This window comes from Oryza sativa, chromosome 4 (genome assembly GCF_034140825.1).
Source record: "Oryza sativa Japonica Group chromosome 4, ASM3414082v1".
In the NCBI taxonomy this organism is placed as follows: Eukaryota; Viridiplantae; Streptophyta; class Magnoliopsida; order Poales; family Poaceae; genus Oryza; species Oryza sativa.
This window is the reverse complement of record NC_089038.1, coordinates 30816791-31090895: the sequence shown is the minus strand read 5'-3', so window position 1 is coordinate 31090895 and position 274105 is coordinate 30816791. Positions and strand designations below refer to the sequence as shown.

At 45.6% G+C, this 274105-nt stretch overlaps 31 protein-coding genes, 7 long non-coding RNA genes and 1 pseudogene across 54 annotated transcripts; 22 read left to right on the top strand and 17 right to left on the bottom strand.

Moving 5' to 3' along the window:
• Positions 1–292: 292 nt before the first annotated feature.
• On the top strand, positions 293–12505 carry LOC4336912 (calcium-transporting ATPase 5, plasma membrane-type-like). The gene is made up of 34 exons (NM_001419848.1): positions 293–628; positions 2731–2847; positions 2918–2975; positions 3259–3359; positions 3432–3563; positions 3654–3743; positions 4043–4112; positions 4397–4467; positions 4542–4625; positions 4705–4782; positions 4859–4930; positions 5120–5203; positions 5274–5356; positions 5427–5535; positions 5617–5672; positions 5747–5789; positions 5867–5950; positions 6067–6204; positions 6429–6494; positions 6589–6687; positions 7129–7245; positions 7322–7489; positions 8279–8338; positions 8507–8668; positions 9573–9689; positions 9790–9888; positions 9960–10097; positions 10189–10289; positions 10738–10783; positions 10861–10995; positions 11140–11247; positions 11366–11457; positions 11621–11712; positions 12094–12505. Exons 1-34 carry the CDS (start codon positions 476–478, stop codon positions 12135–12137), a joined length of 3267 nt encoding a protein of 1088 aa, NP_001406777.1. The 5' UTR covers positions 293–475; the 3' UTR covers positions 12138–12505.
• A 13585-nt stretch (positions 12506–26090) lies between these two features.
• On the top strand, positions 26091–31584 carry LOC4336911 (plant intracellular Ras-group-related LRR protein 1-like). The gene is made up of 4 exons (NM_001402419.1): positions 26091–26319; positions 27698–27927; positions 28574–28743; positions 30575–31584. The coding sequence occupies exons 2-4, from the start codon at positions 27730–27732 to the stop codon at positions 31263–31265; spliced, it is 1059 nt and encodes a 352-aa protein (NP_001389348.1). The 5' UTR covers positions 26091–26319; positions 27698–27729; the 3' UTR covers positions 31266–31584.
• A 939-nt stretch (positions 31585–32523) lies between these two features.
• On the bottom strand, positions 32524–33638 carry LOC4336910 (uncharacterized). The gene is made up of 2 exons (XM_015781382.3): positions 33249–33638; positions 32524–32872 (listed from the first exon to the last, which is right to left on the bottom strand). Exons 1-2 carry the CDS (start codon positions 33621–33623, stop codon positions 32690–32692), a joined length of 558 nt encoding a protein of 185 aa, XP_015636868.1. The 5' UTR covers positions 33624–33638; the 3' UTR covers positions 32524–32689.
• A 4444-nt stretch (positions 33639–38082) lies between these two features.
• LOC4336909 (WRKY transcription factor WRKY51-like) lies at positions 38083–39426 on the bottom strand. Its single transcript, XM_015778146.3, has 3 exons — positions 38748–39426; positions 38514–38639; positions 38083–38419 (listed from the first exon to the last, which is right to left on the bottom strand). Exons 1-3 carry the CDS (start codon positions 39344–39346, stop codon positions 38215–38217), a joined length of 930 nt encoding a protein of 309 aa, XP_015633632.1. The 5' UTR covers positions 39347–39426; the 3' UTR covers positions 38083–38214.
• Positions 39427–61030: 21604 nt separating this feature from the next.
• Positions 61031–64253, top strand: LOC4336908 (xyloglucan endotransglucosylase protein 7). Its single transcript, XM_015778700.3, has 3 exons — positions 61031–61435; positions 61591–61784; positions 63596–64253. Exons 1-3 carry the CDS (start codon positions 61121–61123, stop codon positions 64050–64052), a joined length of 966 nt encoding a protein of 321 aa, XP_015634186.1. The 5' UTR covers positions 61031–61120; the 3' UTR covers positions 64053–64253.
• LOC4336907 (xyloglucan endotransglucosylase protein 7) lies at positions 64201–65866 on the bottom strand. The gene is made up of 3 exons (XM_015778701.3): positions 65383–65866; positions 64994–65193; positions 64201–64879 (listed from the first exon to the last, which is right to left on the bottom strand). Exons 1-3 carry the CDS (start codon positions 65680–65682, stop codon positions 64495–64497), a joined length of 885 nt encoding a protein of 294 aa, XP_015634187.1. The 5' UTR covers positions 65683–65866; the 3' UTR covers positions 64201–64494.
• A 2401-nt stretch (positions 65867–68267) lies between these two features.
• LOC136356253 (uncharacterized) lies at positions 68268–70592 on the top strand. 2 transcript variants are annotated; one of them, XR_010740910.1, is made up of 6 exons: positions 68268–68606; positions 68861–69115; positions 69208–69353; positions 69905–70000; positions 70121–70236; positions 70309–70592. It is a non-coding gene; the product is annotated as an uncharacterized lncRNA (long non-coding RNA). The 2 variants fall into 2 exon arrangements; XR_010740909.1 differs by lacking the exon at positions 69208–69353.
• A 230-nt stretch (positions 70593–70822) lies between these two features.
• Positions 70823–73652, top strand: LOC4336906 (uncharacterized). 2 transcript variants are annotated; one of them, XR_003241950.2, is made up of 4 exons: positions 70823–71215; positions 71713–71879; positions 72647–72924; positions 73022–73652. It is a non-coding gene; the product is annotated as an uncharacterized lncRNA (long non-coding RNA). The 2 variants fall into 2 exon arrangements; XR_001545631.3 differs by having other exon boundaries at positions 70823–71636.
• A 10655-nt stretch (positions 73653–84307) lies between these two features.
• On the top strand, positions 84308–85110 carry LOC107280671 (uncharacterized). The gene is made up of 3 exons (XR_010740997.1): positions 84308–84446; positions 84528–84903; positions 85005–85110. It is a non-coding gene; the product is annotated as an uncharacterized lncRNA (long non-coding RNA).
• A 3174-nt stretch (positions 85111–88284) lies between these two features.
• On the bottom strand, positions 88285–89376 carry LOC112938804 (uncharacterized). Its single transcript, XM_026025227.2, has 2 exons — positions 89326–89376; positions 88285–89090 (listed from the first exon to the last, which is right to left on the bottom strand). Exon 2 carries the CDS (start codon positions 89062–89064, stop codon positions 88543–88545), a length of 522 nt encoding a protein of 173 aa, XP_025881012.1. The 5' UTR covers positions 89065–89090; positions 89326–89376; the 3' UTR covers positions 88285–88542.
• Positions 89377–90751: 1375 nt separating this feature from the next.
• Positions 90752–91150, bottom strand: LOC136356395 (uncharacterized). The gene is made up of 3 exons (XR_010741153.1): positions 91080–91150; positions 90858–90989; positions 90752–90794 (listed from the first exon to the last, which is right to left on the bottom strand). It is a non-coding gene; the product is annotated as an uncharacterized lncRNA (long non-coding RNA).
• A 1461-nt stretch (positions 91151–92611) lies between these two features.
• Positions 92612–93347, bottom strand: LOC136356380 (uncharacterized). Its single transcript, XR_010741135.1, has 3 exons — positions 93241–93347; positions 92799–93168; positions 92612–92714 (listed from the first exon to the last, which is right to left on the bottom strand). It is a non-coding gene; the product is annotated as an uncharacterized lncRNA (long non-coding RNA).
• A 7767-nt stretch (positions 93348–101114) lies between these two features.
• Positions 101115–102381, top strand: LOC4336904 (xyloglucan endotransglucosylase/hydrolase protein 24). The gene is made up of 3 exons (XM_015779013.3): positions 101115–101471; positions 101568–101767; positions 101884–102381. Exons 1-3 carry the CDS (start codon positions 101187–101189, stop codon positions 102239–102241), a joined length of 843 nt encoding a protein of 280 aa, XP_015634499.1. The 5' UTR covers positions 101115–101186; the 3' UTR covers positions 102242–102381.
• A 3848-nt stretch (positions 102382–106229) lies between these two features.
• On the top strand, positions 106230–111315 carry LOC4336903 (xyloglucan endotransglucosylase protein 7). Of its 3 annotated transcripts, XM_015780208.3 has the most exons (4): positions 106230–106597; positions 109050–110128; positions 110240–110439; positions 110560–111315. In XM_015780208.3, exons 2-4 carry the CDS (start codon positions 109763–109765, stop codon positions 110951–110953), a joined length of 960 nt encoding a protein of 319 aa, XP_015635694.1. In that variant the 5' UTR covers positions 106230–106597; positions 109050–109762; the 3' UTR covers positions 110954–111315. The 3 variants fall into 3 exon arrangements, 2 of the variants coding, with proteins under 2 accessions (XP_015635694.1, XP_066165553.1); XM_066309456.1 differs by lacking the exon at positions 106230–106597 and having other exon boundaries at positions 109774–110128; XR_001545386.3 differs by lacking the exons at positions 109050–110128; positions 110240–110439; positions 110560–111315 and adding an exon at positions 106673–106823.
• Positions 109509–121348, bottom strand: LOC136356044 (uncharacterized). Of its 2 annotated transcripts, XR_010740701.1 has the most exons (3): positions 121060–121348; positions 110282–110444; positions 109509–110156 (listed from the first exon to the last, which is right to left on the bottom strand). It is a non-coding gene; the product is annotated as an uncharacterized lncRNA (long non-coding RNA). The 2 variants fall into 2 exon arrangements; XR_010740700.1 differs by lacking the exon at positions 109509–110156 and having other exon boundaries at positions 110176–110444; positions 121060–121344.
• Positions 111678–120814, top strand: LOC4336902 (villin-4-like). Of its 2 annotated transcripts, NM_001419846.1 has the most exons (23): positions 111678–111788; positions 111994–112113; positions 112601–112700; positions 113006–113074; positions 113162–113404; positions 113491–113668; positions 113758–113890; positions 114049–114211; positions 114550–114700; positions 114791–114891; positions 116063–116218; positions 116483–116551; positions 116625–116693; positions 116816–116953; positions 117050–117178; positions 118346–118493; positions 118619–118629; positions 118725–118865; positions 118960–119085; positions 119209–119274; positions 119762–120080; positions 120168–120328; positions 120415–120814. In NM_001419846.1, the coding sequence occupies exons 2-23, from the start codon at positions 112058–112060 to the stop codon at positions 120526–120528; spliced, it is 2841 nt and encodes a 946-aa protein (NP_001406775.1). In that variant the 5' UTR covers positions 111678–111788; positions 111994–112057; the 3' UTR covers positions 120529–120814. The 2 variants fall into 2 exon arrangements, with proteins under 2 accessions (NP_001406775.1, NP_001406776.1); NM_001419847.1 differs by lacking the exon at positions 111678–111788 and having other exon boundaries at positions 111801–112113.
• Positions 121349–121353: 5 nt separating the features above from the next.
• LOC107280759 (uncharacterized) lies at positions 121354–126876 on the bottom strand. The gene has a single exon (XM_015780207.3). The coding sequence runs from the start codon at positions 126725–126727 to the stop codon at positions 125420–125422; it is 1308 nt and encodes a 435-aa protein (XP_015635693.3). The 5' UTR covers positions 126728–126876; the 3' UTR covers positions 121354–125419.
• A 918-nt stretch (positions 126877–127794) lies between these two features.
• On the top strand, positions 127795–130211 carry LOC107280661 (probable isoaspartyl peptidase/L-asparaginase 2; annotated as a pseudogene).
• A 3077-nt stretch (positions 130212–133288) lies between these two features.
• Positions 133289–138370, top strand: LOC4336899 (uncharacterized). 2 transcript variants are annotated; one of them, XR_001545403.3, is made up of 3 exons: positions 133289–133559; positions 137147–137628; positions 137771–138370. XR_001545403.3 is itself a non-coding variant. In XM_015780359.3 (2 exons), the coding sequence occupies exons 1-2, from the start codon at positions 133475–133477 to the stop codon at positions 137338–137340; spliced, it is 279 nt and encodes a 92-aa protein (XP_015635845.1). In that variant the 5' UTR covers positions 133289–133474; the 3' UTR covers positions 137341–137738. The 2 variants fall into 2 exon arrangements, 1 of the variants encoding a protein (XP_015635845.1); XM_015780359.3 differs by lacking the exon at positions 137771–138370 and having other exon boundaries at positions 137147–137738.
• Positions 138371–141781: 3411 nt separating this feature from the next.
• On the top strand, positions 141782–145204 carry LOC4336897 (probable E3 ubiquitin-protein ligase RHG1A). Its single transcript, XM_015780357.3, has 5 exons — positions 141782–141994; positions 143451–144219; positions 144368–144439; positions 144590–144736; positions 144835–145204. Exons 2-5 carry the CDS (start codon positions 143470–143472, stop codon positions 144967–144969), a joined length of 1104 nt encoding a protein of 367 aa, XP_015635843.1. The 5' UTR covers positions 141782–141994; positions 143451–143469; the 3' UTR covers positions 144970–145204.
• On the bottom strand, positions 144832–145751 carry LOC4336896 (uncharacterized). Its single transcript, XR_001545405.3, has 2 exons — positions 145380–145751; positions 144832–145172 (listed from the first exon to the last, which is right to left on the bottom strand). It is a non-coding gene; the product is annotated as an uncharacterized lncRNA (long non-coding RNA).
• Positions 145752–146371: 620 nt separating this feature from the next.
• Positions 146372–151481, bottom strand: LOC9268618 (putative glucose-6-phosphate 1-epimerase). 5 transcript variants are annotated; one of them, XR_010741114.1, is made up of 9 exons: positions 151233–151481; positions 149603–149677; positions 149190–149246; positions 148938–149098; positions 148695–148835; positions 147713–147815; positions 147547–147646; positions 147189–147451; positions 146372–146741 (listed from the first exon to the last, which is right to left on the bottom strand). XR_010741114.1 is itself a non-coding variant. In XM_015781419.3 (9 exons), exons 1-8 carry the CDS (start codon positions 151359–151361, stop codon positions 147217–147219), a joined length of 978 nt encoding a protein of 325 aa, XP_015636905.1. In that variant the 5' UTR covers positions 151362–151481; the 3' UTR covers positions 146372–146741; positions 147189–147216. The 5 variants fall into 5 exon arrangements, 4 of the variants coding, with proteins under 4 accessions (XP_015636905.1, XP_066166240.1, XP_025880783.1 ...); XM_015781419.3 differs by having other exon boundaries at positions 147189–147428; XM_066310143.1 differs by having other exon boundaries at positions 146372–146620; positions 147189–147428.
• Positions 151482–152993: 1512 nt separating this feature from the next.
• Positions 152994–156491, bottom strand: LOC4336894 (probable protein-S-isoprenylcysteine O-methyltransferase). Its single transcript, XM_015781423.3, has 5 exons — positions 156157–156491; positions 154960–155203; positions 154654–154782; positions 154209–154317; positions 152994–153406 (listed from the first exon to the last, which is right to left on the bottom strand). The coding sequence occupies exons 1-4, from the start codon at positions 156407–156409 to the stop codon at positions 154227–154229; spliced, it is 717 nt and encodes a 238-aa protein (XP_015636909.1). The 5' UTR covers positions 156410–156491; the 3' UTR covers positions 152994–153406; positions 154209–154226.
• Positions 156492–160609: 4118 nt separating this feature from the next.
• On the top strand, positions 160610–168216 carry LOC4336893 (dual specificity protein kinase YAK1 homolog). The gene is made up of 18 exons (XM_026025181.2): positions 160610–161347; positions 161889–162088; positions 162813–162966; positions 163053–163162; positions 163256–163325; positions 163403–163485; positions 163571–163652; positions 163755–163795; positions 163968–164090; positions 164297–164441; positions 164528–164627; positions 165094–165182; positions 165431–165505; positions 165984–166058; positions 166162–166922; positions 166998–167156; positions 167615–167862; positions 167939–168216. Exons 1-18 carry the CDS (start codon positions 161168–161170, stop codon positions 168016–168018), a joined length of 2775 nt encoding a protein of 924 aa, XP_025880966.1. The 5' UTR covers positions 160610–161167; the 3' UTR covers positions 168019–168216.
• Positions 168217–168802: 586 nt separating this feature from the next.
• LOC112936016 (alkylated DNA repair protein ALKBH8 homolog) lies at positions 168803–171232 on the top strand. Its single transcript, XM_026025182.2, has 6 exons — positions 168803–169412; positions 169531–169617; positions 169816–169941; positions 170102–170386; positions 170600–170665; positions 170835–171232. Exons 1-6 carry the CDS (start codon positions 168990–168992, stop codon positions 170892–170894), a joined length of 1047 nt encoding a protein of 348 aa, XP_025880967.1. The 5' UTR covers positions 168803–168989; the 3' UTR covers positions 170895–171232.
• A 178-nt stretch (positions 171233–171410) lies between these two features.
• On the bottom strand, positions 171411–174576 carry LOC4336891 (pentatricopeptide repeat-containing protein At3g22150, chloroplastic). Its single transcript, XM_015780200.3, has one exon. The coding sequence runs from the start codon at positions 174448–174450 to the stop codon at positions 172036–172038; it is 2415 nt and encodes an 804-aa protein (XP_015635686.1). The 5' UTR covers positions 174451–174576; the 3' UTR covers positions 171411–172035.
• An 860-nt stretch (positions 174577–175436) lies between these two features.
• LOC4336890 (pectin acetylesterase 7) lies at positions 175437–179428 on the bottom strand. The gene is made up of 13 exons (XM_015780201.3): positions 178947–179428; positions 178714–178847; positions 178479–178561; positions 178136–178262; positions 177734–177813; positions 177572–177658; positions 177245–177369; positions 177082–177142; positions 176826–176879; positions 176662–176739; positions 176131–176236; positions 175882–176030; positions 175437–175740 (listed from the first exon to the last, which is right to left on the bottom strand). The coding sequence occupies exons 1-13, from the start codon at positions 179153–179155 to the stop codon at positions 175633–175635; spliced, it is 1401 nt and encodes a 466-aa protein (XP_015635687.1). The 5' UTR covers positions 179156–179428; the 3' UTR covers positions 175437–175632.
• A 3325-nt stretch (positions 179429–182753) lies between these two features.
• Positions 182754–187339, top strand: LOC4336889 (maltose excess protein 1-like, chloroplastic). The gene is made up of 9 exons (NM_001419845.1): positions 182754–183219; positions 183312–183467; positions 183544–183834; positions 184008–184097; positions 184888–184989; positions 185070–185188; positions 186829–186891; positions 186995–187056; positions 187257–187339. Exons 1-9 carry the CDS (start codon positions 182986–182988, stop codon positions 187337–187339), a joined length of 1200 nt encoding a protein of 399 aa, NP_001406774.1. The 5' UTR covers positions 182754–182985.
• A 268-nt stretch (positions 187340–187607) lies between these two features.
• LOC136356266 (trihelix transcription factor GT-3b-like) lies at positions 187608–191499 on the top strand. Of its 2 annotated transcripts, none has more exons than XM_066309963.1 (2): positions 187608–187739; positions 190602–191499. In XM_066309963.1, exons 1-2 carry the CDS (start codon positions 187629–187631, stop codon positions 191175–191177), a joined length of 687 nt encoding a protein of 228 aa, XP_066166060.1. In that variant the 5' UTR covers positions 187608–187628; the 3' UTR covers positions 191178–191499. The 2 variants fall into 2 exon arrangements, with proteins under 2 accessions (XP_066166060.1, XP_066166059.1); XM_066309962.1 differs by lacking the exon at positions 187608–187739 and adding an exon at positions 188734–189159.
• A 2444-nt stretch (positions 191500–193943) lies between these two features.
• On the top strand, positions 193944–196260 carry LOC4336887 (uncharacterized). The gene is made up of 6 exons (XM_026024968.2): positions 193944–194461; positions 194605–194853; positions 194991–195125; positions 195229–195411; positions 195569–195730; positions 195843–196260. Exons 1-6 carry the CDS (start codon positions 193982–193984, stop codon positions 196245–196247), a joined length of 1614 nt encoding a protein of 537 aa, XP_025880753.2. The 5' UTR covers positions 193944–193981; the 3' UTR covers positions 196248–196260.
• A 131-nt stretch (positions 196261–196391) lies between these two features.
• On the bottom strand, positions 196392–199156 carry LOC4336886 (thylakoid lumenal 29 kDa protein, chloroplastic). The gene is made up of 11 exons (XM_015780570.2): positions 198896–199156; positions 198708–198803; positions 198421–198505; positions 198299–198333; positions 198141–198206; positions 197999–198039; positions 197752–197882; positions 197478–197584; positions 197194–197331; positions 196941–197075; positions 196392–196797 (listed from the first exon to the last, which is right to left on the bottom strand). Exons 1-11 carry the CDS (start codon positions 199010–199012, stop codon positions 196687–196689), a joined length of 1062 nt encoding a protein of 353 aa, XP_015636056.1. The 5' UTR covers positions 199013–199156; the 3' UTR covers positions 196392–196686.
• A 585-nt stretch (positions 199157–199741) lies between these two features.
• Positions 199742–204224, bottom strand: LOC107276783 (uncharacterized). The gene is made up of 6 exons (XM_015780982.3): positions 204089–204224; positions 203832–203953; positions 203487–203564; positions 201125–203356; positions 200426–200491; positions 199742–200102 (listed from the first exon to the last, which is right to left on the bottom strand). Exons 3-5 carry the CDS (start codon positions 203522–203524, stop codon positions 200461–200463), a joined length of 2301 nt encoding a protein of 766 aa, XP_015636468.3. The 5' UTR covers positions 203525–203564; positions 203832–203953; positions 204089–204224; the 3' UTR covers positions 199742–200102; positions 200426–200460.
• A 924-nt stretch (positions 204225–205148) lies between these two features.
• Positions 205149–207431, bottom strand: LOC4336884 (multiple organellar RNA editing factor 2, chloroplastic). 2 transcript variants are annotated; one of them, XM_015780979.3, is made up of 5 exons: positions 207333–207431; positions 206986–207214; positions 206790–206887; positions 205989–206054; positions 205149–205508 (listed from the first exon to the last, which is right to left on the bottom strand). In XM_015780979.3, the coding sequence occupies exons 2-5, from the start codon at positions 207186–207188 to the stop codon at positions 205357–205359; spliced, it is 519 nt and encodes a 172-aa protein (XP_015636465.2). In that variant the 5' UTR covers positions 207189–207214; positions 207333–207431; the 3' UTR covers positions 205149–205356. The 2 variants fall into 2 exon arrangements, with proteins under 2 accessions (XP_015636465.2, XP_015636466.1); XM_015780980.3 differs by having other exon boundaries at positions 206986–207431.
• Positions 207432–207614: 183 nt separating this feature from the next.
• On the top strand, positions 207615–209972 carry LOC4336883 (V-type proton ATPase subunit G1). Of its 2 annotated transcripts, none has more exons than XM_015780984.3 (4): positions 207615–207692; positions 208858–208952; positions 209381–209481; positions 209580–209972. In XM_015780984.3, the coding sequence occupies exons 2-4, from the start codon at positions 208865–208867 to the stop codon at positions 209721–209723; spliced, it is 333 nt and encodes a 110-aa protein (XP_015636470.1). In that variant the 5' UTR covers positions 207615–207692; positions 208858–208864; the 3' UTR covers positions 209724–209972. The 2 variants fall into 2 exon arrangements, with proteins under 2 accessions (XP_015636470.1, XP_015636469.1); XM_015780983.3 differs by having other exon boundaries at positions 208855–208952.
• A 215-nt stretch (positions 209973–210187) lies between these two features.
• Positions 210188–217114, bottom strand: LOC107277058 (uncharacterized). The gene is made up of 4 exons (XM_015780978.3): positions 216944–217114; positions 216696–216817; positions 212827–212904; positions 210188–212694 (listed from the first exon to the last, which is right to left on the bottom strand). Exons 1-4 carry the CDS (start codon positions 216993–216995, stop codon positions 210373–210375), a joined length of 2574 nt encoding a protein of 857 aa, XP_015636464.1. The 5' UTR covers positions 216996–217114; the 3' UTR covers positions 210188–210372.
• Positions 215941–218765, top strand: LOC4336882 (uncharacterized). The gene is made up of 5 exons (XM_015780981.3): positions 215941–216378; positions 217337–217534; positions 217643–217754; positions 217850–217922; positions 218251–218765. The coding sequence occupies exons 2-5, from the start codon at positions 217492–217494 to the stop codon at positions 218521–218523; spliced, it is 501 nt and encodes a 166-aa protein (XP_015636467.1). The 5' UTR covers positions 215941–216378; positions 217337–217491; the 3' UTR covers positions 218524–218765.
• A 2249-nt stretch (positions 218766–221014) lies between these two features.
• LOC4336881 (uncharacterized) lies at positions 221015–222719 on the top strand. The gene is made up of 4 exons (XM_015778643.2): positions 221015–221155; positions 221271–221406; positions 221499–221571; positions 222204–222719. Exons 1-4 carry the CDS (start codon positions 221116–221118, stop codon positions 222471–222473), a joined length of 519 nt encoding a protein of 172 aa, XP_015634129.1. The 5' UTR covers positions 221015–221115; the 3' UTR covers positions 222474–222719.
• Positions 222720–262837: 40118 nt separating this feature from the next.
• LOC4336879 (growth-regulating factor 3-like) lies at positions 262838–266984 on the top strand. 2 transcript variants are annotated; one of them, NM_001419836.1, is made up of 5 exons: positions 262838–263201; positions 263290–263507; positions 264329–264746; positions 266158–266579; positions 266675–266984. In NM_001419836.1, exons 1-5 carry the CDS (start codon positions 263113–263115, stop codon positions 266680–266682), a joined length of 1155 nt encoding a protein of 384 aa, NP_001406765.1. In that variant the 5' UTR covers positions 262838–263112; the 3' UTR covers positions 266683–266984. The 2 variants fall into 2 exon arrangements, with proteins under 2 accessions (NP_001406765.1, NP_001406766.1); NM_001419837.1 differs by having other exon boundaries at positions 266158–266592.
• Positions 266985–268373: 1389 nt separating this feature from the next.
• On the top strand, positions 268374–273116 carry LOC4336878 (GPCR-type G protein COLD1-like). Of its 2 annotated transcripts, none has more exons than XR_001544892.3 (13): positions 268374–268843; positions 268954–269061; positions 269216–269336; positions 269449–269578; positions 269953–270031; positions 270122–270210; positions 270811–270903; positions 271175–271201; positions 271310–271396; positions 271742–271813; positions 271941–272051; positions 272395–272597; positions 272673–273116. XR_001544892.3 is itself a non-coding variant. In NM_001419841.1 (13 exon segments), coding segments are annotated over 12 exon segments (1407 nt in total). In that variant the 5' UTR covers positions 268374–268527; the 3' UTR covers positions 272549–272597; positions 272673–273103.
• Positions 273117–274105: the final 989 nt, after the last annotated feature.

The window sequence follows — 274105 nt, the reverse complement described above, 5'->3', positions numbered from 1 at the left end:
CTCGAAGTCATATCGATAGAGCAGAAAAAAATTACTGATTATGTTTAAATTTTGTTGCAATTAAAATATTTCAGCTTGTTTGGCCCACTAACCAGTGAGCAGCAGTGGCACATCCCAACAAAGAACACCTGGCCTGTACCTGGCACTGGCCGCGTGTAATTTCCCAAAATACCTTTTACGCAAAATCCAAAAATCTTTTTTGTGCCTTCTACGAATTCCTCGTTTCCCTTTTTTTTCGCTTGGTAACCGATCTCCGTGTCAAAAAAGAAAAAAAAAACAGGCCTTCTCCTCCCCCCCAAAAGCAACACAGGGCATTCGCTCCTCTCCTCCGCGGCCAGACTGCCTCTCTCTCTCTCTCTCTCTCCCCACCTCTCCGCAAGTGAAGCGGCGGCCGCGCGCCGCGCGTGGTGAGCTCTTCTAGGGTTTTCTCGTCGCCGGGTCGGTGTCATCTCTCCTGCGAGCTACCGCGGCGGACATGGAGTCCGCGTCGTCTTCACTAGCGACCAGCGGGCGGCGCCGCAGCAGCAGCGGCGGCGGCGGCGGTAGCTGGGGCAGCATCGGCTCCGCCGCCGACCCGTTCGACATCCCGGCTAAGGGTGCTCCCGTCGAGAGTCTCAAAAAATGGCGGGTAAGCCGCACCCGCCGGCTCTCAGCTGTAGTTGTTGTTTTTTTTTTCAGCTAGATTTTGATGTTATGCTTGCGCAGCTCCGGTGATGTTGGTAGTGGATACTGGTGGTTTTTTTTTTTTCGCAGATTTGGCTTCGCGATGAGCGGTTTTGGAGCAGTTTAGGGCTCGTTTGTATTTTTTTTTTAGCGAAACCCAGTTTAGTTTCTCTGAACCGGTTGAATTTTGGTTGAGAATTTGAACCGCCGAGGCGGCTGCTTGTCTTCGAATACAGGTGTCTACGCTACGCGCAAGGCTGTCATTGTTCGCCTCCGATTTTTCGTGTTTAGACGAATGTTAAATTTGTCCGTGGTTTAAATTCGAACGTCTCGCTGGGTCGGTCATTTTTTTTCCCGGAAAATATGGAGTAATTATTTAAGGAAGACTTGGTGAGTGAGATATCATGTGCATGTGATCTGGCTTCCCGTGATTTTGTCTCGACTCTCGACATTTGAGCGGAGATTGCATCGGTGGACGGTTCAGTGTTTCTCCTTTTTAATGTTTTTTTTTTACTTTTCTCCCTTTTAACGCTTTCACTTCAGATTAGATTTGGGAGTTTCTAGCTTCACTATCGTTTTGATGAGATATTACCCCATAATTTTCGACGAATTCGTTCATATACCTCGTGTGAAAATTTCACTGTTCTGAGTGCGCGACCCATCAAGCTAGTTGCATTTTTTCTTCGCATCGTCGATCCGATTTCCCGTGGGACCCCTGATGAGTGCAAAAGCAACCAACACATCTGTTCAGATTTGATTCTGAACACACACCTTTCCAGTAACGGACTATGCCGTCAGATTTGTTCAACACGAATTTGTTCGGGCTTTCACTTGCTTTGTTCAACACGAATACTTTTGTATTGTTCTCTGCTTTTTAAGCGCCTGGACTTTCGTTAAATTTGGATCGCTTCTCTTGAGCTTTTCCACCTGTGGGCGCTTTAACATTTCCTAAGATGGATATGGTTTAGCTCTTTCTTTGTGATGAGAATGTTCTAGGGCGCCACGCGGCTAATCGTAGCAAAGTTGAGCTGGTAGTATGTTGCTACTCTGTAGCCTACGCCTGTGCTTTCCGTCCTAAAAAACTAACCCAACTAGTCTAATCGGTGGGCCAATTGTTTATAGATCACAACTGTGTATGTACTTTGTTAAGTTACTCCAGGACTCCAAATACCCTCATAAGGACGAAACAATCGTTATTATTCTTTAATGATTCCTCCATATTTTCTGTGTCCTCTTTTAATAACTATAACTGGGCCCTGTTGCATCTCATTCACGATATTTAATAGAGGTGGTGGAATTAGCTGGAAGCCTGGAGCGCTGGACATGTTTGAAACAAATGAATGTAGCTGGACTCGCCCCTGTTGTGTACCAGCTTTGAGCCTCATGCACACAAGTTGTTGCTTCGCAATTGGGTTTTCCGGGTGATTTTGTTTTGTTTCTTTATCCAACATCAAATATTAGTTTGCCGATCTTTTGACATCTGTGCATTCTGTACTAAAGATTGTATTGCTGGCATAATCTTTGTATTTGCATATCGGGCTGGGTGTCGTATCCAAGGTTCTGAATACCGGTCCCTCGGGAAATTAGTAAGCGGCTATTTAGCACAGATGTTTTAGCTGGTATATGAATTCAGAATTTTGGACTCAAAACTTTTGCATTGCTGCTATGTAAAATTTCATAGCTCCGGCATATGTAATACAATAATTTACCTAAACATGAATTTGCGAAAAAACAGTAGTTAAAATTTCAATTTCAAGTTCAGATTATATTTAGTTTGTTTTTGGCAGTATGTCTTGTACTGGCTGCTGCTTCAGGGGTCGACGCAGGGATTTGCATACCTGAGTGTATCTATCTCTTCAGAAAACATGTCAAGATAATTATATTCATGTCCATAAAATGTTATGCTTTCGTGCAAATAAGAGAGATGTGTGCTTTGCTGGTCACCATAAGCTGCTGGATCTTTTCTCTGCAGAGCATCATTTTAATTGTTTCTTCAATCAAGTTTTACGCTTACTGACTGGTATTTGGTATTTTGTATCTAATTGTCCACCCTTCTTTCTATTGCAGCAAGCAGCTCTAGTACTCAATGCATCCAGGCGCTTTAGATACACATTGGACTTGAAAAGGGAGGAACAAAGGGAGGAAGTTATAAGCAAAATTCGTGCACAAGCTCATGTTGTCAGGGTGAATATCATTACTTTTTTTTGTTTTTTTTTCCCTTAGTTTCAGCTGATGTCTTGATTTCCTTCTTCAGGCTGCATTCCGCTTTAAAGAAGCAGGACAAGTCCACGTTCAGCAAAAGGAGGTGGCAGGTGTTATTTCTATTTCTACATATTCAATATTTGGTTCAGAGTTTTCATGTTCTGCACGATAATATATCAGAGTTTCGTGTAACTTGTTAAACTTTATTTTCTTGTCACTATGGTTGCCTGTGGTTTGCAATGGTCATATATTCTAGAAGTGGGACATCTATGAATGCTTTACTGGAGCGCAGTTGCTATATGATAGCGATAAGAATTTAGAGTACATCCATGGAAGGGTTGTATGTTTTGTTCTCGCTGTTACTCAATGTTTGCTACAATATTGACTTTGCAGCACCGCCAGTTGATGGTGCACTGGGCTTTGGTATCAAAGAAGACCAACTTACTGCATTGACCAGAGATCACAATTACTCTGCTCTACAACAGTATGGAGGGGTGAGTATTTCTTGTGCCATTGTCCTTACATGTATGTGCAAAACAGTTTACACCTTGTGACTTCGTCCACAGATTTCTGGGGTAGCGCGCATGCTAAAGACAGACACAGAGAAGGGGATTAGTGGAGATGATTCAGATTTGACTGCAAGACGAAATGCATTTGGATCGAATACATACCCTCGTAAGAAAGGAAGAAGCTTCCTGGTATGCTGACTGCTGAGAATTCTTTAATATTTGTATAGCATTTTTTCCCTTTTTGATGCTCATTATTGGTGTACTGACACTTTTGTTTAGGCTTTCTTATGGGATGCTTGTAAAGATTTGACACTTATCATTCTCATGGTTGCTGCAGCAGTATCACTTGCTTTGGGCATAACAACAGAGGTAGGATTTCATTACTCAATTCTTTGCTTCCTGAATTGACCAAATATCATCTCTTACTGTCTCACTGACTTGTTTGCCCCCTATTGTTATTATTATTTGCCTGGTGTCATTAACCACTAAATTTAGTCCAGTTTCATCCAGCATTTGTATATTTGCAAGTCTAGCTGCCATCCTGTTTCTTTTCCCTTTGATGTTTGCTTGGCCATTTGCCACTTACTGTTTATCGCTGTTTTTTTTTTTGGTTTGTAGCTATAACTTTCATTATTTTTGGAGTTAATTAACTCCTTTTTTGTGTGTAGGGGATAAAAGAAGGCTGGTATGATGGAGCAAGCATTGCTTTTGCTGTTCTCCTAGTTGTTGTTGTTACAGGTATGTAATTAGTTAGATCAATCATCTTACCTGATTATTTCTATGGTCGATTAATATGTTAATCCACTTTTAGAAGGTTTATCTGTTGCATTACTGTCAGTAATGTCTCACCTACTGGCATAAAGTAGGGAATGCTAAACCGTTGATGGTATGGACTAATTACACAATATGTGTAGTGCTTTGGACTTGTCCAGCCAACTCAAATAAATGTGTCCTGAAACTTTTTGTAGTTATCTGCGATCTATTGAAATCTATTTGCTTCTAACGTTTGCCATTTGTTTCAGCAACTAGCGATTACAAGCAATCCTTACAGTTTCAAAATCTTAATGAGGAAAAGCAGAACATCAAATTGGAGGTTGTTAAATTCCAGATACTTTTAATCAGTACTTCTTTTGTTTCTTAATTCACACCTGACAATTTTTCTTTCAGGTGGTTAGAGGTGGAAGGCGAATCTCGGTATCCATTTATGATTTGGTTGCTGGTGATGTTGTGCCACTTAAAATTGGTGACCAGGTGCATAGTCTATCGAGCTTGTCATTTGAACCATTTGTTTGCCAATATAAATTGTGGATAATTATAATTTGTTTGCCAGGTCCCCGCTGATGGGATCCTTATCAGTGGTCACTCCCTGTCCGTAGATGAATCCAGCATGACCGGAGAGAGTAAAATTGTGAGTTCCTTGGTTAATTTGGAACTAATATGGTTTAGGTGTTAAGCTCACACTGCAAAGTTTTGGTTAATTGAAGGTTCACAAAGATCAGAAATCACCATTCCTAATGTCTGGTTGTAAAGTTGCTGACGGGTATGGCACTATGCTGGTGAGTTTTCTGTTTACTGTCTGCGTACTCAATGCCTCAATGGAGGGGATGCACAGCTACTTTCACCTTCTAAATATATGTACATTATGAAGTAGTAAAATTGTAGTAGCATCAACATTGATTACTGATGAGTTACATGGTTTTACAATTTGATCTATCTCAAATATGCATAAATTCTTAAATGCTCAGGTGACCGCAGTTGGCATTAACACTGAATGGGGACTGCTAATGGCAAGCATTTCTGAAGATTCTGGTGAAGAAACACCTTTGCAGGTTTGATTTTTTAACTTGTTGACTTTTGCACGAGTTCATGAGTTGACATGAATTTATTGTTCTGGAGTAGGTTCGCTTGAACGGTGTTGCCACCTTCATTGGAATGGTTGGACTTTCTGTTGCTCTCGCCGTTCTTGTTGTCCTTCTGGCCAGGTAGAGTTTGCTTATATTTGTTTTAACAAAATGTCTATTTATTTATATGTGTCGCTTTGTTTTCCTGTAGGTACTTCACTGGGCATACCTATAACCCTGATGGGTCAGTGCAATATGTGAAAGGAAAAATGGGTGTAGGCCAGACAATACGAGGAATAGTAGGAATATTTACAGTGGCGGTAGGTGTAGACTCTATTGTACATGTCTGATGCTTTGGTGTTTCCATTTTCTGTTATCTTACCAACTTGAGATGTAACTAGGTAACAATTGTTGTCGTGGCTGTTCCTGAAGGGTTACCATTGGCCGTCACGTTGACGTAAGTGTGATTTGATAATGTATTTTACTTTGCACCCTTATCAGCAACCTAATACCTGTACTTATCTGTGTCAGGCTTGCCTTCTCTATGCGCAAGATGATGAGGGACAAAGCTCTGGTATGCTCGCTTGTTGGTATTGTGCTTGCTTGTTATTCCTGCAAAATGCATTCTCTTGAGTGGGTTAATGCTTATAGGTCAGGAGGCTCTCTGCATGTGAAACTATGGGTTCAGCCACAACAATTTGCAGCGACAAGACAGGAACGCTGACTTTGAATCAGGTTGGGTGCTGTTGTCATATTCTCAATGTTGTGCACTTCGGTGGATACAAAGATGATCCATGATTCCAGAAATTTGCTCAGCCACGACTTATTCCCTATTTCTTGTCAATTTTAAGATGACTGTTGTGGAGGCTTACTTTGGTGGAAAGAAAATGGATCCTCCAGATAATGTTCAGGTGTTATCTGCTTCAATCTCATCATTGATTGTCGAAGGAATTGCTCAGAATACGTCTGGAAGCATATTTGAGCCCGAGGTTACACTTATACTTTTATAGCACTTCTGCATTTGTTTGTCTGTGCATCTTGTTGCATTCCATTTGCCCCTCTTGCTCTAATTCCTGTTGGTGTTCACCCGATCATCCCAACTTTGTGGTTATGTAACAAGAACCTTTTACTGTCCATGAGACCAAACACTTGTTTTCTGTCATGTTCTCGATTAAATTGGTGACTAGTGGCTTAAATTCAATTACCTCTGCAGAATGGTCAAGATCCAGAGGTGACTGGATCACCGACCGAAAAGGCTATACTGTCTTGGGGGCTGAAGGTACACATACAATCCTATTTTAGTAGCTGAATCACAGATTCTAGATTTTTTGTATGCCTTCTGTTTGGTGACCATGCTCTTCATATTTCCACAGCTTGGCATGAGATTCAATGACACAAGAACAAAGTCCTCTATTCTTCATGTTTTCCCATTCAACTCAGAGAAAAAAAGAGGCGGGGTTGCAGTGCATCTGGTAATTCATAATATCTGCAACTTTGACAGACCCCTTCCCCTATTTTTTTTCTTATTGTGTATGGTACATTACCATGTAAAATGGCATGCCTAGTCAACTATTGGCATGCCTAGTCAACTATTGACAATTATGTTGTCCTAGTTAGTTAAATTGTTGACATTTTGGAAACAGTTCCCTTTTTGCAGCATACTTTCTTATCCACATTTTCATGTTTGTTTTACCTAGTATATATCTGTCAAGTTTATATATCTAATTATTACCTGGAATTACGCCTAAGCATTTGCATTCTTGCATTGAAGGCTCGAAAAAATTTCACAGAAGTTTGACCATAAGCAGATATAAATGTTCTGTTAGCTTGTCAGTATGTTTTGTTTGATTCACTCCATTACTTTTCTCTGTTCATTTCAAGATTTATTAATGCTCTTCTTTATATTTCTGGAGGGTGGCTCTGAGTCTGAGGTACACATACACTGGAAGGGAGCTGCAGAAATTATTTTGGATTCATGCAAAAGCTGGCTTGCTGCAGATGGTTCAAAGCATTCAATGACACCTGAGAAAGTAAATATCCATTCAATCTTTTGTAATTCACTTATTTTCATATTATGGTTTTGTTGGTGACAATTAGTTGCTTCAGATTAGTGAATTCAAGAAATTCATAGAAGATATGGCTGCTTCGAGCCTCCGGTGTGTTGCCTTTGCTTATAGAACATATGAGATGGTTGATGTCCCAAGTGAGGACCGGAGGGCTGATTGGATATTGCCTGAAGATGACTTGATTATGCTTGGCATAGTTGGGATAAAGGTTAGTTGCGAATGTACATTTTACTCTGCAGTTGAAGTAATTATTTTGGTAGTTGTGCCTTCCATTTCTCCTGCACGAGCTGTATTGCAATTCCTCGTATACTCACTGCATAACTCTGATTAGATGTGCCGTTTCTTTGTCTCCTATGACTGCATGCTTCATGGTTTTTCTGTTCCCTGTAGCCAATTTGTCAAATAATACACTGTCGGTATTGGGTTGGATAGTTACTAGTAGTCAGAGCTCACAAGTACAGGTGCAAACGGCAACCATGAACCCTTTGAAAAAGTGCTACACCACGACCACTGTAGAAGTTTTACTTGTTCTGGCAGCACCATACTGTGATACTACTCTGTAATTACTAACTGCATTTATGATTGCCATCTTGTTTTCTGATTGAATACACGGGATGGATTACAACTAGCTGTAGGGAGTTAAGTTTCCAGACATGCGCTTTTATGCCAAACAGTCACTGACCAGAGTCCTGGGAAACAGCACAACAGGCAGCTGACCCAAGAGATAAACCATGAAACACTACTGATGGCTCAACATGAAGCACTTGAGTAATCTGCTTGAGGTTTCAGAGAATTTGTGTTTGCAGCTGTCACACACACACACACAGCCGTCTACCTAACTCAATCTTGTACTGGATAATGACAATCTGTTAATAACAGATCTTTCAGACTACTTTAGCATGCTACCAATTGTGCCATGTGCTGGAAACTAGCAAAACTTGTAGAACTGCTATAATTTGGAAGTACTTGCTGATTGGTTTGTTTGATTGCTTCACAGGATCCTTGCCGCCCGGGTGTTAAAGATTCTGTTCGGTTATGTGCAGCAGCTGGCATTAAGGTAATGTTGCGTTGTGGTAATCCTGCTCTGTGAGTCAGTGGTAATATTACTTTCTGCTATCTCTTAGTAACTAAAACGTAGAAGAGATGTGTTACTTAACTTCGCTTCTTCAGGGGATGTTAGCTATAAATCTGATAAGTTACATTCAATTTCTTTTTGGATTGTTAGGTCCGCATGGTTACTGGAGACAACCTTCAAACTGCCAGAGCCATTGCCTTGGAGTGTGGAATTTTATCTGATCCCAATGTGTCAGAGCCAGTCATTATTGAAGGAAAGGCTTTTCGTGCACTGTCAGATTTAGAAAGGGAAGAAGCTGCAGAAAAGATTTCGGTATGACTGTTTTTCCTACATTTCTGTACCCTCCACTGTTAACACCGTATTTTTAAACTGCTGCAAGCATATAATGTAGTAGTAGCCACAAAATACCCTGAAATGTTGCTCTATCAACACCCAACTTTCTGATAACTGGTAAGCTATTGTCTCTTGCTAACCTTTCTCATTTTCCATGATCATGGACAATGAATTTGGAAGGAGATGTATGACATGGCAAACAAGAAAAGTTGCCATGAGTAATGCGGATGATTTGCATGAGCTGTGTCGAATAAAGGACACATTTCTAATTTGCCTGCGTTGATAATAAATAGTGGGTTGAGGAACTGAACCTAGTTTAGTTGGTTGATGTTGTGGTGTATGTTTAGACCACCCAAGTTCGAAACCTCCTAGGTTGATCCCATTTTTTTAAATAAACAGCGGGTTGTGTGTATTGTTTACAATGTAGCAGCTTCTTTTTTTCTAAAGGTAATCCATAGGAGAGGCTTCTCCTATACATTTACAGACGAGTAGAAACAATATGTACAAAGATTATGCACAGACCTTGGTTCATTTTGGAAAAAAGTTGGCACATGTTCACATGCAGGCTAAGGCTCTTGATAACGTAACATTAGACCCTCCTGGTCCTGTATTGGAACTTTTTGACTTGTATCATTGTCTTTCTGAGGAATAAACATATGCAATCACCTTATCCAACTAATTATAACATAACTCTCCAAATCATATTGAACTATTAATTTGTTGGAGAGTATGTTTATTGTGTTATGCTTGTGCATACATCAATAGTCTGTTATCTTGAATAGATGCATTCAAGTGCCTAGTTTATACCAGGTCGGTTTTTGTTCAGTATATGTTGTCTATCTTCACCTCGACAATTAAATATACCCTATGTAAATGGTTACAGGTGATGGGGAGGTCTTCACCAAATGACAAGCTTTTACTTGTTAAAGCATTAAGAAAAAGAGGTCATGTTGTTGCTGTGACTGGAGATGGCACAAATGATGCCCCAGCTTTGCATGAGGTTTATCTCTCGACTAATGTTCCATCATGTTTTGAAAGAAACAATCTTCATGTTCAACAACCATAATCCAGTCTTTCTTATGCAATGCTGAACTTAATAGGCAGATATAGGTCTCTCCATGGGCATCCAGGGAACTGAAGTTGCCAAGGAGAGTTCTGATATTATCATCTTGGATGACAATTTTGCATCGGTCGTGAGGGTATGTACACTGTGTTCTGTTATTGGCCTTCCATGACTGCAACTTATAGTATTCTTTTCTCTCGCTTTTAGGTTGTCAGATGGGGTCGCTCGGTTTATGCAAACATTCAGAAATTTATACAGTTTCAGTTAACCGTCAACGTTGCAGCCTTGATTATTAACGTTGTTGCTGCTGTCAGTTCTGGGAATGTTCCCCTGAACGCTGTTCAGGTTTGAGCTCATACTCTGTTTGTTACTGATAGATAACACGGAAGTTATGGTTAATATTCTCTCTCTTTTGCTTGGGCTTGTTGGCTGGCAGCTACTGTGGGTTAACCTAATCATGGATACTCTGGGTGCTCTTGCACTGGCGACAGAACCACCTACTGACCATCTTATGCAGAGACCACCAGTTGGCAGAAGGTTTGTTCTCTGTGTTCTTGCTGGACAACTGTCTTGCTTGGTTTCTGGAGATAATTTTTTTGAGATTTCATTTAAAGGAACAGGACCCGATCGAAATGAATAATGAGCTCTTGGCCTAATGTCCTGAACTAATTTACACAGACAACTGTTTAATCTCATGTAGACCAGGAAATATGAGATATTTATAAAGGCTGTTTGATCATGATTTTATGTCGTTATCATACTCAGTTGATCTAATATAATCTGTATAATCATGTCTATTTCATACTACCTCCGTTATTGAATAGATGGTGCTGTTGACTTTTAGGTAGTACTGTACTGTTAGCTGTGTGATACTTTATATGTCCATTTGTGCCAGGAATTGCTAATACCTTTCAATGTGCAATTCAAACAGAGTTTTTTGTTTCTGCATGCTGAAGCTGTCCTAACCTTGTTACCTTGTTTTCAGGGAACCCTTGATAACAAATGTCATGTGGAGAAACTTAATCATAATGGTATGGTACTGTTGTGTATTCCAATTTGAATTTAAATATCTCAAACGCTTTCAATTGACCATCTGTTCTTCCTTCAGGCTCTGTTTCAAGTTATAGTCCTCCTTACTCTCAACTTTAGGGGCACAAGCCTTTTGCAGCTAAAAAACGACAACCAGGCACATGCAGACAAAGTCAAAAATACCTTCATATTCAATACATTTGTTCTCTGTCAGGTGAGTTACCACTGTTTTACTATTTCTCTTTTAACCACCCCCCTCCCCCGCCCCCCAGTTTCCTCATGTAGCTTACATCCATTTATATCAATGAAATGGTCTACCTTCTCACGTAAAAAAAAAACATAATACTTTCATCCTCAGGTGTTCAATGAATTCAATGCTAGGAAGCCCGATGAGCTGAACATATTCAAGGGCATTACTGGGAACCATCTCTTTATGGCCATTGTTGCCATAACAGTTGTACTGCAGGTAGAAAACCCACCGTAATAATTCCTCCTTACTATATCTGTTACTGGGCCCTATAGCTGTTTATATGGAGCTGAATTGATCTAGATCTGTTATTGGCTTCACATCTGTTAATGTGCAGGCGCTTATTGTTGAGTTCCTTGGCAAGTTTACATCGACAACCAGACTCACCTGGCAGTTGTGGTTGGTGTCAATAGGTCTCGCCTTTTTTAGGTAAGCTCTCTCGCTCGTGTGAAAGAAAAGGCAGATCTTGGTATAGTTGTAACATCTGCCTTCTGGAAGTATGAAAATCGTGTTGTCTCAACTATTTTTCTCAGATTTGTTCTCATAGAGTGTTGAACTGTACTTCACTACCTGGTTGATCTCCTTTATGCAGCTGGCCGTTGGCATTTGTGGGAAAGCTTATCCCTGTCCCAGAGAGACCATTAGGAGATTTCTTTGCATGTTGCTGCCCAGGAAGTAAACAAGGTAAGCAACTGCATTAGTGCATTTCTGTATTTATGTTTGACACTAAAACATAGTGCACTTTCTTGCGGAGGCACAGTACCGAAGTGAAATTTTACAGTAGTAATTGTTGCTAGTAGAACTTCAAATCTTAAAAAAAAAATTAGGACAACCAAGAAGGCGCTTGGCTATCAAATAATTATAAGAAATTGTGAGCGTGTTGAGAATTAAATATAAAACCTTGGAGTTGAAATCACATCCCTTGCCCACGCACTATCACGGGCATCTCAATAGAACTTCAAATCTAACTGTTGGTTTCCGAGGTTTCTGTCTAGGTGTTCTATTTTGACCACTTTTAATATCCTCCTGTTCCACATCCGTCACACGTGACTCCATTTGGTGCAGCTGCTGATGCCAAGGGTGATGACGCTGATCACAGCGATGTATGAAGCTACGGATCAGAGGGAAACTTGTGCCAAGGTTTACTTTTAACATCATTAAGGTGTAATTAACTGCTATCAGGATTGTACATACACTATGCTTCACATGGATAGGTCTGATTACCTTTGGAAAATTGTGGCACTATTAACCATGCGTTCAGATACTTGACGGGGCAAGGTGTGATTTTGCGGCAGAGCTGCTGCAGGGAGATTTCTAATGGCGTTTTATTAGCGTATTGGAGAAAAGATTTTGGATACTTATTTGAGCTTACTTCACTTTAACGTTGCTCCAGTTTTACTTCTTGGAGTTAGAGCCTATGCAGATATATAGTAGTTCGCAGTTTTATGTGGACAACGGAGCGAGAAGAAATCTCCGTATCTGAGTGCGTTGTTCCTTTCTGTGGTGATTTCAGAAGCTTCCATGTTACAGTATTAATGGCAGTCGCTCTAGTCTCTACTCCCTCCGTCCCTCTAAAAAAAAAGACAAACCGCGGGTTTGCGTGCCAATGTTTGACTGTCCGTCTTATATAAATTTTTCTTATAATTAGTATTTTCATTGTTGTTAGATGATAAAATATGATGAATACTTTATGCGTGACTTTTATCTTTTCAATTTTTTTCATAATTTTTTTAAATAAGACGTCAAACATTGGACACGGTAACCAGGGTTTGTCTTTTTTTTTTTTTTTTTGGAACGGAGGGAGCAGTGATTTATTTCGTTTGGCAGCATGTGCTGTAATGCTTATTTGGATGCCTTCATTTCATACGTATCTGCCTGTTGCGACCTATCGGGGCCATATGCGTCTGAAAATTCGTTTCGACTGCAGCCTTGCAGGTGCGTCCAGCAACCTGGCGCATTTCAGATGGTTTGGGATTTTTCTTCTGTTTTCTGTTGGAAGCGGGTCCTCTGGCCGCTTGTTGCACTTTCGTTGCTGCTTTTCTTTGGTCATTTACTATCGTGTAGGAGCATGTCGAATCTCTAGCCACCTGTTGTTGAGACGTTAAAAGAGGAGCAGCTGACACTTCCAGAACGTAATGTCAGGTTTTTCGTAGCCAAAGCTGGACCTTCTAGTCTTCCACGACGCTGGTTAATCTTGTCCGATGTGACGATGGAGCATGCTTTGCCGTGCATGATGAGCGCGGCCTCGCTAAAAATTTCACCTCTGATATGTGATGACACGTTTGGCCTTTAAAACCCGCACGGTCAGTTTCATCCTTGACGTTCCGTGAAGGGATCTCCTATCTCTGCTACTGACGGCACTCCGTCGTGATATTTCTATCCTACTAGTACCACTTTTAAGTCGTCCAGCGTTTCAAACACCTGGAAAAAAAAAGTCTGCGTCCGTACGTGCTACGTGCAAGCGTATTCTTCATTTCTCACAACTCTAAATAACAGCAGACAGCAGCGTTAAGATCTACAGGTCCTATGTTGGAAAAGATGGAAAGGTGGTGGCTTATGAGCGGCAGACACAGGCAACTAGTCGCATTTTGCACAAAGTGGCGTTTACCTTGAGTAATCCACGGGAGAACCAGACCAACCCAGAGCAAGCAGCCGGACCCTCACAGCAATTGTTGACGTTTAACCGCTCTAGACTAGACTCACTGGCTCACAGATCACAGGGAAATAAAAAACGAAGATGACTTGATGGGACTAAAACTTTTAAAACTTTTAAGTCCCTATCACATCGGATGTTTGAAAATTAATTATAAATATTAAACGTAGACTATTAATAAAACCCATCCATAATCTTGGACTAATTTGCGAGACGAATCTAATGAGCCTAATTAATCCATGATTAGCCTATGTGATGCTACAGTAAACATTCTCTAATTATAGATTAATTAGGCTTAAAAAATTTGTCTCGTGAATTAGCTTTTATTTATGTAATTAGTTTTGTAAGTAGTCTATATTTAATACTCTAAATTAGTGTCTAAAGACAGGGACTAAAGTTAAGTCACTGGATCTAAACACCACCTAAGTCAGTACTCCCTCCGTCACCAAAAAAGGCAAACTCTGGGTTTCCGTGTCCAACTTTGACTGTCCGTCTTATATGAAATTTTTTTATAATTTATATTTTCATTGTTGTTAGATGATAAAACATGATTAATATATTATGTGTGACTTGTCTTTTTAATTTTTTTCACAATTTTTTCAAATAAAACGGACGGTCAAACGTTGGGCACGGAAATCAGAGTTTGTCTTTTTTTTTGGAACGGAGGGAGTAGTCACCATTACGTACGTCGTTTCGACCGGTCTATTTCCCCATTCAATGCAGCGCGGCCTTCATCCTTATCTGGGCACGTTTGGTTAGTCCTAAACCCCTCCAAGAACCACAATCTCGGCAGCCGTAAAACGGAGCTCGCTGCTCTGCGACGCAAAGGAGTCTGAAACCAACCGGGTGCCCGTGGAAGAAATGGATCGTAACGTACTTCGCGTTCCCCTGTTTCGCTCTCCATCGCAGCCACCGATGGGAGATATCACGAGCTCGCGCGACCATTTATAGCCTCCAGATATCGCAGTATCCTTGGTTGACAGCGACGCGCGACGATTTACGTGCCATCCACCCGCACGCGCTATGCTCCGACGACGACGACGCGAGAGAGCAAAATTTACGTGCGATCCTGCGTCACGCACCGTACAAAAAAAAAAAACCCTTCCCGTTTCTGCTGCCGCGGCGATCGATCGATCGCGACGCGACGCGAGCCGTGTCCCCGCGTGTGGCTGGCCCGTGGCTCTAGCCTCTACTAGGTGCCATGTTACCCTCGCTCTCGTCTCGGTCTCTCTGCTCCTTGGTTCATTAACCGCGCGGGGTCCCTGGAGGTGTGGCCGACGCGAAGAAATTCCTCGCGCATTGAATCCGGGTTCACACTTCCGCCTCTTCGCGGGGGCGAGCAGAAGGCGACGTCGTACCGGCGACACATCGCTGCCGCGTCAGCCTCACGTGTACTCCTTCGCACTCTCGGACTCGCCCGTGGCCGCGCGCGCGCGACGATGGCCGCGTCGGACACGGGGAGAGCTAGCCAATCCACCACCCTTCGCCCGCGCGCGCGCGCGGGGGGGCGTGCGGGGTCGCGGCGGCATTTGCACCACCAAGATCGATCGCGACGCGCGCGGGCGCGTTCGTTTTCGGTTAGCGATCGCGCGCGCGCGGAGGAGAGGAGGAGGCGGCAATCTTGGCCGGGAAGGGTCGTCGCGTCATTGAGCGTGACTAGTACACGAGAAGGGGCTCCGGGGGGAGGCGGTATACGGATCGGGCGATCCGTCCATCGGGTTGATCGCGATCACGCGCGACGTCGCGCTCCTGAATAATTTGTACGCTGCGGCACTGTAGTGTGCGATCGAGGTAGTGGTGGTGGGAGCGGGTGGCGGGATCCGCGATCGCTGCGCGTGCCGGGCGTCGTTTTTTCTCCCTTCGTTATTATCATCAACTTTGTGTTTTCGTCTTTGAAAAAAAAAACAACTCTGTGGATTTGAGAATTGCGAATTTGCGATCAGGTTGATCAGGATGTTGCTTTGCAAATGGTACCCACCGGGCGATTCGAGTTGCTGTGGTGTTACGCGTTTGTGACTGTGATCGATGCATCATCTTTTTGTGAGGTCTAAAGTTGCAGACATACCACAAATAATCAATTTTTGAGATTTCTTTTTTAATGATCAACAATAATTTTGAGTTCAACACACAACTCTTATGTTGCCGACTCCTTATTACTACTTACTCCATTAGAGCTGAGAAGCACAACCGTAAGCAAGGCACGCTGCGCGCACGTGGAAACCAGACAGGTATTCGCCATGTAGCCTACTGGTTCCCAATAACGGCAGTGCGTACGGAATCGAGGTCAAAAGAAAGAAAGATGAGCTGAGCTACTTCATCTATCCGTTTTTAAAGATATTTTTGCAGCGTTTTTTAAGATATTTTTGCTTCGTCTATTCGTTTCTGCCACATTTTTTTTTTTGAACCAGGGTGCAAACACCCCCATTTCCATTACTAGAAATGAACAGTAGCTACAAACAAGTCTTGATAGAACATAAGGAAAAAACTACCGATAGGAAGACCAGGTCCCTATCTGGTAGCTTACAAAAGAAACATTCAGTCTGATCATTACAGACTAATCAGTAAACTACCACATCTCGACATAGATCCTGAAAAGCTAACAACTAATCCTGAAAAGCTAACAACTAATCCGGGGCAGCCAACTGCCTTCATCCTACTCCGATTCTTCTAATGCCGCCACTCCATCCATGACTTGAATTAAAAACATCATTTGCCACCTGTTTTAGAAGTCTGGTTCCCAGCTGCAAATTTCTTCGACTTGCCTCCTGCTTCTGCAAAATTGCCCAAGAGTCCACCCAGTTACATGCCAAATAAACTAACTCAATAGGATCATTTGGAAGCTTTCTTTCAAAACAAGCTTTGTTTCTGCATTTCCAAATAGACCATAGAACAGCTGCTATTCCAACAATCACAAGGTTTTTTGTAAATTTGTCCATGCTTTGAATCCAGGAACCAAACAGATCCTGTCTACTCAAAACTGGTTTCACATTCAAAGCACACGCAATAATATTCCAGATAAGCCTAGCCAAAGGACAATCAAAAAAGAGATGCTGAACAGTTTCCACTTTGTCACAAAATTGACATTTATTGTCTCCCTTTCTCCAACCTCTCTTTAGAAGATTATCTTTTGTGAGAATTTTGTTTTTAGTAAAAAACCAAATAAAGATTCTAATTTTCAAAGGAACTCTGAATTTCCAAATTTTCTTATTAGGGAAACTAGTCTGCTGTAACTTGAGGGCTCTATAAAAGGATCTCACAGTGAACTTCCCATCTTTGGATAAAGTCCACCAGAGTTTGTCTTTACAGTTTTCTACTAAATTTAGCCCTTCCCAGCTATTTACAATCTTCCTCCAATCTCTGAGCTTATCACCATGTAAATCCCTCCTAAATTTCATGCAGTCTATCCCCTTCCTGTTAAGATCTGCAATAGTAATCCTCTTAGTAATCACTATTCCATATAAAGAAGGGAACTGAATAGCCAGAGGTTTACCACCCAACCAACTGTCTTCCCAGAACAAAGTTTTTTCCCCATTCCCCACAATTTTTGTGCAAAAGGAAAAAAAATCATCTTTCACTTCCATCACCCCTTGCCAGAAATGAGAGCTACCAGCCTTTAATCTCAACCCAGAGAGAGGTTTGTCACTACAATATTTTGCATAAATAATCTCTTGCCACCAACCCTCCTCATTTTCCAATCTCCAAATCCATTTCCCAAGCATTGCCTTATTCATTGCCTCCAAATCTAAAACTCCCAGCCCCCCTTGGTCCCTGGGTGAGCAAACCAGTGGCCAGTTAACCAGATGGTATTTCCTAATACCCTGATCCTCCTGCCATAGGAACCTTTTCCTGAAATAATCAATCCTTTCCTGAACCCCCTTTGGTAGTCTGTAGAAAGATATCATATACATAGGTACACTACTGAGGGTAGAATTAAGCAAGATCAGCCTCCCACCAATAGATTGAAGTCTGCCTTGCCAGCACCCCAGTTTGTGTTCCATCTTGTTTTCAGCCAGTTTCCAGTCTTTGTTAAGAATTCTTTTTTGATCAATGGGTATCCCCAAATATTTCAAGGGCAAGCTGCCCACTTTACAGGTGAAGATATTGCTATACAAGTCTTGTTTTTCTTTGGCCTCTCCAAAGCAGAAGACCTCACTCTTATTGAAATTTATTTTAAGACCAGAAAGTTGTTCAAATAAGCATAGAATATACTTCAGATTTTTTGCATGATCCAGCTTGTCATTAATAAGGAAAATTGTGTCATCTGCGTATTGCAAAATTGCAATCTTGTTATCTCCATTGGTCCCTAAACCTTCAATAAGGGAGTTCTCCTCAGCTCTCTGCACTAACAAGGTTAGAGCTTCTGCTGCCAAATTGAACAGCAAAGGAGAGAGGGGATCTCCCTGTCTCAAGCCTTTATGGGTTTTAAAGAAAGAACCAATTTGATCATTTACTTTGACTGCCACTTTTCCACCCATGACCACCTTCATAATCCAATCACACCACTGATCTGGAAAACCTTTTGCTTTCAACATTCTATAAATAAAGACCCAGTTCACTTTATCATACGCTTTTTCAAAATCAACTTTAAAAAGAATGCCACTTTGTTTTTTTTGATGAATTGAGTTAAGCACTTCATGTAAGATAACCACTCCCTCCATGATAAAACGATTTTTCAAAAAAGCTGTTTGTTGTTTAGAAATGATGTAAGCCATGGTTCCATTCAGTCTATTCATCAAAACTTTTGTAATTATTTTGAAACTGACATTTAGCAAACAAATTGGTCTAAATTTCTGAATTTGGGAAGCATCCTTTGTTTTGGGGATCAAAGTGATAACACCAAAATTCAATCTGTCAATATTAACTGAATTTCTTTGAAAGTCATTTATCAAATCCAGCAAATCATGTTTGATCAAATCCCAGAAATGGATATAAAATTCACCTGGCATCCCATCAGGTCCTGGGGACTTATTCTTCTTAAGATCAAAGACCACATTTCTAAGTTCTTCCATTGTAACAGGGGTAATTAGTCCAATAGCATCCTCCTCTGTAACTTTCATCACATTATCCAAGCTGAGAGATATACTAACCTCCTGTGAATGACCAAAAAGATTCTTGTAGAAGTTTGTAATATACATCATTAGGTCCCTTTGTCCCTCAATGCAAACACCATCTTGAACTAACATGTGTCGTTTCTGCCACATGTAAACCGGGTTACTCGTTCCTTTGAAAAATAATAAAAAAGAACGGATTACTCTACTGAAACTTCACGACTGAATTTCTACAGGCACGCAATGAGCTGCACGTCATCCGGACTCTAGAGGCTTTGCTTGGCTGACTTTGCCATGTAACCTGAACATGATTCGCTGCTGCTTAATTTGACTTTGCAGGTGATCGACGCCGGCTAGCTATAGTAGCTACGTACGTATCCAGTACAGCCCATGTACGGCACACCTGTACTTGCTTGCTCTTCCAGAAGACGGACTTAAAAATTCATCTTCTTGTTGCGGCTAGCAAAGACAAATTGATCATTGAAAGCAGCGTTTGTTTTCAATACACGGTACAAAACAGATACTCACATAACACATATGTCTATCCTTATAAACATACACACGCATATTCTATACTTATGAGCACATTTAAAACATAGCCTACTTGGCTACTCCTAGCTATAAGCACCTCCAAAAACTGTATCAACATATTTTTGAGATTGAAACGAAGTAACCACAAGTATCTCGTTGTTGACGGGTACGTTATCTCTCATTAATAAAAAATTTAGACGTAAATGCAACACTCGTGTCGAATTTATTGAACTAGATAAACATGTTACACCACTATAAACCTAACCATATGAGCTATGTTCATTTCGAGAAAACATCGTAATTTTTTAACCTATGCAAAGTCCAACCAGGCTTGAGAATGGGATCGCCTGCTCGTGTCATCAGATCACGGGTATAGTGATGACAAATGCAGCAGTAAAGTAAAAATTGGAATTGAACAGATAAGCCAATGATTCCTTAGTTTTAGCTCGTGAAGCTCACCGCCAATGTGCAATTTTTTGAACTCCTAGTGACGCCTCTGAACCGTACTAGGATCACATAGAAAATATATTTTTCTTGATCAACTGATATATGTAAAAGAGACTTTCCAACTAGGATGACATATACCTATTGACATTGATTTTCTCCAAGTTAAACATACTTCTTCAACACATACGAACAGACAAAAAAGTGCACAGTGACCAACTGGCCACTGATCGACCAATCAGAGTTGTTGAAGAGCACAAGAAAAATCCAATAAAATCTCTACTATTATAAAAATTGAAGTTGTTTTTCCGATACTTTTGATATGTCATCCGTGTATGAGTCAGTTTTTAAGTTCGTTCGCATTTGGAAATACATATCCGTATATGAATCGGGTTTTAAGTTCGTTCATTTTTAAAAATACATAACATATAAAAAATCTATTTAAAAAACTCGCATGCTAATTTGATATAATTTTCTAGACAAATATATATCTAAGCGAATTCTCATAGTGAATTTCACAGTGAACAATAATAAGATTAAAATAGCCTTCACCAGTTGCAACGCACAGGCATATTTTCTAGTAAAATAAAATAAATAAAAAGTGATAGAGACGATCACGGTACAATGTACATAACCGTTTTGCAAACAGTGGTTGCTGTCCTGAAAGTCCGCTAATTTTCTTCTCCGAAAACCATAGAGCCGTACGTTTTGTACCTTTAGGTTCCTTGAGAAGATTTCGTGCCGCTCACCGTAATCATGCTTGAAGCCTTGAATTATGATCTTAATCTCATCATGTTCCCTTGTGCTAACTAACGAAACATATACGGACGTTAGCTGGTGTCGTTTTCGGTTGTCAACTGTGCAGATTGCTGACTGGCAGTGGCAGATTGCTCCGTAGGTCAACCGTCCTTTGCCCGTACAGAGCATCATCATCGATCAAGCTAGCTATCATGTGCATGTATCATTAGTAAACAACATGAATTTGGGGCTTCACATGAACAATAAATCAGAGATTTTCACAAGGTCAACTTCTCTCTGTGCATGGGAGAGCTTATATATATATATCAATGCTAGAAAACTATACAACTTGGCCATGCTACTGAATATTGATATGCATATGTAGCTTTAGACTAGTACTCTGGGTATCTTGTTTATGCAATGGTTAAACAAGATTAATAGCAGGTGGCAGCAACCATGATGGCAAGTTAATGCTGTAATTTAGTACAGTAACCTGCATGAAACAAACTGCTGCTTAAATTATAGCAGTAGTTACTGGGAGAGAATCTATTGCTAGACGACAGAGGCATATGATACAAAAATCAGGGTTTGCCAGTCGTTCAAAAAAAAAAAAAAAGGGTTTGCTGTGCAAGTAGAATAAAAGGCGGTGCATGCCACATCACAGTGACATGGATGTTGAGCTTTATTAGTTTTATCTAAGATCTTCTCGTTTTGTCTGTTTGTTTGCTGTTTGCTCACTTGTCAAATACTAGGATCATCGATCTACACACTGCTAGTTGTCCATAGGTATACCTTGAAACCTGAAATTAATGAAGTTATGGAAATTTCCGGGGAGCTAGCATACGGTCCAACAAATTTAAAGTTGGGCACTTGTGTTCCAAGATATTTACTGTAATTAATGAGTTACAGATAGTGCACTTGCGTAGGAGGATAATTTCATCTTTCTTGACACCTTTTCAATCATGAGAAGAAATGCGGCTGTCAGTTGCAATGGATGCATGAACGAATCTTACAGTCAATAGATTTTCAGCTTGCCAGTGGGTAATTTACTACATTAACAGAAATTTAATATAGGTCGAACTAATTAATTAGATTGCTTGTTAACTGAAGCAGTTGTGTAGTAGTGTCCAGGTTGGACTGTGGGCCGGTACAATGACTTGTACCACCATCTTATCACTAGAGCATATGCTTATCGTCCGTTCGTTATAACCTGGATTAATTAGTCCAACCACATGGGCGGCTGACTTAAGCAGCGAAGATAATACTTCCTCCATTTTAAAATGTTTGACACCGTTAATTTTTTAGCACATGTTTAACCATTCGTCTTATTCAAAAAAAATTATGAAATATGTAAAACTATATGTGTACATGAAAGTATATTTAACAACGAATCAAATGATATGAAAAGAATAAATAATTACTTAAATTTTTTAAATAAGACGAATGGTCGAACACGTAATAAAAAGTCAACTGTGTCAAACATTTTGAAACGGAGGGAGTACATAATTAACAATGTCGTATGTTTTTTACTGGACTGTATATCGTAACTATTCCTTGTCTCAAATGGCACGTTTTAAATTCAGTCCAATCCTGTCCACTGATTTTCTTTTAATTATTTCAACTAGCTGGTTTCATCATGCAAGTTGTTTTCCTTTTGTATATATAGACAAGCTAGTTATTAGTCCATGCAAAAAAGGAAGATGAAATAAACCTTTCTTTCTTAAAGTAATTGAATTATATATGTGCATTGAGCATGGACGAGTTTCTATCATTTTTTACGGATGAAGATTGTGGAAGTGGGTTCTAGCTGTCGTCGCGACGTGCAGTACAATATCTCTGAATAATCAGTCCTGTGAAAAAAAAAACTGTTAGTCGGGTGAAATTTTATCCGAAGCTTTGAAGAATTATGTAGTTCAAGGAAGGATGATCAACCTGAAGCTGTATGTCAACTACACCGTCTGCATCACAATACTGTAGTGTGGACCTCTGACGCTGACCTTTTTTCACAATTTATTAATTATTGAAGCCAAATGGCCAATAAATTGATCGAAATTTTGTGTCAAGCTAACTACAATGCTCTAGAGAAAAGGTGAACAATCTAGACAGACAGCCATTCGGCAAGAAGAAAAAACAGAAAGGGATAGTCAATCTGCCTGAAAAGATCAGATAAATATGTTGAACAGTTAAACTGCACAAGCTAGTATTGACCTTAATTAAGCTCCATTTTTTTCAATAAAGTGCATGCCTTTGTGTAAAACATGGTGCATGCCTGCTGCAAGTACTAGCAGGCACAATCAGTTCATGGAATTTTCAGATGATTCAGACTCTGCACGTATGTCCTCCCCTCTCGGCAGGGGCAGTACTGACCTTGACTTAGCTAGCCGTTTGTTTAGACTGAAACATCAATTGTGGTTTCCCTTAATTTCCGTCATTTTGATGGAGGATAGGCCACATCACAGGCCCAGATAATATAGTACCATCTGCAAGTAGCTTGCAATATAATATAGTACTGTAATGGAGCTCGTTATTAAGGCCATGCATAGCTCTCAAGACTTTGTGCTGTAGATGTACTTCAGGGTACATGCATATAGCTTGCTTAGTGCTTAATGAAGCCAACAGGTCAAGTCTCACCTTTCTAATCGAGCTTTCAGGGTGATAAAGCATAAAAACGCTTAATTAAGCCCTGAACAGAAACTTAAGTAGTTTTCACAGGAACTGTACAATTTCATTCATCTTAATCCTTTTATGTTCTTTTAATTGTAAAGAAGACGCACACGTATGAGTACGTGTGCCACTTAACACATGTTACCTCCGTCTTTAAATATGACATTGATGACTTTATTCATTCATTTGAAACTTTGATCATCAATAGCTCTAAAATTATTTAGTTTGAAAATAAAAAAATGTGGTAGAGTTTTCTTTGTAAATACTTTTACAACATTACAATTTTATTAGACATTATATTACCACTTTATTCTAACATAAAAATAGTGGTTAAAAGTTGCATGCCAACGACTTGATAAAGTGAAAAGTGTCATATTTAAATACGGATGTAACAGTATAAAAGAGATGGAGGCTAGTGATAAATCCTTGTCCATACTTATTATCTATTGAAAAACAAGTACACTAGAATTTTCTCTCATTAGTATTTTGATCATCAGCTAGCGTTTCATGTATAGTTTTTTTCCTGTGTTTTTATTGGAGTAGTACAGCTTGTATATTCATATATTTTGATGGCAAAAAAAGTCAGACGCTGGAAGTACTTGCTTATTGTACAAGTAAGATGGATGTCGCCACGTTACGAGTTTCAGCTAAATTTTAACCACGCTTACTTACATATGAACGAGCTGACCCCTCTCAACACCACAATATATATAGGTCTAATTTATGCTAGTTTAATTTAGGTATACGAATCTGCAGGAGATTTTAGCCTTTTACATAATTGCTACGTGCAATTCAGGGATATCCATAAGAACAACCAAATGCAGACAAAGCCAGCTAGCTCTGTCAACACCAGCCAATTACTCATGTTAGAGACTGCACCGAAAGAGCTAAATCTCATCGATCAGTTAGCCAAATATTTTTTTCAAAACCGAAAATAGTCCGATTGGGCATTACATTATTTGCCGTTGGCATCGATCCGCCTATCACTGTAGAATTCATCACTTTATGATAAAGATGCCAATTGCCAACTTCTTTTGATCACTATCCTTCTGTTTCTAAAAAAAAAACAACAGATTTTTTTTTCAAGACAAAAAAAATCTTGAACAGGCGAACTCTTCGCATTAAAACCCAACAGACAATTTCCACTAAGGATATTCTAAAAATATATATTAAAACATTTAGTTATAAGTATGCACATTTTGTTCACCGAGCCGATGGAAACCGGCTGATGGAATAGAGGTTTGTGTTCAGGAACTCACGATACAACATGATGTGAGGAACACTTAGATACTCATAATATAATTATGCATATTAGTATATAACTAGCATGGTGGCCCGCGTAGATCGCGCGGCTATTATCATTATATTTTCTCTCATATAATAGCATATAGTATGTTTTCTCATTATATTATTCAAATATATTAAAATGACAACATAATTTTAAATTTTGTAATAACTTTACAAAACTACTAATGTGTAATATTCATATTGTATTTTATATACGTGTTAGTTATTAATTATTTTTAATATCAAATTTTAGTTATTTGTAAATTATATATATTGACTCATTTTTTAGTATTTCTTTTTTTTGAATTCCGAATTTTTTATAAATTGTATTTCTATATAGATTCTATGATCTTCTTCCAATATTATTTATTTTTATTTCTGAATTTTTATTATTTCTAATTGTATTTCTATGTGGACTCTAAACTAATTTTTAATTTCGAATTTCAGTTACTTCTAAATTGCATTCCTATATTGATTTTAAACTCTTCTTCCCATGTTTTTCTTAATTTCGAATTTTTGTTATTTGTAAATTGTATTTTATGTGGACTCTAAACTCTACTTTTGATTTTATCATGTTTATTCTAAATTTTAGTTAGTTTTAAATTCCTATATGGACTCTATACTCTACTTCTAATATTCCTTATTTTTTTAATTCTGAATTTCTATTTTCTTTCTCAACTATTTCTAAATTATATTTCTATATGGACTCTGCCTTTTCTTTTTCTCCAATTAATATGAGAATTTCTAGACCATGAGAGCGAACGTGGAGGCTCCTTTTTCTATTCCTTTAATAATATAATAGATTTACACACTTCCTCCAGTTTAAAAGAATTAATTGTCACTAGAAAAACAATTTATGTGGAAAAAGAAGTCATATAGATACCATGGTTCAAGCACGACTCTCTGAGCTACCAACATTCAAAAACCAAAAACCTGAGTGGCCTAAAATCTTGAATAATACTTCATCCATTCAAAAATATAATATAAGAATCTAGAACCGGATGAGACATTTTACTGTGAATCTAGACAGTTTGTCTGTCCAGAATGTCTTATCCGATTTTAGGTTATTTTTTTCTTTTAAATTTGACGTCAAATAAAAGAGAATGGAGAAAATATTTACAAAAATTTCAACAACAGATTTAACTCATTAGACGACTTAACTCAATATAAATCGATTGCGCAACTGACGTACGGAACATATATATTTTGAAATCCATCTCATATCCTACATTCCCACTAATCAGATCAGCTAGCCCTCCGGTTCATGAAGGGGTGATTATTATCAAGCGGTGACCCTTATTGGTGTGTCGCCTGCAGCATCTCTCCTTGGCTTCTTCAACTTACGTTACCCAATGCATTATATTTGACCTTCCAAAACAAACCGAGCAAGTCAGCCGTTGAGAGAGGTGGGGGTGGGTACGTACGGCCGTACCGGCGGCCGCGACCTGCAGTACTACCTGCAGGCGTGGGCCCCACCACTACACCACTACTAGTACTAAAAATTCAGTGAACTTTTATAAATCAACTTACATTTTTTTATTCAAAAATAAAAAATATAAAACCAGCCGATATAGTACTAATGATCAACCTGGCTTTCTCAAGGGGAAAAAGAAAAGAAGATCAAGCTGGCTAAGCTGCACGGCGCATCCGTACCGTGTGGAAAGGGTCATCGGGTCAGCTCAGCTGTTGGATCCATCGGTTGCGGTTGCGCCGATCGATCGATCAGTTTGCAGCAGCCAGCCTCGGATCGTCGTCTCTCCACCTCTCGCGTTAGCTACTATATATCAGGGCTTCTCCTCGCTGCAAGGGCTACCACACCATACATCCCGCGCCTTCTTCCTCCTCAGCTTTGCCGAGACCTCGTTGCCTCAAGCCGTGTTGCGTGCTGCATGCTCTGAATTGAAGAACTCTCTTGAGCCTGACCAGGTGAGAGCTTTGCTTTTGCTTTTCTGCTGCTTCGTGCTCAGTTCGTTTGGTGGTTTTTTCCGGAGTATTTGCATGCGGCCGCTAGAGTGATCTTGTTGAAGGTTTTTTTTTTTTCCTCTTGTTTTTGGGGGTAATTTGGTATGAGGCTAGCTAGCTAGCTACTGGTTTTCTCTCCTGGATTTCTTGCGATGAGGGAGCGCGCGAGATACTGCTAATCTTTTGTGTCGGTTTTCCGGGGTTTCTCCTGCTAAGGATTCATGTTCTCGGTAGCTCGTTGTTTTCCGCCATTTTGCTTGCGGTGATTCTAGCTGTAGTGGTTTCTAGCTCTACTATAATACTCCCTCCGTTTCGAAATGTTTGACGCCGTTGACATTTTAAGCACATGTTTGACCGTTCGTCTTATTCAAAAAATTTAAGTAATTATTAATTCTTTTCCTATCATTTGATTCATTGTTAAATATATTTTCATGCAGGCATATAATTTTACATATTTCACAAAAGTTTTTGAATAAGATGAACGGTTAAATATGTGCTAAAAAGTCAACGGTGTCAAACATTTCGAAACGGAGGGAGTACCATTTTACTTCCGTTCAAAAAATAATAATACCATTTTACTTGGTTTCTTGATACAAGTATTCTGGCTTTGAATGTTTTTGTTTAAAAAATAGACACACAGAAAGTCAGAAAGAGAACTTAAATACCCTCGTCCTCTCCCTTGCTAGTGCAGGCTATTTTTAATGAGTAATATCCTTCTTTAGTTAGCTGTGTGCTCTTCTAATCTTGGTTTCAACGCTGTCTTTGGCGATGTAGAGAGGTTTTCTGTCAAGAACTTGTGTCCAGTTTCTTGTTCTTGATAACCCATCTCGAGGGGTATCTAGCATATGATTTCTTTTACAGGAGCTAACAAAATGATGTAAGCTACTCCGTACTATATATATAACGTTGTTCTAGCTAGATTATGAGAGGGTTGCCTAGCTAATATGCCTAGGGTTAATTATAACCTAGCTAGAACAAGAAATAGTTCAGTTAAAAACAATTAATCTTTTTCTATCCCTTCCACTTCACCGTACCCACATGCATTATTGTTCCACTTTGTACGTACGCTCTCTAAGCTCGTTCTCTCTCTCACCAAACTCTTTTTATCTTAGTCATGTTGTTTATTCTGACTGCAACATGCAATTAATGGTGGTCACCCCTTATGTTCCCTTGTCAATATGGCTGTGTACTGGCCGTATGTCCCAATCCTAGCAATAATCAGAAGCATGCCTCTTTGGCTTGGGCTCACATAATTGTGAGATGTACAGTGATGTGCTAATTATTGCTGATGTTTCTTCTCTCCTACCTTACTAATGCATCATTTTCTTGTCCCTTTGTCTAGGTATATCAGAAGTGGAGAAGAAGATTGGAAGCATGAGGGAAATGGGAGAGAAGAGGAGGCGTGGACACCTTAACCCTGCTGGTTTTGCAGGAGGGTTGCATGATCATGAGGAGAAGAAGAACGAGGAGCATAAGCTAGACATGAGTGGCATGTCCATGGATGCCCTCCCACACCTCACCATGTCTCTTGGTCAAGTCACCATCTTGGATCTCTCTAACAACAATCTTGAGGTAGATTTCATATATACGTGGTTTAATTTTATTACTACTACTTTTGATCTGGAAGCTAGCTAGATCACATGCTTCTTTGTCTATCTATTCAGAGTATTATAGTAATGGATAACCAGCAAGAACTTATCTTCAAACGGTGTACGGTAGTTTTATATCTTGGTGATAAGTTAAGTCGAGCTGTATGAGATAAGCATGGCCTATATTATTAATACTACATGAGCCTAACTAGCCATGCATCCCTCTTCACAATCTCTTGTTTTTTTGCCGTTTGGCTTGTCCTCCTTAATTTTGTCATTTTCTAGGACGAAAAATATCAAATAAGTGATGGCTTTGTAAGAGCCAAGAATATTCTGAAACCATGCATACGTATACCAGTAGGATGAACTTTAAGTTTTATTATGGGATGAACGGTATTAAAGACGAAAATACCTGCAAGTTGCAAACTTATCTCTCTATCTGTTTGACTTGGTGGGAGAAATGGTACTGCCTGCAGTACTGTACCGGCAAAAAAGAACATGCAGATTAATTGTGCGTATGCTCTGGTTGTACTAACCTTTTTTTACAGTTGACAAAACTTCGGAGAAAGTAAAAAAAAATCCGATCTTTATACGAGACTTAAATTTCCTTCCGTTTTGGAAAACCGCAGAGCATCCCGGAGTCAATAATCGCTCGGCTGCTGAACGTGGTGGTGCTGGACGTGCGGTCCAACCAGCTGAAATCGCTGCCCAACTCCATCGGCTGCCTCTCCAAGCTCAAGGTCCTCAACGTCTCCGGCAACCTGCTCGAGTCCCTCCCCAACACCATCGAGGAGTGCCGGTGAGCCACCGCCGCCTCTCCTACATACCAATCAACTACGGATTGATATTCTCCGACTTAAGTCACATGAATTTAAGACACTGATATGTGGGTCATTTTTACTATGGATTCATATGCCAGTGACTCTAAAGTTAACTGATAAGTCAGGGGATCTCAATCCTTACTTGTCTCGTTCTAAAACATACTTCCTCTGTTTTATATTATAATAACTAGCATGGTGGCCCGCGCAGATTGCGCGGCTAGCATCATTATATTTTCTCTCATATAATAGCACATATTTTTCTCATTATATTATTAAAATATATTACAATAACAACATAATTTTAAATTTTGCAATAACTTTTCAAAACTACTAATGTGTAATAACTACTCTAGTCTCCTCTTCTAATATTTCTTATTTTTAAATTCTGAATTTCAGCTATTTCTAAATTGTATTTCTATATGGACTATGCTTTTTTTTTTCTCTGATTAATGTAAGAATTTCTAGGCCATGAGAGCGAACGTGGAGGCTCCTTTTTATTCTGAATTTTAGTTGGTTTTAAATTCCAATATAAACTTTATACTCTACTTCTAATATTCCTTATTTTTAATTCCAAATTTCTTTTTTTTTTCTTAATTGTATTTCTATATGGACTCTATACTCTACTTCTAATATTTCTTATTTTTAATTTCGAATTTCGGTTATTTCCTAATTGTATTTCTATATGGACTCTATACTCTACTTCTAATATTTCTTATTTTTAATTCCGAATTTTAGTTATTTCCTAATTGTATTTCTATATGGACTCTAGTCTCCTCTTCTAATATTCCTTATTTCTTAATTCCTAATTTCAACTATTTCTAAATTGTATTTCTATATGGACTCTAGTCTCCTCTTCTAATATTCCTTATTTTTTAATTCCGAATTTCAACTATTTTTAAATTGTATTTCTATATAGACTCTAGTCTCCTCTTTTAATATTCCTTATTTTTTAATTATGAATTTCAGCTATTTCTAAATTGTATTACTATATGGACTCTGCCTTTTCTTTTTCTCTGATTAATGTGAGAATTTCTAGGTCATGAGAGCGAACGTGGAGGCTCCTTTTTTTTCTGAATTTTAGTTAGTTTTAAATTCCTATAAGGACTCTATACTCTACTTCTAATATTTCTTATTTTTTAATTCCGAAATTTCTATTTTTTTTCTTAATTATATTTCTATATGGACTCTATACTCTACTTCTAATATTCCTTATTTTTAATTCAAAATTTCTATTATTTCCTAATTGTATTTCTATATGGACTCTATACTCTACTTCTAATATTCCTTATTTTTAGTTCCGAATTTCTATTATTTCCTAATTGTATTTCTATATGGACTCTATACTCTTCTTATAATATTCCTTATTTTTAATTCCGAATTTCAACTATTTCTAAAGTGTATTTCTATATGGACTCTAGTCTCCTCTTCTAATATTCCTTATTTTTTAATTTTTAATTCCAGATTTTAGCTATTTCTAAATTGTATTTCTATATGGACTCTGTTTTTTCTTTTTCTCTGATTAATGTGAGAATTTCTAAGCCATGAGAGCGAACGTGAAGGCTTCTTTTTCTATTCCTTTAATTATATAATAGATTTCTAGCATTGATATATATGTTAATGAATCTAGACATATATATGTGTTTAAGTTCATCAACATTTATATTAACATTTATATGAATGTCGGTAATGCTAAAAAGCCTTATAATATGAAACAGAGGGAGTACTAAGTATTTCTAATTCAGTACATAGAAATGCTTGATGTTAAAACGGTGTTTACTAATGTTAGTTTTTTGAATTGACGTGTGGCAGTGCGCTGGAGGAGCTGCACGCCAACTTCAACGAGCTGACGAAGCTGCCGGACACGCTGGGGTTCGAGCTGCACAGCCTCCGGAAGCTGTCGGTGAACTCCAACAAGCTGGCGCAGCTCCCCTCCTCGACGTCGCACATGACGGCGCTCAGGGCGCTGGACGCCCGGCTCAACTGCCTCCGCGCGCTCCCCGACGGGCTCGAGAACCTCGCCAACCTCGAGGCGCTCAACGTCAGCCAGAACTTCCAGTTCCTCCGGGAGCTCCCCTACGCCGTCGGCCTCCTCGCCTCGCTCCGGGAGCTCGACGTCAGCTACAACTCCATCGCCGCGCTCCCGGACTCCATGGGCTGCCTCACCAAGCTCGCCAGGTTCAGCGCCGTCGGCAACCCGCTGGTGTCCCCGCCCATGGACGTCGTGGAGCAGGGCCTGGACGCCATGCGCGCCTACCTCACCGCGAGGATGAACGGCGGCGACGGCAAGAGGAAGAAGAAGGCGTGGCTGCCCAAGCTGGTCAAGTACAGCACCTTCACGGCGAGGATGACGCCCGGGCGCACCAGGGTGCACGAGAACACGGAGGGCCTCCTCATGTCGGACTACCGGTCGCTCAACGGCATCGCCTCGCCGAGGTTCCTCACCATGCTCTCGCCGCGCCGCCTCTTCTCGCCGCGGAGGAATTCGCCCAAGCATTGTTGATATGGCCGATCCGATCCGCCTCTGCCTACTCTGTGTACTGGTTGCCTGTTTGCTTCAGGGGTGTACTTCAGATGATGTCATGCTCTCGTACTTAATTAGGATAGATATGATGATGCTGCTGCTGCTAGCTGCTACCGCTGCTGCAAGGTGTGTATATGTTCTCATGAAGAGGTTTGTAGCTTCGCATACAGTATATAGCTCTACAATTTTTGTTTGACGTAAAAAATGCTGTAGTACAATCTAGAGCATTGATGTACATAACAAGGGTAATTTTCTTCCATGTCTGTTTGTTAAGCACCACTGATGCAGTGTTCTGGGTAATGGTGTCCTCCAGATGGAGTGGTCCCAAAGTTTGATTAGTATTTCCTGCTCATTTTGATAAAATCAAAGATTTGCATATTTAAGAAGATCATATTGCAGAGAAACAAAGTAAGAAGCATACCGTTGCGGCATAGCGGGTGAAATGGGTTACCTACCAGAAGCAGGACATTTCTTTTCGCCGGACTGAAGCAGGACATTTCTAGCTTACAACAATAGGAAAAATGCAGGGATCGAAAAACAAAAATGCAGGAATTTAATGTCATGACATATACAACTCTACAGGAATTGAAAACATATGAATTCGTCAAATGAACCGCTTGGATCCTCCACAGGAACTTTCTAGGAAAAATTTCATTAGAACAAAGTTAAGAGGAGAGATGAAGAATTGAAGAGAGGTAGAGCATTGGACTTCTCAAAGGAAATCAAAACAATGAGGTTTGAGCTCATGTTAGAAATCCTCAAAAATGTGTAGGAAGGGAAACATTCCTATGGAAATTTTCTAGCCCAATCCTTCAAACCGAAGGGCACTATAGGAAAAAAAATTCTTATGGGGTTTCAATCCTACAAATTTCCAATGAAAATCCCTTGTTCCAAAGGAGCCCAAACCTCCCCTATCTGTAAGACCTCCTAACGTCAGTGTTATACAGTTTGTACGGGATGCACAGATTGGACAACGTTGTATATAACTGCAATATCAGTAGGACCTGCAAACTATCGTCCAAGCAACATGTTTCAGCACTATTCAACTAACTGGTGGATAAAGAATATATGGGTCTCCAATCGATATGTGTGCCTGAAATCATATGTTGCTTTCATCAATTCTAAGTTTCTACCTATTCGACACATCTATGTTAATCAAAGAATGGCCCAAAGTCATCTCAGAACAAAAATGTCAATTTCTCACTGATTGCTTCATCAACCCGCCACCATGGTCCCATGGCAAAAACATGCACGATCAATAAATCCAAAAATGGAACAGGTATAGACAGTACATGGCTGCAGTATCTGGTGTGACTTCTAATGCCAACCTTTGACGATAAAACCAGTAATGAAAAGACAGATTGCTTGCAAAGTTTTGAATTTTGAGGATCCTAAATAGTGGCTCATTTACAAAGCTTGAGCTTCTTGAAGAATGAAGAAACCTGTGACTTTGGGCACGGCGCAGTCGCTATGCAAGTTGGTATGTTCTCTGGCTGCTCTATCCACACCTTGTGCCGGACACCAGCGGTTTCCAGCTTCTCAGCCAGGTTCTTCAGTTGTGTCTCTCCTTTCACCTCCAGTGTTACCTATACACAAAAAAGGCTCTCAGCACAGCTATTGATGCCACATATAACAGAATGTAAACGATGCAGGATAAAAGTAGTAGGTACTAGTGCAGTTGTTTTTTCGCTCGGGATACATCTTGTAGCCGGAACAAAAATCAATTGTCAAAATTACACTATTCCAGAGGCATGAGTTGAATCCGGCTTCGCAAGAAACTACTGGGACAGGTTACAGTATCAGTACTCTCTGTAATGAATGAATCATTTAGCCATTTAGCATTCTAAATCACTATAATCAGTCAGTTCTACACCTATGTAACAAGAGGCAATGCAGCAGTTTAATAGAGGGAGTGTGAAAACAGGAGCGATGAGTTTCTGTGAGGCAAAACGTCGAACACGCCTTGTGCATCCGGTCGAGGTTGTCTGGCCCGCAGTAGGCGGCAGTGTCCGGGTGGTCGCGGTGCGCCCACACGGCGGCAACGGCGGCGTGGCACCCCTGCGCCACCACGCTCCCCAGCGGCCACGCGTCCGCCAGGTCGCGCCGAAGCACCACGTACTGCACCACCACATCCTCCGCCTCCTTCCCCACTTCCCCGCCAACGGCGGCGGCGGCGGCGGAAGCCGAGGAATCCGGCGTGGCGGCGGTGGCGCTCATGCTGGCTCGCGGTGAGATCGGGAGGATGGGAAGCCTAACGGCGCGTTGGAGGAGGAAAGTGGAGTTTGGATGCGTCGCGGCTGCGGAGAACGGCAAGCGAAGGGGAAGCAAGGACAGCATGGTTGTGAATTTGTTACTGTTTCCTGATACAAAATTCTACTGTATGTTTTCCCCAATTTTTTCTCGAATAAGTTCATATCGTGCGTAACTTGAATTACTGAACTGTGGAGAGCCTTAGCCGACTGGGTATGTATTACGAGTGGCACGGCCTCCGTCCTAATATAAATGTACCTAATATCAAATGTGGCATTTCATAATATAACAAATCTAGATAATGTCAGATATATTGGGACGTTGGGAGTATATAGATTTACGGTGTTTTGTTTACGGGAGAAACGGGAGAAACATAAGTTATGTATGTTATCAGACATAGATCTACTCAAGTTTGTTGAAATCTTGGATTGAAATAGATAGATTTACAGAAGTCCAAGCTGTCCAAGATGGTATGTTTTTAAGGTGCCAAATTTTGATGCATCAGAGATGGTAGTAATGTTTTCCATCTGATGAAGTAAATCTCTAACTTTTTCAAAAAAGCATGTTCAGATTAGTGTTATTTTGAACCATACTCAAAATAACATTTGGATAAACATTGATAAACATTTGGATGCATTTAGTATGTTACCAAACAGATGGGAATGGTAATGCTTAGAGAATTTTGACAGCCTATTCTATCAAACTTTGACAATATTACCAACTTACAAAAAGAACAGCATTACCAAATTTTGTAAACGTTCATTTTAGCAGTAATGTGAAAAGGCCAATGTTAGAACTGCGATCCGTGAATCTAGTGTTACAACGGGCCGTGTTATCAACTGGACCGGAAAATCTCAGGCTCATTGGAGAAGCCCAGCCACTTTTCTGCTGCCTAGCACAGCCTGCTTGGTGAACCTCAGGCCTTATGCTGTTATGCCCAGCGCGTCGTCTATAGCCCAGTACGCGCAACACATCATTATGGGCCAATTTAACCCTTCCGCGCGCAGCCATCTCGTGGCCGGCAACGCTACACGCAACGGCCCGCGTCCCCTCCCCGCCAGGCCGCATGTCCTCCTCTCCCTCCAGCGAGCAGGCTGACCGCCACAATCCCGCCACCGCACGCATTGCGGCCCACGTCCCCCTCTCTACACCGGCGGACCACGCGACAAAATCTCCCCGCGGCCGCGCGCCCCCGCTGCTGCGAGCGCGTTGTGCCGTGGTGCCGACTGCCGAGGCGTCCAAACCCGTGTTGGTCTTGGCAACCAGCTGTGTCGAACTGACGTTTTCTCCTCGGCCCGTCTCGGGCACTTGCTACAGCGGAAAAGACACACACGATTCAGTACTTCTTTCACCTTGCCTACTTCAACGCTGCTACTACGGACGAGGCACGCTCGTGGTCGTGGACCGTTTGATGGTTTCAAATTAAACAATTCAGAAGTATCAATTGGAACAAGGGCACTTGGAACCAGTCAAGAAAACCGCGGGGTTCACATCTTCTCGCCTGCTTTGACATCCGCCGATGGCTGCATTGTCAATCGGGCAGTTGCTGTCACACAAAAAACAGGCTCAGGCTCGACCGGTGCCGTTTGACCTAAACCTCGAGGCCGGAGAGATCCGAATCCACGAAAGAGAACATGGCCAGCAGAGACTAAACAACGTGCAACTTGTTCGCCAGGTGGGGCACCATCCTATGCGACTTGTCTGCTGACCCCTTTCGCTACTGCTACTAATCTCCAAAAGAGAAATAAAATGCGATTTGTCCCCCTTGCCAAATGATCCAAAACAACTACTAGTAATACAATAGTGTTAGGATGGAAATCACCTCGATTTGGTCCAATCGTTCGCACTCCGTCACGGGCCCGTGGAAATAAACGACCAATTACAAGTCGTTGGGCAGATAGGTCACCCGTGCTAGGCACCAAAAACAGTGGTGATTAGTCAAATCATGTGGCCTCTAGACAATTAGTAGTACTAATACGAAGTAATAATAACTAATTAACGCCATCTCGATGGTGAGCTTTGGTTGAGAGAAGACCACCAAAAGTCCAAATATTCTACTTGCCCCCAACTTTTAACAATTCCATCTCCACTATGAAGATAGCACCCCCTTTCCCACCCCATTCTCTCTTGTTTGCATTAGTTATGGTGCCATGAGCGCATAAACCACCCGATCTACATACTGACGCGATTAAGGACCAGATGAGTTGCTACTCACATGTCAGCCACAGTGCAAAGTGGCTCACCACACTGCAGACACAAGCAAAAGCTATGACCAGACAAGCCAGAACATTACAATTGCAAACTCCACAAAAAGCGTACGTACTACTAACGTTTTGGTTGATTGATAGATAGATGTGGCATCAAACCTAACTGCCACTACTATATTGCTTCCTTACATGAGATCTTGTTAAGCTTGCAATACTTAAAAAAGATGATCACTAGTAGCTCATCACACACTCTAGCTAAGCTTTAGGTCACACCAAGCCCATGATGGAAGTCCACTAGGACAGCTCACCCAGGGGTGTGAGAGTGAGAGTGAGGGAGAAATGTGCCTTGCTTTGGTTGATCTGATCGAGGAAGGGAACTATAGTAGATCAGCTCAACACAGGGATTACCAGGACTAAAGAAATGGGATTTCAGAATGGGTTAGGCTAAAAGTGGGGTAGATGCAAAGAATGTTCTAGCTGTCCAACTCTCCCTTCTCCTCCACCGGCCATGTTCTCTAGTTAGCTTCAAATAAAAGTAACAGCAATGTTTTTTACAATCTATAGCTCAATTGCTTGCTAGGGCAAAGACCTCACAATATTTGTATATTCTAGCTTCATTGACTTGTGACAGTAGTCTTGGATATGTAACTCAATGGCCACTATATATGCATGCGCAAAGGTAAAATTGCCAATTGAGTAGAGGGGCAGCTTCTATAAACAACTTGCAATTTTTATTGTGTGTGCATCGATGCTAGTGGAGCTGAGCACAGATCCAGCCGAAGTGCTCCAAAGGTGAAAGGGAGCATGAACCGTGCAAATTACGCACATAATGTGCTGTCTGAGACTTGGAGAAATCTTATTATTGTTTTTCTCTTGATACAAGTGGACTTTTTTGTAAGAAGAGCATATTAGCAGTTACTGCCTTTAATATACTTAGATAATGAATTACAGAGTTACCATCTTTTCTGACAGTAAAGAGAGAAATTTATTAATGATAGAAACTGGGATTACATTACTGGTTCAATAAGTCCAGGATTCATACTCATGGTTAATTTAGCTAGTAAATGAGCTACCCAATTAGTCTCTCTTTATCATTTGCACCTGCACACTTTGGAAACATTGCATTACAAAGTTACTACTGTTATCACTAGAGTAGAATTGTTTTTATTTTCATTTTAAGTTTGGTCCCCTATATCATCAGACAGCACTAGAGTACGTTGAATGAACTGAACCAACCTACCATCACTCGCGACGGTACTGTAGAGCGTAGACCCCATGAGCCACGCGTAGCCTAGAAGCGAATTCTCCTACGTGAGCTACTCTCCTCTACCTCCGCCGCGCCGCACGGCTTCGGAAGTCAACGGATGAATGCTCGGCTCGGCTCGGCTCGGCTCCTCCACAAACAACAACAAAAGAGGCAGGCGGGCGAGCCAACCGAGGAGTTGAAAAAATAATTAAAATAAAAACACTGAGGGCCCCCACCTTTTTTTTTTCTCAGTGGCGAGTGGGCCCCACACACGCCCCCCACTTTAAGGCCAGAAACCGAAAAAAAAATCTCAAAGTAAAAGCAGAAGAGGAGTACTCTATGGGGTGAGTGATGAGGTGCGGTCAACTACGGGGTGCAGCGGAGAGAAAGCGACCCTTCACCGGTCACCTTCTTTGACCGGGAGCCAATCACGTGGGGCCCACCCGTCGGAGAGAGAGAGAGAGGGGGGGTGGCGCGGAATAAAGGAGAGGCGCAAAATTTGGGTGCCCACCCCCCTTGACCTCTGCACAGGGCAGCGCCACCGGACAAAAGGGGGGATGAGTGAATGAATTATTGCCCATTTGTTTAATCGCAATGTATGACTCCTTGTTCTTTTCTTCCTCTACTCCTTAATCTTTTCTGTACGCTAAATAGTCTATAGCTGGAGTGGTTGGCTGGCACTTCTGCATTTTGTGTGTTTTTTTTTGTGATAATGGTTTAATCAATCAATGGGAGTCAAAGTAATCCGTCGTTATTAACCGGGTCGAGAAGATATGGTACTGATAGTTGTTGGTGACTTCAATTTCCTTTTGTGTCGTATACGGCTCGGTGACGGAAGAAATTTCTCCGGCAAGTCCCGGATCATGCGCGTAAAACGATAAGAAATGTAATCTAATCGGGGTCTGAAAGTCAAGAGCGGATTTACACCGGAGGCGACAGATCGGTTTCCTGTCAACTCCTGTCAACTCCTGCCTCTCTTTGCCTTCAATCCACTGCAACGTCGTACTAGTTGCTTATTTGCAGGAGTAAAAGAGTATTAAGTGGAGTTAATTGTGATTTTTTTATCACGGTTAATTGTGATTTGAGAACGAACTGGAGACGGTAATTCTCTAGCATCAAGTTTCCCTCGTCCTCTTTCTACAATCTTTTCTTCTTTACACGCATCATTAGATTGATGAGAAGCAACTAAAAAAAAAGGAAGAAAAAAATTATGGAGCTAATTAGGTTAGACATGTCCGTTGCCGGTGGACACGGCGACGGACACCGGCATCGCGGCGACGGCGGCGGCGGCGGGTGGCGCCGGGAGGGGCCCCGGCGTGTGGCGGTGCTCGCCCTCGTAGGTCACGACCAGCATCGCCGGGTCGTCGGTGGCGCGCTCCACGTGCTTCCGCGCGGGGCATCCTCTCACTGTGCTGCACTTGTAGTAGCCCCTGAAAATCGAATCGCAGAACACGTCAGGTTCGTTGCAAACCGCGATGAATTTCTTGGGAGAATTTCGTGTTCAAGCAGGAGGAAGAGATTTACCGTGGGTAAGGGGAGCCCTTGATGGGTTTCTGGCCGTACTTCCTCCACGAGTATTCGTCCGGCGGGATGTCGGCGATCTTCGAGCTGATTGCCGGCACTCGGATCGTCCTCTTCACCCGGTTCTTCCTGCGGAAGCACACGGAATCCAATCCACCGTGAGAAGGTGACACGAAATAGAGAGGAAATTGTTGCTCGAGGCGTTCGAGAAGTGAAGTGGCGTGGGAGTTTGTTTACCTTCTCTTGGAGCAGTGGCAGCGGCCGCCGTTGGCGGTGGCCTCGGAGTGGCCGCCGGCGCAGGGCTTCCGCTTGTGCCCAGACAGCGGCGGCTTGCCGGAGGAGAGCAGGCTCCGGCCCTTGGAAACGCTTCCCTCGCCGGCCGTCACCGACGAGAAGAACGACGTGGATGTCACGGACGTCGCGGCCGACATGGTCAGGTTCGGCTTCGTGAAGTCCAGCGTCAGGGTCTGCGGCTGCGAGGAGGTCGGCGCGAGGGCGGCAGCGACCGGCGCCGGTGGTGGAGGAGGAGGAGGGGGAGCAGCAGCGACGGGGGCGGCGGGAGCAGACGACTCGACCGGGCCGCGGCGGAAGCGGGCGTGGCCGGTGCGGTCGAGGATGGAGATGACCTTGCGGAACTTGGAGACGGCCTGGTCGGCGATCTCGCCGAACGGCTGCTGCTGCGGCGAGGCCTTGTGAGCCCCGGCGGCCTGAGAGGAGGAGGAGAGGGACGACACGAGCATCTCCAGGCTGCGGAGGCCGGCGGTGGCCGCCTCCTGGATGGCGAGCTGGTCGTCTGCGCGGCGCGGGGCGTAGCAGCCCATCAGGTCCACGGCCATGGTTGGTTCACCGGAGTTCGCCGCCGCTGCCGGGCGCAGATCTCGGTCCGTGCGCTGCGCTCGGTTTGGGTTGGGAGGATGGAGGTGTGTGGCTGGAAGCCATGGCTGCCTTTATAGGTGGAAATGGGGGAGAAGTGGAAGAAGATGCGAGTCAATGAGGGCTGTGACTTTTTTTCGCAAAGCACCTTGGATTCCATCGGAATTCGTGATATATGTCCCCTTTGGCAAAGTGATACTACGCCAGTGCACATTTTTTATAGGAACTGTGCATTCAAAACATAGCTCTAAAATTTCTGTAAAAAGTATAGCTTCACCAAACTGCATAGACAAAAGCAACTCAAATCTATATGCTTGCATGTTGAATTCAAACTGTAGTAGTAGTGGTAGTAGATATCAGGCCAAATTATACAAAGTGAACAGTGACAGAGCGTTTTTTTTAACTGTAAAAAATATGGCATCCAGAGAATAAAAAAGCTCCTGTTTCAAAATATATATTTTTTAAAAAAAATCTTATTGCAATACAAAAAAAAACTGAGGAAATCCCAGGCCTTATGTGTAAAAGAGTCAGTATGGGGGGTGTGACAATGACATCTTTCTTTTGCCATCAGATAGTGGACTTTGGAGATAAGAAGAAAATTCATTTTTTAAAGCCTTTATTGCTAGCTGAGAGAGAAACAAATGCATATCTCATCTGTCTTGCCTTGGAAGTCAACTATGGAGAGGGGTGAGGTTCTGGGAATAATAATGAGTGTGTTTTATTTTTTAATTAGAAAGGTGATGCATGATAAAAAGGAGCATTATTTATTCCTTATTAGTATATCTTTGAAGATATTGCATCTTTAATTTTTCATTGAATAACAGATAGAGGCATTGGCACGCCTACTTTGAGAACTTTCGCCACCTCCCTCCTTTCTCTTTTTTTATCCCGTTGACGGATTGTCTGAGAGCTGGCATATCTGAGGGGATCAGGAGTTGAACTGTTTTGCATATAATTATTACTATGTGCTTTTATTAACCTCTTTATAATAGCGTGACAAGTGGCCAGATGGCTCATTTTGATATCTGCAAGATGTTGCTGACAATCGATATATCAATTAATAAATATATAATCTTTTACCAACGCAGTGCGTTCTCACGTAGGAACAAATATCAAATGCAAAGTTGAAAATCCACAGCTTGTACATCTTACACTAAATTCGTCAGCACGTATTCACACTAACAAATTCTCCGGTGGGCAAAATGTGCCAATTTACAAAAGAAAAAGAAACAATATATGGAAAAATATTTGAAGATACATTTCTTCTTCAAAAATAAATATTCATAAAATAATTTACATCAATTTGCATTCTTGAAATGCAAAGGATAAATGGTTGTTTACACCACATGTTTTTTATATGAAACTGGGGGAGTGGGGGCATCTTCTGAAGAGAGCCTCTGAGTTGAAAACTGTGTTCTGATGAAAATCAAACTAAAATCTATTTTTAATTGAAAAATCAATGAAAATAAAGGTACAGGGCTTGTATTGAACAAATTAACTCAAAAGATTTTGCCGCCTTGAGATTTCATCCTGATGGTCTGCATCATTTCAATTCGAGACACAAGTTGGGGTTGAGGAAGCCGGGTATACTACGCTAGCAAAAGCAATACTCCTCTTTCTAGAAAGAATAGAGAGAGAGAGGGGCTAAAAATACTCAACGATGTGAAGAAGTCATCGCAGCAACCGAGCAAGCAACTCGTCTTTTTCTCGTTTTTCTCGTCTGCCTTGCATGGGGCCCGGACAAATATGGTGGTAAGCTGGTCCGTCCGATTCGCGGTGTTTGACCGTTGAGAGGTGGGCCCTCCGGGTGTTTGAAGAGGTAAACGAGGCGTTAGCTCCGAGGTAGCGATTGCTTTTCCGCTTTGGCTTTCTGCTTAAACGGGTCGTGGACCTGAAGGGCTTGTTTGGTTCTCTACCCTACCAATTTATTGGTAGTGCTAAAGTCTAGGCAAACTTTGGCACTACCAAAATATTGGTAGGGTAAAATTATTTTGCTACCATTTGGATTGCTACCAATATAAAGTCAAATTCTCATAGTACAGTGAAGAAACTTCTAGAAAATGACCAAATAGTATAAGGGCACTACCAAATATTTGGCTTCAATCCAAAATAACACACATACTATTCAATTTGCCAATAAATTGGTAGGGTATGTTTTTGGTATCAAACCAAAACGGCCCGAAGAACGAATATTGCCAGTTAACAGGATTCAGATTTTAGCGCATGCATATCAAATTTCGAAATAAGGATTGTATAATGTGCGTAGAAGTTGTAGACTTCTGTAGAGTAGCAACGGAAATAAGGAAAAAAAATCATATTTTAGGTCATCTTACTTCTGTGTAGTAAATTCTCTATCCACAGATATAAATATTTATCGGAGTCAAAGAATAGATGAATTTTAAGGTAAAATTACTGTGATACCTCCAGAATGTCACGAGAAAGTATCAGGTCCAACAATGCAATAATACATAAGGGGATTAGGAGAGACATACTATGTTATTTAAATTGGAAAATAGTACTATAGAAATGTATACATATATAAACATATATTTATAAATAAAAACTAAAATATTTAATGTTTAGCCTAGGATTTGGAGCTCAACTTTGTTAGTTGCTAATATATCCAATTATTAAATGCAGAATAAACATATCCAACTATTAAAATATTCGCATATATAGTAGAATAACAGAGAGTCAACTTTGCATCCGTTCACACACGTCTTACCCCGGCTTTGTTGGAAATTCCTTACGATATTACGGAAGAGGATTAAGACTTTCTCACAACTATAAAAACTTTGGATGAGATATCATCCGTTGACTCCATCGGCTTCATCCCTATTAAACTGGTAGGAATCATCATGTGCAAGTTAAACAAAGCATGTCAAACCTAATCGTGCACCCAACTTAATTTGTTAATCCAGATTTCATTTGTCTATGTTTCCTACCAGCTGTAATGAAGCTTCATCATCCTACGCTTTCCCATAAGCTAACAATATTCTACTCTGTAATGAAACTTTCTTCGCCGGTGAGTAAAAGTTTTCTCCAAAACAAACCTTTTGCCTAATTAACTAATCAACTCAATATTTGTACTTTAAATTCTCCAAATTCTGGCCGGAATCAGTCTGCTGGTTGTATTATTGCTAGACAAAAATATTCGAGACCACGAGGCGTAGAAAAAGGCTTTTCCTTCAATTCGTTCCCCCCTACCTTTGACATTTGCATTCAGGCGACAGACAGCACGAGCAGCGCGTGAGCGCACAGAAAAGGCCCGGCTCGGCTACAGCGACTTCTACACAAGCTTGTGCCTGTGTGTGTGGTGTGGTGTTAGAGCAGATACAATAGCAGACTATAAACATATTTTAATGAGATAAAAGATGAGAGAGAAGAGGAGCGGGCTACAGATCTGTAGCCAGCTGCAGCATAGACTCCAAGGCGCAGTGTGTATATGACAGATGAGACCATATATTAATAGTATATTAAGCAATTATTGTATGAATTGGCTATTAGATTGGTTATAGATGAATTGGAGCTTATAGTGGGCTATACTATTAAACTTGCTCTTAGGAATCGGATTCGTTGACCTGCGCGCGAGTCCGTCCGAACCGCTTTTGTTGCCGATGCCAACGTGTGGCGCGCACGTACGAGCGAGAGCCACAATATGCACGTACGCGCTCGCGCGCGGCCGGGCGCACGTAGCTTTCCCTCCTTTTGGTTTTGGTTCGGTTTGCCCTCTCAAATCTCTCGTGGGTTGTTGGTGAGGCGCTGCACGTACGTACGTAGGCAGAGCAAGGTTGTCTGGTTGACAAGCGCCTGCATGTGTGTGTACCGCGTATATGCCGTGTGTGTGCATGTACGGTGTACAGCGATTGGCGTTTACTTTGGTTAGGCACGAGAGGCGTGTACACCGGTGTAATACTGATTTGTGGTTGACATCCCAGAATGCCATTTGTGTGATATGTGCTTATCAAAAGCGACACACGACAGCTGATATTGCTTAAAGGAAAGGATATTAAGCAAAGTAATGGCTCATAAGCTATGAAAAATGAACGGTGCAACCTAAGAGTAATTTATAAGTAAAATTTTTATATATGTATTTTAGCGAATTGTAAATAAATAATGAAAAAAACATGATGAAAAAACATTGAAATCGAATAATATCAATTGCTCTTACGTAAGACTCACATTTTTATTTAAAAGATTGGTGAAGAAGTAAGGATGTTCACAAATGTATAACAACAAATTTCTCGTGTGGTAATATTATTAGCGGAGACAATTTTAGGGTGCACGCAAGTCATGGACCGCTTATTTTTTTAAAAAAGGTGAAAATTGAATTTTAGTTTTTGTTACTAAGGTGAATGATAAAATATAATCCATTTATAGGGTGAATAAAGTACGGTTTGCATAAACTAATATATTAAGGGCTTGCTCGGCTGAGCTGATTTTTGTTGTTGCTCACTTCACTACTACAACCACAAAAATTTAGGATGTGTTTAAGAGCAGGAAAAAGAAAAAGATTGAGCAAATACGTAGAACGAGGTGAACATTAGAGTAAAATTAATTGAGTATTAGCTATTTGAAACTTGAGAATGAATTAATGTAATTTTTTAAAGTAATTTTCCAATTGTTTTTTTTAAAGAAATACACCATTTAGTAGTTTGAAAAACTTGCACATGAAAAACTATTGGATTTTCTCCCCCTTTTACCCAAGTAAGGTCAATAGCATCTTGATGAAAACATTTTGACCGATGGAGTATTTCTCCATTGAACTTACCAATAGAATTGGCTAGGCTTGCACCGTCTAACCTTCCACAACTTCTGTTTTAATCTTGGAAAAATTCTACGAACACCACAAAAATATTTCATTACCAAATAGTACCACTGAAAATTTCCAACTCCACTCAACATCAAGGATAGCAACATTTCTTCCAAAAACACCACAAACTTTGAGGTTCGTTACTTAACCTCGCATATGTGTTTGCTAAGATTATTGAAATACCCATGTCCATGTGAGCAATATTGGGACAGGCTCTCCAATCTTCATGGTTGGCATCAAACCGCGGATGATTGTTTTTTTTTGTTTGTGTGGCATAGTGTGGGAGTGTGGAATGCATGGTTGCACTTGGGGAGCATTCTGAGGAGCTCTCCGTTTAGGTGCTCACTCCGGTAGATAGAGCGTAAATACGGTTCCACACAATAGAGATAGGATCGTAGGAGCGCAATAGATACCGAAGATGGATGAGACAAGCCATGGCACACAACAAGCGTGGTGAAGTGAAGAAGAACACATAAACGTGACAATTTCATTCCTAAACAAACTTTGTTGATTCCCCTTCATGTTTCTGGTTTTTTATAAAAGTACCTTGTGGTATTATTCGTACCCATAAAGATCTTTGTGTTATATATAGATAAACTAGGTAGTTTAACCCATGGTATTCATTATTAAGATATGTTTTGTGCCAATTTCCAACACAAATAAAAACATTTTCGGTACTTCTCTTCTTGTCAAGCATATGGCCTAAGAATTGGTCATGCTCAGCTTCGCAGTGCATATTTGTTGTTGATATGTTGGATTTCATTCTAGATGGTTTGACAAAAAAGCTGAACTGGACGGCCTAACACGTGCCATTTCTATTGCTAGCTGCAATAGTAGGCATCAGATTCATGGACAGTGACGAGTACAAGAGTTCACCAATCTTTTTTTATGCATATGGAGCGTTTTTCTTTATGGATCCTGAGCATGTGGAGTGTTCACCAATTACCACGGAAATTTCGGAATAGTCACAAGCTTATGGCACGTGGCGTTCTAAGGTTGTTTAGGACCCCTCTTATCCAATTTTCTAACGAAAATATCAGGATCTTGATCTTCTCTGTGAGTACATGGCTGGTTCAATGCACGCTGGTCGCTGGGTACATGAACCGAATAAAAGCCTATATTCGGCGGTCAATCATGTCGTATATTCTACTCCATATTTATATTTGGCCGGACCACGGTACTATTACTCCTTTTTTTTCCCTGATAACTGCTATTACTCCAACCTGATCTGTTATTTTTCCTTGATGCACCGAACCATAGTAGTGATGAGAACTGATGATTTTTTACTTCTCCTGTGTACTAGGAGCACTAGCACATACTGGCAAACTGGCAATGGGTTGAGAGTACTCGAGATTTGAGGGTGTCAAGTGAATCAAGAACTTTCGCTACAAGGGAGGAGCGTGAAGACAGACGACACAGGACCATTCAGGCACCATCCGTTGTGTGCTGGTCCTGTCGTTCCGTGAACAACTCAAACACTGACACTGACACTGTGCATCTATGCCGCTCACCGGCTCCAGTTTCCCACCAAACAGTAGTGTGGTGGTACTTGGCCCATCTCACTTGCATGTAAGGTTTAACTGACACGCCAACTTCGTCAACACATCTATCTCTCTCACTCCTTTCTGATGGAAGCAACTCCATCATTGTACAGTAAGTGCATTCTCTTGAGAGATCTAGCATCAAACTAGAGGCATGAGCAATGTGTCAGCCTTTTCTGTGTAGGCAGCACATTGGCACCACAATGTTCGGTGTGCGAAACCTAATTGCTGTGTACCCAGCTGACATAGACAGAGATTCCTGGTCCTGGATGTACGTTGAACTGGTTACCTTTGATAATCCACATTTTTGTGACTGCGTAAACAAATCCCCAAAGCTGATTAGCTGAGTGCATAATGTGATTTCTGAGTGAATCAATGTAGGTATCTGCCCACACTTAAGGCCCATTGTGGCACTGCCAAGTTGGGCCTTAGACTTGTGAATTTGGCCCATAATATAGTGCCAGTCCAATGGGCTTTGGTCCATAAGACAAACATTGCATAAAGGAATAAGTTCACCGGAGGTCCCTCAACTTAACAGCGAGATTTTTTGAGGTCCCTTAACCACAAAACCAGAAATGTATACCCCTAAACTCACGCAAACTGTTCAAAGGAGGTCCCATGACAGTATATGTGGGTGGTTTCGCAGACGTGGCATCCTAGTCAGCCAAAAAAATTTAGTACGTGGGGGGCCACATGTCAGTGGCACGTCTTTTTTATTTTCTTTTCTTCTCCTCCTCTTCTCTTTTCTCTCTTCTCTTTCTCTTCTTCTTCGAGTGAGGCCGGCGAGTGGAGTGGCGATGGGTGGGCGGCGGGCGAGCGCGGCCGCGCGGGCGGAGCGGTGATGGGCGGGCGGCGGGCAAATGAGCAGCGGCAGGCGAGCGCGGCCGTGCGGGCGGAGCGGCGATGGGCGGGCGGCGGGCGGGCGGCAGCAAGTGAGCGCGGCCGCGCGAGTGAAGCAGCGATGGGCGGGCGGTGGGTCCGCGCAGCAGCCAAGCAGCGGCGCTCGCCGGCTACGGCTCGTCTTCAACTGTCGCCGACACGTCGAGGGAGAAGAAATCCGCCGCGGGGATATCGACGAGCGCGTCCCCAGCCGCCGTGATCTCGTTGTGGAACACGGAGTAGGTCGCGGTGGCGTCCTCCACCTCCTCCACAGCAGTCGAGGCGGAGGTCGACGTGCCGCGTAGGTCGGCAGCCGCACCCTCTAGGTGCTCCTCCTCCTCCCCCTCACTGACTGAGGAGAAGAAAAAAGAAAGAGAAGAAGATGTGCAACTGACATGTGGGCCTCATGTATTTTTTTATTTTTTTTCTGACTAGGATGCTGTCGGTGACATAGGACCGGGAATATCATGACTAGAGGCTTGGGCAGGAGCAATCACCCACAAGGCCTGACCCCCTGGGGGGGGGGGGGGGGGGGTCGGGCCCGAGGGTGATGTGGCCGCCCCCCTCTTTGTCTCCCCGAGGGGTCGGACCGCTCCCGTTTCGGCCCCGAGGGCTGAGGCGCCCCGACCCCTTGTAGATTTTGCGCCGCGTGTATGGGTTAGGTGAGCGCAGCAGGGCTCACCTAACCGCATTTATTACGGTTTGGACGAGCGCGTCACGCCGCATGTAACGCAGTGCAGCGCGCTCGTTTATCCGGTCTGTGACCAGTCACAGACCGATCAGATCGTGGGTTAGGTGGCGACAGGCGGTCTGACACACGCCTCGCCCCATCCCGTCAGGATGAGAGCCTCCAAGCACTCGTCCCTAGCCGGAGCCGGCGTGTTACCTCCTGGAGATGGCACGTTGGTCCCGGTCAGATATATGCCAGGCTTCATCCTAACCATTACAAGCAAGACATTGTATGAAGAAGGGCGAACATGCAGATTGCTAAACTGACGCGTGGTGGACAAGAATGACCGATTTGTGACCGGTCTGACACTGGTCATGTCGTCAGCAGACAGCCATGTTCCCACGTCGCGCCTGCTTCCGGCCGAAGTGGAGGTAGGTATGGGCCGTCCCATCAGAAGGTCATTCGGACGGCAACCATACAAATCTCCGTCCATTTATGAAGAGAAGGCAAGTCAAGTTGGAGGAAAGATAGGATAAGTCCCCACACAAAAGAGAGAGATGGTGCATGTGGTATCCCCTTGAAGTATAAAAGGAGGACCTTGCCCACTTAGAAAGGGGATCCGGAGGATCCGGAGGATCGAAGACGATTGAGGCTAGATTCGGAACCAGAGAGGGAGAAAGTTAGAGTTCTCTGGCTCTCCAGCTCTTTGTAGCTTCTTCATACACAGATCCACCAGAACACAGGAGTAGGGTATTACGCTTCTCAGCGGCCCGAACCTGTATACATCGCCCGTGTCTTGTGTTTCTTCCATTCTCGCGAACCTTCCACAGATTAGGAGCTTAGAACCTCACCCAGGGTCCCCGGCCGAACCGGCAAAGGGGGGCCTGCGCGGTCTCCCGGTGAGGGGCCTCATGCTCCGTCATCTGGCGCGCCAGGTAGGGGAAACTGCGTGTGTTTTTCTAAGCTCTCGCATTCTTTCGTGTGCGCCAAGCTTTTCCTGTTCAGCCCAATGACCGAACAAGCAAAGGCGCACAACCTCTCTCCGAGCGTTAGCGGCGACGACGGGGAGCCAAACCCACGCCGTCGAGCTCGTACTCCACCGCCCCCTCCACGCCAAAGTCCTAGGCGGGAGGAGGCGCTCGAGAGGGTCGAAGGATCCGCGACTTCGACATCCACGGGTGATGGAGAAGGGCGCCGAGATGGGGAGCATCGCCTCCTCGTCTACGGCGACGGCAGCACGCCCCAGGGCGCGCTCCAAGCTGCGGGCGCGCTCCTGCGTCACCCGCCCGTCGTCCCTGACCCGGAGTCTCCAGCCCAACGATGGCTGGACGACGTGGCCAATTTGGTCATGACGGCGCGGCAGCGCCTAGATGCTGGTGGGCGGTCCTCCGCCACCAAGGCCTCTGGTGCTGCTACCACCGGCTCCGCGTCATCGAGACGGAGGGCGCGGCGAGCGGCGGCCGCTGTTCGCCATTCGGCTGCCACTCCTTCGTCAGCGCCTCCGACCCGGGAAGATCTGCGTGGGGGGCCGGATGCCCGCATCAGTATCGAGCGCCGGCGTAATGGCCGACGTGTTGCCCACGCAACGGAGGGCGCCTCCTCGTCCGGAGTGTCACCTCAACACGGACGTGGGGATCAGCCCTCCGTGCCCCCGGTTGGTGGTGTCGGCTATAAAGCCTTTGTGGCGAGCCTTCGGAACGTCCGTTGGCCCCCAAGGTTCCGGCCCACCATTGCCGAAAAATATGACGGGAGCGTCAACCCCGCCGAGTTTCTCCAGGTCTACACGACCGGGATCGAGGCCGCCGGGGGTGACGACAGGGTCATGGAGAATTTTTTTCCCATGGCCCTGAAGGGACAGGCGCGGGGATGGCTAATGAACTTGCCACCCGCGTCCGTCCACTCTTGGGAGGATTTGTGCCAACAGTTCACCATGAACTTTCAAGGCACATATCCGCGCCCAGGTGAGGAAGCGGACTTGCACGCAGTACAGCGAAGGGATGATGAGTCACTTCGCTCGTACATTCAGCGGTTCTGTCAAGTCCGCAACACCATACCATGCATCCCTGCACACGCGGTGATCTATGCGTTCAGGGGGGGTGTGCGGCACAACCGCATGCTCGAAAAGATCGCCTCCAAAGAGCCCCAGACTACCGCGGAGCTTTTTCAGCTCGCGGACCGAGTGGCTCGTAAGGAGGAGGCATGGACCTGGAACCCCTCCGGTTCCGGTGTGGCAGTTTCGGCCGCCCCCGGATCCGCTGCTCAGACAGGGCGGCGTGACAGGAGGAGGAAGAAGAGGTCAACCCATTCCGACGACGAGGGTCATGTCCTCGCCGTCGAGGGCGCTTCGTGGGCCACCCGAAAGGGGAGGCCTGCGAGCGACAGAAAGAAGGAGGCTAGCGCTCCCAGCAGGGAGCGCCCAACCGGCAAGTGGTGCACCGTCCACAACACCTCCCTTCACGACCTCGCGGACTGCCGCGCAGTCAAAAGTTTGGCTGAGCGGACGAGGAAGTGGGAGGAGGAGAGGAGGCAGGAGCGCCGAGAGGGCAAGTCCCCGGCGGTTCCTTCCGGCAATCGGCGGAGTGAGGCCAAGCAGAAGGCCCCCGCCGAAGACATCGATGACGGCGATAATGACCTAGGTTTCCAAGAGCCTGGGGCCACTATTGCCACTGTCGATGGGGGAGCGTGTGCTCACGTTTCTCGCCGGAGCCTCAAGACCATGAAGCGAGAGCTTCTGGCCGCGGCCCCTACTCATGAGGCGACGCGACGGGCGCGGTGGTCGGAGGTTGCCCTCACCTTCGACTAGACCGACCACCCACCGTGCGTTGCCCGGGGAGGACAGATCGCAATGGTGGTTTCCCCCACTGTTTGCAACGTGAAGCTGGGGCGTGTCCTCATTGATGGGGGAGCGGCCCTCAACATCCTTTCCCCCGTAGCCTTTGACGCCATCAAGGCCCCGGGGATGATGCTCCGGCCGTCCCAGCCGATTATCGGTGTGACGCCGGGGCACACATGTCCGCTAGGTCATATCGACCTTCCGGTCACCTTCGGTGGATCCGCCAACTTCCGCATGGAGCGGGTGAACTTTGATGTGGCGGACCTCAGTCTGCCCTACAACGCGGTCCTAGGGAGGCCCGCGTTGGTGAAGTTCATGGCGGCGGTCCACTACGCCTACCTCCAGATGAAGATGCCGGGCCCCGGTGGCCCCATCTCTGTCCATGGCGACCTCAAAGTCGCGCTTGCTTGTATGGAGCAGCGCGCGGACCACCTCGCCGCCGCGTCCAAGCCCGAGGGTGGCGACGAGAGGCTTGGCGCCTCCGTCCCTGCCGCCCCGAGGCAGCGGATGATCACATGCGACGAGGTCCCGGTCAAGGAGGTTGCCCTGGGCGACGGCCCGTCCAAGACCACACGGATCGGTGGTCTTCTGGACGGCAAATAGGAAGACGCGCTCGTCTCCTTCCTGCGGGCAAACGCTGACGTCTTCGCATGGAGACCGGCGGATATGCCCGGGGTCCCCAGGGAGGTGATTGAGCACCGTCTCGCCGTGCGGCCGGGCGCAAGGCCGGTCCGACAGAAAGTGCGGCGGCAGGCCCCGGAACGTCAAGCCTTCATCCGCGAGGAGGTGGCGCGACTTCTGGAGGCCGGATTCATCCGCGAGGTCATCCATCCGGAGTGGCTGGCGAACCCGGTGGTCGTTCCCAAGGCGAACGGCAAGCTTCGGATGTGCATCGACTACACCGACCTTAACAAGGCATGTCCTAAGGACCCTTACCCCCTGCCTCGCATAGATCAGATTGTCGACTCCACTGCGGGGTGCGACCTTTTGTGTTTTCTAGATGCATACTCTGGTTACCATCAGATTCGCATGGCTAGGGAGGATGAGGAAAAAACTGCATTCATTACCCCCATAGGAACCTATTGTTATACGACAATGCCCTTCGGGTTAAAAAATGCAGGTCCTACTTTTCAACGTACTACTCGAATTTCTTTGGGTAGCCAAATAGGACGTAATGTTGAGGCTTATGTCGATGACTTGGTTGTGAAGACGCACAACCAAGAGACCTTACTCTCGGATCTAGCGGAAACTTTTGAAAGTCTCCGCTCCGCCCGCATAAAGCTGAACCCCGATAAGTGCGTGTTCGGTGTACCTGCGGGCAAGCTTCTCGGGTTCTTGGTCTCTGCCCGAGGCATCGAGGCCAACCCCGAGAAGATACGAGCTATAGAGCGGATGCGCCCCCCCAGCAAACTTAGGGATGTGCAATGCGTCACCGGTTGCATGGCCGCCCTAAGTCGATTCATATCGAGGCTGGGAGAGAAGGCGCTACCCTTATTTAAGCTCCTCAAACGCTCCGGGCCGTTTACTTGGACGGAGGAAGCTGAACGTGCCCTCACTCAGTTGAAGGCGTATCTCAGCTCTCCCCCGGTTCTGGTCGCCCCGGAGCCAGATGAGCCCTTGCTACTCTACTTAGCGGCGACCCCGCAAGTAGTTAGTGCAGCGTTGGTTGTGGAGCGCGATGAGGACAATCCTCATTCCGCGCATCCCCACCCTGTGCTGGCTTGGCCCGGGAGAGAGCCGGGAGGAGAGGCCCCCGAGCCGAACGGTGGCCCAAGGCCCCCGACGACCGGAGCTGGCCCTCTGCCCGCTTGTCAGACGGTGCCAGGTGCCCCCGACCCCCAGGATGGCCCGGCGGCCACTGCGGGAAGGCCGCACCTATCGCCCTCTGACCCCGAGGCTAACCCTGTGCCGACTCGACCCGGGAGAGAGCAGGGAGAAGAGGCCCCCGAGCCGAACGGTGGCCTAAGGCCCCTGACGACCGGAGTTGGCCCTTTGCCCGCTTGTCCGACGACGCCAGAAGCCCCCGACCCCCAGGACGGCCCCGAGGCCACTGTGGGAAGGCCGCCCCTGTCGTCCTCCGACCCCGAGGTCGTCGGCACAGAAGACGAGTGCGCCCCGCGAGGCCGCTTGGACGAAGAGCGCCCCAAGGATGCGACCCCTAGCGAAGAGGATCGGCCCCACCGAAAGGTGCAGCGGCCCGTCTACTTTGTTAGTGAGGCCCTCCGGGACGCCAAGACCCGATACCCTCAGGCCCAGAAGATGCTTTATGCTATTCTGATGGCTTCGAGGAAACTGCGCCATTATTTCCAGGCGCATCGGGTCACGGTGGTTACGTCTTACCCCCTCGGCCAAATCTTGCATAATCGAGAGGGTACTGGACGGGTGGTGAAATGGGCAATCGAACTTTCTGAGTTCGATTTGCACTTTGAACCACGCCACGCTATCAAGAGCCAGGCCCTCGCCGACTTTGTGGCAGAGTGGACCCCAGCTCCCGAGCCCGTCTCCATTCCCGAGGCCAACTCGGGCCCCTCGCAGCTGCCTCACGCCGCCTACTGGGTGATGCAGTTTGACGGCTCCCTGTCTCTTCAGGGCGCCTGTGCGGGGGTCACGTTGACCTCGCCTAGTGGAGACGTCCTCAGATACCTGGTTCGCCTTGACTTTCGGGCGACCAATAATATGGCAGAGTACGAGGGACTCCTTGCGGGACTCAGGGTGGCAGCTGGACTGGGGATCCGCCGCCTCCTGGTATTAGGCGACTCCCAGCTGGTCGTTAACCAGGTCTGTAAGGAGTACCGGTGCTCTGACCCGCAGATGGATGCTTATGTACGCCAAGTGCGGCGTATGGAGCGCCATTTCGACGGGATAGAGCTTCGGCACGTGCCCAGATGGGATAACACGATTGCCGACGAACTCTCACGGCTCGCTTCCTCGCGAGCCCAGACCCCACCGGGCGCCTTTGAAGAAAGGCTTGCCCAGCCGTCGGCGCGACCCGACCCCTTAGGGGAGACGGACGCGCCTGACCGGCCCCCGAGGCCCGTCGGAGTCCAGGCCTCGGGACCCGAGGGGAGCGCTCCCAGCTCCCTTAGATTGATTGCTTGGATCGCTGAGATCCAAGCATACCTCACAGATAAGACTCTACCCGAGGATCGCGAAGGGAGTGAACGCGTCCAGCGCATTTCCAAACGCTACGTGCTGGTAGAAGGGACCCTCTATCGGCGCGCGGCTAACGGAATCCTCCTGAAGTGCATTCCTCGGGAACAAGGCATCGAGCTTCTTGCCGATATCCATGAAGGCGAATGCGGAGCCCACTCCGCCTCGCGCACCTTGGTTGGCAAAGCCTTTCGTCAAGGTTTCTATTGGCCGACAGCTCTCAATGATGCGGTCGACCTGGTCCGGCGGTGCAGAGCGTGTCAATTCCACGCCAAGCAAATCCATCAGCCGGCCCAGGCCCTGCAGATCATACCACTCTCATGGCCATTTGCTGTCTGGGGGCTCGATATTCTGGGACCGTTTAGGCGGGCCCCGGGCGGGTTTGAGTATCTGTATGTCGCGATCGACAAGTTCACTAAGTGGCCCGAGGCTTATCCGGTCGTCAAGATCGATAAGCACTCCGCACTTAAATTCATTAAGGGCATCACAGCCCGGTTTGGAGTGCCTAACCGTATTATTACGGATAACGGCACCCAATTCACTAGTGAGCTTTTCGGTGACTACTGCGAAGACATGGGCATCAAGCTCTGCTTCGCCTCACCTGCCCACCCCAGAAGCAACGGCCAAGTGGAGCGCGCCAATGCGGAAATCCTCAGAGGCCTTAAAACCAAGACCTTCAACATCCTCAAGAAGCACGGCGATTCGTGGATCGAGGAGTTGCCAGCGGTGCTCTGGGCGAATCGAACCACACCAAGCCGAGCAACCAAGGAAACGCCTTTCTTCCTCGTCTACGGCGCGGAAGCGGTTCTCCCATCCGAGCTCACCCTGAGGTCCCCTCGGGCCACCATGTACTGCGAGGCTGATCAAGATCAGCTTCGCAGAGATGACCTCGACTACTTGGAGGAGCGAAGGCGGCGCGCGGCCCTCCGAGCCGCGCGCTATCAGCAGAGCCTGCGGCGCTACCATCAGCGCCACGTCCGGGCCCGATCACTCTGCGTCGACGACCTCGTCCTACGCCGCGTCCAAACGCGTGCTGGATTGAGCAAGCTCTCACCAATGTGGGAGGGTCCGTATCGAGTGATCGGTGTCCCCCGGCCGGGCTCCGTTCGGTTGGCCACGGGCGACGGCACAGAGCTGCCTAACCCGTGGAACATCGAACACCTTCGTCGCTTCTACCCCTAAGGGGGATCGGGTGTCAGGTTTCGGGCTCAGGCCAACCCCGCACCCCCCTCGGGCGTGCAGGGTTGGCCGGGGGCTACCACACATGCATATTTTTATTTCTCTTATATCTGTATTTCAATAAAAGCATTTTCGATTTCCTAAAGGCTGTATCTGTACTGTTGTTTCCTTTTGAAGAATCTTAACTTGAAATAGGTCACTCGCGCTCAATCCTGCCCTCGGGGGCTCGGGTCGGCTAAAATCGCCAAAAGGGGCCCAGAACCGAGCCGTGCCCCGGGGCGTGGTGAACTCCGGGGGGGAATCGGCAAAAACCCACATCGGGTCACCCATAACCCTCGGTCACCACGCTCCCGGCCTGGCCAGTCTCGACACGTGGATCTCCCCAGGCACTAGCCCCGACCCGCGCCTTTTGAGGACTGGGACCTGAGCACGAGCCCTTAATCAAGCTAAGACACAAAAGGACCACGGCACAGATCATCCTCATCTCATACACATAGCAAAATGAAATTGACACAAAAATTTCTTCATTTTGATTGCAGATTAAGTTAATCTATAAAAAAGGAGGCCCGAAGGCCTTAGAAGAAAGAAAAGAAGAAAAAGCAGAAGATTGGCGGGGGCCTGGGGGCTCAATCCGATGCACCCGGGTCGCCAGCCTCGTCGCCACTGCCGCCCACTCCGCCGTCATCGTCCTCCTCGTCGGAGTTGAGGGCGAACGCGAGCCGAGGGGCCGAACCCTCGAAGCTGTGGACGATGTGGTCGGCGGCGTCCCGGACCTGCGCGCGCGCGCCGTCCTCGGTCCCGGGAGGGAACTCCTCCAGCGCCGTCCATGGGGAGAAGTCGGGATCCCTGGCCTGGTGACTCGCCAGTACGAGCTCCACCGCTCCTCGGGCGAGGTCCCTCGAGGATGACTTAATTGTCCTCTCGAGCTCCTCGGGGAGCCGTTGGAGAGTCCCGGCCATCTCCAAGAGGCGCTGGGCGAGGCCCCCCTGGTTGGCGGCGTACTTCACAGTCCGCCCGCCCCAGAGGCCTGCCTGCCGGCCGGCGCGGTCTAGACGGGAGACGGCGTCCCGAAGCATGCCGGGCCCTACCTCGCCTGCCAAGCGGAGGGCCTCGACCTCCCCGGTGGACGAGTCTAGCGCGCCCTGCAGATCGGCGATGGTGTGTTCGGCAGCTGCGAGGCGGGCGGCTAAGTCGCTTTCGCCCACAGCCGCCCCGCCGCTGCGCGCCCTCGCGTCCAGCTCCTTTGCCTGCGCCTCGAGGTCAGCGGCCCGCTGGTTCAGTGCGGCTCTCTCGGCGCGAACACCTTCCAGATTACGGCGCGCCTGCTCCTCCCGCGCTGCCTCGCGGAGGGACAGGCTGTCCGCCAGCCGTTGCGCCGCGGCCTCGGCCTCCTCGAGAGCTCGCTCCCGCTCGGTAAGCGCGTCCTCGCGGAGGCGGAGTGCGGACTCCTCTTCGGCGCAGGCGGCCTCGTGCGCCGCCAGCGTTGCCTCCCGGATGGCAACGGCGGCCTCGCGGTCCGCCAGGTCCCTCTCCACGGCGCAGGCACGCTCTTCCAGCGCCATGGCACAGGCCTCAAGGGCTTCTTCGCGCCGCCGGGATGCCACTTCGGTCTCCGCCGCCCGCCGTTCTCAGGCAGCGGCAGCGTCAAGGACCCCCTGGGCGGCGTCGAGCTTCTTCCCTAGCTTCGCCTCCCAGCTCCCGTATTGAAGGCGGAGGGTGTCCTGCGCCTCGTTCATCACAGTGGTGGCGATGAGGGCAGCCCCCCGCTCCTCCTCCACCTCCTTGGCGATCTCCGCCAGCACCTTCCGACGGGCTTCAAGCTCTGAGACGTGCCGGCGGTGTGCCTTGCGGCCCACCTCCACCATGGCCTCCACCGAGCGTCGCCCCTCTTCGACACGCGCCCATGCGGCGTCGAGCTCCGCCCGCTCTGCTTGCAGGGCCTCCACCTGGGCACTTAACCCGTCCAACACCGTGGTGTTAGCGATGGCCAAGGCCTGCAGAAGGGGCTCTGCGTTCAGTGGGGCAACGGAAGGCGTGGGGAAGAGCCGCCTCGGAGAAGATGCCGCGCGGCTCGGGCCGCCGATGGACGTGCCGGACTCGGGGATGTCCCCCGGACCTGGCTTGTCCTGAGCGTCGCCCGAGGGAGTGGGCCCAAGCGATGCGCCCGCGGCCTCGTCGTGAGCTGCCTCAGAAGTCGTCGTCGCCTCGGCCTGGCGACGTCTGGCCTCCTCCCGAGCGGCTTCTTCAGCCTGGCGAGCTCGGACGGCCATCTGGGCAGCTTCCTCGGCTTCCCGAAGGCGATCCGCGGCCTCTTGCCGGTCAGTTTCACGGGTCGTCTCGGAGGATGTCGTCGCCTCGGCCTGGCGGGGTCCGGCCTCCTCCCGAGCGGCTTCCTCGGCCTGGCGAGCCCGGGCGGCCTCCCGAGCGGCCTCCTCGGCTTCCCGTAGGCGATCCGCGGCTTCTCGCCGGTCAGATTCCCGCCTCCGAGCCTCTGCGGCCGCCGGATCCTCGGCCTCAGACTGGCCGGACTTGGAATGGCGGGAGGGACGCGACGGGATCTCGCTGAAACAGAAGAAAGACCAGAAGACAAACAAGATGGGTGAGTGAAAACTCGCGTTGAGAGAATAAATACAGCCACGATGGGCGTGGGACGAACCTGCGAGGGGGTCGGTTAAACGACCACCTTGGAGGGGAAATAAGGTTTCCCTAGGATGGTTCTGTCCCCCCCATCTTGCGGAGCCGTTTCTTCTTCCGCTCCCCCTCGGGCTGCGACGTCGGCGTGGCCCCCTCCGGGCGCCTGCTGCTGGCACGCGCCGCCCCGCCCCCTCGGGGAGGAGATGGGGGAGGGGTTCCTCCCTGCTTCCTCTTCCCCCGGGCGTCGGCAGGGCGGCTGCTCCCCGGGCCCCCGTCGCGGGGCCCAGAAGCACGACCCCCTCCCGGGGTAGATTGTTCCCCCCTGCGGCTCCCTCCCGCGCCATCGTGGCCTCGAGGAGCCCGCTCCTCCGACGCCCCGACCGCCTGCATGATGGTCAGGATGGAGGCGCGGTCTGGATCGCTGCAGAGGGGGAGGACTCCTTGGGGAATGAGGGATGCCTCCACGGAGCTGAGATTCAGCACCCGTTGGACCACTATCTTGAAGTCCTCAGGAGCCCAGTCCCATCTGACTCCCTGGTGGGTCCTCATGTAGTCTTCGGACCCGGTGTACTCCCAGGCGTCCCGGGCGCGCCGCTGGAGCGGCGCAATCCGGCGACGAAGGTAGTCGCCGTACACCATGGCCCCTGTGAGCCCCAGGGATCGCAGGCCCGCCAGGCGGTCGAGGACGGCGTCATAACCATCTCCCAGATCTACCGGCGCCCGCCAGCTGGAGGCCTGCGCCGGGGGCTGGCTCGGAAGTCGGAGGCGCGCTTCGTCGGCGAGGGGGGTGTAGAACCAGTCGCTCTTCCAGTCATCCCACTTCTTGCGGAGGACGCAGGGAATGTAGCGGTTCAGCACCGGCCCCCGCGGCTGGAAGTAGCAGCCACCAACCACCGACGGCGGCGACACCGACTGTACGGTGAAGAACCACCGGAACAGCCGAAGGGATGGGCGCACCCCGATGAACATCTCGCACAGGTGCGCGAAGATGGCCAATGTCATTACCGCGTTGGGGGTGAGGTGCGCCATCTGGAGATTGTAAAACTCCAGAACATCCATGAAGAAAGAAGAAAATGGCGGAACCAGCCCTGCCATTGCAAAAGGGAGGAAGAAGACGGACCGCCCCGGGTAGTCTGGCGCCGGGCGTCCCTCGCCCAGCGTGACTATCTCCCGGCTGGTGGCAGATTCCGGCATGAAGCGGCGCGGCAGTCCGGCCTGCCTCTCGCTCACGATGCGGGAAGGCGGCAGCACGCTACCATCGAGCAGAGCGGAGCCCCGTGCCATGACGCCGGAAGAGGAGATGTTTGAGAACGAGCGCGTGTGGCGAAGGTAGGGCACAGGAAACAAGGAGTTAGGGCGCAAGCGGCGAAGACAAGGGGAATAATAGCGAGAGGAAGGAAGCAAATCTCTTCCTCGGTGTCTTTATACCCTTGCCAACGCTGTGCCCGGCTCCTCGCTTCTCGCGCCCACTATCTCGCTCCCTCATTTCTCGCGCCCACGCTTCCACTAATCCCATTCGCCCGCTTGCGGCGCATGAGGTGGATATGCGGTTGTGGCAGTCGAGATGGAACATATCGTGCGCGCGTTAATTACGCTCGCCGACCGAAGCGCCATCACCATATCTCCAGGCAAAACGAACCGGCTCGTCCCGATTCGTGTGCTACTTGAGTAATGTGGCAGTCTTGAAGAGGCCGCTCATTATTGACAGTCGAGTTACCGTTGCCGGAGTGCGTAATTTGCGACCGTTGGGTTTCTGCCCAACTATGGAGACCGGTCCCACCTGTCACCAGGCTTTTGGAAGTGGCGTCACGCCCGACCGCTTCCCTTGAGGAGGACGATCGCCCTGGCATAACGCTGGGGGCTACTGTCGGTGACATGGGACCGGGAATATCATGACTAGAGGCTTGGGCAGGAGCAATCACCCACAAGGCCTGACCCCCTCGGGGGGGTCGGGCCCGAGGGTGATGTGGCCGCCCCCCTCTTTGTCTCCCCGAGGGGTCGGACCGCTCCCGTTTCGGCCCCGAGGGCTGAGGCGCCCCGACCCCTTGTAGATTTTGCGCCGCGTGTATGGGTTAGGTGAGCGCAGCAGGGCTCACCTAACCGCATTTATTACGGTTTGGACGAGCGCGTCACGCCGCATGTAACGCAGTGCAGCGCGCTCGTTTATCCGGTCTGTGACCAGTCACAGACCGATCAGATCGTGGGTTAGGTGGCGACAGGCGGTCTGACACACGCCTCGCCCCATCCCGTCAGGATGAGAGCCTCCAAGCACTCGTCCCTAGCCGGAGCCGGCGTGTTACCTCCTGGAGATGGCACGTTGGTCCCGGTCAGATATATGCCAGGCTTCATCCTAACCATTACAAGCAAGACATTGTATGAAGAAGGGCGAACATGCAGATTGCTAAACTGACGCGTGGTGGACAAGAATGACCGATTTGTGACCGGTCTGACACTGGTCATGTCGTCAGCAGACAGCCATGTTCCCACGTCGCGCCTGCTTCCGGCCGAAGTGGAGGTAGGTATGGGCCGTCCCATCAGAAGGTCATTCGGACGGCAACCATACAAATCTCCGTCCATTTATGAAGAGAAGGCAAGTCAAGTTGGAGGAAAGATAGGATAAGTCCCCACACAAAAGAGAGAGATGGTGCATGTGGTATCCCCTTGAAGTATAAAAGGAGGACCTTGCCCACTTAGAAAGGGGATCCGGAGGATCCGGAGGATCGAGGACGATTGAGGCTAGATTCGGAACCAGAGAGGGAGAAAGTTAGAGTTCTCTGGCTCTCCAGCTCTTTGTAGCTTCTTCATACACAGATCCACCAGAACACAGGAGTAGGGTATTACGCTTCTCAGCGGCCCGAACCTGTATACATCGCCCGTGTCTTGTGTTTCTTCCATTCTCGCGAACCTTCCACAGATTAGGAGCTTAGAACCTCACCCAGGGTCCCCGGCCGAACCGGCAAAGGGGGGCCTGCGCGGTCTCCCGGTGAGGGGCCTCACGCTCCGTCAGATGCCACATAAGCGAAACCACCCACATATACTGCTATGGGACCTACTTTGAACGGTTTGTGTGAGTTTAGGGGTATACATTTCTGGTTTTGTGGTTAAGGACCTCAAAAAATCTCGCTGTTAAGTTGAGGGACCTTCGGTGAACTTATTCCTTGCATCAACCGCAACCATTTGTACACTGAAGAACTCGTCCACTGGTCCTCGGCTTCTTCCAGACCAAAATTCTATAGCTATACTTAGTGACAATGGATCAGTTTTCTGAAGGAGCACGGGAGTGCAATTAAGTTTGTCAGCATATGAAACTAACACAAACCATGCATGCAGTGATGCCTGCATGTGCAGTCACGTATAGACGTTACACAAGTAACGAGGGTCGTCGTCGTTCTTATTACAACTCCATTTGATAACTCCATACGGCGAATGACGAATTAACCCCGTGAGCACGCTTCCGTATATGGATCATAACGCCGATCGACCCCATATTCTGATCGCGACGTACGCCCGATTAGCACAGATCAATCGACCCGAAAGTGAGAGGGCCGGGCCTTCAACTTTCAAGCTAGCTAGACATTCGGAAGATATATCAAGCTCAAGCGTGCGCACACGCAGCACGCAACGTCAAACTAATCATGCATACCGATCGCGTCAATGCAAGAATCCAACCCCAACCAATCATTCGCTGTGCATGTATGCAGTACTGTACGCAGAGCCTAGAGTCGCCATGCGTGGCCAGAGATTTCCAAACGTAGTTGAATCTTATCAGACTAGCTATAGCTTAGGCCACGCCGCCGTTGGCGCACGTTGTGCTTTCTTGTGAGCAACCCCAAACCGGCGTACATGCAAGACGATCGATCGAGCTCGATCGCGCGTGCATGGCGTACGCGCATCCACGCGTACGCGATCGACGATCCCCTCGTGCTCGCGCGCGTATATAAACCCTAGCACACAGCTCCTGTTGTTTCACGTCCCACTCGTGCCAAAACCCAAGAGAAGCTATATCGAGCTAACTAGCTAGCCGCACTGTAACTAAACATGGCGCGGCCGCTTGGGCAGCAGCAGGTTGGCGCGGCGGCGGCTCTGGTGATCGTCGTGGCGTGCTGCGTCGTCGCGGGGTGCTCGGGCGCGCGCGGGCGCGGTTTCCGCGAGGAATTCGACGTGATATGGGGCGAAGACCACGTGAGGGTCACCGACGAGGACGACGCGGCCACGCGGCAGGTGGTGGCGCTCACCCTCGACCAAGCCTCCGGCTCCGGGTTCCAGTCCAAGGACCAGTTCCTCTTCGGCGAGTTCAGCATGGAGATGAAGCTCGTCCCCGGCGAATCGCCCGGCACGGTCGCCACCTTCTACGTACGTAGTAATATTATACAATTAAGCCAGTAATCATACATACACCACATGCAAATTAAGTAAAGTCACCTATATGGCTATATATCATACTACTTTTAGTGCATTATTACGCATGTGTATAATAGACTATCTGTGTGATACTGTGATATGTGCAGCTGACATCGGAGGGAGATGCGCACGACGAGATCGACTTCGAGTTCCTGGGGAACGTGAGCGGCGAGCCGTACGTGATGCACACCAACGTGTTCGCGCAGGGGAGAGGGAACCGGGAGCAGCAGTTCTACCTCTGGTTCGACCCCACCGCCGACTTCCACAACTACACCATCCTCTGGAACCCCCTCAACATCATGTACGTATGCTACGCAACAAACGCACTCGTCTTACAATTAACCTCTTATAATCTCGTGTATTCCGCGCTCTAGCTAGCTTGCTGGTACAGTGTCCCAGCCAGATCAAGATTCAAGTCCTAGTCCGTGCCAAGTGAGAGAGAAATTAAGTTGGGTACAACCCGTACAAGATCTTTTTGTCTTCCCGTGAGCTGACTTAGGTTGAACCGTACAAGTTCACAACTTCACGTGTGGTCGTGTGCTACGTCACGGAGTCGTGGAACGTGGCATATACTCCGTTTAGTTCGGGATTTTTTTTATTTATACATTTTTTATTAAAATATTTACAAAAATAATTTTTTGTTTCAAAAATTTACAAATCGCCTGCCGCCCTTTGGGATGGCGATTTTTAAAAATCACCCTTCCAGAGAGCGGTAAGGGACCTAAATGCAAACTTTCCAGCACAACTTATTAGCTCTATGATTTTACAATTTAAAATTATATTATATAAAGTCAAATGAAATAAAACTTTATATAAAATTGTAGAGCTCAAGAAGATCTACAACTTTGTAGTTAACAATTTTTTCATTTAAGATGTTTTAGATATTCAAATATTCGTTACAAAATATAAAACACATTTTTAAAAATATCATATCTACATTTTAAACGACATTGGATGAAGATAAACTTTATATAAAAGTTGTAGATCTATAACTTTGTAGTCTATCACTTTTCTATTTAAAATCATTTGAAGTATCGATTAGATTTGTATAAATAAAAAAAATTCGTTCGGTTGGGAGCCTAGCCAATGGGCCATGAGCCCATGACCGAATACTCGGATTTATCAGCCCCTATCCCATACTTGTAATGGGCCGGGTGCTCAGGCATGTCCTTTGAAAATGTCCTAAACTTCACATGAGAAATTTGCATTTCTGCATCAGAAATATTTATCACTGTCGGTTTGGTACTTTGTTGCCACGAAAACGTCGTTTTGTAGGACTTGTACACAAGCACTTAGAGCAAGTTTAATAGTAGAGTTCAATGCCAATTGTTAGTTTATTTTAAAGCCAACACATATAGTAATAGATTAGCTATAATAATGTCTTAAATTTATCTTCTCCTCTTATAGTAATAGATTAGCTATAATAATGTCTTAAATTTATCTTCTCCTCTTATTTTCTCTCACTTATAGATTTGATGTATTTGTTTTGGAACACGTGTTAAGCTAGTTTTTGCATGAGAGCTAACACCCCTCACGTTTAGTTACTTTTTTCCTCCACATAAATTTATAGTAGTCTTATAAGTCACTATTATCCTTACTCTTAAGCAATTAAGCACATAATACTGAGTAGATAACTAGAAATACATTATTTTTCTCGAGATTACAGCTAAATCATTCTAACGCCGTGTTCAATAGCTGCATGCCTGAACGGCTGCACTCACTCATTTCAAAGTAGGCCACATGAGTATAGTTTGTTTATTAAAAAGAGAGAGAGAGAAGGAAACCGTGCAGAAGCACATGAGAAGCCTGCTCAGGTAACACGTCAAACTCAGCCTGACAAAAAAAAAAAAGGTATTTGTCAAAGAGAGGAGAAATTTATATATGGCAAGTCAAATACTAGATTCCGGCGAAAAATGATTTAAACATCTGAATCAAATCTTAACAGTTTTAATAATCATATCCAAATCAAGCCACTTGACTGGCTGGCCCATCCATGCACGAATCTGATCGATCGACCACTGCCTGGAGCTTGAGTTAATGCACTAGATCTCCTGTGCATAGCTGCATGCCTGCATTTGCATCATTGTATGATGTATATGATGTATGTTTCAGCTTCTCGGTGGACGGCAAGGCGGTACGGGTGTTCAAGAACCACGAGGCCGCCGGCGTGCCGTACCCAAGCGGCCAGGCGATGAGGGTGCACGCGAGCCTGTGGAACGGCGACTTCTGGGCGACGCGCGGCGGCCAGGTGAAGATCAACTGGACCGCCGCGCCGTTCGTCGCGTCGTACCGGACCTACGCCTACAGCGCCTGCGCCGTGCCGGCGGCCGGCGGCGGTGGCGGCGGCCCGTGCACGTCCGGCCAGCTACCGAATTCCACGTCGTCGCCGTCGACGTGCGACTGCGGCGGCGCGTGGATGGACAGGCAGCTCGGCGCCGACGGCGAGCGCGACGTGGCGTGGGCGCGGGCGAACTACATGATCTACGATTACTGCGGCGACCAATGGCGGTTCCCGCAGGGCCTTCCGGCCGAATGTAGCCTCGACCAGAGTTCCGGCCATCGCACATAGCCGGAGCCGGCCATTGCCTCCGTGCTGTTCTAGCATTCATGATACTGTAACTTGATCTCTACTGTACTTCACAATGTCACATGATCGTAAATCTCCTCAAATTCATATGGCACATGGTACATGACACCAAGAACAATAATAAGCGGATTAACGAAGTCCCAACATATATAACCATGGAATAAAAATGGGTTGGCTGTTTTAGTTTTGTTTGTCATAACGAATTTTAACGCAAGAACTGCTCTGTATGTCGTCAGATAAATTTCGCATATCGCGGTACATCTGCTCCAGAAAAGAAAAAAAAGGAGCGGCCCAAATCGACCACAGGCCTGACGATCGAAAGAATCAAAATTTTACCTGTCTGTCTCTCTTCAGATGTACAAGAATAACGAATGATGAATCAGCATGCAATCGATCGATCCCCTCGATCAATTCGATCTTCTTCTCATTGCAGCGTGCACTCCTTGGGGAGGGTGGTGGCGTTGAACCTGACACTGTCGTCGCAGTAGTTGTAGATCATGGAGTTGGAGCGCACCCACTGCAGGTCGGAGAGCGTATTGGCGTCCAGGTCGAAGCGCGTCGAGTCCTTGGGCTCGTCGCCGCACCACGCCACGCCGGGGGACGGCCGGCACCAGGTGACGTTGTAGTTGCGGTAGTAGGTGACGAACGGCGCCTGCTTCCAGTCGGTCTTGACCCGGCCCCCCTGCGTCGCCCAGTCCTCCGCGCTCCACAGGCTCCCGAACGTCCGCATCGACTGCCACGTCGGGAACGGCACGCCCTGGTCCTCGTTGTTCTTGAAGTCCCTGATCGCCTTCCCGTCCACCAGTATCCTGCATCCATGCATGCATTTCGCCCAAATCACACATATACGATTAGTAGGAGTACTAATGCAAGATTATTATCGAGTTGCATTGGAGATGGGATTGATGTGTTTTATTGCGTACAGGATGCGCTTGGGGTTCCAGACGATGGAGTAGGTGTGGTAGTCGGCGGTGGGGTCGAACCAGAGGCGGAACTGCTGCTCGCGGCCGCCGACGCCGTTGGCGAAGATGTTGGTGTGGAGCGTGTATGGCTCGCCGGTGACGTTGCCGAGGAACTCCAGGTCGATCTCGTCGTGAATCTCCCACGGCCCCTCCGAGATCGTCTGCACGGCACGCACGTACGCACATCGAAATATTCCACGTGTGTCAAAAGTCAACACCACTGATCTACCAAGCGTACACTGGCATGCAAGTCAGCTGAGATGCATGGCCGGCGCGTACACACACAGTAATCGATACACGAGACTGCGAGATCGAGGTCGAAAGATTTTTTTTTTTTCAAGATTTCTTACGTAGATTGTGCAGACGGTGCCGGCGGAGTCTCCCTCGATGAGCTTGATCTCGACGTCGATCTGGACGTAGAGGTACTTCTCCCTGGAGCGGAAGCAGGAGCCCTGCGACTGGTCGAGGGAGAGCGCCAGCGCCTCGGAGTCGCCATCCATGAAGAAGTAGGTGCGGCTCGCGCCCCAGATGAGCTCGATCTCATCGAAGATGCCCGCCGTGCTCCGGTCCACGGCCGCGAGGAAGGCTAGGCACAGGATCAGCAAGCTGCATAGCTTTGAGGAGCTAGAAGCAAGCGGCATTGGCGCCATCGATGCCTGCCTGCTTCTAGCTAGCTAGCCCTGCAGCTAGCCGGGCTAGGATCTTAGTTTGAAGTGTGTGGCTGCTTGTTGTTTCCACGGTAGAAGGGTCAGCGGTTTGTGTGTATATATAGCAGAGGTAATGGAATGAGATTGGAGACGAAGGTGGTGAGGAAAATGAGGGCGGCAAGGCAAGTGAGGAATCGAATGTCAGGCTGGCCGAGACGAGGGGAAACCAAGTCTACCCTTGGAATCCAATCCCTCGTCCTGTTAGCTAGTGCTAGTACACTGGAACTGTGCACAGGTGATCATTGGTGTTAGTCTCCGTTTCTACGTATATAAGCATTTTACAAGTGCAGGTCGTCTCATCATGCGAGTTTGATCGATCTGTGCACATGGAAGCACGATAGATTATACTGAGGTTGAGGAGGATCAGGGGGTACCTAGCTAGATGGAGAACTGAACTAAGATTTGTTTCTTATGTCAAAGGTAGGGAAGCCTTAGATCTCGGTAAACTGTTATCTTATTATGCTGCCGACCTTGCTACAGCTATATACACGTACAGTACACAACTTAAAATTCAGATTTGCTTCTTGTCAAACAAATTTGAGGGTCATAGTTTAGGGCTTCGCTATACATGCCAATATGCCATACTAGTACTGCACCGAGCTGTATATCTCACTATGCTACGTTAATTGATCTCTGGAACTGAAAGAGTACTGTTTGACTTCCCTGATGGATCTCTCACTGCACGGCGAGTAAGGTTGGACGAAGAGTGACTCGCAAAGATTCAAGCAGTGCTCCTCGCACGCAAGCCCAAGCTTAGTTTCTCTCCTACTGGGCATCGGGAAAAATGCAGATCACACCGCTTAAAAAACACGCTTACAGGAGCAGTTCTATATCAGGAATGCGTTTTCGCAAGAACATCAAGGCATCTTTCGGCTCGGTTGGTTGGTTCTAAAATATCCCTCCGCGGCTTAGAGAAGCGCGCGACACGGTTTCCATCGGCCAATCACAAACTCATATCAACGGAGCGCGCGCGAGATATTTACCGTCTCGGTCGGAGGGACGAGGTGGTGACCTTCTCGGTTTTCTCACGCAGGGCCCCGCGCCTCGCGGTTCGCATGTGCGAAGTGCGAACGAGCAGGAGCAGCCTCCCGGCAGCGTTGCATCGCAGCCAAGCTAGCTAGAAACCTAGAAGCAGGCAGCCGGCTCGTTCAGTTCCAGCCTTCCAGGTAACATGCATGGGGTCAGCACCAAGGAATAGCAGACGTGCGCTAATTTACTAGCCAGGGCATACATATAATCTTTCACGATGTGGTCGGTTCTAATTGATAAATTAAATTAGTAGCGAGCCCAGCGACATGCATTGGTACGGTTCTGACGTTCTGTCATTAGATCGGTGTTTCTCGCTCTTCCATTTTACGGCGCCAGTAACAAGTCTTCAGTGGAAACATACTTGAGGTAGGTAGCTAGCACCATCCAACAAAAAACTCAATGGAAAAAGAAAAAGGAAGAAGGAAATCTGCTTCTGTTTTGAAGCTGGACGAAACGTGTGTCCCTGACTTTTTTTGTACTACGAGTTTATTCAAGTTGACCCGATCGACTATCCATTGCCTGGCCGGTAGTACTCTCTACTACTACTAGCTAGACATACGTACGCGTAGGCGTAGACCTGTAAAACGAAGCAACTTGTGGAGATGGTTAAAGGTGACTTGACAAACCAAAAGAAACAAGATACAAGTGGGAGTATATAGTAGAGGCGTGAGCCCCCTTCTTATGCGTTTCGTTTGGATCAGGCTTAATTTGCAGTGGAGATAGAGAACGTAGATAGAAGTATACGTGTTGTAATACTGAAACTTCACTCTTTGTACATATGTACTGACGTATGATCAGAGTTCAGATTTTCGAAATGTTTTTTTCTATTTTACTTGCAACTGATTTTTAGACTCCTATATTTTTAGACTCCTATCTTTCACTATTTTATCTGTATGATCTTAGGTTCGTGTTCTTGTATCCAACTTACAGATACACTCAGTTATATTGCAATTACACTTAATTATAGTGCACTAAAATTATATTTTTAGAATAGTTTTCTTTTTCTAGATTTATGATTTTTGACGTGATTGTCTTTTTTTGGTTATTTCATTTAAAACGGACTATCTCCATTGGATAAAAATTCTGCAAGATTTGAAGTTATAAATCTATCACAACTAGGCCGTGTTTAGTTCCCCTCTACCAACTTCAAACTTCCAACTTTCCATCACATCAAAAACTTTTCTACACACATAAACTTCCAAACTTTTCTTTCAAACTTTCAACTTTTTCCACCAACTAAACACAACCCTAGTTAGTCCCTTATTTTTTTTCCCACGTAGGACGAAACCGTTTCCGAGACTACCGAAGGAGTCCATTTGCGATAGTGGGAGGAGATTCAACTAGTGGTAAGACATGAGGGTTACAAAATAGACTTATTCCCAATCCGGTTGATCCACAGGCAAAACGACGCCATCAGGCCCAAAACTGGGGCCTTCTCCGGCCCGATTAGCTAGGCTGGCCGTAGTGCTGTAAGTAGGCCTATTAAGCCAGGCCCAGTTACTCCTACTCGCCTCGACGCCGCCTGCTCGCTTCGGCGCGGCGGCGCCCCACCTCCCCTCCTCCGACACGACGGCGCGGCGCCCTTCTGCGGTCGACGCCTCCGTCCTCCACCCTCCCTCTCCTCCATCTTCCCGCCATCCTCAACTACAAGACGACACTGCGGTGGCGATCGCATCGATCCCTCTACCTCATCACGACCCGGCGGGGGCGACCGAGCGGCGGCGGCGGCAGCGGCGACGGCGGCCGGATCATGGGACTAGGAAGGGAGGTGTGGGGGGTGGTTCCGCCCCGGCGACCGAGGTCGAAGCGGCGCTGTTCTGAGCAGGTGACCCAAGAACGTACGCCCATTTTCTTGAACTCGGTCAAAAGAAAGGTGCCGATTATATTGGTTAAATCTAGCCTTGATTTCTTTAATTCGAACTCCGTTGTGGCACGCAAGATGTGTGGTCTGAATGTGTATGTAATGCGGCTCAGTTACTTGTTTTGTTTGGACGATGCTTAATGAGCTTAAGGATTACGCTAGCTGTTTACTGGTAATAATTACCTTGCCAGGTTCTTTTAGTATATTTTAATTTCGCTTTCATGCATATAGGTCATTAACTGCGCAAATAATTAGGTTCATGGATGATACCTCTGTGGACGCAAGTAGTTCAAGGACAATGGACATATAAGCTCTGGGACTGGGAGTTGGAGCCATTGTCTAAGTGATGCTTTTAGAAGATCTACTCAAGCAGATATATGGCTATCACGTCACGTGCAGAGATTCTTCCAAATGTGCTAATGAATTAGCATTTCACTTCATAGAAGCACTGACAAAGAATCTTCAACTCTTCCACAAGATAGACTGGTACAACATGGATGTATTTACTTTCAAGAAGTGCAAATTACTGAATGTTAACAGTTCATATCTAGTATATAATGCATGCTTTGACATAACAGGGATAATATGGTGACATGATAAAATTGATTAATTTCAAGCTGATGCTTTTCCAGTGTGCTTTCATGGATCATGCTCTACTTCAAATAATGGAACGCTTTGCTCAAGCCAGTCCAAATAAGCAAAACCCTTCTTCGTTGTTTCACTTGTACATATAGCTCTTTGCTATCTTGCAAAAGGATTTCTAGATCCTGATATTAAATCTACATGGCAGTCCAATTCATGATTTGCATATTCCAATTCATGCCATGAATATGGTTCTTGTATCAATCTTGTAGTGCGGTGTATTTGCAACTTTCAAGAAGTCTTATCCTCCTTAAACATGTCCTGGGTACTTTTTGACAGCCTAAACTCTATTTGCTGGGTTATTCTAGATAAGTATTTGTTTTTTTTGGTACTTTCTAGGTTCCATAGTTCCACCCATGCAACAAATTGAATGCTATAGCTGTCATTGTGGGGCTGTGGGCACCTAAACTTAATTTCTGATTTACTGTCATCCCATGACCCCTCTATCAACCTCCAGAATATGTTACTGTGGCCTTTGCTACTTAAGTGCATTTTATAATTTCTAAATTGAATGTCTCAGGAAAATGTCTGGAACATGCCAGGTGTTATGGTTTTCATTGTGCAACACATAATTGGTTTAATAGTTTCTAAATATGATTGTGCACTTAACCATCTGTTGATTCAACTTGCCAGCATAAATAGTTCCAACTGAAACGCAGTTTATGCTCAAAACGAATGACCAAACATGGGGTGAATTCTTTTGTCGAACTATCCTATCTTGGTCTACAGGTACCAAATCCTTACCATTGCTCATGTGATATGCCCCCATCAGCATACATTTAAACCAGCATGATGTTTAATTAATTAATCACTATTGTTATTGTTGATGAATCTATTGATGATGTGCAGGCTGTTTATAACTCAAACCGGTGCGCTAAACTTGTGAAGTAAAACTGCTTGGACTACTAACAGCTAAAGTTTCAAAGGCATCCTGCAAAAGGACCTATTGGTCTGAACTTTGAAGGGTATTTTTCAAACATTTTTGTTCGTTTGTTCACAACTTCACATGAATATACCCAAGTTCTTTTTGCATGTAGTATTTGGATGTTACAAGCATGTCCACATTTTCGGTGCTGCAAACAACCAGACAGGGTCCCTGTGGTTGCTGGTGTTGTACAGAATTGCTGAACACATCATTTACTTTGCTGGCTGTCAATCTGTCATGTATTTGGATATACACCCGTATATCTAGATAAAGTTAGAAATTACTTGGAAGAAAGCACTAACTTAGTACTCGTATATGCCATTTGTGACAGCCTTTTTTTTCTTTCACGGGAAACGGGGACTTTGTATTTTTATTATTATACTCCTGTTCTGTACCGTGTACAGTGCATTGTATAAGAGGACTTTTAAATACAGCCGATTCGGCTGTGCTGTGCTCCTTAAATAATTCATTAATTAATTCATTGTTGTATTCGCTGGTACTACTAGCTGCCATCTTTTGAATTGGCATCTTGTACACTGCTAGTACTCCACTACTATTGCCTGTTGCTTGTAACCATTGCCTACCACACATACATCTTCTTTACATCTGTGTCTTCTTCAACAACCAGACCTCCATTACTCCACAAAGCTGCTTTCTCCCCCTCCTTCCCTAGGTATCCTCAATGGAAGCTGCTTCCTAGATCCAGCCCCAATCCACCCTTCCTTCCAAGTCCCCATATCCACAAATCAACACACCATGTCTTCTTGTTCTTCCTCCTCTCCCCAGAAAGCCATAGATGCTAGTTATCAACTATCAACTCCATGGATCTTGTTCTTCCCAGCTTCAAAGCCCCTCCAACACCAAAGTTCAGATCTGTCCTCCTTCCCTTCACCTAGCTCTATATTAGAAGCTTGTGAGGGCTAAGATGGCCATGGAGGACAATGAATCAGGGGCAAGATGAACTCTAAGATGGCTGGCCATGGATGAAGATTGAAGCTGCTATTGGTCTATGAATCAAGGTAAAGAGAATCCCTTCATCTTAAGTAGAGATATGCACCATGTTGCTGGCTTTAGTTTCAAAAGAAGTTCACCGAGGGAGGTCCGTTTATGCTTGTCCATCTTCTGCTTTGGATTGGAAGCGAGAACGGCGAATTACAAAAGAATTTGCAGCAAAAATCTCTCGATATCTTTGCCTGCGCCGCAGCCACCGAAATCTCTTCCTTGCCGGGCCGGCCCAGCTGAGCTCGATCCGCCCCCCCCCCCCCCCCCCACAATATCTTCCAGAGACATCCATTCCCCGGCTCGATGAGATTCTACGTCGCATACATAAACCACAGTCTAAACCCTAAGTGAACCCCTCGTCCCATTCGACTCGCCACGCCCCCGCCTCCGCCGCCGCCTCCGCCTCGTCTTCCTCCGCGTCGGCGATGGCGAGGAGAGGTGACTCTTGTCTCTTGCCGCCGTGGGTTCGCCGCGGTTGAGTTGTATCTAGCCTAACGTGCGCTTCGTTTTGCAGGGGATGATGAACTGGATCAGACGTATCATCTTCTGTATCGCCCGCGCGCGATCTGGGGCCGCCGTCCCCGCCCCAACGGTGGCCGACGCCGCCCTCGCCCCATCCAAGGGTTGTTCCGCGTGAGCCATCCGGCGGTGAACCCTACAGCCGAGCCCATCAGGCGGCAGGTACGCCTCTCCCCTTCCCTTACTTCCCCTCTCTCCCCTCACTTATTTCCCCGATGGGATGCAATCCTATGCGAATCCTGACCTGTGATCTGTCTGATTATGCTGTTCTCTTCAAATGGTATGCCCTTGTCCTGAAAATGCTGAAAAGTACACCATCACTTATGTTTTGAAATTCAATTTTGCTATTAAGGAACTGTTGATATGGTAATCTTCACACCAACTTGAAATTATCATCCATTAGCGTATTTCTGAACTTAGCTGTTTATTAAGGGAACTGTTGATGTCGTCATCTTCAGACCAACTTGAAATTATCATCCATTAGCGTAGTTCTAGAATTTGCTGTTTAAAGGAACTTTTCGGACCAACTTGAAATTATCATCGATTAGCATGAAATTTGAGAAGCTAATGTTGCTTGTGCCTGAAAATGGAGAAACAACTTGAATGCCTGAAACTTACTCTAATTTGTTTGCTTAGCTGTAAACATGGAGAATCTAATATCGCGTTGCCTGAAAATGCTTATTAGGGCCAGTTCTTTTTTTTGTTGTACCTACTAGATTATCGTGGGCATTACAGCTGGTATATCCACGACCTTCTCCTCCTTAATCTTTAGTTCTCTTCTGAAATTGCCTGAAAGCACAAAATTACTGATGTAAGTTCTGAATGTTGCTGTGGCAGGGATGCATTGTATGCTCATTGTGTATCTTGATTTTTTTTTTATTTATCTTCTTGTAATGAAGAGTGAGCCTTTTATCATTGCATCTTTGCAGTTCCTGGAGCAGCTGGATTACCCTTTACCAACTATCACTGGTTCTGCTCTGTTGGATGAGACAAACCTGATTCTTCATGATTTTTACAAGAATATATCTGACATCAGGTCTCAGATCTACAACCAGCAAGGTCTGTGACTTGCAAAGATGAATGTTGTCAAGGAACAAGCTCTATGGGAAGAAGCTGAAGAGCTCGTATGCATTTCCAAGAAGATCTTCGATTCCACTAATCTTGATAAGAAGCTGCTTTACCCCTTCCCTAGTTGGTTTAACTCAAGGTATGATGTTATGATGTTGTTTTGTGTTTTTTTGTTGTTTTGAATTTGGTTAGCATTGATTAACAGGGGAGCTGATGATTGTTTTTGTTTTTTCTAGGGAGACTAGGAAGAAGAATTATCTAGATCTTACATCTTGGGTTAGTTTGCTTGAGACGTATGCTAATGAGAGGAGTGCTAGCCCTGAAGCTGATGGTGAGGCATATGATGTGGGTCTTCTTGATGACAAGACTGGAGACGCCAGTGCTGATCTTGACTATGAAAAGAGTGCCTGCTCTGGAGAGACAAGTGATGCTGCCTTTGATGAAGAGAGTGCTAGCCCTGGAGACGCTACCAAAGAGGCTGATATTGATGAACCGATTGCTATCCTGGGGACGCCAATGGTGGCAAGATCTGTAGAGTGGAGGCCTATGGCTTGAGTTCTTCAGTGAAGGAAAAGTACTTGGATAAATGCTTCCTAACGTTGTCATATATTCCTGATATTGTCATGTGTCATCTAGGTATCATCTAGGAAAGTACTTGGATAAATGCTTCCTAACGTTGTCATATATTCCTGATATTGTCATGTCTCATCTAGGAGAAGTTCAGAAGCCCCTGAGGCAATCTAACATCGGCTACTTATGCCGTGATAAAAGACTTTGCATGGAAGTATTATCTATTTCAGAATCTTGTATGCAATCAAACAACTACTACTTATTATGGTCTTATGGATACCTTGCTTGCTTATCTTATCTACAGCTACGGTCATTGTTTCGTTATCCAAAAATGTTTACAGCTGAAGCCGCTTGAATGGCCATGCTGCTACTGCGCTGTGAACGTGGCGTGGCACATGTTTTGTAAAACATGACCATATGGAGTGGGCTATCCAGGTTTGCAAAACCACCGGTAACCGTGCTCTTACCGCGGGGTACTGTGGTAACCTTCTTAAATTCAAATAAATTTAAAAAGTAATTTGAAATTTTGATAAATTTTACATAGTTTTGTACGTTTTGCCGCAGCTACCGTGTAGTAACCGTGGGAAACCCTGGTGCTGCCCCCGCTGCACCGTACATTCCCGTTCGTCCTCACCGTCGCAATTTCTTCTTCGCAGCCTCAGCCACCTCGGTTTGGTGAGCGCGGCCGTCTGTTAATAGCCCCCCGCAGGAAGGACATCGTGTTAGTGCACTCTTCATTCAGGATTGGGGAAATAAGGTAGAAAGATGAATGTGCAATTCTGGCACTTTGGGGATCTGTCACAGGACTAAAATTGAATCCAAATTAAGTAGGGTGTTAATCGTATTGGACTTGGCGTCCGGAAGATGTTTGGCTGTGTTCTTTGGACAATTTTCGTAACATCACTTTCTCGATTTTCTATGCACGTTTTTGCAAACTGTTAAACGTTGTGTTTTTTTTAAAAAATATTTCTATAGAAAAGTTGCTTTAAAAAATATATTATCTATTTTTTATTTTTATAATACTTAATTAATCATACGCTAATAAGGTATTTTGCTTTTCACGTGGAAGGAATGAGTTCCCAACATAAGGAATTAGGTATTGTTGTTGGTGGTGAACTCTGGTAGTTGATAATGGTATTTAGACTGGACTGCTTTCGTTAGTTGAAAAAAAATGCAGAAAAGCATTCCCTTGGTTTAGCAGCCCCATCTTCTCGATTATACTTATACTCTCTCCGTCCAAAAAAAAAAACTCAATTTAGAAGGGGATAACTAATCAACCAAAATTTGAATTTTCAATCTAGAATTTGGAGTTGATTTTGACGTTTTTGTTTGTAGTTTATTTCTCAGCATTTGCTTTTATATCGCTAAGAACACGTATTTTATTTATAAATTATTTTCGTTTGTAAATATGCCGTTTGGCTTATTCGGGTTTCTTCTGTACTTTGTTAAATCCTTTAGTACTTCGATGGTCCAGGAGTGTATGGTTCTTTTAGCTTCTAGAAAGTTTTAGTACTGCATGAAGTGTTTCAAGGTGTCAGATTTCTGTTACTATATTCCAACAGCTAACAATCGTGTTAACCTTCCACAATGAGGATGGAGAATTTATAAATCCATGATATAAGTTAAGTTTTTTTAGTGTACTTATTTTCAAATTTTAATGCTTGAGAAAATTCACCTTTTGTCGTTGAAATGATTTATGAGTTACTTCCTCCGTTTTATATTATAAGTCGCTTTGAATTTTTTCTTAATCAAACTTAAAAATGATCAAATTTGTAAAAAAATATAGCAACATTTTTAACACAAAATAAATATATTATTAAAATATATTCAATGTTACATTTAATTGAACTAATTTAGTGTTATAGATGTGCTTTAATCATTCAATGTGTATATATATATATATATAGCTTCAGTTATAACTGTTGGATGCACTTTCCAAGTTCAAGTAAATTGTCAATGAAAGGCTTAAATGGATGTATAGAACTCAATGCATGTGAAAGGGCATGGAATAATTTTCGCGTCTCAAATGAATAACAGACAAACGATCATCAAATGCTCATCATCATAACCAAGCAGCCCTCTATACTGAAATTTAAGTGAGGTGCAGTCATTATTTATAAAGCCAACTGTAAGGTGCATATAGTAATCTGTTCTTTTCCCACGTAATGGGTGGTTTATGTTTCTTGATGTTCTCTGTAAATTTTGCTGCTTTGGCTGTAAATGTTCTTTGTCATAATTCACATCATGTAGTAATCTGGGTCCAGTGGATCCACTGTCTGTGGTTAGGCTTAGTCAATCTCTTGGGGCCAAGATCACTCATACCCATTTTACTTTGAATGAATTTGGTGGTTTTTGAGGCAGTTTGTCGGTGTATTTGTATTGTAAACTGAGTGGAAATCAGCAGTGTTTCATCTGCGGATCAATTACAAAGTTTTCAAGGAAAATTGATGTTATGGTCTGCCAAGTATAAAAAAAACATGTGGTATCTCTTACTATCGAAATCCGTGCAAGTTATCGAGCGATTAGCGATGCCACGTGGCACAGCGTGGTTCGTGCGTGCGCTCCAAAACGCGAAAAGAACTAAAATATAAAAGACAATCTTACGTTGGAGTATAATGAAAAAGTGCAAAGCCACCTGATTTCTCCGAAAGGGCCACGACTCTTCGTCTTCCTTGATTGACTCTTCTTCTTCTCTGTATATATATTCATTCTCCATCATTCCTCTTTCCTCTCGTCATTGTCTCACATTCCTTCTTGCCGTTCCACCATCCACATTCACCGGCACCAAACACCACCATCAACATCCACCGGCAATACATCTGATCCACCGAGGGATAAAGAAGCAACGACCTCCAGCCGGTACCTCTGCGGCAAGCACATCCTGCGCCGTGCGCGACAACACAACGACGAGGAGGAACCTTCGAGGCGGTGGCCTCCGGCCGGTAGCTCTGCGGCGAGCAGGTCCGGCGACACCAGGACGAGGTTAGTGAACTGAATCACATGTATTAGTGAACACGAGGACGAGGTCAGGTACACGATCGCCTGCATTACCTTGCACGATCACGAAAGCCCCCAAATTAGCCCAGATCCAGTAGTATTTTGCATTTTGATCGATTGATTTATACCGAATCAAAGAACATCAACACCAGCCTACTGCAACTTGCCCTGATCCTGATGATGTGCACGATGGACAACAAGATATACTATATCTGTTACTTCTCTGACACTATATAGGAGTATTAGACTATTTGTTATAATATAAGTCACTGGGAACGGAAGCAATCGGAAAGAAATCTTACGTCCAGCCACGTCTTATTCTGTCACCTAAATCTCCAATGACAACTTAGTAGAGAGGACATATGGATGTGTTCCTTTTGATTTCTGTTTGATCTTTGCTAACAAGTCAAGCTTTCGTGTACTCCTAATAAATTAACTCATAGTATATTACGATGACCACCATTCCAAACTAACTGTTTTCAATTAAACTTTTTAAAAGTTATTCAAAATACATTGATTTATATAGTGGTACTATACAATGTAGCTGTAGCCTCCACTTCTGATCCAAACAAACCCTTAATTGACAAACCTAGGTACTTACATGTAATTATACTAACTTCAATCCCGTAAATCAATTAGTCACAAAGTCTAATCTTTTCCTCTAAATAATTTGCAGCAAGTTACAGCAAATTTTACTTTCTATTTAGAAAAGCTATAGCACAACCAATCAGCTGTGAATAACATTTCGTGTAGTATGGATATTTACCAGAAAAAAAAACATTGTCTATTCTTTTTAGTATTTTTCATCATTGTACATTGATCATCTGCAATGATATTAGTAAATGTTTATTTTACAGGGGATAAAAGAATAAGGAAAAGAAAAGGAGATAAACAGGAGCAAGACACTGAAGCTAGGAAGTACAAAAAGGTAAAAAACAATAACGAGCTGGAAAATTTTATATATATATGTGTATATATATATATATATGTGTATATATATATATATATGTGTGTGTCTATATATATATATATGTGTATATATATATATATGTGTATATATATATATATGTGTATATATATATATGTGTATATATATATATATATATATATATATATATATATATATATATATATATATATATATATATATATATATATATATATATTGTACTGGATGTGTTGTACCAATGACCAAAAAGTTATATTATGCTGGATGCGTAGACATACCAAGATCCTACTACAACCCTTCTGGAAAATCAATGTTCCTATGGAGAATTGGAGAATTGTAGCAACATCAGTGAAGACAGAAAAAATACTTGCACTAGAACCAGTGCAAAAGCTTCACATTTTTTTTGTATTTATTTATTTTTATTTCCATAAGATATTGTTTTACCAATAAATCAGCAAATCCATTTTATCTATAGCCACAAATGCACTGAATTTTAGTATGGAACTAATTAAAAACAATAACCAATCAGAAATATATATAAAAATATCAACACTATCTATTGAAATTTGAAAATTTTGTGCGATGGTTGTAAGAAACTGTAATACAAATGGAATGGATGTACTGTACAAAAGATGTACGCTAGGAATTATTAGAGAATGGCAATAGAATAGCTCTATTGCCCCATTGTATGTATGATCAATAATTGTAGCTCCTATTAATCTTTGTCGTCATAAATATTGAAGTGTTTGTATTAGCTAACACTTTTTTTACTATTCATGTGTAATTTTCTGATTATATATAGCTGTTGAAATGAATGATTAAGTTTTGTATTGATTCAACCAATATCTTTAATTATTCATATTTAATTTTATGCTTATATTCATTTCTGACTTTGGCTATTTTTTGTGCTTATATAATTAGAAGTGTTAATATGCCATCAAAGAGAAAGCAAGATCCAATAAAAATAGCAGAATATGATAAATCAGATTGCAAGAAAAGAAGATATATCAGACTACAAATTCTAAGAGAGAAAAAGCGAAAAAGAGAAGAAGAAAAAAAATATGGTGCATAATAACAATAAAAAATGTAAGAAAGATGAAGAAGAAACATCAAAAAATAGTAATATAAGAGATATAATATATACAGAAAAGCAAAAAAATATTAAAAATAAAAGAAAAATACAATATAATTTAGATTATCTAGAAAAAATTGCAAAAAAGAAATGTTTAGAGATAGACCATATATCTTCATATTTATCAACTTTACATGGCATGGTGTCCTTTACCCCAGAATACATTAAATATCTAAAAGAATCATATGAAAACAAATCATTTATAGGTATGCCAGAGTATAAATGTAAACATTGCAATGCTATATTTTGGTTTGAAGAAAGAAATAAAAGAGAGACAAAGAAAAGAAAAGGTGAAATTATATATTCAAATTGCTGTAAAAATAACAAAATAAAAATACCACCATTCCAGAACCCACCAGAAACACTTGCTAGGTTACTTAATAATAAAGAAGATAATCTATCAAAACATTTTATGCAGAAGATTAGACAATATAATAGTTTATTTTCTTTTACTTCAATGGGTGGCACAATAGATAAAAATATAAATAATGGCGATGGACCATATGTGTTTCGTGTAAATGGACAAATACATCATCGTATTGGATGTCTCCTACCTAAGCCTAATGAAATTCCAAAGTTTGCAGAACTATATATTTTTGATACTAAAAATGAAATAGAAAATAGAATACATGCTTTAAATAAAGAAGAAATGGGAAGTACAGATATCAATCCGTATATAGTTGAACAATTAAAAAAAATGTTTGATGAATATAATCCATTGGTAAAAACATTTCGCTATGCTCGCGATCTATTTGAAGAACATAAAGGTGTTGATTTTAGTATTCGAATAATAGGGGCTGATAAAGGTGATCCAATACAATATGAAATGCCACATACAGAAGATTTAGCAATTTTAATAGTTGGAGAATTAAATCTAGAAAATTATAAAAGAGATATTATTGTTCAAAATAAAAATAATGGATTACAACGCATATCTATATTCCATCCAGCCTATATGGCTTTACAATACCCTTTATTATTTCCTTATGGAGAAAGAGGATTTCAACTTGGCATACCATATTATAATAGTAATACAAATAAAAAGAGTAAAAAAACAAGATCAACAATTACAGTACATGAATACTACAAATATCATATGCATTATCGACCAAATCAACCAAATCCTTATTTATGTTATGGTAGATTATCAAAACAAGCAATAGTTGATGCCCGTGCAATAGAAGATGAAGATAGACTAATGTTTATTGCTAAAAATCAAAACAAATTACGAGCTGAATGTTTACAAGGAATATTTGATGCAGTACAAAAAGGTTTAACGGAAGGAAACCAAATAGGAAAAAAAATAATATTACCATCAAGCCATGTTGGTTCTAAACGATATAAAATGCAAAACTATTACGATGGCATAGCAATATGTCGTGTATATGGACCTCCACATTTATTTATAACATTTACATGTAATCCTAGGTGGCCTGAAATTACTATGACAATCTTAGAAAACGAACAACCCAATGATAGACCTGATATTATAGTTCGAGTATTTCATATAAAGCTAGAACAATTAATAGAAGATATACAATCCGGCACAATATTTGGACCTACAACAGCTATTTTATACTCGGTAGAATTCCAAAAAAGAGGTTTACCACATGTACATATCTTAGTTTGGTTAGATAAAAAGCCAAGTGAAATAACGATTGAAATGATAGATAAATGGATATCAACTGAAATACCAGATCCTAGAGAAGATCCTCTAGGATACATCCTTATAGCTGAACATATGATGCATGGACCATGTGGAGCCAAGAATGAAAATTGTCCATGCATGAAAAAAGGCAAATGTTCAAAATTTTACCCTAAAGAATTCAATGATCAAACTAATTTTACTGAAAATGGATTTGCACAATATAAACGTAGAAATACTAATATATACATACGTAAAGATAACCATAACTTGGACAATAGATGGGTTGTTCCACACAATTTATTCCTATTAAAAAGATATCAAGCCCATTTAAATGTTGAGTTTGTTAATCAAAGCAGAATGTTAAAATATTTATGTAAATATGTAAACAAAGGAGGGGATAAAGCTAAAATAATTTTCCAACGTATCAAACAAGGAATAGATCATTCTGAAAATGAGCAAACAGAAAAAATAGATGAAATAGAAGAATATTTAGAATGTAGATATATTTGTGATCAAGATGGTATGTGGAGATTACTTGGATATGAAATACATTATCATTGGCCACCAGTGGAAAGAATGCCTGTTCATCTTCCCTTAATGAATATGGTCAAATTAACTAAGGATACAAAACTAAAAAATATTATAGAAAATCCAGATAATCAAAGAACGATGCTTACAGAATGGTTTATGGCAAATCAGTTACATGAAGAAGCAAGAAACTTGACATACTGTGAATTCCCACAAAAATGGAAATGGGATAAAAAAGAAAGGAAATGGGTCAAACGACAACATGGTTTTAAAATAGCCCGTTTATATTATGTCAAACCAACTGAAGGAGAACGTTTCTATCTACGTATGCTATTAATGATAGTTAAAGGAGCAAAAAACTATGAAGATATTAGAACATACAATGGTATTACTTATAAAACTTTTAAAGAAACATGTGCAGCACGTGGATTATTAATGGATGATAATGAATGGTATAAAACATTTGACGAAGCTGCAAGTTGGGCAACATCTCCACAACTACGATCTTTATTTATAATCCTACTATTGTATTGCAATTTAGAAGATGAAAGGAAATTTTTTGAGACAAATTGGGCAAAAATGGTAGATGATATAAAATTTCAATTAATATCAAAATATCACCCAATTAAGTACAACCCGACTGATATAGAATTAAAAGATATTCTAATTGAACAAATAGAATATTTATTATCCAAAAGTGGTATAAGTATAGACAAATTTAATCTTCCTCAGATGACAGTAAGATACAAATTAGATTCAACTAATACACTAATTCAAGATGAATTAAATTATAATGCAAATGATTTAGAAGAGCAAGCTAACAAATTGTACTTACAGCTAAACGATGACCAAAAGAAAGCATTTCATCTTATAGTAAATAGTGTAATAAATAAAGAAAGTAATTTTTTCTTTGTATCTGGCCATGGAGGAACTGGCAAAACATTTTTATGGAATACTATTGTATCATTTTTGAGAGCTAAAAAAGAAATTGTTCTAACAGTCGCATCGTCTGGAGTAGCATCATTATTACTACCAAATGGTCGAACAGCCCATTCAAGATTTCGAATACCAGTTGATATAGATGAACTATCATTATGTGATATTAAACATGGAACAAAATTAGCTGAATTACTAATAGAAACTTCTCTTATAATATGGGACGAAGCATTAATGACAAATCGCCAATGCTTTGAGGCTCTTGATAGAACATTAAGAGATATATTATCAGAAAAATATATTAATGCTATCGATAAACCATTTGGAGGTAAAGTTGTTGTTCTAGGAGGAGACCCTAAACAAATCTTACCAGTTATAGAAAATGCATCAAAACTGGAAATTATTAATGCATCAATCGTAAAGTCATATCTTTGGGGGTATGTTAAAAAAATATTTCTATTTGAAAATATGCGATTACAAAAAACCAAATCTAATACTTTAGAATATAAAGAAATCAATGACTTTAATAATTGGATTCTGGATATAGGCAATGGTAAAATAAATACCAAACAAAGTACTGCTCAAAATGAAGACACAGATACAACCATTATACAAGTGCCGGAAAATTTATTAATAAACACAGGAGAAAACAAATTAGAAGAGTTGGTAAAGTTTACATACCCAGATTTCAAAAATAGTTTCTTTAATCCAAATTATTTGAAAAATAGAGCAATTCTAGCTACAACTAATGAGATTGTTGATGAAGTGAACAACTATATACTTAGCTTAGTACCTAATCAAGAGAAGGAATATTATAGTGCTGACACACTATCTCAATGTATGGATACAACTAATGATGCGGACATATTATATCCTGTCGAATATTTAAATTCTCTAAATGCCAATAATTTTCCAACTCATGTACTTAAGCTGAAAGTTGGAGTTCCTATAATTTTGCTAAGAAATCTAAACCAAAATTTAGGATTGTGTAATGGAACAAGATTGATAATAACAAATTTAGGAGACAATATTATAGAAGGTATAATAATAACAGGAACTCATATAGGAGAAAAAGCATATATACCCAGAATAAACTTAACAACCCGAGGAAATCAATGGCCATTTACCTTGTGTCGACGACAGTTCCCAATAAAAGTGTGCTATTCTATGACTATAAATAAAACCAAGGACAAACTTTATCTAATGTTGGTTTATATCTAAAAAAACCAGTCTTTACACATGGCCAATTATATGTCGCAATCTCACGAGTAAGCAATAGTAAAGGTTTAAAAATTCTAATAGAAAATGAAGATGGGACATGTGCAACACAAACAAAAAATATAGTATATAGAGAAATTTTAGATTCATTTAGATCTTAATGTATACTATATTTTTCTCTATATACTATATAAACACAAACACAGTACTAACATTTTCCATTGCTTATAATTTGCAGATGAATATCATTCCAATTGCAGAGCTGCGCCCAGGGCGATATGACTACATGATATGCGTCCGAATATCCAGGATATGGGAATTTAGAGGAACTAATGAAGATGATAACATCAAACATTTAGATCTGGTTTTACTTGATCAAAAGGTAATACTATATCCTTTATTTATATTTTCTCCTAACATATATTTATCATTAAATATATATTATTTTATTAAAATTGCATGGCCATTGCAGGGAGATGCTATCTATGCTGAGATCCCACCTGATGCTATACCTTTATTGAACCAATATTTACAGGAAGGAAATATCGTCTACATCAGCAAGATAACAGTTAACAATGCTAAGCCCAGTTATAGAGCAGTTGGTAATCCATATATGATCAAACTAAACAAAAGAACTTGTATCATTGAAGCCAAAGATCAACCTATGGATTTTCCAAAGTATACATTTGACTTGGTGTCATTTGATAAACTTCACGATTTCACAAGCAAGACTGATCGTTTTCTAGGTACTAAATTAACTTTTATTTCATTACACGTAACCATAATATTCTATATGCAATGTTATAATCAAATACTTTATTCTATCTTTGCAGATGTTATTGGAAAAATCATTGCTGTTTCTAATGCAGCAATGATTTCTACAAGTTCATCAGATTATAGGATGAGAAGAATAGTCAAACTACAAGATTTAAGGTAATTTATGCCAATATCAGCTATATTTCCCCATCTGAACACTAACACTAATCTGAAACTACTTGATACTGACTTTATTGTTTCTTCAAAGTGGAAAAACCATCGACCTCTCATTATCAGGAAAAAGAGCTGTTGAGTTTGATGGAGAGACAATACTGGAAGTTGGTCAAAATAACCATATAATAGCAATATTTGTTGGTACATCAATGAAAATCCTTAAGGGAACATATGAATTTCTAAGTGGAACAACAGCTTGTCGTTGGTATATCAACGAAAATGACATCCCTGAAATCAAGATGTTTCAGAAATGGTAAGTACAATTTAATCCCCTGCATATCTTCTTTTACTTTATGGAATTTCCTATTTCTAACATCTTATATATGCAGCCTTCCACCACATGCTGATCCTATACAAAAGCTATACTTGCAAAGTGATGAAGATATGCAACGGAGCATTGAACACAAAACACTTGCAGAATTGAAGGAAATTGATCCTTTTGTTGACAAGGTTAGACTTATGTACCTAAATTAATATACTATTAAATTCTTTCATTGAACTACAACTTAAACCTTTCATTTATACATTTACATAGGATGAAAAATACCAGTGCACTGCTACTATCATTGGAATTCAGGAAAGAAAAACTTGGTGTTATCAAGCCTGTAAATTGTGCAATTGCAAGATGATATGGGATGGTTCTATATTAAAATGCAAGAAAGAGAACTGCCCATGTAGGCAGTATGAGTACAAGTGAGTATTTCTTTTTCCAATCATACTATTAAGTGTGAATATATATAACTATAATTTTCAAATAACTCTGCACTTGAACAGGTACAAAATACCATTCATTGCAAATGATGGCACAGCTAGCCTTGAACTTGTGCTATTTGAAAAGAAAGGTACAGAACTTATTGGTAGGACTGCTGAAACTATGAAAAGGCAATATGATATCAATCAAACACCTCCAGAAATAAAAGCATGGATAGGACATAAATTCACATTCATAGTGAAGGTTTTGCCGAACATAACTATCAACGCTGATGAACCTTCATTTGAGGTGCTGACAATTAAAGAAAGATTTGGAAGGCAACATTCCAGCCAAGGCTTTAAGGCAACTAAGAATCTTCCCATCAGTTCAAGTTCATCTCAACAACTACATAATTTACCTCCACTGGTGCCTATACTATCCAAGAAAATACAACATGAGGTAAAAGAGTAGTACTCTTTCTTTTATTCATTTTTGTCGGTGCTACATAATCTCTTACTATTTCCTTTCTTTTCTTTCTTATTTACTGCTCATCATCCCAGATAGAACCACCCCAAGATATTCAAAGCATGGAAGTTGAACCATATAATTTAGAAACAAGCACTTTGTCAGGAAAAAGAGCTTATGAAGATCCAAACAGTACAGATCAGGTAAACAACTGATCATATTTAAATTCATTTGTTTTTCATTCTTCAATCATACAATTAACCTACTAACTGTACTGTGCACAAGCTTGGCACCATTTCAATCAAGTGTATTTTTTTAGATAATGGAATGAAATATTCAAGCAAGTGTATACCCTGTGGTCAACAACTATTCTCTATTTACATGTACTATTCACATATATGGCTGACACTAGGGGTCTCATACTTGCCAAACCTACTGCCTGCATTGTGCTAAGTATTGCATGAGAAAGAATTGCTGGTTCCTTAGTAATATACTTTGATAAGGATTCTGTTTTTCTTTTTTAGGAAAATGATGAAGAAGAAAGCACTGACTATGGCTTCATTCAGACAAAGGGCAAAAAGAAGCGTTCTACCTGATAACTTCTCCAATCAAGACAGCCTACTTTTGCTATCTATAGTCCAAGATGGACACTTTTGTTATCCTCTCATCTACTAGCCAAATTACTTTTGGTGTATCTAGCTCTGACTAAGAACCTAGACTGATCTACTAGCCAGTTACTCTAATACAAAGTTGACATGGAGCTTTATTAAAATCTTTCATTATTTAAGCTCTAGATCAAACCTCTATAATATGTCAATACTCTTCAAATGTCTGTCACAAATAGCCACTGTGTTTTGTTCAGATTATACAGTCTATATCACACTATATGTCACAAAAATCTTCTAAATTTTGTAGTCTACTACAGCAATCATGATTGTGCACTATAGTATCATGCTATAACTTGCGCTTTTTTTTTTGAGATAATACTTGCATTGTTGTTAAACTGATTATTCTGTCTCATTAGGGTCAAATAGCATGGCCCATCCAGTATTGCACGCGGCAAAGCCGCGTGTTTTTTTCTAGTTTTGTAGCTATAGCTAAAAGAAATTATGGATTGGTATGTTTTTCTGTCCAAAATATTTATTCACGTTTAGCACTCTTATGGCAAAATTTTCAAAAAATGTAAATCAACACCACAAACCGCAATCGAGGGAGGAGTAGTTATCTAAAGTAGTGAAAGAAATAATCGTTCTCGTCACTACAATGCGCCACGTCATCTGCTCAATATAAGGAGTTGGATGCAACAAAGGCTGTGTTTAATTCCACACTAAAATTGGAAGTTTGACTGAAATTGAAAATTTAAAGAAAAAAGTTGGAAGTTGATGTGAGTAGAAAAGTTTTGATGTGATGGAAGAGTTGAAAGTTTGAAGAAAAAGTTGGGAACTAAACAAGGCCAAAAAATTGAGCCCCTACTGTTGGATGTAGTGTGTAAAAGAGGCTCAGTAAAAAAGAGTAAACAGTAGTATTTTTGCACACTGTATGAGTTAGAAAAGCAGGCAGTACCTGATTTGTTTGTGATGGCTGTATGTATTCTTTCAGGAGAAAGGATAATGTTCTAATAAATCTAATAAATAAACCTTCTGTCATCACCTACATAATAGAAAATTACTACCCAAATGCTTTCAATTGGTATGAATAGTAGGGGAAAAAAATCATATTATTAATATACTGCAGTGCATAGTCTGCATACACCATGAAGAATTTGATTTACTCTTTACCAGCCAATCAGCAAATAAGAAAGTCTTAGTCCGTAGCAGGTTATAATTTAGCTGATGACTTAACAATTCCCTTACAAATGCTCAATTCCTACATACCATTATCAAAAGGTGAACAAAAAAACTGATGATATCCTCTCTACCAGAAATTGTTTATTCATTCAAATAAATTCGTTCACTCATTTTAATTTTAAGTTTTGGTTACAAATTTCAGCTAGAAGTCCTCATCTGAAGTTTGGGGTGGAGGGGGAGTATAATATCATGGTCACTGATCTTCTTGGTCCAAGTCTAGATGACTTAATCAACTACTGCAACAGAAAGTTCTCTCTTAAAACAGTAGTTATGCTTGCTGATCACATGGTGGCTTTTTCTTACTGAATATTTTATTTTGGTTGTTAATTCTAGTTTGTAACATTTTCGACTTGGTTGAAGGAACATAAAGCACTGGTAATTCCCTCCACTGTGCCTTTTTTTATCCCGCTGCTACATGCGATGGGAACATCTTCTCTTCAATTCTGTTATTGCTCTAAATGAGCATATTTTTTTTTATTGAAACCATCAACAAGAGATCAATCTTAAATGTAACGTTTGAACCTTTAGTTGGAAATACAGGTTTGTCTAGATTTAACTATTCTTTTCTCAGGTCATACAATTTTGCAAAGATTCAAATATAAAGTATACAATTCATAATCATCATAATTACGATGCATATTTATTATAAATGGCTTTTATACGGGAATTCAAAGTCATGCAATACACGACTAAGTGGCTAGTGGTAATGTATGACAATTTATTTAGTGTTATGATAATATTCTTACTCCTACTTATCAATGTAATAAATATGTTAGCGCTTTGCCTGTACAATTATATATACCGTCAATATAATTTTAAGCTAATTATTATAAACAATAAGTAAACGAGAGAGATTACAGTCGCGCCTTCGCGCGACTTAATAAACTTGTATAGATGATCTCTGGTGCATGGTGGGAGGGGTAGAGAGGGTTAAGCTGTTTATCGTGTCAGCCATGTGCTGGGCACTGTGGTTGAAAAGTGATTACCTTGTTCTGTTTTCCTGTAGCTGTACTCTGGACAACTTTGTTTCTCTGGGTAGGTGTGAACTTGATGTGAAATTCTAGGGGTTTACCGAGTTGATGAAGATTTCAATAGCTAAATTATGTGGCTTCATCATTTTCTAAAAAAAAAAGTTATGTGGCTTCAAAATTTAATAATTCATAACTGATTCTCTTGTATAGATATAGAAAATCAGAACAGAGCATGATACCTACATTATGTCTGCTAGTAATTGCCTTTGACCTGGTTAGCAATGAATGCGACGCTAACCTTGTTTCGTACACTGAGATAAACATCATTGGATACTTGCAGAATTTTAACATTTACTATTCTGAAAAGGCTTCACTTAATTCCAAATGAGGCCTTGTTCTTTATAGAACTATCTGTTTACTTCTGTGTTTGTACCACTAAGTCTGCATCGAAATTCTACATAATAATAGTTTCTAATGTGTGGGAATTTATCTCATTGTAAAATTAGATTTAATTTTCAGCTAGAGTTAAAAGAACTTTTTTTTTTGACTCCTCTGTATGATTCACAACATTCCATAATCGCAGAGTGAATATTTGCTTATAGTATGATCAGCCCCTAGATAAAGAGAGTAAAGAACTATGCACACGGTAAGTCGGTAATAGTACCATCTAGCAATCCTATAAACCAAAACCAAATAAAAAAGGTTACTTGAACACTCGATCACTAGATGTTTTGTTATTAGACAATATATATAAGCTCCCGAGCAGCTCGGGAGCATAGGTATTCTCTAAGCCGGGAAAATTTATTCATCGGTTATTAAAGTTTCTTAGTTCCTCCGGTATGCTTCTTGGTGACCCCTGGTCGACCCCTCCTCCTTCCCGGCGCCGGAGCTCGGGATCGAGTGGCTGCTTGGTCCTCGTCGTCGGTGATCCAGTACTCGGCATAGCCTTTCTCATTGTACTCCTTGCGAATCCTCTCCTGCTCCTCCAGGATGGGTTTCGCGCCCTCGTCATGTATCTTGTTCTTTCTAGCCCAGTAGTCGTCCAGCTGATCGACGGGCACGGGGAAACAAGCCAGTAGCTCCTTGGAGAAGTTCTTGTATCCAGGTGGCATGGTGAGGGGCCTGTGCTTGTACGACATGATTCTGTCCACCTCGTGCTGTGGCATCCTCACCTTCTTCATCTTCTTCTCCTTTTGCTTCTTCTTCGTCTCTTCTCCGGCCGCCGCTGCCGACGCCTTCTTTTCTCCAGCCGTCTCCGTCGCTGCCGGCGAGATTACGCCCTTCTCTTCCTCTTCTGCAACCGCCTTCTCCTTCGATTCCTCCGAGGAACTCGCCATGGTCCGCCGCGATGTCACGGTAGTAACTGCAATTTGCAATTGGTAGTGTTGGTTTTAGATTGGGGGGAGAAGCCTGCCGGGTGCAAGGATTTTATATCGCTATAAGCAGATCGATCGACCCGGTTCGCCATCGGAATCGGCGAGAGAACAACGGCACCGAATCGAAGTCCCATTGCCATGAATAGACCTCTTACCAACCGACAAAAGAATCAACCACCAACAATCAATCGTATCAGGGCAAGAGTAGGAGAAGGAAAGTACCTCGAGTCAGTCACGGATGAGCGACGGCGGTGGTGGGGGAGGCGCCGCCGGAGAACCAAGGTAGGAGACGGGAGAATTTTTTTTATTTATAATTTTTTTTATTAAAAGTTTTACAAAAATAATTTTTCATTTTGAAAATTGACGGAAGTAGTCGCCTACCGCCCTCTGGGAAAAATCGCCCTCTCGGGCGACGGCCGTCAACGAAATTTGCAGGCGGCCCTCTTGCCGCCCTCCGCTAGGGCGAGTTTATACTGTGCGGGGGGCCGCCTGCAAATGGGCGGCGAGGGGGGCATGGAATTTTGCAGGCGGCCCCCTTGCCGCTCTCCGCTAGGGCGATTTTGTACTGTGGGGGGGCCGCCTGCAAATGGGCGGCGAGGGGGCATGGAATTTTGCAGGCGGCCCCCTTGCCGCCCTGGGGGAGGGCGATTTTATACTGTGCTCTATATTTTTGTATAAATATCAATAGTTATCAAATTTTTTTATATTGAAAACTATACAAGATTAAAATCTCCAAGACTGGTAAAATACAATTTTATTATTTTTTAGGGCATATTTGGATTGTTACCGTACAAATATTTTGTTAGTGCCAAAATATAAGCAAGTTTTGGCACTACCAAATATTTGGTAAGGTAAAATTGCATTTGATCATATTTGGTTTGCTGCCAAAATGTAAAATTATAGTGAAGAATGTTCTACATAATCTCAAATCTAGATTACGTATTACCAATGAATAGGCTTCCATTTTCGTGTGTGGTGTGCTAGTGGGAAAGAAGATATGAAGAGGTTGCCTTCAGATTGTCAATTATATAGCGTCGTTTTCACTGCAATATATGTGAACTCAATGAGATACATTATTCATTAGATGTGACAAGACGATCACGCGTGGGCGTGATTCACTTTATGTCAACAGGCAGCGCCGAAAGTTGATAGTGATAGCTCGAGCTGCCGCTTTTCATGTGTGCTGTTGTGGACTGTGCGCGCTACTGGATCTGACACTACCGTGAAGCGCCGAAAGTGTGTTGTCGTGAGCATAAGTTGTTCTAGCACCATATGAATGAAAAGAACTATGTAGACGAGACAAACACAAGTAGTACTGCAGTAGTAATAGCAAAAGTAGTACTGCTTTACAAGTTTGTAAGCCAAAAGAAACGGTCACATAAGGACTGAAGAGGTAGAACACTACTGACGAGGCCTCTTACCCCTGTCCCTCCTACCCTGCGCCCTAATGTGCCCCTGGGAGTACGTGAGTCGGTCCGGGGGTACGGCACGGCCAACCCGTCCTGCCTGTACAGGTGTGACCTCTGGCTGCTCCTGAGTGTGCGCCTCTGGAGCTCCTCCAAGCTGAGAGGAGCCTAGTACGTCGTGGTGGTGTGCACCGTGCAAGTCGTCGTCGTAGAACTGGCTAGTAGGACCAGTCCTACCGGCGTGAGACGAAGAGGCTCCAGTACCGAAGATCCCGGCTGCAAATCCTGCTGGACAAGGACCATCAGTTTCGTACAAGTATTTAACAGTAGTAATAAAAAGTAAAGTACCGTGTGGGCGAGGGATCGACGCTCCGTGAGAGGAAGAGCTGGCGAACGCGCCCGAAGAGGTGGCGAACGCCCCTGCGGAGCTCGCGGAAGCGCCGGTCGTGCCTGCGAACGCGCTCGAAGGCAGACGAGGTCCTGCGATGAGGAAACGTGCAGTTAAAACATGGTGACATATTCGTGCAAAAGCCAAAACAAAAATGAACTAATATCTGGGCTGAACTGTACCGTGCGAAACCGGTGCTGTAGGTCGCACTGCTCCGAAGCTAGGGGCGCTCGAAGGCAAACGAGGTCCTACGAGGATGGAACATCAAGTTACGACGGGGTGATGTTTTCGTAGAAAAACAGAAACAAAACTTAAGAAACCTCTGGGCTGAGCAGTACCGTGCGAAACAGGTGCCGTAGGTCGAGGTCCTGCTCCGACGGAAGGCGCGCGAGGCCGTGGTTGTACCGGACCAGCTGGAGGTACGACGTCCACGGCGCTGCGACAGGAGAAGACGCGCATGACCGCACGCATCTTCTCCTGCATCCGGTCGAAGGTCACCCTCTGCTCAACGTCAGTCAAGTGCAAACCTCTGTTCAACCTCACTTGGACTGCGGTGATATCGGCACTGATATCCCGTGCGGCATCAGCCTATGCAAGATGGAAATAAAAAATTCAGTAGTTGTCCTATATTATGCAAGATAAATGAAATAATTGTAAGAAGTAATACAAATTGGACGTACCGCCACGAAGTAGTCTCGGTCACGGTGCGTGGGATATGCGTCCGTGACAGCGGCAACGTGCGGCTCTGGGGCGTCTGGAGTGAAGGTCACACGCGCACGAGTGCGAGGAAGGTACCAGCGAAGGTAGTCACGGTAGTTCTCCTCCGTGTGTGGGAAGAGCTCGTTGATCACCTCCTCTGTAGCTAACACCCAGTCGTCAACGTACTGCTGTACACGTGGAGCCCAAAGTGCGCCTGCTAGCTGTCCCCGTCGAGTCAACCTGTGAAGAGAGGTAAATTATATGGCTCGATGAAGTAATTATCATAAAAATTTAGAAATGAACAATCCGAACTCACGAGTGGTCGGCAGGGAGGACGGTCGGCTGCACGTTGCCCGGAAACACCTGCCTAAGTCCGAACTGTCTCATCACACGCTGCGGGCAGTGAGGCTCAACGAAAATGTCGAACACCATCGGCAGGATGGTGAGCCAGTAAGCCTGGTCGCGTGTGCACAAGGACGAAAGTCCTAGCGGTGCTCTCGCAGCGACGGCCTCTTCTGTGTACGGCTCCCAGATGACGTCGCTCGGCTGGAGACGGTCAAACTCGAACACGAAGTCCGGGTAACCACGTCTCACCTGGACGTGAGCGTAACGATGCTGCAATAAACATGATCGGAATTAGACATGTTATGTGAAGAAAAAAAAAGAAGACGACTGATAAACTTATAACGCAGCGAAGTTGCACTAACCCCACGTCGACACCAGTAAGTCCCCATCGTGGGACCGTCCTCTGGCCACTGCGCGCTGCGACCAACCCCGTAGGGTGCGCTGTCCACCACTGGTCGACCTATGGCAAACCTCTCGGCTGCCCAAAGCTGAAGCAACATAGGGCAGCCAGCGATGATCGCTCCCGCGTCAGTATTCGTGCACGCCTCACAGAGGGCACGGTACGTGGCTGCTAGCACGGCAGAACCCCAGCTCCACTGCGGCACGTCCTGTGGCTGAGCATCCGCGATGGACCGTGCGTAGTGGACCAGCCAGAAGTCCACAGCGTGCCCGTGGGTGCTAGTGAACATCACCCACCCGAACAACCACAACAGGTACGCCTCAAGGGAGCGTCGGACCGAGTAATCATCAGCGTCAGGGTGCAGAAGGTCCGCCTACAATTAAGAATGAAATGTTAGTACAAAACACTCATCCGGTCGCAAATAAGCATGTATGATAATAACAACTTATTTACTTACAGTGAACTGGAGCAACCAAGCCTTGCTAGGCCCGACTGTAGAGTACGGAGGAAGGGTGTTGGCCGGTCCTAGGTGTGGAAGGCGCATCACCTGCTCGAAGCGCGCAGTGATATCCTCCTTCCACCCAAAAACACCGTCCACGGGACCAACTGGTGCTCCCGCCAGCGGTAGCCCGAGCAGGTACGACACGTCCTGCAGTGTCGGAGCCATCTCCCCACAGGGAAGGTGGAACGTGTGCGTCTCAGGTCTCCAGCGGTCTACAAGAGCGGCAAGGAGTGACCGGTCTGCATCCCACCGCTTCGCTGGGTCACGGTCGTCCGCCGCCGCCTCAACAAGCCTACAAAGTGGTAGAAGGCCTGCCGCACGCAACCTGTATAGAGCAAACTTCAAACATAAGTACAACACAAAGCAAAGTTGAGTTGAAATGTGAACATACGCGTACCAAGGAACGTGACGGGGGTCGACACGCAACCACTCGCGCGACGTGCGTGGACGGAAGGTGCCGAGCTGTGCACCCTCGACTGCTGACAGGAACGAGCGGTGGTTCCTGTTAATCCCACGGTTCAACAGCGCCGGTGTGTCGTACGCCATACCTGCATCAAATAGGTTGGTCAGAAACATATAAATAATTAGTTCAACATAAGTAATAAATGTTCATAAGCGAATTACTAACACATATTAAACAAGAGTACAAACAAACAAAAGTGTTTAGTCCGAACACTCATCACGATAACATTATGATACAACACCGAATAGTTCGCAATACTACTAGTACAACAATAGTCGGAGGTACTCATTACAACAACATTGAATTGAAATTACACGATAGAAGTATTTAGTCCGAACACTCATTACATCACAACAGCATTTTATTTCCTAAATCGAAAGCATTGTTACACCATGGAATCGCCTGCTGCGCGACGACGCCTTGGCCTTGCGCGCCTGCTTGTTGTTCCTTCACCAGGTGGTCGCCTACCATCACTTGCCTGTCCAGATGGACTAGCATCTGCGCCGCTTGGAACTTCTGCATTCTTCAGGCATTTCTTGTAAGTATGGCCACGCAGATCACACTTGCTGCAGCGTAAAGTCCTCCCACCTGCTTCTGACTCATCCATATCATTTCTGATGCGTCTAGTTTGGCGTCGACCCTTTTTCACCCTTAACTTAGATGGATCTGGAATATAAAAAACTTGGGCACTCAGCGTTGTGTAAGATCCTGAGATCCCGAACCCATATATCTCCTCACTCCATGTATGAAAGATTGCTTCTTTCCTGAAATAATTTGAGACGTACACATTGGGAGATATGCCACAATCACCGGCAGCAGCAAGAACGTGTGAGCAAGGAAGGTGATGAAGCTTCGGCTTCATACAACTGCAGGTACATCCACCATCCGCCTTCAAGACACATTCCTGCACGGCTTGCTTGCGATAGATACCACGCCTGCTCCTATCAACACACATTATTTCATACCGATGCACTTGTGTACCTTGAGCAACAACTCGATGTCTCCGTGCCTTTTTGATTTTATCTTCCATGTACTTTGTCACTACGTTGCCAAACACTATGTTGTTATCGGCCATGGACGGACCAATTTTCTTGTATCGATCCCTAAAGTACGCTTGCGTGCCGTGAAGGATGAATTCAACAATAGCAACCAATGGAAGTACCCGAACTCCTCGCATTACCCAGTTGTACACCTCTGCCAAATTGGTTGTCATTATGCCATACCGAGATCCATCGGTGTCGAACAATAGAGACAACTTCTCCTTAGGCTCATTCTCAATCCACTGAGTGAAATTTCTGATGGACGACCCTGACCTCCTTCTCATTGTTGGTGGGTCATCATGTAATGCACCAAGAGGTATGGGAGGCTCGTCACCTTCAACTAGTGGTCTGCGAGATTGCTCATCTGTTTGCTTCGTTGTCAACTCATCCAACTTGTCCCACAACTCATTAAATTTCTTCTCTTGGTTCTGTGCACAGAGCCTCTTAAAGAGCTCCATAAGATGCTTGTTCTTGAATTGCTTGTAGAAATTTGCACCCATGTGACGCATGCACCACCGACTCCGAACATCAGGCCACTTAGCTGGAAGTCCCTTCTCATCCCAACCGTTCTGCAAGTAGTCAATAGCCCGCAACATACCCGCATGACGATCATGTATAAGGCAAACGTTGGGCCTCATACGCACCACTGCAATGTGCACTCTCTCTAGGAACCAGTACCAGCTTTCAGTGTTCTCACTCTCTACAAATGCAAAAGCCATAGGTAGAACCTGGTTGTTACCATCACACCCAATTGCTGTCAATATCTGTGTCGGTGACATGGGACCGGGAGTATCATGACTAGAGGCTTGAGGCAGACACAATCGCCCACGTGGCCTGGCACCCTCGGGGGACGTCGGGCCCGAGGGTGATGTGTGCGCCCACCTCTTGGTCTCCCCGAGGGGGGGGTCGGACCACTCCTGCCTCGCCCCCGAGGGCCGAGGCGCCCCGACCCCTCGCGGGTTCTACTCCGCGTGTATGGGTTAGGTGAGCACAGCGGGGCTCACCTAACCGCATTTATTGCGCCTCGGCTAAAACGTGTCACACTGCACGAAGTGCAGCGCAGAGCACTCGTTTATCCGGTCTGTGACCAGTCACAGACCGGTCAGATCACGGGTTAGGTGGCGACAGGCGGTCTGACGCACGCTTCGCCCCATCCCGTCAAGACGAGAGCTTCTAGGCACTCGTCCCCGGCTGGAGCTAGCGTGTTACATCCTAGAGATGACACGTTAGCCCCGGTCAGATACGTGCCAGGCTTCATCCTAACCATTACAAGCAAGATGTTGTGTGAAGAAGGGCAAACATGCACGTTGCTAAGCTGACGCGTGGTGGACAAGAATGACCGATTTGTGACCGGTCTGACACTGCTCATGTCGTCAGCAGACAGCCACATTCCCACGACGCGCCTGCCCCCGGCGGAAGTGGAGGTAGGTGTGTGCCGTCCCGTCAGAAGGATGTTCGGAGGACAACCGTGCAAATCTCCGTCCATTTATGAAGAGAAGAAAAGTCCAGTTTGGAAGGAGGGGGTGCATGTGGTATCCCCTTGAAATATAAAAGGAGGACCTTGCCCATAGAGAAGGGGGACGATCTTTTCCAGATTCGGAACCTAGAACGAGGGAGAGGTTGGCTCACACTTTGTAGCTCCTTCATACACAGATCCACCAAAACACAGGAGTAGGGTATTACGCTTCTCAGCGGCCCGAACCTGTATACATCGCTTGTGCTTCATGCTCTTTTGAGAGGTCGCGATCTTTCCACATACACAGAGAGCTTGGGATCTCACCCTGAGCCCCCGGCCGAACCGGCAAAGGGGGGCCTGTGCGGTCTCCCGGTGAGGAGCCCCGCGCTCCGTCAATCTGACCTCGGTATTTACCTGTCATAAAAGTTCCATCTATGCATAGAACAGGTCGACAATGCACAAAAGCATTGATGCAAGCACCCAATGAGAAAAAGGCTCTTTGCAGCACACTCTTTGTTCGATCATCAACCGATGTAAATGTATGTAGGTCATAGTACGTATTATTATTCCTCTGGGCAATGGTGGCTAATAAACGAGGCAAATTATCATAAGAAGCTTCAAATGTGCCATACCTCATCTCAATGATCTTTTGTTTGGCTCTCCAGGCCTTTGCATAGCTTATGGTGTACTTGAATTTGTTCTCGATGTGCCTAATAATTGATTTTGGTTCAAAGCCAATGTTACCAACAACACTGCTGTACATCTCACTTGCCACAAAAGCTGAAGTGATGTTTCGGTGATACTTCTCCACCCCTTGTAAGTAGCACTTGTGCTCGGTCACAATGCTAACTTTCCAATAATCATTCCATTTACCCTTATATGCATGGACACGCCACGGACAATCTTCCTTCATGCACCTCACTTCATACACATAATTTGTTGACTTGACCACCCTAAACTCTCTCTGCAAGGAAACTGCCCAATGCTTCACCGCCTCCTTCATCTCATCCTTATGAGCATACCTTGCACCCTCAATTACCTCGTTCTCCTTATACTCCCAGGGTACATGATCACCCTCTGATATAACAAGTCCAGAGAAGTCCTCATTTGCCCAATCAGTGGCCATTACATCACCTTCCTCATCGGATGATGCGTCGTCGTCCGCTTCCTCATTATACGAATCTTCCCTCTCCATTTCATCAACAATTATACCAACTCTCTCCCCCTCATCCGCCATGCCCATAGCCTGCTCCTCCCTTGGTTGATTTTCCTCATTTTGCATCGATGGTCCAACAACATCCCCTGCATTGATAGGACCCTCTATATCTTCGGTTTGCATTGAAACATTTATATCTTTCTCTTGTACCGACACAAATATAACGAGGGGCCATGACCGTTCAAAAGCCATTTCCACATACCGTCTCCAAGCATCAGTGCTGTCCATCGGCATTAGTTCCCAAAAATAACCTTCTGTTGCACGACTCACTACAACTGACACTGACATTGTGTAGACTTCTTGGTCTATTCTAAATCCTCTCAACAACCAACTATAAATTGACTGAAATGTTCTCTCCGCAGGCCTATCGATGCCCTTAGATGTCATTACAAAATCTGACAGATCAACACCATCTGGACCAAATCTAATATTTCCTTCACCGTGAACTATCTGAAATGTGACCTTACTTGACATTGTGCCTGATGAAAACAATAACTGCGTTAACCTCGCATTTCTGTACTACGCCCTAAGTTACATTCTCTACAATATTGTTCTCTAAATTTCTAAAATTACGTTACATTCTCCAGATCAAACTAAACTACATCTTACAATTAACACTACTGTCTATGTCTCAATTCATACTATTATATTCTATGCTCTGGATCTACACATATGTGCTGTGTGCTACAGATGTGCTAAAATATATGGAACTAAAACTAAAACGCAACATATATACTCAAACATAACATATTAGTACAAATGCAAAAGATGTATGGGAGCATACCTGTGATGAATTGAGCGAACCAGCAGGGCTTCGCCGCTCCCCTTCTGCTGCCCTCCCCTCTCTCTCTTTCGTTTTTTTTGGATTTTTAGTGAATATAATGAAATTTCACAGAGGAGGGACTGGGCTTTATAGGGGGGAGGCAAAAATCGCCCTCCCCCAGGGCGGCAAGGGGGCCGCCTGCAAAATTCCATGCCCCCTCGCCGCCCATTTGCAGGCGGCCCCCCCCACAGTACAAAATCGCCCTCCCCAGGGCGGCAAGGGGGCCGCCTGCAAAATTCCATGCCCCCCCTCGCCGCCCATTTGCAGGCGGCCCCCTGCACAGTATAAAATCGTCCTAGCGGAGGGCGGCAAGGGGGCCGCCTGCAAATTTCGTTGACGGCCGTCGCCCGAGAGCGAACGGCCGTCTGCCACGTCATTTTAGCCGCCCTCTGAGAGGGCGATTTTTAAAAATCGTCCTCCCAGAGGGCGGTAGGCGACTACTTCCGTTAATTTTCAAAATGGAAAATTATTTTTGTAAAACTTTTAATAAAAAAAATTCGGAGACGGGAAGCCTCTCCCGTGTGTATTTATCCTCAAAATTTGGGCCTGACCTAGAGATGTGGTCTTTCGCGGCAGGCTGGGCCCAAAGAAGAAAGGTGGTGGAGAAGGCCACGCAAGGAATAAGTCCACTTCACATCCTTTATTTTTCCGTCGATTTAATTCGCTGAACCGTAATACCGGAAATCTGGATCTCGCCCTTCGACTTGTAAAAACCGGGTTATCACACACCTTCAGCCCTCAAAATCGGATTTGCTGATCCTGTGACAGCCAAATGTGATTTGGCCGGCAAGATTCGGCACATCACCAAGCCTCCAATTGTCAGTTCCAACCGATAGATATATGGGTCAATTGGATCCATCCCATTATAAATTTGCACGTTTAAAAAAAGTCATTACTATTCATTTATTAGTAACCATGCATCTGCAACTAGGCCTGCAACACTCTCAAAATTGATTCCATCCCATCCTGTACACTATATACACATTTTAAATCATTTTAGAATATCAAGTGTATCAAGTGTACAATTAATACTCCGCTTTGTCTGCTCTGGCCGCCCACTGCTGCTGCCGCTATGTGGGAAGAACGAAAGAGAGGAAAAAAGAGAAAAAGGAAGAAAGAAAAGAGAAAGGAATAAGATGATGCTGGCATGTGGACATCATTTTTTTCCTTCTCACGTACATGTGGACCTCACATATTTATTTATTTATTTATTTATTGCTAACTAGAATGCCATGTCAACGAAACCAGGCATATTATACGTCTTGGGACCTTTTTTGGACAGTCTTACATAGTTTAGTAGTATACATTTATGATATTACGGTTAGGGCATCTCAAACAGACTTGGCGTACAATTTGAGGGACGCTAGGTGAACTTATTCCTTAATCCGAGCCCTAAAAATGGCCATAAAGGGAGCCGGTTAGCCCAGTTACTCCAGTCCAGGCAAGTGACGGTGGCAGGATGTAAGTGGCCCAACATACGTTTCTCGCTGAATGGCCTTATCCTCCTCTACCAAAAAGAAAAAAACTTCTGTACCTAAATCCGGTATGTTGATCATCTAAAAGAACGCTTTGATGATCCCATGAGAGCAAGTCTAATAGGACAGCCCACTACTAGCTCCAATTCATCTATAGCTAATCAAATAGTCAATTCATATAATAGTTGCTTGCTATACTATTAATATATGGTCCCACATGTCATACACACAGTGTATCTTGGAGTCTGTGCTGCAGCTGGCTACAGATCTGTAGCCCGCTGCTCTTCTCTCTCATCGTTTATCTCATTAAAATATGTTTAGAGCTGGCTAATAGCTTAGCCTGCTATTGTACCTGCTCTGACAGTGCAAATGTGATTTTTTTTTGGGAGAACAGTGCAAATGTGATTTGGCCGGCCAGAACCGGGACAGAACCAAGCCACCAATTTGTCAGTTCCAACCGATCGATGATACTCCTATGTCGTACCTCAACCGTAACCTGGACCTGAGACCACATGATCGTATCGCCCACAATCCAATAGAAAATACACAACGCTAGTACTCCGTATTACCTACCGCCTGGCGCCTGGAGCGCCTGAACAATTTCCTACGCGTTTCGCCGCGCATGGGAGCAGATCACGCGCGCGGTGTGCCGGTGTGCGTCCAGTTGGCATCCGGCCACCGTCTTCAATCCGGTGGTTGGGGCCGGCCGGTCGGCCAGGCGCCCCGGGTTGGGTTGCCGCTGCATGTCCCCGTTAGAACAAGTATAATAGTAGGCTATAAGCCGGCTAAATGCTGATGTGGAGGAGAGAAGAGAGAGGAGAAACGGGCTGTAAACTTACAGCAGGCTCGGACACAAGAAACTCTATGAGAGAGGTAAGTGGACCCTATATTAATTGTAAAGAGTTATCTATTATATGGGTAGATTGAGAGAAGACTATAAAAAATCTTATAGCCAACATATCGGCTATATTATTAACCTTGATCTTAGGCCGGTGGATGCCCTAACGGCTCTTGCCGTTGCCGCAGTGGCCGGAAATGGAACGCAGATGCGCGTCGCGTTACTCGCTTTCCGCTTGCTGCGCGCAGCGCGAGAAAAAAGCACACGACCAGAATTCCACAAAACCGTGTCCCACTCTCAGTCTCCCCACCTTTTGTCGTGTCTCCCCATCTTCACTTGTTTTCTCGCCAAATCCTACGTGAGTCGCTCTCTCGAGCAGTCGAGCGCGCACAGGGCGCCCCGCTGTCCTCCGCGCATCGCCAGCCCACGCCCCCGCGAACCTGACACGAACATGCGCCTCGCCACTGCAGCCTGCACTGTACTACACCCCTCATCCTCCTCGATCAATTCGTACACACTCTCCCAACCACCTCCGTCACCCTCACGCTTAACTCCTACCCCACGCCCAGCAAAAACATCGTCTATGGCTGTGTTTAGTTGGGGAAAAGGAAATTTTTGGGTGTCACATCAGACGTTTGACCGGATGTCAGAAGGGGTTTTCGGACACGAATGAAAAAACTAATTTCAGAACTCGCCTGGAAACCGCGAGACGAATCTTTTGAGCCTACTTAAGCCGTCATTAGCACATGTGGGTTACTGTAGCACTTATGGCTAATCATGGCCTAATTAGTCTCAAAAGATTCGTCTCGCGATTTATAGCTAAACTGTGCAATTGGTTTTTCTTTTTGTCCACATTTAATGCTCCATGCATATGTCCAAAGATTCGATGTGATAGGTGAAGGGGAAAATTTTTGAGAACTAAACTGGCCCTATATAAACCCTGCGAGGCACGCACCGATCGATCACTACACCTTCACTTTCTCTTCTCATCATCTATATCACGATCGATCACAAAGAGGTTAACAGTAACACATGGGGTTCGGCTCGAGGGAGATGGCCTGCGCGCTCGTGGCGCTGGTGCTCGGGCTCTGCTGCGTCGGCGGCGCACGGGCGACGGGGAGGATCGACGAGGGGCTGGAGGTGATGTGGGGCGACGGCCGGGGGAGCGTCTCGCCGGACGGGCAGGTGATGGCGCTGTCGCTCGACCACACCTCCGGCTCCGGGTGGAGGTCCAAGAACACGTACCTGTTCGCGCGCGTCGACCTGCAGATCAAGCTCGTCGCCAACAACTCCGCCGGCACGGTCACCACCTGCTACGTAAGCCAGCACTCGCACTGACACATTCTTTGTGTGATCGGATCTTTTTTTTTTCTTGGCTCGTGTTCGAGCTCACGTACGGTGGATTCCATGCAGTTCATGTCGGAAGGGGAGTGGGATATCCACGATGAGGTGGACCTGGAGTTCCTCGGCAACGTCACCGGGCAGCCGTACACGCTGCACACCAACGTCTTCGCCAATGGCACCGGCGGCAAAGAGCAGCAGTTCCACCTCTGGTTCGACCCCACCACCGACTTCCACACCTACTCCATCGTCTGGACCTCGCAGCACATCCTGTAAGCTCATGCAATTCACTCATCAACCAAATGCACATTCTCAGTTTATAATCACTCACTCGCTCGCCGCCATGGATGCCGATCGAGCTGACAAATAATGTATACGTTTATCGCAGTGTGCTGGTGGACGGGACGCCGATCCGGGAGATGAAGAACCACGCGGACAAGGGGATCGCCTACCCGTCGTCGCAGCGGATGCGGCTGTACGGGAGCCTGTGGAACGCCGACGACTGGGCCACGCAGGGCGGGCGCGTCAAGACGGACTGGTCGCAGGCGCCGTTCGTCGCGCGGTACCGCAACTTCACCGCCACGGAAGCCGCGTCGTCGTCGTCGCCGGCAGGGTACGACCAGCAGATGGACGCCACGGCGCAGCAGGCGATGAAGTGGGCGCGCGACAACTACATGGTGTACGACTACTGCGCCGACAGCAAGCGGTTCCCGCAGGGCTTCCCGCCCGAGTGCTCCATGCCGTAGAGTGGAGTGGAGACGCGCCAAAGCCTCGGTGCACTTTGATGAACGCGGACTCGATCGAACTCACGCAGGGCACGCATTGACCTCGTTTTTTTATTTTTACTTCTCTTGATTGAATTGATTCATTCTTTCTATGTAAAGTAGATATATATATATATATATATATATATATATATATATATATATATATATATATATATATATATATATATATATATATATATATATATATATATATATATATATATATGTATATGTATGCACGAAAGATTTAAAGAATGGAGTGTGAAAGAAAAAATATGTTTGCATTGCAATTTTTAGCAGTTCGTCCGATTGAAATCATACGTGCACGTACACCTACAGAGCATGGAGTGCAGAGTGGTTTGTCGATGTATGGAATCGTCCGTTTCTTCAGGAAACATCGACTCGAGCACCCAAGCTGTTTCTTGCTAAGAGAGGAAGAGGTAGTGACTTTACGTGCTTGCAATTCTGCCAACTCATACGAGTAAAACGGGCTCATGTTTCGTAAGACGTTATGACGTCAGAAGGGTCTGAATTATATCGGCAATGAAAACTCAACAGCCTGGATCGAAACACGCAGGAGACTAATGGAGATGATGCCTCAATTGCTGCTGTTACTTGCGTTTCGATCAGAGCAGAATTGTAGAAACACTCAAACAGAGCATCCCAGTGAACGGCGTTACGGCAGGTCAGGCCGAAATACAGAGCACAGCTCAGACTTGGCTGCCCCAACGCGTTTCCTGTGGACCAGGCAGGACATCTAGCTTACGAGCCCATGTAGGATATGGCCCAGCCGGCCGGTGGCCCATCCAAAATCCCAAATTAGAACAGTGCAGAACATGATCGTCGAGTTTACGCTTCTTACAGTTTTTTGTCTCGACCGTGTCTGCTCTAAGTCGGCAGAGTATGCCGCAAGCTCGCTACCAGTGTATTTTTTATCTCCAAAATTACTATCTAACGAACATGGGTTTTGGGTGTACACTTCGTGCGGAAGTTTTTTATATGAAGTTTTTAGAAAGAAACTTTTTAAATTAAGGTTTTCGGAGAAAAGTTTTAAGAGATACACATGTGTGCTAAGTAGCAATCTCCGCTCTTCTCTCAGTTACTTTTTCTAGCATCAAGCATCAGAAGCAACACTCAGTCAGATTAATCCAATCATTTACACTTTAGATGCATTATCATAAACAAATCTAGAAACTAAAAAAGAAATCCATCTCGTCGATTACCAATCCTAGATACAATTGGACTGCATTATCTCCTGGCAGTAGACCAAGGACCCGTTCCACTTCGATGAAGATAAAGATTTTTCAGCGCACGATTACTCAAGCATTAATTGTTATAAACTTAAAAAATATATTTATTAATATTTTAAAGAAACGTTTATATAGAACATTTTTACATGAAATATATTATTTAGCAATTTAAAAAATATGCTAACAAAAACCAATGTAAAATCTGTATATAAAAAACGAACGGATCCTGACTAGCTGTGTAGGACTACGCACTGCATATGTATCGTGTGCAATGCGGCTCAACTTCTCTAAAGTATCTACAATACTATCTCCGTTTCAATTTATAAAACTTTCTAGCCACTACTAGAAAATGCATTTTTTCCAACGTGGGGGTCTTTTTTTCGCAGGCGGACATGACTCTTGGAGCAAAATAACCGCCTACAAAAATATAAATCAAGGTGAAGTTCGTTGTCGCCCTGCGAAAAATATAAATATATTTTCACAGGCAGACCACTTAAGCGACGCTTGTGAAAATCATTTTCGCATTGCAAAAATCGTACCTACCCTAAAAAAATATAAGTCTTATCTTCTCATCCACCCCCTCCCCACCACTCATTTCCCTCAACACTTCTCCAATCCCTCCCCTCCCCTCCCTCCCTCCACCGGCGGCAGCGTGGACGGCTCGACGGCGGCGGCGGCGACGACGGCGCGCGCGGGGCGGCGGCGATGCACGTGGGGGCGGCGGCGAGGCGTGTGGCACTATTTTTGTTTGTTTGTTTATTGGATTTTCGCAGGCGAGCCATGGCCCCAACTGCGAAAATCGCAGTCGTTGGGCTGCAGTCGGTCCTTCCCCGTGCCAGTAAAATATACTTTTGGCCGCCTGTAAAAATGCTTTTTCTAGTAGTGAGCATTGCCCATATTTATATATATGTTAATGAATCTAGACATATATGTGTGCCTAGATTCATTAACATTTATATGAACTAGCAAAATGCCCGTGCTTCGCTACGGTGACTAAAACTAAAACTATTTGTTTTTAACCAAAGTTATTTCCACACTACTTTGGTACTTTTGCTCGCTAGAAAAAGTCTTAAATGACAGAGAGAAATATAGTAGCTCATAATAAATTATTTTTCAAAAAAAAAAAATCGAAGAAAGGGAGATAAAAAAGACAAAGCCGGCTTGATTTCCACCTTTACACGGTCCAAGTTAACATGGACTCTGAAGATATGGGTAGATCTACCGGGTCGCTCAGCAGCACGATTGGCCAGCGAGCAACCTCAGACCAATCGACGACCGTAGCACCGTAGGTAGCAGCCGTGTCTGGCCTTCTGCGACAGCGATGACTATGAGTCTGTGCTATTATTATTTCAATATTTCTTATTTTTAATTATGGCCTTCGTCCGTCTTGTGATGAAGAGAAAGTTACGAATCTTTTAATTAGGTAAGATTAAGATATAGAATTAAACTTCTTTTCTTTGGTCGAGGGACCTAGAACATACTTTTTCCCGGCCTGGCCGGTCAGCCCACGACCTCTTATACGCACGTGCGGGCGCTCCCCCCACCCTGGGCCACAACCTGGGCCTGGGCCGGGGAAGCCACCCTGTGCGCGCCTCCACTTGGGCCGGTGTCGGTTGTCCGATCGTAGGGTTTCGATCGGACAGCCGGGTGCTGACGTCGGATGGACAAAACCCCATCCCTCTCGGCTGTCGGCGAAAACCCTAGTTTCTCCTCCTCTCCCTCTCGCCTCCCTCCCGTAGTGGATACAACGGCGGTGGTAGAGGGTTGGAGGTGGTCGCGGGCGAATCCAGGGTGGTGGCGGTGGCTCTCTCCACCCTCTCTTGCCTCCCTCCCGCACCAGATCTGGCGTGGTGGCGGCGGCCGCGGGCAGATCCGGCAGCAGCGGCTCCCTCTGCCCCCTCTTGTCTCCCTCCAGCGGCAGATCCGGCGGCAGCCGCGAGTGGATCTGGCGGCGGTGGTGGCGTCGGCGACGGTCGCGGGTGGATTTGGCAGCGTGGTGCCAGTCGAGGGTGGATCCGGCGGCAGTCGGCGGTGGTGGTGTCAACAACGGCCGCTGGTGGATCCGGCGGCGGCCGAGGGTGGATCCGGCGGCAGTTAGCTATGGTGGCATCGATGACGGCCACGAGTGGATTCGGCGGCGGCTGATGGCAGATCCGGCGGCATTCCGCGGTAGGGGAGTGAAAGTTATGTGATTATGTTGTTGTTGTTGTTCTTGGATGTGAATGTGAATAATGTGATGTTTGATGTTCTTGGATGATTATTATGTGATTTTGTGTTGATTGTGGTTGATTTTGGGGGCAAAGAGTGGTTGATTTTTTTTTTGGCAAAGCGGGAAAATTGCGTGGGCAAAGAAAAATCACGCGGACGGACTAAATCGGATTGTGAAAAAATCGCGCGGACGGACAAAATAAACTGTGATGAAAGAAAAATTATGAATATTTTAATTAGTTAAGATTGGATGGCTAGATGACAAATCCGACCTCACCTTCTGCCATCGATCGCTAGGCAAGAAGCTAAGCTAGCTACCCTTCCAAACAAGAGAGAGCTTGTTTGAAGTAAACCGAAGGGCATGTTATATGCGCTGGTTTTCTTAAAAAAAAAACGAAACCAACAAATGTGCTGGTCTTTGGAGCGCCGCACAGCAAAGAAAAATATCCAGCGTGGACCCCACCTCTCGAACATTATCTCCTCGTGATTCTCCTTCTCTGGAATCCTCCGTCTCCCCGTCTCTCGTTCGCTTTCTCCACTCCCAGCGACGGCGGCATGCCTTCTCCACTTCTTTTCTCACCACTCCCAGCAATGGCGGCGCACCTTCTCCCTCTCCGCGCCTTCTTCACTCCTCACGACGGCTGCACGCTTTCTCTCCCCGCGACGGCGGCGCATCTTCTCCATTCCCCAGCTCGTCACTCCTCAGCGACGGCGGCTCGCCTTCTCTACTCCCCGACTCGTCTCTCCCCTGCGGTGAAACCAACGGCTCACCACTCCCCGGCGACATGATGGTGCGGCCTCCACAGATCTGGAGCCGCCTCTTCCTTGTCTCCATCACAACACCAGGCACGCGTCATCCCCGACACCGATGCCAAAGGTCAGTTTCCCCCCTCATCTTCTCCCTTCCCCCATCCTCTATACCTCTAATGTCGTCGGAAGCGGTTGTCTGCAGGGTAGCGAGTGGCCAGAATTCTCCACGGTGAGCAACGGCCACAAGTGGTCTTGAATTTCCAAATCCGTGTGATAAATTTTGTAATATTGATTATGTGATGTGTGATCGATTATTTAATGTGTATATTATGTGATTTGTTTTGTTGGAATCATCCATTTGTTTTATGAACTTTGTGATTCTTTTTCTCTCTTTTCTATTTATTTTCTATGGATTTGGAGCGTTTGAGCCGAGCCTGCTTTTTTTTTCTTTTGCAAATCATATCACCACCAAAGACCGGTTCCCAACCGGCAATAATGTCTATTTTTGTAGTAGGGTAGTGATTGGGTTTTGATTTGGATTTTGTTTCCGATTTCGGATTGAGCGATTTTGTTCTTTGTTCGTCGTGTGATACATGCGAGGGCGGAGGGCGTCACTTGGGCGGAGGGCGTCACTTGTGGACGAAAACGTAAAAAATAGGAAAGTTACTCACGCAGCGTGGCGTAAACGGATTGGCGGACCCGAAAATTTTGGTGACGATTAAAAAAATCCAAATATTTATATTAGTTATAGATATGAAAGTGTTAACCTGAAACGGAGGAAGTAGTCACTACCATATAGGCCCTAGAGCTAGTGGGACCCACGTGTTACGATCTCGTTCCCGTGCAATGCTCCGGCCGAGCAGATTCCATCGGTCCTCGGTCCCAGCAACGCTCATGTGCCTGGACATATGGAAAAGCCGAAATAAATGGCTCGGGTTGATCATGCATCGGCCTCGCCGTTGTTGCTACATGATGCCGGCGGAACGGAACAACCACCACAGAATTTCAGGCTGCGTGGAAACTGATGGACGCCGTGCAACGCGTACACTTCCACATGCTTTTGCACGCTCGGTGCAGCTCATGGCTCTCGCGTGCCCTTCTTTTTTTAACTGCAGCACAGGGCTAAAAACATGTTACCGTCATGCTGCAGGCGTGATTGTGAGATCGAGTCGTCGATCCAAGTTTGCAGTCAATGCAAAGTCAGGCCTGGTTTAGTTTTCTAAAAATATCACATCGAATCTTTAGATATATACATGAAGCATTTATTTATTATATTATTAAAGGAATAGAAAAAAGAGCCTCCACGTTCGCTCTCATGGTCTAGAATTTCTCACATTAATTAGAGAAAAAGAAAATACAGAGTCCATATAGAAATACAATTTAGAAATAGTTGAAATTCGGAATTAAAAAATAAGGAATATTAGAAGAGGAGACTAGAGTCCATATAGAAATACAATTATGAAATAACTGAAATTCAGAATTAAAAATAAGGAATATTAGAAGTAGAGTATAGAGTCAATATAGAAATACAATTAGGAAATAACTGAAATTCGGAATTAAAAATAAGGAATATTAGAAGTAGAGAATAGAGTCCATATAGAAATACAATTAGGAAATAACTGAAATTCGGAATTAAAAATAAGGAATATTAGAAGTAGAGTATAGAGTCCATATAGAAATACAATTAAGAAAGAAAATAGAAATTCAGAATTAAGAAAATAAGGAATATTAGAAGTAGAGTATAGAGTCCATATAGGAATTTAAAACTAACTAAAATTTAGAATAAACATAATAAAATCAAAAGTAGAGTTTAGAGTCCATATAAAAATACAATTTACAAATAACAAAAATTCGAAATTAAGAAAAACATGGGAAGAAGAGTTTAAAATCAATATAGGAATGCAATTTAGAAGTAACTGAAATTCGAAATTAAAAATTAGTCTAGAGTCTACATAGAAATACAATTAGAAATAATAAAAATTCAGAAATAAAAATAAATAATATTGGAAGAAGAGCATAGAATCTATATAGAAATACAATTTATAGAAAATTTGGAATTCAAAAAAAAAAGAAATACTAAAAAATGAGTCAATATATATAATTTACAAATAACTAAAATTTGATATTAAAAATAATTAATAACTAACACGTATATAAAATACAATATGAATATTACACATTAGTAGTTTTGTAAAGTTATTGCAAAATTTAAAATTATGTTGTCATTTTAATATATTTAAATAATATAATGAGAAAACATACTATATGCTTTTATATGAGAGAAAATATAATGATATTAGCCACGCAATCTGCGCGGGCCACCATGCTAGTTAAATATAAATGAAGAAAAACTAATTGCACAGTTAGAGGGGAAATCGCGAGACGAATCTTTAAGCCTAATTGGTCCATACTTAGCCATACGTGCTACAGTAACCCACATGTACTAATGACATATTAATTAGGCTTCAAAAATCCGTCTCGCGGTTTACATGTGAGTTATGAAATTAGTTTTTTTATTCGTGTCCAAAAACCCTTTCCGACATCTGATGTGACACCAATTTTTTTTTCGTACTAAACAGGCCGGCCCTCAGTATTACGCGCACGTACGCACAGAGATTGAAGAAGACAGAAGTCTGTACGGTGAACAGTGTATGCACATGAGCAACGCTAAATGCTATACTGAGCTGCATGAAAAATACTGGGGCCGTACTTCTCTAATCTCTAGGATTGTAAGTGCATCCATGTGTTCAGAACAATTGCAGGCTTGGCAGAGGCTTAGAGCTAGTGATGCTCTACTGAAACGGTGAAATGTGAAAATAGTATTGCACTCTGCAATGAAATCAAGACAAAATATGCAGTTGTGTTCGTAATATGTCAACAGATGTGAACTAATAATTGGAGAAAGCACGACAATTCTCGGTTATCGGGTATTCCTTTTCTTCTGAGAGTTAGGCCATCAGAAATTGGGTAAACCAACCTATGTTACCACTCCATGCGAAACACAGAATTCTGAAAAATACATGGCGCAGCTCTCCCACTGGAGTAATGGACATGTGACGAACACTTAATCAGGTCAACTTCTTGCTTGTTTTCCCAGCTCTGCTCACCTTTAGCTACATACTCTTCCATCATTTTCTATGCCTAGGTCTTCACTAGCCAGCCCATAATCCAAACTTCTTTACATCTTCCAAGAAACCAAATATCTAATGCATCCATCGCCGAGTTCGATGAGATCGATCTGAAAGTCTTTTGACCCTGGTGCTATTGTTCTGCATATAGCCTGCACTTGACCATGGCCTCACTGCCCCTCACACACAGCAGTACATCACTCACTCACTCACTTCACAGTTTACACCACCGGCCGGAAGCCATGGCGCCGGCTAGGGCGCACCACCTCCTAGCCTGCCTGTTGGCTTCTGCGCTGCTCGCCGCCGCCACGCCGGTGACCGGCGGTGGGCTCATGACGGACCAGCTCGAGGTACTGTTTGGCCAGACGCAGCTGCTCAACGACAGCAATGGCGACCAGACAATTGCGCTGACGCTAGACCGCGAGATGGGGTCGGCGTTCAAGTCCAAGACCTCGTACCTCTTTGCAAGGATCGACATGGACATCAAGCTCGTCGCCGACGACTCCGCCGGCACCGTCACCACGATATACGTAAGTGACCATGAAACAGCAGCTGCACCTGCACAGTGACATGCATGTGCCAAATCGTCAGTTATATAGTTCTGCATTCTTGAGTAGCTTGTGATACATTGCGTGGTGCAGTTGATATCCGAGAAGGATTGGAACACCCACGACGAGATCGACCTGGAGTTCCTGGGCAACGTCACCGGGCAACCGTACACCCTGCATACCAACATCTTTGCCAACGGCGAAGGCGGCAGGGAGGTGCAGTACCGGCTCTGGTTTGATCCTACCCAGGATTTCCACACCTACTCCGTCATCTGGAACCCAGACGAGATCCTGTAAGCTGCATTTCAAGATAGTATGTTAATGGTGTAAAAATAGGCTTGTTGCGTTAGAACCGGTAAAAAAGCATTGAGCCAAATGTGTATGCCAGTGTCACTAAAGTCGGTGAATTGCAGGATCCTGGTTGACAACATGCCGATCCGGCAATTCAAGAACCACTTGGACTCCGGCGTGCCGTTCCCGATCTACCAGCCGATGAGGCTGTTTGGCTGCCTGTGGGACGCCGACGACTGGGCGACGGAGGGTGGCCGCATCAAGACCGACTGGTCGCAGGCGCCTTTCGTGGCATACTTCCGGAACTACACCGCCGACGGCTGCGTGCCGAGCTCTTATGCGTGGGTATGCGGCCAGGGCCCGGCCAGCAGCAGTGACTGGTTCGACCGGGGGCTGGACGACGTCAAGCAGCAGCAGCAGCTGAGGGAGGCCCAGGACAAGTACATGATCTACAACTACTGCAACGACCCCGAGAGGTTCCCCGATGGTTATCCAAAAGAGTGTGGGTTGCAGTAGGATAGAGGTGGCTCGGTATGCATGTGAGAAGTGCGTGAAATGTACCGAATCAATATTCCTTTTTTGAAGATTTTACTGGAATATTGAGATTGTTTCATTCTTTGCCCCGAGGAGGAAAAAGAGAGCAGAAAGTTTCAGAAAAAATTGAAGGTTTTCGATTTGAGTGTTTCGGTCTGAATGAAAATTTTCAAAAGCATTTGGAACTTTTCTATTGTTTTGAAAGTTTTTGTTATGCTCAGACACTCCTCCTGCCCCAGATCAGTTGGGTATCATGAGATACCTCAAGAACATGGGCCCAGAATGAAGTAAACTAATTCTGTAATGAATATATGAAAATAATGGTGACAAACAATTCATTACAGGAGAAAAGGTTGATAAAACTCATGACAAGAGTTTTGGTTCTTATCCATTCCATCAGTTGACTGTCAATCTTTCATGAGGACATATTCTAGTTTAGGAATCCTACTAGCACCTATTTTCCTAGTCTTGATAGTTTTAGGATTAGTCTATTTACAACAATTTTTGCAGTTCCAATGTATAATGGGGGGGGGGGGGTGATTTTGCAGGTCTGAACATCATTTGGAAGAAAAGGTAAAAGTATGAATGGCGCATGCCCCTGCTATATATAGCAAATCCACAAACAACCCACTTCCCCATCCGCTTACCACACTAAGTGCATGCACTCACAAATTTACCTTTTCTTTGCCTTAACCCGTTTTGCGCGGATGGCCCTTTACTTTTCCCCTCTTGTCCTCTCTCCGGACTCTGGGTCGTCGCTTCTCTCCCCACAAGGATTTTCTAAATTTCATTGCCATCAAGAACACACAGGCTTCAGGTAAGAGGGTCTATCTGCATTTGTGTTCTTTTATTTTTCATTCAATGACATTTTTTATGTTCCTATGATCCTTTTGTGTTCTCGGGTGTAATTTGTTGCCAACTATATCATAATGAGCTTTTGTTGGTGTTTGGGTGACCATTGTGATGTTTGAACTATGATCATATCATTCATCTTTTTCTTAAAAAAAAAAACTTGTTTGCAGTTCCAGCATGATGTTAGCGTCGTTTTGAGACAAAATCAGGAAAGGCTCTTTCACAACATCAAGCATGTCAATTTCTATGAAAGATGTAGATCCGGCTTTCCGTGGAGTTGGACAAAAGGAGTATCCTCACTGCATTCTATTTCCAATATTTATTATGGCTTGGACACTTGATCTCACAGAAAATACATTTTGTGACCAAAGGATTATTACTGACTCACACACAAAAAATGTCAACATATGTAATCATGGATGGAATGATTGTTAACTGTTCTTGGCAACAAAATCATCCAACACAAGAGGCTAAGCATAATTGTTCCTGGATAGTCTAAAAAAATAGGCAAAGCTGGAACAAAAGGCTATCATGAATTTATAATCTATTGCATCTATAAGAAAAAGTAGTTCCATAGCATCATAGGGTGACTAAACCAAACAAAAACAATGATGAAGTTAAAGTAAATACCAGTCAAATAAAACTAAGGTTAAGGGCTGCTGATTTATCCTCACAAAGTTAGACTTGGTCATCAACCCCCATGAGAATTGTAGCCCTCCACTATGTCGATCAGAGGAGTCTTTTGTACATGTATTGTACTCCTTAATTACCTTACAGTGGTTTGGAGGTATGGCGTATTGAAAACTTCAAGCCTGTTCCCGTGCCAACATCTTCACACGGAAAATTTTACATGGGTGATTCATATATCATCTTGAAGGTATGGTAGTATTCATTCCTTGTTATTCCTTTTCAACATTATTGGTGCATAATCGCAAACATAGATGATGTAATTCATCTTGAAACAAACATTACATGACATTATAAACTATTTTCTTTCTTTATCTTTTACCACACTAGATAATGCAATACTTAAGTCATTTTGGTGAACCACATGCTTCACTAACCATACCATTGTCGTCTTGATGCCACAATTTGTATAGTATATGGCTTCAAGTTTGTTCATGCATTATATGCTTACTGCACCATGTGTTTTGAACCTCATATTCATCTTTCTTCCTATAGACGACAGCCTTGAAAAATGGTTCATTTCGCCATGATCTCCACTACTGGCTTGGAAAGGATACTAGTCAGGTAGACTCTCAAATAATCTGGCAGCACCTCACTTGACTTAGCTCTCCCAAGCTAACTATTAATACACAAATGCCTAATATTTGAAAGGACGAAGCTGGAACTGCTGCAATTCTAACTGTGGAGCTTGATGCTGCCCTTGGAGGGCGTGCTGTCCAGTACAGGGAAGTACAAGGCGGTGAAACTGAAAAGCTTCTCTCCTATTTTAGACCATGCATCATGCCACAGCCAGGAGGGGTAGCTTCTGGGTTCAATCATGTAGAGGTCAATCAGCAAGATCATGTTACCCGCTTATATGTGTGCCAAGGAAAGCATGTTGTTCATGTTAAAGAGGTAATCTATTGAAGTTGATCACTGCCTTTGTTTATGCAAAGGCTTGCTGGGTTTTTTATTCTTATGCTGCTTGTCATACAAACCAGGTTCCTTTTGTTCGTTCATCCCTTAATCACGAGGACATATTCATTTTGGATACCGCGAACAAAATTTTCCAGTTCAATGGCTCTAACTCATGCATTCAAGAGAGAGCAAAAGCTCTTGAAGTTGTGCAATATATCAAAGATACTTTCCATGAGGGCAAGTGCGAAGTTGCAGCTGTTGGTAAGCTTTTTTTTTTTTGTTTATGTGCTTTTGCTTTGAATATTCAAAGTCACATTTAAAGCATTTGACAATCTGGATTCCTCTCATAGAGGATGGAAAGTTGATGGCCGATACTGAAGCTGGTGAATTTTGGGGTTTGTTTGGTGGTTTTGCTCCTCTCCCAAAGAAGACATCTTCAGAGGACAATGGGGATGATAAGGAAACTGTGACCAAATTGCTATGGTAATACTCAAGTCAAATCACTATCAATATTCCAATACCCGCATCAAGAAAGTGTTAGTTTTGAATGAGAATAATTTGCAGTCAAATGATGCTATTTTGAGATCAATTCTCTTAAAATTTATGAAACTGAATTAGTGATTTCTATTACTTCCTCCCAGTTTTAACCAAGGAACGCTGGAGCATATTAGTTTTGAATCTTTGGAGCATGAGTTACTTGAGACAAACAAATGCTACTTGTTGGACTGTGGAGCTGAAATGTATGTTTGGATGGGCAGAGGTACTTCTTTGCAAGTGAGAAAGGGTGCAAGTGAAGCTGCTGAGGTAATTTCTTATTGGCCATATGTGTATGAAGGTTCTGATTATTGGAAGCTGATTTTTTTTTCATTGGTACTCTCCATTCAATTATAGTGTTATGAAACAAAAAGGGAACATCAAGGTAGAACTTGGCTACAGCAATACAACTTTTGTAAAAGTCCATTCATTTCCATCTTACAAATAAAAAAAAAACTATTTGGCATGTATTCCAGTACTCAGCAAATGTACCACCTTACTGATATACCATGCTGACTTTTTTAAAAAATATATATATTCTTATGACCAAAACACAGGCACATTTCACATTTCACTTTGCTGTGTGTGTTTCTCTTACTTATTTACAGAAATTGCTCATTGATGAGAACCGAAAAGGATCAAATGTTATCAAAGTGATTGAGGGATTCGAAACAATCATGTTCAAGTCAAAATTTAACAAGTGGCCGCCTACTCCTGATTTGAAGCTGTCATCTGAGGATGGCCGAGGCAAAGTGGCAGGTGATTGCCTACAGACTCATTAGTTCAAGCGTGAAGTATTGCTAAAAGAGTATCAAATGTACACATTCATCATGTATATTCTTACTACAGCTCTACTCAGAAGTCAAGGATTGGATGTTAAAGGATTGATGAAGGCTGCTCCTGAAGAAGAAGAACCCCAACCTTATATTGATTGCACTGGTCATTTACAGGTTTTTTTTCGATAGCTGTTATGAATCTGTATTGCTGTGAGCAACAATCCTTTTAAATTTGTTTGTCTACACATCATTTAGGGTGCTAGCTAGGTTTTGAAGTTGAGACCTGAAGCCTCTCAAACGCCAATGTACTCATGCAAAAATAAATTAATAGAGGGTAATCAACAAACACTATAGGTGTGTTTGGTTTGGGGACCAAGTGGGATGGGTTAGACCAATCCCAGTTTTTTAGGATGGGATGGTTCCAGTTGTGTGTTTGGTTTGTGGTATGGGATGGTTATAGTTTTTTGTTTGGTAAAAATGATTGAGATGGGATGGGATGGACAATGTTGCGGACGAGGCGGCGACTGGTCGTGGAGGTGAGGAGAGGCGAGGCGAGGCGCGGACTAGTGACGGCGGTCGGCCGCGGAGGCGGTCGCGGACGAGGCGGCGACCGGTCGTGGAGGCGAGGCGAGGCGCAGACGAGCGGCGGCCGGTCCCGGAGGCGACGAGGCGCGGACGAGCAACGGCGGCCGGTCGCGGAGGCGAACGTGGACGAGCGACGGCGGTCAGTCGCAGACGAGGCGGCGGCCGGTCGTGGAGGCGAGGCGAGGTGGAGGGAGCAGGCGGAGGAGGACGGAGCGGCACCGGGGGAGGGAGCGGTGCCGGGGGAGGGACGGGTGGCCGTGGCGGTGCCGCGGCGGAGCTGAGTGGGAGGCTGTGGGAGCTGACGACGAGCGGCGGCGGTCGGTCGTGGAGGCGGTCGCGGACGAGGTGACGGCCGGTCGCGGAGGCGGAGGTCGACGCGGATGAGGCGGCGGCGCTGCGGCGGAGCCGAGCGGGAGGCTACAGGAGCTAAAGCCGTGGGCTCCATTGAAGTGGGATGGATTGGTCCGGCCGATTTTGGCGGACCGTTTCATCTTGGATCTGAGAGGAATATTCCTCTCCAGGGACCATCCCGTCCCACTCACCTCTCAACCAAACACCCCTAAAAGTGGGTTCATCCCATCCCATCCCATCCCATCCTTGCAACCAAACACTACCTATATGTATGCAAAGGCATCTAACTAAATCATGCAATCGATCTACACCCCTCTATCTTTGACAGTTTGATGTCCATCCTTGAACTAACATTTTTACATTGCAGTCAACCAATTTATTTTAGTGAAGTTTGATGGTGATTGTACAGGTCTGGCGAGTAAATGGCGATGGCAAGACTCTTCTTTCATCTTCTGATCAATCAAAACTTTACACCGGAGATTGCTACATTTTTCAATACACATACACTGGAGATGATAAGGAGGAATGTCTTATTGGAACTTGGTTTGGGAAGAAGAGTGTTGAGGTAATATCTACGCACTAACTCTAGTTATGAAAAAATTGAAATAAACATACACATAGATTTATAGGACATATGTGCTAGGAACTAATTAAATATTTGTTGTGAAGTCATTAGCAAGGACTAAGGATAAAGTTAGCAGTCTGATGCTGTTAGCTGATTTTTTCTAGATTGATAGGACAACAGAGAGGTTTGCGTAATGTGGTAACTGTTTAACTTCTGTATGATAAATTCAAGTTTCTGCATGTGGGCGATCTTAATTACTTTCAGGAGGACAGAACATCGGCAATTTCACTAGCTAGCAAGATGTTTCAGGCTGCAAAATTCCAGGCTGCCCAGGTAACCTGTCCATTGTCCATATATGACATATTACATCACATTATCACTCTAATTCATTGGTGCTTCCATGCAGGCTCGCCTCTATGAAGGGAAAGAACCGATTCAATTTTTCGTCATATTTCAGAGTCTTCAAGTTTTTAAGGTTTTTCTTCTACTCAGTAGATAAGTCAATATCCTTGAGTGGATCTGACAGAGTGACTGTTAGATATATATAACAATTTGACACTTAATCCCTCTCCCCCTCACACCGGCTTTCTAATGTAGGGTGGACTTAGCTCTGGATACAAGAACTTTATTGCTGTAAATGGTACCGATGACGACACTTACGTTGAAGGTGGGCTTGCTCTCTTCCGGATTCAAGGCTCAGGATCAGAAAACATGCAAGCAATTCAAGTTGATGCAGTAAGTGCAAAGGCATCTGTTTGGTCCAGACATATGCGAGAGCGTAATTCTTATATTGTTATCAATGGTTTCATCTCTATGATCCTTTTTTACTAGGTGTCTTCGTCATTAAATTCATCCTACTGCTACATTCTACACAATGGAAACACTGTGTTCACATGGACTGGGAACCTTACAACCTCACTGGATAATGACTTGGTTGAGAGACAGCTAGATGTAATTAAGGTGTGAATCACTTATTGCGGAAAATATTAATCTTTATACCCATGCAGTTTTCCTGACACTTGGTATGCTCCTATACATTTAAATCCTTGATTGAAATCTTACAGTAGGTTTTCATATTAATTAGCAAAATGCAGTTTGAATATCGTAGAAAAGAAGAGAAGGCTATATAGTTGATCATGATGCGACCAGATTATAACCATGTAGATTTATTAGATACATATTAACTATATGAGAGATACAACTATAATTTAGTTAATTGTGAATCACTTATTGTGGAAAATATTAATCTTTATACCCATGCAGTTTTCCTGACACTTGGTATGCTCCTATACATTTAAATCCTTAATCGAAATCTTACAGTAGGTTTTGATATTAATCAGCAAAATGCAGTTTGAATATGGTAGAAAAGAAGAGAAGGCTATATAGTTGATCATGATGCGACCAAATTATAACCATGTAGATTTATTAGATACTCCCTCCGTCCCTAAATGTTTGACGCCGTTGATTTTTTAAAACATGTTTGACCGTTCGTATTATTCAAAAAAAATTAAGTAATTATAAATTATTTTCCTATCACTTGATTCATTGTTAAATATACTTTTATATATACATATAATTTTACATATTTCATAAAATTTTTGAATAAGACGAATGGTCAAACATATTTAAAAAAGTCAATGGCGTCAAACATTTAGGGATGGAGGGAGTACATATTAACTATATAAGAGATACAACTATAATTTTAGAAATAAAAGCAAGAATTTTGCGAGGCGTTCATCTAGCTTGTTGTAACTTTATGTGCATGTGGATATATACAAGTCTAGTAGTTATGTATGGTTATTGGATGCTTGTCATCCTCACAAGTCATAATCATTCTTCTTGATATCATGGCTTATTTGGCTTATGTTTTTTGCCTATGTTCTGAAACAATCTTAGCTTTGATATACGGGTAATTTTACCATCCTTGAGAAGGTAACAGGAGGTACCACCATTTCTGGTGTAAAACTGGGTATCTCTAGGTATAAGGTACCTGGGTACCAAAATTTTTAGCGTAAAATTTAGGTACCTTGAGGTACTTTCTCAAGGACCGTAAAATTTCTCGTGGTATACATGTCCACTGAACATTGATACAACTTCTTTTTTGTGCTTCTCTTTTACATGATACAGCCAGATCTGCCATCCAGGTCACAAAAGGAGGGGAGAGAAACCGACCAATTCTGGGAACTCTTAGGTGGAAAATGCAAGTATTCAAACAAAAAAATAGGAAAAGAAAATGAAAGCGACCCTCATCTTTTCTCATGTATCTTATCCAAGGGTAATCAAAAACAAATTATTGAATGTTTTGATATGGTCTACTTAGTGGGATTACCATTTCAACATCTATTGACATTTTTGTTTTTTTCTGCACTTCAAATGTTTTGCTGGTGGGGTTTCATGAAGAAAATCTAAAGGTCAGAAAAAAAAACTGACGCATAGCTTTTTCCCCCCCTAAGCGTGCTCTCCATGTGTCTAATGCCAGTCCTTCCTTTGAAATCTACATGATCAGGTCAAGGAAATACACCACTTTACTCAGGATGACCTGATGGCAGAAGATATTTTCGTTCTAGACTGCCGCACCGACTTGTTTGTTTGGGTTGGACAGGAGGTGGATGCCAAATTGAGATCACAAGCGATGGACATCGGTGAGGTATTAACTAAAGTTACTTGATCCGTCTATTCTAATTAGAAATCACGTTTTCTGTTTGGCATCTTAATTCATTTTCTCACTGTAACTATGCTAGAAATTTCTTCTACATGATTTCCTTATGGAAAATCTCTCGCAAGACACACCAATTTTTATTGTTACAGAAGGAAGTGAGCCACAGTTTTTTACTAGGTTCTTCACTTGGGACTCAGCAAAATCGCTGGTAAGTAATTATATTTAGATTCAAGATCAGTTTTTGTTCTATGGTGATTAGATGAGCGCCCAAACATACCCCCCATTTTGGTTTTCTCACATCTACTCTTTCTTTCTTTTTTTTTTGTCGCAGATGCATGGCAGTTCATACCAGAGGAAGCTTGCAATAGTAAAGGGTGGAGCAACTCCATCGCTTGATGTAAGTCTCAACATAGTGCTCAAGTAGCATATTGATAGAATGCGGTCCTTATTGCTTGTAAAAAGTCACTCTCTTCATCATTTTTGCTATTTGTTGATACTTGTGATTAGCTGTGCACATATGCATGTGATAATTACTTGGTTGTACCAATGAGCCATTGTTAAACTCTTGGTCATCTGATTAACAAACCAAACTGCCATGTTGAGTGTAAGTTTGAAATATGGGTTCCAAGTGGCTAACATTTGATGAGATTTCATTTTTCTTGTCCAGTTGTATATATAGTTGCATCATTTATATACAGTTCATGTTTGGTGATGTACTGTCCTACCAATGCCTTTCAACCAGGGAAATTTGGCCTCTGTTTCAATCTTTGGGGTTTTACACTTAATGGCCTCTCTTTCAATCTATATTGTGATTTACACTTAATGGCCTCTCTTTCAATCCATATAGATTACCTTACATATATATATTCTTTATGCGTTGCCAGAAACCTAAAAGGCGAACACCAGCGTTTTCAGGAAGGAACGCAGGACAAGATAAATCTCAGCAGCGCACAAGAAGTATGTCCCACAGCCCAGAACGTCACCGTATTCGAGGAAGATCTCCAGCTTTCACCGCAATAGCTTCTGCCTTTGAGAACCCAAGTACCCGGTATCTTTCCACCCCTCCCCCTGCTGTCAAGAAGCTTTTCCCAAGATCCGGAGGGTCTGAATTGCCAAAGACATCATCCAAACAATCAGCTATCAATGCTCTCACCAGTGCTTTCGAGGGTCCTACGAAAAGTACAATACCTAAGTCTGTAAAAGGTACTCTATCACCTATTATGCTAGAATACGGAAGGCAAGTGTTCAGTTGTCTTATAATTTTCCTTTATGAATTTCTGCAAAATTAAGCGAGCCCCGAGGCAGAGAAGGCAATACAGGAGGAAGGCTCAACGATCGGTGAAAGTGAAAACGAGCCAGAAGATGATGAGAACAGCACAATCTACCCATATGAACGTTTGACCACCACATCTGATGATCCTGCTCCTGACATTGATGTTACCAAGCGAGAGGTGATCAACTAATTTTTCCACTTGGTATTTTCTCCTGATGTTGTAAGATGAACACAATAATATGTACTATTTTCAACTGAATGCAGGTCTACTTATCATCAGTTGAGTTCACAGAGAAGTTTGGCATGACAAGGGCATCATTCAAAAACCTTCCAAAATGGAAGCAAAACAGGCTAAAGTCTGATCTCCAGCTCTTTTAGCTCAACTCTGAGGAACAGCCCCTTGTCCTCGCCTTGAAGGCATCACCCATTTTTGAGGGCACGCAATTTCCGTGCCATTCTCGAGTTCTTCTCTTCACCTATTTTGGTCTGCTATTGCTCTAGGATCACCCTGCTCTTTCTGCAGTAGCAAGTAGGTCTTTTGGTAGTGTTTTTCTTTTCCCTTTATTGATATAGAGTGCTCATGAATGTTTCTGTTGTGAGCCTCGCATTTTTGTGCCGCTACAAAATTTTTTTAAGAAAAGGTCTATTTATTGTCTCTCAACTCTCATCATCATCTCTCAACTAATGGGGAGAGAGCAAGGGCATCACTATTCTCTAATTCCACAAATTCACAAGTTCTACTGACAACAACGCCATTCCACAGTTCAACAAGTTCATCGATATGGCACGAAATTCCGTTGCTAAACGGAATAGATACGCGCAGGAGCAGAACCACAATCAAATAACGCAGTCCACTTCACGCATGCAAGCAACGGAAATTAGGGTGAATAGAGGGGATCGAGTTCTGACCTTCAACCGGTTGGCTGCCGAGTGCCGAGGCAGTCCTGGTTGCAGGAGTTCGGCGGCGGGGCGAAGGACTCCGATGGTTGCGGCAACGCCAGCGGAGAAGCCCCGGGCGGAGAGGGGAGCTCGACTCGAGCGAGCTGCTTGCCGTTGCCGTACTGACGGACCGCGCCCACGGCACCCGTGTCAGAACCACACCAAAACACCCCCGAAATGGAATTGACGAACACGCTCTCTCTCAGATTTGTGGCCACCGCAAGACAAGAAAAACTAGGGTTCTAAGCTAAGTACTAGGGTTAATGATCTTCGATAGCTTTTCCATTCATCACACCGGGTTATATACCCCCAGGCATCTCAGGTTTTTTTTACAGAGCAGCGAGTGAGACAGAGGAAGCAGAGTAAAAGCAGCGTCGCGCGCAGGCGACGACAAACAGAAACGGTAAATAGTACAACAAAGCGATCACAGCCGTAAATGCACCATGGTAATTTGGAATAGCCTCATCTCTACCGTTCATCTTCATTAAACGACGTCACCCAACCGGTATCCCACTCTAACTCTGAACTTCTGAATTTTTAACTGAAACTTCTGAAACTCTTCTCCATTTCTTCTCTGAAATCTCCATCTCTAACAATCCAATCCCCTTGAGCACGACCTTGTCCTCAAGGTCGAAAATGTGGAAACGTTGCTTGAATAAAAGCAGAGTCCTCCCAAGTAGCATCCTCAGGAGATAGATTTTCCCAGTGAACAAGCCATTGAGTGACCGGCTCATTTCTTCTTGGAACTACCCTTCTTGCTAGTACAGCGACAGGTTCAGTCTTGATGTTACCATCTTCATCCACCAATGGAAGATTAGGAAGTGGTACAACCAAATTTCCCACATGTTTCTTCAGCTGGCTTACGTGGAACACTGGATGTATTCCAGCTTCCTCCGGTAACTGCAGATGGTAAGCCACTTTCCCAATTCTTTTCAGGATTCTAAATGGCCCATAGAACTTTGCACGAAGCTTCAGTGATCCCCTCAAGCCAAAAGCGTTCTGTCTATAAGGTTGCATCTTTAGATACACCATGTCTCCCTCCTGAAAACTTCTTTCAGACCTAAGTCTGTCTGCAAATTTCCTGATTCGATTCTGAGCCCTCAACAAGTTATCTTTCAATCTCAACATCAACTCTTCTCTCTGTTGAGCAGTGATTCTGATTTCTTCAGTTACATTTCCAGGGATAGCTTGCTCCCCATTCTGAGGTGGATGTACACCATATAGTGCTTCATACGGTGTGACCTGTAGAGAGGTGTGATAAGAAGTGTTATACCACCACTCAGCAGTAGGCAACCACTTGTGCCAGTCTCTAGGTTCTTGGAACACCATGCATCTCAGATATGCCTCCACACATTGATTTACCCGTTCTGTCTACCCGTCAGATTGTGGATGGTAAGAAGTGCTGAACCTCAAAGTAGTTCCCATGGATTTGAAGACATTCTGAAAGAGATCACTAGTGAATATTTTGTCCCTGTCGAAAACAATCACCAGTGGCATGCCATGCAACCTATAAACATTTTCCATAAAGATCTGCACAACATCTTGGGTATCATAGGGATGAGACATTGCAATAGGCATATTTGGTCAACCTATCCACCACTACTAGGATTACATCTTTGCCTTGAGACTTTGGCAGCCCTTCAATAAAATCCATAGAAATATGTGTCCAAGCCATTTCAGGTATTTGCAGAGGATCTAGAAGACCAGGAGAATGAACATGCTCAGCTTTTGTAATCTGGCAAGTGGGGCATTCAGAGACAATTTTCTCCACTTCCTTCTTAAGCTGTGGCCAATAGAAAATCTTCTTGATTCGGTGGTAAGTGACTTTAACTCCAGAATGACCCCCAAAAGCTGATTTGTGGAAAGCTTGTATCAGTTTGTTCCTGATATTAGTAGTACTGCCAACATATATCCTGTTTTTGTATCTTAGTATTCCAGCACCCAAAGAAAAATTGCTAGATTCTTCATTTAGTTCCTCCCCATCCACCAATTTCATATATTGGGCATCATTTAGATAACTGCTCTTCACATCCTCTATCCATTCAGGATAGACCAATGTGATTGCATAGCATTTTTCCTTCTCTTCCACTTCTTTGGTGTCTCTCCTTGATAATGCATCAGCTGCTGCATTTTCTTTCCCTTTTTTATATTCAATGTTATAGTCAAGCTCCAGGAGTTTCAGCAATAATTTGTGTTGTATTCCTTCTGAAAGTTTATGTGTAGCCATATACTTAAGACTCTGCTGATCAATTCTTATAATCACTTGATTACCCAGCAAATAATGCCTCCATTTTTTAAGTGCTTCCAAAATGGCAATTGCTTCTTTTTCATAAGTGGATGACCCTGCTGCTCTCTGCCCCAGAGCTTTGCTATAATAAGCTATTGGTCTGCCCTCTTGAATTAGTACTGCCCCAATGCTTGAACCACAAGCATCTGTTTCCAATACAAACGGTTTGCTGAAATCAGGAAGAGCTAATACTGGACAAGTAGTCATAATCTTCTTTAGTTGGTCAAAAGCCTTCTGCTGTTCAGGACCCCAATGGAAATTATCCTTCTTTAATAAATCATGTAGTGGTCTACAGATAGCACCATACCCCTGAACAAATCTTCTGTAGTAACCTGTCAATCTCAAAAAGCCCCTTAACTTAGTTATATTCACTGGGACTGCCCATTCTAGAACATCTTTAATTTTGCTGGGCTTGGTTGCCACTCCTTCTCCTGATACTATATGCCCCAGATATTCTACACTTGGTGCTGCAAATGTGCATTTACTCCTCTTAGCATATAACTTGTGGGATCTCAAAATAGATAGGACACACTGCAATTGTTTTTCATGCTCTTCCAGATTTTTGCTGTAAATCAATATGTCATCGAAGAATACCAGTACACATTTTCTCAACAGCTTCTCAAAAATTTGATTCATTAGAGCTTGAAAGGTGACTGGTGCATTTGTTAGCCCAAATGGCATAACCAAGTACTCAAAATGACCCATATGAGTTTTAAAGGCAGTTTTAGGTATATCACTTTCCACCATCCTGATTTGATGGTACCCTGATCTCAGATCCAGTTTGGAGAATACCTTAGCACCATTCAACTCATCTAGCAAGTCCTCTACAATTGGCATAGGAAACTTGTTCTTAATAGTTCTTGCATTCAATTGTCTATAGTCCACACACATTCTCCAGCTGCCATCCCTTTTTCTGACCATAACAGCTGGTGAAGAGTAAGGACTCAAATTGGGCCTAATCTCTTCAGACTCCAGGAGTTCCTTTATAATTTCCTCCATTGCATTCTTCTGCTGGTGTGGTACTCTATATGGTCTCTGATTAGGGGGTTCAGCTCCCATCTTAAGTGGGATAGCATGATCACATTCTCTTCTGGGTGGTAACCCCTTGGGCTCAGCAAAAACCTCTGCAAATCCAGCTAGGATAGTTGCTACAGAATCAGGGACTGGCACATTCTCCATCTCCAAAGTCTTGAGAGTATGTACTTCAATTACAAACCCCATAACATTTTTGTCCAGCATTTTGTTCATCTTTTAAAACTTGATCAACACTTTTCCACCAGGTGCAGTATAGTCTTTGAATTAATATTTTGCCCTTTGTAGGTTACTGTCAGAGTTCTCTGCTTCAAGTCCAAATTAATTGGACTGTGCTCATATATCCAGTCTGCCCCCAAAACAATATCATACCCCTTTAAAGGAATCAACTGGAATGCTTTACCGAAAAGATATCCCTGGACCTTGTACTGGATCACCTCGGTTTTAGCTGTGGAATTAAGTATTCCTCCCCCAGCTACCATGACTCTATTGTGGTCAAATTCTATGATTTCACACCCACTTCTCAATGCAAATTCATAATTCATGAAGGTATTAGTGCTACCACTGTCAACCAATGCCACAACTTTCCTTCCTTTAACATAGGTAATCAAAGAGAATGTATTGATTCCATATGTACCCTGTATTGCATGAGTAGAAATCTGCATCAGTTGTTCTTCATTATCATCTTCTTTCTTAGCAGGACTTCCAGGTGCTGTTTGATATTCCCCTTCCTGGTTTTCTTCAGGACTTCCTGATTCCTCTTCTTCATCCTCTACTTCTTCCATCATATGTATCACCTTCCCTGTCCTGCACTTATGCTGGTAAGACCATGGTTCTTTGCAGTACCAACAAGTTTTCTTTTCCCTCTCTCCTCCAGTATTTGCCCCCCTTCTGTCCTACATTCTTGTTATTATTGAAACCTCCTGATTGAAACTGGGGTTTACTCTTGTTAAATCCCCCTTGAGCATTTCCCCTTTTTGCAAGACTGGCCTTCTCATAAACTTTTGCATACTAGTACCCTGCTAACAAACTTTGTGGTTTTTGCCCACACACATCATGTTTGATATCAGCTCTAAGACCCCCAATAAAGCAGCTCAAAATATAATACTCAATCAGATAGGGATGATCCCTTTTAACCAATGCAACACTATCCTCAAATTTATCAATATAATGCATGACAGAACCAGTCTGCCTCACATTCTGCAACTGCTCCACAGCTTCGTGTGCATTTGCCTCAGTAAATCTATCTGAAATCATCAAGTAAAATTGGGGCCAATTAATATAATGCCATGGTATCCCAAGATTTCTAAACCACTTCCCAGCTCTTCCTACCAAGTGCCCAGTGGCTAAATTCACCCATTGCTCTACTGGTGTTCCTGTCATTTCAAAGAACTTCTCGCATTGTTGTAACCACCCAATAGCATCTTCTCCATTAAATATTGTTAACTCCAACCTCTGGCTTCTTAGTGTCATGTCAGCATATGGATTAGGCATCCCACCAAACAGATGTCTGGGTCCTTCTGGCCAAACAGGTCCTCCTCCATTTGCCATATGTATCCCTGTAGCATTCAGATGAGGTCTGGCTGTTGGCTGCATCTGCGGATACCTCCATGGCTGGTTTGTTTCTATTCCATAATGATTCATTCCCACATCCTCCTGAGACTCCACTCCATGTATATTTAACCCCCCAGGTAAATGACCAGCCTGAGTTCTAGTAGCTGAAGTGAATATTGGTGCTGAGGTGAATATTGGTGCAAAATTTGGGTTAACAGTGTTTGGCTCAATAGAAAAATTCACATGTCCAACAGAAGGAACAGCACCAGACATGTGTATTGGAAAAATTGGTGGAAGACTTGTTGATGGAAAAACACTTCCCATACCAGCATGTATCTGACTGGAAGGAATTGCATTAGTTGAGTTTACCTGAGTCTCATCAGCAGTTTGAGGTAGAGCCACTCCTGACTGCATTCCTCCCGTAGATAAAATTGGTGCCACTGATGAAAATCCAGGGGGAACTAATGGTGCAATCAAAGCCCCTGTCCCAGTAGCAGCCTGTGCTCCTGCAGATACACTTGCACCAGCCATAGCCTGGGTCCCTGCAGATCCACCTGCACCAGCCGTCCCACTAGTACTCGCACCAGCAGAGTGAAATCCAGGTAGAGCTGTGCAAATACTCTTCAAAAGGTCCTTGATTTCTCCCATCTCACCTCTCAGATTACTCAGATCTGTCATCTCCCGCCTAAGCTGCAGGATCTCAGCTCTAGCGTCAAATCCATCCACACTATCCAAACTGTTAACGGACCTGGTGCGAGCCGGCATGTTCACTGACAACGAAATTCGGCTTGAGGGTTATCTCCAAGATTCACCCTCTCCCCTTTTTGATCTCGTCGTCGCAGGTCTACCGCCGCCTGAGTCAGGTCGAAAGCTCTGGAGATTTTACAGGGAATACACATCAAAGTGATTCCCCAACCCTCGCTTGTCGATCTGTCTCACTTCTACTCGCCTCCGGTTCGAATTGTATAGGCTTTTGGGATTTTACGAGAGGAATCCGCAGATCCTCCCAACCTTCACCTTACAAATCGAGAGCCAAGAATCAGCTGTGCTCTGATACCCTTGTCAGAACCACACCAAAACACCCCCGAAATGGAATTGACGAACACACTCTCTCTCAGATTTGTAGCCGCCGCAAGACAAGAAAAACTAGGGTTCTAAGCTAAGTACTAGGGTTAATGATCTTCGATAGCTTTTCCATTCATCACACCGGGTTATATACTCCCAGGCATCTCAGTTTTTTTTTTACAGAGCAGCGAGTGAGACAGAGGAAGCAGAGTAAAAGCAGCGTCACGCGCAGGCGACGACAAACAGAAACGGTAAATAGTACAGCAAAGCGATCACAGCCGTAAATGCACCACGGTAATTTGATATAGCCTCATCTCTACCGTTCATCTTCATTAAACGACGTCACCCAACCGGTATCCCACTCTAACTCTGAACTTCTGAATTTTTAACTAAAACTTCTGAAACTCTTCTCCATTTCTTCTCTGAAATCTCCATCTCTGACAACCCGCTGACTCGTCGCCCTCGTTCCTCCACGGCATCGGCGCGCCATCCGCCCGTTTGGCCGTAACGCGCTCCGCCACCCTCGTCTACTCAGAGACGGAGCTGTACACAGTCGCGGCGGCGCACGCGCCGCCGCTGCGCCGAGAAATCCAAGGAGACAGGGTCACGTGACCTACAGCTCGGCCTTCGCTTTTTGAGACTTCCTCTACCCACATCTCTATGTGCCTGCAGCACTTTCATATGGGGAAAGATGGGCTTACCATGTTCCATCAATAGCACCTAACCTATGCTGATTTTGGCGGACCGTGCTCCACCCCGGTGAACTCATGCGGTTCCGACGTGCCCAGAGGCCAGAGGCGAATCCGTTCACGGTCCGTAGGACCAACACCATTCGAAGGTTGATGGCCCGCCCCGTCTAGAATAGGAATCTTTGACTGGGCTTACGCACATTCGCTCACTTACGCTGTCCCCCCTCAGCTCACCCCAGCCCCGGGTACGTCGTCTCCAAGGCTTCACACAAAATCTTCACTGACAACATATGCATGCTTTTGTAGGGTCAGGCAGAACCGTTGTTGCCTGATGGGAACTTCCCCCATATTGCTATCAATGTCTTCATGTCGCACGACCTCTTAACATTACACACGTTTTGCAAAATTACAGGGTTGCTACTACTACTAGGGTGCTCCGTGAAAAAACTTCCTTTACAAATAAGTCCCCCGCGTATAACCCGCGACCCATTTGGGGGTAAAACGAACAGCCACCGGCCCATCCCCTTGTGGCCGACTAAGACAGAGCCCAGTCTACTAGACTTTGGAATAAGTCCACTTTGACTCCCTTAAAAGTGACCCGAATCTAATCCATGACCCTCAACCGTAAAACCAGATAGGATGACTCCCCGAACTATTCAAACCAGTGCAATTTGACTCCCTCAGTGGTTTTGGATGGCGGTTTTGCTGACGTGGCGTTGACGTGGCGATGTTGACCTGATCTGTGTTGTTGATGTGGTGCTTATATGGCATTAAAATAAAAAACTATATGGGCTCCATTCGTCATTCACATGGAAAAAAAATTGCGAGGCCCACATGTCATCCTCTATCTATCCTCCTTCCCCCCCTCTCTCTCTCTCCCTTCTCTGTATGTTTCTCTTCCTCCAGATTCGGTGTGCAGAATCTGGAGCGGCGGCGGCGGCAGGGTGAGGGCCGGCGCGGAGGAAGGAACTTGAGCGGGTCGAGCGGCGGCTTCGGCGGCGACGACAGAGAGCCGGAGGAGAGGCGGTGGAGCGGCGACGGCCTCAGCTCGCCGGAGAAGGCGGGGGCGTCCGGCCTGTGGCCTCCCCCACAATGGTGCCGCGCCAGGCTGGGACGAAGGAGAGGGCTAATGCAGACGGCGAAGCCTGAGACGCCGCCGGCCCTAGCCGTGCCTCCCGGTCTGCGCCGGAAGGGGGTGCCGCCTCTGTTTCTTTCTGCCCGGAGAACATGCATGTGCACAGTGTTGCCTAGCAGATGCAAGTGCAGTGCCAGCGTGGGGTAGCAAGGCGCAGCCACCATGGAATCCAGTCGAATTTTGGCAGGACCAGCAGCTGTAGGACGAATCCGTCCTACCAGCGTGGTCCACCTGAGTCCTGCAGATCTTGAGGTCGTGGACTGGTCTGATTTTTTTCTTTGTGGTCACTGTTTGCAAGGTCTTGAGGTCGTGGACAATAGCTACTTCATCACCGAGGACAACGTTGGCATGCTGAAGCTCACCAAGGAGGCCAACGGCATCTTGGTTCGTTGATCAGCGCATCGACTCATGTTACCAATTCGCCTATGAAAATTGCTAACATCTAACCGTGACATCCTGTGATTAATTGGTACAAGCAGTTTGACTACCATATCCCGCGCCGGAGACGGTGGGTTGCGCAGTGGTGCACTCAAACGGCCACACCGCGGCAGCCATGTCCACGGGCGGGCTGATGAACAAGATGACCGGGTGCATCGGCGACTCGCCGTTGATCGGGTCGGGGGAAGGCAAGGCCATCATACGCTCCACGCTGGCGCGCGACGTCGCCGCCGTGATGGAGTTCAGGGGTGCCGGGCTGCAGGAGGCCATCGACTACTGCGTCAAGGAACGGCTGGACGAAGGGTTCATCGGGCTCATCGCGGTGTCCGGCACCGGCGAGGTGGCGCACGGGTTCAACTGCACCGGCATGTTCAGCGGGTGCGGCTGCAAGAGAAAAGAGAGAGAAGGGAGAGAGAGGGGGAGGAAGAAGGTTGGAGAGAGAAAGGATGACATGTGGGTCCCACAATATATTTTGTGTGTAAATGACAGACGGGTCCCACAAAATATTTTTCATTGTAATGCCACATAAGCGCCACGTGGGATGAAGACCGGGTCAATACCGCCACGTCAGCAAAACCGCTCAGGGAGTCAAATTGCACTAGTTTGAATAGTTCGGGGAGTCATCCTATCCGGTTTTACGGTTGAGGGTCACGGATTAGATTCGGGTGACTTTTTAAGGGAGTCAAAGTGGACTTTTTCCACTAGACTTTCACCCACAGCTCGAAGGCCCATTCTACCTACCTCTCGAAAGCCAAGGCCCAAATCTTATCCTACAGCGACCAACCAAAACGTACTAAACTGAAGGTACCCGCCAACCAAAAACCAATCTCTAAACGCCAAACTGTAACTCCTTAATCCATTCTCGTTTTTTTTCTGTCAGCTGGATAGGGACGTCTACTACTCCCTCCGTCTAATAATATAAGTAATTTTAAGTTTTTGTTTGCACTGTTTAACTACTCGTATTATTAAAAAAATTAAAATTATTATTTATTTTTTGTTACTTACTTTATTATCCAAAGTATTTTAAACATAACTTTTCATTTTTTATATTTGCACAAATTTTTTAAATAAGCAAGTAAAAACTCAAAATCTCTTAAGTAAATTTCACAAAACTACATGTTTTTTTTTCAAGTTGCATAAAACAACACACATTTTGATACTTGGCACTTTAGTACATATATTTTGGTAATTTAGTTTCACAAAACCACACTATTGATGAATAGATTCACCCGTGAGATGACGTGGTTGTTCCATCTAAGATGAGGATGTTACATCCTATTAATTTCGTGCGATGGCTGATAATAGGATGTCATGTCCTCGTCCTAAGTGAAACAACCACGTCATCTCGCGAGTGAATCCATTCATTGATAGTGTGGTTTTATGAAACTACACTACCAAAATATATGTACTTATTAAGTGTCAAGTGTCAAAGTGTATGTGGTTTTCTACAACTTAAACAACAAAATGTGTAGTTTTGTGAAAATTACTCAATCTCTTATATTATGGGACGGAGGGTGTAATTATTTGTTTCATGCTCAGAATTCAAAAGTGTGGCTGTTATTCTAATCTCCCACGAGTCCACGACACGATGCCGCACGGTTGGCCGTTGCCCCGAGACCAGCGTTTTGTCCATGCGTACGTGTCAAACCTCCACCTAACCATGACGCGACCACGGACGGCGACGCTGGCATACCGCCAAAGGCTAACGTCTCCGTCGCCGTCTCGGCGAGCAATTCCCCCAGCCCACCGCTCGTGTAGTCGTGTGGGCGCGGCGCGGACGTGACGTGCGTCGGCGCGCGCCCCTGCAGGTGGGTCAATCTCAATCCCTTTGCTCAATTGCTCCAAGTGTCGGCGCGCGCGCGGTTGCTGCTGGGTCCGCGCGTCGTGGCGGCGCAGGGATCGGACACTTGTGAGGCGCGAGCGGCTGCAGCTCGACGCGACGTGACGTGGCCGTTGTTTGGGACCGGCGGTGATATTGCTACCTCCATCCCAAAATAAGTGTAGCCGTAAGGACACGTTTGACCGATCATCTTATTTAAAAATTTTATGAAAAAATTGAAAAAAAATAGTCACACAATAAGTAATATTCATATTTTATCATCTAATAACAATAAAAATACTAATTATAATTTTTTTTCAAATAAGATGAACAGTCAAGACATAAATAGTACATAACTACATTTATTTTAGGACGGGGGAGTAGATTGCTAGTACTACCATGTCGACCTTTTTTTTTGGTTGAGATGAACTGCCTCTGCCATAGGTTGTTTTGACCGTTTGTACCCATTTTGTACATTGGTTTTAGAGAAATCACGTTCTCAATGCCGATGCATGAACTGTGAAGGGAGAAGCGTACAGACGAAAGAGCTAAACCCTTTGTTATAAAATATAATAAATTATAGCATTTAGAATTTGTTTAAAAATATGACAATTTATCTACCAACATTTCTTCCTAACAAATTATAACCTTTCATCGTTTAAATTCCTCACATGTCTATATTTTTAACCCATCATAACATTTTTTTATTTAGTTTTATCTTTTTATATATGTTTTTAATTTTTTAAAACACTTTAATTATGAAACGGAGGTAGTATTTTTGTTCTCTTCTTTCCTCACGGGGAAAAAATGAAAGGCCGCACAGCCAATCAGCCATAGAACGCAGTGATACAACTTGCACAGGATGAGCTCTCAAAAGCAAATACTCAACTCCATATATGGGTGCAGGAGCAGTAGCGCGTCAATCGTCAAAATAAGAGTATTGTTGACTACCCTACTCCATTTATCTACCACGTGCCACTTTAAAAGCCTCATGGGTTATGGGCTGCGTGGGCCGAGAAAGAAGCGGGGTCTGATGAGACGTGTGTTGTGCTCACATGTTCTGAACCTCCTGATGAGATGGTAATTCGTCATTGTAATTTTTGCAATGAATGTCAACTGAATATCTCATGTGATTTTCTTGCGCTCCAAATAGAATTTCACAAGAGCTCCCCTGCAAATTTGAATGGTCATCACAGCTCACAATAATTCCACCTGTAGTTAGCATGTATATATATAGCCTTTGTCCCGTGTTCTTCAAAAAATAATATTAGACCTTAATTCAATTGAAGATAATTTCTGAACTGAAGCTCCAAACACGCACCCAGCAAAAGGCACGGCATAAAAGTGATGTTCATAATGGGTTTTATTGATAGTAGAAATCAATTGAACCATTTATCTATTCTGATAGGAAAAAAATATTTTATTGCTCTAACTATTCTACCTAATTACTTAACCCCTAAACTCTTTCATGCTTATTTTATAATCTGAGCTATTTTGTACTGAAATTTTGATAGAATACATATGCATTTAGAACTTACGTCTAGTCCTCTCTTTTTTTTTTGAAAATTTTGAACTATTAGCGTAGTTCGAAAGCACTAAAGACTAATTTAACATCAAAAATTTAAAATTTAAAGTTCAAACAAACATCCATGGAAAATTTTGAAAATATTCTTGAACTTTAATAATGATGTCATATATGGCTTAAAAATAACAGTTTTAAATACAGCTTGTATAAAGAATAAAAAAATAAATGTTATTTAAACATTAAAGTGAACGATTTTTATTAGTTTAGGGGTAAAATGAGCCAAAAAAAAATAGTTCACGGGTTAACTGATCCATTGAATTAGTTCGGATAAGTAAAATGGATTTATTTTCATTAGGGGAAGTAAAATGAATTTATTTTCATTATAATACAATGGATTATTTATTGTCACATTGACTATGGGTAATAGAATATCTTGTATATTTCATCACCGATTAAGATCAATTTTTACCAGAGTTAGATTAGAAATTAGCTTAAACGTATCTCGGGATAAAAAGGCGACAGCACGCAAATCCAGAACGCAACATGTTCCGGCCGGAGAACGCAGACCACTCGGCAGTCGCACACGCGCAGCCGACGTAACTAACCACCTTACCAAACGGGACGATATAAGCAAAACCGCGACGCGCGCGGCCAAGAGGCAAACAAACAAACACGCACGCACACCACTACTCCATCAGCAGCAGCCAGCGAGCCCGCGCCGCAGCCACCCGCGCGCGCGCGCGCGGCCGGTGAGGTGTGTGAGATAGATCGTCGAGCGCGCGTACGTCGATCGTCGAGGCTGGCCGCCGCCGCGAGGATACCGGCGCCGGTGCGCGCGGTGATGGCGTGGTGGCGGAAGAAGGTCGTCTTCCCGGCGCGCCGCGCGTGGGCCGCCGTCTCCACCCGCGTCCGCGCCCGCAAGCCAGGTACGCGACCAAGCTAACGATTCTCCCCCCATCACCCTGACTCTGGCTGGTAGTAGTACGCACACGCATACTTGATGCTGCCCAAGGATGGCGTGCTAGCTAGTTCTTCTGGGAGAAATAATCTTGGTATACTTTCTTAGAGCCCGACAAGTTTGCTGCTGATTTGATGATCTTCTTGGTCTGGCTATGTCCATACAGTTCTTTTCTCTTTTCTTGACGCCATGAGAGATCCCATAAGAAGAGAGAGTTCTAGGTCTGAATTATATTGGAATTCAGTTCTAGATCATTTCGCTACTTCGTGGAGACGGTAAAACAGTTATAGAAAAGTGGCATGACTCGTGAAATCATGAGTCAAAACTATTTAGGTTAAAATATTGAAGTGCAGTTACCTGGATGAATACAGAACTTCTCTGTTCAACTGGAAAGTCATAGCCATGCTTATTGTTTTTTTCCCCTTTGAAATTCATAATGTCTGGACTTTACATCTAAACCAACAATCCAACATGATACTATTTGGAATCTTCACTATAAAAAAGAGAGATACTGTTCGAAACAAAACTGCCCATGTTTTCATCATTCCTTCTCCTTCTTCTTTCCTCTGATCTTGTATTGTCAGTATTTCTGGTCATGCTCTCTAGAGAAGGAGTAATTCTCAATCTAGAGCTTATGCCATCTGGGAAATGGAAACCCTTTTGTTTTATGCAAAATCTAGAGCTTTTCTTCCATCAATTATTTACTCTTACAGTTACAGTGTTGACCATTCTTCAATTTCGTTCACATCAACCATCAACCAAGTATTTGTCCATGGTGGAATGTGATTCTTTTCCACTACAATGCCGCTGAGTGGATGAGACTTTGCAGGCTAAGTCTAGAAACAATCTTCCTTTTGCACCATCTCATCTCCCACTAACATTCTCCAAAAATCTAGCTCATCCAACACTACTCGATCCTAACATGTGGGTCCAAGATGAAAAGTCTATGGTGATACGATCCCTCTTTTTGGTTGCCAAACCAGAAACCACCACCAATGCCAAAATTTCTCTGTGATTTCAAAGGGTTTCAGGAATTTGTTCCAAAAATTCCAGCTTTTGCACAGCCACCAAAACTAAATGCTCTTCTGAAAGTCAACCTCCCCGGCGGGTACAACGCGACAGTGAAATGGCAGCGACCTACCAGGGATTATCAGCAGTGCACAGTGAGATACTGCCATTGGTAGTACTATGGTTTTGTTTGGGGAGTTTAAGATTTTGAGAAACAACTAGTGAGAATTTAGTTGGTGAGAATATGAAAGGGCTGGGTTTCTTGGCTTCTAAATTTTAGTTTATTTTCTAGATTGTATAACTACATATTCTTAAAATCTGGGTGGAAATCTAAACTATTTGAGAAAGATTCTGACAGCTGAGGATTCTAGGAGAAGCTGCAGCTAACAGAAACTTCCCAAACAGGCCCTATACCTAGTACCACTCTGCTGCATTGCTGCTACAGTACCATCCTTATTCAATAGGAGCACCAAGTGTCACACTGTCACGAGGTCGATGGTTCAGTACACTGAAGATCAGTAGGTGCATGGATATTTTTAGGGTCCAAAATTCAGTACTACCACGCTGCCCAATTAGTGCCAGCTCGATCTCAACATCTTGCTTTGTCAACTAGCAGTAATGACCCAATCAAACATGATGTACAGTTAGTTACCTGCATCTTCTTCTCAGATCTGAACCAGATTCTGCTTGAACACATACACTGGAACTCTGCAAGCTAATCTCAAACGGGAAAGCAGCAGGAGTAGAGTACTGTCAAGTGGATCGTTCTGCTTGTTCTGTTCTGCTTGCAGCTTCCCTGCAAGTGTTAGCAGTATCAGTCTCCAATAATTCAGACCTTTTGGTATGAACTGAGCCGTTGCGATTTGCGGCTGCATCTGATCTGCACCCAAAGATTCTTCTTCGCGGTTAGAAAAGGGTTCCCTTGTACCAGCGTCGCACGCGACAACACAATTAATAGGAGATAATGCCGTCCACGCGTAAGCCCATCAACTTTTAACCACCAGCTTGTCTAGAGCTCGAGGCAGGGGGCCATGCATGCATCATCTTTCGGTTATGGTAGGAGAGCAGGACGCCGACACTGATCCATCTACTTGACTGGTAGTACTACCAGTAGTTTAGTACCATGCTACTGTTTAGCCTCTAATGATTAATGAGTTGCATATACTCGCATAGTGAAATCAAACCGGGGCCCGGCAGAACAGATGAATTGAGTGAATTGAATTGAATTGAATTGACAGTGGGCTAGTTGGTAGTACTGAGTTGCTGTTGCAGAAGTGTGATGGTTAGCTGATGAGTGATGAACCGCTGACTGACGATGACTGGTCTCTTCATTTTTCTTTGCATCTTTCTGAAGCTACTGTGGTGCTACTTCTTTTCGTCCCAGCCGTCCACTGGATTGTTAATGGCCATAGTAAAGCGACGTCACGATGTCAGTAACTTGTGGTTCTCGTTCTTGGTTGGGGTTTGGGGTCATGGTCGAATAAATAAAGCCCTTGCTGTTGTTACTGCTTAATTAGTGCAGGGATTGAAGAGACTTTTCTTGGCAAGAACAGAGGAAGAAAGTAAGATTGAATTGCTTTTCATGTTTTTTTTTGTCTCCTTTGGTTTGTTTTCTAGATAAGGATGGAGTACAGGTAGCTATCTCGGTAGAATATCGAATGTAGGAAAGTGTAGCGTCTGCCTTACTGTTTGTTTTTCTTTTTTGTTGGATCAGATGCCTCCCTAGTTCATCTTCCCATTTCTGAGAGGTGTTTCTTTGTCTATGTTAGCTTCTGGTCCTGGAGTCTGCCAAGATTTATGATATGCTCTTTTTTTACCTTCACCTTTTCTTTCTCTTTTGAGAGATAAAGAGAGTTAATAAAATAATCTTATGCCGATATGCTCATGCGTGTTTAGCAAGGACACATCCCTTTTGTCCTTGGAATAAAGATATCATTGATTCAGCAATTGGATTAGATTTTTCTGTTAGCCCATCTGTATGTTTGGAGGCCCAAAGTCTAATAGATCCAAAACTGTGCTACATGGGCCTAAAGGCCTTAATGCCTTCTTCATGAGTCCCAGCCTGTCAGGGCCATGAGCCCAGGACTTACTCTTCAGCATACTGGAGTAGGCAGATAGTAAGACATTCTTGCCAAAACAAATTAAACTGAAATTCTAAAGCAGATAAAACAAGGTTGGTAAATAGCCACAAATCCTAGGACTGACTTAGGTGCCCAAATTATTTTTCTGGTGTGTTTGAACTCATCAACATTTTTCTTTTTAAAAAAATCGCATCAGCATATATTGACATCAACTATAGTTCAGGGTGCTAACAAATACTATCATACACTACTTATCTTGCCCACAAATTGTAAGGTCTAAAAGAAGCTAGCATATTTGATGCTTTTTTTTTTCTCCACTTACAAAGTGGAACAAAAAGACACTTCACTTTCATATCTTTTTTTTCTCTTTGGAGGACTATATCTGATATAATCCATGACAGCGACGAAACCCTTATCTGAATTAGTCAAAAAAAAAAAAACCCTTATCTGAAGCCCGTGCGTGCAGGCAGTGGAGGCAGCATACTGAAGCTTCACGAGGATGTGCAAACCTGTGGATACAAGGACGTGCAGGTGATGTTCGAGATTCTGAAATCCGAGCTGGAGGAATCACGCGCCCCGACGAAGCAGCGAAAGCCGCCGGCGTGGAGGCCGCCGTCGGCGTGGTCCAGCCGGTCGTCGTCGATCGCGGCCGCGCAATAGAGACGTCGACGGCCATGACACGGACACGCGGATTGGCAGACACCGGCTAATAATAAGAAGTTAAGAACACCAACTTTAGTACTACGTGATAGCTATTAGTTTCGTACTTAAATGTCTAATCGCAGTTGTCAGGCATCATCATCCATCCCCCTGCCCGTCTATCCGGCAAAAGAGCGAAAATTTTCGGTAGCATCAGGTCATAAGCATCTGAAAGTCTGAAAAAGAAAAACTGTACATACTACATGGCGGTTGCGCTGAATTCTCGCAAACTCTGGAGGAAAAGATGGAGTAAGAGGGGTTTATTTTTCAAGTGTATTTTCTATCCTGTTTACCTATGATTCATGATGTATCGTTTTATGTTCTGTTGAAGAATCTCTGAAATGAAAGATTTTTCAGTATGTGCCTCACTTGCACTGTGAATTTGATGTAGGATGGATTCCAACTTTTCCAAGTAGCAGAAAATTACAAGTTCAAAGTTTCTACCTCCTCTATCAATGAAACAAGGCAAAGTTTTTGCCTTTGTTTTGTTTTTTGTTTTTCAAAGTTTCTGCCTTTTTATGTGTTGTGTGGCCAGTGTGGGCTTAAGTGGATTCTGGCAGGTGCAACTTGTAGGGTTCCTGTCATGCCAGAAGTCGACATTTAGCAGAACTGAGCAACCCCAAAGAAGCAACCCGTTAATGGTCTAATCTAATGGGCTTTGAATTGCCTTGGCATGAGGCAAGCCTAGGCTCCTTTTAATGACACGACTTTGGTCTAAACATATATAATGGCATACAGCATGATGGTACATGTGCATGCTATTCTGATAGTAGGAAATCAAATCCCTTCGTTTGGATACGGCCAAACTGAAACATACAGATAATATTGGTATCAATTTGAATTCGGCGCAGCAACTAATTAAAATGTATCCATGCACTGAACACAAAATAAGTTCTGAGTATACACAGCGTGGAGAAAATGTTCTCAATACAGTTGTATCACATTGATGTAATTGACTGTGTTTAATAAATTCTTTCATTATATAAAAAAATACACAGCATGGAGAAAATGTTTCAGAGTTCTTGGTGATGCTACAATATTTGTTTTTGGCAACTTGCTGTGGTTCTTTTCATCATGAAGTTGACATTAATATGAAGCGTATAAGAAGCATATAATAAGGACTGTATTAGATATTGTCTTATTTTTGTGATACATTGACATGGCGTCAACTTGCAGGTCTGTTGAAAGTGAAATTATTTGTTGACAGGAGGGCATAATTCAGGCAAGATACTTCCAAATTTGCTACCTCAAACCCCTATTTACTTGTTCCAAGGACAAACGGCCTCAAGGAAAGATATCTGATGCATATAAATATCAATAAACAACAATACTATTGGCATCATCCCTGTTCAAACAACTTTTTTTAGAATAATTATTATTGTATTCGAAAAATTAATTATTCTTACACTATATAAACAAAACTGAGTACAATTTACCTCTTATCCTCTTACTTAGAACACTTTCTAAGGGTGAAAGAGACTAGTAGGAAGATTAATTAAGTGGGAAATGACGCCCAATCAAACACTCTGAAAAATGATTGGCTTGATGAAGTAAGTGCTGTGAGAACTAAACAAAGAGATGAAGGAGATGGTTGCCATCCAAATCTCGCCTTGCCGTGCCGTGTCAAATTATGACACCAACAACAGCACACTGAAGGGCACGTTAATCCAAAAGCAAACCACAGAAGCCTAACCATTGTTCTCTTGATTGATGCATTATGTGATTTCAGAGAACTGCAGCTTAATTAGTAGGCCAAGGTATTGAAAACAAGCAATTGCCAATTGGCAAGAACCTACCCCTGTCAGAAATGCAAAAAAGAAATCCCCTTTGGATGGCATAAGCTATGCATGAATCATAACAAGAGTATAATAGAATTATGGTAGTATGGTGTTTGATACGGCACGAGGAGAATATAATAAGTACAAGATGGTCAGAGGACCGAGGGCCGCCATGAGAATGCAAAGGAAAGCAAAGACAGAGGTTTTCCTGATGTGTGTAACTTTGGCTAACACAAAGTACAATAATAAAAAAAGGCCCCTCGTTGCATAATTGTGTTAGCTTGCTTGTTTGATTCCCCCTGTAATCATGTTGACACAAAGGAGGTGAAAAAGTTATCCACAAGGCTTTAGAGAGTCATGGCTGCCATGATGCATATGTGCAAGGAGTGCAGATGAAATCTCCAAATTCTAAAGTTCTCGGGATTGAGGCAAATAAAATACAGTCGTCCTTGCAAAGACAGTAGAACAGGCGAAAACTACAAGAACACAGATGTCTCTGAAAAATAATTCAGTTGAAATCTTTGTAGTAGTACTGTAACTTTTGGATCATGTTCATATGTTTAGCTAAATATTCAGATATCAACATCCGTTGCCGAACCAAACAATCGGAGACGACAAAGAGGCCGTTTGACGGAGCTCATGTAGTACTCTTGTTGGAATTGTTCAAAGCCAACTACCTCCGAAAAACAAGCTGCCAAAGAATCCCATGGCTCAACGGCTCATATCAAGACATGTGTACTGAAATTTAGTCAGCTGGTAGCCCAATCCAGCCGGTGTACTGTACTGTCCATAACCGTCTTGCAACCAATTTGACCACAAGATGACATAAGTGCAGTTTTTTTTTTTTGTTCTCTCTGCCGGATGTCAGTTGCTGGCTGCTTGGAATAGGACTCTCCAAGATTTCCGTTTCAATTTTCTTGGAACATCAGAGTTCAGAACATGCAGTATAACATGTGTTCAAGCAAAAACCGGCTTGGTTTTGCTTCTGTTTTCAAAAGCTTAACTGAAACTAAGGGAGAAAAAAGAAGGCAAGGAATCAATTTCAGAATTCAGAGTACCAGGCAGCAACTATCGTACGTCAACTGCCGATTCCTTTTGGTCGCCTTGCTTTCTTCGGTGCCGGCCTGCATCACCATCATCGCACTGCTAGTGGCACGGTTCAATTCAGTCCAACTCCAACTCCGAGCCGGCCACTCACAATTAGCCACCAATTAAGAAAAAACTTTTCAAGTAACTTGCACCAAACAAAAGATAAAGCGAAGAAAACCATCATGTGTCATGCATGTACACCCTAATCTTGATGAAGAAATAGTTGACCACTTCATGTATTTCCTCTAATCTTTAAGTATTTTTGGAATAAAGCTAACTCATATGTTAGAGTAATTATGAGATTATACTCTCAACTTTGAGTATATTTGTATTCAGACAGCTGGAGATAAGAGAAGAAAAAAAAAAGAAGTAAAAGCATCCTATGGAGCCGTCTACACAAGCCACCTCACTCGGTATGAAAACGATTTCTAATCAAATTTGTGCCGTATAAGTCAGAGCAATGCGTGAGCCACAAACTACAGGGAATTATAGATTAAAAAAAAAAGCTTCCTTTTTATCTTGTCCTCAATTTGAAGAATCCACAGATTGCCAAGTCGGCAGCATGACGAGATCAGCCTGTGGCTTGCCATTGTTTTTATCTGAAGATTCTATCTCCATCTCTTGTGCAATTAGAATATTTTTTGCAGATAAGTTTTCACAAGCTTGGGGTTGGAGTCCATGCTTAATAGTGTGTGTGATGTGTGCATCCAAATGAAAGCTCAGTTGTTATCAAGTACTCCTACTTCTCCATGTACTATTAACTCTGCTATATCATTAAGAAATCGACCTGAATTATGGCGAGCAAAGACTGAAATACTAAGAATTGTTAAATAGATCAAAGCAATTATGCAACCTGTCCACTCTGATTTCACGGAAAAACACAGACACACAATAAAATTTAAGTAAGTACTCAATGATACTTTACACCTTTACAGCCTCATACAAAGTTGGTAATCCAAAAGCTTTGGTCGTCCTAACCAAAATAACCAATTAATCCCTCTCTGATCACTCCACAAAAAGTAAGTACTAGCTCAACAATTTTTTTTGCCTTTACAACATGGCATGCCACCCCTAAAAATTTAAAGCAGTACAACCATTAAACAATTCCAATTTCTCTTATTTCACACGTTTTTTTAAAAGCATGCAGTTTTTTTGGGGAGAAATTTATACTATAGTCTATAATAGCAAGCAAACCATGCAGAAAATATTGCTGAAGTTTCATAATGCGACGCAGGAAACACTGATGCTGCTTCACCGGACAACAAAAAGAAAAAAAAGAAAACAGAGGTGGCCCCACCTGTCAGTGTCCGTACCGGTCCACGCGTGTGTCGATACGGGAGGCAGGTTATCGGGCAGGAGGAGGAAGTTGGGTGGTGGGGACGATTCCGTTTGAGCGGGCCCCACGCCGGCCGCATCGCATCTCCCGCCGTCCGATCCTACTCTCGCGCCACATCGGACGGCCACGATCCGATCCAGGTGGGTCCCGCGCCTTTGCCTCCCTCGTTCTTCCTCCTCTGTGTTTAAGCTTCTCTCCTCCTCTTCTCCGTCCCTCTCGTTCCTCCGTGTGGTTTCCGGCATGTATATATAAGAACTCCACTGGTTCTTCTTATCTCCCTCTCTCTTCCTTTTCTCTTCCTTCTCACCGATCCTGGAATGGTCTCGGAGGGTTCTTAGCTGGCTTTTCGATTGGATTAGCAGCAGCCGGGTCAGACGGAGCGGAGGCCGTGCCGGAGAAGGGAGAAGGAAAGGTTGGCCGCTGTTCTTTCACCTTGTATGTGTGGATTGTTCAGATGTTACCTGTGTTGTTGTCTCTGTCGTCCGATGGACGGGTCCGTGTGATTGTGTTCGTGGTTTTGGCTCTTGAATTGTTCTGTGATGAACGGTTCGGGGGTCTGTGTTTGTGATCATGGTTTCTCCTGAATTCAGAGGTCAGAGGAAGGTGATTGCGTATGGTTTCGGTGTTCGTTTTTTTAACCTTTCTAGTTTTGTGTTCTTGTGAATTTGGTTTCTTCCTTTTCCCTGCGAGTATTGGCACACGGAAAGGTTTTAGAATAAAGTTGGTGATGATCATCGTCGATCGATCCTTGTATTAGTTTCTTGGGATTTGCAAGGCTGTGTGGGGGTCCATGGAAGTTCTGATTTCTTGTTCTTCGCGACCCAATCGTATTTGTTTTTCTTCTTCTTCATCATCCTCGAATATCCCTCTGTTTTTTTTTGTTTTTGCGTGCCAAACTAAGCAAAAGAGGAGTTTGTTAATACTCCACTGAAATTTGTTTTTTAAACTGCATGTTCTGATTGCTTCTATGGTCTTAAACCCAACACTTTTCTATTCCAAGTAATCATTTTTACTTTAATAGTTTTTTTATCCTGCATGTTCTGATTGCTTCTATGGTCTTAAACCCAAAAATTTCTGTTCCAAGTAATCCATTTTTACTTTTCCAGTTTTTATTCAGTTAAAGGCAGATATGTTCGTTAAAAAAGATACTGTTTCCTCTGGGACTATATGAAGTTTCCTGTTGAATCCGTACATATCAATTGCCTTCTCATACATCTGAATATCTGATTCCTGAAAATAGGAAGCAGTACAACTTTCCGTCTTCATACAGTACCAAGCTAAGCCATGCTAGCCTGCTAGCGAAGGAATTGACCTTTCAGAATAAAAGGTCAATTATCTCAACTAGATAGGATTATAGGGAAAAAGTTGTAGTAGCAACCTTCTTTGGTTGACATGTTAGATGTTTGGTTCTTTTATAAGCAGGAAAACTTACAAAAAGGGTAGACTAAATAATCATAGGTAAAAAACTAGGGTACATGAAGGTTTACCTATCTGAAGGTTCAGAGTTTACATCTCTGGATATTTTGGTTCAGTTGGAAATGCGTTGCAACTTCAATAAACCAACGACATAATGCATGGAGATTAGTACTACTGATATGCATACCTACTATCATTAGCAGTTTTGGTCAAAGTTGTATATTTATTAGACAATGGATCATAGAACGCACCAGAATGTCCATATCACAGGTTCGTTGGCAGTAGTTTGAAATTTTTTCATTACCTGTTACCGGAATTCTTTTCTCCAGAAGAACAACGCGCTACCAGAATTTACCATGCTTATATGTTGAACATAAATACACTCCATCAGTTCGATCATGGAGTTATTTCCAGTTAATAAAAGATATCTGACTCCATGGAGTCATTTCCAGTTTCAGGTGAACATCTAACATGGATGATCACATGGGAAGACGGACAGTTGGTGGCCTTCTCTTCACCAAGGGGGGCTCAATTCTTCTCTTCAGAGAAGACAGTGCGCGTCACAAGGCCACCAATTGCTGCACGCGACACGGTTGCAGCAGCAAGCATTTGGCCGGCAAAGACAAGCAAACACACAGGGCAGCAACAGCAGCCAAGGAAGCATCAGAAACCCCTCGGAGATCACAGATTTTCAGGAAACCCAGCACGAGGACTCCTCAGGGAAGTACTGCTACTGATAACATCAGCAGGAATGCAGCAAGCTCCTATAGCGAAAACGACAATAGGCCAAGAGAAACTCCAGGGCGTGATTTAATCGCTCGTCTCAAAGAGAGGGTCAATGCATCAAGAAAACGATCATTGAACAGAGAAAACAGTCCATCATCACCAAATGGATTAAGTGCTACTTCCTCAAGTAGTAGCCGCACAGTCTCAAGACCGTCGCATCGGGCAGCTTCCCGAATAAGGAAGGCAGATGAAGGTGCAAATGCAGGAGCTGTAAATGTACGCAGAGACAGCAGTGGAGATACCAGGAGGAATTCAGATAGGGATGTCGATGATTTCTTGCTAGTTGAGCAGGCAGCAAGAGATAGCACTGAAGGATTCATATCTGGATTCTTGGCAAGATACAGAAGTAATCATCAGGGACTACTTTCATCTTTGGACGACAGCATAGAGGATGCAAATGGGTACTGGCGCTTCAATATGGAAGGAAGTGAAGAGGTAAAGATCATTCCTTTTGTTGCACATCACAGTGTCCATCCAAGGGATTTGCAGAATTATGTGCGGGCGAGCTAGCTTTGGTACAGTGAAAAAACTGAATTATGTGCAATCCATTTTGGTGCTCACATAGTTATATTCTGTCTCGCAGCTTGAGAACTACTTCATATTCAATGATCGGTACAGAGGGATGAGAATGGACATTGACGGCATGTCTTATGAGGTATGCTAGTTATGTTTCCCTGAGGATTCTGCTACTACCTGTCATTTTTTCTTGACATCTCTCTCTCACGCACATTTCATTCTGCAGCATCTTTCATCTTTCATGACTTGTTTTCACTTCTCAGTTCATTTGTGATGCTCTGCACTGTAGGAATTGCTAGCATTGGGAGATAGAATTGGCACCGTAAGCACTGGCCTTTCAGAAGACGCGCTGTCCAAGTGTCTAGACAGAAGCATGTACATGGCCACTACTTCAGGAACTCATGAAGATTGTGAGAGAAAATGCAGCATATGCCAGGCAAGTTCATTTGCATGAGTAGATTGCGCATGACACTGTTTGCAGAGTTGGATTGTACTGACTACTATGTACGAAATCTTTCTGTGTGCATTCTTCAGGAGGAATATTCAGATGGTGAGGAGGTGGGCAAGATGGTCTGCAAACATTACTACCACTTCTCCTGCATAAAGAACTGGCTCCGGCAGAAGAACTGGTGTCCCATTTGTAAATCCGTCGCTCTGAATACCAACTAGCACTAGCAGGGTGCTTCTTCAGAAACCAAATGTACAGATTCTCCATGAATGTTCTACCCAGACACAATTTGCATTCTTTTTTTGATACTCTTTTAGATCGAACCATTCGTTCGCATCCTCCAGACCTTTTGCATTATTGGTCTCCTTCAGTTCACAATTTGCACTTGTGCAGTACGAACATGGAAAGGAACAGGAAATAACTCCTGAAAAATGAAAAAAAAAATATAGTTCCTCATTTTCTCTGTTTCTCATTCTATTGAAGTTACTGTTCAGTGCATGTTCCTCATTGCACACTTTCCCCACCATTAAATATCTCTTTTATGGTGGTTAGCGATAAGTCTGGATATAATTTAAGCTGTGTACATTGTTCAAATTTCAAAGGGATAAACACTTGTTGCGAGGCAACTTACATGGTTGCTTGCTAAGGCCGGATGAGCACTGAAATCAAATGTGCTCGATCTCCAGCTGACCGCCACAGATGCAGGCCGCGGTGGCCGTTCAGTAGCCCCCCCGCGCGCGCCGGTGACTTGGCGGGGGGCTCGTCGATGGCGGAAGGAGGCGGTATTGTGCGGTGGATCTGCTGCGCCCGCCATCGGATGCTTCCGCCGCGGTTTTGGGAGACGGTTGTCGAGCTCGGCGGCGAAGGAGAACGTGGGATCTTGCAGACGAGGTGGGATGCGACGGATCTGACGCAGGAGATGAGTACCGGCGGGGCGGCGACCAAGAGAGGCGCCGCCACCGGAGGCGACGGGGGGAGGAGGGGACGGCGAGGGCGAGGCGCCGTTGATTTTTTGCAAAATGCCCCCTTGTTAACTTTGGATCGTGGTACTGGTTTTTGCAAAAATGCCCCTGGTTCGAGTCCTGATTTTGCGAGAACGTTCATAACGTTTACAAAATGCCCCCTGGCTTGGAGAATCGCTTCGAATGGTAGCGAACTAGCGATCCTGATTCTTGCAACTATCTCTTTCATTTCTCACCTACCACCCCACCGTTTCGGTTATTCGGTGAATAAGTCAAATAGCATATTTGTAAATGAAAAATAATTTATGAATAAAACTTTTATATATGTATTCTCTTTATATGCATATGTATATATAAAAATGACCAGAAAGATAGAGTAGGATGCAGGACGCTACACCACAAACTCCACTCTTAGAATTAGATTCAAGAGTTAAGCCCTGCCAAACAACCTCTAAGCAGGAACTAAAGGTGACTGAATTGGAGGAGTTTTTTCTTTGGTATTTCCCATGATGAATTTCGTATTTACTCGAATTTAGACACCATTGCTCATCACTAATCCACTGCAGTAAATCCATAAATCAGATTGATCTTGCAAGCTCCCCTAGTCTTCTGAATTCTGATGATTATTGGTTAATAGAGGAACAATAAAATCAACCAGATATACTCGCAGTAATAATGATAATAACAAAGGAAAGGTACAGGGAACAGTTTGCAAATATAATTAGCCAGATACATCCGAGATGCAGATCAATGCATCATCATTATCCACATGACCCGGAAAACAATACTTTAGTGGTGCTACTGATCGGTAAGAAAACAATACTTTAGTGGTGCTACTAATCGGTAATTCAGTTCACTGACGGCAGATTTTCCCAAGATTAGGATCGTTTGTTACTTCAGTGTCTCTCTGCTGCTTCATACAGAAAGAAATAAGCATTAAAATGTGGAAATGGTAAGATAATGAAGTGGACGGCAAGTAGATGCTAAGATGCAGCATCAGCACCAGATAATATAAGTGACATTAAGTGTTCCTGCAGAACAAGTCACAGATTAGAAACAAAGCAGAAGCTACCAAAAAAATGTGTACCAAATATGGAGTATAAGATGAGAGCAAATACTATATACTTATTATGGAATTAATAACTCGATATATTTCTTGGTTGTACTGATTTCTCCAAAACCTGGTTGGACATGTAATGAAAACATAGCATAAATGATGGTACATGACTCTTAAGCACGAGGTACTAAATTACTAATGTTTTCTGCGATCAGCTACATGACACTGCGATAGATTGCTTCAACAGCCAATACTAATAAAACTTCCTGTCTCTCTACATTAGAGAACTGTAAGGCATGGTGGAGTACTCAGCTTATCTGTGCCTGCTGTTACAATTACAGTATCTTTACTTCTAAATTCACAGCCAAGCCACCACAAAATTGCACAGCTAGAGCGAATAAGTACATCGTTAGTCCGTTACCTGTACATGGTGTAGTAAATTAGAACTCTCAGCCTTGAAGAACCTTATTTGGATCTAACTGCCCGCTACAGTAACTGGAAGGAACTGCGGAGAGATCCATTTTTCCTTTCCACTCTTCGCCAGGCTTCAAGGTAATGGGCTTCTCAACGGCTGCAGGTTCAACACACAACATATGTTTGTATTCTTCATCCCCAAAGTCTTGCATGTTTTTTGTCCTCTTGTCCCATGGGTTCCACAAAACTACACAGGCAAAAGTATGCACGCTGACAGGCAAAAATTGGTGTTTGATACAGCTGGATACAAAGATCTACAATCATATTCTTTAACAAAAGAAAATTACTGTGATAAATAAGCTTACCAGCATCTGGAAGCCCGTCTTTCCTTAAGACAAATGTCCGTTTCTTCTCATGATCAATGATTGCAATTTTTGCTGGTGCATCTAGATATATTTTGTCAACCTGAAGGTATCATTTACAGATCAGTCTATGTAGTATCATTTATAGCATTTAAGTGGCTTACTTTACCTCTGATTCGAACACAATAGCGTCCCCTTGCTCTGTGGATCGCTCTTTTCCCCTCAGACAGTCAATGTAGTCCAGTGTCTCCAAGCCTTCAATGCGCACTTCACTAAGGTAGTTTGCAGCTTGGGTAAGCACGGAAGAAAATTGAATTCCCAAGTTCCAAACATTGAGAAAGGTACATATATAAAAAATATGACTGAACATGCTTAACATTGTTCACAAACCAAGCAGTTGCACATGCCACGAAATTGCATGAATCACCATTGGTCCTTACAACACTCTATCAAAGGCTGAAATGCCCACATGAATATATTTCTTATGTCTAAAAAAAATCACCATTTGCTTTAACCGATGACAGCAGCTACTTGGCTACATTTTTTCCCAAGAGCTTCAGATTACAAATTTATCAATGCTTCTGCACTGAACTAAAAAAAAAAAAAGTTCCATCCATAATGCTAGTGAGCCTTCTCTATTGACTGAATCTTCAGATTGAAAAAAAGTATTAACACTAAAGTATACAGTTACTATTCTGCAACATCTTCTTTACTAATTGAACATGTTTATTAGCCAAAAAAGAGAGAACCTGTAATGATTTGTTCTAACATGTGCTTCCAACTTCCTTTTATCTATAGTCTATACAACCTAAAATACAGAAAATAGCATGTCCCAACTTTTACACCTAGTGAAATAGAATTTGTAATTACAGAATTTGCAGATGATATATCCCCATCAAAAGAAGTAGCCACATATGTACAGTGGCTCCTAAAAAATACATCGCATCTACCAGACTTGAATGGCACAAAGGCACATAGGTCATGCTTATGACCCCTTTGAAAATACCCAGCAAGTAAAATTTAATAATATACCACCAAAAGTCTTGCACAACAGAACTCCACTCTTCCAATTCTGCAACCTTAAATAAGTTTCATATTGAAAATGTATGAACCGATAACAGAACAAAGGGAGCTGAATGCAGCACACACACCTTATGTCAGATACAGAGAAGTACGTGTGGTATGCAAATGTAAATGAGAATGGTCTTCCATCAGTGTTGGTGTTCCTTATTCGAGAAGTGAGAGCCAAATCTCCTCCAGGCCCAAGAGCAACTCTTAATCGGAATTCAAAGCTGCACGCCATTATTTGTTCAAAGAAACACGAGGAAAAGTAGGGGATTGAGACTAACATGCACACAAAGAAAGGAACAAAGCATAAGCTGGATAACACAAACCTATGAGGCCATATCTTGAGATCTTCTTCAGAAGTCTTCAGAATAAGATCAACAAAAGCTTTAGCAGCAGTGCTTGTTGGAAAAGGTGGAGGATTATCATCAATAGCCCAGAACCGATTCCTTGCAAATCCATGTTTCTCAAGAATTCCATGAGTGCCAAACTGCATTTATATGGTTCCTTTGGATGATTCTGGCAGGCAAGTTTTTTTAGCATGAACATACGAGAAGTTATTATAAATGAAATTGCCATACTTGGGGGAAGCAAATGGGTATGCCACCACGGATTGCTTTTGGAGGCTTGAAAGTGGCCTGAAAAGGAAGAATTTAATTTCAACACCGGTTTGGAAATGTGATGATTAAAAACAGTAGCAGTCCCAAACAGATATTACATCACATTGTCACTTAATTGGACACACGTCAATTGGAGCAGAAGAAACAATTAGAAAAATAGAAGGGCCAAGATATCCAAGGGTCTTGACCTAAGAATGTGCTAATGAAATAAAATGGGATATATATTTTTCTAATTAATGGCCAATTTTATTAGTGGGTCTGGGGACAAGGATGACAGGGATGTGGTGCCAATGCATCTCATGCAAGTTTATCTATATAACAAACTAATAACCTAGCCAATGAGGTCATCCACGACCTCATTACTGCTTTCATACCTTGCTGCTTACAAAAAGTAATTCATCCCCACGGTCATTCTTCCAAGAGGTCACTTGACCTCCATATAAATGGACCTAGCAAAAGACAAGATAATTGATTAGCTACAGGAGTTAAAGCCTGACTTATAAAAAAGTGATAACAATAATAAATTTTCATGTAGGGTCAATGCCCAGTCCATGAAGAGTTGTCTTCTTCCATATTGATAAACCTTGAGTTCGGATAAAAAAAAACTAAATTACATCAGCAAGAACACAATACAATTTAAAATGTGAGATAAGAAAAACTAGTTACATTCAAGCATGATACCCAAAGGGAAGTTTAGAAAACTTGGAAGTAACAAAGCTAGCTAATTACTGTATCAAGAGGCAAGAAGGATTCACAGAAATAGCTGGATAACACTAAGACTCACCTAAACACCTACTTGTCACGATATAACTCATTCACCCATTATAACAATAGCGTTGTGTAGCTCCACACCACACAACCATGTCTTCTCATCACTTGTTGGCCCTGATTACTTACCATTTCTTGTCCCTAACACACTTCGCGGCATCATATAATTAGTGAATACTTGTACTGAGACCTAGTTTCACCTTTTTGTTCTGCCTTGTGACTCTGAATGAGCTATGCTCTAAGATGTATGCAGGAGTAGTTTGTACTTTGGCCAGAAGGAGAAGGAGAAAGATTAACAGAAAAGGAAGTTCATATTGGCCTTTTATCTCTGTCCCCTCCATTGCAACAAATACACGACAGGAAAAAAGGAACCAATTTGAGTTTAGCTTGAAACTATGGAGTTATCTATAGCAGAATTGAGTTCACAGAATCCAACACCTCCAGAATTCTATATTTAGTCCCAGTTTCTCATGATATGCAACTGAACCAAGTCCAAGGATACGCCATAATGTTAAATGACAAACTTTCAAGTAGCATAGTCGGTACAACAAGGGCAATTAAATGCGTATAGCATCAAACGCAACATCCAAGGATTATCCATCTTAGAAATATAGAAGAGGATAACCTAGGCCTTTCGCTTTCAAGTAGCATAGTCGGTGCGTCTCCCACTAGGTAGGTTCCACAACAAGAGAATTGTCCGTATATTACTTTAAGTCTTTCACTATCATATTTTACAATCCGGGTATCAAGTAGTGAATGGCACAGTGACGTGTGATCAAAACTACACCACTTCATCGCGGGGGCCAAAAGCATCTCTTAATTTCAGAAAATCACATCCCTTATATGGTTGGGGCCAATTCCGGAAATTTAATTACAGCTAACACCCTTGATTGATTGAACATCCGTAATATGAAGATGGCATAAAGCACAGCACCAAAGATAAACATCGGAAAATTTGCCTTTTTGCAGCAAATTTAACATGCTAAAATGATAGTAAGCCTGAACTTAACCAGCATGGATCGCGTAATGCGCCAGTTATTCATCTGCCAAATCACACAAACCGCTCATTTGCAACAGAAATTCCCAATCCCCCCCCCCCTCCCCCCTCAGCAAAAGCTGCACACACGCGCAGGCTTTAAACCCCAAACCGGATCGGCGCAAATGCGCCTCGAATCGAACTGGGAAAGAAGCACCGAAAGGGAGCGGGGCGCGCGATCGAGCTGGTTTGTTAATTACCTCCGCGGAGAATCCCCGCGCCTCGCGGAGCACGACCTTGTCGAGGCCTGAGGGGCCCTTGGCGCGCTCCACGGACGGCGCCTGCGGTCGCGGAGACCTGGGCGTCGGCGGCCAGGAGGCGGTGGCCATGCTCGCGCAACGGGAAGCTCTCGTGTAGCCGAGTAGCCCGCGTGCGGACAGAAAAGCTAACCCCTCAACTTCTGGAGGCAAGAGAGTGGTGGACTGGAGTAGTGGTGTGGGGAGGAAAGTGGAGAGGCTGGAGAGGAGAAGGCTATTTATAGGTGAGGCGAGGAGGAAGAAAGGTGATTAATTTTGATAATTTTACCCTTTAAAAAAAACTAATTTTACAAATGAACCGTCGCCAAAACTTATTTCAAAAATAACATTTTTGTCAGCGCCAAATTAACTGGTGCTGAACTTAGACACCTCAGCGCTAAATAGCGTGGCGCTAAATATGCGTTGGCACTCTGATTTAGTCTCTTATCCGCGGTGGCACGGCATTCAACGTCAGTTGACGTGGCGCTGAGATGTCTAAGTTCAGCGCCAGGTGATTTGGCGCTGAACAGAAGGTTCATTTTTGAAATAAATTTTGGCGACGGTTTATTTGTAAAATTAATTTTTTCAAATGGTCAAATTGTCAAAATTAATGGAAGAAAGGTGGTTACGCTGGTTAATTACTGTGGGTCTCTATCAGTGTGTTTTTATCGGCCGTTAGCTAAAATTTAAATTGAGTATATTGTGTTTATCGTCATCGTTTATTATCAAAGTTTTACTTCGAATCATCTTTTTACGTATTCTTTTCCGCTTTGGAGTAGGTTATTTCGTCTGTGTTTCACCTGATCATCCAAAAAGAGTTTCTCGAGCACATCAATAGCTTAAATCACATCAACACATGTAAATCAGCAATCTTGCTGACTTTACATGTAGGTTGTTCTTTCCAAGATTAGTCAACCTCTTTCATAGAACATAATAATTAAAAAAATATACATACTATATGTTTTAGAATTTTAAGTAAGTTTCAGGTCAACTTGTAAACTTGTAAGAAGATGGGATTTTGTAAAATTTTAGAAACATAATATCTAAAAGTTATATGCCATAAGTGAGAAGACTTGTGATTTCTGCAACTTTAACCATAAGTTTTCTGAAATGTACTCGATTGTTTGTAACCTTGGTTGGAAGGTATGATCGACCAGGAATAAGCTTTTTCATAGGTATGACGGATATGCCTGATTTTTTACAACAATCTTTTTCATGAACGAAAAAATAAACTATGCATTTGAATATGCCAGTGTCATCACAGGTCATTTTCATGCACGGAATAAATAAAACCATCCCCTAATCCCTATCAAACATATCCTGAGCCGCATGGCGATGGATTAGAGGCTGCCTGATCAAGGTCGGATGGAAATGGAACTCAATTACTCAAGTTGCTCAACTAAAATGGGCGGCATAATTTAAAATTGAAACGTCAAAGCATACTTGACCGTTGAACAAACCACTGGATCGGGCTGATACTAATACCATCCACTTGACTCTTGAGCACCCAATAAGTTCTCGGGTCGAAAATCCGAATCATTATCGCTTCGGCGAATAGGATTCGACATACTGTACCATCGAGTAACTTCAAGGAGTTTCTATCGGCAGGACATATGGCATCTTCCCAGATTGTTCATATTCCAGAGATTCGAAAATGGCAGGCTGAGAATAAACCGACAATAGAATCACGAGCTTAACTGTGCCCCCAGGGAGAAAACTGCAGCATGTCCAAATGCTTTTCAGATTTCATGGAACAAATAAAGGAGTTCCACCTGGAATGTTACACATCATTTGCTATGGAAAAACTTTGACGCAACAAAACTACAGGAGACAATCAACACCACACAGGAGCCATTCCTCTTCAAATCGAATGAATGGCATGGCTTAACAAATCTTATCTGTAACGAGGGGCTTTAGCTTTTTCTTTTTTTCACACCAAATGACCAGCGCAACAATTGTCACATTTGCACATTGATGAGCTGAGGAAATAATTCATCCGTTTGAACCCAGATTACAAAAATAAGACTTGTCTTGTATTGTATGCAATCCATATGGCTAGTTTGTTATCTTCTCATTGCATGTTGTTTAGTCCTGTACTCTGGCACATCAATGATGATGCCAGCGGGAGGTAAGCACACCTGTACCCAAAAAAGAACAGCATTAGCAGTTTCCAATGTCTCCTAGTAGAGGAAAAAAAGTTCAAAGGCCGTGTTTAGTTCCCTTCAAACTTCCAAAAATTCCGTCACATCAAATATTTGGACACATGCATGGAGCATTAAATGTGGACCAAAAAAAAACCAATTGCATGGTTTGCATGTAAATTGTGAGACGAATCTTTTGAGTCTAATTACGCCATGGTTTGACAATGTGGTACTACAGTAAACATTTGCTAATGACGGATCAATTAGGCTTAATAGATTCGTCTCGCAGTTTATAGGCAGAATCCGTAATTTGTTTTGTTATTAGTCTACGTTTAATACTTCAAATGTGTGTCCGTATACGTTAAAAAAAATTTGGCCAAAGAGCCTGTTTTGCTAGTGAACCCAACAGCAAATGGTAATGTATGTTTATTGAAATGGTAATCATGCCATTTCCAAAAGCTAGTTATTTAAAATACTGATTGTCACTCAACAAATGTGCTGACAGACTTAACATTATATTCAAACAGGTGAAAAGGTAGCAGCGTAAATTTAATGTATACAAAGTACGAACACAAGATTTCCTTCAAAGTACTAAAAGGCACTTGTATTATTGCCTTTAAAGAAAGACTAAAGGCTTAAACATTTTACTTTTATTACACTAATGATAAAGACGGTATCCACCAATATTAAGTGACAAATCCTCATGGTTGGTTAACTAAAGAAATATATCTGTTCAACCTGATAATATGAAGTATACGATACAAAATGAAACTTAGGAGGCAAGGACCTGAAAACATACTTTGTAAGTTTGAAACTTTCATTCTATAAAAGGTAATCCTGAGTGCACTTTCTGTGCGTATTCTTCGTATTCACGACCAAAGAACTGCCTTAAGAAAAATTCTTCATACCTGGTCTTGAGTGAAGGAATCACAAGAAAAATAAAGCATGAAACCTAGTAATACGAACTCTTTTATGAATATGTTCTTATTTAGTGGGTGATGAAACATTGAAAAAAATAGGCATCAACAGACTTTGTACATGCAACTGGCATTCCCTTTAATGGACTACACACGGTGGTAGAGCTAGAGCTATCATGTAGGAAATCTTCCTCTAGAGCTAAATCGTCAGAGTTCGTAGCTTACTCTCTTCTTTTTAAGAAAAGGTATACTTATCATGGGTACATCTACAAAATGGGTGGCCCAAAACAACACAAAGAATAAAGAAATGTTCTTTTATAAGGATACGGTATCCGTTTTGAAAAGAATCGCCACAGCACCAATGTGAATGCAACTGTGGATAATGGATTACACAACATAACCTGGGTTCCTACTGCCCATATAAGAAAGCCAGAATACCCAGGATGACGCATAAGCCTGTAAATTTAAGCATTGATATCAGCAACATAAATTATTGATTGGCCCTGAAGAATTATATCATGCTAATGCACAAGAGGGAAAAAACTAATACGCACGAAAATTAGTGGAAAGAATTTTGATTATGTATCAGGAACTATAAACAGCCTCATACAAAACAAATAAATAGGATGTTACCTATACACCCCATGAGTAATCAGCTTATGTTGGTCTTCATAGTGAATTCTTATAACATGCGTAAAGGAACGCCCAGCTGTCACCACAGCAAGTTTACGAATAACTTCACCAATAATCACCATTACTAAACCAACATAACTGACAAACCAATACTCCTTCAATTCAGGGAAGAGAAGAGCTTCTGTCAGGTGTTCCAACATTGCAAAACTCATTGCCAAAACATACTGCTTGCTGATAAGAAGTGCTGCATGAGAAGTACTTTTATTAAATCACAACACAGGCATGCAGTAAAATTAGGCTGCGTAAATCCAATTTAAAAGGTAAGTAAGTAAACAATAAGAGGAAAAAAATCTTATACACCCAGTTCTAAACAATGGTTCTGATTTTTTTTATTGTGATGCATTGTGACAATCCAATCACATCTCCTTTTATTCCATGATCTTTGGTGTATTATATTTTGTTTCACAAAACACAATTTTTGGTCCTTGTTTTGGCGGGAAAAAACAGCGTAATCCCAGCTAAGCGAGGATAGCTATTTTGGACCTAATTCAAACTCTAAAATTGACATTTATAACAACTTGGAAGTAATTACTTCATCCATTTAGAGCTTCTGATTTAGGTGCTCTACCTCTACTTTAAATCAACCCATCGTCATCCGCGCGCGTGTGTGTGTTCTAGATTTAGCAGATAGCACATGATTTGGAGGCTTGTTTCTGTTAAACGTAAAAGAGGGTTACTATAACTGCAACATATCGGACGGCATAAGCAATTGAGTGCAAAAATGTATACAGTACTCTGGCTACTTATCAGATCAACACCGAGTGGAACATAACTAAGACAAGTAAATTAAGTGAAGAATTTAACTATGCAATACGTCAAAACAAGCACTCTGCCAGCAACCCATGAGCGAATGTCAAAACTATAGAATCATCTGCAGTGCCTCACATAATTCTCAACGCAAATCCCAATCGCATGCGTTCAAGCAGCACCAGACCAAAGACAATTTTATTCGAATCAGTTCCCACGAGGCATTTCCTCACCAGTCTGAACGAATACATTCGCTTCAATTACCGAATAGAGCGGCTGGAATCCACACAACTACAAGGACACATCCTTCAGTAAACTTTTCTCTATATCTGACGATCCCAACCCAAAGCAGCGAGGAAAACAGGGTTAGCGGGGGGGCGTCTCACTCACATGTGGCGGTGACGTTGCGGCGGCCGTGGAAGGCCGCGGCGAGGACGTACTCGGAGCCGTGGAAGATGACCAGCGCGGCCGCGAACAGCCACGCCTGCGCCCTCGCCGCCATGGCCACCGACGGGATCTGGGCAAAGGCGACAGCAGTAGGGCTCAGCGCTCGCGCGGCGGGAGGAGGAGGAGGAGGAGGAGATGCTTCGCGCGGCGCGGCGGCTGCTGCTGCTGCTGCTGGGGGCAGAGGCAGATGCCGCATGCGGGAGCGGAAGCTCTTCTCTGCTAGGGACCGGGACGGGGAAAGCTTCGAGTGGCCATGCGAGGCGAGGCGAGGCGACACTGACGCCGACGGCGAGAAAGAAGGCTTTACATTGGCGAGTTGGGCCCAGGATTAAGCCCATAGAGGCCTGGGGACGAAGGCCGATATTAGAGGCCTAGTGAATGGTCTGGGCTTCTATGCCCAGAAAGCTGGGTGGCTCGATCGAGAATCCGAGATGGTGATAGCGTGGATTAGGGCTTTTTTTTTTTTTTAAGGATTCCAGCTCTTAAGAGGGTGTTTAGATGAGGCTAAAACTTTTTAGGTCCTCTTTGTTTAGGCTTAGACTTATTGGCTTAGACTTTTAAGTCAACTTATTGGCTTATATGATTTATAAGTCGGTGGATTTAATGTCCTAAGTTTAATGGTGGAGTCATGCATCTACCTTATATAAGCCAAAAAAACTTCTCTAACTTAGCTTTTGGCTTAATAGTGTTAGAGTGGCTTATGGTTTCAGAAAAGCCAAACAAAAAAGCCGCTTATTTGTTTAGGCTTAGACTTTTCGACTTATAAGTTGGCTTATAAGCCTAAACAAAGAGGGCCTTAGCCCATGTCACATCGGATGTTTGGACGCTAATTTAGAGTATTAAACATAGACTAATAAAAAAACTAATTTCATAAATAAGAGCTAATCCGCGAGACGATTTTTTTAAGCCTAATTAATCTATAATTATCAAAAGTTTACTGTAGCATCACATTGTCAAAATCATAGCGTAATTAGACTCAAAAAATTCGTCTCGCGAATTAGTCCAAGCTTATGGAATGGGTTTTGTAATTAGTACATATTTAATACTTCAAATTAGTGTCTAAACATTCAATGTGACAGGGACTTGGAATAAGTCCCTGTAAACCAAACAACCCCTAATTCTATACTTTTTTCTAAAAAGTTACTGAAAGTGAAAGTGCATACCCTTGCTGTTTGTTGTCCATCTTGCAGGTCAGATAGTTCAATCCCAGTTCAGACAATCCGATTTATGTAGGACTGTTCAATCAGCTATCAGATAATCTGATCTGGTATATTTTTAGCTTCCGTGTTTCGTTTTAAATTGCATATTCACCTCTTCTAGGCTTAAGTAATCCTTTCATTTACGACCCACTCAAAAACTAAAACTTAACTTGCAAGTGTAGTAACTATTAGTTAACATGCAAGCAATGCCACTTCAACCCACTAAACACCAAAAAAGATTATCATGCAAGTATGATAATTTTTAGTACATACTAAAACTTAAATGCAACTACACTACATCGTCTACGAACTATAACATGCGAGCATGTTAAATCATCGTTGCTTATATCATTTTCATTATATTTCAACATAAAATTCATCCACGTTTCCATCCATATATTACGCAACAAAACGCGAGTGTCATCTAGTTTAATTATAAAAGTTGGGTTTGGAGTGAAGTTGTGGAACAGTATAAACTTCGCTTAACCTCCCTAGTTCATTGTGTAATATCACTTTAGTCCACTCCACTGCCTTTTTGATAAAGTTGAAACTACTTGGTTGGACTCCAGTGAGGTAAGGTTGAAGATGAGCTTGCGATTAATGATTTGGCTTTGGAGATTTTCTTTTACACGCACACGTAGGGGTGAAAACGAGGCGGGTATTTCCCGCCCGCCTGTCCGGTCACATTATTTCAGGATAAATTTGGGTCAAAAATTTGGGTGCTTGGGATTTCTCACGGATATCGGGGTCCGAATACGGGTGTTTTTTGGCGGATATGAGATCGGGTTCGGGAACATAGTACCCGACAGATATGGATTATCCGGTAAAAAATCCGGGTATTATCTGGATAATTATATGGATATTACCCGTATTATGTTTTTGTGAGGTATTTTTTTTACTATGTATTGGTTCTACTATGATGTATTGCACCCTATTTATTTCCTAAGGTCCTAATGGCCTAATATAATCATATTATGGATAATTGTTAAATGGTTTGTCTATGTGATATATAAGATTGTTGTGTCGACTTAATATCCGAATAAATATTTGTAACAGATAGTGTACGTATCTATTTTGGTACATATTCATTCCGTATTTTTGCCTGACATTATCTGAGTTTGTATCTGTATTCGGCATTATTCGTGTACGACCCGATTCCGATTATAAAATGTAGGTTAGGATATGAGAAGGGTGATATCCGACCGAACCTGACCTATTTTCACCCTTATGCACACGCCATTATGTACACATCCCTTACTCGTACCATGGTGAAGTTCCTTTTAACACGAGCTTTAAGAGATAAATGTATTAAGTTCTATTAAAAATGCATCAGCAGGTAAGTGATTATTGTGATTATTTATTTATTTATTTTCAGTATTTCCAATTATAAAAAAATCAATTTTATGATATGATCATTTTAGCTACGGCTATAATTAGTAAACAGTAATTAATGAAGCAAGAAACCCCTTACAACTTCTCCCTCCGTCCCATAAAAAAGAATCGAATCTAGATCACATCGGAGAATCTAAACATATATTATGTCACATCCGGTTGATTAGTTTTTTTTGAACGGAGGGAATATTAGTGTTTTCAAAAATGATGCATATGGACTGCTAACCGTACCCGAAACTACAAATTGTAAGTTTCGATTGTATTTTTTTGTTCCAAAAATCTATCCTAATATTTTGAAGGGGATAAACTCATTGCCAAGATTTGTAGTATTATGATATCATATACAATCAATTTTCGTTACATTTTGGGAAGGTTGGAGTATAAAAATCAACCAAGAGGCTAAGAGCAAGTTTAATAGCATAGTCAACTATTAGCTCAAAATCATATATAGTCGATTTAATAGTAAATTCATACCATAGTTATCTATAAACATATACTACACTATTAATACATGGTCTCACCTGTCATATATACATTGTGTCTCGGAGTCCGTGCTGCAGCTAGCTATAAATTTATAGCCCGCTGCTATTATCTCTCATCTTTTATCTTCTCGATATGTATTTATAGTTGGTTTATAGTACTCCCTTCGTCCCATTTTAAGTGCAGCCATGAGTTTCCGTGCCCAACTTTGATCGTCCGTCTTATTTTAAAAATTCTTGAAAAAAAATAGAAACATAAGTCACGCATAAAATACTATTCATATTTTATTATCTCATAACAACAAAAGTACTAATTACAACAAGTTTTCAAATAAGACAGGTGACTAAAGTTAGGCGTGGAAACTTATGGTTGTAATTAATATGGGACGGAGGGAGTATGCCATTGTATGTGCTCTGAACGACTGAACCAACAAAGGAGGTGATTCTGTACCTACAGTCCTACACCGAGTTTAGGCCAGGGGCAAATACCGTGCTAATCATTTCTGCCAGTTTACACGACCGGGCACGTTCCTTCCATTCGTTCCGTTGACCTCATCAAACAGGCTAATAACACCATATAGCTACAGCTGTTAACTCGATAAATGAGAAACGTTCTACACGCAAGCCTGCAATAATATCTGCTGCGACACATTGCCTGTACGCCACCAGTTATGCATGTTGACGGAACACACTGTACAAAAAATTACATGATTTTCATAAGATTTTATTTAATCTCTCTTATAAATCTCTCCGTTCGTTTGGATTAAGTGAACAGAAAACAATTTGGGACGACGACGATTAAAATCGGCAATTAGTGAACGGCGGACGAACAATACAAAGTGGGGTACCCCTAGTAATCATCATTCTCAAGACATCTCCTCGTCATTTCGTGCGGATGCATCTCATCACCTGGACCGTTTCCTGGAACAAGTGCAAAGTGGGGAGGGACAGGCGCGCGCGCGAGAGAGAGCCGGAGTGGTGGGATTCCCCCAGCGGCGCAAGCCATTGACACGTGGGTTCCACGTAACGCCGCGTGGGGCATGGACGCCACGCATCCTCGGTCACGTGACCCCCACGCCCGGCGCATCCAGCCGTCCGCTCCCAACCACGCACGCGCTCCCGGCCGTCCGATCCCTTCGCCGCCCTGACAGCAGATTCTATGGGCCCACATGGAAGCCGGACACATGGGGTGCAGGTGCAGCAGAGCAACGGCGTAGTCAGCTGGGGAAAAAAATATTTGTTTCGTATTATCACACCATTTATTATTCCATTAACAAGTAATTGAATCTAGAAGTATATCATTTCCTAGTAGTAGGAAAGAGAGGGGGAGGGAGAGAGAAAAGGGTGAGAAATATAGGCGGAGGAAAAACGGAGGAGGAAACGGCGGCGAGAAATCGAGGAAATCGGGGAGGGGATTGGGCTGGGATTTTGATCCGCGTCGCCTCCTTCGTCCCCCCCGAATCCCATCCCAAATCCCTAATTTCGGTGGCGCCACCGCGGAATTCGGAATCCGAGCATCGGAGTCCAAACCGCTCTGTGTTGGTGTTTATCCCCAAATTTTCTCGTTCGTGTAGGCAATAAACCCTATCTGGTCCAGCCATCCATCGGCTGGAATCTGTGCTCCAGTGCGGATTTAGCTGCCTCTCCACCCTCGCGGATTGACCATCGCCGTCGCGCTAAGCCGGGGGATCGGAGCGTCGGGGATGGCCGCCGCCGCCGCCGTATAGGATGGAGCTGGATTCCTCCGGCGGCTGCTCGGCTGCTCCCGCGGATGGTGTGATCGTTGCGACTGGGGTTGGGTTCGGAGTTGCTGGTGGGTGGTGGTCGGCGGGCGGTAGGAGATCTCCCCGAGCAACTGTAAGAGCTGCCGAATAGCTGGCGGACATGGAGGAGAAGGCGGCGGCGGCGCCGCCGTGGGAGCCTAGCGTGGGCACGGTGTTCCGACGTCTCGCTGGTGCTGGGGATTCGGGGCGGTCGCCGGAGGCGTCCCTCCCCTCCCCCTCGTCCTCGGGCAATGGGGTTGCGACCCGTATAAGCAATCTTCACGGCGTCAAGAGGAAACCGGTACGTCTCATTCTCCTCCTTCCTTGCTATGGTAATGATCCGTTCGGATAATGAGGTTACTCAGAAATGTAGGGAATTAGTGCACTGAAGTAGCTGGATACGGTTCTCTGCGCGGATGTCCAACTGAAAGCTCTAGATTCTTTATCGTTAGAATTCTAGTTAAGTCATATTAGTTGCTGTCACCACACATTTTTCCTGCCCTGCCTGTTCATACATCGAGGAGAGAATGCCATTACCGTACTGATCTTCAGTAGTTGTGTTAGTTTGTGTATACTAAGAATGTTCTGTATGACTCGGTATTCACCTTTTGTCTCTTCAGCTCTTCCCCTAACAAGTGTTTTGTTAAGCATACGAACCATTCCAACATTGAATAACACTAACACGTACCACCGTTCTTATTATTATTGATTTGATATATTCCATTTAAGACTTATTCTATCATTCATTTGTTACATTTTCTTTTTCGTATGACTATGGTATGCACCTCAAACCCTGTATGTTTTGTCGTACCATGGTAAGCTGAATCCCCTTTGCTATGCAGTTTGTTGCAAGACTAACGGCAGACATCATTCAAACATTTGTACGATGCAACCCTGCGTTTAAGTACTCAGAGTCACTAAACCCAAAGATCTTTCTGACGAATCCTTCAACCCCAGCTCATAATGATGGACTTGATAATGCGAATTGGGACCTCATATTGTATGTCAACTTGGAATTGGTCAACAGGACATCAAATCGGAGGTTTAACTTTTCTCAGAATTGATGCTACTTCGGTTGTGTTTGATTTGCTTCATCTTTTTGTCCAGTTTTGGAGAGCACTATGCACCATTAAATTATAGGTTGATTGGTCTAGATTATTAATTCAAGTATCAACAATACACAAATTCATGAGTTGAAAACTGTAATAATGATACTGAATAAAATTCCACACATTGAGAAGTCACTATATGAACTGGTAGTGGTTGAATATACCTTAAATGCTCTTCAAGCTTTCATGATATTTTATCCCATTGCCAATCATGCCAATATAGGAGTATCGTGCAGATAGCCATGGTATGCCAGAGTTTTTACTTCATACCACAAGGGAAGAAATCATCTAGGTTCCTAGTACCGAGTGATGAGGAATCTAAATTTTGTCTTTTGCACTTCCTTCAAGCCTCCAAATTTCTACTGTAACCCTTTAAACAAAATTAAAAGCGCTGATAACCTCTCTAGTCTCCACTGCCCTTCTCGTATGGGAGTTAATTCAGCATCATGGCAAAGCGTTTGTTTGATATCATAAGGATAGTACTGGTGGATGGGGGATCAGGACTGTATAACAAACAATCAAATTTTGAAGTAGTTAAAGAATCCTGTCCTGTTTGTCTTTCCTTTGACATCCCCTGTTCTAAATCCCAGGAATGTTGAACATTGTTTAGCATCCCATTGAATTATATGTTCGTTTTTTCTTTATTGTGGTGCTCAGGTTCGTAGTCAAGGAAATGCTTGGCCAAGGAACGTTCGGTCAGGTTGTCAAATGCTTGGACACTGAAACCAATGATTATGTTGCTGTGAAGGTTATTAAAAACCAGCCTGCATTTTACCATCAAGCGCTCGTGGAGGTTTCATTATTGAGAGCGGTATGGTAGTACATCGGGAACTTTATTGTGCTTTCTATCTGCAATAAGTTCATTACTCACCGTTACAATTATGGGTGGTCTTGCAGTTGAATCAAACACATGATCCTGATGACCAGTATAACATTGTCCGTATGCTTGACTATCTCCTATTCCAAAATCACCTGTGTATAGCATTTGAAATGCTTGGTCAAAACCTGTAAGTTAACTTTAGAATTTCTTTTGCTACTATGTTCATCCATTATTTTCTCCCCCACCCCCTCAAACTGCATTATAAACTCCAATATTTTAGGTATGAGCTCTTGAAAAGGAACAGCTTCAGAGGACTGAAAATGAAATTTGTTCGCGCCTTCTCAAAACAGGTGAGATGTCTATCTGTATTACTTATTATATATATAATTAATACTTGTTGCCTGATATTTCTGTTTTATGTTTTCAGATATTGGATGCCATGGTTGTGATGAGAGGCGCTAGAATAATTCACTGTGACCTGAAGCCTGAAAATATCCTGTTAACTCCGAGGTAAATTGCATTGGATTCTGCATAAGTTTAGTTTATTTGGACGAAGCAAGCTGTAGCTTGACAGTTGCACCTTGAATTTTTACAGTGTTACAACAGATGCAGCCGTGAAAGTGATTGATTTTGGTTCAGCATGCTTGGAGGGTAAAACAGTATACTCATACATTCAGGTTTTCTTTCTGGAACTTAGCACACTTCATTTCTAAAATGCTTATTTAATAATATCAGTTAATTGAGAGTCTGACTTCAATTCTTTCCTTCCTTTTTGCTAGAGCCGCTATTACAGATCTCCAGAAGTTATCCTTGGCTATCCGTATCCTATATATCTATTCAATTTTGTTTCATTTCATTACCCATTAGCGTCTTAATCAGCATTTCCTGGTATGCTGTTTCATATCTATCGAATGAGTAATGAATTTTCCTTCAGTGAAGTACCATTGCTCTGGTCTTTCCGAGTGACTTGCTAGAACCTTAACTGTTTACAGTTATAATACTGCAATTGACATGTGGTCATTTGGCTGCATAGTTGCTGAACTATTTTTAGGCCTTCCCTTATTTCCCGGAGCATCAGAATATGATGTGCTCCAGCGCATGGTAAAAATTCTTGGGTAAGGGCTTTACCTGTAATTCTCTTCTAGCTCTGCTGTTTGGCATGCAGTCATTTATGCTTCGTAGAGCATATGCATTTTTCTTAGTGCAATGTTGTTGGTCCATGCATTTAGATCTCTTTCTAGAAATACTGTTATATTGGAGTTCATCATATTATAATGCTTTTACTAATGTAATTTTATTTTCCTTAATTCAATTTCTGTAGGGGTCAACCACCAGATTACATGCTAAGGGAAGCTAAGAACTCAGCAAAGTTTTTTAAACATGTTGGAAGTATTTATCGTGGTAACGAAGTGCATGATGGTATTGGCAGTTCTTACAGATTGTTAACTGAAGAGGAGATTGAAGTGGTAAGCTTGTAATTTCATTTATAGAATCATGATCATTTTTCTTAATTCCATCATAAGCACTATCTTACTATCTATGCCAAATACAGAGGGAGTCTGAAAAGCCAAAGGTAGTGAAATGGTACTTCCCACAACTCAGGCTTGACCAACTCATATGCAGTTACCCTTGGAAAAATTCAGAACTGACAGGTTTGTTTTCTTTGTTTTTTGTGATTTCTCTTTGATTTTTCTGACTTGCACCACTATCATGTGCACTCTTTATTTTGATTCTTGCACCTGTAATTACATTGTTTCAATTAGACCATATTATATTCCTGTGTACTTTTTTCTCTCTGAAAAATGATGTGCTGTTGTCTTGAGTTGTGCAATCAAGGATAACTATTACAATAAGGTATTCTCCTAGAAATGAAAAAGAAAGGAAAGTATGTGTTCCTACAGGAATCAAGGAAATAAAACTACTCACTCCAAACCGAGCTAAACCGGATGCCTTTTTGCACAGGTTTAATGATCGATATGGAATATGAAATTGGGCTTAATGTTTTATAAAATTCTCATTAGTTATTATTGTATGGCTCTCCTGAATCTGCAAATTAGAGCTGTTAGAATAAAGCTTGGAAGTTTGATATATGTTCTCAGGTCTTGCATTTTGATTCAGAGACAGAAAAGGCAGAGCGGGTGATACTGGTTGATTTCCTAAAGGGGCTTCTGAAATTTGATCCCAATGAGCGATGGTCGCCATTGCAGGTATGTGCGACGTAGTATGGTTATATTGCATTCACATTTCTGTAAAAGTATAAGGAGCATTTTTTCATTTTCATATTTAACTATTTTTATGCTCAGGTTAAGCTGGTGAATCTTTCATCTAACAGTACCAATAAAATTGGATAGCTTGCACCTATGAACACAATTTATTCTGTATTCTTGCATATTTTTCATTCCAAGGAATCCATATGCATGCGGAAGGACTTGATTGTTATTAAATCTTATTTCAGGCTTCATGTCATCCATTTATAACAGGCGAACCTTTCACTGGTCCATATGAACCCATACCTGAGACTCCCAAAATTGTGAGTATGGTCTCATCTCAAGCTTAGGTCTCATATTTGATTGAAAATATTGATATCTTTAATGATGATATTCTTCTATGTGGGAGTTAAATTATATCTTAGTTAGGAATAACATATGACTGGCATATTTGTTATCATAATCAAATAAGTTTGCATTGCTACTACTTGCTTTCTGTGGCATATTCCTAGTTTAGGATAAAGAGCCACAGACATTACTGTTATAAACTGATATAGAGTGCTGACTATCAACCTAACCAGTTGCTACACTTTCTGATTCGTCTTTACAATAAATATTTTAGATGATGACAGTTTCTTTCGTGCATGCATTTGATGTGGTGCATTACTTGGTGTGATTTACAATAAAGCTTTCTAGGCTCTGATGAAAAATTGTTATATACTTATGTTAATTGGGGCATTAATTGTGTGTTCACGTGGCTCTTTTTTCTTAAATCTATTCTGTGTTGAATTTGTGGTGTAGCCAATTGGTCGTGCTGCCGCAGTTGAACACAATCCTGGAGGAGGACACTGGCTAGCCGCAGGCCTATCTCCTCAGGTGATAACTGATAACTACTCTCTCGGGCTGCTACTGAGTTATTTTCATGGCATTTTTTTTATCCATACTCTAACGGACATGCCTATATTCTAAAATTTTGTAGGTTGGAAGTGTTAATAGGTCTCTACCACCCAATAATCCCTATCCTCCAAAAATACCTTATTCTTATGGGAGTAGTTATGGAAGCTTTGGTAGCCATGGTAGCTATGTTGGTAATGCTGGTCATGCCAGCAGCTATGGAAGCTTTGGTGATGGCAATGCTGTCAACATGTATTACTCACCATTAGGTCCTGGTTTTAAACAAATTGAGTCTAGTCCAGACGTAAGATTGCGACCCCGTTTCTCACATGATAGAGGGATTCGCTTGAGCCCTGGGAGTACGGGGCCTATGTCTCTTGGTGCCAGTCCATCACAATTTACCCCACCTAACTACCAAATGCAAATCCCATCTAATTCCACTGGGATGCATGGTTCTGGTTCACCTGCAAGTGGAGGCATTCATGGATCCCCATTAGGAAAAACTCCATCCAGTTACAGCAAGAGGAGGGGTTTGCCAATGCCACCTCATGAATATCCATCTCAGCATGGACAAGGACGTCATGGAGATGGTGTCGGTTTTAGTCATTCTGATGCCAATGTTCGAGGACATCCTGTCTACTCCCAGAATTCAATACCAAGTTCTGGTTATTCTAGTTGGAGACCGCAAATTGGTTCCGGTAGTTTTTCCTTGGAGGCTTCTTCTAGTCATGGGCCTTCTCAAACATTTCATTCACACTTTGCTCCTCGTCTGCAAACTCTTGATAATTTATCTGATTCATCAGCGGCATCCACACTTGACAATGCTTATTGGGACCCTTATTTTAGGTGAGGAAATGCATATTCAATTGCTTCTTGTAAAGGTAGTATGAAGATCAATGTTTATGCTGTTCTACCTTGCAGTGATGAGTCACTATTGCATGAAGACAATTCACTGTCAGCTGATTTAAGCAGCAGTCTTCACCTCGGGGATTCAGCTAATCCAACAAGTGGATCCGCCAGAACAGCAAATGTCCAAAGCCACATTTTCATGGGCTCGAACCCTTTACCAGCAGGCGAAAGGTATTCAATGTTCTACATCTGTTAAGGCTTAATTTTTTTTTCTCAAAGGCTGGAGCCTAACCATAAAATTTATCACCCTTATTTTATTCACAAGACATTATTTTGAGCTTTGCTCCTAAAGAGTCTTTCAAGTTTCAATTATAGTTGCTCCCTCCGTCCCAAAAAAAGTTAATTTTTCACCCATCCCACAGTATATCATTGCAAAACCAAAAAAAAAAAAAACTAGAACACCCTCAATTTATCAAATCCCAAATCCCAATGCAATCACTCCCCACTTTATCTACCCCTAATACATTTATCCTTTACTTTCACAAATTCTGATGCAATGGTTACTTAAAAAATGAACTTATTTTGGGATAAATGGGAGGAGTCAAAAATTAACTCAGCCATATTCTTTATAAAGGTATTTTGTTTACTAATAAGTAATGACTACCAATTATCCCTTTTTCTTTTTTCAGTTACAGAGCAGACCATTTTTTTCACGCATCTTCTCGTGGGTCGCTTGGAGGGAATACTCATTCTGCTGTTCCTGTTAACTATGGTGGCTATAACCCTGTAAATCATCCCCAACAAAATCCCCAAATTCGGCATGGGCAACCATATATTCAGCATCGATACAACCAGGCAACTTCAACTCATAATCATCCTAGAGGGAGTCACCACAACAGGCAACCTGCATGGCCCATGGCCGATGGAACGCCCTGGGGTAAACGATCTGTTCCTTTTCTACTTATATCGACTAAATTTTGGAGAAGCAAGTTTCTTGACACCCTAACCTGCAGGAGGAACGAGTGGGCATCCATTTACCACAACTGGGCTACCTTCATCTCTTCCAAGAAAGGATTACGGGAGCATCTTCTAGCGCGGAATTGTGGAGCAGTGCGATTCATTGCTGGCGACATGAATTATTTGTAGTTTCAAACTGGGAGTTGCGTTGCGTTGCCTCAGCCCGTCTGAGTATTCTTTTGCAGTGTTGCTGCACTTGCATTCTTCCATTGGGGGTGGTCCTTTGTCGTACTCACAATTATATGAAGGCATAATGCGATCGATAATTACAGCATCTGTTGTGCCCGTTACCCATACTTCTCCAGAAATTTAGTACCCAGCAGTATCAGTTAGTTACCCAGCAGCTAGGACAGCCAGATCTATCCGTTCTTACGCTTCAGCCCCCCATTATCACGCATGCAGCTTATCCGTTCTTACGCTTCAGCCTCATTATCAAACGCCTGCAGCTGGCTGATTATAAAGTCATAATGCTTATTAGAAAAATAAATTTTATAGGGAAAACTTTTACATATGTGTTTTAGCGACTTGAAAAATAAACTATGATCTGGCTTGATCGTTTGCTCTTCAGTCTATAAGACGTAAACAAAATTTTAATTTTAAATCTGACCTTTAGATGTTTTATTATTATTATTTTTCTTCATCGTAACTTATTTTTCTAGGAAGATGCAATTATGCAAATATAAGTCTGAACTTAAGTTTGAATATCTAGGATCTCAATGTGATCATGTGCATTTTAGCTATGGACGCCTGAAGAATAACAAAGTACCCCCCTCAAATTTAGTGGGCTGGGCCGGAAAAGACCTCGACAAAGGAGTAGTGGGCTTTTTTCCATGCGGCTCCCAGTCTGCCAACGTCCCCTCGACCTTAGTACCTTGCAACCTCCTTCGCCGGTGCCGCCGCTAATCCTCTCGCCTCACGCGGCCGCGCCAGAAGTCTCCTCCTCCGAATCTGATCGTTGATTTCCTCCTCCTCCGGTGATTCCCGCGCTCTCCGCCGTTCCTCTTGCTCAGTGTCTCCGGCCGCTGCGAGCGACTACGGCGAGCAGAGATGGCGGGCTCCGGGTACACCCGCCCGCCGCCGCCGCCGCCGCTCGGCGAGGGCGCCGCTCCCGCTCCCAGCGCGGCCCTGTACGTGGCCAACTGCGGCCCGGCGGTGGGGCTGACCCACGACGACATCCGCGCGGCCTTCGCCGCCTTCGGGGAGGTCGCGGGGGTCCACGGCGCCGACGGCAGCGGCGTCCGCGTCATCGTCCGGTTCCGCGAGCCCGCCGCCGCGGAGGCCGCGATGTCCGCGCTCCATGGGCGCCCTTGCGCCGGCCTCGCTGGCCGCGTGCTGCACATACGATACTCCGTGCCCGCCAAGCCGAAGGCTCCGGTTGGGGGCTCGCTTCCGGTGGCCACCTCGGCGTCGGAGCTGGGCGTCCCGGGGATTTACTTGGTACCAGATTTCGTGACGGCCGCTGAGGAACAAGTGGGTGGTTTCAGATTTAGAAGTCCTCCGAGCTGCTTATCTTTGATCAAGCGAGATGATATGACCTTCTACATTCGTGTTGAGATTTGACAGTGGTGCATCTGTGCTTCTTCTGCAGGAACTTCTTGCCGCTGTGGATAATAGACCGTGGAAAAGTTTGGCGAAAAGACGAGTTCAGCATTACGGTTTCGAGTTTCTGTATGAAGTAAGTTTGATATTGTAAGTATCCCAGACTGCACAGATGCATAGGAATGGTTTGTGTGATCGTGATATAGACAAACTTTAGTACTTTGTAGCTTCTTCAGAACAAGTTTCATTTTATCATCATATCTTGCACTGAAAGATATCTCTGCTTTCTATTGTAACGACTGCTCCGCAATAAAGGTTTGATTGGCTTGTGCAGACAAGGAATGTTGACTCAAAGCAGTTCTTAGGTGAATTGCCACCTTTTGTTTCAAAGATTATTGATAAGATCATGTCATTTCCTGGTGCAAATAAATGTACTAGCAAGCTGGTTGATCAATTGACAGTAAGTTTGTAAAAATAGTTTCTGTTTTGGTTTCCATTCAATGTGTTTCATGATCTTAGTTTGGTCCAAGGTCAATGATGGATCTGTGTTCTTAGCTGTCCGTTTGTAACAGCGTTATGTCTTAAAATCAATGTTAGAATTAACCTCTGTATGCTTACAGGTGAATGAATATCCCTGTGGGGTAGGTTTGTCACCACATATAGACACACATTCAGCATTCGAAGAAATGATTTTTAGTCTTTCTTTGGCTGGACCATGCATTATGGAGTTCAGAAAATACCCTAAAGGCAGTTGGCGTGCTCCAAGTATGGTCAGTGGAACTGATAAAGATAGCATTGAAGAGCCACAGTGCATTAGAAAAGCTGTTTTTCTACCTCCTCGATCGATGTTACTGATGTCTGGAGAAGGCCGATATGCTTGGCATCACTATATACCACACCATAAAGTATGCGATGTTTAAGTCAATATATTTTTCTTCTGCTCTGATTACAGAATTGCACACAATAGTTCAACTATTTAGTAATCTTCTTCCTATCACAGAAAGTAACTAATGCCTTTAGTTTTTTTGGGCAAATAGTCTTGGTAATACATTTTTTGCTATGCTTTCCTTAAATTTTATACCAAACAAACACAATTAAAATGTGATCTTTTCTCTTAGATTGATGATGTGGGTGGTCAAGTCATCAAGAGAAATACACGACGGGTTTCCTTTACTTTTCGAAAGGTTTGTCCTATTTTTGTCCACCTCCAACTTTCAAGGTGTTTTCAATTGAATATGGTGTCTTTGACTGATCATGCTAACATTTTTTAGTTGGGTTTGGAAACATCCTCCTAGTTTTACTTAAGTGCCCCCTTGCCTTACCTACACCTTTATTTCTGGGTTGTGATTACAGGTGAGGATGGGTCTTTGCGACTGCGAATATGGCCAGTTTTGTGATTCTCAGAGTAAGTAAGGTCAAGCTGGGATCAAAAGCTAGAACCAGGAACTTTACCTGCTACACCACAACAAAGTGTCGTGCACCCACTAAGGGTCAGGTGAATCAATAGATATTTTAGCAAACCAATGGATCAAGTATCACAGTAGCTCATTATCCACCTGCAAATTCTATAGCTTGTAGCAGACTAATTTTGACTAAAATTCTCAAACGAAGCATGCAGCTTGTCATCCTGCTGCCTGATTTATTACACTGATGTTTTTTTTCCTTTTCCAATTTCATCTGTATGATATTGTTGATCCTCAGATTGGTGATGTTATGGAATTTAATGATAATCATACTTCACTGATGGATTACTTTGTTGGTTTTTTTTTTCATTTCAATTGAAGTGTACTGGTGTACCTCTGAGCTTTCGGTGTTTGCCACTGGTTTTGTCTAGTGAATGTGCTATCCTTCACTCTCGAACTGTACATTCAGCAGTAACTACTACACATTCACATTGCATATCTTGATGTTAACCATTCCAACAAAGTATGGCTAAAGAAACTTTTGAAGAGAAGCGTACCTCGAGTTTAAAAATGTAGTACATGATTATTACAGAAAACCAATGCAAAATCCTCCTTTGCATTGGCCGTAATCATGTGAGAATAATCTTCATTTAAGATATTGTATGTACGTTCACAACCAAAAAAAATCCCGTTGCCTAATCACGTTGCTCGTTCTATGACAGTACTCACCTATTTCTAGACGATTATAAGCAAATGTAGCTGTACAATTCACCCAGAATCCCTAAGGAGGGCGCTGTGCTTGTCAAGATATGCGTACTACTGAATACAAGTTACAACCTGGCCACCTGCAAGATTGCAGCTTGCTCTTCATCTGGCACATCATTGGTATCAACCTCATCCATAGATTGATGTCTCGCAGCACAAGTTCACCGTGTGGCCGCCGCATGAGGTTTGTGGGCTAGGTGTCTTTCCAAGTTTCCATCCAGTCAAGTATTACTATGAGGAGCATCAATTCTGATTTCTGAATGAAGATAAATCATGTTAAACTGCAGGTAAAACAGGAGCCTAGTCTGTCAGCGTGAGGTAATCACCACAATAGGATTAGGAATCTCATATCTGCAATCTTGCGTGCCAAAAGGTATTGAAACATGTTAAAGTCTATCCGTACTGTCGGCATCACCATCCAGAATCGAGAACATGTGCTCATTTTCGACATAATTTTGGTCTTTTTCGATAAACTTGTGTTCCAATGCTGCGTTCTGGACTTTAATCCAACTAGAACCTGCTTCTTTCTTCAATCCCCTTGCCCTCATCTCCTTTCTTAGACTATCAGCACTATTCCAGTTACTTTCAGCAGCAAGGACCTGTGACAACAAAACGCTGTAGCCTGCATGACCGTACTGCTTCTCGATGTCAAGCAGCTTCTTGGTCACCAACTTTGCCAACTCTTGCTTGCCCTGAGCTTTGCAGGATGCAAGCAGCGATCCCCAGATGGCAACAAAGTTGCCCTCCTCCCCCAGCCCCTCTATAAACTCGTATGCTTCCTCCACCCTTCCAGCTTTAGCTAACAAGTCTGCAACACAGCAGTGGTGCTGAGGAGTAGCCGAAATTCCAAATGAGTCCATCGACCTGTACAAAGCTAGTCCTTCGTCGACGAGTCCAGAGTAATTACATGCTGAAATCGCAGACAAGAAGGTCACTGCATCAGGCTTCAACCCCTTTTCTTGCATGGAGTTGAAAAGAGCAAGCGCTTTTTTGCCGAAACCATGCTGACCAAGACCAGATATCATTGTCGTATAGGTGACAGTGCTCTTCCCCGTCATGCCACCAAAGACATTTTCTGCTGTAGTGATCTCACCACACTTAGAGTACATGTCAATAAGAGCTGTACCTACGAAGACATTGGTATCCAAACAACGGCGCACAGCAAAACAGTGGATTTGCTTCCCAGAATAAACGCCCCCTCCAACAGGATCACATGCAGGTAGCACCGAAGCAAGTGTCACCGAAGTAGGTTCAAGACCTGCCTCAAGCATTGCCCGGAATACTAAGATTGCCTTTTCAGGCTGTCCACTCTGTGTGTATCCCGCTATCATGGCATTCCAAGTGACTTCATCCCTCTTGGCATTTTTAAAGCTATCAAACACTCTCTGAGCCATTTCTACACGGCCAGATTTTGCATACATGTCTATTAGGTAGCTCTCCAAGCCCTCACCCTCGATACCATGCCTGATAAGATAACCATGTGCTTGTTTACCGATCTGAAGGTCTCCAGTATTTGATGATGCTGACAGAACTGCAGTCAATGTCACAGAATCAGCAGCAAAACCTGATTTCTGCATCTCATAGACGAGCAGCAAGCCTTCCAAGTCAAAATCGTTCTGTATAAAAGCAGTCACCATGGTATTCCAAGTAACAATGTCCTTCTCTGGCAACCGGTCGAAGAGATCAAAGGCAGTTTGGACATTGCCACATCTTGAGTACATCACAACAAGTGCATTACCGAGTATTACAGGCAATGTCCTATGCATTCCTTTAATCAAATAGCCATGCAGCTGCTGACCCAAGCTAACATCCTGTGACTGTGAGGCAGCTGTGAGGGCCGATAAGAAGGTCACAACATCCAATGGAACCTCTCGGGATCCCAAGATTTTGCTGAAGAGATCAATGGCTTCAGAAAACTGGCCATTCTGTACATACCCAGTGATCATGGTGTTCCAAACCTCGGTGTTCTTCTTGGCAGCACGATCAAACACCCTCCGAGCTGATTGCACATCCCCAAATTCGGAGAACATGTCGATTGCTGAGCTCACAACAAACAGATCGTTGATATACTCTACCCCATACTTCACAAGTAATCCGTAGAGCTGGAATGGCCAGCTTGGATCGTCAGCCACAGCAGCCGGAAATATATTCACGAAGCTGACCGGCGTGGGCCTGAAACCATCTTCTAGCATGCGCACAAACAGCTCCAGGGCTTCCTGGGGACGCCCGGTCTTGACGTACCAGCCGAACAGAGTGTTCCAAGAAACCACGTTCCTCTTAGGCATTGCGTCGAACAGCCTCCGGACGACGTCGACGCGTGCCTCCCGGTACCGCACGCTGGAGGCGTAGAGGTTGAGGAGGGAGTTGCGGAGGACGGCGGTGTCCGGGAGGGAGCGGGCGCGCCGGAGCATGTGCGCGTGGACGGACCTCCCGAGGCGGAGGCGGCGGGAGCGTGCGCAGGCGGTGAGCGCGGCGGAGTAGGTGTAGTGGTCGGAGCGGACCGGCGGGCGCGCGGCGTGGTTGAGGAGAGCGTAGAGGCGGAGCGCCTCCTCCGGGAGCGCGCGGGCGGCGTAGGCGATGAGGAGCGCGTTGCAGAGCAGCGTCGGTGGCGGCCGGGGAAGCGCCTCGAGGAGCAGCCGCCGCGCGTGGTCCAGCCGCCCCTGCTTGCACAGCTTCTTCACCTGCGACGCCGCCGTCGCCGCTGCCGGCTGCGCGTTCCTCCTCCCGCCGCCTCCGCCATTGGTGGCGGTGGTCGCCGCGGCGGTGGGTGGGAGCGAGACGGCGCAGCGAGGAGAGGACATGAGAGGTTGGCGCGGCGCCTCGCGGTGACGACGACGACGACGACTCGCTCCCTGCAGCTTCCGCTCATCCGAGTCATCTCCTCATCTCTTCCGTTGCTTCGCGGGCGCCACAGACGATTCGATGGCAGAAGCGTCTTTCCGCACTCCGCTTTCCTTATTCGGCAGAACCGTTGCCTGCCTCCCTCCACCTGGATCTGGACCGTTCATATCGAATCTAACGGGCAATAGCCAATATGGGGGTGTTTAGCTCAGGGGCGTAAAGTTTTGGCGTGTCACATCGGTTATTTTATATTGTGTCGCACGGGATATTCGGGCATTAATAAAAAAACTAATTACATAATACTTCAGTAAACTGCGAGACGAATTTATTAAGCCTAATTAATCCGTTATTAGTAAATGTTTACTGTAGTACCACATTGTCAAATCATGGAGCAATTAGGCTTAAAAGATTTGTCTCACAAATTAGTCGCAATATGTATAATTAGTTATTTTTTCAGCCTATATTTAATACTATATGCAGGTGTTTAAGCGTTTGATGAGATATGGTGAAAAATTTTGAGGTGGGATCTAAACATAGCCTATTCGATGTGATAGGGTGAAAAATTTTGAGGTGGGATCTAAACATGGCCTATTATATGTGCCTTGGCCTTGGGTCAATTCCGCGCATCCATTACAGGCCTATTCCTTGGTTTCGGTTAGCATGTTTTTCAAACTGCTAAACAATATATTTCGTATTAAAAATAATTTTTTAGAAGTTATTTTAAAATATTAGATAAATATGGTTTTAACTTTGTAATAACTTAAAATCAATTAATCATGCACCAATGGTTTGGTTCGAACTTAATTTTCATCTAAAGTAGAATCCAACACCACTATGCGGTCCAATTTCTGCTAGGTGTGCCAACGGCAACACGTTTTACAGGCAAATCTGCAAGGTTACTGCATCTGTTCCTTTGTTGGGTTCTCATTAGAGATGAACAGAGAAATTTTGAGCTTACTGAACTATATGTTCATGATTCATCGTCGACAAAGGCATAGAAACAGAATGGAGAAGAATTGAAGAAATCGTGGGTAACAGTAACACCTCTCTATGGCTCTATCTATAGACTAATCCCTTATTGCTTCACTTGATATTTAACAACACAGTACTAGAATTTAACAGAAGTTTTCAGGTCGAATTGCTTAATCATCATCACGGTTCTTGCAGGTTGGGTTGCAGGGATAAGGGCAATCAATCCTCCGGGATACTTCCCGATCGTGGAACCAGTCTCCTACTGCTTTACCAATTTGCTGCAAACACGTAGAAATAGTTCATATTATAGTCAGTAGCTAACTTGTGAGTTGGCTTTGCAAACTTTTTTTCTGCATCTATTCTGTTCTAGTTATGTTCTGAATTCGGATGAAACTGTTCAGCATTTGAGACAAACTTACCGTCTTCTCAACTACAGGAGAACCTTGAGCGAGCCATGTATCCTGGGACCCAGATTGGCAGTGGGCATAGCATGAGTCTATGAATATGCTCAAATTGGCTGGGGACTGCTCTGGTTTAGGAAGAGCTGCCAGAAAATCTGTCCTGAAATCTGTGCCGAAAATGAAGTGAATTAGATAAACAAAAAAAAAGATTAACTCGTGTAGTGGAATGATGGTTGTAACTTGTACCCAAAAAAAAAAAAAACTCACTTTGCAAGGTTGTGAGCTGGCTTGAGGAGCAAGCTGTTATATCAAGCTTGCATTTGGCCCAAGTCTTCTTTTTGTCAGCGGCACTAGGTGCTAGGACGTTCTTGATCTGCAATTAAATTCAAATATATTAAGGTGCTGGTTTGTTACTTGTCTTCTCATAAATTCAGGGTCAGTTGGTGCTATCTATCTTAAATGAAGTGATTAGACTCAAGCTTACATACTGCAGAGAAATACTACCCCTCCGTTTAAACTACTTGTTGTTTTAGCTGTGTCCTAAGTCAACTATTTCTAACTTTGATAATCAATTTCTAAAAACGTATATAGTTTAATATCATAAGATTTGTGTTTTTAGTTTCACCATGAGAAATACTATCGTAATATATACTCCTAATCATATGGTGTTTATGTATATGAGTTTCTACAAATTGATGGTCAAAATTAGAAATTTTAACTTAGGACAAAGCTAAAATGGTAAGTAATTTGAAACGGAGAGTACAATTTTACAGTACTGGTAGAAGCTGGGAAATTTACCTGCCATGCATCATATGCTGCATTAAGTATGAACAACGGTGTGCGCAATGTTGGCACTACATTCTGCGGGAAGAAACACTGCAGTTGTTTCCGAAAATTAGCACAAATTCAACGAGGAATCAGGAGTGTTTATCCCAGTTAAGTGCCCAAAGGCCAAAACTGACCAGATCAGGGGACATCTTTGACGTACATGAAGATGGTAAATTTTTAGCCGATCCCTGCAAGAGAGTAAAGAAAGGTCATTAATCTGCAAAACTGCACTCAATTATATTATTGGATAAGTTCTGTTAATCTTCATGAAAAGACTGCCCCCAGACTTCTTCCCAGGACACTGAATTTAACTATACAGCTTGGTCGTTTGTAAATCCAAGCATTAGGTAATCTGGATTACAGACACTATAAGTTCACAAATCAACATACATGTAGATTTACGACATCCTTGTAGAATGTTCTGACAAAATCATTCCCGGTGATATCCTTTCTGCATTGACAATAACAATACTCATTCTATTAAGATAAAAATAAATCAGAGAATAATTTATGGATTAATGAAAGGACAAGTTCACAACCAAATGACACTTACCCATCAACAAAAAAACCAGCATCAGAAAAGCACTTCACATTTGCAGTTGCTGGAAGCAGATCTCGGAATTGGTCACAGTGCAGTATGGCAGCCAGACCTCCAGCCGAACAACCAGAAAGAAGAGCCTGGAATGGTTTGCAATATTTCATCCCTTATGATCATAAAGATTTAAGCTTTATGCAGGAAGATGGCGCAATGCAGCGAGAGCAGTAGGAATTGTGCATGCAATTCTACATTAATTGTAGTCAAATTCCAAATTGATGTTACTAGTAACAATATATTAGCATGCTACTACTAGTAGTTGTCAGCAGTCAGCACTGAACATACATTTTGTGCTTTGCTCATCCCCTTTGCTAGTAGATCTTCAATGATGGCATTCCAAACTCTGGCCCCTCTGAAATGGAGGTTCGTCGACTATATTGCAAAAATGGGGTTAATCTCAATTCTACGACATAACTGAATGTACAATCCACAGGTCTAGGAATTTACAGTTTCTACTGTTTCAACGTCGCCAGTAAATGATGAGCCATCACAATATCTGACCTTTATCCTGTTCCAGTTATAGAAATCTGCGTAATGAGAAATAACACAATAAAGTTTAACTTCAGGTATGCAAAGGCATATGTGTTGAAAAATGTTAAGAGCACACTGTTATAGGCTTCTATCATGTCTTGATGTACTGCTATAGGCTTCACTGCATTTCTTCTTTTAATTGTCATAATTAAGTACGGTTATCGCGGATACAGAAATGCATCAACCTACTATCTAAATAACATTTGGATGGCCTTTCTTCCTCCGTCATCCCGGCAAAAGAAAAAGGAAAAAAGAAAAGATAGAAATGCTGAGTGGTACAAACTGCAAAGTGCACATGAGACATGGCATGTGACATACCAGGATTGTTTCTCTGGTTGCCACCTATTATCCCTGAAAACGATAGTGGCCTCATAAATTTGGAAGAGCCCCTGAAGTTACCCTGCCTGACAGAACACTCTTGGGCATTCCTGCACCAACCTCCTCCCTTCCAAAGCGAGTAGAAGAAAATGTTACCTCAATTATCCAAATGTACAATCTAAATAAATATAAGACGCATTTTGTTCTGTTAAGAAAATTTTGAACAAAAATTACTCTATTAGGATATAATTCTTGTGACTTAATTATTATTTTTTTGGAACGTTCTTGTGACATAAAATTGATTCGTGTTTACAGAGGTAGTACCAATTTAGAGATTAGTTACCTCCATATGAACCAGCCAGTTGTTGGCACCAGAGCCAGAACCAGGAGAGAAGTGGTAAACCGGTGGGCTCCCATCCAGGCAAACTGCACCAATACAAACCAAGGACCAAAAAAGAAAAATAAAATAAAATCTAACCATGGCTCACAAAAAAAAATCAAGAATGGAATTCTCATTTTGTTTTTCTGCATAGGCAATGCTGCGAGGTGGGAAGAATTAACAGAAGCTACATTTGCACCTGCTCCCGTGCTCACTGCACTCTTCAGGAACACCATGTCCACATCGCCCGCCTTAGCTGACGACGCCACCACGAGACCTAGCACCAACACCATAGCTGCCCGGCTCAGCCATTCGCCGGACGAAGCAGCCATTCTGCAAAGACAACGTTCTTCCCTTCCTATCAAACATCCCAAGAAGCAGAAAGAGACACACGGCAGAATAGATCAGCAGGATGCAGGGAAGAACACATACGCGAGCGTACTGGAGAAGAAGACGGAGAATATGACTGAGAGAAGGTGAGCCTCAGGTTGAGAATGAGACGCTCGTCCTGTCACCACAGCTGGGAGGGAGGGAGTGGCATAAATGGTGGCAGCGTGTTGTGCTGTGAAGAGGGAGGGAGGGAGGGAGGAAGCAATAAAGGGGAGGGAGGAGAGAGCAGGGTGCCGACAGTAACGGGGCATCAAGCAAAGTATATATGGATGGCTCTCAAAGCAACTCCCTTAGCACCCTGGCTAGCAAATCTGAAATAGTAACTCTTTATCATGAGCTTTAATGCCTCCCAGCTGGAGTAGTATCTTATCTCAGCATCTGCATAGCAAGGACACATTCTTTGCCCGCTCCCTGAATCCACAAGCATCGCATCGTAACTAGCTCATCAGATGGTAAATCTTGGTTGGCTTCTTGCATGTACACACACAAAAAAAAACACATCTACTGTGATGTCACAGATGAACTGAGGTATTGCAAGGTTGCCTCGTACTGTTCCATATTTGGAGCCATGGAGTGGCCGGAGAAAAAACTGAAACCGCGGTCGTGAGGTGTGGCGCTCACGTGAAGATCCAGCTGCTCGCTCGTGTCGTGTGGCGAGAGGAACCAGCCAAAACGCCTTGTCCTGTCCATGAAACAGCCAACGTACGTCCTGGTTTGCCCCCAAGGAATTCCACACCGACATTCCGGATTAATTCCGGCGATGAACTGATGCGAAAGCACGCGTTTTCGGGTACTTGAGCCTGAGCCGGAGACGATGGTTTTGCGTTGCTGCGAGCGTAAACAGGAAGACACTGCTGCTGCTAGTAAAGCTAGAAGCAGTGTGGCAATGTGTGCCAATGTCTGCACTGCTCGTGGCTCGTCGGTGAAGAATAGTGGCAGTTCGACACCACGCGGGATCGTGGCATGGTTGGCCCATCAACCATGTGCGACCGCGCGCCCACCGCCCATGGATCGTCCGCGCCGCCGCACCCGCCGGCGGTGGGGGTGGCCGCCGCGATCAGCTGGGCAGACACGCCGCCAAATGAGTAACCCATCAGCCCACCGCCTCGTGAATGGTCCGGTTGTGCATCGCCCCTGCCAGCATGGGCCGCACCAACACCGTTACACATTCACCAACGGAAAAGGTTCACTTCAGGTCCCTCATCTTGGGGTCGAGTTCCGATCGCATCCCTCAACTTTCCTCTTCTCTTCTCTTTTGTAAGCTTTGTACTATTATTAGAATACTCTTCTTTATATATTTATGGTATTGAAATACTTTTCGAGTATACGAATGCCAGCTTTACATTATGTTCATGTTATACTGAATATACTGCTAGCTTATATGGGAGATGCATTGGTGCGGGTATAATGTTTGCTTATGCAATTACTCTATGTCATGACGATGATATTATAGTAGTATCTGGTAGTTTAGGCGTGGTGTCTAGATTATGAGTTATATGCTGCGGATGAGAGGTGGGCCGCTGATGGTGACAGCTCAGTACGGATATTCCTCCGCGCGTGTATATAATCCTAAGTTAATTTCCTGGGGAGGGTATTCCTCCGTATTTAGCCCTGGTTATATGGTCATGACGGGCTGTCGTAAGGAACTCGGCAGTCAGGGGTGGCTTCTCAATGTACTAGGAGGGTATCAGATAGAGGGTATCAACCCCAAAACAAGTTATAACACATCTTTCATCTCTCAAAACCAGTACAAATATGGTTCAAAATGCTTTGGACAACATTTTTGGCTCATATGGCACCATATGACATTGTTGATTTGGTTTTCACCTGATGTAGTGTCTATATGACGATTACATGGCATAACAATCAATCAATAAATAAAGCTATTGGGTCCCCACATGTCATTCACTAGGAAAATAAGAAAAAAAGACTTAGACCGACATGTCATCCATTCATACTTTCTTTCCTCTTTATCCTCTGTATCCTCTCTTCGGTCGCCCCCCTCCCCCCTCCCTACCCCCGTGACAGCCTCACCCAGTCAGCCAAGACAGTGGCACCGATAACAGAGAGAAGCGGGTGCCCATATGGTGGCCATGGTCGGCCATCCCCGCTGCCGCCCCCTTGATATCCATTCGCGTCATCGTCAACACTATTAGCATCCAGCGTGATTGTCGCCCCTCCCGCCTCCTCCTTCTCCGCCCCGATGTCGGCATCAACCTCCCTCTCCTCCTTTCTCTCTAGCGGCACGGCGGTACATGCAGGTCGAGGAAGTCGAGCAGGCGCCAGTTGATGGTGCCGACGCAACGGGTGCATCTGCGAGGTTGAGGGGAGCGGTGTTCTGGCAGAGGGTGAGGTGTTGGGGCTCAGGATTTTGTGCCAACCAGCTCCAACAGAGGCCCACGCGCATGGAGATGGAGTGGATCTGGCGACGCAATTGCTAGAGGAGTGGGCATGGTTGGGGGGAACGGATCTAGCGGCGGTGGAGTCGCTAAGGGCTCAAGCTCCGGCCAACTGTCGATTGTAACAACCTATCCTCAAGAACCGCATAGCCCAGCTCACCCAACGGGTGAGCCCAATTACGCATACCAACCACTTACACCTTTTGTTCTCGTTTTGTGTAAAAGAGGTAACACTGGGCTGTACATACGGTTGCTAAGGTTGCAACCTACATCGTACATAGCTTCCTTTGACGCAATAGCATGGGGGTGGATGACCAAGATAGAGCCGTCGCTCTGGTAGCTTCGGCGACAGGACCCGAGGAAGGGCAAATGGCGCGGTAGCTGATGGTGAATGACAGAAGCACGAGGCGGACGACCGGGATGGAGCCGTTGCTATCGTACCTCCGGTGGCAGGCCTTGAGGGAGGGCGAGCAGTGCGGCGGTTAGCATCAAGCTTCTCTACCTAGTTGGAAGAAGGCCTCTTTTCTGCTATTGCGCTCCTTCTCCGCGTGTACACAAGTCCACAAAGAGAGAGGAGAGGAGGGAGGGAGAATGTAGGAGTAGAGATAGGTCCCACCGGCATACGGGCCCTACATTTTTTAATGCTGACTAGGGTTCCATAATAGCCAAAACCACTGAAAAACTGCTACGACCTTCATCCCAAAATAAGCGCAACCATGAGTTTCTAAGCGCAACCATGAGTTTCCGTGGTCAAGTTTGATCGTTCATCTTATTTGAATTTTTTTATAATTAGTATTTTTATTGTAATTAGATTATAAGATATGAATAGTACTTTATGCGTGAATTATATTTTTTAATTTTTTCAAAAAAAAATAAATAAGACGGACGATCAAATTTAGACATGGAAACTCGTGACTGTGCTTATTTTGGGACGGAGGGAGTAAGAGATCTAATTTACACTGGTTTTAATAGTTGATGGATGCGAAAACGGTCGGAAATGGTCAAAAACAGTACATTATTTTATTATTTTTTTCGAAAACGAACGGAAACGTTGGGAAATTTCCATATTTATGAATTCATCTATTTAGTGTCAACTTCAATGCTACGCTGATAGAAATTAAAAAAACTAAATTTTGAAAACGGTAACCATCGGTAAAATTATTATTATTATATTAGTTTTGCGGAAATGGTATCGGTACGGTCAGAAAATTTCCGTACCGTTTTCACTCCTATCTATAACCGGTTTTGTGGTTGGACGAAGAAAACTCATCCAATACTTGCGGGATGAAAAGTGGACGTTTTCCTTCACCAACGAGAAATCCGACCCGCCCAACGAGGCAGCGCACGCCCAAATGCCCAATCCAGAAACCGATGAGAAAACAACGAGGGAGGGAGAGAGAAGAAGCAGCAACTGGCGCAGTGGAGACTGGAGAGGCACAGCAACGGCAGCGCGGGGGTCGCGCGGGTCCATCGGATCGGGAGCGCGCGGCGAGGCAGGCGGGGTCGCCACCACCTGTCGCGACGCGACCGCGGGGGGCGCGCGTCTCCTTCCTTCCTCCCCTCACCTCACGCTGCCTCCCTCCCATCCCCTTCGCCCTCCTGTCCGCCTCGCTCCCCGCTCCCTCTCGCTCTCGCTCTCGCCTTCTCGCCACCGATCCATCCGCCCCCGTGGCGCGCCGCCCATGTCGTCGTCGGTGTCCTCCGTGCGCCTCCCGCTGCGGGCGGCTCCTCCCCTCTACGGCCGCCGCGAGTGGAGGGCCGATGGGGCCCGGGCGCCGTCTCCCGCGCTCGTCGCCGTGAAGCCGCTGTCGTGCAGGGCGCCCGCGTCGTACCGCTCCGCGCTGCTCCTCCACCGCCGCCGCCGGTACGCGCTGCCCCCGGTTGCCGCCACCGCCACCTCCAAGCCCGTCCTCAAGGTACGCGCGCGTGTGCTCGTCCTGGCTGGCGTCTCTTCGCTCTCGGCATTGGCGGGGCAAATCGTGAGTAGTGTGGGTTGGCACGCGCGTAGGACCCGAAGAAGTATCAGGAATGGGACTCTCTGACGGCCAAGTTCGCCGGCGCCGCCAATGTCCCCTTCCTCCTCCTGCAGCTTCCCCAGATCATCCTCAACGCCCGTAACCTCCTCGCCGGCAACAAAACCGCGCTCTTCGCCGTCCCATGGCTCGTACGTGTCACCTCACCTTCAATCCCCTCCACATTTTCCCCCATTTGTTGATCTGTTTGTTGATTTTGTGCCTCAGGGGATGCTCACCGGGCTGCTCGGGAACCTGTCGCTGCTGTCCTATTTCGCTAAGAAGAAGGAGACGGGGGCGGTCATCGTGCAGACCTTGGGCGTCATCTCCACCTATGTAGTCATTGCCCAGCTCGCCATGGCAGAGTCCATGCCATTGCCACAGTTCGTGGCCACTTCAGCCGTTGTGGCCGCTGGGCTGCTCCTGAACTTCCTCAATTACTTTGGGTGGCTCCCGGGAACACTCTGGCTGCTGTGGGAGGATTTCATCACAATAGGTGGCCTTGCAGTGCTTCCTCAGGTGAGAATGGCCGTCCTGCTGTGTCACGTTACAGATTCAGCTTCTGCTTCTGCTGCTGCTGCTGCTGCTATGCGTAACAGTGTTAATTTTTAAGAGCATTTTCGAACTGTAAAAGCCACTCCAATTTTAAGTGTGGCTCTGCCTCCCTCTTTGATTATGAAATGATTATGCAGGTTATGTGGTCAACATTTGTCCCCTTCATCCCCAATAGCTTACTGCCTGGCATAATCTCTGGTTCTTTGGCTGCCACAGCTGTCGTAATGGTACGAGACACTCTTACCTTAAGGATTGTTTTGATCAAAGCTTTTTTTTAACGAAATCTTGTTCAAAGTTTCATGTGTGTTTGCTCTACTACCATCTCCATGCCTTGAGAAAGAAAAATAGAGTTTTAAGTAATTTAGCTGTCCAAGGTAAATTTGGGGAGGAAATAACTATAGAATAAGCCCTCCACTTCATCTCCACATTTTCTTTAGGTAATTGTTGAAAAAACTTGCACATATAACACCGAGGTGGATTGGATATTTACTATTAGGTATAAAAGGTGTGAGTATATAAGGAAATCTTTGTGTAAAAGTGGTTGCATAACCAATAGTTATTTAGAGAAAAGGCCGACAGCCCTGCTTTTTTATAGCAAGCAATGTGGTTGCATGACCAATAGTGAAGTTCAGTTCCATATTAGGATGCAATTTACCTAAAGTTTTTTTTAGTATACTATCTGTTAGCTTTATGTCTATTGTTAGCAGGGCACTAATATCGCTTCCATGATTTATGTAGTACTTGTTTTTTTTTTAATTTGCCTTTTATTTGTGCAAATCTAAAGATGCCAATTGCTTCATAAGGAAAAACTTTGGTCAATAAGATTGGTAGAGCACCATAACACTCTACCTAGAAGAATGCAAGTGTATATTTTGCTCTGCATATGTCTGTATTTCTCGATGATTAACGAAAATTAAGACTAAGTATGTTGTACTCTCATGATGTAATGCCCCTATTTAACCATATTTGCTCCAATCTTGTGTTATCTCTTGATTTCTTTTGGTACACTAAATTCAGGCAAGAATGGGAAAGCTTTCTAAGGGAGGGATTAACTTTGTTGGATCATTATCTGGCTGGACGGCCACACTTCTCTTCATGTGGATGCCAGTTGCGCAGATGGTATTCAAACTTTCACACTTGTAGCACTTAGAATCACCTAACGCCAAGACACTAAAAATATGTTTCGTGGGTTTGTGCAGTGGACAAATTACCTCAACCCAAGTAACATCAAAGGGTTGTCAGCTTTCACTATGTTGCTTGCAATGATTGGAAATGGACTTATGATTCCTCGTGCTGTATTTATCAGAGATCTCATGTGGTATGCTGTTTATCTTCAACCTTGGATACTCCTTTTTTAAAAACTAGTATGGTGGCCCGCGCAGATTGCGCGGCTAGCATCATTATATTTTCTCTCATATAATAGCATATATGTTTTCTCAATGTATTATTCAAATATATTAAAATGACAATACAATTTTAAATTTTGTACTAACTTTACGAAACTACTAATGTGTAATATTCATATTGTATTTTATATACGTGTTAGTTATTAATTATTTTTAATATCAAATTTTAGTTATTTATAAATTATATTCCTATATGGACTCTAGACTCGTCTTTTAATATTTCTTTTTTTTATTCTGAATTTTCGTTATCTGTAAATTGTATTTCTATATAGACTCTAGGCTCTTCTTCCAATATTATTTATTTTTAATTCTGAATTTTTATTATTTCTAATGTATTTCTATGTGGACTCTAAACTTATCTTTCAATATTCTTTAATTTTTAATTTCGAATTTCAGTTACTTCTAAATTGTATTCCTATATTGACTTTAGACTCTTGTTCCCATGTTTTTTTAATTTCGAATTTTAGTTATTTGTAAATTGTATTTTTATACGAACTCTAAACTCTACTTTTAATTTTATTATGTTTATTCCAAATTTTAGTTAGTTTTAGATTCCTATATGGACTCTATACTCTACTTCTAATATTCCTTATTTTCAATTCCGAATTTCTATTATTTCTTAATTGTATTCCTATATGTACTCTATACTCTACTTCTAATATTCGTTATTTTTAATTCTGAATTTCTATTATTTCCTTAATTGTATTTCTATATGGACTCTAGTCTCCTCTTCCAATATTACTTATTTTTTAATTCCGAATTTCAACTATTTCTAAATTGTATTTCTATATGAACTATGTTTTCTTTTTCTCCATTTAATATGAGAATTTCTAGGCCGTGAGAGCGAACATGGAGGCTCCTTTTTCTACTCCTTTAATAAGTTAATAGATTCATGCACTGCTCTTGGGAAAAGTATGAAATAAAATCAATTTCTATTGTAAAAAAATCACATGGAACCTGCTTTCTATTTGATCAACAAATATAATCAAGATGTTCCTAATCACATCCTTACCGGTCCAAGAGTTGTTGCCCGGTGAAGAGACTTACAGCCCATAGTTTTATCACATATGGGATTGTTGAGCCTGCTTTATGACATTGTATCTGAACCAGGAGCTCTTAGTGAATGAAACACTAGTAAATATACAAATTTCTACTTGTTGAGATGAAGTCTGTAGGACCTTCTAACTTATATAGGAAACTTCTGCTGTACATGAGATGAAGTCATAGGGCAAGACCAATAATGGCTAACCAGGCAATCAAGTGTTTTCCATGTACAAAGCTTTGTAAAAATCCTCCCACAGTGTCCTGTTCATTAAAATCTTCAGAGTGCATCACACATGATAACTTGGATGTTTATTTCCTGAAACTGGGATTGGAAAAACTATCAACAATTACATTCATAAGTTCGAGTGCGATCTCATTTTATGATAAACTATGTATTTCTTTCTGATGTTCTCTTGCTGGTCACCCTTGTTCCTTCTTTTTTTTTTCTTTTTCTGTTGTACTGCATTCTTACATGGCCCTTGATCATTGATACCTTCGATGAATTTAGGTTCACTGGTTCTGCCTGGGCATCTTTCCTACAGGGTTGGGGTAACTTGGCCTGCATGTACTGGTATGTTTTTCACAGCTATGACAGACCTGATTTACCATATGAGTTTTTTGACTGTAACTCCAACAAGAATGTCTAACCCCTGAACTTTATATTCTGCTTTCAGCTTCGATAGCATCAGCAGAGAATCTTTCTTGGCAACAACATTTGGACTTCTTCTGTGGCTAGGTTTCCTTTCTTCTCAACTCAAGTTTATTTCTTCATAAAGAAAAGATTCAGTCAAAATCCAAATATCTCCACCTCAAACATTTCAGCATTTCTTTGACGAGCAATCGTAGTTAAATGCACAACTGAATTGTTTGATGAGCTACTAATCTGCAGGGTTGGACTTCTAATCATATGCACATTTGCTTTTGTTGTTTTCCCAGGATTTACTCTCTGGAGAGATACCATTGCCCATGGCAACAGCTCACCCGTGACTTCTTTGAAGGAACTTCTTTTCGGAAAGTGAATAGAACTCCATTATGTCCATATTCAGCAGCAAACTGCTGCCAGGCAGGAAGCTCTCCTACAATAATTAATGGTGACCGGCAAGAACCTGTTCGACATTGGCATTATTGAGGTGAAGCACTCTGGTCGACAACCTATTGTCGTGGTGAAACTGGAACCTCCCAGCTTGCTGCTTGCAGAAAGTGGCATGTGCTCCTACAGAAATTACCAGGTGGCCAGCTTGTGCATCTGGCAGAGAAGGGTACAGTGTGTAGCTTTTCTTCTTTTTTTTTTTTGTAAGAAAGAACTTTATGTTTCTCCTCTTGAATAAGACTGTCAGGTCATGCTGGTATGGGAAAATGCAAACCACTGGCCATTGGGTCATTGGTGATGTCCAGCAGCTTCAGCCGATTCGATTCCTGGTGATTTATGCTTTCTTGATTATTTTTTATGGTGCAATGTTGAACTGTTGGTCTTTGTATCATTGAATTATTATTGCTTTGATGCAGAATATTTTTTTGGGTTTCTTTGAAAAAAATATATTCTTTTGGTAAACCGAAGAATGCCCTGCTCACGGGAGGCAAGTGGATGGACGGCTACGAGATAGGGCCCGGTCCAATCCAGCTTAAAGCCCATGAGTACTAACTAATTACTTAATACTCTCTCCGTTTGAAAATAAGATATTCTTGTTTTCCACAAAGTCAAACATTTAATTTTTTTACTGATAATTAAACTCAACATTAACTCTCTCCGTTTTATATTGTAAAGTCGCTTTGACTTTTTTCTGAAGTGAGCTTATAGAAAAATATAACAACTCTTACTATCTTACTCTCTCCGTTCTATAATATAAGAGATTTTGGATGAATATGACATATTCTAGTACTACAAATCTGGACAAGCAGTCTGTTCAGATTTATAATACTAGAATATGTCACATCCCTCTAAAATCCCTTATATTATGAGACAGAGAAAGTACAACACTAGATTAGATCCACTAAATCTGACATTAAATATATTTTGATAGTACACATGTTTAGTGTTATACATGTAGTATCGCTAAATTCGTATTTGGCAATCTTTTTACATATGTCAATTTTGTAGTTATTGGTAATATATTATAAAAAGAATTAATAATAAAAAATATGTAATATTGGATCTTGTGGAGGAACATAATACGAGTATTTTCAAAAGAGGGAGTGGTACTTTTTAATTACTAGTGGTACAAAAATTTCTACTCATTGAAATAAAATAGGAAAAGTAAATGTGGAAATGAGACGAAGGTAAAGACAGCTAGTGTGAACGGCGGAGGTCCCCTTCCCCCTCTGAACCGAGGGTGTGTGAATGGGCGGAAAAGTAATGGCAGGCAGCCAGCGGCGAGAAGCGAGAAGAAAAGCGAGGCGAGGAGGAGGTCGCGTCGCAGCGCACGCAAGCAAACCACCAGAGCCAGCAAGCAAGCGCGGCCGCGCCGAGGCCGACCAAGCCCTACAGGCGCCGCCGCCGCCGCGCCGGGCTCGCTAGGGATTCGTGCCCCGTCGTCGGGCGCGGGCGCGGCCGCGCGGCGGCGGGAGGAGCGGCGGCGAGACGATGGAGCCCGGGTGCGGGGAAGGAGGAGGAGGAGGAGGAGGGAGGGATGAGCGGGTGCCGCAGTGGGGCGCGCAGGAGACGCGGGAGCTGATCGCGGCGCGCGGGGAGATGGAGCGGGAGTCCGCCGCCGCGGCCGCCGCGCGCCGCAGCGCCAAGACGCTGTGGGAGGCGGTGTCCGCGCGCCTCCGTGAGCGCGGCTACCGCCGCACTGCCGAGCAATGCAAGTGCAAGTGGAAGAACCTCGTCAACCGATACAAGGTGCCCCCCCTTCTGCTGCTGCTCCCTGCTCCCTCCCCTCCTCTGCTTTGCTTCTCGAATGGTCTCTAGCTAAGTCAAGTCAAGTCACCCCGTGCTGCTACGCTGTGGCCAGCAAGCATTCAGCAATCAATTCTGAACTCTACGAGCAACGGATTCTCCTGTAGAATTGATACATTATAGCGACCTGAAATGAATTGATGGTTACAAGCATCTTTAAACTTTAGGCTCTGGGTCCCTCCAATTGTCTCTTCTATCTGGAGAGCTCCTTTTCGAGGGGGTTGTTAGGATCTAGGAATATGTTCCGTTTGCAGTTGTTTTAATGTCAGTAGCATCTCAATCATGGAGATGATTGAGATCTCCATGATTGAGATTTTGAGGTATCTTTGGTCTTCTTGAAGACTTGAACAGCTGTTCAACATCTTTTGAGAGGATTCCCGTGTGATTTTATAGAGAAGTTGAGTAGATGTTAACACCAGGCTTCCCTTCACGTTTTGATGGAGTATCTTGATGGCATGATGTGTAGTTTTGCGCTGTAGATTGATAGCATGATGTGGAAAATGATGTGCCCAGTTGCACATTTTTGAAGTGTTGCCAGATATTCAATGAACTGTTGAACCTCAAATAGAAATGCTGGTGTGATGCTATTCCCATTAATGCTAATCTACTAAGCAGGGTTGCTTTTAATCCTTTCTCAGACAAAACACACTTTTCTTGCTCCCCCACAATGATTGTCTAGTAGTGAGGGTAGCTGCTTCTAAATGGCAAGCATGAAGATGCCTTCCGCTTTGCTTTGTTCTGATGTAAAAGCTATCTGTTTGAAGCTACAATAAGATTACTAGAAATGTTTCAACAAGAACGGATAGTCAATTGTGATAGAATGGAGGAACAAATGTGGCTTTCCATTAATACATTTGGTCAGTTTTCATGTGAATGTGGTAGCATTTGTATCGATAACGAACTCTAGAAGTTAAGGGAGAATATGTCTGTTTTAGGGAAAAAATTCGAGTAGAAAATATTGCAGAATTGAAGGTCCAGAAGAAAGTTTTTAGTCTTGTGATCACTGAACAGTTTTTGTCAAAAAATGGATACTAATATTTTATTTCTTTTCACATTGGTGTTCTCTCTGCGAAATTGCATGGAAACTTGCTAAAAATATGGCATTTTCTTTGCTTTACCATGAGCATTAATAAAACTGAGTGCTGTCAAAAAGGGGTGAATTGCTGAAAGGTTGGGCATTTCAGAGTAGGGATGGTTTAATTGAATTTATCAGAAAAGTACATGGGAAATAATTGGTATATCTTTTTGTGAAATCAATACAGACCACTATCTTGTTTGAACACCTTTGTAAATTTGCTTTGAGATTACCACAATGATAGCTTGGATTTCATTATCTCTTCATTAGCTAGGTTAATAAATCATTTCCAATTCATCCTTTTCATCAGGGAAAAGAAACATCTGATCCAGAAAATGGTAGACAGTGTCCTTTCTTTGATGAGTTGCATGCAGTCTTCACTGAACGAGCTAGAACTATGCAACAACAACTCCTTGAGTCTGAATCTGGACCATCTGTTAAAAAGAAACTAAAGCGACCAAGTGGTGACCTGTCATCGGAGGACTCTGATGATGAGGAAGATGGCAGTGGAGATAGTGGCGATGAGAAACCCATAAGAAGCAGAAAGAGGAAAATTGCTGACAAGAGGCAACAATCGCAACGAATGGCAGAAAAGTCGAGGACTAGCATTTCAAGCATCCATGAATTGTTGCAGGATTTCCTGGTGCAGCAGCAGCGCATGGATATTCAGTGGCATGAGATGATGGAGAGGCGTTCCCAGGAGCGGATTGTTTTTGAACAAGAATGGCGTCAGTCAATGCAAAAGCTAGAGCAGGAGAGACTGATGCTGGAGCACACATGGATGGAGCGAGAGGAGCAACGAAGGATGAGAGAAGAAGCACGAGCTGAGAAAAGGGATGCCCTCCTGACCACACTCTTGAACAAAGTCTTACAGGAAGATTTATAGACACTGATGCTTCGCCTACAACTGATAGATACTTTAGTTGATATTTCTGGCATGTTCCATTCAATTCTTTGTAGCTCCTGCAGATGTTGTTCTTGGAGAGAATATTTCTTGTAGCATTTCTATTAGATTCCTAGGATTCTTTACCAGTTTTTTAGTGTACTAATTTTGATGCAATATTTTATTGTGGATGTAAGTATCAGACCACCATCTTGATACAGTGACCCATTTATGTTTGATGATAACAACATTTCAGCAAGCTTTCAACCTTGTACAAAATTTATGTAAGCAATAAGGTATGTTTGGTTGGATGGATGAACCTGTATGGAAGATGGCCATCCAAGTTTTAGTGGTGATTGGTTGGAGAGTAGGGTGGATGGGGTGGTAAAAAAATGAATATTCTCTCTATATGGTGGATTGAGGGATGTGGTCTTTTTTTTTTTTTTTGCTAGATGAAGCCTTCCCCCTTGTTAGAATATTGATTAGTGCGTAATTAGTGAGTTGATTAAAGTAGGATATCTTCTTATGGCTTCAGGCATGTTGAGCTTGTGGTTGTAACTTTATAGAAAAGGAAGGATTGGATTTGATACAGGACTCTTATAATTCTATTTATATAAATACAAATATGATTTCTAGATGAAACTGAAAACATAATTGCATATAATTTAAAAAGTAGAGTTGAATTCGATATACAGCTGTGTCTTACTCCGTAATAGATATAGAAACAATTATATTTTTATACAATTATGTCGATCTAATTTGGACTCAATTACAATCTAACAGTTATTATCATTCTTTTTTAATTAATATAAAAATTTCTAACCTCTAGAGTGAACGTGGTGGCTCATTTTCAATCTATTTTTATAATATAGCTATATAGATAGATATGCCATATCGATTGTTCTTATCATCACCAAACAGATACTCCCCCCGTTCCAAAATAAGTGCAGTTTTGCACTATTCACGTTCAACATTTGACCGTTCGTCTTATTTGAAAAATTTTTATGATTAGTATTTTTATTGCTATTAGATGATAAAACATGGGTAGTACTTTATGTGTGACTAAATATTTTTAATTTTTTCATAAATTTTTCAAATAAGACGGACGGTCAAATGATGGGCACGAATATCCACGGCTGCACTTATTTTGGGACGGAGGTAATACTAGTAATTTGGATGGCTCCATGCATCCGTCCTTAAGCATGATTGGCTGTATTCCCGGCACGTAAAACGAAGCTCGAATTATTGCAGGATTAATTAAGTATTAACTTTTTTTTTGAAAAATAGATTAATATGATTTTGAGTAAAATGCACCAGCGTTCCTTAAACTTGTCAGAAGTTTTCACTTAGGTCCATGAACTTGCAAAGCGCACATCGAGATTCCTAAACTTTTATTATATCATCCCGGTCAAAAGCCGCATTTGACCGTTGGTGCATCTTACTCATATAGAAAGTTTTTGCATAAATCACAACGTTTAGCAGTTTGAAATGTGTGCGCATGGAAAACGAGAGAGGTGGGTTAGGAAAATAGGGGAAGAACACATTACTATGGCTGTGTTCTTTCAGTGAGTTCCCAACTCCCAACCTGAGTCTTCTCTGAACCAGAGGCAGTTGAGACCTCAGAGGATGTATTCCCAAAACTAAACTGGGCCTCTTAAAACTATGGCATTCCAGCCCAGCGCTGCGGCCCAGCCTTCTTCACCTCTCCTTCTTCAAGCTTAGTACGAACTATGATAGTGGCCCGCGCAGATTACGCGCCTAGTATCATTATATTTTCTCTCATATAATAGCATATATATTTTCTCATTATATTATTCAAATATATTAAAATGACAACATTATTTTAAATTTTGCAATAACTTTACAAAACTACTAATGTGTAATATTCATATTGTATTTTATATACTGTTAGTTATTAATTATTTTTAATATCAAATTTTAGTTATTTGTAAATTATATATATTCCTATATGGACTCTAGACTCGTCTTTTAATATTTCTTTTTTTAATTCCGAATTTTCTGTAAATTGTATTTTTATATGGACTCTATACTCTTCTATACTCTTCTTCCAATGTTATTTATTTTATTTCTGAATTTTTATTATTTTTAATTGTATTTCTATGTGGACTCTAAACACATATTTCAATATTCTTTAATTTTTAATTTCGAATTTCAGTTACTTCTAAATTGTATTGCTTTATTGACTTTAAACTCTTCTTCCCATGTTTTTCTTAATTTCGAATTTTAGTTATTTGTAAATTGTATTTTTATACGGATTCTAAATTCTACTTTTAATTTTATTGTGTTTATTCTAAATTTTAGTTAGTTTTAAATTTTTATATGGACTCTGTACTCTACTTCTAATATTCCTTATTTTTTAATTCTGAATTTCTATTTTTTTTTCTTCATTGTATTTCTATATGGACTTTATACTCTACTTCTAATATTGTTTATTTTTAATTCCGAATTTCAGTTATTTCCTAATTGTATTTCTATATGGACTCTATACTCTACTTCTAATATTCCTTATTTTTAATTCCAAATTCAGTCATTTCCTAATTGTATTTCTATATGGACTCTAGTCTCCTCTTCTAATATTTCTTATTTTTTAATTCCGAATTTCAGCTATTTCTAAATTGTATTTCTGTATGGACTCTATTTTTTTTTCTCTGATTAATGTGAAATTTCTAGGTTATAAGAGCAAACGTGGAGGCTCCTTTTTCTATTCCTTTAATAATATAATAGATACTACTAATATTGGGATAAGACGGATCAATCGATCGACCACCAGTGGAGGAAGACTGGCAATGGAGGGGAAGCCCCTCCTCTTCCCCCACCCTCGCATCCCCGTCGCGGCCCTCGTCCCCAACCACCTTCCCCGCCGCCCTCGCGCTTCCGGCATCCTCCTCCTCCTCGGCGACCGGAGACCGAGGCAGCTCGGCGTCGCCCTGCGGCGTCGGCCAAGACGCCACCAGGCCGAGACCGCGCCGCCCAGCCGCCGCGGCGGCGGAGGCTGCTGGGGGCGGTGGGCGGCACGCGCCGCGGCGGGGCTGGTGCTCCATCTGGCGGTATGCTCCGTCGCCTTGCTCTTCCCCACCTATGCGCGCGCCTGCGTGGGCGGCGCTCTCCCCCCGCCACCTCCTGCGGCGGCGATGGCGGCGGAGGAGGACGACGACGACGAGGAGTGGAAGGTCGCGCTGCAGCAGTGGAAGTCCAAGACGTATTCCCTCTCTGTTCCCCTGCGGGTCGTCGCGCTCCGTGGCTCCTTCCCTCCTGCGTGGATCAAGGTCTCGCTCAAACACTTAGCAAAAAACATATCCTTTCTTGCCACACTACTAAGCCAGTAGTATTAAGCTATTATTAGGATCCAAGCGGCAGAAAAGCATGATTATATCGGTTAATGGAGGTAATTGTTTGTTGGTATCTCTAGGATTTTGTTGAAGCTCAGGGGAAGAGACTGAAATTCAGTCCTGAGTTCAGGACAAACCTTGATGTGCTCTACTCCGAGATGTCACAATGTTTGGACAAGGGTCAACTTAAGCAAAAATCCGCAATGGCGGCTGATGTTGTTTCAATTGGGGACTCTTGGCTCGGGTATGCCATTCGTAAGGGATTGGTAGAACCTGTCAAGAACGCTGAAGAACAGGATTGGTTTCAGAGCCTAAGTAACAGATGGAAGGTTAGAGTCAAAAGTTGAAGCCATTTTTCTCTAAATTCTGATAGCCTTGGATGTTACGAAGGCTAATGCTTAGGTGTGGAGAACTTAATGCAGAGGGCTCTAAGCTCTGATATCTATTTTTCATTATAGTCTACCAGATTCATCTGTGCAGGAACCGCAATGGTGAGGTAGATCCTAATGGCTCAATATGGGCGGTTCCATACAGATGGGGCACCGTGGTCATTGCTTACAAGAAAAACAAGTTCAAAAGGCATAATCTGAAACCGATACAGGTAAACAATTTTCTAAACAATATTTGCAATAACGACCTTTTCTATGGCACTGTTTATAAATACATATTATCTGGTAGGTGTTTCAATATTGTGTAATATGTAGGACTGGGGGGATTTGTGGAGGCCTGAACTTGCCGGAAAAATTTCAATGGTGGATTCTCCAAGAGAAGTCATTGGTGCAGTCCTGAAGCATCTGGGATCCTCATACAACACTAATGACATGGAATCAGAAATCACTGGTGGTAGGGAAACAGTCTTAGAAAGCTTGACACAACTACAGAACCAGGTTTGCACCAAATAACTTGCCTTCTCATCTCTATATCGTTTGTGCTGTATACCCTGAATTTTGGGTGAACAGACACTACAGGTTTTGATATTAGGAATGAGCAAATTTTGAAATTATTGTGCGTGACCCAATATTTATTGCCGCCTGCATTTTGTAGGTTCAATTGTTTGACAGCACGAACTATCTGAAATCATTTGGAGTAGGAGATGTATGGGTTGCAGTGGGTTGGAGCAGTGATGTTATTCCTGCTGCGAAGCGAATGTCTGACGTTGCAGTGGTGGTTCCCAAGTCAGGCAGTAGTCTATGGGCTGATCTATGGGTGTGTTATGATTTTCCCATGCATAACCGCGAATGCCCTATGGCCATTGTTGTTTTGTCTTGATGTCTTGAGCTCAGTCTCTTACTGGTTTATCTGGTCTTATGCATTCCAGGCGATACCATCTGCAACCAAATTTCAGACTGATCGAATTGGCGGCAGAACTAGAGGCCCATCTCCACTTATCAACCAGTGGTTTGACTTCTGCCTGCAGAGTGCTAGAAGCTTACCCTTTCGGCAAGATGTCATCCCAGGAGCATCGCCACTATTCCTCGAGAAACCGGTGCCTGAAGTTCCTCAAGAACGAAACAAGAGAAAGCCAAAGCTGGAGACGAATCTTGTCAGAGGAGCACCTCCCCTTGAAATCCTGGAAAAATGTGAGTTTCTAGAGCCTCTATCAGAAAAGGCGCTGGACGATTACCAATGGCTGATAACGAGAATGCAGAGACCAAATCGTGGTCTGTTTGGAAATTTGTTGCAAAATATATCGAGTGTACTGAATTTCAAATCAAGAGTTTAAGAATTTCTGTGCATGACGAAGTTTTTCTTCGGCTCTGTACTTCTGCAAGCCATCATCTCCGTGTGTTTCTCTCGCACGTCGGTGATCTTGTGATTTTGGCTGGCTACATACCGCATAGCGATATGGTGGTATATTGGAGAACTGTTGAAGAAACAGTATTGTCTATTACTCCACTTGGCTGCTATTGCCTCTTCACATTATACAAGTAAGAGAATTTACAGAACACAACTCATGGAAATCATCATGTCTGATTCTTGAAGTTCAGAAAAGAGCGAAGGGAACAGTGAATCTAAACCATCTATACATGCCGTACTTATTGCCGTGTAAAAATGTCGGAATGTCACTGCCAAATCAAATCACTCTTCTTAGGCAAACAAATGAAGCTCTTCGTTACTGTATCAGCATCACCGAGACTGAGAGATGATCAGGAAACTATCCATCACAATTTCAATTTACCCAAGTCAATCTTTTGCTTAGGGTACGTGTAGGCCTCGTAGTTTATCTTCTGCCCAAGGGAGCTCAGCTTTGTGAGCGTGGTTATCAGGTCAACCTGACATACAAAACACATGTCAGCATCAACACTACAAGAGTTCTGAGTTACCCTGCAGCACGAATGGTTACAATCTCCATCTTGAATATAGCAACTTTTAGCAATATATCCGGATGTTTTGGGACGGAGGTAGATGATCTTACCTCGTAGTCAGTTCGAGAGACCGTCTCGCGACTGCGTTGATACTTCTCGACCCATGGGCGGCAATCCTTGTCGGCTATCAACCGTTCCTCCGTGGCAGCTTGGTCAGGCCCCAGGAAGACTGACATCACAGCAAGCTGAAATGCAAAATCATCTCATATTTAAAGACAAGTTTGCTGGATCACAGTTTCTTATAGATTAAATGATTGATCAGTAACACAATTTGCTAAGCGATGTAAGACAGTAGCTAGTGACCTGACGAGGACCCAAACCAACTGCGACGAACTTATCCTTCATTTCCTGCACAGAAGCTTTGCTCCAGTCAGGTACCCTTCCTTCAGGATCAGGTTCCTGTGTATCTTGTCGCCCGAACAGTTTGTCGAATAAACCCCACTGCAGCGGTAAATGCAAACAAAGCATCAACATAAAAATATATGGCACCTTGAATTAGTAAGCTAAGCCCATACAGACAGACAGAAGAAACTTAACATATAGTGTAGTGTTATTTGACACACGGAGTGACATGGTATAGGGAATACCTGGCCATTTGAACCATAAGCTGAGTATAGTGTTCTTCCTTTTTCTTCGTTCCCGCCACATTTGGCAATGGCCGCATCAACGAATGTTAGCTTGAGTGCTGATTGTGCTGTTGCAATTGAAAGCAAATTTTGAGGTGTTTATTACTATGTCCATTACTTCTTGGTACCTTTCCAACTATTGTAAAAGAGGTCTTGACAATAACAAAGGTAAAATAGAGCCAGTTTGGTAATATTACACAAGTGCTAGTAAAATTATGTCCAAAGTATGTCACACCTGCAAATTGGATCAGATCTGCAAATGCAATGGGTCCTCCCTTGGAGTAGGAATCTATCTCCTTTTTCGCTTCAACTAGCAGATCCACAGCAGCAGAAAGTCCACTGTTTTCAGGTCTGCTTATTTCTGCACTTTATTATTTAATGGTGAAAAGGAAGGAATGACGAGGCCGAGCAACTTGTTAGATTTTCATCTGAAGAGCATATTTGCAACGTCAACACAAATATGTACCAACAGAAGCTACTACCTTAGCCTGACCGATCCATTTGGACCTCCTGACTTCGTGGCCTAAAAAAGAGTGTTGGATAGCCGTTTTTCACAGGTTATTTCCAAGCGTGCCATGTATGGACAGAGGGTTCAGCCGGTAAATTCAGGAAGCCAGACCATACCTTATCATATGTCATGGCATCATTCAGTGCCAACGTCAACAAAGATGGAATGAGCTCTTTTTTAGCCTTCAAAGGGTTATCAAATTTCAGCCGGAAAAATCGATAGATAGGTCAAAGTAAAAATGACTTAAGGAAGTGCAAAAAATATACAATCTCACCGTTATGGCTGTGGCGAGGGTGCTTTTGATGCTTGCTGAAGAAAGAAACGGAAGCAAGAATTACTATCATGGAAAGAAGCACATAGCATTCAAAGGAAAAGGAACGGCCAGAGGTGACCTACATTGGAATTCAGAGCGTTGTCGACGCTCAATCAGATCAGCTGCAGTAGCCACTCCTGTGAATCCTGTAGAGCCCTCGACTAATTCCTAATCAAAAGACATGAAGTAGTTAAGCCTATCGCCTCTGAAAACAACACTAAACATGGAAAAGGAAAAGCACTAACTGCAGGTTAATATTCTTTACCCCCACCATACTACATTTCATTCACTTTCTTACTCCAATAAAGTATAAGAAGACTACACTACACTGATCACGCAAACAAAAGGGACGAAGAATAGTGGTACGCACCAAGCCAATGGCAGTAGTCAAGCAGCCGCCGATTAAATCCCTTCTACGGAATCGCACAGGCTCTTCCTGCGCGGTAGCATGGCAGCACACCAGAATCTACACGGAAAAAAAAATCCCAAGGATTACACAAATCACACGGCATTTTTAGCCCAAACCAAAACTACACCCGCGAGTTCCAGGGCACATACGTGGGCGTGCCGTCGCGCGGGAGACGAGACGGAGGAAGCGGAGCCGCGTGGGGCGAGCAGCGGCGGCGGCGGCGCGGGAGGCTGCCGCACGGTCGAGAGGAAGCTCGCGCCCGCCATTTCTCGCCGCCGCTTCGCGCAACCAACCGCACGATCCCCTCGAGCTGAGCCTGAACTGAGCAGCGGCCGCGGCCTCGTCGGCAGGCGGGGGGCGGCTGGCGTGGCGAAGACACGGGGGCAAGGCAAAAGCAGGATAAGTTTCCCGCCTCCACCACACGTTGAGCTCGCGGCATATCACGACGATTCACGGGTGATGGCCACCGTGGCGTCCGCCGATTGCTTCCACCGTTCCACGTTGATACAGGGCCAGAGAACGCGAAATTGACTTGGCGTCCCAGATTGCATTTGCACGGTAGGCGATTCTCGTCGCCGTTGGCATTGGCAAGAACAAACTGAAGCTTTCTTTACTACTTCCTCGTCCATCCCAAAATAAGTTAATCACCCTAATAACATTAATTTACCTAGATACATATCCACCAAAATAAGTTTATCATCCTAATACCATTAATTTACATAGAATCATAGATACTTATCCAGATCTATAGTATTAGGATATCCGCATCTAGTAATAGGTTAACTTATTCTAGAACGAAAGAATACAATTTTAAATCTAAGAGTTTCTTATAGTTCAGTATTTATAGCTTCGTAAATTCATCGATCTGAATTTACGATTACATCGATAACATTTGAATAAATCATTTTATTTCTATTTAAATAAAATATAAAATTTTAAACAACTTTAATTTAACATGCAAACTTTAAATCCAGCGTGAACAGATGTGACAAATATGGCAAAAAAAGTGGGGCTTCAAATTCATATGCCACAGTTCAATAGATTAGTCTATTGAAGTAGACAAGACATACATGCCCAGATGCATAAAACATTGCCAGATTACACAGCGGCAGCATACAAAAAATCTAAGCCATTTCTCGTGCGGGAGCTGCTGTTCTAAACGCAGGAGTCGATGCATCTAGCCGGTTGCAGGTATGGTGAGTCTTCACCGCTGGTACGCCTGATTCTCCCTCCGCTTCACATAGCGAGTTCGGTCACTGTACCGGGGTCTATCTTGTGCTCTCTGAGGAACTGGCTCCACCCTTCTCCGCCTTTCTGGTGATCTTTGAACAATTTCTCCGTTTACAAACAACTCAGCTGCAAAGAACGACAATGACATGAGAACCCAGACAAAGTTGTGCATATTGGAGGAATAATTCCTGAAGACAATCAACTATGCAGAATGTCAGTGTATATTTCAGGTCTGGATAGATCAACTATGGTAGTACAAGTAAGCACAAACAGTTAAAGATGAATGGATTCTGGGTGCAATAAACCTGGAACAGAAAGCGGACAAGACCAAGATAAAAACAACCAGCTTTCCATGAAGGATATCCATTAACATGGCAGCCAGGGTAAAATCAACTGCATTTTACACAAGAAAAAAAATGATATAGAGAGGTAGGTAACAAAAAGCTTACCACCATAGTCCTTGTTCTCGGCATCAACATAGGAATCAGGAAGCACAAATAGAACACCTGGGAGCCCTGTCAAATGCAAACATCTTACAAACCGTCACAGCAATATTCAACAACAAATTATCTATTTAGAGTAGTTATGGGCATTCAACATATGCACTCATGCACATATGCAAATGCCTATGACTACATACACCATCAGCTGTAAGGGGTAAATTATTCAGACAAGTTATTGATTCTTTAGCATTCAACGGAGCACTATACTGTTCCTAGATATCAAACATTATTTTCGTGATGCCAAAAAAGATAAACTCACATGTACCGCAATACATAAGATTTTTAGTAAAGTACGGTTCTCAAAATTTCCCTTGTCCTTTACTATCTACATATTATTTCTTATTTATGCGATAGCTGAAATTTACATACTAGGATTGTTAGCTTTGATGATTAAGCTGTACCCCTTCGTCTAGTAATGACAATGAATTTCTTTTAGGTTCCCACGCTGTGAGAATGGACTAACTTTAACCCCTGGATTGAGAGAGGAATATTTGCTTCTAATGAAAATATATTGCATTGTTTCTTATAGAGCAATAAGCTGTGAAACAAATTACAAATAAGCTACTCCATTCGTCTTAAATTATAGCAAACTTCTACAATTTAAAATTTGTTTCAAAATAGTAGAGACACAGATTCTACCAGTACCATGTTACCGCAATGCCTTTCCATGTCCTGAACGGCGCCGTGGCCTCACCCGCTGCCACCAGTGCAGCTTCTTGGCCTTCCACCGGCTTCCCGTACCCCACATTCCAGCGCTTGCGGTCGCCCGCCGTTTCCCCCACATGTGGAACAGCGCGCGCCCGACGCCGCCGTCGCTGCCACGCCGCTTCGCCGTCGTCGCCCGCCGTTTGACCCACATTTGGAACAGCGCATGCCCGACGCCGTCGCTTCGCCGTCGCCCGCCGTTTGACCCACATTTGGAACAGCGCGCGCCCGACGCCGCCGCCACGCCGCTTGGCCGCCGCCCGCCGTTTGCCCCACATTTGGAACAGTGCGCGCCCGACGCCGCCGCCGCCGCCGTCGCCACGCTGCTTCGCCATCGCCCGCCGTTTGTCCCACATGTGTAACAGCATGTGCTCGACGCCGCCACGCCGATCTGCCGGCACGCTCCTGGTCTTCTTCTCCCCACGGCGTGTCGCGCGGTGGAGGACACCGCCGAGAACCTTCCACGGCGACGGGCGGTGAAGGCCGTTGTCGTGGACGTCACGACTGAGCAGCGGGGGCGCCCCCTCGTTGCTGCCCGAGGGACCGAAGTGGTGGTGGTGGTGGAGGTGGTGGAACACCGTGCCGAGCTTCTCCTTGAACCTCCTCATCCGCTCCACTCTCCTCTCCAGGCGAAGGTGGCAGCTGATCCTCGACACGCCTGACACTTGAAACCCGTACTCCGGCGGCGCAATGCCCCGCGATTGCGGTGGTGGTGGCACACACGACGGCGCATTGCCCCGCGGTTGCGGTGGCGGTGGCACCCAAGACGGCGCATTGCCCCGCGGTGGCGGTGGCACCCATGACGGCACTTTGTCTCGCGGTGGCACCCACGAGGAGGTGTAACCTGAAGTGCTCGAAGTCGGTTCTGGTGGGCTGCTGCTGCTGTACGTGCTGCCGGAGTTGATCCGGTTCAGAGCTCGCCGCGGCGGCCGGCTTGGCCGGCCCATGCTGACGCTGGCAGCATCGTCATCGGCCTTCTCCTTCTCCTTCCCCTTCCCCCGGCGCTGTCGCGGGCTCTCGTCTTCATCAGCTTCACTAGCTCGGCGTAGGGAGCGCTCCGTGAGGTCACTGTTCGGCCTGATGCGGCTGCATGTCGTGGCAGCCGCGTCGGTCGACGAGGACAGCTTCGGCGTTGCCGCGCCGCGTCCGCCTCGCGGAGTGCCACGACGCGACACCATGCTCGCGGACAACCTGGAGTCCAGCCTCTTGATGCGGCGCGTCGAGGAGCCCTCCGCTCCGACGCGCATTGCGGCCGGCGGCGAGGCGCCGCGATGCGGCCCGTGTCCACGCTCCTGAACAGCTGACGACGGTTCGCGGGAGAGTGATCGGCGACTGCTGCTTCCGCGCTCCATCGACGAGAGTTCACCACGGCTTGGCCGGGCAGCATCGGCAACTTCCTTCCTATCGTTTTCAGCTTCACCAGCTCGACGGGGGGACCGCTCCATGAATTCCCGGGAGCTCGGCCTGATGCTGCTGCGTATCGTGACAGCCGCGTCCGTCGATGAGGACAGCTTCGTCGTTGCTGCCGCGCCGCGTCCGCCTCGCTGACAGCCATGTCGCGGCGCCAGTGGCGGCGGCACCAAGTTCACAGACAACCCGGAGTCCATCCTCCCGAGACGGCGCGTCGAGGAGCCGTCCTCCGCTCCCACGCGCGGTGCCGCCGGCGGCGAGGCGCCGCGATGCAGCCCCCGTCCCCGCTCCTGCACAGCTGACGACGGTTCGCGGGAGAGGGAGCGGCGCCTGCTGCTGCTGCTGCCGCCGCCGCGCTCCATTGACGAGTGATCGCCACGGCGCAGCCACCTCATGTCGGAGCGCGGATTCCCAGCAGCCACCGTGCCGCGCCGCGGCGTCACGGCTCTGGACGAACGGTGCGAGGCGAGGTGGTCAAGGCGTCGCTCCAGACTCTGACGGTGGCTCGGCGCCGGCGGCGGCACTGCAGTTCTTGCCGCGCGGTTCGAGGCGACGCGAGCAAGGAGACGGCCATGGCGACTGTCTCGTCTTCTCACCGCGCCTTGTGTCCTCAACCGGCTTGTTCTCTCACAGGCATGGAGGCTGGGGCTGAACGAGGCTATCGGCTTCACGACCGGCACCGGCACCGGCACGGCGTCGCCGCGCGTCGCGGCGATGATCGGACTGGATTGATAGCTTCCTCTCCAGCGCAGGAGACAGCATCTGCAAACGTGCGATGTTTCTTTTGGATCAACATTTGCCGGGAAAATTTAAAACCGAGATGAAGGTGGAGTGGTGCAATCTTGCAAACAATGTCTGAATGAAATTACCAAATGGTCCGAAAATGTATCACCTTTGCCTGCCTGAGGAGTGTCTGACGAGTAATGTCATCTAACATCTTCGTCATGAAGGCTCTTGATGTTTCATCCAACTGTAAAACGTCGAGATAATATGAGCATGAAGTGATAGTAGCAACTCGACACATGCATTTTCTTTCTTCCGAATTTCCCCAAGGAGAATATGAACTAAACACGAGCATCTAGCAGATACTGAAAAATAAATCGCTGCTCTGCTATTCAGAAACGCCTGACCAAAGCGGTTTAGAAAAATGGAAACAGATTTATGCTTTCTCCTATTCTTGTTCACTTCAGAAAAATAATAATACGACATGTTCAATCTGGTTCTTAGAAAAACTCACAGTTTCATCCGTCGGACCCCTGTGAAGCAGCCCATATAGAGTCTTCAATGACTTTAGATCAGACGAAACTTGCTCCACCTCATCCATTTCCTCTGGCTCTCCCATTTTATCCGAGGGAGATGCTGAAGAAGAGATGATAGAGGATTAGAGGTTATACTCATCCTTAGATAATCAGATTGCCATGAAAGAAAAGATGCCGTTTTCCACAATTGAACCAAGAACGAAAAGGGGAAACTGTGCCATAGAAAGTATCATACAGGAGATCGAATTCGACGCCGATGGATCCATCTTCTTCTTCAGCGGCATCATCGCCGATTCGTGCTCTGGGCGCTCGCCTCGGCGGAAACAGAAATGAGTTTGTAACTTGGAACTAGGATTGAGCGAATGAGAGAATGAGATGCAATAGATGGTTAAATAGTGATTTATGGTGTGAATTGAATGAGGATTTGTCCCCTGATGAGCGGGTGCCAGGCAGTTAACTGGCGTCCTCGGCAGGCGGGGGCGGCTGGCGTACGCGGCGAATCGCGTGCGTTGGTGTTTCCCGCCTCCACCACACGTTGCGCTCGCGGCATATCACGACGATTCACGAGCGATGGCCACCGTGGCCGTCCGCCGATTGCTTCCCACCGTTCCACGTTGATACAGGGCCAGAGAACGCGAAATTGACATGGCGTCCCAGATTGCATTTGCACGATAGGCGATTCTCGTCGCCGTTGGCATTGGCAACATGGGTCACGCAACAAGAAACTGAAACTTTCTTTAATCTTTACTACTTCGTCAGTTCAAAAATAAGTTAATCTAGTAGTAATGAATATACACCCCTATTACCACTAATTTAGATCCGTTCAAAAATAAGTTAAGTTAATCTAGTAGCAACGAATATACACCCATATTACCACTAATTTAGATAGATACATGTCCAAATTCAAGTATTAGGATATGTCACATCTAATACTGATTAACTTATTCTGGAACGAAGGAAGTATGTCACATCTAATACTAAATTAATTTATTTTGGAACGAAAGAATTATGCCGCATCCAATACTGGATTAACTTATTTTGTAACGAAAGAAGTATGCCAAGTTTCTAAAATGAGATAAATGCCTTGTTTAACATAATTCTGGATCTAAGAGTTTCTTAGAGTTAAGTATTTATAGCTCCATAAATTCATGGATCTAAATATGTGATTATGTTGATAACATTTGAATAAATCATTTTATTTTTATTTAAATGAAATATAAAATTTTAAAACACTGTAATTTAACATACAAACGTTAAATCCAGCGTGAACCTGAAATCTGGAGCTATGCTAAAAATGGCCAAAAAGTGGGGCTTCAAATTCATATGCCATAGTTCAATAGATTAGTCGATTGAAGTAGACAAAACATACATGCCCAGATGCATAAAACATTACCAGATTACACAGCAGCAGCATACAAAAAATCTAAGGCATTTCTCGTGCAGGAGCTGCTGTTCTAAACGCAGGAGTCGATGCATCTAGCCAGTTGCAGGTAAGGTGAGCCTTCACCGCTGGTACGCCTGATTCTCCCTCCGCTTCACATAGCGAGTTCGGTCACTGTACCGGGGTCTATCTTGTGCTCTCTGAGGAACTGGCTCCACCCTTCTCTGCCTTTCTGGTGATCTTTGAACAATTTCTCCGTTTACAAACAACTCAGCTGCAAAGAACGACAATGACATGAGAACCCAGACAAAGTTGTGCATATTGGAGGAATAATTCTTGAAGACAATCAACTGTGCAGAATGTCAGTGTATATTTCAGGTCTGGATAGATCAACTATGGTTGTACAAGTAAGCACAAAGAGTCAAAGACTAATGGATTCTGGGTGCAATCAACCTGGAACCAAAAGAAGACAAGACCAAGATAATACTTCCTCCGTTTCATATTATAAAACTTTCTAGCATTGTCCACATTCATATATATGTTAATGAATCTAGAGTTCTAGACATATGTGTGCCTAGATTCATTAATATCTATATAAATGTGGGTAATGATAGAAAGTCTTATAACCTGAAACAGAGATAGTAAAAACCAGCTTTCCATTGAGCATATACATTAACAAGACAGCTAGCGTAAAATTAACTGCATTTTACACAAGAAAAAAAGGATATAGAGAGGCAGGTAACAAAAAGCTTACCGCCATAGTCCTTGTTCTCGGCATCAACATAGGAATCAGGAAGCACAAATAGAACACCTGGTAGCCCTGTCAAATGCAAACATACTCCACACTTACAAATCATCACAGCAATATTCAACAACAAATGATCTATTTAGAGTAGTTACGGGCATTCAACATATGCACTCATGCACATATGCAAATGCCTATGACTACAGAACACCAAAGGTCAGCTGTAAGGGGTTAATTATCTTTAGACGAGTTATTGATTTTTTTAGCGTTCAACAAATGTATTATGTATATATATGCAAATGCTTAAAACAGAGCACTATACTGTTCCTAGATATCAACACATCATTTCCCTGATGCCAACAAAGATAAACTCACATGTACCACAATACATAAGAGTTTTAGTAAAGTACGGTACATGAAGCCATTACCAAAGGACCACTGGTTGCAACATTTTAACACTGTACAGACTCTCTACAGAGCATACAACAAACATAACTAGTTAACCACGTAAGCCTTCAATCACCTATTCCCCACAAGGCTTCAGGTACATGAAAATTCAATGTACTAAATCCTCAGTGCTCATGTAAATCTTTCTGACTCGGGTAAATGAAAGTTCAAAGTCAACAATATACTTGCAAATTCATGACTTAGAAGTGTTAATAAACTAGCCATCCATCAATATGAATACGTAAACAAAGTCGGTACATGAATCGAAACCTAAATTGGCACCCATTTATATCCATGAGGCATATCACAAAGTATACCAAGGCTCTTAAGTATGGAAATATATAAAGCTTCATCACGGTGTACCTTCCAGCTTGTTGGATGTTTCCTCGTCAATCTCGCAACCGAACCCAAAGTACCGTTCGCATGACACGTTGTATATCTTCTTCTTCGCCTCCTCCTCACTACATGCCACCACCCACCAGTCATCCAAAATTAGCATCGTTCTATGATGCACAAATGCATTGGGTGGTTCAATTGAGTTACACGGTGTTGCAATTACCTTCCCACGACCTTGGCGAGGGTCTGGATGTAGCAGTCGATCATCTGCTGCTTGGTGGCGCCCTCGCCGCCGGGCTTGTCCATGACGATGAGCCAGTGCTCGTAGTCGCACCCGGGGAAGAGCGGCGCCATCTCCGTGGGCGCGCGGTCCCCTCCCTGCCCCGACCGCAGCGGCGAGTACGACGACTCCGGCCGCCGCGCCATGCAGCGGACGGACCCGGCAGCGCGGCCGCCGCGAGGCCGCAGCGGGCGAGCGGAGGAGGACGACGCCGTCGTGAGGCGCCGCGACAACGGAACCCCCTGCGCCGGGCGCCCGGCGGCCGCGACGGCGCGCGCTGCTGCTGCGGCGGTGGCCATGGCTGCCGGCGAAGAGAAGGGGAGGAGAGGAGGCGGAGGTGGTGGTGGTGGTGGTGGTGAAATGGAGAGGAATCGGATGGGGTTTTGATTGGGTTTGGAGAAGAGATGAGATGAGAGAGATATTTGCTGTCGTGTTGGGCTTGGGCTTTGATACTAGCGGGCTTCCTAATCCGATTACACTTGGGCTTCCCATTACGGCCCGCCAACGATATGACGAAACGGGATTAATTAATCATCGTCATGAATAAATAAGCTTGGAACCCATGGGCGAGCAGCACGAAGGAAGATAGATTTTCCCCATCGAAATCTCGTCGCTTCCCCCGGGTTCGATTCGAGTCTTCTCTCTCGCAGGTATGGTGAACTCGATCCCTCTCCCCGCGATCTCTCTCTCTCGATTTGTGTTCGTGTTGCTATCAATTTGACCGGATCTGGTAGGAATCGACTGCGTTCGGTGCTGACCCTAATACGTTTTCTCGATTTTGATCCTGCTCGTTTGATCCGATTGGGTGATAGTAGGCAGATTGAGTAAATTTGTTGATTCGCTAGCCTCTGTTGCTGGATCTTGCTCGATCCTTGCTCCCTGGTCGATTTCACCGTTCCCGGCCATAGCTTAATTGGCCTCCGATTCCTTGTTCCCTAGTCGATCTGGCTGTTCCATCGGCCTCGATTTCCTCATCGTAGAGAGTTCGCCCGCCGCCTCCGGCTAGCAGCGGCGCCGGCGTCTTTCTGCTTCCACCGCATCCTCGCCGGTGAGCACCCGTACTGACATTCTCATTCTCTTCTCCACCGACGCCTTATCTCTTCGCCTTAGCCTTCAGCTTGTCTTCTAGATCTGGAAGCTTTTCTCTTTCCCTTAACCTTAACCTTAGTACTTATAGCAATTTGATTCCAAGAAAAGATCGGTAGCAATTCCCCACGTTAGTTCCGCCCCTGGTTGATATAATCCAAATCTTTATCTCTATGCGTGTAATAGTATGATCTATCCAGCTTGTTGTACATTTTTTTAATGTGCAGTAGGGTGCTAATAGCAGTTTGTATTTTGGGGTTTAACTTGACCTCTATGCCCCAGCTTGTGATCGCCCCTGCTAACTTCTGTTGGTGGATCTTTACATGATATTATTGTTTTTTATAAGATAGCTGGGTAGGTCTATTCATACTATACACGAGAGTCCATAGTTAATTCATTAATCCAAAGTAATTAGAACTGAGGAACAGGCAATACGCGCTATTACTGTTGTAGTTCAGCAGGTTGAAACAGAATATATATGAACAAAGGTTAGGTCCATGGTAGATTTCCAGCTTTATGTGTGGACCATTATATTTTTGTGTTGTAAACAACAGTAGCATCAGATCTTTCTTGTTGAATGTAGTATGATCATATTTGCTTCCTGTTTGTTTACTGTTAGTATTGAGATGTGCCATATATTTTTGGACTTTTGATGGTTTTACCTGGCCTTCTGATCAAGTTCTTTTTTTCTGAGTTCTTTTTAATTGATTCTGATTCTTCCTTCAGCAGCACAAAGATGGACGCAAACAGACGCCAAAGTGGAATCCAGCAATTGTTGGCTGCAGAGCAAGAGGCTCAGCAAATAGTAAATGCTGCTAGGGCTGGTAACTCTCTGTCCCTCTCCGTAAATGTTATGAATAAGCATAACATTAGAGAGAGAGTAGTATGTAGATGTACTAGGTGAACATGTCTGCTCTATTGAATGCAATGATAATTTTTTTTCATATACACATCAATTTTAGTAGGAAGAATCTTAATCTACTCTGAACTCTTTGCACTTGAATATTAATTTTGAATATCGTATGAAATTGCAGATATCAGGCTTAGCCACAAAATGATAAGGGTGAAAGTGCTTTTTTTTTTAGTTAGCAAAACATGTTTTATCCCATAGCAAAAATTGGATATAAAACCATAGAAATATGACCTTGAGCTTCTATAGATTTTTGATACTATCTTGATCTAAAAAAAAAGAGTAAACTTTCTCCCTTTCAATATAACCTGCGATGTAAGAGATTTTTTATTTGTTTGGCAGCAAAATCGGCAAGGCTTAGGCAAGCAAAAGAGGAGGCTGAGAGGGAAATAGCTGAATACCGTGCCCAGATGGAGGCTGAATTTCAGAGGAAGGTTGCAGAGGTATGTTCATCGGGAACATATTTGTGTAGAAGGCTTGTGTGTATAGGATACATTCCCAATTCCCATATTCATCTAATGGTCCTATTTGTTATTTCCAGAGTAGCGGTGACTCTGGTGCAAATGTCAAGCGTCTTGAGCAGGAGACAGCGGAAAAAATCGCACAACTCAAGCAGCAGGCTGCAAGTATCTCCCCTGAAGTGATTCAGATGCTTCTGAGGCATGTCACCACTGTGAAGAACTAAGGGTTGATGGCTTGCTGCTAGGCGATTTGCCATACATCTGATGGCAAACTTGTACTGTTTATTTTTTGAGAGGGTGGTAAGAATAACTTCGTCTCTTCTAGCTGTAATTCCGTGTTCCGAATAACGGAATAAACTGCTTCTGTTCATCAGCAGCCATGTTTCGTACTTTGAAAACCTCGGTTCCTGTCTGGTAAATATTATCCTTTCATGTATCATTTGAATAAAATAATGGGAGATTCTTTTTGTTTATTCTCAAAATCTCCCTTGTCTTTAAATTTTGCCTTTACTATCGGCAATTTTTTTTTCTTATTTATGCGGCAGCTGAAATTTCCATACTAGGATGGTTAGCTTTGATGATTATGCTGTACCCCTTCGTCTAGTGATGATAATGAATTTCTTTTAGGTTCCACACGATGAGAATGGACTAACTTTGCACCCTCTATTGAGAGAGGAATATTTGCTTCTAATGAAAAGATAATGCATTGTTACTTAGAGCAATAAGCTGTGAAACAAATTACAAATAAGCTACTCCATTCGTCTTAAATTATAGCAACTTCTACAATTCAAAATTTGTTTCAAAATAGTATAGCCACATCTCCACACAAAGAAGCTACTAGTAGTAATAGAGACACAGATAAGCTGCTACCAGTTACCGAAATGCCTTTCCATGTCCAGAACGGTGCCGCGGCCTCACCCGCTGCCACCAGTGCAACTTCTTGGCCTTCCACCGGCTTCCCGTACCGCACATCCCAGCGCTTGCGGTAGCCCGCCGTTTCCCCCACATGTGGAACAGCGCGTGCGCGACGCCGCCGCCACCACGCCGCTTCGCCGTCGTCGCCCGCCGTTGGACCCACATTTGGAAAAGCGCGCGCCTGACGCCGCCGCCACGCTGCTTCGCCGCCGCCCGCCGCTTGCCCCACATTTGGAACAGCGCGCGCCCGACGCCGCCACGTTGCTTCGCCATCGCCCGCCGTTTGTTCCACATGTGTAACAGCGCGTGCCCGACGCCACCGCCGCCGCCGACGCCGCCACGATGATCTGCCGGCACGCTCCTGGTCTTCTTCTCCCCACGGCGTGTCGCACGATGGAGGACACCGCCGAGAGCCTTCCACGGCGACGGGCGGTGATGTCCGTTGCCGTGGACGTCACGGCTGAACAGCGGGGGCGCCCCCTCGTTGTTCTTCTCCCCACGGCGTGTCGTGCGGTGGAGGACACCGCCGAGAACCTTCCACGGCGACGGGCGGTGATAACCGTTGTCGTGGACGTCACGGCTGAACAGCGGGGGCGCCCCCTCGTTGCTGCCCGAGGGACCGAAGTGGTGGTGGTGGAACACCGTGCCGAGCTTCTCCTTGAACCTCCTCATCCGCTCCACTCTCCTCTCCAGGCGCTCCTGCCGGCGAAGGTGGCGACTGACCCTCGACGCGCCTGACACTTGAAACCCGTACTCCGGCGGCGCAATGCCCCGCGGTTGCGGTGGCGGTGGCACCCACGACGGCGCATTGCCCCCCGGTGGCGGTGGCAGTGGCACCCAAGACGGCGGATTGCCTCGCGGTGGCGGTGGCGCCCACGACGATGCATTGTCTCGCGGTGGCACCCACGACGAAGTGGAACCTGAAGTGCTCGAAGTCGGCTCTGGTGGGCAGCTGCTGCTACTGTACGTGCTACTGGAGTTGATCCGGTTCAGAGCTCGCCGCGGCGGCCGGCTTGGCCGGCCCATGCTGACGCTGGCAGCATCATCATCGCCCTTCTCCTTCCCCTTCCCCTTCCCCCGGCACCGCCGCAGGCTCTCGTCTTCATCAGCTTCACCAGCTCGGCGTAGCGAGCGCTCCGTGAGGTCACGGTTCGGCCTGATGCGGCTGCGTGTCATGGCAGCCGCGTCGGTCGACGAGGATAGCTTCGGCGTTGACGCGCCGCGTCCGGCTCGCGGAGTGCCACGGCGCGACACCATGCTCGCAGACAACCCGGAGTCCAGCCTCTCGAGGCGGCGCGTCGAGGAGCCCTCCGCTCCCACGCGCACTGCGGCCGGCGGCGAGGCGCCGCGATGCAGCCCCCGTCCACGCTCCTGCACAGCTGACGACGGTTCGCGGGAGAGTGATCGGCCACTGCTGCTTCCGCGCTCCATCGATGAGAGTTCGCCACGGCTTGGCCGGCCCTTGCTGACGCTGGCAGCATCGGCACCTTCCTTCCTATCGTTTTCAGCTTCACCAGCTCGACGCGGGGAGCGCTCCATGAATTCTCGGGAGCTCGGCCTGATGCTGCTGCGTATCGTGGCAGCCACGTCCGTCGACGAGGACAGCTTCGTCGTTGTTGCCGCGCCGCGTCCGCCTCGCTGAGAGCCATGTCGCCGCGCCAGTGGCGGCGGCACCAAGTTTACGGACAATCCGGAGTCCAGCCTCCCGAGACGGCGCGTCGAGGAGCCGCCCTCCGCTCCCACGCGCGGTGCCGCCGCCGGCGAGGCGCCGCGATGCAGCCCCCGTCCCCGCTCCTGCACAGCTGACGACGGTTCGCGGGAGAGGGAGCGGCTGCTGCTGCTGCTGCCGCCGCCGCGCTCCATCGACGAGTCGTCGCCACGGCGCGGACACCTCATGTCGGAGAGCGGATTCCCACCGTCCACCGTGCCGCGCCGCGGCGTCACGGCTCTGGACGAACGGCGCGAGGCGAGGCGGTCAAGGCGTCGCTCCGGACTCTGACGGTGGCGCGGCGCCGGCGGCGGCACTGTGGTTCTTGCCGAGCGGTTCGAGGCGACGCGAGCAAGGAGACGGTAGTTGTCCTGGCCATGGCGACCGTCTCGCCTTCTCGTCGCGCCTTGCGTCCTCAGCCGGCTTGATTTCTCACTGGCATGGAGGCTGGGGCTGAACGAGGCTATCGGCTTCACGACCGGCACCGGCACCGGCACCGGCACGGCGTCGTCGCGCGTCCGGCGATGATCGGACTGGATAGATAGCTTCCTCTCCAGCACAGGAGACAGCATCTGCAAACGTGCGGTGTTTCTTTTGGATCAGCATTTGCCGGGAAAATTTAAAACGGAGATGAAGGTGGAGTGATGCAATCTTGCAAACAATGTCTAAATGAAATATGACCAGATGGTCCGAAAATGTATCACCTTTGCCTGCCTGAGGAGTGTCTGACGAGTAATGTCATCTAACATCTTCGTCATGAAGGCTCTTGATGTTTCATCCAACTGTAAAACGTCGAGATAATATGAGCATGAATTGATACTAGCAACTCTAAACGTGCATTTTCTTTCTTCAGATTTTCCCCAAGGAGAATAAGAATATGCACTAAACACGAGCATCTAGCAGGTACTGAAAAATAAATCCCTGCTCTGCTATTCAGAAACGCCTGACCAAAACGGTTTAGAAAAATGGAAACATATTTATGCTTTCTCCTATTCTTGTTCACTTCAGAAAAACTAGCATGGTGGCCCGCGCATATTGCGCGGTTAGCATCATTATATTTTCTCTCATATAATAGCATATATGTTTTCTCATTATCTCTACTATTATAAAAAATGAAAACGTTTCCACGGTCCGTCATCCGTGTTTAAGTCGGTTTTAATTTTATGATTTGATTTTAATCTATATCTCTTCTCTAATATTATAAAAATTATAGATGTTTCCGTGGTCGATCATCCGTGTTTGAGTCGGTTATAAAAATTGAAGATGTTTCCGCGGTCGGTCATCCGTGTTTTTGCTAGTATTTTGGTACGTCATCTATGCATGAGTCGGTTTTTAAGTTCCTTTGCTTTTGGAAATACATATCTGTATTTGAGTCGGTTTTTAAGATCGTTCACTTTTGGTAATATAGAAGGAATCATATAAGAAATCTATTTAAAAAAACTTACATGCTAACTTGAAACGATCGAACTCCTAACTGCATCTCATGATTTTCTAAAAAAATTATATATGCAAGCAAACTCCCACAGTGAATTTCATCTTAACTAAAGCATATAACAATAATAAGATTAAAATAGACTTTACCCGTCGCAACGCACTGGCATTTTTTCTAGTATTATTAAAATATATTACAATGACAACATAATTTTAAATTTTGCAATAACTTTACGAAACTACTAATGTGTAATATTCATATTGTATTTTATATACGTGTTAGTTATTAATTATTTTTAATATCAAATTTTAGTTATTTGTAAATTATATATATTCCTATATGGACTCTAGTATCGTCTTTTAATATTTCTTTTTTTTTAATTCTGAATTTTTATTATTTCTAATTGTATTTCTATATGGACTCTAAATTCATCTTTCAATATTCTTTAATTTTTAATTTCAAATTTCAGTTACTTCTAAATTGTATTCCTATATTGACTTTAAACTCTTCTTCCCATGTTTTTATTAATTTTGAATTTTAGTTATTTGTAAATTGTGTCTTTATACGGACTCTAAACTCTACTTTTAATTTTATTATGTTTATTCCGAATTTTAGTTAGTTTTAAATTCCTATATGGACTCTATACTCTACTTCTAATATTCCTTATTTTCTAATTCTGGATTTCTATTTTTTTTCTTAATTATGTTTCTATATGGACTCTATACTCTACTTCTAATATTCCTTATTTTTAATTCTGAATTTCTATTATTTCCTAATTGTATTTCTATACGGACTCTATACTCTACTTCTAATATTCCTTATTTTTTAATTCCAAATTTCAGTTTTTTCCTAATTGTATTTCTATATGGACTCTAGTCTCCTCTTCTAATATTCCTTATTTTTTAATTCTGAATTTCAACTATTTCTAAATTGTATTTCTATATGGACTCTAGTCTCCTCTTCTAATATTCCTTATTTTTTTAATTCCGAATTTTAACTATTTCTAAATTGTATTTCTATATGGGCTCTGCTTTTTTCCTTTTCTCCGATTAATGTGAGAATTTCTAGGCCATGAGAGTGAACGCGGAGGCTCCTTTTTCTATTCCTTTAATAATATAACAAGGAAAAGTGCCCTTACGTTGCACCTGATGATTACGGAGTGTGTACAGTACCAAAAAAGTGTTGCTGAGGGACCTAGAACAAACTTTTTCCCGGCCTAGCCGGTCGGCCCACGGCCTTTTATGTACACGTGCGAGCGCTTCCCACCTCCCCAGGCTGCAACCTGGGCCTGGGCCGGGGAAGCAGCCCCACGCGCGCCTCCACTTGGGTTGGATTCAGTCCAGCCAATGCCGGCCGTCCGATCTTAGGGTTTCGATCGGACGATCGGGACCCTAGCCTCCTCACCCCCTCGCCACATCGCTGGAAAAGCGGAAACCGACGACGCCGACGCATGCCCTCTCGCCGGTGTGCATACTCGTCCGTGGGTGAGTGTGGCGCCGTCAAGTGGCCTTGCCCCGGCGCCCCTCCCCATCGTCTCCCCCTCGTGACCTCGTCTTCCGCATGGCGTCGGAGACGGCGGCGGCGGTGGACTACCCCTGCCTGTCAGCAACGACCAGCGGCGGGAGGTGGCATGTAGGGGCGATGCCCTCCCCTCCACCGGATCTAGTGGGAGAGGAGGGGAGGCGGTGGCGGCCTGGCCGCCCAGCGGCGGCGGTGCCCTCCCCTCTGCCAGATCTAGTGGGAGGGGAGGGGGCGGCGACCTAGCGGGAGGGGAGGGAGGCGATGGCGGCACGGCCTCCCCTCCGCCGGATCCAGCGGGAGGGGAGCCAGCGGCGGACCGGCGTCCCTGCGACGGCGGCAACGACGACACCCTCTCTCCGATAGCAAAAGTAACAAAACAGTGTGAAAATAACTTGGTTAAAAACAAATATTTTTAGTTTTGATACACCGTAGCGAAGCACGGACATTTTGTTAGAAATAAACTTATTTTCTTCGGCCCCCCCCGAGGGATCTAAACTGGACTTCCTTCGGCCGGCCCACAGCCTCTAAGTGCGCGCGGGCGCACCACCTCCCCCTTTCCCACGCCTCAACTTGGGCCTGGGCCGGGAAAGTGGGTGCCGCGCGCCACCCTCTTGGGCCGAATTCGGCCCAGCCAACACCGGTCGTCTGATCTCTAGGGCTTCGATCGGACGGCCGGACATTGAGATCGGAGGGACAACCCCCCCCCCCCCCCACCCCGGCCGCTGACGAAAACCCTAGGGGTGTTTGGATAATGGGAAATGGGGATTGTGATTGGGATTGGGAAATGAATGAAGAGTTAGGATTAAATGAAAGAGGGAGAATGAATGGTTAGGATTTAAAGATGTCTTTTGTTGGGTGGGAAATCATTTTCATTTCCAATTAGCCGAACATTGCATAGGTTTTCTCCTCCCTTCCCTCTCTCACGGCGGAGCTGTGGCGCTCATCGGCGGCGCCGGCGCATGCCCCCTTGCCGGTGCGCGCACTCGCCCGAGGGGGAGTGCGCCGCCGTCGAGTGGCCTTGCCTCGGCGCCCCTCCCCCGTTGTCTCCCCTCAGCGGCATCGGCTACGGCCGGCGGCGGCAGAGTACTGCCCGCTCGCGTCGGCGGCGGCAGTAGATATTCCCGCGTGCGTCGGCGACGGCCGGCGGCGGCGATGGACTCCCGCGCTCGTCGGCGACGGCGGTGGACTCCCGCGCGCGTCGGCGGGTGCCTGCGGCGGCGGTAGATCTTCCCGCGCGCGTCAGCGACGGCCGGCGGCGGCGGCGGACTCCCGCGTGGTGTCTGCGACAACCGGCTGTGGGGAGGTTAGGAATTTTCGCCCCTTTTTTTGTTTCATTCTCTGTGAAGCGTAAAATTTTCTTTTTTCCTTTTTTCCCCTTCTATTTGGGTTCTCTAAGTAGGATTATCCGATTGGATTTTGTATCGGTTTCGATTTTAATCTCAAATCGCGCGGACGGACGAACGCTTGGGCGAAGAAAAATCGCGCGGACGGACGAACGGACGGAAGAAACGGATTGTGATGAAAGGAAAAATACTAATCTTTTAATTAGTTAAGAGTTAAGATTAAGATTAAGATAGATAATAATACGACATGTTCAGTCTGGTTCTTAGAAAAACTCACAGTTTCATCCGTCGGACCCCTGTGAAGCAGCCCATATAGCGTCTTCAACGACTTTAGATCAGACGAAACTTGCTCCATCTCATCCATTTTCTCTGGCTCTCCCATTTCTTCAGAGGGAGGTGCTGAAGAAGAGATGATAGAGGTTACAGTCATCCTCAGATTATCAGATTGCCATGAAGAAAAGATGCTGTTTTCCACAATTGAATCAATAAGGAAAATTGGAAAATGTGCCATAAAAAGGAACATACCGGAGATCGAATTCGACGCCGATGGATCCATCTTCTTCTTCAGCGGCATCATCGCCGGTTCGTGCTCTGGGCGCTTGCCTCGGCGGAGCAACTGGCGGCGTTTGGAAAGTGGAAACAGAAATGAGTTGTGACTTGGAACTAGGATTGAGCGAATGCGATAATGAGATGCAGTAGATGGTTAAATAGTGATTTATGGTGTGATGAATGAGGATTTGTCCCCTGATGAGCGGTTGCCAGGCAGTTAACTGGCGTCTATTCATCATTACGGCTGTAAATTGATGTGTCAGTTTTTGCTAATCCGACACGAGTAGAGTGGACACTGGGCCACTTGGGCCGCCAATCCGGAGGCCCACACAACGAAGACTTTTCTTACTTCTTTTTTTCCCTTTTCAGATTGCTGTAGGGGCAAGGAAAGAAGTGCCTTCCCTGCAAGCGACTCTGGGGCATCTATCCAGAACCAAAAACAGATTTCCTCGCATAAATATGCCATCCTAGATGTAGACTCCACTTTACGAGTTCTTGAGTTCATCTCCGACGAAGAGAGGAGGATGATGGCTCAGTTCTTCTGCCGTATGTGGGACAGAGCACAAGGTAATCGATCTCGTTCTTCTTTTTCTTCTTGTCCATGCATGCAGTGGTTACAACTAGTAACAAATGTTAATGTTTTGTTTCGTGTTACCTACTTGTCTTTGATTATAGGCAAGCTGTATGTGGTGAGGATTTGCGACAAGGTGTTCACCGAGCTGTCCGACAAGAACACGCAGCTCCTGGACATCAGCTCCCTCCATGTTGCCACCCTCATGGTTTACAAGTGAGATCGATCAAATCACTCGTAGGTATCGATCACTCTGTCATTCCTGAAATGTTCTCTAATTGTTCTCCATTTTCGTCGAAAATTTCTTACAGCTCGATTAACAAGCAGTTAGCTGGTCCACATAAGGATCCTCCATGCATGAATGTTGTCGCCAAGCAGATGGAGGTACGGATCGAACTTACTTTACCTCCTCTTTTCTGAAAAGAAAAATGGAAGAGGCTCCTCAATGTTCAAAGTACCAGCAACCTCAATTTCTTGCTGTTTAAATAATGTTGTAACGGTGACATCTTTTCAGCTACATTATTTGCTCTCTAGCTTGCTACGTAACCATAATTTGAATTTTAGAACTTAATTTGATTTTACTGTTTTTTCATCATTTGATTTTTAAGTCGCTAAGAATATACATATAAAAATTATATATACAGATTTTTTTATCACTAATAAATGTTACGGCTTATATAACTTTTCGTTTTGGCTCTGCAACACGTTGTAGCAATACAAGAAGGAAACTCCCGAGGGGATAACACTGGAAGAGTTCCGGAGGCTGATCATGGAGTGGGTCCGCAAGGACCTGCGGCTCGTCCTGGCGAACAAGGCGGCGGTGGCGATCATGGCGGCGCCGCTGCTCGCCGTCACGACCAAGAGCGCCGGCAGGCAGGTGCCGAGGGTCGGGCCCGCCGTGGAGAAGGTGCCCACGCCGCTGCTCTTCACCGTCTTCTCCGTCGGCCTCATGTTCCTGCAGGACATCCGGGCGGGCAAGCAGTGACTGAGTAAAAACACACACCAGCTTAATCCATCATTTGGGTTGCAGACTTGCATCAGTTAACGCTCTATAATACTCACGTTAACTGATGTAGTACATATGACAGTGTATTATCAAGTTAGAGAGGCCTTTGAATTTCAGGCATGAAAAATGCTAAATCAGAAGGAACTATTTGTAAAGTAACGCAAGAGAGTAGTTTCGCAGGCCTGATCTGCAATTGAAATGCTGGCATTATAGCGAGAAAATTGAATCAGTAGCGTTACCAAGGCAACTGGCGATCAATAACTTAACTCTACTAAAAACTTTCTTTGGGCTCTCAGGATATTTCGTTGCATGATACACAAGAAATTCACTCACGGCTGACGAGAGAGAAAAAAATTGGTCTGATGCCACAACAAGAAGGAACAGCATACACCATGATCTGCCTATCCTACGCTACTTTTTAAGGATGCAACTGGGTCGGACTTGCATGCTTGGAGGACCGCTAAGTAATATGTTTACAATAGTAGTATATGTTTTGCATATATTTTGTGGGAACATATCTCTCCAGGATAAACTCCAAGGTAACTATGTACACCAAATAACAAATTTCACCTTAAAAATCTAAAAAAAAGGTATAAGTACTTCCAATAATATTATTGTCGGTGATATGGGACCGGGAGTATCGTGACCAGAGGCTTGAGGCAGACACAATCGCCCACGTGGCCTGGCACCTTCGGGGACGTCGGGCCCGAGGGTGAGGTGTCCGCCCTCCTCCTGATTTCCCCGAGGGGGGTCGGGTTACTCCTGCCCCGGCCCCGAGGGCCGAGGCGCCCCGGCCCCTTGTGGGTTTTTTCGTCACATGTATGGGTTAGGTGAACACGGCAGGGCTCACCTAACCGCGTTTATTGAGGTCTGGTCAAGCGTGTCACGCTGCATGCAGCGCAGTGCAGCGCGTTCCTTTATCCGGTCTGTGACCGGTCACAGACCGGTCAGATCACGGGTTAGGTGGCGATTGGCGGTCTGACGCACACCTCGCCCCATCCCGTCAAGACGAGAGCCTCTAGGCACTCGTCTCTAACCGGAGCTAGCGTGTTGCCTCTTAGAGATGGCACGTTAGCCCCGGTCAGATATATACCAGGCTTCATCCCAACCATTACAGGCAAGATGTTACATGAAGAAGGACGAACATGCAGATTGCTAAACTGACGCGTGGAGGACAAGAATGACCGATCTGTGACCGGTCTGACACTGGTCGCGTCAGCAACGGACAGCCATAATCCCACGTCGCACCTGCTTCCGGCGGAAGAGGGGGTAGGTATGGGCCGTCCCGTCATCTGGCGCACTAGGACAGCAACCATACCGATTTCCGTCCATTTATGAAGAGAGGAAAAGTCCAGTTTGGAAGGAGAGAGGGGCATGTGGTATCCCCTTGAGATATAAAAGGAGGACCTTGCCCACTTAGAGAGGAGGATTTTTTGGAGGGGGGGATCCGATCCCAGAACGATTGGGGGTTGGTTCATACTTTGTAACTTGTTCATACACAGATCCACCAAAACACAGGAGTAGGGTATTACGCTTCCCAGCGGCCCGAACCTGTATACATCGCCTGTGTCTCTTGCTCTTTCGATAGGTCGCGATCTTTTTACATACAGAGAGAGCTGGGGATTTCACCCTGAGCCCCCGGCCGAACCGGCAAAGGGGGGCCTGTGCGGTCTCCCGGTGAGGAGCCACCAGCTCCGTCAATTATACTTATGTATAAAATCTTAACATCAAATTCATTATATTTTAGTCTTAAAAAGTATAATTTTTTTTGACAATTTAAGAATATAAATTCCCTGAATTTTATCTATTTTGTTGCTCCCTATATACAATGAATTTGAAAATGAAACTTTGCTCATAGATATAATACTACTAAAAGTACCTGTACAATTCTGTATAGAATATTTTATGATATGTTTTTAAGTTGGTATGTACGGTATGTACACGGGAAGACTTGTGTATATAGATTAAGTTCCCGATGCATATGCTTATGCAAACGCGCATGTACTTACTGATATAAAAGCATGCACGTACATTCTTCCAACACATTCTTAAGATTAACAAAGTCACTATTTTTAAAATACATTAACTACTACCGAAACAATAATTCGATGTAAATACGAGTATATGTGTAAGTGTATAACTTAAATATGGATGGCAAGTTCCATCAGAAGAAGAAAGCTAACTAGAGGATGGAAAAGAAATTAGTGTGCATCACTAGCTTTTCATACAAATGAATATCACTATAGATTTATTTTTTAAAAAAAATCATTATAGATCGACTTTTTGCATTTCTACCCGTGTTGTGAGGAGAGGAATATCTCTGGGTACACTTCACGAGTACCCCTAGCATAGGCCTCCAACAAACCCCCAAAATCAACGGTGGAGAGAGAGAGAGAGAGAGAGAGAGAGAGAGAGAGAGAGAGAGAGAGAGAGAGATTGTTCACATGATTAGATTAGGCTAAAGTAAATCAGAATCACAAACCACAGAGGGAGATACTTCCATCTCCTATCTTCTTCCCTTCCAAAACCCCCATCTCATCCCACTCCGGCGTCTCCTCCGCCGACGTCGCCATGGGGCAAGCCTGGGCGTCTCTCCAGGATAAACTCCAAGGTAAAACCTTGCCTCCCATCACCAATCGACTCGCGTCCTCCTGTCCTGCATCGCTCGATCCGAAAGTAGCGGGTTTGTGCGGTGAATGAAATATGGATCGAATTGGTTGGTGCAGGGAGGCAATGGAAGGAGAAGCAGGTGAGGAAGATCACGGACAAGGTGTTCGACCGCCTCACCGAGGACACCAAGAAGCGCGAGCAGGAGGCCCTCACCTTCGAGGAGGTCTACATCGCCGTCCTCTGCGTCTACAAGTAGGAGCAACCAAATCCATTCCAAATTCCTGATGAGTTCTTGTTATCCGTATCTGTTTTCCCTGATTGATTCTTGGTGGCTGTTGTGGCAGCGACATCAACAAGTACTTACCAGGGCCGCACTATGATCCGCCCTCCAAGGAGAAGCTCAAGGCCATGATGAATGTAAACCACTAGTACCTCACATCCCATTCGTTTAATTTTTTTAATCAGTTTGGTCAATTAGATAGGAGTAGTTCCCTTTGGCGTTCTTCCATATTGCAGCTTTTCCTTGTACGAAAAGCAAAGTAATCTCGGTTTCTGCTCTCTGTTTCTCGGTAGGTGTGAATGATTCTATTTCACCTTATTTACAGTGGAATCACTTTGTCTATAAACTCTGAAGTTGGAGATAGCATATACTAGAATTAGTTCATTTTTAACTTTTTCCCATTTATTCTAAAATAAGTTTATTTAAGTAATAATTATCTCAAAGTTTGTAAAATTAGAGAATAAATACATTAGGTATAGATAAAAAGAAATAATTACATTAGGATCTGAGAAATGAGAGTATTATGATAATTTGATATTTTTTTTCATTTGTATTTCTGGAACTTATTTTAAGACGAAGGTTACACTCTAAAAGTAGTACTAACATAATTCTCCTGCTCAGTGAGGTAAAGGAGTACAATCAAATCAGACTTTTTTCCTCGTTGCGTTCCTCGTTTCTTTGGGACTCTAATTCTGATAGTGGTAGGTTGGTAGCCTTTGTCCGATTGTCCCAAGGATTTGTCACGGCTGATGATACAGTGATGCAACAGGAGTACGACATCAACCTGGACGGGCTCCTGGACCGGGAGGAGTTCGCGGAGTTCATCCGGAAGCTGACGGCGGAGTCGCTGTGCGCGATCAGCTTCAAGCTGCTGGTGACGCTGGTGGCGGCGCCGGCGCTGGCGCTGGCGACCAAGAGGGCGACGGAGGGCGTGCCCGGCGTCGGCAGGGTGGTGCGCAAGGTGCCCAACTCCATCTACGCCTCCGTCATCACCCTCGGCGTCGTCATGGCCCAGAAATCCACCGAGGGCGTCGAGTAGACGGCCATCCGATTCGAGCCTGCGAGATTCAGAGCTCGCGAGCTCGATCGAACCGACGACGTCGTATGATCGTAACGTGTAAATGCTGCACTAGGCAGCAGGGATAGATGCTGCTGCTGCTGCTTTGATTTGTTACTATTTTGTTTGACGCTTTAATGGGAGTTGTTTTAAAATTGTTTTAAAATTTTCGCATGTAATCTCTCGCTTTTTTTTTGGCAGTAATCTCTCTGGTCGTTCTTGGTGCTACTAGCCTGTGCTTTGCATTCGTGCTGCCATCAATAGCAAATCGGGGGCCAATAAAGTCGTCGCGTCCTCGTTGCTTTCTTGCAATTCGAAGTTTTCAAAAGGAGAAAAAAGATGGATGATCAGACCTTCTCTTATCATCACTTTGCTTTCTTCCCGAAAGTTCTTTATTTGGGCCGTTGATATGATTCCTCTTCTTGATCGAGCTTCCCCTTAACACATTTTCTTCATGCCGGCTTCCCCTTAACACATTTTCTTCATGCCGGCCCATGTAGGCTGAAAAGATTAAAAAGTCTGTCTTACCTGTATGAAGCCCATTACAATACAGTAAAGTCTACCATGACAAATAGAATGTTCCCAACCATTGCAGTTGAGAGAACAGCATTATCAATGTTGGTATAGGGAGCTCCTGTATATTTACCATGCCGATGTTTTCCGAAACATAGATTTATTTTCTTTCTTTCAACAGAGCCAGTAATAGAGGGATGCACTTAGTGCAGTAGTAAAGGGTTGTGTGGTTTCAATTGGGATGTCTCGTGTTCAATCTCCAACACGCTTATAATTTTTTCCTTTTGGAGGGACATCTCATCCTCCAAATCTCGTATTTTAGAGCCGGTAATAGAAAAGTAGCTAGTGTATATTCTTGTGACATAACAAGTGATGGAAAAACTTGTTCTTGCAACATAATTGTTTGGGCTAAACCAAATCTACTTCAATGTGCAAGCAACAATTCACCAACTAGTAAATATATCTCGCACAAGCGAGTGATTTTTTAAGGATAGTTAACTAGCAAATCAGCAATGAAATAACAATAAACGCATACACACAAAAGACGGTGATTTACGTAAAAAAAACTTCTCGGTGTGAGGAGTAAAAAACCCTGGAACGAACGGTCCACTCCAAACTTCCATTACAATAAAAATGGGTACAAATGGAGTCTTTTCTAGAACATTTAAAGACACATTACAAACAACAGCTATATCATCAAGTTACATACTTGGCATTATCGGTATCAACCGTAACAACTAACAAGAGTTATAACAACAACAATATAACAAATAGCGGATTATGTCCCCTTTGGTTCTCAGCTGAGATATCCCAAACTACAGAAGCAAATTGCACAAAACTTGGCAGAAGTGATGGTCTATGAGCAAGCTGTCCAAAAAAACAGCCTAATTAGACATTGTGTGACCCCTCAAACCAACATTCTACCAAATATTGCACAAGCTGAAATTGTAGTCACTCGAGCTGACAAACCACTGCTCAAATCCGGTGCTCCACTCAACCAATCCTCACACAAACTGACCATATTGAAGTGCTCTAAGCGAGGAATGAACTCACCAATTTTGATGCCAATCCAACCATGTTTAAACCTCTAATCACTAATTTAATGAAAATCGGGTAAGAGCCACCAAACTGAACAAACTGCAACTGTTATTTTCCACTCTCCTCTCCCTCTTATGTTTCGCCTGTTGCTTATTCTCTCCAATGGCTGATGATACTCACTCTCTCTCCTTCTTAATGAAGGCTAGGCTTTTCTTCCCAACACAAAAGGATGATGCAATCTGCACCATTGATCATGATTAAATCAAGAGTAGATTGTAATGGGTTGAGAATAAAGGTCTATGAGGAGGGAATTTAGCCCACCAATAATTTCTATTATTGATCAAGAGTATAAGAGTAGATTTTGCTCAAAAATAGCTAGTGTCCCAAAGTAAAGAAGAGCTAGCGGCAATCCAATAGCTAGGCGGTGGGTGATATATGGGGTTGCACCATTGTGTCGGCTCTCTGCTACGTCATTGAGTTCAAGCTCCGCACCCATTGCCAATGCTACTCCAGCTCAAGCTCCACGACGTACTACATGGGATAGGAGAAATGGAGCTCACCAATTGCACGCAATGAGGCTGGTGGCTACCACCCACTGAGCACTAGTTAACAGAATGGTGGAGAAAGATATGGGAAAGTCAGGAGGAAGAAGAAAAGGAGATAGAATGGCATGTCAGCTCACCTGGGCTCCATAATTATTTTTTTTAAGTTGTTTCGCCGATTAGATGCCAATAAGTGTTACGTTAGATTAAACCCAGTGAACTTTTCTAAGGGTGTGTTTGAGAGGTGGAAAGTAAAAATTTAGAAGATGTGCATAAAATGAGGTGAGCCATTAGTATATGATTAATTAAGTATTGATTATTTTAAACTTGAAAAATAAATTAATATGATTTTTGAAACAACTTTTCTATAATTCTTTTTTAAAAAAGTACCATTTAATAGTTTAAGAAATATGTGCGCGAAAAATATGTGAGTTTTTGTCACGCCCCGAACTAGTCCCGACCGGAACTAGCCCGTGACGCTCCAAATTAACCTGTTAATCGATACCAGTCCCAGGAAACAGTACTAGTATCACAGGGAGACAGAATATCACAGCAACAGAGGTCTCTTTATTATAGAGTAGATGTACAGTCATGTTGGGCTGCGGACAGATCCCGAGCTCACAACTGCATTACAAAAGGAAAGCGGAAGCCAGGACTTGGACCATTCATCACAGGCGCGACTTGGGAACTAGGCCGAAACCCTAAAACTCATCGTAGCCGACTTGCTCCTGGAAGAACTCCTCGTCAGCAGGATCCACTTCATCTTCTTCAGCAACTGGGGGGGGATTATTTATATAGAGCAAGGGTGAGTACGGGAGTACTCAGCAAGCCAGGGGAAATAAGTGTTTAATGCAGGCTTCAAGGAAAGGCTGTTGTTTTTTCAATTGGTTTTATTTGAACTCTTTTTCTAAAACGACTAGGTGAGTGCTTCTCAAACGACACAGATGGGACAGTGCGTCTCGTCCGGTCGGAGTATGTGCAATGTATCAGTCTTTAGATCTTGAAACAGGGTTGGCACCCGGCCAACAGCTTTTCAAACGGCCACCCGGGCCAACAACATTTCAAACGGCCACCCGGGCCTAGCTGATCCCGTCAGCTGCTGATTTTTCAAACATCGAACCCAGTTTCACAACAGCAATTTCACAAGCAGTAGTCAAACAAAACTACGCTAGGAATCACCTCACATCCGCCCATGACCGTGGGCACGGCTGTTCGAACAGTTTGTTAACCTCTGCAGAGGGGGTACACTTTACCCACACGACATTACTAACCCGGATCACCCAGCCCGTGGGGATCAGCCACGTCGGGAGACCTCCAAGCTTTCATGACAAGGCATTTCGAAAGCCGATACAGGTTTACCATATGCCGACGAGAGGGGTCCCAGACCAACAACAGGTTAGGTCCCAGACCATACTGTGCCAGGAAGCCCAGGGGTCATCCCCAACACCACCCCGGCGAATCCACATGTCTCTCGGCATCAAGGCTCCCCTGATAAGCTAGTTACTCAGCCAGGGGTGTCCCATTCCACCCGTGTGGTCGTACTTGTCTTATGTTCGGATGAAATTCCAAGGAAACGGTCCTTAGGTGCAAGAGCGGGAAACCGTACACCCGGTACGTTCCCCGGTCCGCGGTTTTGGAAAATCCATTTAGTTCGCAAGCACCGACCCAGGTGTCGGGTTTTCCAAGTCTTTTGTAAAACTCCAGTTTTACCCAAGTTGTTACTCAGATTTTAAGTTTGAAGGCGACCGTCGATACATGCACAGAGTGCACGAGTATCGAGGCGCAACTGGGTGGTTACAAGGGGACATGTGTCGGTGATATGGGACCGGGAGTATTGCGCCCGGAGGCTTGAGGCAGATGGAATCGCCCACGTGGCCTGGCACCTTCGGGGACGTCGGGCCCGAGGGTGAGGTGTCCGCCCTCCTCCTGATTTCCCCGAGGGGGGGTCGGGTTGCTCCTGCCCCGACCCCGAGGGCCGAGGTGCCCCGACCCCCTGTGGGGTTTGCACTATGTACATAGGTTGGGTGAACACGATAGGGCTCACCTAACCGCATTTATTGCGTCTGGTCAAGCGTGTCACGTTGCATGCAGCGCAATGCAGCGCGCTCTTTTATCCGGTCTGTGACCAGTCACAGACCGGTCGGATCAACGGTTAGGTGGCGACTGGTGGTCTGACGCACGCCTCGCCCCGTCCCGTCAAGACGAGAGCCTCTAGGCACACGTCTCCAGCCGGAGCTAGCGTGTTACCTCTTAGAGATGGCACGTTAGCCCTGGTTAGATGAATACCAGGCTTCATCCCAACCATTACAGGCAAGATGCTACAAAAAGAAGGGTGATCATGCAGATCGCTGAACTGACGCATAGAGGACAAGAATGACCGATCTGTGACCGGTCTGACACTGGTCGCGTCAGCAACAGACAGCCACGATCCCACGTTGCGCCTGTCTCCGCCGGGAGTGGAGGTAGGTGTGGGCTGTCCTATCGAAGTGTCATTCGGACGGCAACCATACCAATCTCCGTCCATAAAGAGAAGAAAAGTCCAGTTTGGAAAGGGAAGGGTACATGTGGTATCCCCTTAAGATATAAAAGGAGGACCATGCCCACAGAGAAGGGGGCTGGATTTTTTCCGGGAAGAGGAGAGGGCTAGTTGATATTTTGTAACTTGCTCTTACACAGATCCACCAAAAACACAGGAGTAGGGTATTACGCTTCCCAGCGGCCCGAACCTGTATACATCGTCCGTGTCTCGCGTTTCTTCTGGGCACGTGATCTTTCCACACACAGAGAGAGCTTGAGATCTCACCCTAAGCCCCCGGCCGAACTGGCAAAAGGGGGGCCTGCGCGGTCTCCCGGTGAGGAGCCACGAGCTCCGTCATCTGGCGCGCCAGGTAGGGGGCTCAGCGTGTGTTTTCTGAGCTCTCATACTCTTCCGTGTGGGTCAAGTTTCCCTTGTTCAGCCTAATGGCCGAGCAAGCAAAGGCGCACGACCTCTCTCCGAGTGCGAGCGGCGACGACGGGGAGCCAAACCCGCGCCATCGAGCTCGTACTCCCCCACCTCCTCCGCGCCAAAGTCCCAAGCGGGGGGAGGCGCTCGAGAGAGTCGAAAAATCCGCAGCATCGCCAGTCGCGGGTGGTGCAGGAGAACGGCGAGATGGGGAGCGACGCCTCCTCGTCTACGGCGACGGCAGCACGCCCCAGGGAGTGCTTCAGGCTGCTGGCGCGCTCCTACGTCACCCGCCCGTCGTCCCTGACCCGGAGTCTCCAGCCCAGCGATGGCTGGACGACGTGGCCAACTTGGTCATGACGGCACAGCAGCGCCTGGGTGCTGGTGGACGGTCCGCCGCTACCAGGACCTCCGGCGCCGCCACCACCGGCTCTGTGTCATCAAGGCGGAGGGCGCGGCGAGCGGCGGCTGCTGCACGCCATTCGGCTACCACTCCCTCGTCGGCGCCTCCGACTCGGGAGGATCAGCATGAAGAGCCGGATGCCCGCCTCGACATCGAGCGCCGACGTAGTGATCGGCGTGCTCCCCGCGCAACGGAGGGTGCCTCTTCGTCCAGGGCGTCACCTCGACATGGACGTGAGGATCAGCCCTCCGTGCCCCCGGTTGGTGGTGTTGGCTGTAGAGCCTTTGTGGCGAGTCTTCGGAATGTCCGTTGGCCCCCAAGGTTCCGGCCCACCATCACCGAGAAGTATGATGGGAGCGTCAACCCCACCGAGTTTCTCCAGGTCTATACGACCGGGATCGAGGCCGCTGGGGGAGACGACAGGGTCATGGCGAATTTCTTTCCCATGGCCCTGAAGGGGCAGGCGCGGGGTTGGCTAATGAACCTGCCACCCGCGTCGGTCCACTCCTGGGAGGATCTGTGCCAGCAGTTCACCATGAACTTTCAAGGCACCTATCCACGCCCAGGTGAAGAAGCGGACTTGCACGCAGTACAACGAGGGGATGATGAGTCCCTTCGCTCGTACATTCAGCGTTTCTGCCAAGTCCGCAATACTATACCTTGCATCCCTGCACACGCGGTGATCTACGCGTTCAGGGGGGGTGTGCGGCACAACCGCATGCTCGAAAAGATTGCCTCCAAAGAGCCCCAGACTACCGCAGAGCTTTTTCAGCTCGCGGACCGAGTGGCTCGTAAGGAGGAGGCCTGGACCTGGAACCCCTCCGGTTCCGGTGTGGCAGCTTCGGCCGCCCCCGGATCCGCCGCTCAGACAGGGCGGCGTGACAGGAGGAGGAAGAAAAGGTCGGTCCATTCCGGCGACGAGGGTCACGTCCTCGCCGTCGAGGGCGCTCCGCGGGCCACCCGAAAGGGGAGGCCTGCGAGCGACAAAAAGAAAGAGGCTGGTACTCCCAGCAGGGAGCGCCCAGCCAGCAAGTGGTGCTCCGTCCACAACACCTCCCTCCACGATCTCGCGGACTGTCGCGCAGTCAAAAACTTGGCTGAGCGAACGAGGAAGTGGGAGGAGGACAGGAGGCAGGAACGCCGTGAGGGCAAGTCCGCGGCAGTTCCCTCCGGTAAACGGCGAAGTGAGGCCAGACAGAAGGCCCCCGCCGTTGACATCGATGACGGTGATGATGACCTAGGTTTCCAAGAACCTGGGGCCACCATTGCCACTGTCGACGGGGGAGCGTGTGCTCACGTTTCTCGCCGGAGTTTCAAGGCCATGAGGCGAGAGCTTCTCGCCGCGGCCCCTACTCATGAGGCGACGCGTCGGGCGCGGTGGTCGGAGGTGGCCCTCACCTTTGACCAGACCGACCACCCACCGTGCGTTGCCCGGGGAGGGCAGATTGCGATGGTGGTTTCCCCCACCATCTGCAATGTGAAGTTGGGGCGTGTCCTCATAGATGGAGGAGCGGCTCTCAACATCCTTTCCCCCGCGGCCTTTGATGCTATCAAGGCCCCGGGGATGGTGCTCCAGCCGTCTCAACCGATCATTGGTGTGACGCCGGGGCACACATGGCCGTTAGGTCACATCGACCTACCGGTCACCTTTGGTGGATCAGCCAACTTCCGCACGGAGCGGGTGAACTTCGATGTGGCGGACCTCAGTCTGCCCTACAACGCGGTCCTGGGGAGGCCCGCGTTGGTGAAGTTTATGGCGGCGGTCCACTACGCCTACCTCCTGATGAAGATGCCGGGCCCTGGTGGCCCCATCTCTGTCCGTGGCGACCTTAAAGTCGCGCTCGCTTGCATGGAGCAGCGCGCGGACCACCTCGCTGCTGCGACCAAGCCCGAGGGTGGTGACGAGAGGCTTGGCACCTCCGCCCCCACCGCCCCGAGGCAGCGGATTGCCACATGCGACGAGGTCCCGGTCAAGGAGGTTGCCTTGGGCGACGGCCCATCCAAGACCACACGGATCGGTGGTCTTCTGGATGGCAAATAGGAAGACGCGCTCGTCTCCTTCCTGCGGGCAAACGCTGACGTCTTCGCATGGAGACCAGCGGACATGCCCGGGGTCCCCAGGGAGGTGATTGAGCACCGTCTCGCCGTGCGGCCGGGCGCAAGGCCGGTCCGGCAGAAAGTGCGGCGGCAGGCCCCGGAACGTCAAGCCTTCATCCGCGAGGAAGTGGCGAGACTTCTGGAGGCTGGATTCATCCGTGAAGTCATCCATCCGGAGTGGCTGGCGAACCCGGTGGTCGTTCCCAAGGCGAACGGCAAGCTTCGGATGTGCATCGACTACACCGACCTTAACAAGGCATGTCCTAAGGATCCTTACCCCCTGCCTCGCATAGATCAGATCGTCGACTCCACTGCGGGGTGCGACCTTTTGTGTTTTCTAGATGCATACTCTGGTTACCATCAGATTCGCATGGCTAGGGAGGATGAGGAGAAAACTGCGTTCATTACCCCCGTAGGAACCTATTGTTATACATCAATGCCCTTCGGGTTAAAGAATGCAGGTCCTACTTTTCAACGAACTACTCGAATTTCTTTGGGTAGCCAAATAGGACGTAATGTTGAGGCTTATGTTGATGACTTGGTTGTAAAAACGCGCAACCAAGAAACTTTACTTTCAGATCTAGCGGAAACTTTTGAGAACCTCCGCTCCGCCCGCATAAAGCTGAACCCCGATAAGTGTGTGTTTGGTGTACCTGCGGGCAAGCTTCTCGGGTTCTTGGTCTCTGCCCGAGGCATTGAGGCCAACCCCGAGAAGATTCGAGCTATCGAGCGGATGCGCCCCCCCAGCAAACTTAGGGATGTGCAATGCGTCACCGGTTGCATGGCCGCCCTAAGTCGTTTCATATCAAGGCTGGGAGAGAAGGCGCTACCCTTGTTTAAGCTCCTCAAGCGCTCGGGGCCGTTTACTTGGACGGAGGAAGCTGAACATGCCCTCACTCAGTTAAAGGCATATCTCAGCTCTCCCCCGGTTCTAGTCGCCCCGGAGCCAAATGAGCCCCTGCTACTTTACTTAGCGGCGACCCCCCAAGTAGTTAGTGCAGCGTTGGTTGTGGAGCGCGATGAAGACAATCCTCATTTCGTGCACCCCCATTCTGTGCTAACTTGGCCCGGGAGCGAGCGGGGAGGAGAAGCCCCCGAGTCGGACGGTGGCCTACGGCCCCTGACGACCGGAGTCGGCCCTCTGCCCGCTTGTCAGACGGTGCTAGGTGCCCCCGACCCTCAGGAGGGCCCCAAGGCCACTGCGGGAAGGCCGCACTTAACGCCCTCTGACCCCGAGGCTAACCCTGCGCTGACTCGACCCGGGAAAGAGCAGGGAGAAGAGGCCCCCGAGCCGAACGGAGGCCAGAGGCCCCTGACGACCGGAGTTGGCCCTTTGCCCGCTTGTCCGACGATGCCAGGAGCCCCCGACCCCCAGGACGGCCCCGAGGCCACTAAGGGAAGGCCGCCCCTTTCATCCTCCGACCCCGAGGTCATCGGCACAGAAGACAAGTGCGCCCCGAAAGGCCACTTGAACGAAGAACGCCCCGGGGATACGGCCCCTAGCAGAGAGGATCGGCCCCACCGAAGGGTGCAGCGGCCTGTCTACTTTGTTAGTGAGGCCCTCCGGGACGCTAAGACCCGATACCCTCAGGCCCAGAAGATGCTTTACGCTATTCTGATGGCCTCGAGGAAACTGCGCCATTATTTTCAGGCACATAGGGTCACAGTGGTTACGTCTTACCCCCTCGGTCAAATCTTGCATAATCGAGAGGGTACAGGACGGGTGGTAAAATGGGCAATCGAGCTTTCTGAATTCGATCTGCACTTTGAACCACGCCACGCTATCAAGAGCCAGGCCCTCGCCGATTTTGTGGCAGAGTGGACCCCGGCTCCAGAGACCGTCTCAATCCCCGAGGCCAGCACGAACCCCTCGCAGCTGCCTCACACCACCCACTGGGTGATGCAGTTCGATGGTTCTCTGTCCCTCCAGGGTGCCGGTGCGGGGGTCACGTTGACCTCCCCGACCAGAGACGTCCTTAGATATCTGGTCCGCCTCGACTTTCGAGCGACCAATAATATGGCAGAGTACGAGGGACTCCTTGCCGGACTCAGGGTGGCAGCCGGACTGGGGATCCGCCGTCTCCTGGTGTTAGGTGATTCCCAGCTGGTCGTTAACCAGGTCTGTAAGGAGTACCGGTGCTCTGACCCGCAAATGGACGCCTATGTACGCCAAGTGCGGCGTATGGAGCGCCATTTTGACGGGATAGAGCTTCGGCATGTGCCCAGACGGGATAACATGATAGCCGACGAACTCTCACGGCTCGCGTCCTCGCGAGCCCAGACCCCACCGGGCGCCTTTGAAGAAAGCCTTACCCGGCCGTCGGCGCGACCCGACCCCTTAGGGGAGACGGATGCGCCTGACCGACCCCCGAGGCCCGTCGGAGTCCAGGCCTCGGGACCCGAAGGGAGCGCTCCAAGCTCCCTTAGATTGATCGCTTGGATCTCTGAGATCCAAACATACCTCACAGATAAGACTCTACCTGAAGACCGCGAAGGGAGTGAACGCGTACAACGCATTTCCAAACGCTATGTGCTGGTAGAAGGGACCCTCTATCGGCGCGCGGCTAACGGAATCCTCCTGAACTGCATTCCTCAGGAACAAGGCGTTGAGCTTCTTGCTGACATCCATGAGGGCGAGTGCGGAGCCCATTCCGCCTCGCGCACCCTGGTTGGCAAGGCCTTTCGTCAAGGATTTTATTGGCCGACAGCTCTCAATGATGCAGTCGATCTGGTCCGGCGATGCAGAGCGTGTCAGTTCCACGCCAAGCAAATCCATCAACCGGCCCAGGCCCTGCAGATCATACCATTGTCATGGCCATTTGCTGTCTGGGGGCTTGATATCCTGGGACCGTTCAAACGGGCCCCGGGCGGGTTTGAGTATCTGTATGTTGCGATCGACAAGTTCACTAAGTGGCCCGAGGCTTATCCGGTTGTCAAGATCGATAAGCACTCTGCTCTTAAATTCATTAAGGGCATCACGGCCCGTTTTGGAGTGCCTAACCGTATTATTACGGATAATGGCACCCAATTCACTAGTGAACTCTTCGGCGACTACTGCGAAGACATGGGCATCAAGCTCTGCTTCGCCTCACCTGCCCACCCCAGAAGCAATGGCCAAGTGGAGCGCGCCAATGCAGAAATCCTCAAAGGCCTTAAAACCAAGACCTTCAATATTCTCAAGAAGCACGGCGATTCATGGATCGAGGAGTTACCAGCGGTGCTCTGGGCAAACCGAACCACACCAAGCCGAGCGACCGGGGAAACGCCTTTCTTCCTCGTCTACGGCGCAGAAGCGGTTCTCCCATCCGAGCTCACCCTGAGGTCTCCTCGGGCCACCATGTACTGCGAGGCTGATCAAGATCAGCTTCGTAGAGATGACCTCGACTACTTGGAAGAGCGAAGGCGGCGCGCGGCCCTCCGAGCCGCGCGCTACCAGCAGAGCCTGCGGCGCTACCATCAGCGCCACGTCCGGGCCCGATCACTCTGCGTCGACGATCTCGTCCTACGCCGCGTCCAAACGCGTGCTGGACTGAGCAAGCTCTCACCAATGTGGGAGGGTCCGTATCGAGTGATCGGTGTCCCCCGGCCGGGCTCCGTACGGCTGGCCACGGGCGACGGCACTGAGCTGCCAAACCCGTGGAACATCGAACACCTTCGTCGCTTCTACCCCTGAGGGGGGGGTCGGGTGTCAGGTTTCGGGCTCGGGCTAACCCCGCACCCCCCTCGGGTGTGCAGGGTTAGCCGGGGGCTACCACACATGCACAGCCTTACTTTTCTTATTTCAGCATTTCAGTAAAAGCAGTTTCAATTTCCTAGAGGTTGTGTCTGTGCCGTTTTTCCTTCTAAAGAATCTTAACTTGAAATAAGGTCACTCGTGCTCAACCTTGCCCTCGGGGGCTCGGTTCGGTCAGCTAAAATCGCCAAGCGGGGCCCAGAACCGAGCCGTGCCCCGGGGCGTGGTGAACTCCGGGGGGGAATCGGCAAAAACCCACAATCGGGTCACCCATAACCCTCGGTCACCATGTTCCCGGCCTGGCCAGTCTCGACATGTGGATCTCCCCAGGCACTAGCCCCGACCCGAGCCATTTGAGGATCGGGACTTGAACACGAGCCCTTAAATCAAGCTAAAATGCAAAAGGACCACGGCACAAATCATCCTCAACTCATATGCATAACAAAACAAAGTTAACATAGAAATTTTTCATCATTTTTGATTGCAGATTAAGTTGATCTATACAAAAAGAAGAAAGAAAAAGAAAAAATTGGAGATTGGCGGGGGCCTGGGGGCTCATTCCAATGCGCCCGGGTCGCTGGCCTCGTCGCCACCGTCGTCCTCGCCGCTGGCGTCGCCCTCCTCGTCGGAGCTGGGGGCGAACGCGAGCCGAGGGGCCGACCCCTCGAAGCTTTGGACGACGTGGTTGGCGGCATCCCGGACCCGCGCGCGTGCATCGTCCTCGGTCCCGGGAGGGAACTCCTCCAGCGCCATCCATGGGGAGAAGCCGGGGTCCCTGGCCTGGTAACTCGCTAGCACGAGTTCCACCGCTCCTTGGGCGAGGTCCCTCGAGGATGACTTGATGGTCTTCTCGAGCTCCTCGGGGAGTTGTTGGACAGCCCAGGCCATCCTCCTAAGGTGCGGGGCGAGGCCTTCCAGATTGGTGGAGCGCGAAATTGTCTGGCTTTTCCAGAGGCCCGCTTCCCGACCGGCGCGATCCAGCCGGAAGACTGCATCCCAAAGCATGCCGGGCCCTATCTCACCCGACAAGCGGAGGGCTTCGGCTTCCCCGGTGGATGAGTCCAGGGCGCACTGCATGTCCGCAACGGTGTGTTCGGCAGCTGCGAGGCGGGCGACTAAGTCGCTTTCGCCCGTAGCCGCCCCGCCGCTGCGCTCCCTCGCGTCCAGCTCCTTTTCTCGGGCCTCGAGGTAGGCAGCCCGCTGCTCCAGCGCGGCTCTCTCGGCGCGGACGCATTCCAGATTGCGGTGCGCCTGCTCCTCCTGCGCTGCCTCGCGGAGGGACAGGCTGTCCGCCAGCCGTTGTGTCGCGGCCTCGGACTCCTCAAGAGCTCGCTCCCGCTCAGCAAGCGCGTCCTCGCGGAGCCGGAGCGCGGACTCCTCTTCGGCGCAGGCGGCCTCGTGCGCCGCCAGCGTCGCCTCCCGGATAGCGGCGGCGGCCTCGCGGTCCGCCAAGCTGGTCTCCACGGCGCCGGCATGATCTTCCAGCGCCATGGCACGGGCTTCAAGGGCCTCTTCGCGCCGCCGGGACGCCGCTTCAGCCTCCGTTGCTCGCTGTAACGCCCCGATTTTCGTTCGGGATTAAAAATCATTAAATAATGCATTTTCTAGAAATTAAATAAAAGTTAAATCAATTTAATCAAGTGAAGTAATGGGAGAATTAAAATTTTCCCTTAAAAAAATCATTGGCCGGGAATATTTTGCAATATTCTTTGTGCCCTAAAATACTCTCCGGAATTTTTCGTGAATTTTCGGAGCTCAAGAAGAAAATTTAATAGCACAAAGTTCATTTAACCAATTAGAATAAAAAGAAAAGAAAATAATTTTCCCCTTCCTTGCTTTCGGGCTCGGCCCAAATTCCTCCCCCTCCCCCTCTCGGGCTCTCTCTCTCCCTCGGCCCAGCTCGCCGCTCGGCTCTCTCTCTCCCTCAAGTCTGCTTTGCCTCCCCAGCCGGCCTCTCCCTCCCTCTCTCTCCGACAGGTGGGACCCGAGGCCCCACCTGTCATCGTCCCCCCCAACCTTCTCCTCCTCTCTCCTTTCCCCCGAGCCGCCGACAGGTGGGCCCCACCTGTCGGGGTCACCCCCAACCTCCAGCCCGGGCCAGCAACCGCCATGGCCGCCCGAGCCGTCCAACGTCGCCGCCGTTTCCGCCCACCTCCTCCACCCCGCGCGCGCGCGTTTGTCCGTGGGACCTCGCCGCCCACGTCCGCGCCGTTTCCCCCCACTCTCCCCGCAAAATCCGGCCACGTCGCCGCCTCCCGCGTCTCTCTCTCCCCCACGACGCCGCCCCACTTCCCCTCGAAATCCGCCGTTCCCCGGCCCTCTCCTCGCCCCCTTGAGCTATAAAATCAATCCCCGTGGACTCCTCTTCCTTTTTTCCCGTTTTCCCGAGCTCCCCGCGCCACCCTACCGCCCTCCCCACGCTGCTCCCGCGCACCGCCGCTTTCCGGCGAGCTCCGGCCGGTCGATTCAGCCGCTCCACCCACCGCCGCGCCAATCCGCCACCTCTGTCGGCTTCGCGGCGCCGTGCCGCAGCCCGGCCTCCACTCCATTTCCCCTCTCCGCCTCTGGAACACTGCCGCCTCGAGCACCACCTCTCTTCCCCGCTGCCGCCGCCTTCAGCCGGCCGCTGCTGCCGCGTTAGTCGTCGCCGCACCTCGCCGTTTGCGTCGTCGGCAACGCCATGCCAAGCTCTACCCCGGCATCCGCTCCTTTTCCCCTCCCCGCTTCCGAGGCACCGTCGCCACGCGCACCACCTCTCTCCACCGCCTTTACCACTTCCAGCCGCCGCTTGGCGCCGCTCCTAATCACCCCAATTCGCGCCGTCGCCGCCGCTCGCTTCGCAGCGCCGAGGAGCACCTCGGCCGCCGCTTTTCACGGCCGGGATCCCGCCGGAACACGGTTCCCCTCGCGCCGGTCCCTCCGGCCGCCGTCCGCCGGTTCTCGCTCGCGGAACGCCGCCGGGCCGCCGTTCCGCCTTCGCCCCGAGGAGCGCCGACGCCGAGCTTCCCCGCCTTTCCCCATCCCTCGTCGCCGCGTCCTTGGTGAGCTCCTCCTCTCCCACCTTGCCTCCCTCCTCTGTCTCCCGTGCGCGCTGCCGCGCCGGTGGCCGCCGCCTGCGACCACCGGGCCGTGCGCCGCCACTGTTAGGTCGGCCGGCCGGCTTGCCGCCGCTCCGCTCGCCTGGGCCGCCCGGACCCCCCCCCCCCCTTGCCGCGCCGCGTCGCCGCTTTCTCTCGTGCGCCGCCGCCGCGCCATGGCTCAGCCAGGCCGGCCTTGTGCCGTGCCCGTGCCCTAGCCGCGCCGCCTCGTGGCCGTCCGATCGGCTTCGGGCCGATCTGGGCCGTCCATGTGGTGGACGCGCACCCGAGGCCACGTGTGGACTTGGTCCACCATGCGCCGCCCCTTTGTGCCGCTGACGTGCGGGGCCCGCCTGTCGGCGCTGGTTCCCCTTGCTGACGTCAGCAAATGCCATTTCCTTTGTAAAAATAAATAATAATTGCGCAATAAATCGAGTTTAACTATAGAAATTCATTTAAATGGCTCAAAACTTCTAAAATTCATATCTAATTCATTCGAACTCCGAATTGAGCCGTTCAACTTGCAAAATTCATCTAAAATTGAGCTCTACATGTTTGTTTACTTTTTATGTACTGTTTCCTTGGTTTTTATTAGAGTTTTTCCTCGTTTTGCGTGCCAGCGTGTAGTTCCCGTCGTTTCGGAAGATCGCGTTCGCAAGGATAAGAGTTCAGAAGATCCAAGTGAAGAAGCAAGGCAAGTCACACATTCCCCTTGAGCATGTTGATCCCAATTTATAAATGTTTTACCGTTTACAAATAAATATGCATGTTTTGCTAATTACATGGGATCCAGGTATTACCTATCTGCTCGCTTGTGCCATGTTTACTTGATATCTAATCTTTGTCAACCTTGGGTAATGAATCGACTAGCTTGTGTTACTTATGTGACCTAGCTAGAACTATATGCTTAGCCATGCTTAATTACCACTAGCTCAGTCGATGGGATAATTGCAGTATTAGACATTCTAGTATCTTGTTGAGCCGCGTGCTCGAGACATCTGGCCATGTTTTATGGTCGTAATTATCCAACTAAAATGCGACTGAATGGTGGGCTGTGGGTGCATGGTTTTGTGAGTCGCACCCATGGCAATTAAGGACCGGTTCACGGGAAACCCTGGAAGACTTACAGCGCTTGCCACAAGCGGGAATGGGTAACTGCTTGATCTGAAGTATAGCTCGACCCTTTCCTAGGCACCGGTGGCGAGGGTGGGCGTGATGGAGTTGGGTCGGCCGGGGTGTCCGGTTGTCCAGCTGCCGGATTCACCGCGGCGCAAGAGGGGACCGCCCACTGCCTTTTGAGGGGTGGGGGTGAAACCTTAGCGTGGTGTGGATGGTTAGGGGAGGGTTATGCGAAGGGTCTCGTCACAATCACTCGACATGGTGACGTGTGCATCATGGGCACATGATGACGCGGTGACATGTCGGTGGGTTGTGTCTTGTGGGTACAGTTGTGCACCTCTGGCCAGAGTAAAACTATTCGAATAGCCGTGCCCGTGGTTATGGGCGATCGACCAGATTCACCGTGATTAGTCCCACCCTAATAAATCGACCCAATGCACCGTAGCCCAGGTGGGTTGGTTGGGCCTGTTCAACGTGGTGTAGCGTTGATCAGTGGAGATTCAATGTTACTTTAATTACTCAACAGTTTTACTGTTTTGCTCAATAAAATGTTTTACAACCGCCTTTATGCAAATAGCCACAAACCGTCCTTGTGTTCCCCTTGCACGTCTGCATCGTTGGTGTGGCTTGCTGAGTACGGTGGTTGTACTCAGCCTTGCTATTATTCCCCCTTTTCAGAAGTGTAGTGCTTCTGAGCTGAAGATGGAGTTAGAGGACCAAGGCTCAGACCCCAGTTGAGTTTTGCCTGTGGAGTGGAGCTGAAGCCCCGCTAGGATCGCCTTTTTCCGTTGCTGCTGCTTTTGTTTCAGTGTGAGGACTAAGTGCCTCTTCTGTAAGTATTTTACGCTTTATTTACGTTTGGAACTGTTTATTACTTGTCGTTTTGTGTACCCTGGCTGGTCCTGGACAGGGATTTAATACACAAAATAGTCTGGAAATTTGGGCTAAATTTCTGGGCGTGACAAAGTGGTATCAGAGCCAACTCGACTGTAGGTTGAGCCAAATGGTCAAACCCTAAGGACAAGTTTTCTGAAAACCCTATTTGCAAAATGTCTCCTCTCGCCCTTCGGCATTTCTTTGTCAAACGGTTTTTCAAAATTCTCCTCCCAGTCTCTCCAATTCTTTTAGTTGTCACACCTAGAGGACCGGCTCAGCTTCATGTCTGTTCGGGAGTCAAGTCAAGTCAAGCCTCAAGCTTCGTGCAAGGAGCGAGAAGATCAGTTCAAGGTCGTCGTCCCGCGAAGATCAAGTGAAGTTTCCCCGAAGCTGACCCAAACCCAATCCTTCCGAGAAGAGTAGTTCCGTTAGCTTTCTAGATCGTGTGTTGTTTGCTTGTGTGCAGGGGTATGGTTTGCATCATTGGTGGGGATGCGACCATACTAGGTTGTTTGCTTAAGCAACTTGAACAATAAAAGTGTACTCACAACATATCAGTAGGCAAGTGGTTAGTACCTTATCTTTAGCAACCCCTCTCTTCCACCTCTCTTCCGTTCTGGTAACAGATGGTCAGTATCAGAGAGAAGAGCAACAACAACGGTGTATGAAAGTCACAGAACAATGGATCAGTCGAAAGCTACAAGGTACTCCCAATGCTAGAAGAATCCCTGCTCGTGATCAACATTTGGTATCCAGGATCAGAAGATGGGTGTATTGATGCAGGAGATGCAAAGCTCGATGCAAGGTCGAATGTAGCGGAAGCAACTCTAGCAGTAGTGTGTTGCAGTCAGAGTCAGTGGATCAGTTCAAGACAACAAGCTACCAGCTGAGTCGGAGCACCTCGCTCCGGTCAGATCCTGGCTAGCCAAGATCTAATGATGGATGTGTCAGATGTTGATACCGCAACCGTAGAGTCCAAAGCAGCAGATGCAACGACAATGTCTCCGACAACAAGTACAAGCTCAGATGCAAGCCGGAATCAGGATCAGAGCGAAAGTCAGTTTGTTTTCCAAGAGCAAGCACCTGCAACCTCAGACAGTACGCCACCAAGTCTTCAGCAGACCAGCACAGCTAAGTCACCACCAATCCCAGAGGCAACAAGTGCTACCTATAGTGGTTATGGTTTACAAGGTCAGTTCTTGCAAGGTTGTTCAACGGCAAGGCGTTAGCGTCATCAAGACAACAGCTCTATTCGCAGCACCCCAGTTCCTCAAGTTGTGTCAATTCCAATGCGAGTCGGTCAGTTTAGTTTTGAGATATCAACTACACAACCCATTTAGGTGGACGACACCGAAGTCAGGTCAGAAGAAGGACAGTCATGCCAGTAGTTATTACTTATGGGAAAGTTAGTCAAGAGTCAGTGTGTTCATGAGCTAAATGAGAGTCACTTTTATGTGGAATTTCCTATCATCAACTAAGGGTTAAGTTCCAAATCTTGTCGGGATGAAGGTGCATCGCCATTGCTTCAATTTGATGGACCGATGAAGTTTCAGTATTCAAAGTCAAGGCATCTGTAAATCCGAGAAATGTTGGTTATTTTTCAAGGACAACAGTTCAAAGGTTCTCAGTCAGGCGAAAGAAAGACTACCCACTGTAAGGGGGGTAGGTCTCACATATGAGTTTTGGCTAACCTCGTTGCCGTTTCAGTTGAAGGTTCAACCAGTGCCGCAATCAGGGTAGCACTTGAAGAAGCAAGTTGCAAGGTATCAGAAGAATTAAGCCGATCCCCGAGCAACCGATTGAATTCTAAGGTACACCCATGAGGCCAGTTCAACCGCTTAGCTTAGACAGGTCAAGCAGATGGTTGCAGTTCAGACGAAAGATAGGTTAAGCAGGTTTTCCTGGAATTACTTGTCATTCGAGCCAGGACCCGTTCAAGCGGACGTAGGATCAATGAGTTACAAATGCCAGATGCAAGTCTTAGGAACAGCTTCACCCTTCTCTAGCCAGCTTGGTGAATTGTCAGGTTATCAAACTGCCAGTGTCAACAGTTCAGATCAAGATAAGTAAGTTTCGTGAGCAGCCACAGTTCTGGTCTGGGTCAGTTCAAGCAGAACTAGCCGGTCTAGTTTTCGCAAAGCAAAGGAACAGAAAGGTCGAATCCAGCCAGTTCAATCGTGCAGGTTTGATCAACCAGTCAATCAATCAGTTTGAAGCAGAATGTGGCAGTTCAATGTGCAGATCAGTCAAACCGCCCACCAGCACCAGCTTTCTTTCTAGCCATCCCAGAATCTCGGGACGAGATTCCTGTAAGGGGGGTAGATTTGTAACGCCCCGATTTTCGTTCGGGATTAAAAATCATTAAATAATGCATTTTCTAGAAATTAAATAAAAGTTAAATCAATTTAATCAAGTGAAGTAATGGGAGAATTAAAATTTTCCCTTAAAAAAATCATTGGCCGGGAATATTTTGCAATATTCTTTGTGCCCTAAAATACTCTCCGGAATTTTTCGTGAATTTTCGGAGCTCAAGAAGAAAATTTAATAGCACAAAGTTCATTTAACCAATTAGAATAAAAAGAAAAGAAAATAATTTTCCCCTTCCTTGCTTTCGGGCTCGGCCCAAATTCCTCCCCCTCCCCCTCTCGGGCTCTCTCTCTCCCTCGGCCCAGCTCGCCGCTCGGCTCTCTCTCTCCCTCAAGTCTGCTTTGCCTCCCCAGCCGGCCTCTCCCTCCCTCTCTCTCCGACAGGTGGGACCCGAGGCCCCACCTGTCATCGTCCCCCCCAACCTTCTCCTCCTCTCTCCTTTCCCCCGAGCCGCCGACAGGTGGGCCCCACCTGTCGGGGTCACCCCCAACCTCCAGCCCGGGCCAGCAACCGCCATGGCCGCCCGAGCCGTCCAACGTCGCCGCCGTTTCCGCCCACCTCCTCCACCCCGCGCGCGCGCGTTTGTCCGTGGGACCTCGCCGCCCACGTCCGCGCCGTTTCCCCCCACTCTCCCCGCAAAATCCGGCCACGTCGCCGCCTCCCGCGTCTCTCTCTCCCCCACGACGCCGCCCCACTTCCCCTCGAAATCCGCCGTTCCCCGGCCCTCTCCTCGCCCCCTTGAGCTATAAAATCAATCCCCGTGGACTCCTCTTCCTTTTTTCCCGTTTTCCCGAGCTCCCCGCGCCACCCTACCGCCCTCCCCACGCTGCTCCCGCGCACCGCCGCTTTCCGGCGAGCTCCGGCCGGTCGATTCAGCCGCTCCACCCACCGCCGCGCCAATCCGCCACCTCTGTCGGCTTCGCGGCGCCGTGCCGCAGCCCGGCCTCCACTCCATTTCCCCTCTCCGCCTCTGGAACACTGCCGCCTCGAGCACCACCTCTCTTCCCCGCTGCCGCCGCCTTCAGCCGGCCGCTGCTGCCGCGTTAGTCGTCGCCGCACCTCGCCGTTTGCGTCGTCGGCAACGCCATGCCAAGCTCTACCCCGGCATCCGCTCCTTTTCCCCTCCCCGCTTCCGAGGCACCGTCGCCACGCGCACCACCTCTCTCCACCGCCTTTACCACTTCCAGCCGCCGCTTGGCGCCGCTCCTAATCACCCCAATTCGCGCCGTCGCCGCCGCTCGCTTCGCAGCGCCGAGGAGCACCTCGGCCGCCGCTTTTCACGGCCGGGATCCCGCCGGAACACGGTTCCCCTCGCGCCGGTCCCTCCGGCCGCCGTCCGCCGGTTCTCGCTCGCGGAACGCCGCCGGGCCGCCGTTCCGCCTTCGCCCCGAGGAGCGCCGACGCCGAGCTTCCCCGCCTTTCCCCATCCCTCGTCGCCGCGTCCTTGGTGAGCTCCTCCTCTCCCACCTTGCCTCCCTCCTCTGTCTCCCGTGCGCGCTGCCGCGCCGGTGGCCGCCGCCTGCGACCACCGGGCCGTGCGCCGCCACTGTTAGGTCGGCCGGCCGGCTTGCCGCCGCTCCGCTCGCCTGGGCCGCCCGGACCCCCCCCCCTTGCCGCGCCGCGTCGCCGCTTTCTCTCGTGCGCCGCCGCCGCGCCATGGCTCAGCCAGGCCGGCCTTGTGCCGTGCCCGTGCCCTAGCCGCGCCGCCTCGTGGCCGTCCGATCGGCTTCGGGCCGATCTGGGCCGTCCATGTGGTGGACGCGCACCCGAGGCCACGTGTGGACTTGGTCCACCATGCGCCGCCCCTTTGTGCCGCTGACGTGCGGGGCCCGCCTGTCGGCGCTGGTTCCCCTTGCTGACGTCAGCAAATGCCATTTCCTTTGTAAAAATAAATAATAATTGCGCAATAAATCGAGTTTAACTATAGAAATTCATTTAAATGGCTCAAAACTTCTAAAATTCATATCTAATTCATTCGAACTCCGAATTGAGCCGTTCAACTTGCAAAATTCATCTAAAATTGAGCTCTACATGTTTGTTTACTTTTTATGTACTGTTTCCTTGGTTTTTATTAGAGTTTTTCCTCGTTTTGCGTGCCAGCGTGTAGTTCCCGTCGTTTCGGAAGATCGCGTTCGCAAGGATAAGAGTTCAGAAGATCCAAGTGAAGAAGCAAGGCAAGTCACACATTCCCCTTGAGCATGTTGATCTCAATTTATAAATGTTTTACCGTTTACAAATAAATATGCATGTTTTGCTAATTACATGGGATCCAGGTATTACCTATCTGCTCGCTTGTGCCATGTTTACTTGATATCTAATCTTTGTCAACCTTGGGTAATGAATCGACTAGCTTGTGTTACTTATGTGACCTAGCTAGAACTATATGCTTAGCCATGCTTAATTACCACTAGCTCAGTCGATGGGATAATTGCAGTATTAGACATTCTAGTATCTTGTTGAGCCGCGTGCTCGAGACATCTGGCCATGTTTTATGGTCGTAATTATCCAACTAAAATGCGACTGAATGGTGGGCTGTGGGTGCATGGTTTTGTGAGTCGCACCCATGGCAATTAAGGACCGGTTCACGGGAAACCCTGGAAGACTTACAGCGCTTGCCACAAGCGGGAATGGGTAACTGCTTGATCTGAAGTATAGCTCGACCCTTTCCTAGGCACCGGTGGCGAGGGTGGGCGTGATGGAGTTGGGTCGGCCGGGGTGTCCGGTTGTCCAGCTGCCGGATTCACCGCGGCGCAAGAGGGGACCGCCCACTGCCTTTTGAGGGGTGGGGGTGAAACCTTAGCGTGGTGTGGATGGTTAGGGGAGGGTTATGCGAAGGGTCTCGTCACAATCACTCGACATGGTGACGTGTGCATCATGGGCACATGATGACGCGGTGACATGTCGGTGGGTTGTGTCTTGTGGGTACAGTTGTGCACCTCTGGCCAGAGTAAAACTATTCGAATAGCCGTGCCCGCGGTTATGGGCGATCGACCAGATTCACCGTGATTAGTCCCACCCTAATAAATCGACCCAATGCACCGTAGCCCAGGTGGGTTGGTTGGGCCTGTTCAACGTGGTGTAGCGTTGATCAGTGGAGATTCAATGTTACTTTAATTACTCAACAGTTTTACTGTTTTGCTCAATAAAATGTTTTACAACCGCCTTTATGCAAATAGCCACAAACCGTCCTTGTGTTCCCCTTGCACGTCTGCATCGTTGGTGTGGCTTGCTGAGTACGGTGGTTGTACTCAGCCTTGCTATTATTCCCCCTTTTCAGAAGTGTAGTGCTTCTGAGCTGAAGATGGAGTTAGAGGACCAAGGCTCAGACCCCAGTTGAGTTTTGCCTGTGGAGTGGAGCTGAAGCCCCGCTAGGATCGCCTTTTTCCGTTGCTGCTGCTTTTGTTTCGGTGTGAGGACTAAGTGCCTCTTCTGTAAGTATTTTACGCTTTATTTACGTTTGGAACTGTTTATTACTTGTCGTTTTGTGTACCCTGGCTGGTCCTGGACAGGGATTTAATACACAAAATAGTCTGGAAATTTGGGCTAAATTTCTGGGCGTGACACTCGCTGCTCTCGGGCAGCGGCGGCGTCAAGGACCCCCTGGGCGGCGTCGAGCTTTTTCTTTAGCTCCGCCTCCCAGCGTCCGTGTTGAAGGCGGAGGGAGTCCTGCGCCTCAATCATCGCGGTGGTGGCGATGAGGGCGGCCTCTCGCTCCTCCTCCACCTCTCGGGCGATCTCCGCCAACGCCGCCTTGCGGGCTTCAAGCTCCGAGATGTGGCGGCGGTGAGCCTTACGGCCCACCTCCACCATGGCGTCCACCGAGCGCCGCCCCTCCTCAACACGCGCCCATGCGGCCTCGAGCTCCGCTCGTTCCGCTCGCAAGGCCTCCACCTGGGCGCTGAATCCATCTAGCACCGCGGTGTTTGCGGCGGCCAAGGCTTGCAGAAGGGGCTCGGCACTCAGCGGGGCGGCAGAAGATGAGGAGAAGAGCCGCCTTGGAGAAAATGCGACGCGGCTCGGCCCGCCAGAAGACGCACTGAGCTCGGGGATGTCCCCCGGACCCGTTTGGTCCTGGGCGTCGCCCGAGGGAGCGGGCCCAGGCGATCCGCCCGCGGCCTCGTCGCGAGCCGCCCCGGAGGCTGTCGCCTGAGCGTCGCCCGAGGGAGTAGGCCCAAGCGACGCGCCAGCAGCTTTGTCGTGGGCTGCCTCGAAAGACGCCATCGCCTCAGTTTGGCGGGCCCGGGCGGCCTCCTCCCGAGCGGCTTCCTCGGCTTGGCGGGCCCGGGCGGCCTCCTCCCGAGCGGCTTCCTCGGCTTGGCGGGCCCGGGCGGCCTCCTCCCGAGCGGTATCCTCCGCCTGCCGAGCCCGAGCGGCCTCCCGGGCGGCCTCTTCAGCTTCCCGAAGGCGATCTGCGGCCTCTCGCCGGTCAGATTCTCGCCTCCGTTCCTCTGCGGCCGCCGGATCTTCGGCCTCGGATTGGCCGGACTTGGGATGGCGGGAGGGACGCGACGGGACATCGCTGAAGCAGAAGAAAAAACCAGAAGGCAAACAAAATGGGTAAGGTAAAACTTGCTTTTGGGATGGAAGAAAAGACGGTCGCAAAGAGAGCGGGACGAACCTGCGAGGGGGTCGGTTAAATGACCACCTTGGAGGGGAAATTAGGTTTCCCTGGGATGGTTCTGTCCCCCCCATCTTGCGCAGCCGTTTCTTCTTGCGCTCCCCCTCGGGCTGCGATGTTGGCGCGGCCCCCTCCGGGCGCCTGCTGCTGGCACGCGCCGCCCCGCCCCCTCGGGGAGGAGATGGGGGAGGTGTTCCTCCCAGTTTCCTCTTCCCCCGGGCGTCGGTAGGGCGGTTGCTCCCCGAGCCCCCGACGCGGGGCCCAGAAGCACGACCCCCTCCGGGGGTAGATTGATCCCCCCGGCGGCTCCCACCTGCGCCGCCATGGCCCTTAGGAGCCTGCTCCTCTGAGGCCCCGACCGTCGTCATAATGGTCAAGATGGAGACGCGATCCGGGTCGCTGCAGAGGGGGAGGATACCGTGGGGGATGAGGGACGCCTCCACGGAGTTGAGATTTAGCACCCGTTGGATCAGTATCTTGAAGTCCTCGGGGGCCCAATCCCATCTGACCCCCTGGTGGGTCCGTATATAGTCTTCGGGCCCGATGTACTCCCAGGCGGCCCGAGCGCGCCGCTGGAGCGGCGCAATCCGACGACGGAGGTAGTCGCCGTACACCATGGCCCCGGTGAGCCCCTGGGATCGCAGGCCCGCGAGGCGGTCGAGGACGGCGTCATAGCCATCCCCCAGATCTACCGGCGCCCGCCAGCTGGAAGCCTGCACCGGGGGCTGGCTCGGAAGTCGGAGATGCGCTTCGTCGGCGAGGGGGGTGTAGAACCAGTCGCTCTTCCAGTCATCCCACTTTTTGCGGAGGGCGCAGGGGATGTAGCGGTTCAACACCGGCCCCCGCGGCAGGAAATAGCAGCCGCCGACCACCGACGGCGGCGACACCGACTGCACGGTGAAGAACCACCGGAACAAGCCGAAGAGATGGGCGCACCCCAATGAACATCTCGCACAGGTGCGCGAAGATGGCCAAAGTCATCACTGCGTTGGGAGTGAGGTGCGCCATCTGGAGATCGTAGAACTCCAGAACATCCATAAAGAAAGAAGAAAAGGGAGGAACCAACCCGGCCATTGCGAAGGGGAGGAAGAAGATGGACCGCCCCGGGTAATCTGGTGCTGGGCGTGCCTCGCCCAGCATCACTATCTCCCGGCCGGTGGCGGATTCCGGCATGAAGCGGCGCGGCAGCCCAGCCTGCCTCTCGCTCACAATGCGGGAAGGCGGTAGTACGCTACCGTCGAGCAGAGCGGAGCCCCGTGCCATGTCGCCGGAGAAAGAGAGGGTTGAGAACGAGTGTGTGTGGCGAAGGTGAGGCGCAGCAAAGAGAGAGTTTAGGGCGCAAACGGCGAAGGAAAGGGGAATAGTGGCGAAAGGAAGGGAGCAAGTCCTTTCCTCGATAGCTTTATACCCTTGCCATCGCTGAGCCCGGCTCCTCGTTTCTCGTGCCCACTATCTCGCTCCCTCGTTACTCGCTATCTCGCTCCCTCGTTTCTCGCGCCCACGCTTCCACTAATTCCATTCGCCCGCTTGCGGCGCATGAGGTGGATATGCGGTTGTGGTAGTCGAGATAGATCGTATCGTGTGTGCGTTAATTATGCTCGCCAACCGAAGCGACGTTACCATATCTCCAGACGAAACGAATCTACACGCCCAGATTCGAGCGCTGCTCAAGTGATGTGGCAGTCTTGAAGAGACCGCCCATGACTGACGGCCAAGACACCGTTACCGATATGCGTGGTTTGAGACCGTTGGGTTTCTGCCCAATCACGGAGACCGGTCCCACCTGTCACCAGGCTTTATGAGTGGCGTTATGCCCGACCGCTTCCCTTGAGAAGGATGATTGCCCTGACATAACGCCGGGGGCTACTGTCGGTGATATGGGACCGGGAGTATTGCGCCCGGAGGCTTGAGGCAGATGGAATCGCCCACGTGGCCTGGCACCTTCGGGGACGTCGGGCCCGAGGGTGAGGTGTCCGCCCTCCTCCTGATTTCCCCGAGGGGGGGTCGGGTTGCTCCTGCCCCGACCCCGAGGGCCGAGGTGCCCCGACCCCCTGTGGGGTTTGCACTATGTACATAGGTTGGGTGAACACGATAGGGCTCACCTAACCGCATTTATTGCGTCTGGTCAAGCGTGTCACGTTGCATGCAGCGCAATGCAGCGCGCTCTTTTATCCGGTCTGTGACCAGTCACAGACCGGTCGGATCAACGGTTAGGTGGCGACTGGTGGTCTGACGCACGCCTCGCCCCGTCCCGTCAAGACGAGAGCCTCTAGGCACACGTCTCCAGCCGGAGCTAGCGTGTTACCTCTTAGAGATGGCACGTTAGCCCTGGTTAGATGAATACCAGGCTTCATCCCAACCATTACAGGCAAGATGCTACAAAAAGAAGGGTGATCATGCAGATCGCTGAACTGACGCATAGAGGACAAGAATGACCGATCTGTGACCGGTCTGACACTGGTCGCGTCAGCAACAGACAGCCACGATCCCACGTTGCGCCTGTCTCCGCCGGGAGTGGAGGTAGGTGTGGGCTGTCCTATCGAAGTGTCATTCGGACGGCAACCATACCAATCTCCGTCCATAAAGAGAAGAAAAGTCCAGTTTGGAAAGGGAAGGGTACATGTGGTATCCCCTTAAGATATAAAAGGAGGACCATGCCCACAGAGAAGGGGGCTGGATTTTTTCCGGGAAGAGGAGAGGGCTAGTTGATATTTTGTAACTTGCTCTTACACAGATCCACCAAAAACACAGGAGTAGGGTATTACGCTTCCCAGCGGCCCGAACCTGTATACATCGTCCGTGTCTCGCGTTTCTTCTGGGCACGTGATCTTTCCACACACAGAGAGAGCTTGAGATCTCACCCTAAGCCCCCGGCCGAACTGGCAAAGGGGGGCCTGCGCGGTCTCCCGATGAGGAGCCACGAGCTCCGTCAACATGGTATAGCAATTAACAAAGGAAGGATCAAATGCGACAAATTAGGTAGGTCCGCCAATCTGCCTTGCAGACGGGACAAACAGATTAAGTGCGATCCTATCAATGCATAATATTTTGCAAGCAACATAATTAAATTTCAAATATAGGCTCAAGATGTTCAAAGGTGGCTTGCCTTGCTCGAGATCTGGAGCTTGATCCTCAAAATCCTCGCACTGCGGGTCTTCGGGCTCTGAAACTACACGCGAAACGGGACAACTCAACAAACGGCGAAAATAAAGCCCTATTAACGACCTCTAAGCGTGCCATTAGATAGATCTCGAGATTTGAGGAATTTTGGAAGTTGAATGGAGTCAAACGGATTTACGGTTGGGAAGATATTGAATTTCTAAGATTATTGAATTTTTGATCTAAAGGAAAAGGATTTAATTAAATCCTTTTTTGGAAAAGATAAAGAAAAGAAAAGAGGGAGGGATTATAGACTTTTCTCGGGCGGCTAGGGCGCGGCCCAAGAGAAATGGAGCGGTCCGGCCGAGCTAAATGGGCCGGCTGGCCCAAGAAGGCGGCCCAGAGTGGCCCAAGAAGCGCGCGCGCGGAGGAAGGAGAGAGAGTCCGGTGGACCGGGCTCACCACGCGCGGTCCCGGGTGGGACCCGCTTGTCAGCGGCTCGGCTCACCGTGCGGAGGGAGCATGCGACGCACGCGCGCGGGCGGGGACGAGACGCGGTGCATGCGCGCGGTCCGCGGTGGACGCAGGTGCGGCGGGCCCACGCGCAGCCTCACGGCTCGCGGTGGAACGCGCGCACGGGGAGGGACTGACCGGGGTTGGCTCGATCCGGTCTAGGCTGAGCTGGCGCCGACGTGGCGCCTACGTGGCGGCCACGTGGGCTGGCGGGAGGTAGACGACGACCCGGCCGCGAATGGACGGCGGGCGGCGGCGGCGAGCGGCAGAGCGAACCACGGTGATACGGGCAAAAGCGTGCACACCGGGCGGTTGCACGTGACAAGGGAAGGCGAGCCATCGGCTCGGATTCGCCGGAGGTTGCTCGACGGCGGCGGATTGCGGCGGCGGCAACCGGCGGCGGAAGAAGAGGGAAACGGCGACGAGGTCACGAGAGGTCGATTCCCGGCGGTGAGAGCATCTATGCGGCTTCGGGAGCTCGACGCTAGCGTCGGATTGGGCGGAACTACGCCGAGCGAGGCCGGCGACGAGCGGGTGCTACGGAGCTCGGGCGGCGACGGCGGCGAGCACACGGCGAGCGACGGCAACGGTCGGGGCGGCGCCGGCTAACTACGGGGAGTCTACTTAAGCTACTACCGAAAGCTAGGGGGAGGAGATGGAGCGAGGAGGAAGAACGGAGAGAGACATCACCGAGAAGAGGAGGGGCGCTGTGACGAGAGGCCGGCGGCGCGGGAGTAATCTCTCCGGCCTCGGGCCGGGGAAGAGGAAGGAGAGGGCGCGGCCGAAGTCCCCTTCCGCGTCCTCGAACGCACCGGCTCTCCCGGCGCTTGGCGAAGGACGGCAGAGGCGAGACAGAGCACGGGGGCGGCGGCAACGGTGAGGAGGCGAATGGGAGAGGAAGGGAAAGGGGGAGGCTTGGGTTTATAGGATGGCAATGTCGGTTTGGGAACCGACTTAGGGCGGTCAAGGGCGCGAGCTGGCGCTCGGCGGTCGCGGCCAAAGCGGCGACAGGGAGGATGACGCCGGCGAGGAGGAAAAAGGGGAAAAGGAGGGGAAGAAAGGGGGCTTGCCCCTTTGCCGATTCGGGAAAAAGGTGGAGGGGAACGGGAGCATCGCGGCAGAGGGAGGAGGGGCGCGGCTCCGTCCCTTGGCGGCTTGCGCGCGGAGGGGCGGGGGCCGGGCGATGACGACGGCGATGACGGCGGGGCGGTTTGGAGCGGAGCGGCGACACTGGCGACAGGCGCGTGCAGAGGCTGACGGCGGCGGCGACCGGGCGGTCGGCCACCACGGCACGCGCGCGCGGGAAGCAACGGGCGGCGTCCGCGCGGGCGCGCACACGCTGGCTCGCGAGGACGAGCGGCTGCGCGGCTGCAGGCGCGGCAGAGCGAGGGGAAAGGGAGGGGGCGCTCGGCGCGGCGGCTTACGCGCACGCGCGCGCGGCGTGCGGGCGAGGCTGAGCGGGGGAGCGGGGAGAGAGGCGCTCGGGGCGGCTCTCGCACGCGCGAGCAGCGTACGGGCGAGGCCGAGCGGGGGGGAGAGATGGGAGAGCGCGCGAGAGAGAGAGAGAGAGAGAGAGCGGGAGAGCGCCCGGGGGGAGAGGGAGAGATGGGCCGGGGAAGAGGGGAAGATGGGCCGAGCGAGATTCGGCCCATCGAACCTGGGGAGGCAAACTAGACTTTTGCGGAGGGATTCGATTTGGAAGGAATTGGATTCGGAGTTGAACTCGACGATAGATCGGGGATTGAGATCTTGAGATGGCACGGACACTAGACAACAATCAAAGAAACAAATTTCGCAATTAGGGTTTTTAAGAGATAATTTTCCCGCTATGCGCCACGACGGAACGGGCGCTACAGTTTTCCTCTCTTCGCGTTGCTGCCTAATGCGGTCTTAAGTGAGTAAAAGAAATGGTAACAAGTACGTTACCCCGATACGTCGCTGAGCTCGCGTATCCGTATCGGATACGCCGACGGATACGGATACGCTCCGATACATATCCCATACGTATCTGACATTTTCTCGATTTTCAAACAAATGAAAGAATTACGGATACTTTGCTGATACGTATTGATACGCCCATACTTTCCCACGACTCACTCCCGGTCTCCCCACATCGTCTTTGCCGTCGCCATCGTCGGGTGCAGCACCGCCGTCTGCGCAGCCGCAGCGCCTCCTTCGCCGGCGGGCACTGCGCCTCCAGCCCCACCGTCCCGCGGTGCAACCGGCGCATATCCTCCTCCGCCGCCGACGTCAGGGGCTAGGGGCTGCTGGCCGCCGTCCCCAGAACAACGCCTCCGCGCGCAGCCGTCTATGCGGTCCGCGGCCAGCAACAGAGTAGCGCCTCCACCTCCGAGGAGCAGGCACAAGACCACCAACTCACCAAGCAGAGCAGCAGGCACAAGACCACTAAGCAGTTTTTCCTTTGTTCCCCTGTGAGGCTGTGAGTAAATCACTGCATGTTTGTGTTTGGGTGTCGGTTGAACTACCATAAGTGAAATCCGGTGGTTGGTTGGTGGCTTAGTGCTGGCGTGCTGCTACTTGTGTAGTTGATTTATCAGTTTATAACCAACATGATAATAAACTTGTATGTGGTGATTTTTCTCTAAACTACTGGCCTGGCAGTAGGCAAGCTTAATTGCTTCGCCAACTTGAATTATCTAGGAGAGAGAATAAGAGAACTTGAAAACATTGATATATGGTAATGGAATCGACTTACAATTTCTTACTACAAAAGTTCTTTAATTTCTATATTTTTATTTTATATATACATATATTAACGTATCCCCGTATCCTTAGTTTTCAAAAAATGACGTATGCCCGTATCCACATATCGCGTATCCGTATCCGTATCCCCATATCTAGGTAACATACTTACTAGCAACAGTTGATAAAAGGTGCCATGTTGGGGTTGAGGTGTATAATTTAGACTCAGGTTATAGTTGGAGACTTGGAGGTATAAGGGCTTAGATGATATAGACTTTTCATTAGTTGTTTTACTTCTATCTAAGCCTAGCTAGCCAAGGCCTGCTAACTTAATCAAGAGAGACCCAAATGGGGCCTGGGGAAAAGCCCATTTTATATGTTTGCAGTTGGAGAAACAAAATAGAACATGACCAACTGATGAAAACAGAAAATACGCGATGGACATACCGTACGCGTATGGGACTGTGGGGTACACGTAAATGCGACACAGTGTACGAAACTGTTCATCCACATCATTTTGTCTTGCACATCTCAAACAAGAGTAATCTCCGCAGTCCACACGAATTAGTGGTCCGTCAAATAAGATCTGCTAGCTGTGCTATACAGAAGCTTTCCACGTTCTGAAGCATTTTCCACAAGATAAATCACTAATGTACGTTCTTACAGAGATTGGCCCTTAATTTATAAGGCGCCATTTACATTCGGAGCTATATATTCGTAACATGACACTGTTTACGGTGCCAAATCCTACTAAATATAGTACCATGTTAATTGGAGTACGTAAATATGGTGCCATATTTTAGTGAAAATATTTCATTAGCTCTCCATGCATAAAACTTTTTTTTCCTTTTCAAAACACGGAATGTAAAAGGCACGCTACATTGGATCATGACGCGTGAGGCGTGGCACATTACCTCTGTGGATGTACATGGATGATGCGTGGACCATTTACACCAATCAACAGTTTCAGCAGGAGTATCTTAATTCCTAAGCATGTAGACCTAGCTAACACCCGGCCGGGCCTGGTGGGTACACACAGATAGTACAGCTCAATAGTTCATCAAAAACCGATCGATCGGGAGCCAAGTGCAAACAGGCCAAGCCTGTCGGCGCATCGGCGGCACGCGTACCTGCCGCTCCGAGCCGAGGAGGCGAGCGAGCGATTCCAACTAACTTTTGCCTCCTTTTCGCGCTCGCGTCGCGTACGCCTCCCCGGGCGTTGCAGTGTGTGCTCGCTTTGCACCACGTGGGTGGCCCCCGTTGGAGCGCCCAGCCCATGTTGCCGTAGCTTGATGATTTGATTGGACTTGCCATTAGTCTCCAACCTGTCATTGTGTGTGCTGTGCCACTTCGTTTATTGCCCAAGTAGGGTATCATGTTGCTTTAGTTCTTGTCCAAGTTCTTGATGTGAAAAAAGGGAAAGAAAGGTTGTTGATAACACTACCAGCCACTAGTAATGTACTACTACTAGAAGATGTGCTAATAGCTTTATCAACGAGGCTCAGGTGCTGTGGCAGCTGATGGAACGGAAGCATGGGCCAAGCGGCATAGGGTGTGATAGGTGTCGATACACGCCTTGCCACCGAGAGGGGAGATCTGGAGGGAACTTGCTAGCTGTAGCTGGGCGCGCGTAAGAAAGGGATAACAATAAGTCGTTGGGAACCATTACTGTTGCCTGTTGGTGCTGCGATGCTGATGGATGGTTTCCCAAGTCGCATCAAGAGAATAATAATGCACCATGTGACAAAGGACTGTACGCCTTTGAGTAGCACTGATGAGCAAAGCTTATGCAGGTAGAGGCTGATCGATCAGTTACTACCACTACGACTCTACTCTACTTTAAACACGTACTGTAGTACTGTGTCATTTGTATGTTTACATCTCTATTGTACGCACAGTGGCACTAGCAGCATTTATGCTGTATTTGTGGGTGCAAGTCTCTCTGTGCCCGGCAGGCGGACAAACCTATGTATGAACTACTACTACTACTCAGTTTTTCTTCCTCAGGGTCTGTTTAGTTAAAAAAAAAACTTTTCTCAAAAACATAACATTAAATCGTTGGATACGTATATAGAGTATTAAATATAGATAAAAAGAAAAACTAATTGTACAGTTTACATGTAAATCGCGATATGAATCTTTTGAGCATAATTAAGCCATAATTAGCCATAAGTGTTACAGTAATTTACATGTGCTAATGATGAATTAATTAGGTTCAAAGATTCGTCTCGCTTTTTCTAAACGAGTTATGAAATTAGTTTTTTCATTTGTGTCCGAAACCTCTTTCGACATCCGGTTAAACGTCCTATATGACACTAAAAACTTTTTGTTTCACAGACTAAACAGCCCCTCAGTATGGGGGTGCAGATCTCTCTGACTTGTTTGGGTCCGTTTTCAGCTGGCCATCTTGGGTCGCCGCCTTCTTTGAGTCCTCTCGAACTGCTTCCCCTAGTCCCTACATGTACATCTCTAGGAAACTGAATCTCAAATAAGTGAGGAAAATAGAGGAGAAGTTCACCAAAATCACCAACTGATGTGCTGCTACAGCTAGATTCTTCATGGGCACGCCCACTGACAGGTGGGTCCCGGGGGGTCAGTGCAAGAGGTGACGAGCAAGGCTGGTCCTCCGGCCAGAGCGGCCGTGAAGCGCTTGCCTCCTCCGTGCCGTCACGTGCATGTGCTGTCTGGTAAAGCCGGGGCGCGTGGGCCTCCCGGACTGGGCCGAGCTGGTCAGTCAGCTCGTTGGGGCCTGGGCTTCTCGCAGCGCTATCTCCTCGGCGTTTTTTGCCTCGGGACTGTCTAGACATCTGTCTTGTGATTTTTAAGAAAAAAATCATCCAAATTTTTTCTCCCCTCGCATCTGCATCCAACGGTAAAAAAAAAACAGTACAGATAAACCGTCCAGATAGCCTGTGATTGTGCATGTTAGTACAGTAGTATTTAGTAAAGATTAACACAAATGTTACATTTATAACTAAAATTACAGTGTTTTATAACTAAAATTACATTTGTAAAAACAGTAGATATGACATGTAAGTACACTGTAATTTTAGTACAAGTGCACTGTAGATTTTGTTAACTAGAATATTTGTCGTTTTAGTACAAATACATTGCTTGAGAAACCGTGCACAAAGTGCACTGTAAATTTTGGTAAAGAAAGAAATAGAGCGAAGAAATAAATGGCTATTGATATGCGTGATGTACAGAAATCCATCAATACAAAGTCAGGTTGACTCGGTCATGGACTCAACTGACCCTGCTTTTGCGCAAATCTTGGAAAACATCGTGCGGCTAGAAAAACGTCAAATCCTATGAAAAAAATCACCCGACAAATATTTAGCAAAATCGTTTTGGGTCTCATCACTGCCCGGGTCCCCGTGAACACGTAGCGGCTATTACCACTCGAGATCTTTGGACACACCTCCATAAAAATGGGTCAGTGTCCACTGTGAAAACTTTGGACGCTCCTCGCTTGTCCTGAGCTCAAAATTTCAGATTGATCGATCTCCTCCACCACGAACTCTGCATGTGACCGGCGTTTGAGTGTGCGTACTACGGCGCAAAGGGGGCGCTTGCTTGGACGCTACATTACTTAACACGTATGTACGGGAGTACAGAGATTGAGAGAGTACTAGTATCATTGCCTGCCCTTCTACGTACGCCTCCATGGGCAGTGGTGGCTCCGCTTTGGTAGTTGACTCGGGAAAGAAAACCAATCGATTCATTCATGTCATCAGTTGGCCGCAGGGAGGCAGGCATGCAGGGTGTCGCAGCGCTGATTGCATGGGCGGTGCTGGACTGCTGGTGCATGCATGCCGCAGACCGCGCCCGGATGTGTAGTGGGATTTTTCAGGTGTTTCCGCTGCACGCGCAGTCGCGCGAACCAGATAAATCACAGGCGTGTACCGGCGTGGTACTACAGTTGTACGTGCGTGCGTTCGTACATATGGCCGGGTGACGTTTTGCGCGTGCAGCCTTTGTGCTTTTGGCTAGACTCGTGCACGAGTTTGACGAGATCTCTGCGCGCGTAGGCGTCGTACTGTTCGTCAGTTTGGTCTGGGGAGTTCGCAGTCGGCTCGACTCGCGCTCGTGTGCCATGGGACATTGGGGGCGCCTGCCGTGCCAACGAGACGTTGTCCTGCACTTGGAGCCTGGACCATTGCAGAGATCTGCAGCGTGGGGCGTCCGGTCAAGACTGGAGTTGCGACTCGAGACGGACAGCTTTCTCACCACGCGACGCAAACGCATGAGGTAACTGGGTCTTTACCATCCAAAGAGCTGATCCCTATCCCCTCCCGCTGCTGGCCTCCTCTTTATTTAGATCTTAGACGTACATGCTTGTGTTGGTTTTTTTATTGGAAACCTTACCTCTTGACACGCACAACAGAGCGATAAAATTAGCACATAATAATTAATTAGATATTAACTAAAAAACTTTAAAATATATTTATATAATTACTTAAATAAATTTTTCTACAGATATTCTAAAAACATACATTTAGCATTTTGAGAAACATGTGCGTGAAAAATAAGGAGGTGTACAAACTGGAAATGCGTAGTATAGAACGCACCCTCTTTTTTTTTTTGCTGATTCACTTTTTTTTCCCTGAGAAACTCTCCCATTTCTTAATGAAATGAAAAGGTTAATGTTCTCCAAAATAGAAGTCTTCTATCGAATTGTTTAGGGCACTTGTTTCGAACTATTTATTAATCTTAGTTTTAAAAAATATTTAATTTATAATTTATCCATATAATTAAGTAGTAATTCATGACAACAATTCAATCATCAATAATCTAAATCGAATAAGGCCTTAAGACCCCTTTGATTTATAGGATTGGCAAAGGATTTTTATAGGATTCAAAATCCTATAGATTGTATTCCTATGCTTCACATTTCATAGGAAAAATAGCAAGGGATATGATCTCTTTGTGAATTTCCTTTGTTTTTCTCATAGCATTATTAAATGACTCCTATTATGTATTTACTTATTCTTGTAGGATTTAACAAACATACTACTTTAATTCATGTGTTTTTCCTACCCTACGAATCAAAGGGGCAGCGAATCGTCCTTCCCTCTCTATGCCTTTTCCGTATACTTTTCTCGGGTGCTACCTTCACTCGGACGTTAGAATTAAGAGGGGCCCGGGGATCCAAGTGAAAACACTCCTAACACGACACGCATAACATCAGCTGGAAAATCAGCTGACCCGCCGAGACCGTGGAGTCGTGGAGACAACTCTTCGTCGGCGCATGGGCAACTCATCACGGTACGACGCGGGCCGGCCGGCGGGGACAAACGCACCCGCCTCCATCCGATCGCCAGCCTCGTCCCCTCCCATACCAAACGAGGTAAACCTCGCACCAACAGGCACAACGCCGAGTCCCCCGGGGTGCCCCATCCAACCAACGCAACCAACCCCAAACACACACTCGAATCGCTATCCGCGTCACGTGACGCGGTGGCCCCGCGCCCGCTAGCACCCACCGGCATGCAGCGTCGCGCGCGCGCGGCCGGGTTGGGTAAGGTTTGGTTTACCCCCTCTGCATTATTGACGATTTTGGATGGGGGGCCGGGCACCACGACGCACTGATGCAGCACTACAGCGTCCTCCCCCTTGCCTCGCCGCAAACAACCGCCACTGCTATGCAACAGCAGCAACGCCGCCGCCGCCGCTGGCGTGCGTGCCGTATTATGTGTAGACGTACAGTGCACCATCGCTGGCCCGGCACAGTTTTGCGGACGCTGACTGGGCGAGCGAACGATGTGCGGCACGTGACGCACGGCATTGACGGCGGCCGCGCGGCGTTCACCGGCTGCTCGCCCACTGCCAGCCGAGAGCTACCCCTAGCTACTAGATGCCGAGGAAAAGGTCGAAGAAGACGTGCATATGCCACTAACCATTCCATGCGCCGGTGCTCGTGGACTCGACGTGTGCACTGGCCACCGAGGCACCGATCGGTTGAACCAAGTGCAGCCTAGAAGAGATCGAAGACGCGTCTCAAGAAGGCATACCACAAGATGGGTCCCATGGACTATATTGACTACAGTGCGCAAGGTGTGGGCATCGGTCCCACGTTGGAGGAGAACAGCTGGACATCAAGCAAGAGCCCTCAATTGCTAAAGGCCAGATTATTCCGGCTACCCTCCAACAGTGCCGGATTTAACGAGCCAACTGTCCGTGGAAACTTGTGCCTCTGCGTAATTTCTCGTGTCCCCTACAAGTCCACAAAATGAGAGCGCGCGGCTCAAATGCCACAAACTATCTACTTTCGCTTTTCGAGCTCATGTACTAGTGATGCAAATATAGTTGCGAGAAAGCAACACCGCGGCGCGCGTCGACGGAATCAGGGAAAAATGGTGCGGTAGGTGTACGAGAGACGGGGAGGTGTTTGAGCACTGTACAAGGACCTGTGACTTGTTAGACCTGGGATCGAGTCCTCACACATGGCAAGATGCAACGTGTCCATATATACACCTATAGTCGCACACCGAGACGTATCATGCTTGGCGTGGAAAACAAATTATACGGCAAACTCGATCCTTTATGTCGTGAAAAATGAAGAAAAAGATGATGGATGATACGAGTAACGCTTTTCTTTTTCCATTCTTATTTTTTTGAGAGACAAAGGAATGTCTACAGCTATAGCTATGGGGTGACGGACTGATGGGGAGGAGGCATGCCCCCTCCCGGGCCATCACGTGCACCAGCTGTCCAGCAAAGACCAACCGTAGCCGGACACCTACGCGCGGGCAGCCGAGACGTACGCGCGACACGGTGCATGCACGGGCCCGTAGCGTACAGGTGCCCTGATCCCGTGCATGATGTGCTACTAGTATTATCTAGAGATGGCAACGGGCCCCGCGACCCGAAAACCGTTGGGTTTTTACTCTTTTAGGATGTATAAACGTTCCAAACATCATACCCATGAGTACGTTAACGGGCAAAACCTTCACACATCGGGTACGCGGGTGTGGGTACGTTCTCCTGTCACCCGAACCCATTAACCGTGGGTTGAAAATACCCGTAGGCCTAGCCCAATATGCAGATGGCCTAAGGCCCACAACCATCAAAACCCTAGGTATAAATCCTCTTTTCCTCACTCCTCTAAACCCTATTCCCCTTCTCCTCCTATCCTCTCCCTCATGTCTCCGTTTCTCCGCCGCCCCCCATCCCCCAAGTGCCCAAGCCACGGCCGCACCGCACGGGCGCACGCCACACGCCGGCACGCCACCGCGCAGGCGCGCACGGCCGCAGCACCAGCCGCCAGCCGGTCTCGGTCGCGCCGATGGAGTAGGGCGCCGCCGTGCGGGCAGCCACCAGCGTGGGGGCGGACATCCACCGTGTCAGTTGCTGCCTGGGGCAAGGTCCAGGGAGCCAGGGACGCCGCTTCCTGGGGGCGGGATAGCCACCGCGTCGGTCGCTGCTTGGGGGCAGGGACGCAGCGCGCCGGTCAGAGCGCTGCCACAGGTGCAATGAGGTAGGTCACTGGATCTGGCTGGGGCCGTGACCATGAGTAGAGATGGCTTGCTGTTGATTTTGCAATGTGACAGGCTGTATGTATCATGTATGGTTTGTTTAAGCCTTAGTTTTTTAATTTTGTCTGCAGCCTATAACCTTATTGAGTTATTGTTGTGCATAATTGAAATTGTTGCAACGGGTGTGGGTATCAAATGGGTACCCATCACCCGTGCGGGTGCGGGTGCGGGTAGGAGGGAATTTCTCATCCGCGAGCGGGTGTGGGTTTTTAGTGGGCAGATTTAGTTTTAACGGGTGTGGGTACGGGGAGTGAAAACTTGTTGGTTCCATACCCGTTGCCATCTCTAGTATTATCCTTTCCTTCCCGCGGCGAGGTGGCCGTGGACCTCCACTGGACCATCCTCCTCATCCCAACCCAAAGCTGGCTACCAAGCCATTTGCCGGAGTCCAGTTCTCTTATCCACTTGCATTGCAGATATTTCTTCGCAATTTCTGCGGAAAAAGAAAGAAAGAGCCCATCGCTGCCATGCGTGCAGGGCAGGCAGTTCGTTCCCGGCTTTATTCCTCTTTTTTTCTTCGTCCCCTTCGGCTGCACCGCCTCAGCTGAGCTCCGCGAATCGAGTCTGGTCAATCTGGTCGGGTGTACTTCAGGTCTGGTTGATGCTGCGATGAACAGTGCTTTACATACTGGACTATAGACACAGCTACCCACTTGTTGTACATCAAACAACGGGAGAAAATCCTGTGTATTTCAACCAACGGCGCCGTGTGTACTAATGTGATCAAACAGGGCAGGACAGAACTTGGCGTATCGATCGGTGAGCATCCTGTTCTTGCACATGTTCATTCCCAGCATGCAAAGCATGGAACCACCAAAAAGCAAGGGCTTAGCTTTAGCCGTTGCATAAGCCGTAAGGCAACGGAAAGTTACAATGCATGCTCGCCTGCCTGCCTCTGCTTGGTCGATATCTCGCATGCCTTCGCCTGCGGGTGTTTTGTCGCTGGGATGACCTGACCGTCCGCCTGCGTTGCCTGCGCGCACAAGCGCAGCAGCAGCAGCAGCAGCAGCTTGTGTGTGAAAGAAACAACGGTAGGAGTCGTGCGCTTGTGATCACTGCCGGATTGACGGTGAGTGGGCTGCCGCTGCACGTGAAGCCCGTACGCGCGCCGATTTGGCTTTCTCGACAGGTCTGTAAAATTAAAGACCGAGCGGTGAACAGATAAAATAATAGGAGGAGTTCCGCCCAACCGTTGATGAAAACATCGACAACGTCCTTTTACAGGTGAAGAATAGGCGTGCGCCATGCATGTTCAGGTAACGTAACGTCAAGCCTTCTTGAACCCAACACAGCTAGCCACGAGCCCACGACACAAGAGTTTAAAAAAAGAACGACACAGTTTACTCTGATGTGTTAATATGACGCTCACTGACGGGACCTTTTTTATTTATAGAAAAAATAGAAATATTTAGAGAATTTCAATAAAGATTTAAAATGATAGAATTATATCCTATCATTTAAAGTTCTTACATAACGAACAATCATATATGGATTTTGAATAAATTTAGTAAGAGTTTCAACCTCTTGAAATTTTTTAGTTTATCACTCTCATCTAATTCATTTGTTTTTTTCCTATGTTCCAAAGAAACGGTTATTTCTATGTTATTTATGTATTTTGTAATCATCTATTTTGCACTTGCATTCCGTCAGAGTTATTAGTTTGTTCATGTTTTTTCGTTTTTCCACTCCAACGATTAAGTGGGGGCCCTGAAAACGAAAACACAACACCGACTCATGTGGTAATGTCCCTTGGTCCTACTTGTCATCCTCACAGATCCTTTTCTAATTTCAATAAGTTTGTTGGTGGTTAGGGTTTTGCGTGGACATTGGCGAGCTAAGTGTGTGGAACTTAGGCCATTTAAGTCTCCACCCCAATACAGACATGCACTATCACCTACTAATAAACATGAAGCCAAGGGAGTAGAGATTTTCATGATTTTATTTCAAGATTGGTGACTAATAAAAGAACAACTTGTTAAAAGCATTTCACACGCTCATCAAAGAATATTGTGTTAAACATGACCTCCACCCTAGTTTCATGTACATGTATGGTCAAATCTTTAACTCCATATCTGATCCAAATATGTCCCATAAATATCATAAACCGTGGCATAGCGATCGGCACGGTAGGTTCTATCTTAAGATAACATAGAGTTTGAAATCATCAATCTACATAATGCTTATGTCCCCGTTGAAAATCGGCCTTATCTGAATCGTTGGATGATTCATTGACTCACCTTATATCAATCCTTGCAGGGAATCCTATGCTAACGAAATATGACACCGATGGGTTGTATGTTGATGGTGACAAGAAACACAACTTAGGGTGTGTTTGAGGAGGAGATTGGAGAGGTTGGGAAGATACGTAAAACGAGGTGAGCCATTAGCGCATGATTAATTGAGTATTAAATATTTTAAATTTCAAAAATGGATTAATATGACTTTTTAAAGTAATTTTCTTATAGAATATTTTTTAAAAAAACACACCGTTTACTAGTTTGGGAAGCGTGCGCGCGGAAAACGAGGTGCTTTCTCACCCTATATCACACAAACGAACGCAACCTTAGGCTCTATATCGTCGACTTAGGGGATGATGCTAAGTGCACCATCGAAAACTTATACATAGGTGTACATTATGTGATGTGTCTTTGATTCAGTAATTTTTTTGTTTGATTTTCTTCTCATTTTTTTTAATAAAATCTTAAACCGCCGGCTGTTAAAAAGCTAACAAGACATGTAATGTATTACTCCGCAATGATCAATACAACTCTCTATGTTGTAAGAAAAAAAAACAAATATGTGGTGTATATTAATATATGCATAGTAATCAAAGTTTAATTTATCTTTTTGCGACAACATGTAGAAGTCATATTTAGACTTCTATCATATTTAGACTTCTATCTTTCTAGAGTACTTTATCTTATTAAAAATATTAAAATTTTTAACAACTATTCAGATGAGATATAAGATACTAGAGGACATTCTTAAGTGTTTATAATCCACTCCCACAAAACCGAATACTGAAAGCGAGCAGCACGCGAACCCAAAGGTAAGAAACCGATCAAGACGCAGGTGCTTGTCCCTTAGCTGGAACCCTCCCGTGTCGGCCTCCTCGCCCACCCCCGCGCACCGCTCCTAGCTACCCGGCCGGCTATATAGCCCCATCGTTATTCGTCCCCGTCTCCCCCCCTCCTCCCTCCCTTCATCAGGCAGAGCCGGCCTGCAGCCTCGCTCGCATCAGCTTGCACACAGCCCACGGCGCCACCACCAGCGAGGCGGGACAGAGGGAAGGAGACACAGACCAGCCAAGTAAAAGGCAAAAGCACAGCACATTAAAAGAGAGAGGGCGCAAGCAAGCGGCAGAGAGGAGAGAGAGAGAGAGAGAGGCGCACAGAGAGAGTGTGTGTGTGTGTGAGGGAGAGAGAGATAGCGGCAGCATATATGGCGATGCCCTTTGCCTCCCTGTCGCCGGCAGCCGACCACCGGCCCTCCTTCATCTTCCCCTTCTGCCGCTCCTCCCCTCTCTCCGCGTAAGCCTTCGCTCTCGCCTTCGCTCTCTCTTCGTTCTTGCTGCCGTGGTGGTGGACTAATGTGGGTGGTGGCGTCATGCGGTTGCAGGGTCGGGGAGGAGGCGCAGCAGCACATGATGGGCGCGAGGTGGGCGGCGGCGGTGGCCAGGCCGCCGCCCTTCACGGCGGCGCAGTACGAGGAGCTGGAGCAGCAGGCGCTCATATACAAGTACCTCGTCGCCGGCGTGCCCGTCCCGGCGGATCTCCTCCTCCCCATCCGCCGTGGCCTCGACTCACTCGCCTCGCGCTTCTACCACCACCCTGTCCGTACGTGCCCCGCCGCCCTTCGCCTCCGTCTCACTCTCCTCTAGTAGTAGTACTACTCATGCATCCACATGATTGTCTCGCTTGTTTATTCGGATCGAGGGATTCAGGTGTACTTGGCCCCGGTTTGTTAATTTGGTCTGGTCATTTGTTAATCCTCTGCTGGATTTAGCCCCCTAAAAGCTTGCGTTTTTATATTCCAGATTAGCTAACTTGTGCTCAAGTTCAAGATTTGCTCCTAGGAATAGAGATAGCTTAGCCTCCTGTGTTAGTGCAGTTTTTTTTATTCGAGTCCGGTTGATTGGATGCACACAGGACTTGACCCCAGGCAAAAGAGGTGGTTAGTTTATTGGTCCTTTTCGTAGGGGTTATTCCTGTCTGGTTGTTGGGAGCCTTACCCACGCATTCATTACTGCTGCGATTAAGCAAGCTGTACTGCATCAAATGGACCCCAAGATTAAACAACCAAAAGAAACGAGTACTAAGTCCCTATCTTTTCCTAGTTTTTTTTAATCGCAGTGTACATTGTTGCGGGCGTGAATGATTGAGTAGAGTAGATCTACGGAGCACGGCGGCGGCCGCCATCCGGTCCGGCCGCCGCGCCGCCAGATTGATTTCAATGAACAGACGCCTAGCATCGCATCGCCATTCGATTCTTGCATCTGGCTGTAAAGCGTTCCATTCCAGGATTGCTCCCTCCAATCCAAATGCGCACCGACACATGCGTTCGTTGGTGGATTTGGATGCCTTCGAGATGCGCACGTCACATCATTGACTTGTGATTTTTTTTCTTCTTCTTTTTTGCGTGCTTGGTTGGTCTGCAGTTGGATACGGTTCCTACTTCGGCAAGAAGCTGGACCCGGAGCCCGGACGGTGCCGGCGTACGGACGGCAAGAAGTGGCGGTGCTCCAAGGAGGCCGCGCCGGACTCCAAGTACTGTGAGCGACACATGCACCGCGGCCGCAACCGTTCAAGAAAGCCTGTGGAAGCGCAGCTCGTCGCCCCCCACTCGCAGCCCCCCGCCACGGCGCCGGCCGCCGCCGTCACCTCCACCGCCTTCCAGAACCACTCGCTGTACCCGGCGATTGCTAATGGCGGCGGCGCCAACGGAGGCGGTGGTGGTGGTGGCGGTGGCGGCAGCGCGCCTGGCTCGTTCGCCTTGGGGTCTAATACTCAGCTGCACATGGACAATGCTGCGTCTTACTCGACTGTTGCTGCTGGTGCCGGAAACAAAGATTTCAGGTACAGGGTGCAATTAAAATTTCTGCAAACTTTCTTTACTGTTTATTGTTGTCTACTGCATGATGGATGTCAGATGGATGGATGCAGCAGAGCTGGATGCCTCCTAATAGTGTTTGAAGTTTTCTCATTATTGTGCTTGATTGCATCTGCAGACACTAGTGGTAAATCTGAATACTACTAGTGCAGCATCACTACTAGCACTTCAAGTGCTCGTCTGAAAATGTGCATGGGGCGCTGTTTACTTCAAATGTTTGTCGTCAGCTCTGGCACAAGAACTGCTGTTAACTGTGTTTAGGCTCCTCCTTTTCTCTGGGCTCTGGCGATGCTTTCTGGGACCAGATTTTTGCCTGATAAAAATCTGAACGTAGCATTAGTTCCTGGAAATGGCGTTGGTGCTCTGGTGGAATCATACAAGGGTAGAGCAGGAGAGCAGGCTGTGTTCTTGTGTGATTGCAAACATAGGAGTACAACTAAAAGTTGCAACTTGTCTGGGTTCTATGCTCAGAGCTAGTGTCTGGTGCTCTCTGCACCTGCTCGATCTCAGACCTGGCATTTATTCTGCTTCTTTTATTCTTCTGCTGACTGCTGTTGGTCTTCTTGTGCTTCTCGTTTCAGGCTGAATTGCTGAACTAGAAACACGGGTAGTTCTGCACCTGTAAAACTTCTCCTGACTTTCTGACCAAAAACGCTTCGTCCCTATGCCTGAAACCATCTGAAAAAGGCTAACATGATACCGGAAGCCCATCTCCTTTTGCCCACCTAATCTGAATCTTTTTCCCTCAGTACTCCTACTACTTTGCGAGTTTGCAATTCCACTTTAGTGAAGCTCTGTCACTGTAGGGTTACCTGCGGGGCAGTTGGCACATGATTGGTGCTGCTGCCAATCATGTTTGCTTAGATGGTTAGTTTCCCATTTTGTTTTGTTTTTCACTTTTGTCACGAAGCAATGTGATGCAACAATTTTCGTCTCCCTTGACTTGTTATTCTCAGTCAAAGAGTCGCGTGTCATGCTTTAAGTAAAGGCATGAGGCCTAATGCATGCCCTATGTGATTATTCACAAGTAGGGGTTGTTACAATTATATTATCATGTATCGATGTGGAACCGATCTGTTGTTTCTCTGAGTTTGACAAAGAAACGTTTGCAATTGATTTTTTTTTTATCCTTTTTCAGTTGTTACTTGTGAACTATGTTCCCGGACTGCTCATGTGTATATATAGGTTGCACTCAGAACTTGTTTTAAGTTCTTGCTAATTTGCTTATACATTTTTGCACATCATATTTTGCACAAACTGTTCTTCTACATTGCTGTTTTAGCATCTTCAAATGACAGTTGTAAATGCTTGGTTGTTGGTGGAACATATTGGTCTGTGGATTACTGATATACTGATTTCTGCCTTTCCAATATTCAGGTATTCTGCTTATGGAGTGAGACCATTGGCAGATGAGCACAGCCCACTCATCACTGGAGCTATGGATACCTCTATTGACAATTCGTGGTGCTTGCTGCCTTCTCAGACCTCCACATTTTCAGTTTCGAGCTACCCTATGCTTGGAAATCTGAGTGAGCTGGACCAGAACACCATCTGCTCGCTGCCGAAGGTGGAGAGGGAGCCATTGTCATTCTTCGGGAGCGACTATGTGACCGTCGACTCCGGGAAGCAGGAGAACCAGACGCTGCGCCCCTTTTTCGACGAGTGGCCAAAGGCAAGGGACTCCTGGCCTGATCTAGCTGATGACAACAGCCTTGCCACCTTCTCTGCCACTCAGCTCTCGATCTCCATTCCAATGGCAACCTCTGACTTCTCGACCACCAGCTCACGATCACACAACGGTATATACTCCCGGTAAATGCGCGTGAAAATTTTCCATTTTGATTCATCAATTCTGAAGAACAGTTTTATTCTGAACATCTTCAAATCGTTGCAGATGAGTGAATATCATCTGGATCCCTACGTGTCAATGAAGCGCTGACCACCGTTTGCTGAATTGTACGGAGTCCTGGACTGCGCCTAGTTTTCCCAAAGCAAGAACAATACCGCATTAATATGTTTATGTAATTTTCGAGCAATGCTCTTCTATGTTTTTGTTATGTTTTATCCTATTGGGGAATTGTATGAAGTCCAAGTCGATCAGAATCCCCTGTACTTGATGTCGAAACCTCATTTTGAGTATCAAATCAATCCGTGTCTCGCTCATTTTCACTGTTAACCCAAGTTGACAAAGATTCAAAGAACCACCTGTACTTGATTTTCGGACTTCTACATTTTCCCTATCAATCGTACAATTGATTGCCTTACGACGACACGCAAATGCGATGTTCATCACATGGCTGGAACAGTATTACAGTAGTGATCCCTTGCTTTGTCGAGGCGGCAAAGCCCCCCTGATCCGCGAGCTAACTCGCAAAACAGCTTCCCGTGCAATCCTTCGAACTACTAACAAATTCACAAACGCGGCATGGCGAAATTGACATCTTTTGCCCCGCGCGCGCGCTCACCATTTCTCCATGTCCGGTCTCCATGCCTCTTTATGATTTGCTTTGGCGTGTTGAGACCGAAGGGGACACGATAGGAAGCCTCACGGGCGAGCACTGATGATGAGATCGAACACGAAGAAGACGGGAGAGGTTTTGTTTAGACTTTTGGAGGGAGAGGGAGAGGGAGGAAGGAAAAGCGCGCAATAATGCTGCGATGGATCTGCCGCAAAGCCTCCGGAGTTGGTGGAGCAACAGGCTGTAACTCTGTGTACGTGGGGCCGTAGCAAAGTGCGTATGCACTCGCTGGCTTTGGCTTTGTTGCCCGTCTCGGAAGCAGGCGTAGTCGGGGGTACGCTTTGCACGGAGCACACACGGCAGCATCTCGTCTTTGTGTGTGCCCCGTGCTGTGCTATGCTATGCTATTCCGTTAGCGTTAGGCTTTTGGAGATGGCTCGCGTGGTCTCGCATCTCCCGGCAGAAGCAAGCGGGGCATGTGCGGCCGTCCGGCCGGGATCGCGCCGCGCGGGCCAAGCAAGTTTAGCGTCGCGCGCGCTCGTGACGAGTCGTGGACCAGTTGTTAGGTCGTCGGACGTACGGGGGTTCGGTTGGTGGTGAATAGATAGATAGTGCGCGCTTCGGCCGGTCCCCGACTCCCCCCGAGTGAGGCGTGTTATAGCTATCCATGTACTGTATATGTGCCTATCTAGAATGCTTCTAGCTGGCGCGTCGTGCTGCGTGCGTTCCTGCCGACCACCGGATCGGAAGAAGGGAAGCTACAGGAGAAAGGCATGTTGCGTTTCGTGGCACCGGCACAGATTGTAACTCTCCATCCGTTTGTGCGTTCTGGACTTTGCGTGTGGTCTGGTGGCTGGTCCCGATGAACCAGGCGATTAGTCGTGCACGTGAAACGCGATAGCCCCAGACCTGACGGAGAGCGACTCTGCAGATAGGCCGAACCACAACGCCGCAGCCCGCACGTTCGCCGCAATCCAGTTCCTGGCCCAACTAAAACGGCCCACACATAAACCACAATCCCGTGACGGCCCGAATAAAACGGGCCGCACGTCCGCCCTAACAGCCATTTGAGCCCAACTGTAATGGGCTGCACGACGAGGCTATCCAGCCCGGCCTACGAGGCTGCGCGTCACCGCGGCAGAGGAGTCGGCGGTGCGGGGGAGACGGCACGGCAGATTCACGCGAAGGGGCGACCTCCTCGCGTACGGTTTTTCCCCTTGCGAGATCCATCTCCGGCTCCGGCGCCGGCGCGCGCGCGAGGCGTGGAGGTGGGGTGGGGGAGGGGGGAATGGGTTGGGGCGCGGTGGTGTACGAGGGCGGCGTGGTGGGGGCGTCGCTGGTGGGGCTCGGCTGGGCGGGGCTGTGGTTCCTCAACCGGCGGCTGTACAAGGAGTACGAGGAGCGGCGGGCGCTGGTGCAGATCCTCTTCGGCCTCGTCTTCGCCTTCTCCTGCAACCTCTTCCAGCTCGTCCTCTTCGAGATCCTCCCCGTCCTCTCCAAGCACGCCCGCTTCCTCAACTGGCACCTCGACCTCTTCTGCCTCATCCTCCTCCTCGTCTTCGTCCTCCCCTACTACCACTGCTACCTGCTGCTGCGCAACTCAGGTGCCCGCCTGCCCATCCCGAATCCCCTGTCTCCTCAATTGGCTCATCGGTTTTTTTTTTTGCGTTCCGTGGTTGGTCTGATCGGCTGATCGTTTTGGGGGGCTTCGCAGGGGTGCGGAGGGAGCGGGCTCTGCTCGTCGCGGCGCTGTTCCTGCTGGTCTTCCTCTATGGCTTCTGGCGCATGGGGATTCATTTCCCCATGCCTTCTCCGGAAAAAGGTATGGTGTTGCAATCATGGCGACGGTTGCTACTCTCAATACTAGCGGATTGAGCTTAGCCGCAGTAACTTACGATATTGGCCTCAGAGGCCCTCATTGACTTCACGACTGGACTACCTTGTGATTGGGTTCGATTGGCTTGCGCATTTTGTAGGGTTTTTCACGATGCCCCAGTTGGTTAGTAGGATTGGCGTGATTGGAGTAAGTGTCATGGCTGTTCTTTCTGGTTTTGGTGCCGTCAATCTGCCTTACAGCTATCTGTCACTGTTTATCAGGTTTGAACTTTGATATACCTATAAGCTGATCTCTCTCAAAAGTTGTATTTCCACACAGTGTGCTTTGATTTCAGTTTAATTCTATGCTATGCGTGCCAATCCTGGCTTACAGGGAAATTGATGAAAAGGACATCAAAACATTGGAAAGGCAGCTCATGCAATCCATGGAGACATGCATCGCTAAGAAAAAGAAAATTGTTCTGTCCAAAATGGAGATGGAGAGGATTCAAGGATCAGAAGAGGTGTGCTTACTATTCAAATGGATGTGAATTAAAATAACTGTTGGATTGCAAGCATGGAAGTTTGCTCTCATTGCAAAATGTACAGATATTTAGCTATGCAGTCATATTTTGTTGCCTGTACTTGCATCTAGTAGGATTGAATAGATAAGACACTGTTCAATTAATAAGAAGTACTAAATGCATATGATTGTACTATGCAGAATTGTCTGCATGTGGCGAGATTGATGGGATAGGGATCTGTTCTATCAATAAGCAATGCAAAATATACTATCACATTAACTCAACAAAATGTCATCTTGGAAGTAGAATGGTCTATTATTATGTTGATGTTTACCCTTTGTGGCTTGACTGAATACAAAATTTAATACTTGCAGAAGCTAAAAGCCAGATCATTTCTAAAGCGTATCGTTGGGACAGTTGTTCGATCTGTGCAAGAAGATCAAACTGAGCAGGGTATGTTGTATTTATTTTCTTTCTGTTTTTGTTTGGTACACCATTTCACTTGTCAGTCATATGCATGAAGCCCTATTTGTTTCTTGGAAGATATCAAAAGCTTGGATGCAGAGGTCCAGGCACTAGAAGAACTTTCCAAACAACTATTTCTTGAGATATATGAACTCCGTCAAGCAAAGGTATACTTTTTGCACCTTTCATCACAATGTTAAGATTGAAAACGAAAACGATTGGCAGGACATACCCCTCTACTTTCTTAACCTTGTGCTGTTTAGTTCTATGATTGTGATGGGGTTGCCATCATTGCTTTATTGTGGTGTTGGCTACTTAACATTGATTTGGTTAGATAGTAAGAGAACTGTTACTCTATCCCAACAAATCGGATCAGCCGCATAAATGTTACACCACTTGCTAAAGTTCATTGGTTATTGTACCTTACAATTGAATATTGTGAATATTTCTCCCTATAGATTAGCATAACTTCCTTCCATTATGGTGATTTCTGATGTATTGGCTGATGTTTTCATTTCATTTTCGCATTAAGGCACTGACATATATCTGAGAACTTATAATTTCTGGGAGAATCATTCAATAAGATTGCATTTCTTTTTGGTTACATACATTTTAATTATGCGGACTCTTATATCCTGTACATCATTTTACTGCAGTAATGGGTCTCCTTTTTTTCTTTCTTTAGAGTTTTCTATATGCACAATTTCTCGATGCTTCTTTGAATATATGAGCTAAACTTTTCTACACCGTTCTTTTCATTTTTCCAGATAGCTGCTGCGTTTTCTCGAACTTGGAGAGGCCATGCTCAGAATCTACTAGGATATGCTTTGTCAGTGTATTGTGTTTATAAGATGCTCAAGGTATTACTAAATGTGGCATATTTTTTTGGTCCATGCATTTCACCAATTCCACATACCTATATGTAGCCCTGACAAGACCACAAAGCTAGAACTACAGAAATAGTTGATTAATCAATTCATTCGTCATGTCATTAAAAAGATTGTGTGGCTTCCATATGCTGGTTGCCAAGTGTTACAGTTTTGTTTTGTGAGATTGTGTTCTATTCTTTACTCAATTGTAATCAACCTTGTGGACAGTATCTTACATTTCTTTTTCTTGATTTTGCTTCAGTCCTTGCAGAGTGTTGTCTTTAAAGAGGTAAAATCACTTCTTTCCTTCGTCAAACTCAAACCAATTGCTTGTTTCTTTTTTCCTAATTCTGGAAATTTCCATTGTTAACCTACATACTATTTCCCCCCTTTCCAGGCAGGTTCTGTTGATCCAGTAACCATGACAATTACCATCTTCTTGAGGCATTTTGACATTGGTATTGATGTCACTCTTTTATCACAGGTACACATGCTAAAATTAAAAGGTGAACAATTCCAGAATCGAGAATAAATTCATTATTACTCTGAACTGCAGTTCTCTGTACATTTGATGTTAATTGGAACCGCTATGTAAGTTGTAAGCAATTTTCAAAATTCCCATAAAATAGGTATACAGATATTTTTTGGCATGTCCTTTGCGTTTTGGCTCTTTCCATAAAGTACCATATGTAGATTAAACATTAATTTTGAGGTGCTTTGAATTGGCTTGGTTTGACTTTCATGCAACCTGGTTACCTCCTTTCCTTTTTGCTTCTTTGTTCATGTTCTATAGCTTACATGTGTCCTGCCTGTTCACTTTTTGTTGCAGTATATATCTCTCATATTTATCGGGATGTTGGTTGTCATATCTGTTCGAGGTTTCTTGGCAAATGTTATGAAGGTGAGTTATTTCTTTCAGTTATCTATACATACAGCTGTTAGTTGTTACTGTACCCTTGTTAATAGAGCATTAGAACGCAATTCTATGGTGTCTCACTTTCTATGCAGTTCTTCTTTGCTGTTTCTAGAGTTGGGAGTGGTTCAACAACCAATGTTGTCCTTTTTCTATCTGAGATCATGGGAATGTACTTCATATCATCTATTCTTCTCATAAGGAAAAGCCTGGCAAATGAGTATAGGTATATCTCTATTGCTTGAGGGTGTCTTTCCCTATATCCAAACTGATGTTCGTTCATATAAATGGTTTTTATTCTCCATTTGCGTTTATATGATCCTAAAGTTGCTGAGGTATACACAAAGTTATGGAACATAACTCCTTTGTTTAGAATCTGCCTCTGTTGGGAATTGGAAAACACAAATATTTATGTGAAGGTTTTGAAGATAACAATGAATAGTGACTGTTGACTGAAAATGGAGCTATGCAACTTAATCTTCTGTGCATTGTGTTTGGTAGTACTTGTAATTTATATCACAAAAGCATTCTATTGTCGACATTGATGTTTTAAATGCCTGTTTGCACAGGGTGATCATTACAGATGTTTTGGGTGGTGATATCCAGTTTGACTTTTACCACCGCTGGTTTGATGCTATATTTGTGGCTAGTGCATTTCTGTCCTTGCTTCTGATTTCTGCCCAATACACCTCCCGGCAAACAGACAAGCACCCAATTGATTGATGCTTTTGTACCATTTGTGCATAGTGTTCTTTTAACCACTTTGTCCAAGGTATGTGCCTCTCCTTTTTCCTGCACTAATTGAATGATCCGACTTTGGCTGATATATTTGTGTTTGTTTGTTCAGGTTGACCCATTCATTCTACCAGTTTCCAAAGGTTGTCGTTTCTCCATGGACTTCCATATACAGTTACAGAACATAATACATCAGTTAACTTGAAGGTGTCTCCTTGTTTTGGAGTATGTTTCCTGACGTTGAATCATGGTGAAACAGTTTCTCCATATGCAAGTCATTAGGAATGCTTTGCATCGTGATGATGCAGAACTGCAAATGGGGCCGGTTGTAATGTTGTGTCCACATGATAATTGTTTTTTGAAGACAAGAGGATGTCCTTTCTTAGGAATGAAGTATTGACTATGTAAAATAGCTTGAGAATAGCGTTGCTAGCATGATATGAAGTCGGTGTATCTCCCACAATTCTTTTTTGGCTATTACTACTACATGTGTAGTGTAACATTTGCCCAACTTCAAAAGGTAGATATTATTCATGTGACAGCAATCTCTTCGTTAGTACTCTCTCCATCAAAAAAAAAAAAGTACTCTCTCTATCATAAAAAAAAAACTAGTACAATGAATCTGGATAATCTTTTGTCCAAATCGTTATACTAGGAGGGGTCACATGTTAGTTTTTTTTGGGACAGTTTGTTTCTTCTGCAGTACTTTGAAGTGATTTCTTGGATAATTTTGTTATACTGATGATGTCTTATTCATCATAATCCCTTGCCTCAATAATCATACTTCTAGACTGAAATGCAGATGGACTGTCGTTTGTGGGAGTTTGTCCCTGCTTGCTACCACTGGAGTCCTCCTGCTTCCTGCTGCTAGCCAAAAGTCACGAAAACAAAGACCGGTTCTCCCAATGCATACAAGTGCTATCGATTGGTTGTTTCTTATTGTGAAAAATACCGCCCAAAAAGACGGGAGCACTTGAATTTGTTCTCTTACGGCCATCTCTTTTGCACGTAATGGATTCTGCCACGATTCAAAGATGGGGCGTCTCCAGTTTCCACTTATAGACCCGTCAAACCGCGGCGAGACGATCAAGCAAGTACCAGTGTACGGTGTACCAGAGGCGCATGACAACCGAAGCATTCCATCGCTGCGCACCAACTGCGGCATGCCTGGCAGAGCGTACGTACAAACACGCCGCCAAAGCCCGTGCCGGGCACCGCGCGCGTAGCACAGTACTCGGACTCAGGACGGAGTACGTGGTGGCTCTGGACCGCACTAGCGCCTGTCTCCCCGCGCTGCGCCGCTGCCCGTGCCGCGGCAGTGCCGACCGGCCGATGCGCTCAGCTTTGCCACACATGAGACACGCCCGGGGCCGCCGGCATCGCGAGCCGCAGAGACAAACCTGAACATTGCTCCCATCGATCGCGAGTACGTCCGTACACGCCCAAGCTGCGCACGCAGCATGCTGCGGGCTGTGTGGCTGCTGCACGGTCGCGTGCATGCATGCATGCATGCAACACGTACGTGTCCTTTGGTACGTGCGACGG

Excerpts from the sequence above, each read along its gene's own strand:
- LOC112936016 (XM_026025182.2), top strand. The coding sequence starts at position 168,990 with ATGGCGGGCTCCGGGTACACCCGCCCGCCGCCGCCGCCGCCGCTCGGC. Across the intron at positions 169,413-169,530 it reads TGACGGCCGCTGAGGAACAA|GAACTTCTTGCCGCTGTGGA; the intron begins GTGGGTGGTTTC and ends CTTCTTCTGCAG. Across the intron at positions 169,618-169,815 it reads GTTTCGAGTTTCTGTATGAA|ACAAGGAATGTTGACTCAAA; the intron begins GTAAGTTTGATA and ends TGGCTTGTGCAG.
- LOC9268618 (XM_026024998.2), bottom strand. The coding sequence starts at position 151,361 with ATGGCCACCGCCTCCTGGCCGCCGACGCCCAGGTCTCCGCGACCGCAG. Across the intron at positions 149,678-151,232 it reads CGCGGGGATTCTCCGCGGAG|GTCCATTTATATGGAGGTCA; the intron begins GTAATTAACAAA and ends GTCTTTTGCTAG. Across the intron at positions 147,429-147,546 it reads AGACGGGCTTCCAGATGCTG|TTTTGTGGAACCCATGGGAC; the intron begins GTAAGCTTATTT and ends TTGCCTGTGTAG.
- LOC136356266 (XM_066309962.1), top strand. The coding sequence starts at position 188,902 with ATGGAGCCCGGGTGCGGGGAAGGAGGAGGAGGAGGAGGAGGGAGGGAT. Across the intron at positions 189,160-190,601 it reads ACCTCGTCAACCGATACAAG|GGAAAAGAAACATCTGATCC; the intron begins GTGCCCCCCCTT and ends CCTTTTCATCAG.
- LOC4336907 (XM_015778701.3), bottom strand. The coding sequence starts at position 65,682 with ATGGCGCCAATGCCGCTTGCTTCTAGCTCCTCAAAGCTATGCAGCTTG. Across the intron at positions 65,194-65,382 it reads GCACCGTCTGCACAATCTAC|ACGATCTCGGAGGGGCCGTG; the intron begins GTAAGAAATCTT and ends CGTGCCGTGCAG. Across the intron at positions 64,880-64,993 it reads TGGAACCCCAAGCGCATCCT|GATACTGGTGGACGGGAAGG; the intron begins GTACGCAATAAA and ends GCATGGATGCAG.
- LOC4336911 (NM_001402419.1), top strand. The coding sequence starts at position 27,730 with ATGAGGGAAATGGGAGAGAAGAGGAGGCGTGGACACCTTAACCCTGCT. Across the intron at positions 27,928-28,573 it reads TCTCTAACAACAATCTTGAG|AGCATCCCGGAGTCAATAAT; the intron begins GTAGATTTCATA and ends GGAAAACCGCAG. Across the intron at positions 28,744-30,574 it reads AACACCATCGAGGAGTGCCG|TGCGCTGGAGGAGCTGCACG; the intron begins GTGAGCCACCGC and ends GACGTGTGGCAG.
- LOC107280759 (XM_015780207.3), bottom strand. The coding sequence starts at position 126,727 with ATGCCGGCTCGCACCAGGTCCGTTAACAGTTTGGATAGTGTGGATGGA.
- LOC4336890 (XM_015780201.3), bottom strand. The coding sequence starts at position 179,155 with ATGCCCCGTTACTGTCGGCACCCTGCTCTCTCCTCCCTCCCCTTTATT. Across the intron at positions 178,848-178,946 it reads TTCTTCTCCAGTACGCTCGC|AATGGCTGCTTCGTCCGGCG; the intron begins GTATGTGTTCTT and ends TTGTCTTTGCAG. Across the intron at positions 176,237-176,661 it reads CAGCATATGATGCATGGCAG|ATCAAGAACGTCCTAGCACC; the intron begins GTAAATTTCCCA and ends ATTTAATTGCAG.
- LOC4336881 (XM_015778643.2), top strand. The coding sequence starts at position 221,116 with ATGGGGCAAGCCTGGGCGTCTCTCCAGGATAAACTCCAAG. Across the intron at positions 221,156-221,270 it reads TCTCCAGGATAAACTCCAAG|GGAGGCAATGGAAGGAGAAG; the intron begins GTAAAACCTTGC and ends TGGTTGGTGCAG. Across the intron at positions 221,407-221,498 it reads GCCGTCCTCTGCGTCTACAA|CGACATCAACAAGTACTTAC; the intron begins GTAGGAGCAACC and ends CTGTTGTGGCAG.
- LOC4336887 (XM_026024968.2), top strand. The coding sequence starts at position 193,982 with ATGGAGGGGAAGCCCCTCCTCTTCCCCCACCCTCGCATCCCCGTCGCG. Across the intron at positions 194,462-194,604 it reads TCCCTCCTGCGTGGATCAAG|GATTTTGTTGAAGCTCAGGG; the intron begins GTCTCGCTCAAA and ends TGGTATCTCTAG. Across the intron at positions 195,412-195,568 it reads TGACACAACTACAGAACCAG|GTTCAATTGTTTGACAGCAC; the intron begins GTTTGCACCAAA and ends TGCATTTTGTAG.
- LOC4336909 (XM_015778146.3), bottom strand. The coding sequence starts at position 39,346 with ATGGCCGTGGACCTGATGGGCTGCTACGCCCCGCGCCGCGCAGACGAC. Across the intron at positions 38,640-38,747 it reads TGCCACTGCTCCAAGAGAAG|GAAGAACCGGGTGAAGAGGA; the intron begins GTAAACAAACTC and ends GTGCTTCCGCAG. Across the intron at positions 38,420-38,513 it reads AAGGGCTCCCCTTACCCACG|GGGCTACTACAAGTGCAGCA; the intron begins GTAAATCTCTTC and ends TTCGATTTTCAG.
- LOC4336908 (XM_015778700.3), top strand. The coding sequence starts at position 61,121 with ATGGCGCGGCCGCTTGGGCAGCAGCAGGTTGGCGCGGCGGCGGCTCTG. Across the intron at positions 61,436-61,590 it reads GCACGGTCGCCACCTTCTAC|CTGACATCGGAGGGAGATGC; the intron begins GTACGTAGTAAT and ends TGATATGTGCAG. Across the intron at positions 61,785-63,595 it reads TGGAACCCCCTCAACATCAT|CTTCTCGGTGGACGGCAAGG; the intron begins GTACGTATGCTA and ends TGTATGTTTCAG.
- LOC4336879 (NM_001419837.1), top strand. The coding sequence starts at position 263,113 with ATGGCGATGCCCTTTGCCTCCCTGTCGCCGGCAGCCGACCACCGGCCC. Across the intron at positions 263,508-264,328 it reads CTTCTACCACCACCCTGTCC|TTGGATACGGTTCCTACTTC; the intron begins GTACGTGCCCCG and ends GTTGGTCTGCAG. Across the intron at positions 264,747-266,157 it reads GCCGGAAACAAAGATTTCAG|GTATTCTGCTTATGGAGTGA; the intron begins GTACAGGGTGCA and ends TCCAATATTCAG.
- LOC112938804 (XM_026025227.2), bottom strand. The coding sequence starts at position 89,064 with ATGGCGAGTTCCTCGGAGGAATCGAAGGAGAAGGCGGTTGCAGAAGAG.
- LOC107276783 (XM_015780982.3), bottom strand. The coding sequence starts at position 203,524 with ATGACATTACTCGTCAGACACTCCTCAGGCAGGCAAAG. Across the intron at positions 203,357-203,486 it reads CACTCCTCAGGCAGGCAAAG|ATGCTGTCTCCTGCGCTGGA; the intron begins GTGATACATTTT and ends GCACGTTTGCAG. Across the intron at positions 200,492-201,124 it reads AAAGGCATTGCGGTAACATG|GGCTCCCAGGTGTTCTATTT; the intron begins GTACTGGTAGAA and ends TGCATTTGACAG.
- LOC4336893 (XM_026025181.2), top strand. The coding sequence starts at position 161,168 with ATGGAGGAGAAGGCGGCGGCGGCGCCGCCGTGGGAGCCTAGCGTGGGC. Across the intron at positions 162,967-163,052 it reads AGGTTTCATTATTGAGAGCG|TTGAATCAAACACATGATCC; the intron begins GTATGGTAGTAC and ends GTGGTCTTGCAG. Across the intron at positions 166,923-166,997 it reads TATTGGGACCCTTATTTTAG|TGATGAGTCACTATTGCATG; the intron begins GTGAGGAAATGC and ends TCTACCTTGCAG.
- LOC107277058 (XM_015780978.3), bottom strand. The coding sequence starts at position 216,995 with ATGATGCCGCTGAAGAAGAAGATGGATCCATCGGCGTCGAATTCGATC. Across the intron at positions 216,818-216,943 it reads GGCGTCGAATTCGATCTCCG|CACCTCCCTCTGAAGAAATG; the intron begins GTATGTTCCTTT and ends TCTCTTCTTCAG. Across the intron at positions 212,905-216,695 it reads GGGGTCCGACGGATGAAACT|TTGGATGAAACATCAAGAGC; the intron begins GTGAGTTTTTCT and ends GACGTTTTACAG.
- LOC4336903 (XM_015780208.3), top strand. The coding sequence starts at position 109,763 with ATGGCCTCACTGCCCCTCACACACAGCAGTACATCACTCACTCACTCA. Across the intron at positions 110,129-110,239 it reads GCACCGTCACCACGATATAC|TTGATATCCGAGAAGGATTG; the intron begins GTAAGTGACCAT and ends TGCGTGGTGCAG. Across the intron at positions 110,440-110,559 it reads TGGAACCCAGACGAGATCCT|GATCCTGGTTGACAACATGC; the intron begins GTAAGCTGCATT and ends GGTGAATTGCAG.
- LOC4336886 (XM_015780570.2), bottom strand. The coding sequence starts at position 199,012 with ATGGCGGGCGCGAGCTTCCTCTCGACCGTGCGGCAGCCTCCCGCGCCG. Across the intron at positions 197,585-197,751 it reads AGATCTGATCCAATTTGCAG|CACAATCAGCACTCAAGCTA; the intron begins GTGTGACATACT and ends CAATTGCAACAG. Across the intron at positions 196,798-196,940 it reads TCTCTCGAACTGACTACGAG|GTTGACCTGATAACCACGCT; the intron begins GTAAGATCATCT and ends TTTGTATGTCAG.
- LOC4336894 (XM_015781423.3), bottom strand. The coding sequence starts at position 156,409 with ATGCGGCATCTGCCTCTGCCCCCAGCAGCAGCAGCAGCAGCCGCCGCG. Across the intron at positions 155,204-156,156 it reads CCGCAACGTCACCGCCACAT|CACTTCTTATCAGCAAGCAG; the intron begins GTGAGTGAGACG and ends CTTCTCATGCAG. Across the intron at positions 154,783-154,959 it reads ATTACTCATGGGGTGTATAG|GCTTATGCGTCATCCTGGGT; the intron begins GTAACATCCTAT and ends TTAAATTTACAG.
- LOC4336899 (XM_015780359.3), top strand. The coding sequence starts at position 133,475 with ATGGCGTGGTGGCGGAAGAAGGTCGTCTTCCCGGCGCGCCGCGCGTGG. Across the intron at positions 133,560-137,146 it reads CGTCCGCGCCCGCAAGCCAG|GCAGTGGAGGCAGCATACTG; the intron begins GTACGCGACCAA and ends CCGTGCGTGCAG.
- LOC4336910 (XM_015781382.3), bottom strand. The coding sequence starts at position 33,623 with ATGCTGTCCTTGCTTCCCCTTCGCTTGCCGTTCTCCGCAGCCGCGACG. Across the intron at positions 32,873-33,248 it reads ACCTCGACCGGATGCACAAG|GTAACACTGGAGGTGAAAGG; the intron begins GCGTGTTCGACG and ends TTTTGTGTATAG.
- LOC4336902 (NM_001419846.1), top strand. The coding sequence starts at position 112,058 with ATGTCAATTTCTATGAAAGATGTAGATCCGGCTTTCCGTGGAGTTGGA. Across the intron at positions 112,114-112,600 it reads CGTGGAGTTGGACAAAAGGA|TGGTTTGGAGGTATGGCGTA; the intron begins GTATCCTCACTG and ends ATTACCTTACAG. Across the intron at positions 116,954-117,049 it reads AAGCAATTCAAGTTGATGCA|GTGTCTTCGTCATTAAATTC; the intron begins GTAAGTGCAAAG and ends CTTTTTTACTAG.
- LOC4336889 (NM_001419845.1), top strand. The coding sequence starts at position 182,986 with ATGTCGTCGTCGGTGTCCTCCGTGCGCCTCCCGCTGCGGGCGGCTCCT. Across the intron at positions 183,220-183,311 it reads CCTCCAAGCCCGTCCTCAAG|GACCCGAAGAAGTATCAGGA; the intron begins GTACGCGCGCGT and ends GCACGCGCGTAG. Across the intron at positions 183,835-184,007 it reads GCCTTGCAGTGCTTCCTCAG|GTTATGTGGTCAACATTTGT; the intron begins GTGAGAATGGCC and ends ATGATTATGCAG.
- LOC4336882 (XM_015780981.3), top strand. The coding sequence starts at position 217,492 with ATGATGGCTCAGTTCTTCTGCCGTATGTGGGACAGAGCACAAG. Across the intron at positions 217,535-217,642 it reads TATGTGGGACAGAGCACAAG|GCAAGCTGTATGTGGTGAGG; the intron begins GTAATCGATCTC and ends CTTTGATTATAG. Across the intron at positions 217,923-218,250 it reads TTGTCGCCAAGCAGATGGAG|CAATACAAGAAGGAAACTCC; the intron begins GTACGGATCGAA and ends AACACGTTGTAG.
- LOC4336884 (XM_015780980.3), bottom strand. The coding sequence starts at position 207,341 with ATGGCCACCGCCGCAGCAGCAGCGCGCGCCGTCGCGGCCGCCGGGCGC. Across the intron at positions 206,888-206,985 it reads CTCGCCAAGGTCGTGGGAAG|TGAGGAGGAGGCGAAGAAGA; the intron begins GTAATTGCAACA and ends GGTGGCATGTAG. Across the intron at positions 205,509-205,988 it reads CGAGAACAAGGACTATGGCG|CTGAGTTGTTTGTAAACGGA; the intron begins GTAAGCTTTTTG and ends CGTTCTTTGCAG.
- LOC4336891 (XM_015780200.3), bottom strand. The coding sequence starts at position 174,450 with ATGTCCTCTCCTCGCTGCGCCGTCTCGCTCCCACCCACCGCCGCGGCG.
- LOC4336897 (XM_015780357.3), top strand. The coding sequence starts at position 143,470 with ATGGATGATCACATGGGAAGACGGACAGTTGGTGGCCTTCTCTTCACC. Across the intron at positions 144,440-144,589 it reads TTGACGGCATGTCTTATGAG|GAATTGCTAGCATTGGGAGA; the intron begins GTATGCTAGTTA and ends TCTGCACTGTAG. Across the intron at positions 144,737-144,834 it reads GAAAATGCAGCATATGCCAG|GAGGAATATTCAGATGGTGA; the intron begins GCAAGTTCATTT and ends TGCATTCTTCAG.
- LOC4336904 (XM_015779013.3), top strand. The coding sequence starts at position 101,187 with ATGGGGTTCGGCTCGAGGGAGATGGCCTGCGCGCTCGTGGCGCTGGTG. Across the intron at positions 101,472-101,567 it reads GCACGGTCACCACCTGCTAC|TTCATGTCGGAAGGGGAGTG; the intron begins GTAAGCCAGCAC and ends GATTCCATGCAG. Across the intron at positions 101,768-101,883 it reads TGGACCTCGCAGCACATCCT|TGTGCTGGTGGACGGGACGC; the intron begins GTAAGCTCATGC and ends CGTTTATCGCAG.
- LOC4336883 (XM_015780984.3), top strand. The coding sequence starts at position 208,865 with ATGGACGCAAACAGACGCCAAAGTGGAATCCAGCAATTGTTGGCTGCA. Across the intron at positions 208,953-209,380 it reads AGTAAATGCTGCTAGGGCTG|CAAAATCGGCAAGGCTTAGG; the intron begins GTAACTCTCTGT and ends TTTGTTTGGCAG. Across the intron at positions 209,482-209,579 it reads TTCAGAGGAAGGTTGCAGAG|AGTAGCGGTGACTCTGGTGC; the intron begins GTATGTTCATCG and ends TGTTATTTCCAG.
- LOC4336912 (NM_001419848.1), top strand. The coding sequence starts at position 476 with ATGGAGTCCGCGTCGTCTTCACTAGCGACCAGCGGGCGGCGCCGCAGC. Across the intron at positions 3,360-3,431 it reads CTCTACAACAGTATGGAGGG|ATTTCTGGGGTAGCGCGCAT; the intron begins GTGAGTATTTCT and ends CTTCGTCCACAG. Across the intron at positions 7,246-7,321 it reads ATTCAATGACACCTGAGAAA|ATTAGTGAATTCAAGAAATT; the intron begins GTAAATATCCAT and ends TAGTTGCTTCAG.